At 40.6% G+C, this 229525-nt stretch overlaps 13 protein-coding genes and 1 long non-coding RNA gene across 20 annotated transcripts; 6 read left to right on the top strand and 8 right to left on the bottom strand.

Annotated features, from left to right (window-relative positions):
• Nucleotides 1–21924: 21924 nt before the first annotated feature.
• LOC108072295 (keratin-associated protein 17-1) lies at nucleotides 21925–22395 on the top strand. The gene is made up of 2 exons (XM_017163361.3): nucleotides 21925–22085; nucleotides 22142–22395. Exons 1-2 carry the CDS (start codon nucleotides 21972–21974, stop codon nucleotides 22313–22315), a joined length of 288 nt encoding a protein of 95 aa, XP_017018850.2. The 5' UTR covers nucleotides 21925–21971; the 3' UTR covers nucleotides 22316–22395.
• A 9841-nt stretch (nucleotides 22396–32236) lies between these two features.
• On the bottom strand, nucleotides 32237–33168 carry LOC108072285 (zinc finger CCHC domain-containing protein 10). 2 transcript variants are annotated; one of them, XM_017163353.3, is made up of 3 exons: nucleotides 32993–33168; nucleotides 32625–32940; nucleotides 32237–32580 (listed from the first exon to the last, which is right to left on the bottom strand). In XM_017163353.3, the coding sequence occupies exons 1-3, from the start codon at nucleotides 33103–33105 to the stop codon at nucleotides 32299–32301; spliced, it is 711 nt and encodes a 236-aa protein (XP_017018842.1). In that variant the 5' UTR covers nucleotides 33106–33168; the 3' UTR covers nucleotides 32237–32298. The 2 variants fall into 2 exon arrangements, with proteins under 2 accessions (XP_017018842.1, XP_017018843.1); XM_017163354.3 differs by having other exon boundaries at nucleotides 32237–32568; nucleotides 32993–33161.
• Nucleotides 33169–45301: 12133 nt separating this feature from the next.
• LOC108072277 (uncharacterized) lies at nucleotides 45302–47931 on the top strand. The gene is made up of 4 exons (XM_017163343.3): nucleotides 45302–45905; nucleotides 47185–47376; nucleotides 47436–47706; nucleotides 47766–47931. The coding sequence occupies exons 1-4, from the start codon at nucleotides 45821–45823 to the stop codon at nucleotides 47929–47931; spliced, it is 714 nt and encodes a 237-aa protein (XP_017018832.1). The 5' UTR covers nucleotides 45302–45820.
• Nucleotides 47932–50750: 2819 nt separating this feature from the next.
• Sfp60F (Seminal fluid protein 60F) lies at nucleotides 50751–51200 on the bottom strand. Its single transcript, XM_070284199.1, has 2 exons — nucleotides 51136–51200; nucleotides 50751–51079 (listed from the first exon to the last, which is right to left on the bottom strand). The coding sequence occupies exons 1-2, from the start codon at nucleotides 51148–51150 to the stop codon at nucleotides 50906–50908; spliced, it is 189 nt and encodes a 62-aa protein (XP_070140300.1). The 5' UTR covers nucleotides 51151–51200; the 3' UTR covers nucleotides 50751–50905.
• Nucleotides 51201–52037: 837 nt separating this feature from the next.
• On the bottom strand, nucleotides 52038–52474 carry LOC138928049 (uncharacterized). Its single transcript, XR_011444534.1, has 2 exons — nucleotides 52372–52474; nucleotides 52038–52313 (listed from the first exon to the last, which is right to left on the bottom strand). It is a non-coding gene; the product is annotated as an uncharacterized lncRNA (long non-coding RNA).
• A 1077-nt stretch (nucleotides 52475–53551) lies between these two features.
• Nucleotides 53552–54764, bottom strand: Ebp (Ejaculatory bulb protein). The gene is made up of 2 exons (XM_017163306.2): nucleotides 54713–54764; nucleotides 53552–54652 (listed from the first exon to the last, which is right to left on the bottom strand). The coding sequence occupies exons 1-2, from the start codon at nucleotides 54725–54727 to the stop codon at nucleotides 53717–53719; spliced, it is 951 nt and encodes a 316-aa protein (XP_017018795.1). The 5' UTR covers nucleotides 54728–54764; the 3' UTR covers nucleotides 53552–53716.
• A 9681-nt stretch (nucleotides 54765–64445) lies between these two features.
• Nucleotides 64446–68473, bottom strand: LOC108072373 (uncharacterized). 2 transcript variants are annotated; one of them, XM_017163473.2, is made up of 6 exons: nucleotides 68394–68473; nucleotides 66131–67527; nucleotides 65795–65927; nucleotides 65599–65741; nucleotides 65201–65545; nucleotides 64446–65141 (listed from the first exon to the last, which is right to left on the bottom strand). In XM_017163473.2, exons 2-6 carry the CDS (start codon nucleotides 67497–67499, stop codon nucleotides 64606–64608), a joined length of 2526 nt encoding a protein of 841 aa, XP_017018962.1. In that variant the 5' UTR covers nucleotides 67500–67527; nucleotides 68394–68473; the 3' UTR covers nucleotides 64446–64605. The 2 variants fall into 2 exon arrangements, with proteins under 2 accessions (XP_017018962.1, XP_070140337.1); XM_070284236.1 differs by lacking the exon at nucleotides 68394–68473 and adding an exon at nucleotides 68207–68256.
• A 410-nt stretch (nucleotides 68474–68883) lies between these two features.
• Nucleotides 68884–70339, top strand: LOC108072243 (uncharacterized). 2 transcript variants are annotated; one of them, XM_017163305.3, is made up of 3 exons: nucleotides 68884–68997; nucleotides 69061–69494; nucleotides 69548–70339. In XM_017163305.3, coding segments are annotated over exons 1-3 (810 nt in total). In that variant the 5' UTR covers nucleotides 68884–68995; the 3' UTR covers nucleotides 69922–70339. The 2 variants fall into 2 exon arrangements, with proteins under 2 accessions (XP_017018794.1, XP_017018793.1); XM_017163304.3 differs by having other exon boundaries at nucleotides 69545–70339.
• A 1906-nt stretch (nucleotides 70340–72245) lies between these two features.
• On the top strand, nucleotides 72246–73567 carry Jhbp10 (Juvenile hormone binding protein 10). Its single transcript, XM_017163338.3, has 4 exons — nucleotides 72246–72569; nucleotides 72624–72861; nucleotides 72925–73058; nucleotides 73119–73567. Exons 1-4 carry the CDS (start codon nucleotides 72485–72487, stop codon nucleotides 73547–73549), a joined length of 888 nt encoding a protein of 295 aa, XP_017018827.1. The 5' UTR covers nucleotides 72246–72484; the 3' UTR covers nucleotides 73550–73567.
• Nucleotides 73568–74254: 687 nt separating this feature from the next.
• On the bottom strand, nucleotides 74255–75977 carry LOC108072254 (MORN repeat-containing protein 3). The gene is made up of 3 exons (XM_017163317.3): nucleotides 75409–75977; nucleotides 74844–75348; nucleotides 74255–74775 (listed from the first exon to the last, which is right to left on the bottom strand). The coding sequence occupies exons 1-2, from the start codon at nucleotides 75884–75886 to the stop codon at nucleotides 74909–74911; spliced, it is 918 nt and encodes a 305-aa protein (XP_017018806.1). The 5' UTR covers nucleotides 75887–75977; the 3' UTR covers nucleotides 74255–74775; nucleotides 74844–74908.
• A 17691-nt stretch (nucleotides 75978–93668) lies between these two features.
• On the top strand, nucleotides 93669–229226 carry mam (neurogenic protein mastermind). 4 transcript variants are annotated; one of them, XM_041777097.2, is made up of 7 exons: nucleotides 138843–139122; nucleotides 139567–139661; nucleotides 171973–173005; nucleotides 205045–207135; nucleotides 224945–225230; nucleotides 225290–226456; nucleotides 226521–229226. In XM_041777097.2, exons 3-7 carry the CDS (start codon nucleotides 172298–172300, stop codon nucleotides 227186–227188), a joined length of 4920 nt encoding a protein of 1639 aa, XP_041633031.1. In that variant the 5' UTR covers nucleotides 138843–139122; nucleotides 139567–139661; nucleotides 171973–172297; the 3' UTR covers nucleotides 227189–229226. The 4 variants fall into 4 exon arrangements, with proteins under 4 accessions (XP_070140647.1, XP_041633031.1, XP_070140648.1 ...); XM_070284546.1 differs by lacking the exons at nucleotides 138843–139122; nucleotides 139567–139661 and adding an exon at nucleotides 93669–93714; XM_070284547.1 differs by lacking the exons at nucleotides 138843–139122; nucleotides 139567–139661 and adding an exon at nucleotides 170741–170756.
• Kr (Kruppel) lies at nucleotides 93683–96350 on the bottom strand. Its single transcript, XM_017163499.2, has 2 exons — nucleotides 96034–96350; nucleotides 93683–95565 (listed from the first exon to the last, which is right to left on the bottom strand). The coding sequence occupies exons 1-2, from the start codon at nucleotides 96068–96070 to the stop codon at nucleotides 94091–94093; spliced, it is 1512 nt and encodes a 503-aa protein (XP_017018988.1). The 5' UTR covers nucleotides 96071–96350; the 3' UTR covers nucleotides 93683–94090.
• LOC108072265 (uncharacterized) lies at nucleotides 136789–137909 on the bottom strand. The gene is made up of 3 exons (XM_017163333.3): nucleotides 137644–137909; nucleotides 137288–137580; nucleotides 136789–137228 (listed from the first exon to the last, which is right to left on the bottom strand). The coding sequence occupies exons 1-2, from the start codon at nucleotides 137738–137740 to the stop codon at nucleotides 137321–137323; spliced, it is 357 nt and encodes a 118-aa protein (XP_017018822.1). The 5' UTR covers nucleotides 137741–137909; the 3' UTR covers nucleotides 136789–137228; nucleotides 137288–137320.
• On the top strand, nucleotides 193589–194330 carry LOC108072910 (acylphosphatase-2). Its single transcript, XM_017164236.3, has one exon. It carries the CDS (start codon nucleotides 193726–193728, stop codon nucleotides 194080–194082), a length of 357 nt encoding a protein of 118 aa, XP_017019725.1. The 5' UTR covers nucleotides 193589–193725; the 3' UTR covers nucleotides 194083–194330.
• Nucleotides 229227–229525: the final 299 nt, after the last annotated feature.

Below are 229525 nucleotides of genomic sequence, written 5' to 3'. Positions count from 1 at the left end.
CTTCCCCGTTGGCTCTTGAGCAATTAGTTTTCGTTCTAATTGGTCAGAAATATATTATGACCGACATTTGCTCAACAACTACAGCAAAAACAGCAAGGAGTCATCTGAACTGGTTTTTGCGGGCGCTGTCAATGCCCAGATTGGATCTTGGCCGAATTGGCCATGCTATTTGCCCGTTTTTTGTGCGACTTGTACGAGCATCATCTGATTCCAATTGGAGCCGAGCTGTATTCTATATAGAGGCTGAATGCTAATTGGGTTTCCATCTGGTTTTGGATGAGCAATGATGCGGAAAGGTTGTGGAATACTGATATTTTCATTAACAAGGCTGTAATTTAGTAGTTAAAATTGAGTTTTGCATAAAATTAAGGGCGCTGAGACTTAATCCATTGTTTTAATGTATTGTCATACGGTGTATTATACCCAGAACTAGAACAGAGATGTGATAAATATAATACTACGGGACACTACAACCTAATTAATAAGGTCGGAAATGACTCCTTCACAGGCTTGTAGACTTCTGACAGAAAATTTCGTTGTATATTGTATTTAAGATCTTTTTAAGTTGAACAAACAACGCTAGGGAGTCCATGATCATCCGCCCCACCAGACCAGTCAATTTAGCCAAGTCGGACTATCAGCAATTCTTAGCTAGCCTGAGTGATTTCTAAGGACACCGGGCTCAGTCTAAGCTGCATGTTTAAAATATAATTTTTTTTCCTCCAAGTAAATTATTGATTCCCCATGCTGCCAAGCTATAATAAAATTGCGATCAAGCTGCACAACGGGAAATGTTTCGGGATACAAAACTCATTGAATTGAAGCTGCTGCAGCAGCAACGGCAACGGCAACTGTTGCGGTGGCTGCTGCAACAGCAGCAGCAACACGCGGGGTATTTAGGCCCAAACAAACAGCAACGAAAACAGCAACAAGAACAACAACTAGAGCCGCAACAATGCAAGGCGAGCAAATAAATCGTGATCACGTGGTCAAGAGGGCCAGCCCCTGAGCGAGAGAGGTGTAGGTGGAGTTGGAAGTCCGCAAGGAACTGCACTGAACTCCACTCCTGCCCAACTCCGACTCCAACTCCTGCAGCAATAAACGTAGCGCTTGTCTCGACTGATAAAGCCACACAAAGAGCGAAGTGATCTACTAACAGAAACAGCCACCAGGAGAACAACAACAACAACTGCTGCAACAAGATCATGTTTGTCGTGTCATACGAAAAGGAAAATAGTACAATGAGAGAAGGGAGCCGTGCTGCAGGGAACTTTAGGAGCAGGAGCTCTGGGAGCGGAACTCGGAGCCAACCGATCGCATACACAACACGCTCCGACGCTCCTCCCGCAGCAGTGGCCCTAACTCCCCCGATCCACCCCTTCGGCGGGTGCGCCCAATCATCGTCATCATCTTCATCGTCGTGGTGGGGCATTCAAATTTGGCGCTTGAATTTGTTGCAAGTTCAGAGTTGAAGCTGCAGCTGCCGCACCAGGGAGTCGTCGCCAGCGAAGGAACAGCAACAGCACTAGCATCAGCACTAGCTCCGGCGACCAGACAAGAACCCACCAACAATGCATGTCGCTGAAATCGAAATCAAGATCAGAACATAGAAACTAGGAGATCCGAATCAGCAGCATCATCGGCCACGCCGACGTATCAAACCGTAGGGTAAAGGGAGTCGACGTCGCCTCCTCACGTATGGGAGGGCGAGTGTGAGTGAGTGAAGTCCCGAATACCGAGTCGAGTCGCGGCCAAGATCTCGATCGGGGGCCGCATCGTGACGCACAATGTGGTCATGGCCAGCCTTCCTAGTTAGATGAGATGCAGATGCATCCCCGGCTGGAGCGAGCACCCAGCACCAAATTTGATTCTAATTGTCGGGCGCTGGTCTCCCCCGAGGTTCGTCAGCTGGTGTGCCTTCATCATGCCACAACCGATTTGTGCTCCCACATCAGGTCGTGGTCTTTTGCCGACCATTTGGCGCTTTACTCGCCTATCGGACTCGCTTTATCGGCGCATCAACATTAAAATGCGTTTGAAGCGTGTTGCTTTTTGGGAGCAGCTCGCCCGGAAGAATCTAGCATAACCAATATAAATAGAGAAGGGACCGGATCGCAACAACTGAACCCATTTATCCCAGCCACTTTTGGCAACTCTCTGCGCTGTAGGAGGAAAGTAACTGACACACATTTCTCGCAATTTCAATCTCCAGCAAACAAAGGTCCAGAGCAGCGGACTTAACCATCGGTGAACCCTTTGTGGCTCTGCGGCATGTTGCACGCGTGATTAGCCGCTCAGGAGCACAACAACAGCAACGGTTACGAAGACAAAGAGCAGACGTCTCCCATCAGACATATGCGCTGATCAAAGCTCAGCAGAAACTAATCGAGCTTAACAGCGGATCAGAGGAGCTGGCAGAGCAAAGGCAAACAACCGCCGAAAACGAAAACGATCCGAACTGAACTCGAAGTGGTTTATTCGGACGCTTGGACCGCGAAGACAACAGCCGGCCTGCGGCTGACCAGGGCTCAGCATGTGAGCGCTTTCAAATTGTTTCGAAGTGTGAAGATCAATTTCATGGCACGTTACCGCGTACTGGTAGTGCGATGGATCTAGAGATGGAGCTGGAACTGAAACTGGAGCGGGAACAGGGTATGGCTTCTTATGATCTTCCCTGCCGCTGCTGCTGCGCCACCTCTGAGGGCGCTGCCCATTTGCATGAATTTGAATACAATTGACGAATCGTAGTTTGGGCATTTGTCTGTTTTGTCTGGTCTTATAATGTGTCTATTATATTTTCTCCCATTGTTGTTGCTGGGAAGGTGCTGGGGGAGGGGAGGGGAGGCAGTGTGAGAAATTTTCGAGAACTGTGTGTGAACGAAGCGTGGAAGTGAATCGCTTGGAGCGATGCTATCTACGTATCTGTGGCGTGTCTACTATTGATCCATCATCGGACCTGGCCTGAACTTTAGCCGGTAATTAGACAGACTCAAATGTCAACAGAAAGTTCAACGTACCGCGCACAGGAAAGGGATCTCATAATCGCCGACGATAATTTATTGTTACGCGAATAAGTTTCGACACTAAAAGCTGCTTGCTAGTTCCTCAAAACTAATCAGATTGACCCAGTAAACCAGTTGACCGACCGACCGGGCTGGCTGGCTGGGATTTCGGTTATTCGGTTATTGGGATCGGGTCCATGCAACCCGTCAACATTATTATTTGCCTTGTTAACTTGTCTGCACGAAATGACATTTTACAGCTAAATTTGCCGTCTGGACAAGATTTCCCAAGACAACGGCCCGCGAGTTGTTCGGCTAACGAACTTCCAGCGGAGCTGGAGCGTCGAAGATGTCCAACCGCTGCTCACTGGTGCCAGAATCGATTTTGCAAGCTGCGATCTCAGAGCATTCAGCTCCCAACCCCTATCCCTGTCCCTGTCCATGTGCAGCTCCATCTGCAGCTTCTGTCTTTGCTCATTTATTCGCTCTTCGATGGCCCTAACGAGGTCCCGCTTGCTGGTGCTCCAAAATAAATCATAGTCCACTGAAAGTGTTTCCCTCTCTTTGCTCAATCCTTACTCCCAGACAGGCAGATAGCCCAGACAGGCTGAGGGTCCATCGATGGCGCTCAGTTGTTAAGCCCTGAGTGGCGAGGCCCGATTTGTTAAGTTCAAATGGTAAACAAATCAGTGCATCATTAGCAAATGAGTTCACACAAAATAGTGGCCATTTTCCGTACCAACGCGAACAATCCGGCTGCGAACCAGCAAATTCTGAAAAGTCCAAGCGAAACAGCTCCTTCTGATCCATCTACCGGCCAGCATAATATCGCCAAAGTCATAAATTAAACAATTGACTTGAACGTACCACAGAAATAGAAATACTGGCGGACTTTCGATTTCGTAGCGACAAAGGGCATACCCTATCCTATGAAATGTGATCCTAAGGCCTATGGTCATTTCGAATGTCATTCCCTTGGCTATACAGCACAGAAATAGCTCAGGCTGTACCCTTTGGCAGGGTATAGAAAGGGTGAAGGCAACAAATTGCTGTTCGGCGCAAGAAAACACCTCGCCATGCCTCGAAGCCACAGAAAATGTGGAAAAATGCAGCACCGGCACCAAAGTAGGTGGTAACCCATGCTAAACGATCAATCGTCGCGATCAGAGGCACGTTTGGGGCTCTTATTGGTGTGGGCGGTAAATATTACTCACTGTTCGGTGATATGGATATGGATTATTACGTAAGTAGGACCATTAGCTGGGCTATTCGGAAAATACTTAGAGTTTACTGAGTATTTCGTAGAGTAGTTCACTCATTTATAAGGCCAAATAAAATGGCAAAGATTTAATTTAATCATTTAATTAATTTTACGAAACAGTGGCGACCTGTTGGGGGATCCAAACATTTTCACATTTAATTTCGAGAAAAGAAAAATGTCTGAAATTAATTTGGCCCAAATGCCAGGCTGATTGATTTGCATAGCACAGGACGAAGGGACGGGACGAGAGTCGTCCTCCGTGGCGAATGACGATAATGATGTTTTAAAGTAAAATTATCAATTAGGCTTTTACGACCTGGAGATGAAAGGCTTGGCGGTGGGTGGCTTAGGGGCGGGCACATTGATTTGTGTGAAAAATCACTGAAAATCATTCAAAGCCCGAAATAGGCAGCGAAGACAATCATCATTTAAAGGTTAAGCGTTAGCGAAACGGCAACCAGGGAGCGAGTCAGGTGTAATGACTACGAATTAATTCCCAGAATTAAGGGTTAATGCTGTTGTCAAATATTCGGGTAACTTTTGCTTTAAAGGTGGCATAAGAATGCTGTGTCTACCCAACATATCAGCTTAAATAACCAAGAAAATTAATCAATAATTCAGACAAGAAAAGTTCACCGCTTAACTATCTGCAAGTAAAAAAGGGGGAAAGTTAGTGGGGGGTGTCTGGAAAGAAAGATCACAGGTTTTTAACCCTTTCACTATATGGTAAGTCCTATGTCCTCCCGGCACATAAGGAATTGGCAGATAAATAAACGTGAAGACCGACTCAAATCGGGGTACTGATACTGCTGAGAGGCCGCTCAAAACCCACTCAAGTCCATGCCGCAGCTCCTCTCTCGCACGAGTGCGCGCTGTCTCTCTGAGCCAAACTCGAGTGCCTTTTCCCCACAGACAGAGCGTCGTCGTCGGTACTTCCACTGAGTTTTCAAACTGGAATCCGCTCCAAACAGAGTGCCTTTCCCGTGGCTCCTATTCCACAGAAGCTCTCCCGTTCTCCGTTGGCATATTTTGTTTTGTGGATATTTTGTTTCCTCTTACAAATGCACAGATTTTCGCCATTCTTTTTGTTGCGCATTAAGTCAGATTTTTAATTTATTTTCTCTCTGCCTCCGCCTGTCGTCCTCGCGTCCTGTGGCCTGTGTCCTGGCTCTGCGAAAAGGGCTCGCTTCGCCTAGCTTTTTCCCCGTCTCGTTTGGCTGATGGAAACATTTCCGTTTTGTATTTGCACAATTTGCTTTCAGCCGGGTTTTGTCGCCAAAAAAATCAGCATAAAAGGAACCCGGAATGGCGGCTTATCGGCATGAACGTTTCGTATGCATATTTTGTAAAAATATAATTTATTTATGTACTTAATTTTATATGAAAGAAAAATTCTATCAAGGGTAAACCCATTTTTTTCTTTTCTATATTTATAAACCCTTTTTTCGTTAAATATTTGTAAAATCGTATAGGTTTTATTTGAAACAGCTTAAAAACACCTGATTGCAAACCTTTCTTTAAAAAATTCCTTTTAATTCAATAACATACTCAATATATTTTTCAAAAAAATAACCCACTCTTTTCCAAGTTTTTCAGAATCTCAAATTGAATTTAATTACTGCTTCCCTCAGCTTTTCCTTAGAGAAAAAAACGCGAAAATTTAACTTACATTTTAAGACTTAAAAACTGTCTCTTTATTTCTGTAATTTGTTTTTTAAAGCTTAAATTTGAAACCCCTTTTTATAGTTCGAAATGGGATGGGGTCTCTTTTTTGCGCTTCTTCTTCCATCATTCATTAGGGTTCCCACCTGCCCCTCTGTACGAGTCCTCTCCTTTGGCAGCAATAAATTGAAAAACACATGCACCTCCCCATGATACATCTATGTATGTAGGGATGTACATACATTTGTATGGCGCATAGAGGTACATTCGTATGTAAGCATATTTACCCATGTACGAATCAGGCATCGTCATCACTCCGCTTCGTTCTCCGCTTTCATTGCTCCCCTTCCGGTGGCTCCCTCTCTGGGATCCGAAGTTTGAGCTCCAGCCACGTATGAGTGTGTATGAGAGTGTGCAATGCGAGTTGTATTCGTCATACACGCTGCGTCCACGGCGAAGTCAACCGAGGCTGAGGCGCCAGCAGCGCTGCCGGCTGCGCAGCTCGGCTTTGGCTCGGTATTCGCTTCATTTTTTTGCTCCCCACTTTTTTCGTTCCAGAGAGAAAGAGAAAGAGAGCGAGCCCCAACGACAGAGAGAGAGAGAGAGAAAACGGCTCACATATAGATACACACATACATGCGCGTGTTGTTGTTGTTGTTATTTAGCTGCACACGAGTTGGCGCTTTAATACATATAGAGGTATATATGTATGTATGTGTGGGCGGGTGTGTGTGTGTGTGTCTGAGTCTTACATGTTTTTTATTTCCTTTTTCAGTTGACGCAGTGGCAGTTGCTGTTGTTGCTGTTGCTGTACTTGTTTTGCTCCCCAGTTTTTAGACTCCGCCTTTTTTGTCGTCTGCATGTCTCTGGTTGTGTGTCTTCTCCCCTCTGCCATTCCCCCCGCCTTTCTTCTTTCTCAGCGGAATTCCATTCCCCCTTTCTGCTTTCCACTGTTGTGGGATTTTTAAGCGACGTCGTCGTCGCTGCTTGTATTAGAGAGGGAAAAGGGGAGCGGTGGGAGGCGAGTGGCGGGTGGGCGGTGGGCAGAAGCTGCCTGGTGAAAGAGTGAATGTGTGTGTGTGTACGTGTGTATGTAAGCAACTGTTTGGTACTGTGCTTCGGTTTCGTTTCGTTCCATTCGCATTTCGTGTGATTTATTCTCTGTACTCGTTGCGTACTTATGCTCACTTGCCCTGTGTGTGTATGTGTATGTGTGTGGCTCATTTTAACTCTCATCCATTCGCTTTGAACTTAATGTGTTGCGGGGTCTCCCAACGAAGCGACGAATGGGAAACGAATGAGTTCTCTGCCAGCATGTTTAGGTTTATTTAGCACACAAAATCATACATACGACTGCATCCTTATGTACTCTCTCGTACCTTTGCCCTCCCACATTGCTTATGTAAAGGCGTATGTATGTAGGTATGTATGTACATTCTAGAACATTGCATGTGTACGAAGATTCCCCGGCTCGTGTTGGATTGGGACGGCTTGGCCGTGTGAGCAGGATGCCTACACTACGTATGAGTTATGTATGTGCTGTACAAATTGCGCATACGACACGTGGGCTCCGGATGCAATGCTGCAACGCAAATGACAATTGGAGTCTAAGCCTTTAATTGACGTTACAGCTGTTAAACATTCGACTTTGTCATGCAACTCAAAGGACTCTTTGGGAGCTAAGAGATCCTTCTCATTTATGTAACAAAGCTTTCAAATTATTCAAAAGTACTTTGGAGTGGGGGCCCGCTTTACTCACGGAAATATGACAGTCAAAGGCAAAGGCAAAGGGTTCGACGACAAAGGCAATGCAGTTGGCAAATCAAATAATGGAAAGAAAAAATGTTAGAAACGGACCGAAGGAAAGTTTAACTTAATTCAAGTCAAGGCCAAGTCCTGGACCTGGCAACAAGGAAGTTAAAGCGCGGGAGAAACCAACTTGGCCACAATGCGGGGCTGGAAGCGGGTCACTTTAAGGTCATTCACACTTTTGACCAGGTCCGGCACTGACCTCGCGATGGCGGCTACTTTATTACTTTAAGATTTCGCCTTGACTTTGAACAGCAGTTCGCCTGGATGGCTTTTTCTTCGTCTCCTCTGCGCTGCCTCTGCGCCTCGTCGTCTTGCCCCGGCACAATGGTCTCCCGGAAAAAAGAAAAGCGCAAGTTTTCCCAAGGTTTTTTATATTTTCATTTTCGTTCTTTACTCTGTGCTCTCGGCCATAATGACCAAAAGCCACGTGAAGTTTGGCCGAGACGCTGCACATAATGACCAATTTCCGGGCAAATGTTGACAACTTGGCGAAAGCTTAAAGCCAAAATCAATTGACTGCTATTTAGACAGCATCTTTTATTTTAATTTATAGAATATTTAAAATTGTTGCACTTTTCTTGTTGCCCTAAGATTCTTTATTTTAATTTCTTAATAATTTCTTTTTTATTTAATTTTATTTATTTAAATTTTACAATTTCCAGAAGTCAAGTGCCAGAGATGAGACACGTGTGTGGTATTTTCTATGAAGAGTTCATCACTTCAATTCAAAGGTCTAAAACCAAGGTGCCATGCGGCTCTCGCGGCTTTCCCTTGTGTGTTATCGGGAGCCGCCAGCAAGTCGTCCAAAACGATCGGCGCTGGCGGTGGTTTATCTGTGGAACATTACAGAAACAATGCCACTGAAAGGCCACTTAAATGTGGTAAAAATGTTTAATTTTGAAAATCATACAAGTTGCGACGCACATGCAAGTCGTTGTGTGTGGTCAAAGTGCAATTGTGAAGTGAAATGATCATAGTAAAATTATGTTTTAAATTTTTTTTGTTTTTTTTTTTGTGTGAGTGTCGAAAATAACAACCAAAGAAGCAAATTTAATGAAGAGACTTGATAAAACAAAAAAGAAAATCAGATTCGGTGAGTAATTTTCTTTGTTATTTATATCAATATATTTGTGTACTTATGTATATTAATTCTGCCCCGAAGTCTGATCATAAAAACGAACCTATCCGATTAGTCCCTTAACCATCAAACAAAATGCAAAGCTCCCAATCCCATCCCAATCCCAGTCAACTGAGCAGCAGTTGGCTGCCATTAAATATTCAATTGAAATTCTCTTCGTTCTTCCTTCATCCAAACCGACCCGATCCGCCCATTCACCACCGCTTTCCGCCTTCCGGTTTCGATTTGTATCCAAATGTCATTTTTTATTTGGCATCTTTTGCATTTTATTTGCTACACTTGCAAGCAGCAGCCGCCAGCCTCCACTACAATATACATATAACGACCGGGATAGACAGCGATATATATATATGTACATATATACACGATTATATGTGGGTGAGGCTGTAGCTGGGAGCTGCCCATTTGGATACGCAACTCCATTGACAATCCGGGTTCCATGTGTTGCCCAACGGCCAATGAGAATCCGCCGAGCTGTCGAAGGACTCGCCGCACCGCCGGATTTAGTTCTCAATTTTTCCCATTTCTTTGTCACTCATGCGACGCACGAGTATGAAAACGTTGGTGCTCCGAGTGCTGGGACTACTTGGAGCTTGGAGGCTTAGAGGCATAGGGGATGGACTGAGAATGGGAAGGGGGAGGGGAATGGGATTGGAATTGCGGATGGGACTGGGATTGGGATGGATGGTGGGTCGTGGGCGTGAGACTTTTACTCGCCGCCATCGGAAAATAAAAAAGTTTTTTCAATTGATTTTTTTTTGCTATTTCTCTTCTTTTTTTTATATCCGCCTGGCACGTATTCCTTTTTGTTCTCCATTTCTCTTTCTCCTTTGGCAGAGGAGTTTGAGAAATTGGTTGAAATCAATTGGATTTGGTGGCAGAAACTTTTTGAGCGACAGCAGGCCGAAGCTGGTCGCTAGGTGCCACTGCTATTAGCATTTTCAATCGCCTCAGCAGCGGTGTTGGGGTGGACTCCAGGCTGCACATGGGCCTATGAGTTCTCGTATTCTGTTATCCCCGTCCATTGGAAGAATGGAGATTAGCATAATACTGAGTGAATGAAAGTAACTACCGAGTTACGAAAGATGAGGCGATGAAAACTTATCCTCGGGAAATCGATTTACTCTCGGACTGAAGAAATTGGATTCGTTTAATGTTCGCTGGTAAATTAATCTGCAACTTTCTTGCACTACCGAAAAACTATTTAGTAAATAGCACGTCATTAAGTCGGAAAGGTATTGGCTGAATTAACTGCAATTACGATTACCTTTCCCTTAGGCCAGTCCGCTGCCACAGCAGATAGTTGAGAGAGCCTGCAGGCCTCTAATTTGATCGAAATTCGCACAAAATGAACATCCCTTTCACAACCCCCTTCTCTTCCTTGCCCTCCTCCATTCGCTGCCGATAGAAATAGACTTTTTCCTTGCTCTAATTCTAATGCAAATGCGATTGAACCGTTTATCAAATATTTCCTGGTTACCTTGAGCACCAAGAACGACGACGACGACGACAATAATAACACAAGGCCCGAGCACAACAATGGCAGAGCCACGAAATCACAACACCACTAAATCAACAACCACAACAAGCCACCCTCTCCCGCTCAAAACGCACACGGAAGGAGATAGGAAAATTGGCAAACTCGGAAAATGCGCCACGCAGAAGGAAAAATTTGCAAGCCGAAAATCAGATTGTGTAAAGTCGAGTTAAGTATCCTTTATGGGGTTCGTTGAGCAGGGCGCGGGATTAGGATATGGGTAACATGTTTGCCTAATACTTGTTTGGGTCACACCCCTCGGTCTCGGTCTCGGTCTAGGCCTCGCCTCCCCTGCATCCCCTGTCTCCACCCCCGCCATTGTTGCCGCTGATTACGTAATGGCTTGGCACTTGATGATTGTTCTGCGGCGGCATGAAATTGATGTTTTTGCCAATTTTGCAATTGAATTGCAATCAAAGCGATGACGTGAAATAGAAAACCCTCTGAGTCGCAGGGGTAGCTGCTCACTTGGTTGGGCCAAGGGGAAGAGATGCTAGAGAAAGTCCCCTTGTCGTCTGCCGCTTGCCAAAAAACCCAGAATATGAAAGTGAAAGCCAAACTAAATTAGGGTAAGCCCGATTCTTTTCTTTTCCCAGTTTTATTTTTTGCAAACATTGAAAGGCCAAGAGGGGGATGGCTCGTCGTTTAGTTTATTGGCTGCCTGCTCCTGGGGACGAGGCGAGGGTGTATGTTTGTTTACGTGCAGCGGGTGTGCGAAGTTGCGTGTCATAAATTCCTGTTCCCAGAATAAATTTGCACGCCGGCAAAGCAGAGAGCTCTCTTCCTATGCCCCGCCTCCTTGGGGGGCAGCATGCGGCGCCTGTCAGCAGCTCAGGGTTATAAAGGGAATTGCCCGTGTATCTCGGAGGTATTATTATCAGATTGTCATACAATCCGGCTCTTTGAAGGGACCGAGACCGGGTCGGGTTCGTCTTTGACTTCATCTTGTGCAAAATAGCACGACACGATGGGCTCAAGGATCGGAATCCATTACGCCTATTAAACATTTTGTCAACGGAAGCCTGATTATTTTATAGCTCACATATTAAATCATTGTCTTTTAGTCAAATCAAATTATCCGGACAGGGGCTCTCTGGCTCGGGGCCAACGAAAGTGCCAGAGGTTCGTGTTCACACCGCTTCCCACACCAATGGAGACGCGAGACGCGATCAAACCCTGCAGACAGACACACAGTCAGACACAGTCTGTGAACCTGGCCAAGTGGCGCTACACCGACATTGCCAAAATGCTCCACTCGAGGCCTCCGCTCCCACTGCAAAGCCCAAACGATTATCATCCATTATGAGTGGTTTCCATGGCGAACAAAGCTTACGTATTGCATTCTTATAAAATGTTTGTTTTACTACGTGACCGATAATTCCATACCTCGGCTGCTGCCGCTGCTGATCCTCCAGCTGCGATACACACGCGAGCTAAAGAGTGTAAGGGCCGGCTTTTATTCTCGTTTCCCTGTCCAGATGATCTACATGAAGGCTGAGGCTGAGGCTGAGGCTCAGGCTCCGACCAAGTCACCTCCGCAATCCTCGGCCGCAGAAGCAATACGTTGGACTGCAAAGTTCAATTAAGTTGACTTCTTCGCCCCTTCTCCATCGGCTCATATGCATTTGCATTGGTCACGTTCTGGAGCGTGTAATATTTTAACCTTTATTTCGCCAGCACTTATCTTTCTTATTTTACAAATAAGTACAAATACGAAGAGGGGTGGGATTCCACACGATTGGGAGTGGAGTTGCTCGAATTTTGAAGTACGAAAATCAAGAGGAGGCCAATATAATTTTTTATTTACTTGAAAATTATTATCAATTTGATTTTTGCCAAAGGTATGGCCACTTTTTATTGTTGGCCAACCCCAGGCGGGGGGCTCTAGGATTCTGAAAGCAAGCATTTCCGCTTATTTCCGGATGCTTAATTTAATGGCTGTGCTGATTTCGCAGACTTCCCCCCGGCTGGTCTGGAATGCGACCTAGGTCAACCTGCTAAAAAGCCAACGAACTGAACTGCTGCCAGAAACCGGTATGAGGCTTTTCGTTATGATTGCCGCCTTAATTGATTTGCGACCGCTGCCAGGAGCAGAGGAAACCCAACAACAGCCAGAGCCACAATAGCTCTGAGTGGCCAGTCATCCCTCCGCTGGCAGCGGCACTCACCCCTACGTACAATCGACACCCCTTTACGAATGCTTTTCTTTTTTATTATGATTGCCCACCTTTTGTTGCTACTGCTACTGAAAACGAAACGAAAACGACACCGAAACTGACCTTTACCGCCGACCCGTGTCCATTTATTTGTTCGTGCGGTCAGTCTGTTGCCGCTCGTCGGCTGCCCGAAATCCGTCGTCGTCATGGACATTGGGTGACCTTAGCCTGTCACCGAGTTCTCCCCCCTGCTACAGTTGCCCTCTGCTCGTTTTTGAATCGCACTCGTGTTGTGGGTCAATTTCTGATTAAGTCGTAATTTGTAGAGGAAATAAAAGTGTTAAAGAAGGGTCCGAAACGGGTTCTCGGATGTGCGCGCTAAATGGTGTTAAATAGCGGCTCATGGAATAGTTAAGTGCGAGGATGAATAGTCCGAAGTGGATTTATAAGCTCTCATAAACTTAGGACTCTATTCTTAAAGCTTACAAGGCGCAAATACCCCGATTCGAAACGACAAATGCTGGGCATGCGAGAACTTCAGCGAAATGCCTAATTTGATAGCGGCGATGAGGCTGATGTGACTGCCAAGGGTCGTACCCATCAACAGCATGGCTCCGTTCCAAATTGCACGAAACGTGCAGCGTAGCAGCGATTACACCGTATAATACGGCCTGATCTAAATATGCATCGTAAATTGTGCGGCTCCAAAGGCAACCGAACCGACCACAACTGGATAGTCAAAGTGAATTACTTTACCTCTGCGCTGGCCTGGCTGACCGTGGATATGTGTGGCATATGTCGGTAATTGTGTGTTGCTGAATCTGGGTCCGAATCTTATGACTGTGGCACTCGCCACGTCCTCGTCGGCAATTGCATCTGGGTACGCAGCGAATTTCCTTAAATCTTTAATAGCTCGTGAAGACGAAGAGTACGTGAAGAAGCTAAAATATTTGAGTCGGGAGAGTCAAAGCGCCAGACGATACAGTATTTGCATGCAGTAGAGATCTATTGGAGCACCCCTCCTTCCCTCCTCCCAATCTTCTCCATCTCCTTCTCCTTCTGGGTTGACAAAACCCACCAAGTGTCATGTTGACATTTGACAGTTTAGCAGAGTCGCATGGCAGAAACCGCTAACAAGGGTGAAGGCAAACACCAGCACAGCGCCAGCATCAGCACAAAGAAAACAGTTTTTCCAGTGGTTTTTCCACGACATTGCGAAAATTTGCAAAATCGCAGGCACACGTCAACGGAGCGGGGGAGGCTGGCGATGGTTGGGTGCTATGGTATTGGGTGGTGGCTTGTATATGATCAGATTTTGGTTGGCTGCACACACTTTCTTCCCTTCCACGGGGATGTCAAGCGGGATGGAACCCATGGCCAGCAGCCAGCAGTCAGGGCCAAGGGCTCAGGGATCTCCCCCTTGTTGCCCTTTTGCCAAAATGTTTTTATTGGAATTTTATTTTATTTCATTGGATTTTGATGGTTTCATTGTCTGTTCCCGGGGTACGCCGTAATGGAGTCACTGCGGCCAGTTTATTCCGACTGCCTTCACGATGCAGGCGAAATGCGTATGCAAATTTCGCTCTGACTTTTCCGAGGGTTTTGGCAAATGCCTCAGGACATGGGGGTGGTGTGTGTGTGTGTGTGCTTCAGTTCTGAGGGGATGGATCTGGCCGGGTGGGAGGAAACCTCTGGCGTTTTGTTTGTTGTTATAAAAATTACACACGCACTCTCCATGCGGTGCATTGCTTGACGTTTACTGCTAATGAAGTCAATTGCTGTCATTTATCTTCGTTCTGGGGCCAAGGAGTCGGAGAAGCTCCGTGTAGATGGTTGTGCTCTAGCATGCACTGCACGATTTTGATGAGACTAGGATGTGGAGGAACATGGCCTGAATTAGCTGAGATTTGCAAACGCAGAAACTGGAAGTTAATATTTGGAAAAAAAGGGGCTCCAAAAACATAAGTACCTTGCATCTGTAAATCTTGGAAAATATGTGTCTATTTTCTATTATATTTCCTTAATGCATATTCTACACCAAATAGAACTATTTTTTTATTTGTTTCGCAATAAGGGACAACCTAAACCAAGCTAGAAAAAGCTCGCCCCAACTTTCTGAGCTATTTCCCCATTGCCCGTAGACCCCAGCATTTCCCCACAAGTTGGAATTTCCTCTATATATTTCAACAGACCCAATGCTCTACGTGGGCGTAAAATTACCAATCACTCGGATTAATTGCCCACTGATAGCCGAGGCTTGCAAACTACCAATAGGCTCCAGGGGCTCACTTTGTGGGTTCAAGTGCGCGTGCTCAAATAAATCATTTCCATGACTCGAGTGTCTGATCCATTGGCGATCTCATTTCAAGTGCAAAGTGCCGCGAACTAGGAACTGGACTGGGTTGCCCAATTGTGGGTGTTGCAGTCAGCCAGTTGAGTGCCAATAGCGGCAGAGCTCGTGGTCTTTGCGGAATCCAGAGGAATCCCTGTACCTGGCTATGAATCGTATGTGGCTGGGGGAGCTGGTCAAAGTGAAAGCCAAAGTCCAGGTTCCGATACAAACGGGCTATGGCCGTTTGTGGCAGACAGAGGTGCGCAAAGGATAACAATTCAGACACCGGAAAACAATGAAATTGACTGGGTTAGGCTTTGGGGCATCATCTGCCCAGTCATTTGGTAGAAAATTTTTGTAGATGTTCTTTTTCTGGCGCTGTCCAGTTATCAATGAATAACGTATAAATAATATTAGCAGTGATATGCTTCAGACAGCGGTTGCCAGAGTAACTGAATAAAGAAATTAAAATATCGATCAAGATTTGTGATATTTATTTTCCGTTTTAAATGAAATACACCTAGTCTCTGTCTCCATAAATATATAAATCTAAAATTCATAGACTTCAACCATATAAAATTCTAATCATCTTGGCAACCCTGTCAGCAAATGCTTTCAAAAACCTAATGCTAGCCACCTTTCTTAGAGCGCAAGAATCACTTGCAAAGTGTTGCCGAAAAATACCGCACGAACACGTCGAATTACATTTAAGAAGCTAAATGACCCCAGGGCTCCCCAGCCAAAGTCTCAACCAGCGCAGGATGGACCTGGACCTGGACCCAGAGTGTTTCATAGCGTTCACAACTCAATGCCTGCTTAGGCCATGATGATGATAATGACGATGGTGGCCACAGAATAGGCCCCAGCCAGGGCAGCTCCGGCCTAACAAGCCTTTCTGCAACTGCTTCCTACGACTCGCCTTCCAGCTCTTCCTGCTCCACGGACCGCATGTGCCCATAACGCATACAAATATTATATTTGAGGCTGGCGAGTTCATGTTTCGTGCCAAGCAGGCATCGATGCCTCCACGGCGATATCATCGCCATCGGAGAACGCCAACTGAGCATGCGCAACTTCCACTTGAAGCCCTCGTAGAGTTGCGAGGAGATGTTGGAAGGCGGGCGGGCTTAGGATATAGCTGCGTAGCTCTGGCCAGGTTCGTCTATCGCCTAATACTTGGGCTGTGAACCAAGTGTTTTGGCAAATTCGTTAAATTGCACGTGAGATTCGTCGATAAAATGTGGTTTAATGTCGAATTTTCGCTCTAATGTCTGACGACCAGTAAATGCGATATAATTTTGTTTACTGTTTTGAACCAAGTTTAAATTGGTCTCTGAATTATAATCACATTCTGGTCGATACCGAATTCCTTCTACGAGGAAAGTACAAAAAATCTACCCCAGGGTCCTGACTGCCCTCCCAGACAACAGCTTTGTTTACATGCAATAAAATTTTAGGTAAATGAAGAAGGATCGAAGTGCGTAGATGAAAATAAATTGCCATTTGGAACAGTGGGGCACACAGCATTGCAATATCCTAGACGGCATTGCCGTTGTATCCGAGCAATTCATTCCACCGTGGCCCAATTGAAAACAAAGGGACCGAACGCGCGTTTAGTGGGGGGGCAGCAGAATTGAAAAATCCTTCACCTTCGCTTTATACAAATGACGCCCCGAGAGACCAGGGAGAAAGCCGTGGTCCTGAACACGCTCCCAACAGGAGCACCGGGATAAGTTTTAAAAAGTGTATATACTTCCAGAGTGTGTTTGCACAGAACGTGGAGGCCGAGAAAGAAATCATTTACATGTGGCTGCGACATTACAGAAACTCGGAGGGATGATTATTAAATGGGTGGCATGTTTAACTATAAAACGCACGCGACGAGGATGAGGCCAAGGGTGGGTTGTGGGCTGTGGGCCGTGGACTGAGGACTGGGTGCGAATGAAGGACAGCCGAGGTTTTGCATCGGGCACCCGGCAAGATGCTGTCGAGGAATGGGTACAGACAGAGGGCTTGTTCGAATGGATGGACTTGGACACAAACAAGGACTCCGGGGGAAGTGCGTGAGGGTGGCATGGCCGGAGACGTTGGTGTGACAGGCGGCTGCCGGGATAGAGGATATAAGAAGAAGGAGGAGGAGGAAGTGGCCCCTCAAGTGGGTCTGGAGAGGCACAAGAAAAAGCAGGCACTGAATTATGCAAAAGATTTACGCGCTGCCTTCCGACGGCTCAAAAACTTTTGGGGCGTTGGCAGGCTTCTTCCCAATGCTGGCTGACACTGTATACAATTTTTGTACCCGGACACCGCAGTGAAAATAGCGTATGACAGTTGTACACTCGCCGAAGAAGGAAGACCATTCGCCTATGCGATGCCAGATGGCTGGAGTTCCAGCATGATGAGGTGCAGTCTCTCAGAACGAACAAGCCGCAAATTTGTAGGCTACAAAGCCTTGGGATTACCTCGAAAAGTGCTCAGCAGGCCTCTGGCCAAGTGACAGAACAGGCCGCTCTGTGGACGACATTGGGTCTGAGCTTATGAGGCAGTTAATCATTTCAAGGGGACCACGATCCATCCACTTTAGGAAACAGTAAACTAAATAAATTATTACTACAATTTGTAATAACCCTACGATCCTCAGGCTTATATTCTGCCATTAGATGGCCATCCACCAAGGAGGCTCACTTTTCATCTAAGCTAATCAGGCGCTGTTCACGATCCTTCCTCCGAGATCCAATGGGTTCGCCTGCTGCTAATATTTGCCTCTACAATTTTCTCATATCAATACCGGCTGGGTTCTCCAAGTCCAATAATCACTCAATTTAAAAGCAATATGGCGCCTAGCGGTCAAATGGCAATAAAAATCAATATTGAACTCAGCGCACACAACCGGCGGCTGGGGCTGGGGCTGGGACTGGGACTCGTGAACCGAAATTCGTAGGAAATAAATCGCATGCGATAGAAATGAGCGTTGGATTCTATTAAAAGGAGGCAGTCAGCGAGAAGTAATCCGAGAGGAATATGCAAAAGGCTCTTTGATCGCAGCCGCATGCAGAGAGGCATCCCCTTTGATCCCGAAGACGGACACACGACGGCAGGTAGAAGAAACCACAGGGCGAAAATCGTTGAAATATTTCAATTAACTTAAAGTGCGCCGCCGCTGCTTGCGAAGCAGAGAGAGAGAGTCCGGTGAAAAGGGGGTAACCGGCGATGTGGAGTCGGTCTTGGGCCATCGGGACCATCGGACCATCGGAGGATCGGGACTTGGCGTCGACAATAAACAATGTTTTGACAAATCGCTGAAAATTGAGTGCGCAAAATTATTATTTTCAATTTAAAAATCAAAAGCGAGCGGGAGGTGTGCGCGGCCAACATCCCCGGAGCACTCTGGATCCGCGAACCGTGTGTGTGTGCAACGATATATGGGTATTAAATTTTGCCGCCTTGACTTTGCTTGTGGCGAGGCGCAGGCAGTGGAGAGTGCCTCGGCCTTAGTCGAATGTAATGGAGACCCCATAAAGTAGTAGTAGGAGCACTGGATTGCGATTTCTGGTTGCTTCTCACCTAGCTTCCTCGTTCACTGGGCACGGCCTGCTCCTGCTAATGATTCCAAATTAAGAATTTAATATCGCCAGATCGCGTTGCTGCCATGTGAGTGTGTGGGTTGATCACGTGGTTATAAATTTGCAGGAAAACTGCATGATCAACCTGGATGGGCTGGTCTGGGCTGGGCTCGCGGTGTGGGCCATTACAGTAAATCAGCGAAAACAATTCCCAAAGCTGGTTAGCCATTAGCAAGTGTAAGGAACTCTTTTAACTGGCTGACCTTTGGAATAGTTTCACGCCTGGCAGGCAGCAGAAGTTACTTTGGCAGTTTTGCTCCAGCTACGCCTACTTCAATCAAATTTTTTGATTGGATTGTTTCGGAAGCAAGTCGTCATTAAATCAAATATCATAATTATATAAACAGCTAACGTGCGGGAGAAAGGTCTTTCGGCTGCTGCAACGAACCCAGCAGCAGCGGCTACGATCCCTAGCTCTGGCCAGAAAGACCTCGCCGTTTTGATTAAAATCGAGTATCTGAAATCTTCTGTATTACTATCTGCGGGGCATTCGGCAACTGAAAAGCGCTCTGCGGAAACTGGGCTCCGAATGTTCACACATTCACTGAGCAGGGAACCGTGGCTGAAACCGAGACGGCGATAGGAGTGACTGCCAAGTGGCAGCAAATCAGTAGGTAAACTGAACGTTAACGTTAACCTGATTACGGTTATTAGAGCCTATAAGAAAGATGGCATAGAAGCCATAGTTGTTGGCCAGGCCAGAGCTGCTGCGTCTTTCCATTCTCACTACGCATCGGGGCCGCAGGGCAGGTAGGGTGGGTCCACTCCGGTACGGTCCGGTCAGGACCAAGCTCCACTGATCCGTGGCGTGAACTATTGAAGTGTAAGAGAGTACACATTATGCTGATTATAATCAGCGATGCCAGCAAAGTTGAATGATTACGTCCGAGCGAACCGGAGCACAAGTGCAGCTCATTAGCTTGTAACGGTAAAGAGCAGTGCTATCCATCCAGGAAAATCGATAAAATTAAAGGAAGAAAGCAGACAAGAAACAACTGCCTCCTCCTCAGCGCTTTTCCGTTCTCCATTTTCCTTCTTCCTTACGCCGCATGCCACATGCTAATGAGTGGAATGAACTCAAAATCCGGATTGTCCCGAGTCCGACGACTCCATCTTCAAATTGAGAGAAAATACAGCCAAAAAGAGAGGAGAGCGCTTCTTAAAATTAGTTTAAAAATCTGTATATGTACGCTGAAAAAAGGAAAAATTACTTTTGAGGGTTGGCACACACACACAAAAGTTTGGGAGTGGGGAAAACTTTTCTCGCCGAAACGAAAAGTTAATGAGATTCTTATGGGGGCTGCAGTATTAACACAAGCTATCACAATTAATACTTGATTATATGACCAAAGGATACTGAATTTCTAACTTGAATTCACTTTAGAATGAATATTTATTAGGCACTCTGCCTGTCTGTCTCTCTTTTGCTTTTGTATGGACGATTGTACATTGTTCGTTAGAAATCAAAAATTGTACACTCCAATGTGTGTGTGTGAGTGCGTGTGTACGGTTGCGTAATAAACAAATATCGAGTAAAAAGTGCCATGCACAAAAAAGGAAACTGCGTCCCTTTGGCAAAGGGCGCACACACAAGCAAATTCGTGTGTATACTTTTGTCTGCGTAGAAAAGAGGAAAAAAATTACGGGCTGTAATTATGCAAATTAGTCCTGAGTCCTGTGTCCCGAGTTCTGTGTCCTCCGTCCCATTGTGGGGCGAATGCGCGATAGCTGAGAGCGAGCTAGGTCCCGGGGCAGGAAACCAACTACAGAATCTCCGAAAATATTCCTTTGAATATTTACGGAGCACAACACGCACACTCATTAATTTTCATCAATGAGCAGGCGAACCTAAGCCGCAGCTTAGAGCGGCGAATGTGAATTTTGTTTCTATTTTTTTTGTTCCTCTTTCTTTTTTGCATACTTACATATATCCTGAATATCTAGCCCAGCCAATGACAGCAGGGACTCTCGAATGTGCCGCGCATCATTAATTTTTAGAGCTTAGCCAGATGACAAGCCCGAACAACAAACACAACCAGAGCAACCGCCCGAAAGAAGTAACGAATCGATCCAGAGATGATGCTCAAAGCCACAATATCCATATAGACATGGCTGGAGCTTCAACGCTCCACTGCCATTTGTGATAAAAAAAATATATATTTAAAAAAAGAGCCCGAGTTGACAACGAGAACGAGAACTATGAAACGAAAAATCGTTAAAAATGAACGAGGAAATCCAGTGGGCAGGACAGGCAACCTAAGCCGATCCACAGAGAACTCAACCATCAAGACGCGGATTCCGAAAACGGGACACAAAGCAAAAAGTTTGGAATATTTATGAATTTCAAGGATTTCTATTTGACGTTTGGGAAACGTTGAGTAAAATCAGAATTTAAATGAAGCAAACATACAAGAGCAGCGGGGGAAGTGATTCCGACAGGCCAAAGGATTTGAAGAGATTTTTGTGAATGTTTCAGAATCATTAATATTCATTTTGTTTGATGTTACGAAATGTAAATAAAAAAGAATAGCTGAAATACGAATGTCTTTTCTAGTTTCTGGTGAAGCAAAGTTCCCTAAATACAATACATTAATTTAATTGCTCATAATTTCTGAACTAGTGAAAGTTTTCTAGGCTTTCACATATCGACCTGAAAAGTAATCCGATTCTACATCAAAAATCACGCATTTCCGGCACGTATGGCACTTCCGGTCAAGCTCATGTCGAACAGCATGTGCTTCCGTCTCCTTTAGCCTTTTGCCTTTTTGCTCCTACGCGCAACTAAAGAAAAAATGTTAACTCATTTGCTGGGAAAATGACTTTTTAATATGCGACACACTTTACCGACTGTATTTGAATAATTATTAAAGTCCAGACTCGTAGAAATACGCATGAGAGTCCTTGAGCTTTGGCGGAAGTGCGTAGTGGTCATTAGGCTGGGCATTATATCGCCGCAGCCCCTGGACGCGTGCCGAGTACGGAGTCCGCTAAATGGTCAAGTGGTGGTCATTCACGTTTACCACATGAGTTCAGGGTAATACACGACACGAATCCAGGACTGGGACTTGTTTGGCGTTGTTAATTATCCAAGAATATGCCTTATATTAGTAGAGCCTCTAATTTGCATAAGTGTAACTGTGTGGTGGCTGGGTGATTAGGAGTCCAAGAATATTAATGAAGAATAACGCTTTTTTGGTCACATAACTGGTTTACTTTCACTTGTTTTCATAGTTACAGCATAAATGAGTTTCTGATGGCAAACGGAAACTGGCTTACAAATGGTCAAGCCATAAGAAAAGTTGGTTCAGTAATATGGCTTTCTATCTTTTAAATAACGACTATTGCCTGGCTTTTTTACGTAATTAGAAAACGAGAACAACTCTTTGAATTTAGAAAATGCTTTAAACTTTGGCATCAAGTTTGCCATGATCTGTTTTCTGACACCTTTCAAATGTGTGTACGACTTGTCCTGCCTTTTAAATATCAGTCTTACGCCGGCATCAAACCCCATAACATCAAATATATCTTGTTAAGTGTTCAAGTGTTTTGGATTTTCGTTGGTCCAGTAAGTAACTAACTAAGAAATTACCTTTCTTTATGGCTTTAAAATTGAATCCTTAGATCTTTCAAGGCTTAGTCATGTGTTGTGGACCTTGCTGTGACACCTGCTACTACCCCTGCTGCAGTCCTTGCTTCAGTGGTAGACGCTTTGGACCGCGATGCGGCTTCTATAGTGGACCATGTGGACCTTGCTGTGGCGGCGGCTGCTGCAGTAGTTGCGGTCCCTCCTGCTAAGATGAGCAAGATGCTTGAATACTTAAACTTAAAACTTAAAAACAAGATAAGGTTGTAATAAAGGTGTAAGACTTACATAACTTCAAATCTTTGCCTTTCTCCCTTCGTATATCAAGATGTTTCGTGCCTCCGAAATGTTACGCCCTAAGCCCATCAATTACAATGCTAATTGCCCAATGACCGCTATAAAATCCCCCTATGTGGTGCTCCGCTTGTATAATTTTTAATGCTAATTTATGCACTGCCCAAAGCAAAAGTCAAACAATCACTATTCGCCAGGATAAACACTTCAGGAGTCAGCGGGTCAGCTAGAAACCAGTTGACCCGACTGACCGGCCTGGTCACTTCCTGTTTTATACACCCTCCTGCTCTCGCCCAATCGCCAGTGGTCAGTGTGAACACAAATTAACGAGCGTGTTATTAGGGGGTTGGGTGACAAGGCAAACATGACATGAATCGCATTATCAATTCAAGTGGCAGTAATTAGCTTTGAATTGGTGGTAGGGTCCGAGGGTCTTGTGAGCCCTTTCAGCTTGACCGTTGTTTGGTTTACTTTCAAAGATCGGTCTCGGTATTCGCTATTAATAGATATATCCCAGAATATGCGTTGTCCCATAAGGGAAGATTATCGCCTTGCTGCAGCGAGTAATAAAACCAGCTGGTCCAGCGCCTCCCCCGTCCTTGGTATCCTCAACATCCACATCACATTCAAGTCCGCGAGTCGCGTCTGGCGGCGACAGGGGACACATTATTTTAATTTTCCACCGAAATTTCTTTGCTTTTACGCAGAAAAATACCCCAAACTAAATGTACCCGAAGAGAACAAAAAGGCATTCGAAGGGTGGCAAGGAAAAGCCAAAATAAAAATTGAAAATCGTAAAAAAGCGATGCTTTCTCAGCATCACATTAAATGAGTCTAAATAATTTACGTCGAATCCAGAGTGTGTGTGTGTGTGGGGGGGGGGGGGGGGGTACAGGTTGCCTTGCGGAGGGATTGATGGCCTTGGGGTAGTAAGCAATGGGAGGCAACACCCAAAGCGACATGTGCGGCAGCAAGACAGTACCAATGCTAATTTTTTAACGTTTGTCCAGTACTTTTTTTTGGGAGAAAAAGTGGCTTAGTGAAACGAATCATTGAATATCTTCTTAACAAGAAGTAACCTCAGTAAAAATAATTATAGAATTATTTTCTTTATTTAGTCCTTATTTTATATAAATTGCAAACTTTTGGAAAAACTTTTGCTTCCTTTATCATCATCTTAAGATGTGTTTGATCGACTCGAGCCTATCTCCCATGTACAGGGTATCACAAGAATCAACCCCTGCAAACTCCCCAAAAACCCGAAACATTTTTAAATATCCTAGGCGTTTTTTTTAAGGACATGTGTCTGTGAATTTTGTGCGTGTGTCTGTGGGCCGCTTATGCCAAGAATTAATATTTGTTCTCTGGGCCCTTGGCAACGCGCCCTTAACGCATTTTTTAATGCCATCTTTGGCATAGCGTGTGTGTATGTATGTATGTGTATTTGCTCATTAAGCAAAAACAAAGTTGGGGAAAAGTTTTTACCATCTTCAGACATTTTTTTTTGTTTTCCGTTTTGCTTACATTTTTCTTTTGCTTTTTGCCTTTTGTATCTCGGGGTTTCTCTATGCGTGCGGGTGTTTCTTTTAGAAACACAGGGTGCCTCTTTCCTTTGGAACCGGATATTTCAGTCTTTGATTACTTCAAACCAGCAAGAGGCTTTTAGGTAGTTGGTAACTTGTTAATTGTTTCCTAAATTCAAATGGGTAAGCCTTAAGCAAGCCATTTTTAGAGACATCCTGTATTTTATATACTGTCCAGCTTCCCTCATTAATTTTTCCTTATCTTGACGTAAAAGGTTTCTTATTTATTTACGTGCTTACTTGCAGGTATTGTCTTGAACCTTCAATATTGTATTTTGAAAGTTATTATTAATAAGTTATTATTAATAACTATTCAAGTGGGCCTAAGAATATATTATATTTCGAATTCGTTTCACATTAAGCAGGTTTTTATCCTTTGGCTAGGGTTAGCCGCACATCCCTGATCCCCCCTTCCACCACGGCTTATAATGAGCAACTTAGCTGACCACATCATAAGTCAGACCCTTCCCAGCGCCTTTTAATAATCTTAATAACAGTTATGCCTCTATCGTCCGCCATTATGGAAATCAAAGCCAACGGATACAGTGCCGCGGCAGCAGCATCGCTCACCGCACCACAGCTGCTGCGGCATCACCAGCGGCGATGGTGACCAACAAAAGTCAGCAGCAGAAAACTCGTCGAAAATTCACAGCATTTCATTCGAAAGCCGAGTAATTACGCATTCAAGTAGAAAAAGTTTATCTCTTGTCGAAAAATTGAAAAATTTTCATTTCATAAAATGAGATTAAAACGCGAATTCCCCCTGGTTGCCGTTGATGGGCGAAGCTGTGGCCGTGTGGAGGCTGGGGAGGCGGAGGCTGTGGAAGAGTTCACTGAGAGCCGCCGTAAAGCCGTGCAAACCGCAAAACCTCGGGAATGGCTTGAAAGGATGGCGGGGGCTGGGACGAAGAGGAAAGCTCGCCGGGAAGGGCTTAAATCTAGAAAGTTTACTGCCAAAATATTTTTAAGAAAATTACAATAACGTCGAAGAAAGCGGCGTGGAGCACAGGACCCCGGGGGGTAGGAGCGGCTACGAGGTGATGGTGGGCGGTGGGGGGTCCAAGGCAAGTGAAAGAGCTGGGAAACGAAAATAATAATGGCCGCCGACGCAGGACAGCGCGTCTGTCAAGGAAAGGGTTTTCAGAATGAGACGACGACGATGATGCTTGGAGCGATGAGGGCGAGATGCCTGCGATGACAATCTGGCAACGCCGCGGAGTGTGTGCGTGTGTTTGTGCGTTTGCCGGGGTGTTTGTCCTGTCCATGTCCATACGCACTTTCAACCCTTTTTCGCGCTGGCGGGGAAAAATTGCGTAAAGTGCGAAATTCAGTGCTACGTGCTCTGGTGTGTGTCGTTTCTGTATACGGGTACTTCCACACACACACACACACAGCCCTTTACATTATGTACTTCGAGAATGTTTCAGTTTACGATATATACTCGAACCCCGCTTCCTTCGCAGAAGTAGATAGCAACTAAAAGGGTTGGCTAGAAAATGTATCCTTTTGGCAGTTATTGGATTTCAAAATGAAATCCATTTGATGGCAAACGAAGCTTTGATATGTGGGGTAAACGCGGCCTTAGAAGCTCGGTAGTTAAATAAATTAACAGCCAGCGGGCAGGAGTTGGCCGAGGGATGAGTAATATAGCTGTCACAAGGGGTTTCTCTTAGCATTGACTGATGTAAATTAAAAATTAAATTTAAGAGCGCTAGAAAACGCGTGAGGCTAGAGGTATTTGCTTAAAATATGAGGACTGGGTAGGACTCTTTAGATGAAAATTTGTGAGAATAGGAATCTAGTGTACTGACTCCCTAAATTGTAGTTAGGTAACAATTTTCTCAAGGACTTTAATCCTTTTTGGTTATATCAACTTCTTTTCTTCTAAGCCTGAGTGACGCCCCGGGTCAGTTTTCATTCAAAAGTTATTGCCTTATCCTAGAAACCAATAACTCAGTCGAATGCCGACGGCGAAATGAATAGCTCAAATACCAAACAAAACAGAAAACATCTCAGAAAGAGGCAGCTGCATCCCGAAAAAAAGAAGAAAATCAAACGGGGTACATAGAAACGAGGATACAGGAGAGTTTGGAAAATTTGCATATATGAAACCAATTGATAAAGCGGGAAAATCGGGAAGCTGATGCAGGATGCTGTGGCGGAACGATGGCAGGGGAAGCGCGCTTCACATGACAGACAATTCAGAAAGCGAACATTGGATTGAATCATTTAGCGAACAAAGGCAGAAAGGTGCCAAATATTAGGCAGGACGACAAAGAAGAAAAAAATGAATCGCTTTCATATGCAAATTCAAGTGCAATTCGAGCGAGTTGAGTGAAACCCATAATGGGAATCTGATTTTGATTTGGCACGTAGCCTACAGCCAGATAGAGACGGCGGTGCCCGGGTCCGTCCTTTAGTGAAAGTGGCGCTCTTAAGGGCCTCCCCTGCTCCGAAGCTGCTGAGACTTTCTTCCCTCTTGGACCCCCCGAGGCCCTTGCTAATCCCTTCCAAATGAAAAGCAGCGTGCGGCCTGCAAAGTGTGTAGTTAAGTTCGCTTTTCCCCGCTTTATATGTTGTGTGCTTATAAATTTCAGCGTGGAAGACAAAATGGCGTCGCTTCTCGAACTAATCCAATTTATTACAGCTCCATAACTTTTTCCCATTTGCCTTTTCCTCGACTGCTTGCCCTCCGTTCCACACTCGAGACTGACAGACGCTAAATGCGTCTTATTAGATGAGCTGTGTGTGTGTGCCCGGGTGTGGGTGTGTGTGCCATGTTTACCCTCGCCCTTTCAGCTCTACTATATTCCTATTCCCAGCGAACTTTTGACTCTTACTCCACCCCCCCACCCTTGAAGGGGTCGTCTGCTTCAATTTCAAGCTTCTATCTTTATTTTTTTTTCTCCTTTTTATGATAAATTGCATTTAGCAACCACCGACGCCCAAGACACCGCGATGGTGGTGCCACCACCACCAACCAACCCACACTGCCACCCTCTCCTAGACAAATGCAATGGGGGATGGGAGTGGGGTTGAGAGCATGCGTTTCCATTGTTGTTGTTAGGATATGGACACACTCGTGTAAAGGATTTAACTTACGATTAAATCTAAGGCGGTTCACCCCCGTATTGATTCTTGGAAAATGGCTGATGGCGTTAGTCTGTTTAGCTATTAGTACGATGTACTAGTTTAGGCTGATTACTCAGGACTTATATATCATTTATAGGGTTAGAAACGTCTCCTTCAACTGACCGCTTTGCAAACTTCTGGCTTGAATTATATTATAAAATATAATCGGTACAAAATAAATTGTTAGATTATATCCCACCTTAGTTGTAAATGTTATTAACTCTTCAATCATATTAGAACATTTGGCTTTTATTTATTGCTTTAGCCTTGTTAATATAAGCTCCATCTTGACTGTGTAACCAAGCTGTAACCTCTCTCTTTAGACAACAAATTGCGTGAAAATCTGTTTGTATTTCTTTCGCGGGTCTGAAAAAATGATTATAGATTTTGCTGCATTAAAATGAAAAATATTTACTTGCGCTGCTAGAAAGTTTATCAAGAGGATAAATGTCTATATGCTAGACTGTGTCTACCGAGAACTCAACTTCACTTGGCTCGATTTTCAAGCTGATTTCCCACTGACAAATATCGCGTGTTTGTCCTTGATCCCATGGAGCGTTAAGTGCATCCTAGCGGCAGCTCCTTTCGTGTCTGGGAAAACAATGAAAAATTCATGCAAATGAAAAATAAATGCACACAAGCCAAAAAGGATAATGCAGCAAGGAGCTGCTCCACGGTGCGGCGGGTAAAATAGAAACACATTTCGGACTCGGACTCGGGTGCTCCGCTTCGACTCCTTTGTCTGTGCCACGAAATTTCAATAAATTATGCAAAAATTTTCGTGGTTTTCGCGCTTTACTCTTGGTCGTTTCTCCTCCCTTTTATGCAACATTTTTACTTGCTGTTTTATTCAAATTTGTGTGCATTTTTTATTTTCGGGGAAAACAACATTTCGCGGAGTGAGAAAAAAGTGGCAGGAGGAGTATCATCAACCCTTTTCGGTGCCGCATCCGACGCAGCATCCAGCTGTTTGAATAAATCCCTTTTTCAGGGAGATCCTCAGCGATCTTTGTCTGGCGATATTGTGTGCTCAGGTAAGCGATACACACATATGCAAATAAGTTTGATTAAAAATTTAAATGAGGTCCCTGCCAGGGGACACCTTTTTTTGTGAAAGGGAAAAGAAAACATTGACAGCTGCGTTTTAAGTTCTCAAATTTGTGGATCGTAATTTAATTCACCTTTTGAACTCCACATTGAATATCATAGACAGATTGATATAAGTTGAGAGCACATTTATGTTGAGCCTTCATTCTGCATTGCGCCTTCGAGGGAATAGGTCTATATCTCACCTGCCATCAAATATGATGGTCTATGTAGTTGTAGGATGCAGCCAAGGCCCATTCTTCGCACATATACAATTTTCAATTTTTCACTGTTACCCAGATAACTGTGATTCGACCGATCACAGCTTGGTAACTAGAATGAAATTACTACTAGAACCGAGGCACGAGCGAGCGTCCATGGTCTGCACCTGAATGCGCCATGTACTTGCTCGCCGTGCCGAGCAGCAGCCGCAATACAAATGATTATGTTTATACTATTAAAGTAATTTACTAAAAAATGACGCCCTGCCAAAACAAGATAATCCGATGTAAGCAGAGTCGCCGTCGCCGTCGCCTCTTCCTCTCCTACTCCCTAACCAGAGCCAGAGAGCTGATCGTCAAAGTCAACCGCTTTAGCTGGGGGTTAAGTAGCTGGCTGTCTACTTAAGCATAATCGAAACACGGCAGGGGGAATCGGTTCGGCGATCAAACGGCCATTTCGCTGGAGGATCGCTGGCTTTATCACAACATTTTGCCAAGAAGATGGATAAGTGTGGTCAAGTGCGAGCTGCTGATGGGGGCATCGTGGCAGGCGGGTTGCTGCCCGATCGCATCTCGATCGTTCTCCGTTTGCTGGCCGCTCTGGTAGCCGAGGTGCGAGATCTGCAAATAATGTGGCCAACTCTGTCGGAGCAACATCAGCGCTTGATCTCTGGGGGCCATGTGTGCTGTTGCCTCGCTGGCCTTCAGCCTTCAGCTAGCGATCGTTAGCTTTAGTTGCCTCCTCCGCGACCGGTTGGATACAGCTCTATTAACCCCTGCCGCTGATTTGGTGATAACGATCGTAATCGTAGCGGTACTCTAGGTGCAACACATGTTGCACTTTCCACGACTCCCAACCACCTGGCTGTGTGCTGTATTATTTTCCTTAATTTAGAAAATGGTTTCCCTCGCTGAAATTAGTATGATTCCATAGTCTTGTTAAAAATGCTGCAGTACCCTGAGGGGAAACATGTGTTTTGGCTCCTATATGGCTTTGATCTGTCGATCAGTCTTTCTTCCAAGTGAGATGTGGGGAATTCAAGCAGACTTTCGCATAGCACAACATACAAGTTGCATAGGAAATCTATGTAACAATGAGGTGGTTGCCGCTTGGCTATTGGTTGGGCTTAATTGTTTTGCAGTGTAGCAACAAAACAAAACCATCAAATGGAAGAAAGAGTTTTATTTCACGTAGCTAGGCCTGCCTGCCAGTGACTATAATCAGGCAAATAAATACAAATGTTTATTAAATCCATACTCATAAATATGCATGGGTCACAAGGGTATGCCTACAGTCTAGAATCCAAGAGGCATGGGGTCCTCTAATTAAGCCCAAAAAAAAGGGGTTTGACGCTATGCATACACAGTCGATGAAATAAATACTCTTCGATTCGATTCCATTCATTCGCGTAACGAAAAAATTAAGTGGCATAAATATGCATGAGGGGGTATATATACTTGTAAAAAGAAATGTTATCCTTGGCAGCATTTAACCCCCTGGAGAAAGTTGCAGCTGAAAGCTGTTTGCATAGTTGCCGTGTCCAAACAAATACGAAAGCTATTTAATGAGTGAGCGCAGTATAAACGGAAAAAAGGTTTACAATTAAGCGCCTTCATTGGATGGAATTTTCATGTATCTGACTTTGCGGTTCATTGATTAAAATCAAACTGTTTTTTAGGGGTAGAAAACCTCCCTCGCCTAAGGACATGCAAAATACACACGTACAGGTCTTCCTTCCTCTGTTTGTTTAATTATTTTTTGTCGTGCTCTGATGGTTTGTCATTCTCATTAGAGAAGTAATACGAGTGGATACTCCTGCTAACCTTAAATGTTGTGGCTGTATGTTTCGTTTATCAATCGCCATGTATCATTTATTCGTTCTTTTATCGTTCTGCCACAGTTGCGGCGAATGATTTTAATTTTAGATTAGTCAAATGAAAAAGAATAACAATAAAGTCCTTGCCTTTTTACCCATCACAACACACATCGTCGCATCGACAGGCATGTTGTCAATATGGCTTAATATTTGGCTTGCATGGCTCTGGTTACTTAATTTAAAAGACACCCAACGATTATTGGTTTGAAATTGCTTAGAACACGCGAATACATTTTAGCAGTTTTTTTCTGCTTCTGCGAATATTCTGGGTATTTGCACGGTTGAGTAAATAGGTAGGCGTTGATCCAGAAAATTCGCTATTTTTATCGTTTATTGCCGCCAGGGGGGTTAGCGATGGGTTGTTGTGAGACTTACATACATATTAGTCATTCACAAAGTCAACCCAGAGAACCACTTAGCAGCACCCGGGTGTCATATGTCGTCTCCAAAACAAGGCCTCAGCTAAATCTAAATGTAGCCCCAAATATAAAACCATTAATCTCTTGCCCGCCAGCATCTCGCCTGCACACTCTCATTGTCCGGTCACATGCAATGTGGTTGCTACTTGTTGCTGAAGCTGCTGCTGCTTCTGATGATGAGAATAGCCACGGCCAGGGTGTTGCAGTATCAGCCTCAACCTCACCTTTCACGATGCGATTTGCATAGCGTTTAGACTGCCACGTCGGCATCGCGTATTAATATATTTAAGTCATAAACGCGCGCTTTCCTTTCAAGCCATGTTCGGTTTCACATCTCTTATCCGAGCCATTTGTGCCGCAGTAGTCCTCGGTAGCTCTGTAGGCCGGTGGAACGGTGAAGAAGTGGCAGCATGCGCAGCGATGCTCACGTGTACACGAAAATCTTTTTTGTGCGCAACAAGTTCTTGAACAAAGTTCTCAGCTGATAAATGATATTGCAAACCGTTCCTGACTCGATATGCATAGAGTTGCGGCTGCTGGCCATTAATAATTTCGGTGGAACGGCAGCTAAGCTACGCTGTTGACCTGCAGAGCAGCTTGTATTGTTATATTCCCCTTTGTTTGGCGGTCCCAAGACAAGAAGTTAAGAATCTTGGCCTGAAATGGCCAGCTCATGAGCCTGCCATTTATGACACACAAGTTTTTGCCTGCTATCAATACCCATACATATATGATAGCCAGGACCTTTGCACACATCCCAAACATCCCGATCCCGATAAGCGATCTGTGGAGCAGCCCAAAAGCTTCCACAAGTTGCCACTTGGGGGAGGACCGATGATGGATTATTGGTACGTGTTGCAAGGCGGGTGTCGAGGATGTAGAATAGGACAGCCAGCAGCAGCACGAGAACACGAGACTCATTAATCCTGGTGGCAAACGGGCGGCCGGGAGTGGGAGCGGGACCTTTGGCTGCCTTGGCACGACTCATTTGTGCTAAAAACTTTCCGGCTTGATAAATTGCCCGACACCCAAACGGCACACAAGCGAGCAGCACACATTCCGCTCATCTTACCACTTGGCCCCGGGGCAGAGGTCCCAAACCATGCAGAGCTCAGCCAGAAGCTGCGGCTTCTACTTACTGTTTTTGCCTTCCAACTTTTTCGATAGATAAACACTTAACACGTTTTTGCGAGTGATTTAAATACTTGCCCCCACCCTCCGGTCGGTCCTATATTTACCAGCCATTCAATCACTTTTGGAGAGCCCTTCTGCAAGGGGTTCCGCCACATCCACATCCCGTTAGCGTTTTGATATGCAAATACTTTGCACAGGTTTTCACCATTTTTCTCATTTAAGGCGTTTATTCCTTGTATTCCCTGTCTGTTTGACAGTCTGCTACCGTCACGTTATGTCAAATTTATTGTTTGGTTTGTTTTGTGCGATTGTCACGTTTTTGTTTTGATTACTTAATGCCTTAAATGTGAGTCCATAGATTCCCCAGGGCGGCGAATGTACATAAACTTAAAGGAGCACACTTTTACATTTTATTTAAGAAAATATAAACTTTAATTATAAGGAGTGTTCTAGTCTGTTTCGCTATTACTATCGGAGCTTTTATCCCCAGACAGATCATTGTCCACATCCGTATCCTCCGATTCCGAACACGTTGGGCTGGGTGAGCTGTATTCTGAGCTTGGCGCTGAACTCTCGCCGGAACGATCCTCGTTCTCCTCTTCGCTATTCGACTCCTGCTCGTCGTTGCTCTCGTTGCCGTATTGACACTGATCCTCCTTGTCAGAATTGGCCACGAACAGCGAGTCCGAGTTAATAGGCGGTTCTATTGATCGACTTTCCTGTGTGAGGGACTTTTACAACATTTACTATGCCCTGATGGCGTTGCCAAACTTACCAAGATCATATCTCGGTTCTGGGCATCGTTCAACTGCTTCAGCAAGGCATTCCTCTCCATCGAGTGATACTCACGCTGGAGATGACATTCCGACTGTAGTTCGTGGTTTTCCGTGCGCAGGTTAAACATATCGCTCAAGATCTGGTGCTGCTTCTCAACTAAGGTGGACACCAGCTGTTCCAAGTTCTCAATTGTGACCTCGTATTCGCGCAGCTTCTTCTTCAGGAGCCAGTTTTCCGCACGGCAGTCGGCTAGGTCAGAGGCCGACACTGCAGAATCTGTGACACTCGGCTCTGCAGGTTCTTCTTCCCCAGCACTGGAGAGAGATTGGATGGTAGCTTCGCAATTGGACTCGATAGTAAACTCACTCTTTTGGGGTGACCTCTGTTGAAGACCCGTCGTCGTTGGCTGGCAATGGAAGCTGCGTAAGGCTCTTGGGGCTGTCCACAACTGGCGAATGGAATTCGCAAATACAGGACATTTTTGATTAGTTCTGGAATCATTGACAGCTTTGATTGATATCACATTCAGAGGTGACTAGTTTATAGGAATACCGAAATTCCTACTAAACTTCACTTGCTTTTCGCCCGATAACCAGCTTGACTCCTTCCAGTCGATGCGATGATATTCCTGCCAGTCCCAAAGTCGACTATTAAATTAAAACTGCCTTTGCAGATAAGGGAGTTGAGACGACCCGCGTCCACGCAAGTACTCCACTTTACAGACTGTGCACCCCGTGCCGAACTCCCTCCGAGCTCCTGGACAGTGCACACTTTACGACTTGACATTTTCACACTTTGTTGGCAACGTTTTGGATGCTTCCTACACACTCCATCCTGCAGGCAGGGCCACTGACTTTCGGCTCGTCCTTGGTGCTGCGTCAAAGTCGACGTCAATGCAGGCAAGGATCCGGGATGTGCAAATGTGTGGCTTCTGCCGGGAGAGCAAGCGAGGGAAGCGGAGTGGGACTGAGTACACTTTTTGTGTGCGTCGGTGGATTGAAGTGCAAAATTGGTTTAAGTGTTTGCTAAATTGGCAGCAAAATGGCTTTTTCAATTTATACTCAACGTTTATGTGCGGATCCGCAGATGGTGGTGGAGTTGCCCAAAAAGTTGCACCACAAAAACTAAACACTTCTTCCACATTTTTCCCTTTCTCCTTTTTTTTTGGCAAGGATTGCTGCCTTGCTCAGGGTAATTGATATTTGGGAACTTTGTCCCGTTTGTTGACTTTGGCATTGGGCGGTGACCTAGAGGGTCCACCTAACTGCTCGCAATTATAGTGCCTAACTATAAATAAATGCGATTCCAGGCCGGAGCACACACACCACTCCCACCGGTTAATTCACACGCTCGCTATCGACTCTTAATGGCCTCCTCCGGAACTCAATTTCCTTGCACATATCATTTATACCTGAGATAATCATGGCTTACACCCAGGCTAGACACACATATACGAGGGCTCGTATTTTACGGCCTATTTGCGCCGACCCAAACAGCGAGCCCAGTTGAAGTGGAATCGTAATCGTGATACCTAAACAACGCCAAATTACATACCAGAGGGCGCTACGCAGACCATGTTAACATAAATTTCTTGCGCCTCCTCAGTTTGTAGGAAAGCCACCACCACCTCTAAACCACCTCTAAGCCCAACTTGAAGCCAGACAACACATGCAAGCGCACATTTAAAAAGGCATAAGTCATACGTGGCTAATAAATTGATTTGCTAAAGTGGATTAGAGTTCGTTGCTATGACATATACAGGATGCTCCAAGCCCAGTGCTGAAAGGTATCCTGAGTCGGTTTAGAAGGAGCATACTAGACGCTGTGGAGGCCCCCTGTACGCTCGGCTCAAAGCCAACTATTTTTAACTCTAACTATGTGAGCATTTGGGAGAAAAGTCTTCTGCCCACCGAGAGAGGAAGGAAATTATCGAATCCCCAAAACGCCGGCTACACTCCTTGTAGGCTCACTCGTACTCTGCTCTCCACGAAAAAAAAAGGAAAACGCTTAAAATGCCAGTTTGAAGTCTATTATTTGCTGGACACGAGCATATATTGATTGCATCGCAGTCGTCTTGGTCAGCCCCAAGATTCAGGAAAGCAAATTGCTTCAGCAAATACTCGTACTCGTACTCGTACTCGTACTCCTGGACTCCTCCGCGCGGGCAAGGGGCCTGGAGATGGAGATGTGGCTATTGATGTCGGTGGAGTGGCAGGGGGCGGTGGAAATCACATGGTAATCGGTGCTCTCTGCGAAACAGAAACCAGAAATATAAAAAGCAATCGGAGTCGAGTTTTGGCAAGAGGTGTTCCACCACCACACCACACAACAAACCCGTTTGCAGGCGCAAAGTGCAGATCCGTTCGGAGAGTTTGCCAGAGTCTGCTGCCTCGGCGGCTTCGTGTAGTGCAGCATTTAGCGTCTTGATCGGTTTATCACCGATTAATTAGAGTTTGATAAATACGCGCACGCCGTGAGTATATAAATCATAGCAGCCAAAGCCGAGACAGTGCTGCAGAGTAACTGAAGCACCGCGATATGATGGGGAATAGGTCCCGAAATATTCGTAACGGCGGAAAAAGGAAATTTGCATATCCACCCGCCCCCGTATGGTTAAAAGTAGCAGTCAAATTGTAGAGGTAAACATGTTTTATTTTTTACATTTTTTGATTTTTTACCGCATTTAGCATTTCGCTTTGTTTTGGGCTGTCGCTGCTTCTGCGTCTGACGTGGCCACACACAAGCCCAGTGTACTTTGAAAGGCTTCGAGCTGCGGCCGGTGGCAGCAGGCAGCAGGTGGCAGTAGGGTGGTTGTGCAAAAGTGCAAAAATATCTTTGAACATTTTTCTGTGTGAGAATTAATTATGAAAGAACGTCCTTTGAGATGCGCTTGACGGCCACGATGAGATGACGACAGGCGGCTCTGATGAACAGGAGTTTTATGAATGCTAATTTGAGGTTATTTTTTGGGCTTGAATTTTTGAATTTTAGGGTGGCTTAGGCAGGCAAGACAGTCACACAAACCGATGTATCAAGTCCTTTAAGGGGGGGGTAAGGTATTTAATTTTTTTTTTCGTAAATTTTTTTTTATTTTTTATTTTAAAAGTTCAATATCTTAAGAATATTGTGTCCAAGTTTTACATCAATCATAGTAAAATTGACGAAGTTATGCGGAGCTGAACGAAGGTCGGTTGGTGTTCAATGCATGAGAATCACAAAGTTTAAAGCGCTCTCCTGAAAAATGCCATTTTGAAAATCGGTGTACACGATAACTAAAAATATACTGAACCAATCGGTTTGAAATTTGGAACATAACTTCTTTAGATAATTCTATAGGTATTCTCGTCGAGCTTTTTTTAATTTTTAATTTTCTTATATTTTTTATTTAACAAATTAACTTAATTTTTTAGTCAAAAATCGGGGTTTTGACTTCAAATTTTGATTAAAAATAGGAAAAAAATTTTAAAAATAAAAACGCTTCGAGAATACCTCGGGACACTTATCCTTTAACGAATGGGGTATAATTTTTGTAGATCGGATGATTCTGTGGACAGTTAGGATGTACACCGCAAACCAACTTTTTTTGGAGGCGACTCGGGAGATTCCCTATAACTCCTCTACCTCTAAATATTTTTCAATACAAAATTTATCACAAACTGTTCAAATGTTGTGTTATTATATGGTATTTAATTCGTTAAGCTAGCTTTAGCCGTTTCGCCACAACATTTTTTTGAAAAGTGGGCATTTTTGCACCGAATTAACCTTACCCCCCCCTTAAAGAACTCACTGAAAAATGTAGAAAAATTGCTAGAAGTTTTTTTAAGTACAAATAAAAATTATTGGAAAATTCATAAAGCGTTTAATGTGCTTTTAATGCTCAAAATTTCCAAAGCCCAAATATCCCCCTGGCCGGGGGATGCGATATAGCTGAGTTTAACTGGACATACTTCTGTGCTGACTGCTCATTTTAATTTGGCCTTTCACTGCCACATTTACGAGAATAGTATACCACGGGGAATGTCTTATGGTTTATTACCAAGAGCGCTCCCCCCTACCACTGTTAAGCAGCATACAACAGAAACTAGGATGGATGTTATTATTATTCGACGACTACTCGGCACCATGATTGCTACCTTTTTGCTGCACTCGGATTGCATTTGTTGGGCGACGTCTTTTATTCTTGCCCATGGCAGTGGCAGGAAAATGTTGACCACTTTCTGCATGGTAGAGTTTTCACTCCACTTCAGCCTCCCGCCGTCCGCTTTCCTCGCCCAGTTTTCAGTTTTTGTCGCACTGAAATTGCTCTCGAGATATCTTCGTTACGGAATGAATGACTACTTGGGGCCTGGGTGCTTGGCTCTTGCGAACGGACCCAAAGTATTTGCGGTTTTTTCTTCACATCCTTTTGCACAATTATCCTGATTTCAATATTACTGCGTCATAAACAAAAGCGTAGTCTGACCCCCGACAAGTTGTGCGGAAAGGGGTGACCAGGAGGGTGACCGAGTCCAAGGATTGTATACAAAATTATTATTATTTGCTTGCTCAGGAATTTTTAGTTGTTCTTGAAGTTTCTTATCCCGAACCACTGGACACTGGCCCTGTCCAGTGTGCGTTTCATGTGACCTGACCGCCCAAGTTTGTCGTTTCCATTTTAGTTCGTTATAGGAGGTCTGCTTGAAAAGGATTAAAAAGAAATAACAGGAAATTATGTCGAGAATTTATTTGTAAAGTATAGAATAGTTTTGTGCTTTCTATTTATTTATCCATGCATCTGTATTGATAAACGTATTCTCATGGTTATTTTTCCTCCTTGCACATTTTAAATGCTTCGAAATAAGCTGCTGCCCATGCCCCACCATAGTCGTAAAATTGGCTTAATTTGTTGAAAGTGGCGCCCTTAAGTCACGGAAAATAGCCCAGGGCAATGACGGGCCAACTTTTCTGCAGAGCCATAAAATCCTGTACTCCACTGCCAAAGAAATCCCCCTCAAAATGCCCTTCTTCTCGAGCTGTCTTTCTCACAAAGCACACGCGCTGACATTTATCAAAAAATTCAACTGTCATTTATTGCGTTCGCGGTGCGTATTTAAATGCCTTTGGTTTTTTGCACAAAGCAATTGAACATTCATAAGCCCAGATCTCCATTACCTCAGCAACCCGCAAAAGTACAAAACCCAATAACCCAATATTTGGGAAATTGGCTGTCGGAAAGCAGCAGGGGAAGGATGTAAGCGCTCCCACCCACCACTCGTTTGCGAATTTTCCGACTGGCGAATTTTTCCAGAACAAAGCACTCAACGGGACACGTGACAGTTGTTCTTGTGTGTTCCCGCCTGCAAAATAAGGTTTCGCTTTTCATTTTCCACCTCCCACCACCCAGTTTCCCGATTTTTGCGATGTGCCGAACGTGTGTAGCTGTCGCAGTCAAGTGTGTAATTTGCGGTAGCTTTTTAAGAGGGTTTGAATAGATTACTTCATTTAGATTGAAGCCAGCAGGTGTGGGAATGAAGGATGGGGCGTTTAATCGGATGTAAACTTCCTGCATAAGTGTTTATTTATTAGGGAAATTAATATTTAAATTATGACTGCAGTTTGAATTTAATTTTTTATTTACGATTGATTTTTTATACCGAAAAAGTACAAGTTCTTCATTTCGATTTATTTTGCAATTAAAAAACGAATTTCTCGCATCCTGTGTACATTTTTCTTTAGCGTCTGCAAGAGTCAAGAGGAAATTGCACAGGGCCTACCGAAAGTCAATGGGGAAACCCTTCCGTAAGAATAAAAAGTACAAGTTTATAATAAAAGTAAAAGACAGCCTGGAGACTGGAGCAAAGGCGGATACTGGATTCTGGATTCTGGCTTCTGGATTTCATAGTATCCCAGGCTCGTCCTGTGGACTCAGCCGTAATGCATTTGCACGGCACAGTTGGCATCAAATTATGAAATAAGAGCACTCCATGCATTAAAAACCTTTTAATTTGCTAAATCGCCTTGCCAGACATCGTCGCTGGAGCTCAGGTCGGCTGGATTCCGTCCTGGATAAGCGGGCGGAAACGGATAAAGCGGAGTCTGTGCACATTTTTGGGATTCGTAGACGCCTGCCTAGGAGGGGGCAGCAAGCCCAGCCTACGTCTCACATAGACACTTGTTTCAGCGATTCTTTTCGTTCCATTTTGCACTGGGCAAAGTTGAATAAGCCATGCAAACACTAGAGGCAGCGAGACTGCTTGAGTGTACTTTCATCTGGCATCGCCTCCTCCGTCTGGCGATAATTTTCACTTTTGTGTTCGGAGCTAACTTCGAATTCCAGCGTGCATGAGGCTCCTTCTGGCCCACAGAAGTTCCATTTGTTGTTGTTGGGGCTCCTGACTTCATTTTTTATTGTGCCAAAGTTATGAGTCATGAAAAGCCAAGCTGCAGGGGATTTCAACTGGCTTTAAAAATAAGATTTGGGAGTTGCTTTTCTATCAATTAGTTTTGAACTTTAAAGGCCGCCTAAAAGCAGCCAACACTCCACACATGAAACTGCGCACAGATGCTCGCTGCATGTAAATAAGTAATTAAACTTGGTCCGAACCACCAACTTAATACCAAGCCAGTCGAGCGATCGAGTGCGTGTCACTGGTAATCAAGTAATGTCATGGCATGACTCTTCCAAATCCGGGAATGCGTAATCGAAATTAAGCAGAGTCTCGGAACTCGAACGAAACGCAGTGTTTAATTTAATTGACAGCTCGCGGACAGTGCTTTTGTCTACGCCCCAAGGACCTTCTCGCCCAGTACCCAAGTCGAATCCCTGTATTTCTCATTAAAAGAGTATTATATTTGTATGTAGGTGTGTAGCTGGGTAAATGTCTGCCGTGTTTCCCAGTAGATTTTTGTCAATTCATTACAAATTATTTGCAATGCTAGAAAAAAAAAGCACAGACACGAAAATAAATTGCAGACTCATTCGTATAAATCCAAACTTTTTCGGGGGCACCAAGGGAACTTTATTTAAATTCGATACAAAATGCAAAATTACCAAATCAGTCAGGCAAAAGCATTGAGAGCCTTCTCCAAATGCCACAAAGTTACATTTAATGATTTTCGTAGACGATTTCCGCATGCGTTTCCCCTTCTTGCGAACCTAGACAGGCTCCTGACAGGATTCAGTGGTTAAGTCCTGGAACTGTTGTCGCCGCTACTTTTTCTTGGATGTTGTAAAAGCGACTACACTCAATATCAATGTGTCCATGGAGATCTGCCCACAAATTTGGATGGATCTATTAGTCTGTCTGTTTTAAAATATAAATCAATATTGAGCAGAATTCATGTGAATTAATACTTTTAAACACTACTTAAGTATATCTCCTGTCCTCTCAGTCTTCTGTAAATAATGGCATACATTTTTCCCATTATTTTATTACATCCATTAAAGTTTACTCCCATTTTGAGGTTAATGCTTGGTGGTTTAAAACAAAAATTCAAGTCCGACATGTGCATTAAATGTTTAACATGATTTTTCACTCATTAAAATTGAAGCGGCGTGAAAAACCGCGAAACGCACGGCAGCCGGGTTGGTTTGTGTTTTTGGCATAATTTATGCGCATTTATGATTTCGGGAAAGTGTGAGTGCAACCTAGAGTGTGGCGAAGTGTTAATTTTGAGAAATGTGCAAAAAAAAAACGAAGTGGAAAACAACAAAAAAATGGGAGTAGAGGCAACGGAGCGTGCGGTTCGTCGACTGCACTGAAGCTGATGAGATTCGCACGCGTTTAACGCGTCGCAATAACACAGGCACTGCGCTGAGGATACTAGTATTTCCCATGGTCCACTAACCGACAATGGGAACGACGTCAAAATCAGCACAGAACCCAGTAGAGTCAGAAAGCCAAAGAGCAGACCAATGGAATGTGACTTGACTACCGATTTTAAAGCCGAACTGAACCCATAATTCATATGCGCCACTAAGTCTGCAGCAATCAAGTAGAGAATGAGTAGACAGCAAGATGAAACATTGAATACCCTAACAGGCCATAAAATGGAACTAGCTGGGCTTTTTCTTACTACTTGGCGTAGCAACAGCAAAACAGTGTTGAAGCCATCTGTAAGGGTATAGCTTCTGAATGTTTTCAGTCCAGGGAGGAGAAGGGTTTTGGGAGGATTGATTTCTCCTCCGAAATACAAAATCCGAATCAACCGACGCTGGGCTCCTCTCACAACTACTACAAGCCAAAGAGACCCAAGTCACAGTCTCGGTTGCCATCAAACCCAAACGACATAATTGCAGCCTGTCTGCGGTGGCTAATGCAAACAAACATGGGATTATGAGACCGAGCGCAGTCTGGTCGAAATTGATGATGAGGCTCGCTCCGCGCCTGACCCGTAACAAGTAGCTGGCGAAATGCTAAAAAATTGGGTCTCTACGTGTTGCCACAGCAACGCACCGATCGATCGATCGATTGGCCAGATCGTGCAGATAGCATTTTATTTGCTCCGCCGCAAATTGTGCTGAACTTAGGGCTGAACTCGCCGGGCCTAATGCATTCGGATATAGACACAAATGCATTAAAACTGGTGCACTCCCGGTCATGTGCATTGCGTTTCGCGAATCGATTGGCCACGCTCCAAAGCCAAGCATGTTGCTTTCCAGTTGCTCTCGAAGTTATTATTCCACCTTCAACAATTCGGCTCCCGTTTTTTGGTACTGCTGTTCCTTCATCATCATCATCAGTGCAAATTTTTCATGGGAATTACATACGTGATAGATTGTTTTATTCTGAACTGAAGCCATCTAAGAAGCCCCCACCAGCAGTGGATCTGTGTTGATTGGTTTTCCTGCATAGCCTGTGATTGCCATCATGTGGGACGTGACTGCGTTGAGATTGACGTGAACACCCGAACGTGAATGCATCGGAGAAGAGCACATGGAAATGAGTTGGTCCCAGTTTTCTAAGGATAAGGATAATCGACTTATTGGCTCTCATACTTAGTATGGGTAGCCCTCAAAGCAAGTCAAATGTCCAGTCTCTCTTTTTATTCACATTCAAGTGAGATATGACTTTGGAAAATGAATGTGCTCCCATTAAATAGTCGATGGCCATCAAGTTAACAAGCTGCAGGAAGAGCTTCATCTGGCGCCCCCAGTGTGGACATGACCCCGACTAGAGGCTCAACAGGTGGTATCGGAGCACGTTGTCCGCGCTCCTACTCAGCCGGGTAACACAAGCCATTTCTTCAGCCCACATGTTAGCACATTCGGCAAATTGTGGAACATGCAAACTGAAAATACTGAAATAATTCTCTCCGAGACACCGAAGCTCCTATTGGAATCGTTTTTGATACAAGGACCAAGGGAAAGAAAACTGATTTTCTCTGGTAATAGAGTCGTGATCAATGGCCACGAAGCTCCCACAGCACATGAGCTATAGCCGGTGAAGCCCATCTCGCGGTTCTGGGCAGGAGACTGACCACCTAGAAATGTTGGTTTTCGGGGCCCCCTCCGCCGGCTTGTTGTTGTTCAATTAAAGTTTACGCCAATAAATTGTATGCAGTAAGTCGTTTAATCTAAATTAAGCGCCAGTTTCTGTTCTGTTCTTCAGAGGATTGTCGATAGCCGCTAGAGCGGCAATCTCCATCAGCTGCATCATGTGTCATAAGCAAGTTGTAAGGCGCCGACAAGAGTTCAGGTTCATTCAGGGATGAGAGCGTGACACAGCGTTCGAGTACGAAGCGCCCCCCGAAGTCTATAAAGTCGTGTTCTTCCCGGAAGATTTGCATTTTCAGTTGGGTCACGCGCCCACCGATAGCAGATGAAGTCTCAGTTGCTGGTCTCCGATTTCCTTGAAGAACACCACTGAGACGAAGGCATCGACTGGCGCCCGCCTCCTAGTGGCAAAGATTTTGTCTACAAAGCGTAAGCAATTTTTATGCTCATGTTGCTCGTAATCACCGCGAGCCGCAGGTGGTAAAAGGCGTCGCGGATAACCTCAACCCGTCCATGTCTGTGGCAGGGCCGGGAGCAGACACCCGAGCGCATCCCCCCAGAGCGGCGCTGCGCTGATTGAATTGCACTAATTGCGAATTAAAGCTCAGCCAGCAGTTTGAAGGGAGCAAATTGCATGGGCCTCAAAATTGAATTGTGGAATCTATGCAATCCTTGCACCAGCTCCCAGTGCCACCCTCGGCAGCTACTAATGAACACTCACTGCCCACCTCCCGTGGCAGCTTGTTTGGCTTTTATTTCGCTTAATTAATTGGCACCGCCAAATGTCTAGAGTTCACAGAAAAAAAGCGTCCACGACAAGGGAGCTGTCAACAGGCAATGTGGCGCTCCCTCGTTTTTGGCTGCAGCTCCAAAAGGCAACAAGAAGCCGAAAGTCAAGTGTCCTCAGAGAATATATGTGGCTGCATATTGCAATTCTTTCATTTTTCGGCAGTTTCAGCCAAAAAAAGGAAAAAACTAATTTTTGTTCTTCCGGCTTGTTGTTTTCATATTTTTATTTTTAGATATTCACCATGAAGTGGTTGGCTTGAAGAACGGTGTGAGAGAAAAGGGCCTTTTACATGTTGCTCATGCAAAAGGGTTAATTATAACCCCCAAATGATTGCAAACGAAGGATGCTTCATGAGAAGTTCAAGGGGGGATATGTATAACAACCAAAAAAAAAAAGAAAGACGAACAGCAGGCAGCTTAAAATCTTGCTTAACCACAAGACATGTTTCGTTTTCCATTAAAGCCTTAAAGTCTTAATTATATTAAAAATATATACTTTTAACAATTGTTCTGTGGTCAGACCTAACAGAATTAAAGAAATCCATAAAATTTCATGTTAATTTTTTAAATTCACGAGTATATTTTCAGTTTTTCAGTTGAATATGATTTACCCAAAGCGTATGCACAGAAAAAAGGGTTGCTTTGGAGTTTAAGAAAAAATAAAAAATAAAAATATATTATGTTTCCTTTTACTGCTGTGCTTACGGGCAGGTAAAAAATCACAAGTATAAAAGGTACCATGAACAGAATAGACGTTTCCCTAATTGGCCGTTCCAAGCTCACTAGTGGTTCTGGTCCATAATTAACGCAACAAAGCAATGCCAAAAATATAAAAAGGTAAAACATTACAAAAACATACTTCCTAGGAGAATTTGCAAATGAGTAAAATAAAATTAAAAGAAGGTTTTGTATAGCATCAGGGCTTTAACGAAGGTTAAGGTATGGTATACAGCTTAATACAGATATCTACCTCTCGAAAAATGGCTTGCTTCTTTATAAAAAGCTTCGAATAAACATTTCCCTGCACATGGGTTTTGCAGTTTTCCATGAAATTCGCATAACCCATAATTTTTCATTGGATTTTTCGGTCAGTCTGGCGCCATGTACAGGCTCCACAAATCATATTGGCTTGCTTTCATTTTGATGATCATGCATGAATCGCTTATTTCGGAGCAGCAACGATTTTCCAATTTTCACATGCGAATTATCTGGTTGACTCCCCTCTGCGTCTACGCGAACCTCTAGCCAAAAAATTATCCGCGGCCAGTGAGCAGATACGAAATTTGAGTGATTGATAGCATGTTATGAGTTAACATGCTATTATTAGGCCACAAGATGCTACCAAACAATAGCAACACAGCGGATGAAAAGGAGCTCCAGCTCCAACCAAATGTTTGCTCACGACTTTTAGAGGGAGGCTCTCAGGGCATTTTTTTGACATATTTGCCAAAAGTGGAAAATTGAGCTAGAGAAATTGACTTCACATGATTTACGTGCCAAGCAATGTCGATTGTCCTGCTTCCAGCTGCTGTTCGGGGTGGCCGTCTTGAGATTCACAAATCAATTTTCGATTGTACCTCAAAAGATAATCACATGGTAGTAGCTTGTGCTTTTCAGTCAAAGAGTTTCAAGAAAAAACTATAGTCTCAACAACTTGTTGACATAGAAAAGGTTATAGAAATGTATGACAAAAATCTGCATAGTCATTTGGTTAACCAGTTTTGCAGGCAAATAAAATCTATTGGGTGTGTTAGACACTTGTCAATTGCTTTGAAAATATCTTTGGGCAATGAAAGTGTGCCATTTCGTTTGATCCATTTCAGATTATTTCGGCTTGAAGAGCCTCTTCTTGACAATGACTCAACAATTAAGTCGTTAGAGATCTTCGGGGGCACTCAAAGAGATTTCGAAAAGTGCAATAGCCCCAGCAGACACGTATTGGATCAAAACACCATTTAAGGCGACAACTCAATTAAAAGTTTATAAATTTTCAGGCCGAGCGCCGCACAGTAAAAAGTGAGAGTCTACCTCGAAGCAAAAGGTAAAGATGATCTGAGAGAAATTATAACAGAGTTCCCACAAATCGGCGAAGCTGTTGAGATAACTATGCATAAAATACTGGTTTTTTGCCTCGCCTGAAGTTGTAATTGGATACTAAGGCACTTGACACACCGAAGCTCTTATGCCCTGCCAAAAAAATATGAATATGTAAGCTTTGATTGTAGTCTCAAAAGCGGGTGTTCTTAGAATACTATCAAACCTAAAATATATTTAGTATATAGATAAAAATAGCAAGCGATCAGCCAGGCAATGGCCCCTTTCACAGAGTATACAAAAATGTCTCTTTAAAGAGACGCTAAGGCAGCCGACATTGACGCAGTCGTACTTGTCATCGTTGTCTGGGGCTTGTTGGCGCGGTTGGAGCTGCTGAAGCAGCGGAGCGGTAGAGCTGTCGATGGCCAATACTCGATCGCTCGCTGTCTGCTGGCCCGCTCGCTTAGCATGCGCATGCGCTACCGTTTTCTTGGCCAGTTGTATTTTGGCCATTAGCACGTACGGAGCTGCGCCCGCGCCTTGAGTCCCCGCGCCAAGTGTGAAAAACATATAAATGCGTCGAGTAAACGCAACTAAACTTTATAGAAACTAAAAGTTTAAATTGAAGTTGGTTTTTAACACACTTTCGTCGCTTTTTGCATGCGAAAGCGAAAGTTGCGTGTCCGAGTGGAGTTTATTGCTTGGTGTTTACAAACCCCCAAAAATCCGTAACCAAAATAAAGAAGCAAAAGCAGAGGAAGTCTGGGAAGATCCCAAACAACGAAATACCTTAATAATTTAAAGATAATCCAGCGACAAAAAGCGTGCAAAGTCACCAACGACCACAGAGCAACCTTCATTTCAATTACGTTTCCTGAACCGATCTTCGTGCCAAGATGCCAGCAGCCAGCTCACATCCACGTCTCTTCTTCTATCTTCTCTGTGCTGCCTCTCTCTTGGCCGTCTCAAAGTCGGACACCGGTAGTACAAAGAACTCTTATTTTATGTCTTACTTCTACTACTTGGTTATTAACTTTATTAATCCGTTTGCCATGCCGATATTTTATCGCTTTGTAAAGGTTTGCCTAACGTAAAAACAAATGTACAGAGTGTAAGATAGTCGTTCCTTGAAGTCGAATTTTCAAAAGTGACTCTCTAAGATATAAGCTTGTAAATATGTATATATGTTAGCCTAAGATAATGGATTGTGGAAGAGAAATATATTCCAAGAATACAGATCAAAATCTTGTTCTGAAGCGAATTTGTGATACTCGATATGAGGCACTGTTGTGTTAAGCTGTACAATAAAAGCAATTACTTTTGTATTTTAATGCGTGATGGTGTTTTATTTATATTCTTTGTATATATGTATTTTGTAAAAAGTATTATTATGGTTCGGGAAATTTAACTAAACTAATGTTGGCAGTGTTGAAAACTGTTCTAAGCCTCTTTTAAGTATTTAAAGTTAGTTAACCTTGTAAGAAATCTGATAATTCAATATCAAATTGTACCGGTAAGCCCGTACAATTAAATATTGTAAAATTGTCACAGTTAAAGGCAGAGACGTGCCCGCCAATTCAATGCCGTCCTGCAATAAAAACCAATAGACCCAATAGCACGACCTCTGAAACCAAAGCTTTGGCTTTCAGAGCCTTTCCATAGCATTTTATGCGATAATTACCCATGTATTTTATGCCCCGGACTTCTAACCCCATAGTAATATGTATGGATTTCAACTGAAGAGAGACTTCCAAGTCGTTTTCTCTCTGCTCTCCACGTCCGCTGTCCATGATCTTGACCACCTAGCCAGCTCTTAATATGTCCAACTCGTTTGGGCCGCTCCGTTGGTTTCATTGACATCAAAATTTGCCCGCATCTTCGACTCGGACAACTTGTTTGTTCACCCAAGGTTAATAGTTGAAACTGTTAGACGCTCGCTGGGACTTGGCTCGCCGGCTACGTCAGTTGGCTTGATGCGGAACTGATTAACATAATACGCGGAAGTTCGGCGTGAATGATTTGGCAAGTTTGTTTGTTTATATTTTTGTTACTTTTCGTTCGCTTTTTTTTTTTTAAATGCATCAAAAGACTTGAGCTACTAATCTCGATTTGAAAAGGAAGCAAAAGTTTTTGGTGAAATAATTGTGTATATATTTAGTTTTATGCAGAAAGATTTTGGTGAAAGAGTGTAAATATATTTGTTATTATGTTGGGAAGAGAGTATTCCCCTCCTCAGCTTATTCTTGCGATTCTCACATAGTGCCATTGCAACCGCCAAGCGAGGACTTGGCTTATGATGCTGCCCTGCAGCTTGGACTACTTAATCACCGGCTTAATCTACTTGCACATGAGGAGGAGTCTAGGCAACTCAGTTTGCCCAACATAACGCTGAGCAATCTGGTAAATCGCATTCCCTGTACTTGTGACACTGGACTGTGCAAGTGCTGTGCTGGTGAGTCCGCAAAACATTGCTATATAGCTTTGTGATCACAACAATGTCTGCTTCTCTAGGCTTCCTTTCGGTAATTGGAATGAACAGCTGCACAGAGGTTGCCTATCGTCCTGACGAGTTCTCCTTCGAGTTGCGCATGCGCGTCAATAACAATATTTGGTTCCGCCGCAAGGTGTCTGGCCAAAATCCACCTCCCTTCTGCTTTAGGCCGCCACGCTTTAACTTTGCCAGGGCCTGCATACAGTTCCATGACATTTGGTTTGTGGGTCGCAACATGCATGTCTGCATGTTCATGTCGGGGGAGTTTCAGGGATTCGAGTTATTCGAGAGGCAAGTACTAAGAAAATGGAAGAATAACGCGTATAATTATCAGTTTTTCCCGCTTGCAGAAACTTTGATTGCCTGTTGTTCGGTGATCACGGCGTCAAGATCGTTCCCCCAGAGCAAGGATATCCCACCAGGCCGAATGAAGTGGACATTGACGATGGGGACGATGAAATTGAAGACTACGATGAGAATGTAGTGCGCAGCTTAGCGGAAAAGATGATGGGTTAACGCCTTGAGGACCTAAGATTAATTAAGATTCACTTATTTATTTTCCCCCTCTCTAAAAATATATAAAAGGCAACTTAAGCAAGTACAAGTCTAACTTAGAATGAGGAGGAGGTAAAAGTCCCACCTGTAACGTTTCCTTGTTCCAAAGTTCAAGTGCGAAAACTGCAAAAATGACGTGTTCTGCATCCCTCTCCTGTCCTGCGCCTTGCCCGTCCTTGGCACTTGCAGCCAGCCCATTGAAATGCGAAATAAAAGGGGAGAATCAAAACAACCGACGATTTGTAAAGGATAATGCAACCTGATGCTGCGCCTGCACCGCATGTGCAACACCTCGAGGAGCGAGGCTGATGCTGTGAGGAGACGAGGACAGGGCGGGCCTTTATTCTGCATTGAAATGCATATGCACAAGCACGTTGACTGTTGCACTTCGTTTGACTCGCAGTTGACTGTAATAAAGGACTTTTAGGCTGCAAGGATGCAGTCCGCACAGGCAGCAGCTGCAGCAACAGGACAGACCCAGCGGAGGGCGGCAGGAGTGGAGTATGGAGTATAATTTCGCACTTGACTGCTCTGAATGCGAGTCGAGCTGCAGTCAGCAGCAGTCAAGTGGTGTGCAATAAAAGCGTGTGTTCTCTCACGGCTTTTAAAAACTTATGGGCTGCTGCATTCAGGTGCTGTTAAATACAAACAAAAAGGTTTCGAGGAGGATGGGGAGATAATGTACTTGTGGCACAATATTGGGCCTTTTTATTATAAGCTTAACACTAATTAGCTGCATAATAATTAGCTGCGTCATAATTAGCTTCAACAAGTCACTTTCTCGGCATGTCTTCAAATAACCAGTCTATTCAGCAATTTAAAACCCATTTAAATAACAAAAAAAAAACATAAAGAGGTGTGAACCGTAAGCTGACCATAAAGCCCTTCCAGGGGAATAGGCCTCATTTAAAATTCAAATGTGAGTGGAGGGCTCATAAAATGCATTTAGCGTCGGTAATTGATTTGTTTACACAGCACACACGCGACAGTCAGTCGCACATGAAAGCTGACCATCCCACTGACCAGAGCCGGGCAACCAGTCCACACCACAAGCTGATACTGACCCACAGGGGGAAGTTGACCAGAGGGCCAGGACGACCCTCTTTGTTTGCCGTTGATTGTCCGTTGCCCGGCGCAACAGATAGAGAGACTCAAATCACTTAGGGCACTGGTCAGTTGATGCGATTTTCCATGATACCGCCCTTTCCCTGGTGTTTGTTGTCCATTCCCTGAGGTCAATTATGTTATTTCCGGTTTCATGTGGTCAACGGACAAGAAAAAAATATTTATATCACGGTCAAGTGGTTAGATCCGTGGCAAAATGCACCCTTAGGCAGTAAACCGGATTGAATGTTGCCTCTTCGGTTGCTCTTCAATCAGATTAAGCAATAAAAATAGACACAGTGTGGTAATTGAATAGGACATAGGCCATGGCTGTGGACTCATATGCAAGAGACTTACCAGTATTTCCCAATTGAATTTCTTTAAGTAAAACTCCAGACTTTGTCGGAAAAAAGAAAGAAAATGGAAAGCAGAATTTAAAAACTACCCCCAAAAGTAATTAAAACACTGTCCTTTGGCTCCAGACGAAGACGGTGGCTGCCTCCAACCTAGCAACGAATGTTAATCAAAACGGAATATAGAAAAATACAAGAAGACAGTAAGGACAGAGACGCTGTCCTTGGGGCTTAATTTCTTTTACATTTTTACATTTAGCTTAGAGCAAATATGGCTAGGAAATAAAATGCTTTAGACTGCAGAAGGACGAAGTTCTCCATCATCCGAGATTCGCTCACCAAAACTTGAAATATTACCATTTTAATTTGCAATATATGAGAGTATATAGACAATAGTCCAAAACTAAGACGTAGAAACTATACTTCTGGAACAGTATTCAACCTTTTGACATCATTTAAATGATTTAATTTAAATATTTAGAAGTAAATATTAAGAGTTTTCACCTAAAACCGGTAAAACTACCCATGAACTCACTAATAAAAATAATTAGAAATTAATTTATACTAACCAAAGCCACAGCAGGCTCTCCAAGGCAGCATTATTTTATGTTTAAACTTATTTATTTATAAAATTTCGCTCAAATTAATTTGTTAATGATAAATTTAAATAATTTTTCATGAAATATCAGCGTTGAATCTGGTCACGCAAAGCATAAGATATACTCACAGGACCACCAAAGCCAATACAACGACAAAACACGGATACATACATACATAACCGACTATATAAACGCGATTTTCATGCGTGATGAGCGGGAAATTTCCCCTCTTCGGCTTGTACATAAGCAACTACATAAGTAAACACGAAAAGACTTCCAATTTTTGGGGTGGTAATGCTTCCAAAGGGTTAAAATCTGAGCCTACTCGAGAAGCGATACATGCGTGAGCTGTCTGTGTGTGTGTGTGTGTGTCCTGGCGTTGCCAGCCTGTCGGCGGAATTACTTAGGAAGCCAAAGGACGAGGGCAACACAATGCGAAGACTAAACAAAGTCATTTACATAACTAACGAAGTGGGTGAACAAAGCGCCAAGAAGAGGCTGGGGGTGAAAAGCCGACGTCTTGTGGATGGAGGAAGCTTGTCGCTATAAGAAAAATAAAGGATGTGGACGTGGACGTGGACGTGGTGGCGCGTGTTGGCGGTTTGCGTGGCCAAAAATTAAAATGGCCACCAAGGCGCATCTCAAAAATTCAATGTATCAAATTTTACTCTAAGCTAATTTAAGCCACTACAAAGGGTTTTCAAAATACATACTAACTAGTAGGTTTTTTTATGCACAAAGGATACATTTATTGATTTTTGACTGCGACCGCTGACTGTGGACTGATGCCACCCAATTTGAAAACCAATCCGCAATTCTCCTATATAGGAAACCGGTCTGATCACAGTCTAAAACATAGTGACTCGAAAGTCCCAGATTTTAGCGTCCATATCCAATATAACCTTCACCAATAGGTGAGTTCCAGCTAACTCCAGTCCCTGGTAAACGTATGCCTAAGCCAGGTCGAGGTCCTCCCAAGCCAATTACTTGCAGTAGGTTCTCAATATCGCCGAGAGCCATGTCAGCCAGCAAAGCCAATGCAAAAAACAGGACCTATGGGATAAACTTTGATATTATTGTACTCAGCATTGTTGAAAGGCTACACTTACCAAAGCGCGAATCATTGTGCAATTTTAAGTCAACTGCCTTTTGTGAAAGCTTGTTCTTAAATAATGAAACACATGGATTTGTTCGTGCTTATATAGAGCGAATGCATATTATAAATATGATAATTAGGTAAAGCATTACAGATTCGGTCTTACACAGGGTTAATTTGATAATTTCACAGTCGGAATAAATTTCCATAATTGTGATCTTTACTATATATATTTTCATAGGGAAAACTTTAAAAATATATCTTTAACACCGCAAAAAACCAATCAAATTTGTAATATTCAAAAAACCGAAACAGTTAAATAAATATTTAGATCCCTTGACTCCCGAATCAAGAATATATTCACGTGCTTATGACGTTTTCTAGATCTTAAATGGTTACCTCATATAGTTGTATCTAAAGATCTATCTTTTTCTTGTACTCTCTTCTTTGGTTTGCCAGAAGAAATCCAAGAACCTATAAACCATCAATCAAGCTTGAACATTAAGGATTAAAACAGTAAATTAATATTAGTATTTATTTTTCAAAGCTTAACATCGATCATACAAAAATTTTCGAAGTTATGGAGGTCGTTTGGTGTTTTAAATCTCTTCTCTGATAACTCAAAATCTAAAAATTCAATATTATGGCAGTAAATGCTTTTTTAATTTTTTCGTTTATTCGATTTCTTATTGTTTATCCTTTTACGAATCCATTATATATTTTGATATTGGATGATTCTGTGAACAGTTAGAACGCACAGTCAGAGATTCCCTTTAACTTATTTACCTCTTAATATTTATCAATATAAAATTAAGACGCAATATTTTTGTTGAAAAGTAACTTGTTTTGCACCGATTTAACCCTAACTCAGTCCACTTTCCTCGCTTTTATGTAAAAGTCTTCAGACAGTAAATATACAATTCTTTTTTCTTTTTATTTCCTTGGGGAGAGTGTATTTAAATATTCACACATAAATCCATTATTTATGAATAGCCCAAGTGCAAGTCGTCGAAATCAGCGACCAAAGCCAAATCCATACGAAAATCCTGGTGCGGCAACCACAAGCCTATTGTGTCCAGGACCAGGGACATTTAGCCCAAAACCGGGGCCACGTACACCGAATAGATTCATCAGCTGATTGATATCGCCAAGGACACTACCAGTCAACAGCATCAACGAGATCACTAGCATCTATAAAGTAAAATTTTAATTTTCAATGTGGGACTCTAATAACATATTACATTCTTACCAATAAGCGAATCATCCTCTAGATTTTTGAATTGTGTCGCGTCTCCGTTAAAGGTTATTCCACAGATGACGGCAAACAAAATCTAGGAGAAGCTATATAGAAATCTGTTGAACATTTAAATGCAAATTGAAAATATGTTAATACAAATTATAAAACATTTTAAGAGTTCTTTCCTGGAACCTGACACAAGGTTAATTTGCTTTTTTGATGTAAAAACAAGAAAGAAAGCTAACTTTGGCCAGCCAAAGTTTGTATGCCCTTTCAGGTAACAATTAAAATATATCATAACTAAGCCAAAAATGCATTAATTTCGATTCGGAAAGCAGTTTTGTGTTAGTTTTTATTAATTAAAAAAAACTGCATACCAAATTTAAAATTTTAAGAAATTAAAATTTTTGGCCATTTTTGCTAATTTTAATGATGTAACCCCTTATAAAATTTTGCAAAAATGGCCAAAAAACCGATTTCTTCCGAACATGTCTAGAAAGATTCCCCTGTTGATGCTGATTAAGAATATATATGGTTTATGGGGTCGGAAATGATTCCTTCACTTAGAAAAATATTATTTTGTATTATAAAAATGGATTTTTTATATTAAAAAACTTCTTGATTTTTTCTAAAATTAAAAATATCATAACTCGGCCAAAAGAGCATTAATTTTAAATCGGAAAACTGTTCTGTGCAAGATTTTCTACAGTTAATAAATCTGCTAAATTCATTTAAAATTTTTGAAAATTCAATTTTTTATCAAAATCAAAATTTTTAATGATGTAACCCCTTATAAAATTTTGCAAAAATGACCAAAAAATCGATTTCTTCCTGACCTATCTAGAAAGATTCCCCTGTTGATGCTGATCAAGAATATATATGGTTTATGGGGTCGGAAACGTCTCCTTCAGTGCGTTGCAAACTTCTGACTGAAATTATAATACCCTGCAAGGGTATAATAATAGAAACCATGTCTAATTTTCCAAATTGTTTAGTAAACCATTCAGACATTTTCCTCTTGAAATAGGTCAAATAACTATACCTTAAAATTTCAATTAGATCGTCAGATTGAACAGAACATAAGAAGCAAAGAAGCATTTTACAACAAAAAGTACATATATTCTTTGGCCCGAAACCTCGCAGGAAGACACTAAGTTGCACCAAGTGGTTAACCATTTAAAAACTCATACAATTGGAATGCTGCTTAATTTTATTAATGGGTATTATAGCTACAAAGCTTGGCCAAGACAAATGTTACTTTTACCCAGACAATTATCATTTCTTAGCGCTAAAATGATTAAACCTAATCGTTAAGCCATCGGGTCCAGTTTTCCTTTGCATAATCGTTTTCGGTCTGTTAACCCAACAAGTTTATAACAGGTGATAGAAAATGTCTTAAAACTGTTTTTGGCGTTGGTATAGATCCGTCCAGATTCATAGTAATGCTTCCTTGAACGTTACGACCAAAAGGACCAGTGGGTTGTACCCCCACGTTTGATTGCAATCCAAACAAGCCTCCTAGGCCTCCAAACAGGTTTCCGAGGGGAGTGAAGATACCTAGGGGGTCGAGAAGCCATCCGGGAAGGAAGCCAGTGCCGAAGAGGCCTCTTGTACCAAAGAGCCCGGTACCGAATAATCCGCCGTGACCGAAGAGTCCTCCGCCTGGAGCACCTGGGCTTTGGCCTTGACCTGCACCTATTGAAGATCCAGTGCCAATTGATATATGTGGTAAGGGAATTCTAAGTCCTGGTAAACCGGGTAAACGTAAACCGCCGAGGATGCCTAGACCTAGACCAGGACCTCCAGGACCTCCAGGACCACCAGGACCGCCGGGACCACCCGGACGACCGGGACCACCGGGACCACTGGGACCGCCAGGTCCACCTGGCAATCGTGGGTAATAGGGATGCCCTAAATGAGGCCTAGGCCCATAAGGGTACCATGGATTAGGGCTTCCAGGAATTCCTAGTGGATTGAATGGCCCTTGGTTTTTTACAATGGTTAATATGTCATCTCCTTGACCGACAGTAGTGATTGAAGGTCCAAGTCCAAGTCTACCACCAATTCCCAGTTGGTTGGCCGCCTGCAAAGCTGCAGCCGCTGATACGGCTCCGCCAGCTCCACCGTAAAAGCCTAAACCACCGGGATTAGTTCCAACGATCGCATCCAAATACCTTAGTGGGGCCATTTTGATGTCTGCCAAGCCCTGGATGGCCGATTCGCCCTGGCGGGCCAACTCACTAATGACGGCATGTGAGCTGCCGACGAAAAGAATCAGCGAAAGGACGAGAATCTGTAAGGGTGGCACATTAGTGGTTGTCCTACTCGGTTAGAAAATATTGAAGCTACCCACCAATTGTCGCACCATGGCAAAAGCTCTTTACAACTGATGGATTTGCTTTCGCAAAATTTAGTTTTATACTCAAGGCACATGTTGATTATAATATAAATGAGATACATTCGCACGCTTAGACTTTAAAGTTCAGAAAGCGGGTCAGGTGGAGATTTACATGAGCGTAGGGAATCGCTGAACTAAGTCTGAACTGCACAAAGATTAAAATAAAGAGATTCACAGTTGAGATTGAGATAGATTGGAAAATGTTTGGGCAACATAAATTGTAGCTTTAAGATACTTTTCCCACGTCAATAACCCAACGCCGGTCTTCCAAAATGTCAAGTTTGTCCAAAGAAAATATTTACAAGCACCTTGGCACTTTAAAGGATGCTTCACAGCATTGAACGAAAAGAAAAACCAGAAAACCAGATCGAAGTGAACGAAAGTAAATAAAACGTTTCGTATCTGACTGGGTGGTGAGTTTTTTTTTTGGTTTGCTTTCCTAAGGATTTCCATGCTCAAAACGAATAGCAGGGTGGATAGACCTTTAAGATGCAAAATATAATTTCAAAGAAGTGACACACAAAGTTTAGAGTTGAAGTACTTTACCAAGAATTTTTCAAGGTACTACCCCTCTTTTGATAAGCGCGAACACCTTTCAATAAGACGACGCCAGCTCAGAACCCCGAAATGCATCATTCAAATGTGTTTTTATTGACGCGCCCTCGAGGGTGTCCGGATGTGTTGTCCTTTGGGTTTTTCATTCTAATATCCGCCGGTGATAAGTTGAATTATTGACAAGAGTCTGTGGCTCTGCCTTGGTCGTTGTCCAGCCCTCGGTTTCGGCGGTGTCCTTCTCTGTTGTGTCGGAACTGTGCCCCATCCCATCCCTCTGTCCCAGTCCTGGCCGTTGATTCGATTTTGGTCTTTGGGGTTGCCATGGCGCCCGCATCAAAGGAAGCCTTGATATCATTTATCTGATAATATTTTTTCAAACTCGCTGCTGATTTTTATTGGCTTTAATTTATGCTGATTGACACAGAAATGTGTGTGTTGCTTTCAAGAAGTCGGTTTCCACTTTTCAAATGTTATGAGTCCTTGAAGGTTGTATCCTTTAACTAGCGACAATTCCATTTATGGCGGTCAGACATCCTTTCTGCATGGAGAGTATCCCAACTAATTGAAAACGACCCAACATTGGCCACACGCATATATATCATAAATGTCAACCCATTAGGCCTTCTTCTGGCAGGATGATGGCCAAAGTGCGAGAATGCGTGTCGTATGTAAATTAATACAAATAGAGAAATGGGATAATTTTGGCAAGAGGGGGGGGGGGCCAACATGCAAAGGACATCAAAAGGGCACACGCAATAGTTTGAGCTCGAGTCCTCCTCAAGTGCTAATAAACTACACTGCACATTCCGAATGCGCGCGTTCATAATTTATGTGGGCTAATAGACGACTGGATAAACATCATATGCAGGGAATCCATATCCTGCCTGTCTACCTATCCGTATATTTATCTATCGTAGCTTCTGCAAGGGCCTAGGGCTGCAAGGGTGTCACTACCCGCTGGGGCTGTGTCAACGTCAACCCTTTTTTCTTCGGTTTCAGCCGAAAATTTATGGGACATATTTTATTGTCCCTTCGACCACTGAGTAGCCAGACCAGACCGGGAGTAGCAGCCTGACACTATCGCCTCTTGTAAATTTATATCGCCAACCTTGCTTATCAGGGACTGGCGATACCATTCATATTCTCATGGTAAACATCTCACTCCTGCTCCAAACCAATTTGTTTGCTTGTTTGCATATCATCATGGCACACACACGAAATGTCCTTCCATTGTCTTTGAAATTTAATTAACAAAAGGGTCAATTGTCGCGTGTGGGCGTCTTTCCTTTACCTTCCCTTGTGAGCAAACAATATTTTTTGATTAATTTATGCATTTTCGTGTGAAATTCTTTGTTTTCTTTATTTATTTATGCCCGTATGGATCAACATTGCGTGTCGCACATAAAAAGTTCAAGTTTAGTGAGGGGACTTTTTGGTAATTACTTTCATTATTGTTAAGCGTTTGTAATTGTGCTATAAAGTACTTATATTAGCCTTTATATAGTGCATATATTTGTGGCAACGAAGTCGTGCTAACGTTTTCTTAACTATAGAAAATTCAGCTTCGAAATTGAATTCCCTAAAGAGCGTCTGATTTTCACAAGATGTCCAAACTATTTTTGAAATCAAATTAAAACGAAGGGCTACCCCCTCAGACAGCAAACTTATTTACTATTTTGTGTCACAGAGCCCCTTTCGAGATGACAAAAGTTTTATTGTCCCGTAATAAAATCAATAAATGACTTGTGACTTTTCTGGCCTTTTGTTTTGCAGTAGATAGGCTTTAAGTTTCAGGTTTGATTTGAAACCCATGTGTTAGGTTTTTGCCGTTAAATTTTTAAAACTCCCAGTTGAATTTAAGTCACAGCTCTGCTTTTGAAACAGTTTCTCTCCTTGCACATTGCAATGTGCAGCGTCCAGCCATGAATTTTTTATGACACTTTTTAAGCAAAACACTTTTTGGCCAAGGCGGTGCTGCTCAGAGATAACTGGTAACTGTTATTGCATGGGAAACCCCGTCAGCAAACACTGCAGTCGGGCTGTGGAAAGATAGACCCTGGATTCGAGGACACTGTTTACCCAGTCGCTTTAAGAGCCGGTGTGGCGGAGTCGAAAGGACATGAATAATAAATGCCCAAGCCAAGTGTCGAGTTGGAATATGTGCTAAACTGTCAGTAATTGGAGACAAGCAGAGCACTTAGACACACACACACACGTCTGCTCCCCTGCTTCCCGATATGGGGAGCTTTCGCCACGGTAATTAACTTTACAAATCGCATGCGAGTCTGTGATTAATTATTCCAAAACCGGACACTCAAACTCGCCAGCCGGACAGTTAACCCATTTCGGCCTCGATAAGGGTTGCACTCTAACAGCTGCGGCGGGGGTGTGCGCCACAGTTTTTGACATTTAAAATTTCGAAAGCACATTTGATGAATGTTTGCTCATAAGGCGTAAATTGAAACTATTCTTGACCATGGACCCAAAAACTTGTGGCCCCTTTTGACCACATGCCACTTAGCACATGGTTTCCCAAGCAAACCCTACCCCTCACACCCAGGCCCTCCTTGGAAGGCACATGTGCTTCCCAAAAAAGGGTTTTCTGGTCGGTCAGTCTCCTTATCAGAGCCAAAGTTTTGCATTAATTTTGACTCGGTCAACACTTCATTAATCACGCCCGGCCGGGCCCCACGTATTCAAATGTCTTGTGGTCAAGGACATGTGCGTATGTTGTGCAAGATGCTTATCGCAATATTGAAAATTTGCCACACGATGATGCCCTTTCTGTTTTTGAGGCACGCACACAGCATCCTGTTGTCAGGATTTCTAACCCTCATAATCGAGCATGGGATCGCTTCGGTATGCCTTATTTCATATTCAAATTCAACATCTCCACTGATCCTTGTATACCCAGTACAAACCAGACCCGTAACAGCTGTTTATTCCAGTTACACACACACTTTCTAAGGTGGGTGAGAGATTGCAGAGCATAAAGGGTTAGCATGGGGTTGTTGACCGTGACAGCATTGCCTATTTACACATCAATTCAAGGTGAGCTGCCGCCACAGATGAGGCAGGGTAAGGAAATTCTAATTCGGGTTAATCGGAAATAGTCAGTTAGTTGTTGAAAATATGTCATGCCTACATATACCTATATTTCTTTAAGGGTCCATTCTGGTTAGTTGGGCCAAAAAATAGGCCATTTTCAGAAATTTGTTGTGGACAAACGAAAAGACATAGAAAGTTCAAACTTGTCACATATATTTATCATAGTTTAAAGATTATTTAGCAAAATTTTCAAAAATTTTTAGAGCATGTCCTGAAGCAGGACACAGGGCGACGTAAGCCCATGCCCAAAAAAGGCACCCCTCTGGCGACCATCCTGCAGGACGTAAAAATCGACTGAAACAAAAAATTCAAATATGTTCTTGTTTTGTATGAATGTGGTTATGGAATAGGCTACTTTTTTTAAAATTGAATAAAAAATAAGAAAATGGCGGCGCCTCAAAAATTTTTTTTCGTTTTTTTGAAAAATTTCCTTACTTTTTTGTTGAGTAAAAATCCAATGTTTAAGCTATCAATATAATTGTAGCCTATTCCATGGACACGTTAATTACGCGTATTTAAAAAAAAAAATCATTAAGATTCGTTAAAAATTGACTGAGATATTATGGTCGCCAGCCCGAAAAATGTAGTTTTCCAGAAAACGCGTTTAAAGTTTTATGTTTGCTCTGTAGCTGCTTTGAGTCGGCCGGTTCGGAGGCTCATAGCTTTTAAACTATTACGTATTTCGATTTGATCTTTTAGTATGATATTCTACACACTTAAAGCTATCGAAAAATGCAAAAAAAAAAAATTCTATTTTTTTTTTTCAACTAACCAGAATGGACCCTTAATTTTAAAGGTCTTGTATCTTTTTCCCAAAATAAATAAAAATAGAAAACTTTGAAAAACTCAAACAGAGAAAAAAACTTGCTTTGCCTTGAGTGGAAAAGCGAGCAAAAACTTATTATAAGCACATCATAATATACGCGTATGTCTGCCTGCCTGCAGCCGCGCAGAGTCCTTTATCCTTCATAATTTGCAGGTCTGTTTGTTGCTGCTGCTGCTGATGATGAAGAGCCCTTTACAGCTGCAATGTGAACCCAGAGAGAGAGGAAAAAAAAGTATGAAAAGTTATATTTCCCTTCTGTATGCAAAGCCAAAGTCAGTGCCGTGGGTGCCCATTTCCTTTAGTTTCTCCCAGTTGAGTGGCAAAAAGTTAATGGATTGTTAGCTTGCGGTTTCCTTGGTATCTGCAATTAAAACGCGAGGATATGGAGCCAGCCTTGCTGAAGGATTCTTACGTCCTCTCGTGCTTCGTTTACAGTTAATGAAATTGTTCCGAGTGTTTGTTTCTCAGTATCCACTAAATACCCAGGAAATAAAGTAGAACACTAATTATGCTCGTTGTGTAAAAAGTTTTTTTCGGCCGAACTTTTAGCCATATGAGGCTTTCCGGGAAATTTAAAGAAAATATTTTTTCTGCTGAAATAAGTATGCAACAAAACACCAGGACTCTTCACTGAAGACTTTCCTCAATTCTAATAGCAAGAAAATTTTTTGTAATAAGCCAGCCGTCCAGTTTTTTACGTAAAAACATGTAAGAAGCAAAAAATCGATAGCCTACATCTGAAGCATCTAAAAAACACACGAGGCAGCACAATACACGAAGAACAAAGCAGAAACAACAATAATTAAAGACCCAAAAATGAATAACAACCCCCAAAATTCAAGAGTACAATTTTTAAGCGCTTCATGTATGTTTAAGAACCTCGTCCAGGCTATTTTCAGCTCCAAGCAGGAGATGTAACAAAAAGCCAGCTTTTTACCTATTCTTTAAACAATTTTTATATAATTTTATAAGGATGTTAATATGCCAAAGAACCTGGCACGTGTCTTGGAAGGCAAACATATGAGCATGGACTTACCTCAGTTAAACACAAATTTCTTCGGGCGAGTTTTCTGTTCAAACTGTCACCGTTCGTCCTTTCTGACACCCCCAACCAAGCCCCCAAAAAAGGGATTTTGGGTTTCTCTCTGGTCACGCCAGACGCATATGCTAATTAAGCAATTAATATTTGTGGGCGAGACAACTTAATTTATTTACAAAGAAACCATATTTCTCCTATGAAATGTGATATTGGTGCTGGGTCCTTTTTTCGTTTCACTTTTCGATTTGGAAGTGTGAGCCTCGGCGCCATGCGGCAAGACAATAAACTTATCACATGTTACCCATTTGCCTTGGGCCAAAACTTTGAGCAGCCAGTTTGATTTGCGGTCGCCCTGGTTTTGTCCCTTGCGTGTCCTGAGCTGGCCTGTCAGGACACTGATATGCGCCTCAGACTCCGTGAAGTATTTCATCAACTTTCGATGCAAAGTCAGCAATAATATTTTCTTAGACACATTTCTGAACTGCAAATACTACGCCAGGCCAGGCCCTGTTTTGCGGTCACAGCCGTTGGCTTTGTTGAGCATGTGCGGATCCTTAAAGACGTTAGCCAAGTGCATATAGAAACTTGAGCTTTTGTGTCTTGGGACAGCATTTGTCAGACGCCAAGAAGAAATGAGTTGAGTTGGGCTGCTGCGGTTCTCTGACAGATTTGATTAAGTTTGTTGGCCTGAATTGTTATCCCTTTTAGCTTACTATCTTTCAGTTGCATTATAAAGTCCCAAAAAACTTTACCGGCTCTTAATAAAATGTATTAAATATACAAAACAAAAGGGAAATGGGAACGCTACAATACTCTTATTCCAATAAATAAGAAATTATCTCGATCTGTCCCTCCGTAAGTGTTGGCAATTAGCACTCATGTTTTACCCCCTTAAAATTTTACGCAAGATTTAAACTGACCTTAGGTCATTTGGGAACAACCGAAGTCGAAGCGTGCTACGGCTGCAAACCAGTTCTGTATGTTTCCACCCCAGCCCATTGGCCACTTACAGTGCAACCACCGCCGCAAGAATTGCTCCTGGACGGAAGGGGTCCGTCCGAATGACACCAATTGGTCGCATGACATTTTTTATTTGCAGCTCGTGTTCATGCGGTATACATATATTTTAGGAAGGGGCAAATGCAACGCTTGACATCTTGGTGAACCCCCCCAGGGGCAATACGAAATTGCATACAGCACATATGCAACTCACAATGCATGGCCAATGGGTTTTTTGTTTTGTAATTAAGTGTCGCATTAAATGTAGAAAATTTAGGAAAATTGTAAATCAGGAGTTTTGATTTCGATTTCCCCTACAGCATCGCTCCTCCCCCTTCCTGTCTGTGCATCCTTTCGCTTGATTAAACGCCTCCAAGCCCTCGTCGACTTGAACAAAGGAAGAGCCTTTGTACCCCGAACTTTGGGATTGCTGGAAAGCATCCATAGGGAAACCCTACGCCTACTTGGTTTGGGTGCTTCCCAGCAATCATGCTGAACAAAAAAAACGTATTAAATCAGAAGGTCCAAAATAAAATTGATGCTTTTCTTGTTTTGCAATAAGTGCTGTTTTGGGAATTAGAACGCTCGAAGGTAGTGTGGAGCTCCAACGATTTTTAGATTATTAAAATGTAACAATGGCATGGCAAGTCCGATGTCTGCAGGATGCTGGAATATTTTGACATTTCCCAAATTAAAGCGACTTGTCTCTCCATCTCCATCCATCCGCAGAGCTGCTGCTCCTTTTTATCCCTGGCACCTTTTTCATTACATATTAATTCATGCACGAATTCGAAAAGGGCGCGAAGTAAAATTACTTCAAGCGGCAGATTTTATATTTAGTTCAACGGTCTGCATTGTGATTTGTTGTCTGTTTTAAGTGATTTAAGTCGCAGTAGAATTAAAAGTCCTAAAGTTGTCTTTCAGTAAGGAAACTTATTTTAAATGGAATATAACGTAAACCTTTTTTAAAACATTTTTTAAACATTTTAAATTATATTATATTTAATATAATAAAAAGAGCTGATTTTGCTTTTGTCCGCTTGAAAGGAAATCTTGTATATTGTGAAAAATTTACATTTTTAAAAGATTTAAAAGGTTTTTAAAATCTAAGTTAATTCTCTCAGTGTAAGTAAGCAGTTCGCAAGCAGTTAGTTTGTGGAGGCGCCACAGTGGAGTTCATATTGAACTGCTTGAAACGTCGGTAACTCGGACCGAAAAGTCTGGCAACACTATTTTTAGTGCAGTTCAATGTTGGAGGCGCCACTGTGGAGTTCATATTGAACTGCTTGAAGTATGGTAACGCTGGTAGCTCGTGCAGCAGCGTTGCCAGAGTGTTCGGGCCGAACTGCTTACTTTACACTGAGAGAATAAAACGTAGATTTTAAAAACCAAAAATTAAAAATTTTTTCTCCACAACAAACCAGATTTCCTCAGCACCTCCTTTGGCCGGCGATCTTATTGATCGATAGACCCTCATCAAATTGGTTTCCACAGAATTTAGATTTAGAAATTAGATTTCTATTTATTGTCTGTATCCTTTCTGGGCTCCTATATATTCTTCCCAGACAGCCAGTTCCGCAAGGAAGTCCACCGAATTTGTGTGAAATGTCCCCAGAGCGACGACCCGGGGGCAGGAATTTTACATCTTTTTGTGAAATATTTTTCAATGACAGTAATCAATGCAAGTAATGCAGATGAAAAATACTTGAATTTGATGTAGCTAATTTATTATTTCGAACATGAATTGTCACTTAAGCTAAAGACAGCATAAAAATAGCGTAAACAGCTGTAGCAGCAGTCAGTTTTATGGCAGTTGCACTGTTACAGCCGAGATTATTTAAACTAACCAGATACTGCGTTTCATCTGGTGTTTGACAAGCGTCCAGGGTACACGAAATCTCGCCAAAACTTTGAGCCTGAACGGAGAAAAATAATGGAGGGCATGGCTCAAAATCGTAGCCAACACAAGCATCAGTAAGATCATAGCTATATGATCCCAGAGCTGTGGACTCGCAGGTCTCCTCCGCCCTCAGCGGTGCACTCTGGTTTCTAAAAGGCAGCTCAATACTTCGAGATGTGCAAACCGTGAATGTGATTTTACTGATGGGCGAGATTTTAAGGTACCGCATGCTCTGTCTGCCCGGCAAATATAAAGAGTCTAGTCGGTAGAAATTTATAGTTCCCAAGCGCGCAAATTGTTCCAGAGAGTTTGTCCCGAACTCAGTTATAGCTCCGTTTGAGTAACAACGCGGATTGGACAGACGACGGGGAACTGCAAGAGTAAGAGTACGTCAATAGATATCCTCTTAAAGAGGCCAAACCCACCTTGATGAATTCGGGTAATTACGGGATCTCCACAACTTTCCGGTGGCTTTTCTGTGTTTAAAAGAAACAAATCCTTGCTCGGGTTCCGAACAAAATCATGGAACCTTACCAGGGCTCCACCGCCGTAGTAAATAAAGTGCAAGTTGGGCAGGCGCCAGCGGAGTCTCTCCAGATATCGCTGGCAATAGTCATAGTCCTGCTCATCAACATAGGATAGGGGACTTGGTACTAGAAGGGCGACTAATGATCGCCCACCAAGATTGTCGGAGTCCCGCTCTTTATCGAGCAAATCCTCCACCCTGCCGGTTACCGTATTCAAAATAAGCGGCAGATTGAAGCCAGTAGGATCTGAAAAGGCAATTTTAATTATGACCAAGTCTGCTTTTAATGGGTATTCGACTTTCTCACGCCAAGAGTGTGATGTGGAGTTCCATTCCTCGTAGACGTTTGTAATGTACTCGGTGGTATTTACCATGACTGAAGCATCGGAAGCTGCGAAAATGGTTACATTACTGGCGTATGGGTGAATGTTGAGCCCCTGAAGAACAAAGCTAAAAGAAATTGGAATGGTGAATTTCTAATTCATTTCTCTTGATAAAACCTACTTACGCAATGTAATCAACAACCCAACTGTAAGGCCAATAGGTGTCCACAAACACATATATATTCGCTATAACGGTGGTCAAGTTTGAAACGTCGGACCACTGTTGAGTCGGAAAATAGTCCATTATGGCTAAAATGTAATAAAAATGCCAGCGTTAGTTAGTGTCAGTGTCTGCCTCTTACAGGTTACAGTCTATAGGGAACCACCCCTCAAACAAAAATAAAGGTTAAAATGCTGTTCTAGTGGGGATATTTATTCGCTACGTTTCACTGGAACATACAACTTAAGTAAGAAAAATATAAGATTAATGTAGGTAGGGTAGGGGACGGGGAAGATATGCTTTGAACTCTGCCGTATCTGTATCACTTAGACTATGATACACTAGTCACCGATTACTGCAACAACCGCTGCACCATCAGGGCAAATAGAACTGTTAGCAAGCTGGCTGCCAGGCCGGAGACACCGCTGTAGCAACCCATATTGACCATGGACATGATGTAGCGCCATTGATCCGGTGTCTGGCAAGCATCATCATTGCAGGACGTTGTGTTGGAGGTGGCCTGAACCGAGAAGAACAGGTCCGGGCACTGGGTGATAGTGTAGTAACCCGTGCAGGCGCTTGAAAGGTCGTAGCTGAAACTGCTTCCGCTTATTTGTGAGCAAGTCTGCTCTATTGAGCTTGTTGTGGAGCTAGTCGTTGAGTTCTGCTGGGGCCACGAATAGCTTCGCGAGGTACAAATGTTATAGGTTCCTCCATTCTGGGCTTGAATGGTCAGATACCGGTTCGATCCAGTTCCAAAGAAATAGTTGGCGGAAATTCGGTAAAAGTTCACCTTTCCTGGGCCCACGTACTGGGCCGTCTGATCTGTACCCCAGCTATTGGTGTACCAGTTCGATCCACAACGAGGGTTGATGACGCGCCGAGGAACTGAAAGCACAAAACCCATATTAGTCAATTATTTCTGGAAAACATTGCCTTGATTTTACTTTGAATGATGCGCTTTGCGACGGGTCCCGCTGATGTAGCCACCGTACTGCCATAGGTTAGAGTGAAAAGATCTTGCGAGGGATCCCGAACGAAGCTGGAGAACCGCTGAATGCTGCCGCCGCCATAGTAAATGAAGCGAAGGTCCGGAATCTGTTCTTGGATATACTGGATTTCCGTGGTTGCGTAGCTTGAGTCGCCATCATTTATGGTTGCCTGGTTGGGAACCATTAGGGCCACTAGGGAACGGCCACTCAAACTAGAATTGGTCCTCTCCTCATTCATCAAGTTCTGCGTGAGGTTTTGAATTGTACGCAGCACAGTTGGTAAGTTGAAACCCTGAGTATCTGTTGGATATAGAAATATTAGATTCATTCGATATCTCGTGAGCATGACTTACATTGCGCCTGAGTAGTGACATTCCATTGCTGATAGACATCGGTGATATAGTTTGTGGTGTTCACGATAACCGAGCCATCCTGGGCCGCAAGGATGGTGACTGTGCTGGCACAGGGGTGAATGTTCAACTGCTGGAGAACATACCTGTAATGTGATTTAGATTATTTAAGTTTTGCAATACCTTTGCAAGTACTTACACTACATAGTCAACAATGTTGCTGTATTGCCAAGAAGTGTCCAAGAAAACGTACAAGTTGGTCATTGGGGTAATGACATCCGTAAGGTCCTGGTTGGTAGTTGCCGTACAAGACACATCATTGAGGGATTGTGCTGATAGAGGGGAAAACGTAAGAACAAAGAAATCGTAATGCACTCTAACACCAATATTGGTATTTCAGGGGACTTCCGGTAAAAGCTCAAGTTCCTTTACATTTGGGTTATTGTTTTAAAATTGTTCAAAGTATCTAAACAAGCTAGACTAAATGCAGGGTGGTTCCGCGATAATACAAATGCTAGTGATAGTGATTACTTACGCACATACGTCACCAGCGAGAGGCTGGCGTTGCCGGCAAACTCGGGAATTCGGGTCGGGTCGATGGTGACCCGCAGTTGCATCTCTCGCTCCAACACCTGAGCAAAGGCGGCCGTCTGGGCCTCCATTTCCTGTGATGGCGCCACGGTTGGGAATAGACTCTGCCGGCTGCAGGCATTGATTCCGGAGCTCAGCACCCCATTCGTGGAGTAATACATGCGAAGCAACTGAGAAAGTTTCAGACTAGATGCCTGAGTTCTCCAGGTGGCGACGTTCTTGGCCAGAATCAGGCCATCAAGACCACCACGGATCTCGGCATCGGTCGCCTCAAGGTTGGTGCGTTGCGACAGGAAGTACCAATGCGGAAGAACTGTATCGTTCCAGCCACCAGTAGCTCCAACTGAAGCTGCATAGCCATTGGACACGGGCACCTGGACCAATGCCACCTCCGCCAAGTCCCCGGCTAAGGTAGCTGCCCAGCGATTGTCAATGCTGTTGGTTGTCTGGGACTGACTGCGTCCCCGGCCACGACGCTGCGACAGGGCCAGCAAGGTATTTGTCTGAATGGTCTGCTGCTGGACGCCGGCTGCAATGCCGGCAATCACCGTTCCCGCTGACACCGTTCCCCAGCGCGTACGAACTAGACCATCCTCGACGGGACATTGGCTGGTGCCTTCCGCGCCGGCATAGGCCCAGTCTGTTTCGTAGTCCAATTCTGACAGCTGTCCATATTTTGAGTTGGAGCCCGAAGACCCTCCTCGCTTCGGCCGGGTGTCAAGCCACTCCACATCGCCAATAAAGTTGTTGCTGTCGTCCTTCTTTAAGGCTCGTGGAAGTCGCTGGGCTCGGTACTGGGAGAGCTGATTGCAGACTGTGTTCTCATCACCCCGCACTCGCGTATCAAATGTGCTCGAGAGCATAAAGTGAAGGGAGCATCGCTCCACACTGGTCAACGAGCTGTTGGGAAAGCTATTGGCATTTCCCGGGATCAGGCGTGACAACAAAATCCGAAACTTTGGAAACTGAAAGCCTGTGGGACTGTATGGTAAGATGCCGTTGGCGGCAGTGATGCCGGCAGCCTTTTTGATACCATCTTGACGGAAACGATGCAGCAAGGATACGGCAACTGTTCGGATGTCTGCCTGCACACCGGTCGTCGCATAGTTGTTCTCCACCTTCTCGATAAGCGAAATGAGCGTGTCCATGTTGGCAGGCAACCGGTTGTCCCGGTTCATGAAGAAGGATGTGTTGTAACACTCGACCAAGGATGGTGGTATCTGTAGCATAGCATTCTCCTGCGCCTGTACGGCCCCCAGGAGGAGGACCACACCCAGGCAGACGGCTGCTGCCTTAAACAGCATTGGTAACATGGTTTGGTTTTTCGTTTTCGTTGTGAAGCTAAAAGAAAATGGTTGAGTCAATAAATAGCTATGCCACATTTTTTCAAATCCTAAATTGACCCTGACACGAATAGTTTCTGGACAATAGTTACCAGCTATCTCGTATATAAATAAGTCTACTATATAATAAAACTCCCTATCGTTGGGGCCTTATCAAAAAACAAGGGCCTAAGCTCTACGATGTGTCAATGTTTACACAGTGTAAATGGCGAGTATTGATCTTGCTTCTTAGTCACTTTGAAATATTGCTTTAATCACTGTTCCAATTTCCAATCAAGGAAGAAATATCTCACAATTATGAAATTAAATGGTCATTTAAAATATTCACTTCCGGCCTGGCTTCCATCTTCAACACAAGGTGACGTCATTGGCAAATATTCAGTTATCAGGCCGAAAATAAAGCACTGTTAACGCTCCATGAGTCAAGTCCACTTTTATATGCCCATGTACATAGATATCGTTTATCAGTTTTTATATGAACCCCGCAGAATACCGTTGTAGCCCCTGTCCCATATAGATTGGTATTACCCTCCACCTGATAATAACAATTCTCAGCGATACATTGGAAAATGAGTCAGGTGTAAAATACACAAAAGAACATTGTCGGCCCGCGCCCTAATTTATAAACTCGGAAAAGCTAACACATTAATTTAAGGCACTGTGATTAGATAACACACTTGGCACAAATCGAAATGTGAGTAGCCAAAGGCATTCTTGAGATTTTTAAACTTTTCTGTTTTTTATGTCTATTTTGGCTTTCCATTGGAGAGTTTTTAGCGAGTAAACTTTGTGGAATTTATTATTTTACGATTCACTGATAAAATAATGTTGCCGCTGGGCATTCAAACACTTTTTCAGCACTACCTTGTTTCACCTGCTAGCCTTTTCGTACTGAATGGTTACTTTTCTGCCCAGTTAGTGCCCGGGCCTCGCCCATGTGCCACTGAGGCCAGTGTTGTAATCTCTTTGAGACAATGCTTATCTCTATGGAGTGATAAGATATGGGCCATTGGGACTAGGCAAACAGTTTTCAACTTTTTGTGCAAAATGTACATTACTTTTATTTATATATTTTTTTCGCTTTTCATTAAAATGTTGTTTTTAGCTATTAAAAAATGTAGATTTAAATATTTAATTGTTATCAAACAATTGGCGTATTTAAAAAATGCGCCTTTGTTTCCAGTGTGACCAAAATGCCAGAAATTTAGCCGAGTTTGAAACCGGATTGAGGGTTAAAACTTGGCTTGAAACTGTTCTAAAGTTTTGTTCTAAAAAATCGATATGGTTCAAAACCGCGGTAAATCTCAATCGATTATCTGAACTATCGATATCGATATAGTAATATCAAAGTTCTCGCAGTTTTCCCATCTCTATAAGCAAAATATGTCTTAATTTCTTGACGAATTGTGGAAAATTGCAAAAACTACCCTACACTACAGAATCCATCAGCCATCGCAGGGCGGAACATGTAAGCATACTGTGAAAGCATCCTAAAAGTATAAAGCTGACTCTCGTTTTGTTCCGGCAAAAGGGGCAAGCACAGAACCGCCCAGCAAGATGCCATATTTGTGGCCTTTATGGAACGGCATCCAATCATTGCCAAAAACTACCTCAAGGGAGACAAGCAGGCGGCCGAGGCAGCCTGGAAGCGATTGGCGAAAGAGCTAAATAGCGTGGGTCCGCCGGTCAAAGAGGCCTGCGAGTGGAAACGGGTGTGGAAGGATTGGAAGAGCTGCATCAAAAAGAAGATTACCAATAACCGTCTGGAGGACTCCAATGCCAGCGGCAAGGGTTCGCTGTACCAGGACACTCTCACCCCCCTGGAGGATGCGGTGGCCGTGATCGGCGACTTGTATGACATGGCGGATACCATTGTCGAGGCCCGTCCAAAAGCACGATCATCAGATCATCTTTCTCTGCGCAACATAAAAACTGACCACGACGATGCCCCGCCAACGGACAATGGTAAGAGCACAGAATCTACAGAAGCACCCACTATATATAATCGTTTCCAGAAGACTTTGAGGAGGAGGAGGAGGACGACGAAGAGGAGTGCGGCAACCCAATCAATATTAGGAGCGTCAAGTTAGAGCAGAGCCTTAACTCCACCACTCCGCGAACGAGTCCCAAGAAGCGAAAGCTGGACGACGAAGATTCCCTGCAAATTGAGCACGAGAGCTCCTCCGTTCCGGTGCTAATGGACATTGCAAAGGAGCTGCGCGAATTGAACAGACAAACCCGCTTGAACGCTCAGCGAGCTGAAGCAAATACGGAGGCAATTTTAGCTTTGGGTACGCAGATCTCAGACATAATGCAACAGCAGCTAAAGGAACGAAAGCGCCTCAATGTCATCATGGAGAAATTTGTACTGAAAATGGAATCAACAGAATAGAGATGCACTAAATCTAGTTTTAAAGCTTCCCTGGAGCTATCTGTATCTTTAAATATATATCTAAGTCTGAGAATCTATTGGATCTATTTGGTCTTTATAGTGTACTAGCTGTCAGAGGAACGATAATATCGTTTTGATTGTAGAGTAACTGTTAGGAAGCCTGCGCCAAATGAATTAGTTTTTAAATTAAGAGCCTACTACTTTAATTACCAAAAGCTTTTGTTAGATTTTATTGGTTTGGCCTGCCCCATTTCAGCTGATATAGTATGCTATTTACTCCATTTGCTTTAAATATATCTATAGTCTCCCATATCGTCTACAAATATGTGACTAGTTCTACAATTATAAGTGTAAACTTGCTGCGCTAGGATAATATAATAAATAAATTAAATTAAATAAATTTCATACAAAATTCCAATGACATTCTGATACGTTTTGGTTATTATACCCTTGCAGGGTATTATAATTTCAGTCAGAAGTTTGCAACGCAGTGAAGGAGACGTTTCCGACCCCATAAACCATATATATTCTTGATCAGCATCAACAGGGGAATCTTTCTAGACATGTCCGGAAGAAATCGATTTTTTGGCCATTTTTGCGAAATTTGATAAGGGGTTACATCATTAAAATTAGCAAAAATGGCCAAAAATTTTGATTTCTTAAAATTTTAAATTTGGTATGCAGTTTTTTTAAATTAATAAAAACTAACACAAAACTGCTTTCCGAATCGAAATTAATGCATTTTTGACTTAGTTATGATATATTTTAATTGTTACCTGCAAGGGTATAGCTTTCTTTCTTGTTATATTTATATTTTCACAAAAATAATACAAGTCTATACTATAGAGTCTAGGCAGAACACAACATATTTCAAGTTCCACTTTGGGCTCGACTTAGGATCATAGTAGATTTTGCCATTGCAGTTTATGTTTAATACATTTCCATCAAGTCCAGTAAAGGCTGCGGTCCGGCGGTCTTTCGGGACCAACACATAAATCAGGACTTTTAACTAATCCAGAAATGAGATGAAATTTACCAACGCGTGTATGCGTTCGTGTTCGTGTACGTTGCCCATCATCGTCTCCATCATCGCTTTTAGTCATATTGTGGTAAATCCATTTAAGTTTTTAACTTGTGTTTTATGTACTTGTGCGCAAATTTGATGCCCGCACGCAATTGGGCATTTGCTCTCCCCCTTGGCCTCCCTTTCGCCCAACTTGTAGTAGCTCCTGATTCCCAGCGACCAGCCATCATTTTATTGCACTTGAAAACTTAATTAGGCCAAAATGCGGTGTGAACGCCTATTGGATGTGGGGAGAAATTTTCGCTTGGCCAGCTGTGCGGGATTTTTATTACATGCATCAAATGTAATTTGTTACAAATTTGATGTGTTTCTATCTTCTTGAAAACAGCATAAATAAAAAAGTTGCTGCGGCTGGGGGGTTGCTGGCGCTCGAATTGATGCTGCTTGTGCTGATGATGGTCTGCCAACTGTAAAGGACCCCATCATTTAAATGCGTTGCAGGTTTTATGTTTGGGCAACTTTTGATTCTGAGAGGTTGTGTGTATAACTATAAAATCTTTGGTTCTATTAAAAACATGAAGAAACTTGAGATGTATAAAGGCATTTCCTGTTCACAGCATTAAAGGTACATATGTACATATATAGGTAGTTGCTGCCTCCTGATGTGCACTGGGTGTCAGGGGTCAGTGCGCCTGATTGAAGCCTAGAAAATAACGAGGGGTGATGAATATTGCTTAGAGGCAATTACCTTTTTTTTAACTTGAACAATTCTTTTGTTTTATTACCCATTAAAATGGATTTGAAACTATCTCGAAGGCCTTTAATAACAATAAATGAGGGATGTTTAAATGCTTAATTTTCAATTGTGTCTAGTTAAAATTACATTTCATACAAGTTGGCAGTTTAAAATGTGGTTTTTCATTCAATGAAACTTCGCTGCATTCATTCGTTAGGGATTTCATTTTCTGATTTCGCTCAAGGCGGTGGTGTAAACACCATAGTAGGGAGTTTGCTTCGTTAGCAAATTGAGAATTTGCATCAAAAAATATAAACATTTTGTGTTGTTTTGTGATTGGTGTTGATGTTATCTCCCCAATCTAGTCCTGCCGCATTTTTAACAAGTTAAGAGCCAAGTATTTTGGCCCCTTGAGGTTGGATAGTCAAATTTATTATTCAAATTTCCGCAGCTGATTTGGCGCTTGCCTTTGTTATTATTCAGAATTACAGCAGCATATTCAGCTTTGTTTTAATTCACTTAAAACTACATAAATTTAACTTTACATGCAAGGCGACACCTCACGTGCCCCTGAGTGGGGTCGGTGGCGAGTACGTTTCGTTTCCAATAGATACAACTGGGTCTTCGCTTGTGGACGCCGCCAGTGCTCATTAAAAGCGACAAAAATGTCGCGAGAGAGAGACTTAAGCTTTGCTTAATTCAATCAAAAGCACTAACCGAGACTGGACGAATCGTTAGTCGATTGCTCGAGCGGAACAACTACGGTTCGCACCAGTCCCCCAGAGATTCCGTAGCTACGCAAGATGATCTCTGATTGGTGTGGAAATCGATTTGGCTTGCTGCTGGTTTTATTAGTGGCCCTGTGCCAATTAGCTGGTGCCAAACTGCGTAAGTGAAGTCCATAGGCTTTATAAAGATGATTTTAATATAATATTTGTTTAGCATCTACTATAAAGCCATGTGCTCGGGATGATCCTCAATTGGAGCGCTGCATCATCAATGCTGTCTACAATTTAAGGCCTCTACTAGTTCATGGTAATCTAGGAGATGGCTATACAACGCCACCCCTAGAGCCCTTGGCCCTGGATAATATCGAACTAGGAAGAAGCAGCCAGTTTCAAGCTTTGTTTACGGATCTCGAGGCCACTGGAGGGAGTAACTTTATCATAGATCGCCTCATGTAACTATACAAACATTTTGAAACGCTTGCTGTTATTTATGTTAACTATTACTTTTTACAAAGAGCAAAACCATGGGATATATCATATGATCTTTGGATTACACTTCCACGCATCGACTTTAGGGGACGTTATTCAATGCACCTCAACTTGCTTCTACTCGATATCAAGGGCAGGGGAAACATGCAGGGATATTGCGGTATGTCTAAGCCTTAGATGAACCACCTTCCCAGACTAAACTTGGATTTCCCCAAATTAGAGAATGCCAAGGCATCCGTTAAAATGCGTGGCACTCGCTATCTGCGAAATGGACAGGACTATGTAAAGTTCACCAAGATGACCATGCGGATCGAGTTCAAGGACTTTAAATTGAATCTGGAGAACTTGTTCAATGGCGACCGGATTTTGGGAGATGTTGGCAATGCCCTTATCAACAATAATCAGGACTTGTATCTGAATGAAATAGTGCCTGGCCTGGAGCATGGTCTTTCCAAGAAGTTTTTAGATGTGGCCAATGAAATCCTAGCCACGGCTACCTTTGATGAAATGTTTCCACCAAGTAGGACCGTTATCAATCCCATTACGTTCCCTTCGCGAATACCAGCGGCGACGGGTCTGGGTCCAGACATTTTTGAAACGCCTTTTGCCTCCAAAAATCCAGAAGGTGGAATTTTTGGGCATAAGATATGAGTAGAAACTTTAAAATATTAAAATATATCACGATGGAAAGAGGTTTGAAAGATAGATATATTCTTTATCATATTTAACGAGATCAAAACGGGGGAAAAAAATCATTCAGTTTTGGGTACATTTTTCTTACCACACTCTAATTTTCCTTAGAGCGCTTAATGCCTTACTCCATTTTCCTGTCGGGCTGGGAAAACTTTTTAATCCGCCACCAAGCCTGGGCCTGTTTTTGCATATTAAGCCTAAACTTTTTAAAATGTGTAGTCACCGCCTAACGGCACCGGGGGGACAGTTTAAAGGGCGCACACACACATACACTGTTTTCCCAGCATTACACCTGTTCAATGGGTCAGGGCCCGCAGTGCTCTTTCTGCTCTGGCCTCTCCTCTTGGCTTGTGATTAATCACCGGCAGCGACAAAGATGAATTTACAGAGATTTTTTTCCTTAAAAGTTTTTACTTTCGCTGCTGCACGGGGGAGGAGTGTGGGCAGTTAATTGCGTTGGATGGACTTGGACTTGGGCAGCCAAAAAAAAAAGTGTTGTTGCCTCCCTGGTGAAATTCAGCCTGGCCTCTAATTAAATTCATGCGACGCAGCTGTCACTGGCAAAGGAAAAAAGCATTATCGACTTTTAGGCGCTTAATATTTCAAATGAAAATGTTTTTGATGTAAACAGAGGGAAGTCAAAGGAAAAACCTTGGCAACATCTTCAACTTCCGTACTGGCCAATGCCTTGCAAAGTGTCGCCGGCATTAATTTCATTTATTAATTTTTAACTACGCCCGCGCACCGAAATAAAAGGAACTTGATAAATGGAGGAGAGCTAGCAGGAGGAGGTGGTGGGTGCACTGGGAGGTGGTCCTGAAATCTTTTTCTTTTCTTTCATTGTGCGCGTCCCCATTTTTTGTTGCTTCCTTTTTCTACCATCGCTTTTCTTTTCCGACCTTTTTTTTTGTTAATTTTTTTTAATTCTTTGCTTTTCACTTGAAAGACGCTCGAAACGTGGAGATGCGCCGAGGCCCGCTAATGTCCTTTCTTTTATCATTAAGTAGAAAACGTGGGTGTCCGTTTTTGGGGTTGGTGGGTGGGTGGGTGGATGGTTCGTCTTGGGCGTGGCAAGTCCGTCTTGTTGAGGGGTTGGGGATACGCAGGTATTTTAGCGGCCATTAGAGAAAAACCTCATTCTGTCGGCTTAAAGTTCCAAAGTAGCCACTTTTTCAACAGTGAAGCTAATGTATATGACAAGTAAATAGAATGTTAATAATTAATAAACAATTTATATTGAGCGCATACTTACCAAAAATGCCCAAAAACTGACAAAGGGACATGAAATTAAACCCACTTTTGATACTATAGACTTTACTATATCTGACTAACAGTGGTCTCTGCCCTGGCAATCTGCTCGCAGTCACAGGTGCAGGCCAACTTGCCGTTGGGATAGAGATCCACTATTGTCGGCGAGGCGAAACGCTCTTCGAATGAGGCATATTGTCGGTAATGATGTACAAAGTCCAGGCTAACTTGGTCATTGAATCGGCGATGAGGCTTCTCGCCAGCCACTTTGTACTTTTGAAACAACTCCCGCATTATTTCGTTTGGATACTTGAGATAGTTCCTTGGAATCGGATATGGAGTCACTCCGGTATTGCATCGCATTTTGGGCTCATCCTGCATCACTGACACCTTAACATTATCGTTCTCCCACATCCCTTTCTGAATTTGACCGGTGTGCATATGATAGAAGACACCCTCACCGTTTTTATAACCCCGTGCAAAGTGTCCTTCATAGCGGTTGCCATTAGCTAGTATTTCCATTATTTTCCAGAGAGAAGTATCGATTAAATTAATTGTCTACTACGAACCATAGAACATGACCCCCAGGCCGTGTCGGTAATCAGTCTCCCACTCGCCCGCATAGATTCCACCATCCGAGTACCACTGAATGCCCAGACCATGTCGTCGGTTTCTTAACCACTGGCCAAAGTAGACGCACCCATCGGCATAGAACTGCTTGCCCTCGCCGCACTTCATGTCGTCGTACCATCTACCCGAGTAAATCAGCTGCACATCCGTGCCACGCTTACGTAACATTGATCCGACTCCCTGCCGCTTGTTCATCACCCAGTGACCCTCGTAGATGAGCTGCCCCTCGGGCGTCTTTTTCCCCGAAAAGTCCAGGAAAGTTCGCTTCGCAGTCTTCTTCACGCCCCAGCCATGGTGTTTGTTGCAAGACCAATAGCCGGAATAGGTTCCACCGCCAGGATAGCAGAAAGTGGCTCTTCTACCTGTGCTGCAGACAGGCTTGTTGGGGCAAAAATAACGTTCCAAACACGTACCCATGCTCTCGGTTTAAATTTAACCAAAAAGTTGTTAGAAATACTAATGTGTAGATGACGATTTTCTTGACAATTCAAAATTGATTACTACTCATATTGACATATTTTCAGTAAGCATGTTTCCGCCAGACCCTTTTTGAAGGACGTAAGGGTGGGGAGCAACATAAAATTGTTGAAAAATATATAACCCCACAATATAAATATAAATCACTAGCTAAACCTAAACACCTCCAGATAGAGGAGGAATTGTAATTTAGAGCAGAACCCTGGGCAAAACATGTCAACGTCATAGCCGAAAAGTTTTTGGGTTACTTATTGTGTGTGTGAATCAAGCATAAATACAAATCAACATACAACAGAAGAAGGTTCGAATCTGGATTGAGTCACCTTTTATCACCTGTGTTTGTGTCATTCAAATTTTAGAGAAGACCGCCGAGGGTCAGAAAATCGATTGCATTGAGATACATAAGTGTTTGTGGGGGCTTTTCAGTGAGAATTTGGTTAGACTTTACCCAGCAGACAAAAACGTTGGTTTATGGTATTGAAAACGATAGTTTTGCGGGTTTCAAGTGGATAAAACGTGCGATTCAGGCTCATAAACAATAATAAAGTTAATCAACTGTCATGGGTTTTGTGGCAGAAAATGCTATAATTTTTCGGAAGCCGAATAAGATCTCGATTGCGGACCTTTTACGACATCATTATCGGGTATAATCCTGAGAATTCGCAATACTCGTTCGCTATTCGTCCGTTTGCGCGTCCGTTTTTGAGCATTTAGCTAAACTAATGCGAAAAGTCCGTTCCTTTTTTTGTATTTAATATTTTTAGCGAACATCCCCACTTAGTCCGCTTTTTGTCTGCTGGGTTAGTTCCTAAATCAGGAAAGAGATTTCACACCAAAATTTTGTTATTCACATATTGAGGCCTTTGGTACTCTCAACTTCTCACTTCTCGATTGAAATCGAATTAGAATCGGCTCTAAATTCAACCCCTACCAAAAAAAATTGCCAGCCCTTTTCTACCCACCGATTTGCATAAGCTGCAGCTGCCAAAAAGGAAGGATACGTTTGTTACAGGGTATATAAATGACTATTTCAATTTCCCTTTATTATTGTAATCGATTATTATAAAATCTGCTCCATTAATTAGCCGCTGACTATTAATAATCAATGAAACAGTTTGCCAAGGCAACGGCTAATCAGTTTGGTTAATTTTTCTACTTGAGGCTGCAACTGAAGCGGATATTACTTGCCTGTGGGCAAAATAATTGCAAGTGACAGGCGCTTTAATTTTTCTTCCTTTTCGACTGGGACTGGGTTGCCATGTTTATGATAAACTTAATTCAGTGTAAATGAACGGCCGCCTTATTGGTTAGGAGTGCTTGTGGGTAAAATAACATTTAGGGAAATTTTTTCTGCTTCTGCCCCATCCATCCTCTTGATAAAGTTCAAAAAAACAAGTCAAAGAAGGAAAAGAAAAATATATACAACTCAAAAAGGTGAAACTTTTTGCGTTTTCGGTTGAATGAAATGGAAAATTTTAATTGCTACGCGTGATGCGGTCCTTTATTTTTATTTTATGTTGCTTTTATAAAAGTGAATGTTTATTTGGAGCTCTTAAATCATAGTATAGGCTGAAAGAAGCACTATGGTGATTGAAAACCCAAATTTATAAAATATAAAATACGCCAAAAGACCCAAATCTTTTACATAATAAGTAGCAACCCCAACTCTTACAAAGTTGAAATTATTGTAAAGCTCACACAAGCGAAAATGAGGACAGAGAGAATGCGACACGCACACGAAAGACGCAAATTGCAGATTTTTCTCATTAAGCTCATGTCAGATTAGCCGGGGACAGGAAGGCAGGGGGGTGGTACAGCAAAGGGGAAACTCTTGGAGCTTGGTTAGAGCCAGGAGGAGGAGGAGGCAGTACACACGGGTGCCATAAATTATTTGCCCCCGAGGCAACCCTTGGAAAACAGCGCGAACTTTTCTTTTACAAAGCGAGACGAGGCAAGGATGGCGCACAACAACAACAGCATTTGTTAAAAATTAAGTGATGGGGGTGCTCTATACACGGCAAAGATGTGAAATGAGGGGGGGTTCTTATTGCAACCTCAAGCTGGCAACCCTGTGTCGTTGAGGGGGTTGGGAGGAGAAAGCAACACAGCAATGTTATCGAACTGAAAAAGACAGATTTCTGTTAGTCGAAGCCTTAATACTCTTCTTACTTTCCCCGAATACCCCCCAATGATCTGCCAAGGGTATTGTTTTTCGCGTGTGTCGACAATTCGGTCATACCCTATGTAAGTGGCACACGTTTTGTAATGAAAAAAATTTGCATATTTTACCGTGGCGCGACGTCTGCTCTTCCGATGGGGTTGTTTCTGTCCCAAACACCATTTAAGGCATAAGCGAAGCTCATATATATATAGCCAGCCGTAAGAGTAAGGCGGGGAGGCTAAAAAATAATCAACATTAATGCAGAGGGGTGCTTTCTCAGCTCTTTCCAATGGCCGGTCGTAGCGGAAAACCGTTTGTTTTAACCCATTTTAACCCTTTTTGGTTGCACAACCCTTGCCCAGTGGCCAGTGGCCAGGCAACCAATGAGGTTGTTGCTACTTTTAACCCTTTTTCCTTTAAACAAGGGTGAATGCGGGTAGTGCCACTCCCCCACCCACCACAAGTGAGGAGGCCAATACCAGAATTTGAAAAAAAAAAGTTTCGCTTTTCCCCCGCTTATTTATTTATTTTTTTTTTTATTCCAAAACTTTGATTTCTTTTGATTTGCATGCGCCAAAGTTTCTTCAACTGGAAAGAAAAACAGAAAACGAGAGCCAACCGAAATTTTTGTGCTCGAAACAAATTAACAGTCCAGTGATTATTGTCAAAAGCAAAAGACGAGGAAGCCAAAACAAGTGCCTATCGTGAGCTCCTCGTGCTCCTCATACCCCAATTCAAAATTAGAAAAGGGCATAATTTTAATGAACTTTCTTGTGGAGTCCTCCTGGCCACCACCCATATAACATAAATACTCCCTGGTAGCCAAAGCAGCTGTCGAAAAAGGACTTACAAGTTTGCATTCTGCTTTGCCCACTTGTCTCGGCTTTTGAGTTGTTTCCTGAGCCTCTTTGATGGGAGTTTGTTTTTCAAAAGCGAAGAATTTTTTCCTGAAACGTGAAATTAAAAAGTTGTTATATGTTGATCTCGGGCAGTACGACGTCTTCTCTGGCATTAATCACTTCCACTCAATCGATGTCGTATCGTAATTGCATCTCTGTTAGCTGCACGTTCCGTCCCTTCTGTGTGTGCAACTGTAAACTGAAATGGGTCTCAAATAGCGGCGGCTGCAAGCCAAGAAATAGGGTACACCACCTGCTTTCCTAATCTGTAGAATAATTGCTGGCCCGAGTGTCGATGCTGATCCTTCAACACACGCTTGGCTGCAGGCACAACAATATCAAGATGGTTATGCAAAATTAGATAAAGGATCTGTAAAGATAAGCTTCTGGTTTCTTCGAACTCGGCAATGGCTGCTTAAAAAGCTCTAAGATATAAATATCTTCTTCAAAATGAGAAGAGGCGCTCTGCCTTCTGATGGCCGATTGGCAAATCCTTTTAAGAATTCATTAGATCTGCCTTTTTTGCAGAAGGACATGCCCATAGAAATCAAATAATGAATAGATTTCCATTGTCTGAATGGAAACAAACCCAAAATGATTGATTAGAGGCTAGGTTGTCCAGTCAGGTACCCCCCATTAAAGGCCTCATCCAATAGGCTCCTAAACCCAATCTTGCCTAATATTTTACGCTCATTTAGGGTATTACAGGAACAGAGCTAGCGGATTGTCTCCGAACGCACCCTCTGGCCTAACAATGGCCTTAACTCTTGAGCGGGCCCGAAAGGAATTGCAACTGTGGATCAAAGGATCACAATGGAGCGGATGGGAAAACTAAAACCAACGCCCGCTTGACATTTGGCTGCTAAACAAACAAATACTGCAAAAAACGGAGACAGAAGGAAGGGAAGGGAAGGGACTACCGATCCTGTGCGGGGGTGAGGTGCAGGTCAATCTATATACCTTGACAAGCAGTTGCACTTTGGTGTTGCCTTTCCGTAACGAAAAGGAATATGATGCTCCTTCTTTGGGTAAAAAAAATTGAAACTGAAATTGAAATTGTGTCATTTCATGCCAAGAGGGGAAGGGGGCCACCATATACACCTGGCCTTCAAGCAGTTTTATGTCCTTTGTGTAGCCTGCTTCCTCCTGTCATTTTTAATTGTTTGCGTTTAACGGTTATCAGGCAGGCACCAACGAATTCAAAGAGAGAGAGAGTCCAAATTTATCGGAATTTTGTTGTTTTTCCTTTGGGCTTTTTATGGCCCAAACTCTTGACGTGGCCAGTTGCCCATTAAGCTTACTTTTAAGTGCCATTCAGACCCGTTCTTCCTCGTTTTTCCTCTTTCTCTATCACAGCGCCTTTGCACTTGAAAAATTTGCGCATGCACAGCAATTTCTTGTCTCGCCTTTCACTTTGTTTCTCATTTTCATTTCGCCTCGCCTTCCCCCGGTATTCCAATCTTAATTTTTTGTTGATGCTTCTTTTGGGGTTGAAAATAATTCATTTATGCAAATGAGGGGGTGTTTAAAATTAAGCAAAGAGCACGTAGGCCAAAAGTAGCGGTACCAACAACAACAACAGCAGCAGCAGCAGCAGCCTGAGACGGGCAAGGGAGCTGTAATGAAGGAGGTGACTGGATGAGTGGAAGGCAGAAAGGAAAAGAGCTCGAGCTTCTTTGCAAGGGCAGCCAGGGCATTGGAAAATGATAAAAACAAAAGGTTTTCTTTCGCCCGCCCCCAGGACCACTCATCACAGACCCTCCTCTGCCCCCGCACAGCTTCTCATATTTTTGTTCATGGATATAAGTTACAATTTGTAAGCTTTTAATGGCGGCTTTGGACAAGAAAGAAGGGGAATCCCTGGCGTACTGTTTAAAAATATGAAAATTATTTTCGGCAGGCCTTCAAAATTGGGAATATTTATACCATTTTATACAGTAAAGTAAAGGATTCAATTCCGAAATTAATACTTTTTTGATTAGTTGCGTAAAATTCTATCCCCTGATTTAATAGCTTCCTCTTTAGTTTCACTTAGTTTTCAATTATCGTATTCTTACTACCTTTATTGTGAAGTGAATTTACCATTTATAAAGCCATAATGCCAGGGTTAACTTCACTTATCTACCATCCATCTCAAGTCATTACAAAAAGTGCCTCGAATATCATCAAATAAACAGCTCATTTCTCGGAGCAAATTGTTAAGGACCAAGGGGTTCCGCTTTCCCCATACGAGTATATGACCCTTTTCAGCAGGCAGCAGCAGCAGCAACAACAATGGCAATTGAAAGCGGTGAAAGGAGTAGCTGGCTCGGCCTGATCCTGGAAAACATGACATTTATTACGCTCTATTAGCGATGAGAGGCGATTCAGAGAGAAAGGAAATCGAGGGGGGGACTGCTGCGAATCTCGTATGTGCGCTGGTGTGAGGTCATGCGAATCCTTTCACCGTTTTCGAGGGTGAAGCGTATGTGAAGGGTAACGATTTGTAATGCTTTTTGGTGCGAGATTCCTTATGCAAATATGGCACACATGTGGATGTGTGGCCACAGGAGCTGGGCGGATCAACCAGCACTAAATGTTGACGCGTGCTGCTACCGCATATGTGAGGTGGAGTTCCTGCCACAGTCGTCGGGGTCTAAAGGTAAAGCTGGGGGGGAGCGCTGCTTTCGTTACTGCCTAGAGCAGTTGTTTGTGTTTTCTTGCTTTCCTTTCCACCAGGCTCTCTGAAAGGTTAAATGTTGCCACTGGGCACATAATTTTGTCAAGTGCTGTCAGTAGGTCTCACACTCTCCGCCCCTTCCTGCTCGCTCTGCCACACACATGTTTGCGTTGTATCTGCTCCTTACGTGCACAGCCTATAGTGCTTAATGGGAAATTAACAACTTAATTAATTCCAATGCCATTTATCTTCAGAGTCTGCAAAGAGGAACCTCAACGGCAGAAAAATCAACAAATTTCCATTGGTCAAACTTTAGCGCATCCCCCCGCAGCAGCTCCTGTCTGGGCAAATGAGATTTATTTATGCTCGTGTTGCTGCAAAGACAAATAAGAAGGCGATGAGTTGGGTTCTTCAAGTACAAAAGTATTTCTCAAAAAGCAATAGTTTAGTGTTTTTAACAACTAAAGATATATATTTAAGAGATCTTTGCCAAAAGCCTATATAAATTACACATAATGTAATCTTATTGTGTATGCCAAATTGAAATATAATTTGTTAATACATCTTGCTTGCTGTTGATACAGGAAATCTCCCTCATATCACAGGTTCCATGTCTCCATATTATGAACTATAAAATATTCATATGCGTTTTCCTGTACCAGGGAAACACATTAACAAAATTTGACTGCTTTGGACTGAAATGTCGTCGAAGTTGAAGTCCTCACTGACTTCCCTGGCACTCATCTAATTGCATTAGAAGAAACGACACAGTCTGGAGAGAACACCCCAAGGCGGGAAAATTGCAATTCCTTGCTAGGCATATGTTGGCTCATCGTCCTTCTGTCACCGTCTCACCCCTGCTGAGCTTGTCTGTCGGCTGCTTTTCAAATTTTATGACATTTTTATTCGCTATGGTTCCAGGAGCCCCACGAAAGATGTCAACATACATACCTATGCTTTCTCGTGGATTTTCTGGCAAAACAAAAACATTTTTGTTTTATTTCCCTAATTTGAGGTGCTTGTGCTTTTATCCAACCACCTTTTAAGTTTTTATATACGCAATAATTGGCGTAATTGTTTTGGTAGTTTCTTTGAAAGCTAAATCTAAAAGCTTTTCAGTGTCCATGGATTATTTATACGCTCGTAATATTTGAAATTGTGTTAATATTATATTAGACTAGACTACTAGCTGTAATTATCTGCCAAGTGTCTTATACTTAGACGTATGTATGTACATCAAAAGAGTTGCCAAGAGTGGTCTCTGGGTGTATACAGGAAGCGCTGAAATGCAAACTTAATAACAACGCTCCACAAAGAAAATGCCATGGGGAAACGTGTGCACAGACAGACAGACACAGACTCAAAGGGGGAGATATAGGAGAAAATCCAAGGGCTCTCGTAATGAAAACGAGTCGAATGCAAATGAACAAAAGGCAACCCACATACATTTGCAGCATACACACAGCTCAACACTTGCAAATCGAGCTTCATCATCAACATCCTTGGCAGGAAAATCAAAGCAGCAAATGAGATAAAAAGAAAAAAAACCAAGCCAAAAGCCAAAGCTAAGGAAACGCAATGAGTAGAAAAGAACAAGAAATGGAAAATTGCGAAAAAATAAAATTAAAATATCGATCAACATCGGTGGTAACGAACTCCAACCCCTTTTGCTGGGAGCACAAGATTGCCAAATGAGACAGCAGCAGGCGAAAGGGATTCGTTGGGGAGCATTGCTGGCAGAGCCTGGAAGGGGTCTTGGATATGTCATCGACGTGCGCTCTTAAAATTAAAAGCATATGAGAGCGTCTTGGTGTATTTGTTTAGAAATAAGTTATTGAATGGACTCTCTCCTCAACTCGAATATTGTTAAACAAAAACTTGATGATACCCTGTAATCAGATACACTTTTTAGGGGAAATGCTGACTGGTGATATCAGGATATCCCTAGCGATTTATTTGCTAGAACCTGGTCATCCTTCGCTTTTCCTGCTTCTCATTTCTCCTCAGTTTATTCACCCTTTGCAAATGAGCTAGGGGGAGTTGCGCCCACAAGGAGAAAAACACAATTTTCCACATTATCCCCCGACGCTGGCTGCGCAGTTAACGCCGGCGTCGGCGGCGTGGGCGCTATTCAAATTCTCTACTCTTGCTTTACACGCGCGATTTTCGTTGTTTTCGCTTTTACATTTTTTAATAGCTATAGAATTTTTTTTGTGCGCCTGCCTCGGCCGAGGGGTGGCACATTTTTTTTTTCAACTCCCTCACTACAGCAGTGACAACCCTGCCAGCCACTTTCGTCTGTTGTGTGTGGGCTTGGCACTTAAAAACGGCTGCCAGAAACTTGCTGACGCCGTGGTACCCCACCCAAGTCCTTACTCCAACTCATCCGCACTTGCGGGTATTAAACTTAATGTTGATAGTGTAATTTTATATTTAAAAGAAGCGGCCTAAAAAAAAGTTAAGGGTTGTATTTGAATTACCAAAAAAAAGGGTCGTTTTTTTAGGGCTTTCCAGCTGCCTAGAGTTTTTTTTTGTTCTAGCTTAATGAAAGTCAAATGCAAGTGACTGCTTCGAGGCTCCTCAATGGGGTATCCTGTGGATAGTATATATCAGAATACATAGATGTATTTTAACAATTCAAGTATCTATAAATGAAGCTGACTATGTGACAATTAGCCAAGGCATCCTTGAAGGCTAAGGTATCCTCCTTATCCCTTTCTACCACTGGCTTAATCAGAAATTACTCCATCGATTTTTTTTTATTTCGCTTTTCCCCCCGCTTGTTTTGAAGAGGCCTCTGGCAACAAGCGTAGCGGAATGAAAAAAAATGCGTCTGACGCTAACTTCCGACGAAGCCAACGGCAGCTAACGAATTTCTTTGGAACCCCCCCAGAACTTAGATAAAAAACCTTTGACACAGTCAGCTTTTTAAGCCGTTTTTTTAAGGGTAGCTCTCCACATTTTTTTTCCTTAGCCAAAGCACATCCTTTCAAAACCTAATGAAACGCCGCCGTCAATTACACAAATGCCACGCGTCTGTAAAAAATAAAATTACAGGAAAAAACTGGAAACTTGCAGAAAAAATTTAAAAAAGCTGCGACCAAAAGTCAGCAAACACGGAGGACTCTTGATTGAAATCCTATGTAAGCAATTTTGTGAGGCAAATGAGAGAAAGAAAAAAAAAAAGAAAAAGAAAACAATTAAAAGGTAGATACTTTAAGGGGTATTCAAAGTCGTGTCTGCGAATAAAAGTTCACGTTTGGATATTCGGTGACACGATCATCAACTATGAATGAAAACCCAACAGTTCAGTAGGCCTTAAGTGTAAGATAGGTAAGTCTAGCCAGAGATAACTCCTTTGCTGACGAGATTTTCGGGCATTTTCAATGATAAAGCACGTTGGCGATGACAGGATACCTGGAATAACTTCATCATCATAAGGCAGTGGTTAAATGAGTATCTGTACTCCCAACTCAGGCACTGCTTAGCCTAGACTAGCCACTATTCCTTGGGCCCTGGCCAAGACCTTTTGTCTTCCTGCTGTGCACGTGTGTTTGCCAGTTTTCAATATTTACCTCGTATGATGTCACGGAAGCAAGCTGATTTCTAATACCAACTATTGGGGCAAATGATTTGGGGGGTGCAGTGGGGGTTGTGTGAGTACAATGTGTGCGGCTTGTTGTTTGAACATGTGTCCCTTTTCTCTTCTCATATTTGACCGTTCTATTTGAAAAAGGTATTTGGATCTCGTCGGGATATGCTTTGAAAGTGGCAAGGGTCAGCGGACGAATCAGCACCGCAGGACATGGAATGGGCAGCTGTCAGTGGCAGGACTTAAGCCCGCAAGCCTTTGAGTTTTTTTTTTGCTCACCTTCAAGAAACAGCTGTCTAAATTGCTAATAGGCGTAAATGAGACGCCCATTGAGAGCAAAGAAAATCTATAAGGAAAAACTAATTTCCGCTTTGAAGCACGGCAAAGGGCCAGAGACGTGTGCCAGGCGCATTCTTTGCGCAAAATCCATGATGATCTTCATCTGCGTGTGCGGCCCCTAAATAGGGATTATCGGCGTATGCAAAACGAAAGAGGAGGAGGGCCAGGAAAACTACAAACTGTAGGTAGGTTACATACCGAAACCGAAAACCCTTTTCAAATTTCAACAACAATCTGTATCCTGTATAACGCACAGATCTCTGAGCTGTGGGGTATATTTTTTTTTAGCAGCCGGCATTTGCATACCCGAAAAAGAAAAATTAAATATTCAAAAAAATGAGACTGTGCCTGGGCAGGACACACGACAAACGCACCCCTCATAGTGATTTTTTCTGTTCGTGTTTCCCAGACAACATTGAAAGTCCTGCGGCTGGGATAGCGACAACCCTTTTTTGCACTTTTTTAAAAGGGGTTTCCACAACTTTTAATTTGCATTTTGTTGCTTTGTGTTGCTGTTGGGATTTGAAAATCAAGTTCTTAACTTACCCCTGGAAGTTGTCGGCATCAGGATCTCTATCCATAAAACACAAATGCCAGTTTTTTTGGTACAGTTTTTTTTGTATTCTGAATTTGACAAGTGAATATTCAAGTAAGCTGCTGAGCAAGGGTTAAAAAACGTGGAGAGTTTGGGTATAGGTAAAAAAACGTGGGTACTCTAGCATGTGCTCGGGCAGAATAATTTGGGTTGCTGTGGTGAGGGTAACGAAAAAAAATAAATATCAGGCATATGAAAGGGTGATTCCTAAAAGCAAAAAATATAACCGGTTTCTTTAATATATTCACTTATCTTAGTTTTTATTTCAAAACTTCAATATCTTCTCTAATAGGCTTCAGATAGTAGAGGCAAAGAAATTAAAGTTAATTAGGAATATTGCAAATGTAGGATCCCACAAATGAGCTTTTTTTTAATATACTTTAAAATTTGAGATTTCGAACCGCAAAATATGTTGAAAACTTTGAAACTTCTAAAACTGCTATGCTGAAAGCGAATTAATTTAAAAGGATCAAAGGGGTAAAATGAGCCTGAGCCCGCTGCGTTGCATGCAAAGCGAAAGTTAATCACAAAATACATTACGGGGGGATATAAAAAATAGATGAACAAAAAAAAATGAGGCAGACGCGACGCTCGTTTTTTTCTACCGAGAGGGGTTAACTTAATTTATGCGCATCGCTGGGCTGGAAGCGTGGCAGAGACGTCGATTGCGGCAGTAGATGCCATGCCGAAGCTGATTATGCAGTGCGCCGCCAGCCAGCATCACGAAATGTTTTCCTTCTTTGCTCGATTTTTTTAATTTGGAAAATATGCCTCGGTCTATGGAACGCACGAAGAACGGTTACCACGTTAATGGGGAATGGGTGTACTTCAGCTTTATTGGAAATTATTGATTTATGATTTTGTACATAGGATGCTGTATTTGGTATACTTCAATTACCCTTTTTTCGAAAAACATAAGCTTACTTATAAACAGCTCTCAAATCTCTCTTTTCCAAAGCTCCAGGAATTCCTAAACTAATAAAAAATATGCCTGCATTTGTATTTAAGCCCGTTCTTATTTCTCTTTCCCATTAGGCGCACTTCAAACTCCAATTAAAAATTATAAGCAGGGGTCCTTAAGTCAAAGGCTCTCTGCCTGAAAGTACACGCCGTACACATAATACCACCTTGATAAAAAATTTTACATTAAGAAAAACTGCGTGGCCACCTGCGCAACTCGACGCCAAATGATGCCGTTAAGATGCTTATAGCAAACGAAGGGCGGCAAGTAGGGAAGCAAATACTTCAAAAGGCATTTGAAACAAAAAAAAAGCTAAAGAAAAAACCAACACAAAATGAAAGCCAAGTTTCCCCACTGCCGCAAAAGGGGGGTGGTGGTTAAAAAGGGGTGGCAAACGAAATTAAATTTTGTACTTCGCATAAACTTAATTACTCGCCTTGGTCGGCTGGATGAGACGGTTGCAGAGGGGGATGTCCAGGACGACGGACTAAGGAGAGCTGCTCGTCCATCTCCTTGAGAAGAGAGCCTGCGCAGTCGCGAGATTCGCCCTTGCTCCGCGTTCATTAATGGTCGCGCTTAATGGGAAATATTAAATTATGCCCGCGCTGTGCAGTGTGCTGCTGTTGTTGTTGGCTTCATTTTGGGATCCTTTGCTAATTTAACCCTCCAGACGCCAGGACTGAGAAGCCTTTTGTCTTTCCACTGGGTTGGTTGCTATCATTCGAGTGTCAAACAAAGTCATTTCCATGTTAATTGCGCGCCATTTTGTGTGCCTTTGGTCCTTGGCCCGGTTGATAGGCTGATTATCCTTTCATTTATGCAAAGTCCTAGCTGTTGTTAATTCGCTTATTTCGTTGCCGTCATCCTGGTCCTGGTCCTGGTTTTGTCTGAATCTTAATTAATGTTTTCCTTGTTGTTATGCAAAGGAGTCGCCTTATTAAAAGGATATACCGTCAAGTCCTGCTTCATGCCCGGCCACTTTGCCGGATAAAAAGGTAATTAACATTTTTTCATTGGCCTGTTTAATTGCGTTTTGCATATTTTGCGGTGAAAAGCTTTTGGTGGAAATATTGTGGTTGCCTTTTGATACTCAAGGATACTGAAATGTATTCTGCTGCTGATTGTAGTTATTCACATGTCGTCGGGCTCTTATGTTGACCCAAAGACTGATTTTGGCCTCAGCCGTAAATAAGTTAAAAGGCTATGGTTGGGCCTTTATTTTGTAAGCGAATTACAAATCCATTAGGACACACCAAAGGCCGTATAACTAAATGTTGGGTACACTCGAAGCCAAGGTTAATGCAGCAGCATTATTTAATAATAAGTGGTTGTCTGAAAATCCTTTTTGGGCCCATATATGGGTTATAATTAAATTTGGGCACTAAGAGAAACTACCACATGCCATGATGGCACACAGCTGAAAGCTGAAAGTGACCTCTTTCGATTGCCCTCATCCCTCAGCTGAAATGTATGCTACAGTTTTTATGCCAAGGAAAACCCACAACAAATCGCTTAAATCGTATCAACAGTTTGCCAACACGCCCCTCGCCCACACACATGCATAAGCAGATACCAGTACGAGTGTGTGTAGTGAATGATAGCTTGTTGATAGCTCACTTTCCTTGGGACACACAGAATGTCAACAAGCAACACTCCTCCTCCCCCACTGCGCGGCACCAACCAACCACACACCATGCATATAATTTTCAAACGTTTTTCACTTGATTTTCTCTAAACAAATTTTGCAAAAAAAAAAGTAAAAGGGGAAGAAAGGGTCTTCGAACTCCCCAAGGGAGTAGCAAAATCCTCGATGAAACTCATGGAAATCGCGTGTGTAGTGGCTTTTTGCCTTTATTGTTGGTTGTTGTTGGGAAAATTGCCGTTTCCGTCGTCAAACCCGTCGCGGTTTATGCATGTAAATTTGTCCAAAATTGTTGAAATTTGTGGGAAATAAAAAAACATATGGGGGTGTGAGGGTGGGTGGGAAGTTATCGCACTGTCTAATGTTTATGTAATCATCAGTGCTTTTATCATAGAATTTGGCATTATGGTGATGCATACAAAGGATATGCGAGGGTGAAAAATATATGTTTACTTATGAAGACCATATGTATGTAATGGAATGTAAGGTGTCATGGGAATTCTTTGATTTTAGAAAGTAAATATATTGCTTTATTAATTTTTAATTAAATGAATAATTACATATTAAACCTTAAACTTCTCTTACCAGAATCGTTTTAGTTTATAAAGAAGTTTCCCAAAAATATCACAAAAAGAATTGCAGATTCGCTTCTTTTTTCTATACATTTCAGTTGGAAGACACGCATTCTCCCCCTTCATTGCTTCCCTTCCTCCTTGAAGTTCTTACGACATTAATACCATGAATAATATACGCTCATTTCTTTAGATTTTACGCTGGCGTTTTTTTTTCGTATCCATTTCCACGACTCCTTACATTTTTGTCCTTGCTCAGCTTCTAATTCCAAAGGGGTTGTTTGTAATTTTCTTTAAACAAAAATGTCTTTTCTGCTTTACTTTGCTTCGTTTTCGTGAACTTTAGAGAGACCGAAATGAAAAATACAAAAGTAAAATGAGTCTGAGAAACCGCCGAGAGCTGCTGCTTGGAAAAGCTTCTACCCGAGTGGGAGGCTGAAGGAGCTGAGATGCAAAACGTCTCAATGAGTTTAACGCTCGCTGCTTGATAATGAGCAGCCAAGGAAGCGAGTCAGCCGAAGACGAAAGAGCTTTGCCTCCCCCATCTCACCAGCATCCTGGTGGCTGTGACTGCGTTGTTCCAGCATTAAACTCTTTGATGGAGAAGGCAAAGGTGTAACAGAGACGCAAGCGTAGGCCACCCCTCTCTCTTTCGCACACAGACGCAGGTGGCCTATTGCCGCCGCCATGCTTCAAAACAACACGAGGGTGGCACGCGGGGGGTTGGTAGAGAGAAAGCGAAAGCACTTCGTATGCAAATGAGTTTTCCGTTATCGTTGCTGCGGACTCCGCTGCCACCGTCGCAGTCGCAGTCGCAGTCCCTGCCGTTCGAGAGGGTTGTTTTTCATTTTTTTTTTCTTACCGTAATTCCTTTCCTTTTTTGCCCCTTCTGCGCTCTTCTGCTTACAGCGTACAGCTCGATAAGAGAAAGAGCAAAGCTCGTAATTTCCAAGCTAAAATGAGTAGAACTCTGAATGTGAAATTATAATGAGCGCAGTGTTTCTCTCTTCTTAGTTTTCTCTAAAGGCACTTGGAATTTTCCGGCAATCTTTTTCACTTTCTCCAAGGCTGCATGCTGTGTGAATTTTGAGTTGAGGATTGCAGCAGCAGAGTCCTGATCTTGATCCCGATCCTCCTGGCTAATTGTGTTTGCCAAAATTTGCATGCCTTTTTTTTGCATATCCCGCAAGGCTCTGCCGGGGGTAGAAGCAAAACGTTTGACCCTTAGAGTGTGCATGTATTCCGAGGACCTTTCAGATCTTTTGTTCCATCTACTATTATATCTACAACTATTGTTTGCATATGTTTACTAGTTCGTAACTATTACTGCCTATTTTACCTTTGAATGCTGAAATCCTAGTAAAAGATAGAAAAGCAAACAGGGAAAGGAAATAAATGCAGTCTATTCTTATTTATTACACTAATAAATCTCCAAATTGCAATTAGTTTAGGATAGAAACTGGAAAATCACTCAAGGATATGTTTAAGACTGAGTTGTCGCCTCCAACACCCTTTCCATAGTCCAATTCCACTGACCATCCCCCCTTCAGGGAGCTTATTATAATGCCTTGCTTGGCTGGGCGCCGATTTCGGACTGGTCGTCGAGTCTCTGAGAGTCCACGTTCTCTTTCTCCGCGAGTCGCGCGGGTGAAAATCATAATTTTTCAATTTGAATAATGAACGGCAGTTGGGCTACGTCGGTGGTTCGTTGCCAGCGAAGCCTTTAAATTTATTTTGAATGCCTTTTATTTTCTTAGGGTTTTCCTTCGTTTGCCCCACCAAAAAAGAAAAAAATCCCAACAGCCAAACACTCGTAAACTCATTTGAGAAAAAATTTTTCTGCCTCCAAATCCAAATCATTTACTCGAAAGCTAAAAAAGAAGATGAAGTGGTGTGGGGGAGAGCCTACACCTGAAACAATTTTGTAAATATTAAAGTTTTAATTTTTATTTAAAATTCATTTTTATAAAAATATATTAAGTAAAATATATCCTTGATCCGAAAAAAACCCAATATAAAAAGAATGTTATATGCTATGAACCTGTACGAATTTTTAACAGTGCCTGCTGTCAGCGTTCTTGGGGCTCCAAAACGAAGAAAGGCTAAAATGCTAATAAGCAGCGCAGTACGCGAGCATTGGTCCTCCGTCGTCTCACTCTTCTAGACCCTCTCTATGTAAGCACATAAGACGCCCTTTATGTAATGCTCCTCGTACATGCTGCCATTTTTATATACAGCAAGCTGCCAGGATGAAGCCTTTTTTGGCTGTTGAAAGGGGCACAAAGAAGTGGAGGCGTCAGTTTTGCTGGAAGGTTGAATGAGGAGCAGCCGGGTGGGTGGTGCCGCCTTCCTCCCGTGGCATTGTAGTTGTTTGCTCTCTCTCACTGTGGAGATTAAATGGGGAAAAACACTGTGACATTTTCTGGCTGCGCGGCGCGGCGCGTTTTTTATATTCTTTTCTTTCTCATCGGCTGCTGCTGCCTCCAGACGCGAATTCAAATTCCGGAAAGGGGATGACTGGGATGGGGATGGGGGATGGAGCGTTGTGGCGACAGCATTAGTGGGGCGTCTTGTGGCAAATGTAAAATAATGCGAAAGGGCTTCGTTTGCATAAATTAAAAATTTATATAATGCTGTCCGTTGTCGCCTTTGAGCGAGAAACGAGAGAAATAGCGCTGGCTAATTTTCCTGCCTCGGTTTTCGATTGTAAGAAAGAAAGAGTCCTAGACATTTTTTTTTAACACAATATTGTAATATATATATTCTTTTCGCAGACATACAATTCGTTTATTAACATAATATATTTTAGCTTTAAAGTAATAAATAATTTTACAGTATGTATACATATTTTTGTATTGGCATTTAAAGCCTAAAAATTACAACAATAAACTAGAAATGATTATGGATTATAAACTATATGCTTACAGAAATATTTAATGCAATCATTTATTTATTATAATTTGTCTAGTTGATATTTCCTAATGCATTGCACAAGGAGGTATGTTATATCTTTAACTCTGGCTACTATGAAAACTGGAGAATGACTCTTGGATTACTGCTGCTTAGTAGCTTCGAGTAAGTTGAGCTGTAGTTAGTAGAATACTTGTATTTACATAAAATTGACTTGATTTATGCTAGTTACAACTAGGGATTTAAACATACTAAAGATTAGCGTCGAGTATTTAATGTACACAATTAATATGAAACTTGTGTAAGAGGTCTTTCGTGTAATGCGACTCGAAATGCGCTCGCTATCTGATTTTATTTTTTTGTTGTAATCATTTAATCTTGAGGAACTTGTATACCATACACTTGAATGAACAAAGAAAATTACACAATATTTTGTTGCATTTTTTATGACTTTAGAACATACAAACTAAGGGTGCATCGACAAGTCGATGAATTCGAACCAAAGATTGCACTAAAATTATTATGTAGTGTTAGTTTTATATTGTTATTTACAACCTAAATTAAAGTTTATATCCATAGATATTATTTACACTTAGTCATAATTTGTCTAATTTGCAAAAATCCTATTCCTAATTTGAAATATTCATCAAAATTACAATACATATAACTTTGCTGTTTTTCATTTTTGGTTTTCTTTCAATTTTGTATATAAATTCAGTTGAATTGTACGATTGCCAAATTGTTGTATGTATATATACTGTTCAGCTCACAACAATTTCGATACAAAGAGGTATTGGAGGTATTTGGTTATAGCATTTTCTTCCTGTTTACTTGGTTCAAGTCTTACAATTAGAATTATTATTTACGAATATAAAGATAAGTATGATTAATATACAGGTTTTTTTGGTTAATGCATTGAGCTATACGTTATGCTTTGGGAATATTTTTTAAAAAGTTCCTAATAGTTTTACAACAATAAACAAAATGGAAGAAGAATGAGGTTTAACAGCGCCGACTTTTCAACGTAAAAACCAAATAAATAAAAATAAATCGTTTTACTTTTGAATTCATTTATTTTTTATATTGCCTGCAGCAACATTTCAACTAAATATATAAATTTAAATATAAATATAAAAGTAAAATTTGATGATTCTGCTCAATAAAAACGAGATTAATATGGTAATTAGTTGCTAGATGATTAAATAATAGTATTAAATATTAATGGCAAACAAAACAAATAGCGTAGAAAAAACTTCTGTTTATTATTTTAACTTAAAGTTAATTTTGATTCATGATTATTGGCATTGCTTTCTTTTAGAATTCCTTTAAATTAAATTAAAAATAATCTAAATTACTAAATAAGAGTTTTTAATTGATTTTCGATTTTTTTAGATTTTGGAGCGCCGTTTAATTTACAATTAGCAGCTGCATATGCTGGGTATGTATATATACAATTTTTTAGTGACTTGAAAACCTAAAGATATATAACTTAAATTAGGATAAAGAATGGCACGACATTTTCGGTTCGATTTGGTGGGGTTTTGGCGGCGATAAGCTTATGGCATGTTTAGCTACTTTTGTACAATTTTTGTGTGTGTTTTTTTGATTTATGTGCTATTATTTCTCTAATTTTTTATATATAGTATATGGTTGATCTTTGTTACTTGTACTTAGCATTAAATTCCTGTTGCAAATGTGTGTTTGCTCTCCACTTTGAAATGGCAAAATTTTCAATTTTGTGTGGATCATTTCCAGACGCTTTCATCTAATGAAAACTGTTCATGGCTATGTACAATTGCGAGCCCAACTGATCTCTAATGGTGCTGCTGTTGCCGCATATAGAGGGCTGCAGCATCATCCAGGTCGTCCAAGTCAATATCCTCGTTCTGTTCGTGGGACTCGGCGGAGCGGGGAGAGTGCATGCTCAGATCCTCAGGTTCGGTTTGTTCGGGCATATCACTGGCTACGTGAAGGATCTGGGGGGGAGGCAGGCGGAAAACTCGACGAATATCCTGGGCCTTGCGCCGTGCAATGCTGCTGCTGCAATGTCCATCAACGGAGCTGGCTCCATCCTCGGACAAATCCAATGGGGCATCGTCCTCCATAGGACCTTTTTCCAAGTCGACCGACTCTTCAGAGCCTCCATAGCTGGCGCACATTGCCGCGAATTTGGTGGTGGAGGACTCAAGAGCCATTGCGGTGACTGCCATGGGAAAGTCACCACTCATGGCTGGCGACAGAGCCGGAGTGGGCGGCGACTGGATGCCACACTTGTGGTTCATCAGATGGTGGCGCCGCCGGAACTTCATGTGGCAACGTTCGCACTCAAAAGGCTTCTCTCCGTTGTGCACCAGCATATGGGACTTGAGTTGATTGGAGTCGCTGAATTTACCGTCGCAGATCTCGCATGTGTACGGACGCTCTCCAGTGTGGACCCGCAAGTGACGCCTGAGGTTGGCCACCTGAACGAATTGACGATCGCAGTGCGAGCAATGATATGGCTTCTCTCCAGTATGAAGGCGCATATGGGTCTTCAGGTGGTGATCCCGCGTGAAGCGTTTGTGGCACTCCGGGCATTCGAAGGGCTTCTCGCCAGTGTGGGTGCGCTCGTGGTTTTGCAAAACGTGCTTATAGCCAAAGCTGCGGGAACAGATTTTGCAGGTGAAGCTCTTGTCGCGAGATGGGTCCTTGGACCCAGCGCCTCCGGCATTGCCGCCCGCGCCCTCGTGTGTGGAGTTGGGAGAACTGCCGCTGGAAGGCGGTGAAATGGGACCACCGGGTGTGTGATAAAGATCATTCACACTCATGCTGATCTCCGTCTGAAACTCCTTCTTTACCGATAATTTGCGAGCCTTCTTCGCTGGCTCATGGTGCTGCGGGGTGCTGTTGGGCGAACTCAGCGGATGTTTGCCACTGCCCAGAGGTGTGGATACCGGCGAGTGTGGGCTAGCTGGCGGCGAATGCATGTGTGTGCCCTGAGGTGGCAGTGACTGCTGGGCGGCCCAGGCTCCAAACAAGGCCGCAGGATTGTGCGGGAACAGTGTGTTGGCCAATGTGCTCATGGGCAGTTGCGCCATGAAGGCAGCAGCCTGCCGGTTGGCAGCCAGGAGCTGGGTGGGGGAGAGCATTCCAAAGGCAGAGGCAGCGGCTGCCTGTTGAAGGCCCATAGCCGGATACATGGCTGCGGCGCTGGTGGCTGATGTGTTGGCCGACATTGGTGGCGATAGCGACATGGAGCGGTCAACAGAAACCTCCTCCCTCTTGATTCCTGCCAATGCAGCAGCCAAGCCTAAAACAAAAAAAATAAAATAAAAGTTAGTGGGCTGTTCAAGTGTTCAAGAAGGAGCGAAGCGGTTCTGAAGGATTCGCTGGGCAATGTGTAGCGAGAGACTAGAAGAAGCTCATAAGAGTAAACTTTCACATGTGTGGGGTACATATGTGAGAGAAGCTCTGTGCTCTTGGTTCTCTTCTGGGTTGCTGCTCTCTGTGTTGTTTTCCCTAGCTTTTGTTTTGGTGAGTAACGAGTTAAGTGCCGGTTTCTGGCCAAACTTGTAAACAAAGCCTAATTGATCCAAATGTGTAAAAGCGAGCTTGGACGAATGTGTGTCTGTGTTCGTAAACATGGCGTCTCGGCCATTAGCCTTAAGACGTTTAGACCCCATTTTCAGACAGTGAAATAGTTGAAGAACGAATATTTAAGAATCGCCGCAGGGTTTAAAACAAAATAAAATTGCACACATCTTTGAACAATACTTACTTCGTGTCTGTGCGTCTTGCAGCATTGATATGGCCATCGAAACGTTCTTGTTTCTGTGTTTAATTCCTTCGTGTTGCAAATGCAATGTTGAGATTCGCTGATATATTCTTGGGTTTTCAATTAGTTGACCAATTTTTTCGCACTTTCTTGTAAGGATATGAATTTATTTCGTTCACGCACTTTTGTACTTTGAGGTAGAGTGTTTCACTGATGTTTTCCTTTATATAAAAAAGTTCACCGATTTTGCAAAATGAGGTAGTTGTAATTTGATTAGGTTTGTGTGTTATTCGCGTTTGTGGTGTGTGCGGCACAACAAATTGTTGTTCCTCTCACTGACAGAGCCAAATCACGACTGATACAAATTCGCTGCGTGAGCTAACTATAAGTACGCTTTGCCGCGGCGAAACAATCCCACTCACCCTCTCACGCACTCACACTGCCACACGGCCACACGCACTCAATTCGCTCTCCCGCTCACTCGCACGCAGAGCACGCATGCCGGAGAGCAGGAGAAAGCATCAGGGCGACGGCGAAAAACGATCCCCAGACCCGAAGCAGGTAAACTGGACCTGGGCACTCCGTTGAGTTGTGAGCTGAGCTGAGTTACTTTCATCGGTTCGTTTTTTTTTTTTGTTTTTTTTTGTTTTTTGCTACCTAAAAGTGCTGATTTTTTCATATGCAAATTGGAGAGACAGGGACAGCCTCTGGTACAATGGTTCAATGTCGAAGCCGTAGTTGACTTTAGTTCCACAATCAGTGCCGTTTTTATTTTTACCAAAAAATATGAGAAATATCTTAAGTTTGGGCGCAGCACTACTTGGTTTTTTATGGCCCAGCGTTTTTTGGTAGTCATAAAACATAAAAAATGGAAAACTATGTGTTGCCCATGAAGAGGCCTTTAAAAACTTATGGTTACTTCCGCTGCTCCTGTGTTTTTAGAGCCTTCATAAAAAGTGCACTAGAAGGATGTCTAAAGTGGAGCAAGGATCGGATGTGAGCTCCTTCGCATTCTTACTCTCAAAAAAAAACTCACTCGAACATTTCCCCTTTCTGCGTATGAGTCTTCTTTTTTTTTTAAAACAACTCAACTGGCGAAGGGGATGAACGCCAAAGGAGAGCTGGCGGCTTGGCGAAAGGGAAAGAGCGAGAGCGAAAGAGCCAAAAGTCAAGAAAAGAGATGCCTTTGACGGGGTGGAAATTCAAGCGTGCGCCGTAAGAGTGAACAGGAAGTAAACAAAACGTCGGCTTGACGAGGAGACCCCAAAAACAGGAAAAACGGCCCGAGTCTAAAAAAAGTTATATGAGTGAGTTTTTTCTCTCTTCCCTTCAGCCTGTTGAGCAAAGTCACAAAAAAGAAAAGTGGAAGTTCGGTTTAATGGGTAACTAATTATTGCCACACGCCTAAAAAACGAATCATCAATGCGGAACTAGTAAAAAACAGTTTCCAGGTAGTTGCCAAACTCAAGAATCATAAAAAACAGTCGGTAGAGTTGAAACATCGAAATCTCTCAGCTTGCTGCTTCGGCGTTTTCTGTGACTTTTGCGGATTGACTTTTAAATGGTTTTATGTAGATTTTTATGGCAAGGACACGCTGTGCCGCTAAACTTATGTTGAAAATGGGTCTAGAGCGGTTTCTGCTGGTTTCTGTAGGTAGGCCAAGGACGGGCAGGAGACTCGCCGGGCGGTTAATGCGAACTACCGTAGATTTTTCGAAAGTGAAACCGAGAACAATAGCCGAAAGGGACACGCATATCCTTGCTCTGCATAATGTTACGTAAAATTCGAATAGTTTTCTGTCATCGAGAAATGGGCATGGTTGACTTCAGCGAAAGATTTTTGCAAAAATTCAAATTCGCAGAAGGCATTAAACAATATTTGAGAACCCAAAGACTGACCCTATTGATAAGGATTTCTGGTCTTTCGGGCTGAACTGACCGGTTCGAGCACATTTTCGCTAATTCCCAGGTTTCGGATTAGTCAGAAAAAATTTCGGCTTGTTTGCTTGATAAGGAGAGAGTATGTACGACTTGAGAGATTGAAAAAAAAGCAACTTAAGCTCAACTGATTTTATTCAGATCCGGGCATTATCTCCCGTCCCGTGGTTATGTCCACAATCAGCAAACGAGACTCGAGACTGTATTATCACAACGAGTGAAAGCAAAATAGTTGAGATTTGGAATCGCAAAATGAACCAAAATCGTTTAGAGAACGCCTTTCCACACGTGCTAAACAGTGTGTGTGTGTCTAAGTAGGGCAGCAGTGCGTAGAAAAGTGCGTATAGAGGCGTTGATAAGGTTCAATCTAAGAAAACTAACCTGGGTTAACATAATACAGACCATATATTTATTAATTTTATAGTATAGTTCAGAAGTTCCTCGTCAGCTGCCAAGATTTTATTACTAGACTTTGCTTTTAGTACATTCTCTAAGCACAAATTGCAACCCTCGGCTTTTTGTAATAGCAAACAAAAGCTGAATTCACTCTTTTTCGGGCAAAAAACAGACAAATTTTGAGCAAATATATCGGATGAACACGAGGGCTGTCAACAAAAGAGACAATTGTTTTATCAAAAAAAGGGGGAAAAGCGGAAATAAAATCGAAAGTGAAGGCTTAAAACATTGAAGCACCCCTACGGTTACATCATAGGGGTTTTTTTTGATTGTTTGGCAACCCATGAGTGTGCCCACAATTTTTAAGTAATTTGTAACACTCGATCGATTTTTTGCTAGTTGTTTTTTAAGAGTCCAATTTCTTGATTTATAGTCATCAATCGTTGTGGTTGACAGTGGTTGAAACATGCTCAAAATGTGAAATTATTTATGAATTTTAATTCTAAACCACACTAATCCTTGTCCCCTAAAGTATGGACCGGGATTTAAACTGTTCCCGTACTTATCATTAACCATACGTTAATCGTATGTCCTAATCCGCGGATAGAAACTGCGCAATGGCAAATCCACTTTTTAATTCGATGGGAAACCCTTTTCAAGCGAACGAGTAAGACGGCAGAGCCAAGGATCCTCTCAAGGCTGGGATTAGCAACTAGCAAACATGTAAAATTTCCTAATATTTTCAATAACACATTTATTATAAAGACCATTTTATGTTGTATCATCAAATTTCGCCTTTCAACGCACCCTGATCCTTAAGCATCCCTCCCAGCAGCATCCCTATCTCGTTTTTTACTGACACGGCATGCATGTGGCACGCTTATCGAAAAGGGATGGAATTTTTATATCAAATTAATAAGGAGGAACCCAAGGGTCTTCATTTGGTGGTACCTTCATCGCATGCCAAAAGTACGCCATTCCCAAAGCAGAGCTGAGAAGATTTTAAGAGCAAGGGTTAAGAAAGAGTGGAAGAGAAAAACTATTTTCAATGAACGTATTCGTAATCCTGGTGATATAATCAGGAAGCCTTGGATCATAGGATTACCTAAGCTGGTCGCGGAAGAGTTCCTACAGGGATTAAGATTAGACTGCCGCCGCAGGAGAAGGCCGGATTAGAATCATTTGTAATCATGCATTTTGGTGATACTCGTATTTCAAGTCGGGCTGTGTGAGTTTGGTTACATTTGAGTTTGGTTCTAAATGATCAAACTCCTTTCCTGGTATATTTCCTGCGTTCTTCACTAGGCGACAGTTGATAAACAATTTTCGCTAATTGTTAGCGAAAATAAAGGAAAGGTACAAGAGCACAGCACTGCATGTAAATAACACCCACGCACAGGGGATTAAGGGGCTAATCCGCCTGGTCCAAATGACCAGGAAAATATGCTTTTCCCAGACCCCGAACAATGAGTGAGTGTTAGTTGTGTTTCTGCAACATATTTTCCATTTTTGGTGGGCAGTTCCTCAGCTAATTAAATTTGTAATCAGGAAAATTAGAGTAAGGTAGAGGGGTAAGAAGAGTAAGGCACATAGTTTGGACCTTGATCTCCTTGATTTATAAAGTTTTGCTTCATTCAGAAATGCTGAGTGAGCCAGTTAAAAAACTCTAAACACTCATAAAATAGCAGGTAACAGGACTCGTAATAAAAAAAACATTAAAAAACGGAAGTGCCAGTAAAAAAAAGTCAACCACTTGCATTCGTAAAAAAGTCAAGAATAGCATAAAAGGTGCGGGAAAGAGTGAGGTAGCTGGTATCGACACCCGGGAATGCGGCGAATTCATTTACGACTCCTTGGTGACTTGCAAATGATCAAGAACGACGCCTGACGGCATGGCATGGCCTTGTTTATGACGCAAGGATCTCCTGCGACCTAGGACATTCTTAAGCCGGATTTAGTTCAGTTTTGCATATTTTTTGCATTGTTTTTTCTTTTTAAGCGAAATTTGACTTCTTAATTGCCGCCTCAGCTCTCAAGGCTGGTTGGTATTCTTTTTCTACCTGTGACGACTCGCCCAGCCAGAGTCTCTGGGTCAAAGGAACCCACGCTTACAGGTAGATTTGCTTCCTTGCTCTGGCCGTCTGCCCTTAGTATATTTTGGAATTCCATAATTATGATCCTCATTGGGCCCAGAGAGGCCTGCCTTCTTGCGAATTGAAGAAAACGTAAGACAAAAAAAACAAAGCAGGCCGAGAGTCGCGAAAAAAATCGCGACGCGCTCTAAGCCGGAGATTAGCAGAGGGATTTAGAGGAAAATCCGTCAATATTACGCCCCTTTGCAGGGGATCAAGCTTAATCGCCATGCTTAAGACTGGCTTATTTGTTTGAAAAAAATTTAATCCGTTTCTGAAGGTAGGCACAACATGTTTTTTCTATCCCACTCCCAGATCCCAGCTGCCAGAAAGAGGTAAACATTGAAATTGAAGCAAATTTTTTTTTATTAGCATGCGTGTAGAAAAAGTTAAATCCCTGGATTAAGCTGAACCAGTTGGTGATGTGTTCACATGGCCTGGCCTGCGCAGGTAAACACACTTTCGATCCCGGAAAATGTTGCTTAGCCACTGATCCAGTGATCAGGCTGGGATTATAGTTAACTTAAGGAGCCCGATTAGACTTAATCTACGATGCGCGCCAGGAAATTGTAGGATTGTGGCGCAATAAGTAAGCCGCAGTTCCGCCACATCACTATTAATCTGAGGATTAAAACTGCGCCACGTGGAAGGACTTGAATGAACGTAAAAGAATTAGATTATAGTTACTCCTGGATTTGCTTTCGATATAGGAATTTGTGTAAAATATATATAGGTAATAATAACCAAAGTAGGGTAGAATAGAAGCTAAGGTACGACCGCTTAAAATGTTAAATAATTGAAAAACCAATTGATCTTTATTTTATTTTGTTTCAATTTTAAAATGATCCTGTGAAAAACAACAAACCACCATCGTAACCTAACAAAATGTATTTGTAAAAATTCGGAAAACCAGTTTATAGTGAACTAAATTCCTGTATCTATATTGATTTGTGAGTGGCAAGGTCCTTACCCATTAAAAAAAAATTCTATCCGCTTCCTAAAAATATTTTGGTCTTTATTTTCCAAAACAAAGGATTTTGAAGCCAGGATGCGTGCCCTTACTCGTCTACTGTTATTGTCCAAAATGTTAACTTCCTGTGAGATTGCCCAACGAGTCGAAGGGTGTGGCAATTATTTAACACATTGAGATTGAAGTATTTCTATGAATGTGTTTTGATTCATCGTCCTGACAGTTATTTCCGTGAGTTTCTACTTGGATTTCTAAAGGATTTTCTTACTTATATTTTGATTTATAAACATTCCTACTTTCTGAGGCATCTTTAACATTTAACAGCTGATGCAAATCACTCCCAGATGTATAATTGGGTAATGATTTTCGTGGCTTTTGCGTCCCAGGCGTGGCTTTTTCTTATCGTCTCAATAGCGTTGCCCGCTGGGCCTGCTGTCACGCAACTTTTTGCTTATGAGCACTTGGTTTTCTTATCAAGGCGCTGGTCCCGCGTTTATTCCTGCACTACGATGCTAAATTATATTAGACAAAAACACCTATAGAAAGATTTAAGCATAAATTTGCGAGTTGAAACGCAGCGTCAAGATCAAGGATTTTGCTATGCTTATCAGTGGGTCGTACAATGCACCCGGAGCGCATTTTAGTCAACCAGTTTGTTATCAGCATCAAAGCAATTTATTTTATTTTCAAAGAACTCGTCTTCCTTTTGGGTTTAAAGAGTGGGGGAATTGTTAAAAAACAAATATACTTATACGCTTGGCAACAGAGTGTGCCAGGCATTGTCACGTAGGCAGTGAGGTGATCAATTAGCCCAAGACTAGACTTCATTAGCTTTCATTTTTGAGGAGCATTAATTTATTTGAAAGGCTATTAGCGTTAAGCTTGATATTGGGAAAAAACTGAGCTTAATTTTTATTGATATATGTTTATATATTTATATTTATATTTCCATATTCAACCATTAACAATTGTTTATTATGACCAACAGAAGAGATTAACTCATTGTTTTTAAATGTCAATGCAGAATACCATTAGAATATGGTGATTTCATTTGAAGAACACAACTTTTTAGCAATAAATTCTAGCAAGATAAGGTCCAGGTTTCAGTCATGGCCGTTCATGCACTCATAAAAATATTTTTCTTTAATTAAAAAAATACCCCAAAATAGGCATTTTTCTAAAACTAAGAAAATTCTTCAACAATTAAGAGAAAATCAATACAAAACAAACATAAATATTATTTTGTATTATTTTATTTTTAAGAGAAATTTTTGAAAATTCCCAAATCTAGTTCCCCAATCCTTTGGCTCCTGTTTTAAGTGCCAAAAGTAGATTTTTAAAGCGATTTTAGGTACAATTTTTTACGAGTGTGGCAAAGCAGAAACAGCAAAGCAGCGCCAAAAAATGGAAAGGTGCAATAAAGATGTTGAAATGATGTCACTCACATGTCCGCAAGTCAATCCAATTAAACAAAACCACGCAGTGGAAACCGCAAAAAGTTGAGGCGTGACAGGATAATCAGGCGGCGATTGTTTGGCAATTAGACGACTGGAAGCGAAGTCGTAGAAAAGTCAGCTAACACAAAAAAAAAGAGAACTCAAGACAGGCATTAAAACTACAAAAAGTATACAAGTATCGCATTTCACACGGTTGAGCAGCTTTTTAAGTCGAAACTTGAGGGGTGGCTGGGCCAGGTCCTTTGTTTATTAGTGGTTGCCTGTCAGCAGTCGTGTTCCTACTCTTGTCACTTTTTTTTCGTGCAAATTTGCAAAAATGAAGCTGTAAATTGCATTGATTTTCCGTTGACAGCTGGACGACAATTGATATGACGAGGGGCTCGAATTAGGGCCACACGCATGTAGCCCAACTGCATGGAGGAGAGACAGTATTTGTAAGCGTTGTAGGTTGTCAACAAGCGCGCCAAATGGCAATTTTTAACGGCCAATCCTTTTTAGGCTCGAGTGGGGAAACAATTAATCAACTGTAAATGCCACCTACAACAAATGAAGGTAGTCCCTGAGTGTCATTAAATCAAACTGCATGATTTATGGACAGCTCCTTTTCCTTTGCTGCTCCTGAAGAATTATTTGTGTGTGTGTGTGTCGCTCTTTTTCTTGTCAGTGGCATTTTAGCTTTGTTTAGATCCGGAATCGGGCTCTACACCATTAAAAAATTTAACAACGACACTCAGCCAGTTGGCTAACTTCCATTTCAGGCAGATTCATTAATCATAATTCAGGCATATAGCCCACTTCAATAGACTTTTTACTTCAGATTATTTGACGTTATTCAACAAAAGACCAAATTCAAGACTACAGTTGAAGAATTTTCAATGCCCGGTAAAGTTTTTCCTTACTCTCTTTTAAAAATTCTCGTCATGCGGTATCGTTTTAGTTAGTCAACTTTACTGAAGAAAGGAGAAGTGCATAGGTATTTGTTCCTTTAGTGTCTTGCCACAATTGATTGAAGGAAGCAGATGTTTTAATTCATTAAAAAAATAGAATATAAATAATAACAATATATTTTTCCCAAAAACCAAAGTTACAGTACAAACTACCCTAATATATATTCTTGTATGTAGAGCTTAAGAAAATGCCTGCAGAGTTGACCGAAAAACCTGTCAAATCGGCGCCTAGGCAACTGATGTGTGGAAATCAACTATTAAGCACATATCCGACCGCGAGCAAGGATTTTTGGGACTCATCCTTGCTTCTCCGTGCGGCGTTGTTAAGCATTTTACCATAGAGAGTGGACACGTTCTTTTCCATTGTCCAGACAACCGATTGAGATGTCACCTTGCAGCATTAACATAAATTATCGATTCGTTGCGTGATATTCTTACGTGATATATCAGCAAATTAACAGACATTCAACCCAATAAGATTATCCTTTCTTTCAGTTTCTTTGATCAACCGCCCTATGGCTATTGTAAAAGTATTGAAAAACTTGTACCTCCTGAGTGACAAGCTGCTGGAATTAGGCATCAAACTCGTATGCCGCCGCCTTGGATGTGTCCGCAATCCTTTGGGCTATGAAATGTGCACGTACTCTTTTCAGTTTGAAATTATGCAAAAGAGAATTTTTAAAATTTTATTTTGATGAAAGAAACACCCTTTACAGGTCATTTTAAACGTAAAAACAACTTGCAAGTCAAAGATAACCAGCCGAGTATTTTTTTCAAAAGTAATTGAGGGAAAATGACTGAATTCCGATGCGACTGGAGGGGACACAATACGAATAAGATAACCCAAAGTCAGGCTGGTCAGAGTGATTGTCGGTGAAAGCAAATGCATTTCCGGCTATGTTTACTCAATTGCAATTTCAATCGACTGTCACCCCGACTAAGGGGACTGATAAGAGTGAGAAATTTCCACGACTGGAGCCGCCCCATGTATTTTTAAAATATTGTTATTGAATAGGCAAATTAAAATGTTGCTGAACTTGGCCTCTTTGTGTTCTGCCTCTCTTATCTATTTTAGAAGCACTCCAAAAGTGAGTGGACATTTGGTTAGGTTAAATGTTTATTTACGTTGTGGCGCCAGTGAAAAAGGGGACTAATGAACTTGACCCAAGAAGGTAATGGAACTTTCAGTTCAGGCTTTAAAGTAAGGGTAATTCGGTAACCTCTGATCCCCGGTAGCAGTTTATTTTTTACCCTCTTGGCTCATTAGTTCGTGACCAAGGCAAATCCTTTGCAATTTTGCCACTAGAAAATTCCAGTGGCCTAGAAAGAAATGAAAATAAAATACAATACTGACCCTAATCAGAGATGCCCAGAGAAACCCACGCAAAATATGTGCAATCTTGCGCAAAAGGATAACGAATTTTAAGCACATGGGAAGGCAGGATATCGTTGGCTGGCCTTCTGACCAGGGTGCCGTTGCCGTTGATGAGAAACGCAGACGAAGAATGTGCGCATTGAGGCGAGCATGCAAAATGTAAGGCTAAGGCTGGCGAGAGAGTCCTCTTCAGCTAGGAAAACAAGTTCATGCGGTACAAAACACATATGCCTCGTTGAATTTCATTTTTCCACTTCTTGTTTGTTAAGTGAAGGTCCTCGTCCACATCCACGTCGTCGTCCTCGTCCTTATCCCTCGAAGGGAAACCCGACACTTGGGTAACTAGGACATAAAAAACAAATAAATCAGAGAGGCGCTCGATAAAAGTAAAAACCATTTCCGGTATCAGCGTGTAGTCCAGGCAACTTTCGATTTCGATTGTACTATATCGGAGGCAGGGAGATTTTCTATAATTTCCACGTCAAATCGAGAACAATACCAGCGAAAGCCACACCCCTAGGACATTCAAATTTCATTTCCGCGTAGGCAGGTCTTTGGGTAACGATTAAACGATCGAATTTTGTGGATTGAAAGTAAAATCGGAATTTCCGGCCAGGTATTGTGCGGTCTTGTAATGATCGCTTATCATGTTGCAAAAAAAGGTGAAAGTAGAAAGTAGAAAGTAGGTTTCTAGGAGGGTGTAGTTTGCGGTTTGATGCCTTGCCACTCCAATTTTTGTGGTAAGAAAGCCCGCATAGTTTCTAGTTTTGTTTAAATTAAAGTAGCATATCCGTTGTGACAATTTCTATGGTTCAAACCACCCTTAATGACTGGACTATTCAATGGAATCTAACTAAATATTTCCGCTCATGGTTAATCAATTTTTTTGTATACAAATTGCCCTTTGCAATATTCGATAATACCCAATTTTATAAAGCCTTAGATCGATTTAAATATAACCAAGAGATGCAGGCGTAGCAATTCATTAAAAAAATGTTCTTTATTGAGAAATTCCAGAGCAACAATTCCAAAATTTATTAGGAAATAGGTTGTAAATTTTGTTTAGTTACGTGGGAGGTATCCCGAAACATTCTATTTTGATCAAATTGAGAGTTTAAACCACATTATAAAGTGTAACACAAGAAGCAAAACCTTTTTTTCCAATTCCTGGAAAAGATCTAATCTCAATGGACTGTGTATCCCAGGCCTATAGTATCATTTAATCATGATAAAAGTAATTCGATCAATACAAAAATCATTCCGCATTCAAGCAGCCCTTTTAGAATCAAGATTTGCGCTGATTGTATACCTGTCCCTGTATCAGGTGACCCTTGCTCTGTTCCCATAAAAATCAAAGAACCTGCCACCACCGATGCTATCTAATGGTTTTTAGTCATTCGATTCTGCCAAGGTTAATTGTAAAACCTTAATTGATATCACCGATTCGCATACTTTTATTAACTTTTTAACCGAGATTCTATATATATAGGATATGCATTTCTATATAGCCACTAACTCAGCTGTAAGTCCGTCGAACTGTCCATAAAGCAGCACATAAGTAATACCAAGTGGTTTTATTCCGAGCTCTAGACATTCCCCTACCCTAAATTGTAATCCTTTGTTCGGACTTCGGCTCGCCTTCTGGTCCGTCTCGTCATTTTCTATTGCTTTTGTCTGCTGGCCACATTGTCCAGTAAAAAAGGTTTGAGTGTGCCAGTCGAAATTTCGCAACATGTTTCACATTATTGATGATGAGCCGCCTCGGTAAGAGATCCTTTTATTTTCGGCTGCATTGCAGCATTGGGATCATAATGAGCATCTCATAAGGGATTTGGGAACCATGTCTGAATACTCCGCCACAGGATATCGCTTAGCTCCCACATGGCTTGACCAACGGAGATTCTCTCAAATTAGTTCACTTGGTCAAGCGTGAAGCGATGATTAATTAACGTGCGCAATTCGATCGTATCTGTGAATAACCTTCACTACTCCTCTATTTAATATGCAGCGTAATGCAGAGGAAATCTAGGAGAGTGCGTCAAAGGGTCCTTTCAGCAATGTGTTAATATCACTTTCCCATGACATGCATCCTTGCATCATGGCATTCTTTTTACATGTGTGGGAAACACTTTCCTTTCTGCTGCTCGTCTCGCATTACACATTGTACATCCTGTGGCAACCTGCAAAGGATTGCCATACAGCTGACAAGTGTCATTGTAGTAAATACTGTATTTGTCGTCTTGTGGCCGTGGAAGGAATAGGATGGTAACACAATATTATGCACCAACTAGAAATAGTAGCGGAAATAAAATCCCAGAAATAAAACCTAGTTGAGTGCTAAAAAGGATATTAGGGCCTAAGTGTCCTCGAATCGTAAAATTGCCGCTTTAGCGAAAAAAGAAAAGGCAATCCTGTAATACCAGCCATGTTTCTATGTCGGAATTTGTGTACTCTTCCAGGGTAATTTCATTTTCTTATATGGGACTTGCTTAATTGAGCTGAATCTGTGCTGAATACGTCTCCAGATGAAGCCAATTTGTTTCATCTCAAAACTTTCAAATCGGAAACTTATTCCTAGAATACATATGCCCCAATATAGAGCACTCAAACGCGAATGCAATCATTTGCAGACATCACTGAGCAATGTCCCTCAAATTTTTTCGCTTACACGGGCAATAAGTTGCTTTCGTTCTCCCCGCCTCCCAGGCCTCTCTGCTCCTGGTGCTTTTATGGCGACGCATTGACACATCGGTGTGTTTTGGTGCAAATTAGCTGCCACCACCCCCCTGCGCTGCTGTAAGTGGCGGTCAAGTCCAGTTTCAGCTTCCTGGGATATTTTTTTGCGCCGCTGAATGTTTTACGCATCTTGGCCGACATTAAACGCACCATTATGTGGGCATATAGGATTTCTTTGAAATGGCTGTTTTGTTTTTCCTTTATGGATTAGATGTGTAAGTCAGGGCACTTTTTGTAAGGCGACCTCGGGCTTTGGAAAGGGATAATATAATTTAAGTGAGTTTGCTTGTGACCAAAGTTTATTGCCTCTCCAATGTCAATTTCTTTATGGTTTTAAGTTGGACAATGTGTGTTGTTCCCCTTGGTGATTAGAAATAATTCGTGTGCCTTTATTTCACCGGAGGAGCTCTATTTTTGTCGCCAGTTCATTTTTTTCATCTGGTCTCCCCCTCTGTTAAATCAAATTCGTATCCGACAAGCGTGCTCAGCGCCTGCTGCATTTCAAATGTTAAAAAGTTCAAATATTTCCCGAAGAAACCCCCAAGCAAATGTCTCATTTCCTGCAACAATTGTCTCCATGTGCTCACCACTTGGAGAAACGAATAATATTTTTTTCTCGGTTGAGCATAGGGGAGGAGCCATCTAAAGAGACGTAAAGAACTCTTCTTGCATGAGGCAAGGCATATGCATATGCTCAGCTCTGCACATGGTCACCTTTGCATGACCTTCAGTGCGTGCCCAAAATGAGGGGCTGGCTGGAAAAAATAAATATAAGGGGGACATTAGGAATTTTTAGAAAACATGTATATATTATATTTTCAGCTAGTTAGTTTATGAATCAAGGGCATCTTTCATTATTTTTATCCCCCGGTATTTGTAAAAGAGGCGAAATCCGGTTTGCAGACCACAAACGGCCCTTGGCATTATGAAAGATAATCTTTTTGAGACCGACCGGACAACAAACAAAAACCCAAACACCTGAACCTGAGGAACACCTGTGAGAATGTTCAACAAAGCGCAAAGGATGCGCAAAAATTGCATGAATCCAGAGAAACACCTAAAGCAAATACCAAGATGAAGAATTTGAGACCACTTAAGGTCAAACAAAAACCACAAGGATGCTGCCGAATTAATGAAACTGAGCTGAACAACTCTATGAAGTGCATCCGTTTTCACTTTCACAATGAAAACCAAAACCACAGCGAAAAAATAAACATACATACGTGTGTATGTATGCACAGGATATGCTATTATTATGTCCTTGCCCTAGTGTCCTAGATTGGAATGGAAAACAATGAACCGGACACTGCGATCGTATTGCCAAACCAGATAGCTCAGAGATAATTTAAATCGAAAACTGAACATACTAGAGACCATTTAATCATAGTAGTAATTTCTTATGAAGGTAAAGAAAAGGTTATAACAAAATTGTACATTTTTGTAAGGCCGTCGTAGCAGGACGTGATAGTTTCCAAATCTTTTAGTTCTTTGTTAGGATTCTAGTGTGCAACCTTGGGAATTTTTTTTACCCTTTCTTGTTGCGGCAAGTGTCTGGAATCTTTTATTCTTTTTCTTTTCAAAACCTCATTGTGTCAGGCTGACACCTTGTCCCCAAAGATAAAGGACAATTTTTGTATTGTTTTCTTTTAACCTTTTACTTCCTTCGAATGGTGTTGTGTATTCATGTGTGTAGGGGTACAAGCCGCAAAGTCGAGGGACTGTGTTCCAAGGGATTCTGACTTTAATCCTTGCGCAAGTTTCTATAATATTGAAAAGCAAGGTGGGAAACTAAGGTGATTTGTTGCCTCTGTAAGAACTGGTTGCTTGAGCCATTGAATCTGGTTTATAGGTGTATATTTATGTATTGCTGAATTTAAGCCAGAATATCATACAAAAGCACTGGTTAGGTCTGTGCGTCCTACGTCTTTTTATGTTTTCCCATTGAATAACGTGACCCCGTGCGAAAATCATTATCCACCGCCATCGGGGGAATGCAGAGGAAGACCTACACGTGCTCCATTGCTGGGCGCCCACCCATAACAAACAAAAATGGCCGCCAAAACAGAGACGGAAAACAGCACGCATGTGCTCCAATTTAACACTTTCGCTCTCTTTCGCCCGCACGTGTCGCCCAATTTAACCCTTTTAATGCCGTCTCCGTCTGCTCACCGTCTGTCGGCCATTGACTTGCGCTCTCTTTCGTATGTGGGAGCTCCCTCTAGCTCTTTTCACCTCGCCCCCAATCGTTTCTCTCTTTACTCGTCACCATCGCAGTGGCGCGCTCTTCGCCGCAACCTTTTCGCTCAGTGAAAAGGGGAAGCAACAATTTGTGAACGCTTTTTTCTACCCCTTCACTCATGTGATTGAGTGAGTTTTTTTTTTTAAGCGGCTTCTACTTCTCTCTTTCTCCGTCCTATATGTATATATACGCATGTGTGTTTGTATATTCACTTTAGTGAAAGCGAAAGGATTTTGTACATTAAAAGGGTGAATGAGAACATTTGGGGTAGTTGCTTATTTTTATCGATTTCTGAGTTCTCCCGTCAGTATATTAGTGAGGCGAATACACACATACACACACTCCTGCACGGCTCTTTCATTGCCATTCGCTGTTTCCCCCCCTTAACTCTTTATTTAGCGTTCGTGCATTATTTTTATTTTGACAGCGTCTCTCACCGATTTGTATGTATGGGTTTGTATCTGTGTGTAAAGCGATATTTTGTCGGATGAGTCAGCCAAGTAGGCGGAGTTTGATCGATAATATTTCAGAAATGGCGTCAACTCTTTGAGTTTCGAAATATCTGATTTATTACAAGTCAAAAATATATTAATATTAAATTGAACAAAAGAACAAAATGGAAATGTTTTTAAAATATTTTTAAATTCTTATTGTACTGTTAAAACTAACGTTTAAAAATAGCATTTAATTGTAAAAAGTCGGAATATCGATAGATAAATAAAGGAATATTAAGGTTCAAGCTAAAAGCATCTTCTTCTTTCATAAAATTCTGTAGTTTTGGGATAACAGTTTGATGAATTGGCTTCCATTTATGTCTAGAAACAAATGTTTATGCCAATATATAAAGGTCCATCTTTCGTTGTAGGTGAACAAAATTAGAATGATATCAACCCACAACTAGAACAACCCTTAATATAATGATTTCCGAAATTTGTACATACATAATCTATATAAGGAAACTTAAAAAAGTATACAAGCGATCTAGCCGTTGTTGGTTCATCCACCTTAAGCATCCTCATCCTTGGTCTATACATAATGTGTTCATTAATAACTAATATCCTGAAGCCACAAATAACATTAGCTCTGTGAAGAGACGACCCATTGTTGTTTTGCTTTTGGTTTTCAATTACATAAGGGACAGAAGGAGGCTGTAGCTTAAATGACATGTGTGTGTGTGTGTGTGTGTGTGTGTACATCCATCGATGAAAGTTTGAAATTAACACCAAAAACCGGTCAGCCAGGACTGCGTAATTAATGAGTACCAAATACCCCCGAGAAAAATAAGAAACTTTGTCAAGACATACACTAAACCAAAATGGGGATATATATATTTTGAAAGCACAAATCGGCCAAATGTATATTGTTTTGGTTATTTTCCTCTGTGTAGTGAAGTTTTTGTTTGCCCAATCGGTCAAACTGCTCGAACTTGGCTTGTGGCAGCCTACAAGCAAATGATTTTAGCCTATGTCCGTCCCCCTTGCCTCTCATATTTCCCACCCCCACCTATATTCAGTACAAGTTTCCCAGAGTTAACTTCATTTTTAGCTTATTCCCACGCAGGTTTTCAATTTATTTAAATTTAAGTTTGAAAATAAGAGCAATAAATTAAATAATTAGAATTGGGTTGTCTTGCAACCCTCTCCAATCGAGGCTTCCAATTGAAAGTGATGTGCTGATGACTACATTTGCGTGCTAAGCCAGCGGCTATTCTTTAAAATGAGCCTTGCATGATGTGATTAATGGCAACACACAATTCCCACTGCCATCCAATCCAATCCAATTCGACTACAGGAAGCGACAACGAATCATCCAAAATAAACAATCCGTTGCGATCCGCAGCTCTTCTTTAATCGGGGCCTCATTCATACTACGTTTATCGTGGTATATTCAAAGCAAATCTTGTTTGATTCGTATACAAAAGACTCATTTATAAAAAAGAATGTATATATTTTTGGCATCCATCCATACAACGGATTGAGATGGTCAAACTTTTGTACTAAGTTTAAGTGGATAGCTCATAATGTCGATGTGGGTGTCGTTTTGTAGGTGGGATCCGTTTCAAAACTGTGCCGGAAAGCATTCTTTTGAATTGCCAGACTGGTGTAATGACTTGAACTGCCTGTTGTCGTATTTTCTCTGAGTACTTAACAAACATAGTTTCCACTTATAAGCTCTTTATAAAAGGTTAGGCGTTCTGTTCCCATGATCGGGGGTGGACAGCACACCACACTCCGCCACGATATGGTCCATTGAAACTAACGATCGACACATGCAACTAGTTAGCATTGGGACTGCGGGAAAATATATTGATATTAATGTGCGATCAAACATAGCTCGATCCCTAGTTGATTGGTTCGTTCTCCAAGAAACAGGAAGTCCGATCAATGTCTTAATTTATGCTAAGAGGTAGCCCCAAGGGTCACCAATTAGTTTTAGTTTTTCGATTGAAATGCTTGCCCATTTAGTGTGGAGAACGCCTACAAGAAAACCAGACGGAGCCAATTAATAGAGTCGCAAAACAAATTAACCCCAAAAATCAACACGAAAGTTCTCGCCGCGAGACTGACACACGTCAGAGAGCCTCAAGACGATAAACGCCATATGGCACACAGTTCTAGCCCCGACGTCTCCTCAAATGTATAAAAGTATATCAAGCAAAAAAAAAAAAAAAGTCGGATCCGATACAGCGCACATGCCGAGATTTCTTGTTGAGAAACGCGTGCGCCAGTGACCCTTTTATATATGGCAAAGATGCATGGGTAGCATAGGCAAACTATATTGAAGTGGGGCGATGATGATCACTAAATTAGGGGTTAAACGAAGACGAAGAAAAAAAAAACACACCGATGAACAAAAAACGGAAGGCGAGAGAGTCAAGAAAAAGAAAAGGGGTGCCATGGGATAGGGAACAAAGCCAAGGGACGCGATCTCTAAATACTTGATAATGAGCTCACATTTTCTTTCCCCCTTCGTTATCCCGAAACAATCTTGTGAGTGTCTCCCTCGGAGTTCCGAAATTGAATTATCTTTCGAGGGTGCCCTGTGGCATTTTAATGTGCCTAATATGTCACCCTTTCCTTGCTGTCGAAAGAGTTCACATGGGGACCGCCCAATTGTTAGTTTGTGAGGTGATCCTCGAGTGACTTCCTCGTTTATTCAAGTCGCTCAAATGTCAAATTAATCATTTAGCGTCGGTTTTTGGTGTTTGGTGCTGGGAAGTCGAATGTGACAGGTAGTTGATTTAGCGTTTTAGATTTCAATCTCTAAAGTCTTTCACGTTACTTGAGATCAAGATATAGATTATGAAAAGACACTCGATTGAGTTGGTTTATCAATTTTCTTTTAGTTATCAAAGTCTTTTCTATATAGCGGAAAATAATAGTTTTGAAATGCTTGAAACCGCCAGTATTGATGTTCAGTGAGGCTTTATTTTCTCATAAAGATTGCTTTGTAGTTTCCCAGAAACAATAGCAAGCAAACATTAACTTAACGCCGCTTCCCGGAAAACGCCTAAAACTCAATTTACGTAAGCCCCCCACCTGATGGCTTATCAAATGGCTTCACCTGTATAAGGCACACACTAGCATCCTGTAATGGCAAGCCAGGAACTTATCTTTAATTGAACCACACAGCTCTTATCGAAAATTACACAACATACATACATGCGTTTAGGCAAATACGAAACGAGCGAAGATCGTCCTAAACAAATCGCACTTGGGTTTCAATTTTTATCAACCGCAGTATTGCGTTTTGCTGCAATTAGGACAAACATCCTTTTTTTTTTTTTTTTGGTGAGCGGCGCGCGACGGACGTTATCCTTCTGTCAATATTGACGTCTACGCGTGCCCCGAGTGCTCATTGGGAATCCTTTCGCTGTGAAGTATTCCTCCTTTGTAGGTTTGCCGACTGTCGCGTTACTTTCATCTGGTTTCTGGGTTGCGATTTGTGTTTGTTAACCAATACCACCAAATTCTCGCGATACCCGACAAATATTGACCAACTCTAATTATTCTTTGTTCTTAACGATCATCTGACCGCATTCCTCATTGGTACAAGTTGCATCGTCCTGTCAGGTCACAGGATGTGTTTATAGATTCCTTACTTTTTATACAAAATATGTGAACTTGTGAAAGTATTTCAGAATCTATTTTAAATAAGGCTCGGTTCTATGATGTCAATATTATAAAATTCAATGTTTCTTTTTATGAAAAAAGACCTATGGACTGCCTTTAATAAAGGTATAACCAATGTCTAAAATTCCAGGGAAGTACAATAGCTATAATTGAACATGGTTGCTCAGACATCTGTTGTTTATTTTTTGAAAAAGAAAGTTACTCCTCGATAGAAGGGAAGAATAGACAGTTAGCAAGTGTTGCGATCATAGATTGTGAGGCGGGTCGAATTCTAACTGGTGGCACACGGTGCCTGAGGAAACCACAAGGAAGGGTCAAATTAGAGGGAACATATGCTTGAGTGCCCAGCCTGCGTCGAAAGTGAAGGTGACTAGTGTGATGTTGAAATTGAAGCATTGAAGTAAAGGGTCTTGGCAAAGGATGAAAAGACCTCTGCTGTCGCTCACTTTCATTTTCCGTCTGGCAAACCACTTTCCTTTAATGATTAGTATGGCGCAACTAATTGATGGCATGTGGACTCCTAGGTCTGCTGTAAGGGGTAGTTTCCTTAAATGCATCATTTATAGAAAAAAAAAAATGCTGAAATAGTCAGTTGGTTTCGTTGGATAACAAAAATCATCAACACCGCTTAGGCAACTGCAACAATCAAGATGCGAAATGTAGGGTGAAAAGGATTTGCTTCCTGGCTCAAGAAGTGTGTGGCTACGGGCCACACATCATCAACAGCGCTTCCCAAGGCAAACCTCAATCTCAATTCCAATCGCCGCGTCATCAAATCAGGCACCAAAGGCTCTCACGCAGCAAGTAAAAGTAGTAAAAAGTTGTAGGATAGAAAGGAAATTGGTGTGCTGGCAAATTGAGATGGCATTATTTTGGTATACCATGTTCCATCCCGTAATCATTGCTGGCTGGCATTCCATTGTCCCAACCCTTAAATCACAGTGTACGCAATTTTCTTAATAATCCTCAAGACAATATCGAAGGGCCATAACAATATCCTTTTCATGATTATCGGTTTTCTTGTTTGACAGTAAGTTTCTCGGGCCTTTAGACATTTCACGCAAAGCTTCCAATCACAAAGGACCTACCGACCGGCTTGTCGCTTGTATGTCTATTTTATTTTGAGGCAACAGTAACATTGATGTTTATTGGTTGGGTTGAGGCGAAAGGATATAATGGGTGGACACCGTGTGCCCCCCACTTAAGGTTATCCAGAAAAGGTTATTTTATTTCTAGTGCGGAAATTTATGTAATATATTATGTCTTGATGCTGAAAATAAAATAAACCAAGAAGTTCCCTAATATTTCTTTTCGTTTTTCCACAATTTTCATCCTTTTTTTCCTCCTATTTAACATTCTTTTCATGTTTAAATGTGCCAAAGTAACCAGCAGTAAAGAAGACGAAAAAATATGTAAAAACTCAAAGGAAATATTATAGGTATTAAAATTTTAATGCAAATTGTTATTTTATGCAAGAATTTGCGCTCAAATGGCCCTTGTCCTTGTCCAAATCTCCCTTTGGAAAAGGACTGACTGCCTAAAGGATTTCCATGGTCAAACATAAGTCGAAGAAAAATGTTTTTGTGTGCTGCTGCTGCTTTTTGCTTTTACTTGTGATATTATGCAGAGCAGCCGACCTTTGGCTTAGTAAAGACCTAGATGTGCATGTGTGTGGCGTGGGTTTACTGACCAGGCGGCTGCCCAGGCACATCACATTGCTGCGACCCAGTCCTTTTTTCAATAACATAGTTTGCAGTAAGGAAAGACTTCAACTTTGGCTCACCCTTGGCCAAAAAGGATAATTGAATTGGTTCCATTCGTTCGTTATTCAAATGGTTTGCAGCTGTCCGTTGGTATTTGAATATTGTGTACCATTACTTAAAAGAGAAGTTAAATTAGACAATAAACATTTACGTATTTTTTCTGTTATTTTAAGTTTATATTTTATACATTCTTTATTAATGTTGTTTAATCATTTAGACTAAGTTTATCAAGTCAAAGGTATTTGTTTTGGCTACTCAAAGTTTCAAGTTCACTGCCTTTTAAGGGTTAGTGCTTACACTAAGGCCAGGCAGGTCAGTACAGTTTAATTAAAGGTCAAAGTTTTGACAACAAATAGGTTAAACGAAGGGTTCAGGCTATCTCTATGGTAATATATACTCTCATGGTTTCGGTTTCAACGATGGAGGAATTTGTTTTTCATTTTGTTTTGAAGGTGGCCGAACAACCCCAATATATTAAAGGGTTGTATGGATTGGTGGTCATATAAAAAATGACTGCAAAGGGTTGGCATATAAAAGGGTGGAGTTGGTATATATATATATATAGTAGATATTCAAATGACCAATGAGAATCAGCCTAAAATTTTGTATCTAAAAAGAACTGTTAATGTATTTAATTCTTTAAAAATGCATGTACATATTTTGATAAGCTTTTTTTCCTTGTTTTTATCAAGAAACCAACAGAATGCTATTCACTGTATACATTAAAATTTCTTCTATTGGTGCCTGCAGTAAACTAAACTATACGATGTCGAAATAAAATGACCATTAAGTTAATTAATGTGCAATTACGGCCAGTAAAAATATTATGAACGCAGAACTCGGTAGTTTTTAATCAAGAAATGATGTGATAATATAAGCACAGCATGTTTTCCTGCCACGTTAACGTTCCAAGAAATCTTACATCATAAAAAATTGCTGCCTGCTGTTCACACAACCAATAAAAAAATCACACATCCATGTATATAAAGATGCAAAAACTAATTGGTAATTGTAATTACGCCAACTGTTTGTGGGTAGCCTTTTATAATTATTTTCCTTTCACATTAATAGAAGAGTCCTTCAACAATCGATCTTTAGAGTCTTTGGAGTCATAATCTTATAGTAAATATTATTAGTTTACTCTTTAAATCAATCATTATTTTCTTAATTTCATTTTAAATACTTAATTTTAAAGTTAGTTAGGGGAAAGGCACCACTCTCCACTCTTCATTTCCACTTTCCTGCTTATGTAATCTCGTTTTCAGCTCCATTTTCTGTGTCCTCATCCACAGAACGCAATTAATTAAAATTTCTTCTTTTATAAGTACTCTGAGGCAAACATCCTTTACAAATAAACATACCGCGGTGGGGCAGAGAAGAAGAAAGGTCGTTAACGGAATGAAACGTTAGGCGGCCGAGCCAAGCCTAAGGCGTGGGTAGTTAAAAGCGTTATCAATTCCACGACGTTCTACGCCGCGCGGCTGTGTTTTGTCTTTAATTGCAAATTACATTTTGAAAAATTATGCTTCAAAGGCCGTCAAAGATTAGCCCTGGACTAGCTTAGGAGCAGCATTTCTCCCTGCTTGTCCTTAAAAAGGCAAGCGCGACCTTCGCGTTAGTAGAAAACAATTAGTATGCTTTTGATCCTTTGTTTACCCCAACAACAGCCCAAACAGCGACAAGGACAATACGCCCAGGCATCGTTAGCACCCAGCAGACCACGTCCAGCTTTTTTTCTTCCTTTTTGAAGAATTTTTTAATTTTCAAAAGCAAATTCTGAGTCATGAACACCACCCTAATGCCTCCCTTTTAGCCTGGTCATGATGTTTCATGCGATTTGTTGTTTCTCATATCCGTTTCGTAAAATGCCCCTAAGACGTTTCGCGTCGTATCCACCTTCTTCTGCTCGCGCGTTAATATATATTGCGGGTGTTGAATTCAAATTGCGGAATTGGGGTTGGGTTTGGAGGCATAGGAAAGCATAGGAATGGCCCCGTTTCTTTTTTTTTTCCAAGAAAAACATACCAAAGTCCATCTTTTAAATAAAATTTCAATTAATTTTCTGTTCTTATTCTTGGTTTAACATTTTTTCGGCCATGGTTTTTCTCCAGAAATTATTGACTAACTTTGAGAGTTAGATTTTAGTTATTTCCTGCTTTTAAAATCACCAAAAAACCAGGTTTAAGTACATACCATATCTCTCCCAATAGTTAAAGATGGTTGTATATATTGTTGTTATTCAAGGGAAATCAATACTCTGTTTCATTTTTAGCAAGTCTGTATACGTCGCATTACCCTCTTCTCACCCACAAGTAACCCTTGTGATGATGGTGCCAACACCACCAACCCTACGCTGTCAACCCATTTGCTTTTTCGTTGCTTTTTCCCTTATTTTTGAAAGCAAAAGCAGCAGTAACCGAAGACGACATGTGGCCAAGAGCCCAGAACTGGCATTGGGACCTGGCCAGACCGGTTAGTCTCGTCGAAGTTCAAGCAAATACTCAAAGAGCGCTCTAAACGTTCCTGGGGTGGGTTTTGCACCAAGCAAAACATAAAAATAAAAAGTTTTTATACGTCTTGTGAGGGTAAAGCGGCCGCAGCCAGCCTATATACACTTGAAGGGTACGGTTGTGGGACTTTTGTCACATGTGTCTCTCAATGTGCGTTGCCTTTCATGACCCTAACTGGCGTTTTTATGTATATAAAACGTTGAAGCTCACGCTGAACATACGAAAGGCTCTGGGATTGCCTTTCACCCTTTTTATTGCGTCTTGAAGTTATTTTATCTACCCTATGTATTGGTGATTTGTCTTGTGTGTACCATCTATATATACGGGAACATCTATACATACATACATATAGAGCTGTGTATCCCGAGCGTGTGTTGAATAACCGGAAATATGAGACATCAAGGCTTTTATAAATGGCCGCCGTATATGCCTCTCTTGCCTGATGTGTGATGGCAGCTTCTAGTCGATGGGGGAGTTTGGACTTTGGAAGTTCGACTGTGCCGAAAGTCCTTGACGTATGCGTTTGACAGGCCCACATAAGGGGTAAATTGGGGTTTTACAAGGGTCCGGGTTTGGGTTCGGGTTCGGGTTTGGGTAAGAGGTATGTATAAGCAACTAAAACTTTTCGAATTGTTTGCGTTGACCAGCTTTAGGTCCTACACATTGCCAACGGGTGGTCGCAAAACAAATTTAATAAATGACTTTATAGTTATTTTTCTGTTTCTGCGCCCAAAATAAGGAGCATAGCCAACCCCTTGGACACTTTATGCGTGTGCGATTTGAGTGTGTGGTTGTTGTTGTTGAAGTCGTTGGCCAACGGCTGGCAGGACTATCAAAAATTAATACTTTTGTCTGCCTTCCCATACCTACCCCCTTGCGGCAATTTTCACGTAATACTTTGCGACCCCCCCCCACAAATAACAAAAGCTGTAAACATTTTAATTTTCCTTCAATATTTTCGGCATTCTATGAGTTCAGTGCGTCATGTGTGTGGAAAATAAAAGTGACACACATATACAGCTGGTACATACATGGCCTCAAATTCACGTGTCTTCTTGAGGCTGTTTGAATTTGAATGCTATATAAAAATACACTTGTTCTCTAAGCCAAAAATGCCTAAAGACTTGGCTCTTTTCGGTTAATAAATAAAAATATATTTAAAAGGCTTGTACAACCCCCTTTAACCAAGCTTCGATCAACAACCTTATTTAAAGTTTCACCTGCTGCCGGTTTGTCCTATTCTAAAATAGGACAAAGGACAACAAGGTATGTTAACCATTTACCTAACCTGTAAATTTCTTTTAATAACATGTTCCAAACGAGTTCGGCTTTCTCCTTTAATCACATTTAAAAATGACATGCGAGGCACGACCACACAAAGTCCATAAAAAAAAAACGAAGAAGAAAAAGACCGAACCTCGAAATAATTGGAACAATTTCCTATCAAATTTATGTGCCATAATCGGTAGCAGCAGGTTCAAAGATAAAAATCGAACGCATTCCGCACACACACATGCCTTTGTGGTTGTGTGGACAGGTGAAAGTGGTCGCGACCATAGTACAAAGGATGTGGAATACCTTGGGGTCATCATAGCCGTTTTTATTACTATCAAATCGCTTTCTTAACAATGATTTTGTGCCACTATTTTGTGGTTGTCTCAACTCCTTAGGCTCTTACGAGCTCCTCGTTATATCCTTCCCTTGAATTCCTTCTTTCTCAACTTATCGCAGACATGCCATCTCGACGTAAAGGATACGAAAGCGGGCAAAGTAACCAATAACCGAGCGTCTCGTTCGTTATTCTGTCAGAAATGTCTCAATCGAGGCTTCTGTAAATTGGCTCTGGTCCATAATCGAAATTTCACTGGAACGTAAAATTGTCAAGGCCAGGAAGTCATCAGAAAAAAAAAGGAAAAAGATTACCAATCCCTTTTTTTGCCGTCGTCGTATGTCGTAGGCGCCATTGTTACCCTTTTTTTGTTAATCTTGTTTATTGATGGGCCGATATGGTTTTTTATTTTTTTCAAGGAACCTTTTTAAGTGGTTTTATATACTATATATACTATATATTTGATTCCTTAAATTGCAAATTAAACACACATTTTCCGTCTTGTATACCTCTTTCTAAATCGAAATGTTATATGCCCTTTAGTAAATTTTGAAATGGCGCCTTACTACCTGTCATTGCCAACTGCAGATGGGACCGAATCTAATCTTATCATAATAGTAATGCTCCTCAGGGCGCAGTCCATTACTTCTGTGAAATATATATCAGCAGGTGTAACTACTCCATTTGTTATAATTACACAAAACATTTATGCGGCTTACAAGCAAAAGAGAGGCAAAGGAATTCGTTTCTTGAGGTACCTTGAGTTTGACTTTTGCCAAGTTGCTGATAAGATAAATGGCAGAATTGCTGCACATGCCAAGCCCCCGATACCGATCTCGAGACCCTAACAAATTTCGCCTGCTGTGAGATGTCCAGTTCGGAGACGAAAGGCTAGTGAGGTCGATGAACAACAGGAACATTTGTGTGCTGCAACTGACCGTTTGACTTCATAATGATTGATTTTTTGTAAAAGAGTTTTCCTGAAATGCCAGAGGGTAACACCCCCCATTGTGCTGGCCTTAATTTGTACATGAAAGAGGTATTCTTTTTGTTTGAAATCGGTTAAATGAAAGCACAGTTTGACATGATGTTTATAGCAAAATCGATATGGTAACGTTACACAAAGTACACCCAGCTATAACCCCCAGGGCAGTTACAATATTTAATCCCTAATTCCTTTGCACACGTACCATTCCCCAATTTTAGACTCCTCTCTACTCTACTTTAAAGATCCTTAAATTTCCATGTATTCTCTAATTACTGTCTTCCGGCTTAGAAATAGGCGAGGGCGGACGCCTTGAACAGTTTTCGCTTTCCTTTCGTCATTCAGCGGTACAATTAGTGCCTTTGTCATGCCCCCACTTGGGTTCTTGTGCCTTTTTCAAAAAGGGAAAGCGGCCAAATTTCGATTTCGATTCAAAAACCGAAGAAACCCATAATAGAGTTTCGATTTTATTGATACGAAAATTGGTTTGCGCCAAAGGAAATCGGCTTGGCAGCTGTCTTGCAGGGCAACACCTACAGGACGCACGTGTTTCTAGGAGTTTGCGCTTAGAGCCTGGACACGCGTTCACATATCGCCATCCTAGTGTTTCGGGTTTTTCTTGGGTCGTTTCTTTGCTGCATTTGAATTTTCCCCCAGCATCCTAACACAGCAAAATATTTCAATTTTCTAGGCCAGTGGGCAGCAGCAAGCATTCAAGAAGGAACTAAGATCCGTTTTGGGCGCCGTTGTCCTGGCGAGCGTAACCACGCACAACGATAGCTTCCTACGCCTAAGGATTTGTTTGTCAAAAACAGATAACAAAAACAGCAGCATCGAAGGGAATTTAGCTTGGACTGTCTGTCAACTTTTAACTTGGTTTATTTATTCTTCATTTTGAACGGTTCTAGCCCTCTCTCACCCCATATAAACATTTTTCTTGTTATGTATTGATGAACCTACTACTCTTGCAAGGACCTCAAAATATACTGTACCCTTGAATTGTTAACTATACTCTATTCCTTTTCTATATCTAATAATTTTGTCAGACGTTTGCAATGACAGCATTTTAGGAGAGATATCCCCTTACTACCCTCAGTCACTCCACTGGTTCTTAAGCAACATTTAATGGGTTATTAAATGTCACCCTTTAATAGAATCACAAAGGGGTAAAGGGTTGATTTATTTGATTGTTTGTGTTTGTCACTGATGACACCACTAATTGCTGGCTAATTTGGGAAAAGTGGTCTGTGAAGGGGTTGTCGCAAAAGGTTATTGTTTATGCAGGGTGGTTGTCTTATGTGTTTAAAGAGGCGTCAACTGGCATTCCATATTTCCTTTAAACTAAAGTCATTTAGCAAGCGTCTTCTTTGAAAACGGGACTCATTCGCGTGAACTCATGTGAAAATTTCATTTCTATTGTCTTGCCATATAATTAAAAAACGAAAGATACGCGATAATGGCATAGCAAGTCAAAGTTTGCTATGCAAATGACAGGACAATGAACACTTTGCTGCCCATCTTGGTCCTTTTATAACACATAATGGTCAGCAGCTAATTAAAAACATAGCCAAGCGAATGTCGTAGAATAAACAAGAAATGGAAGGCGATAATGCAAACAGAAATTAAAAGGAAAAATAGAAAAATATAGAGGCGAGCTGAGAATTTCAGACACCCAAAATAATGTTTTTAAACTTAATATTTCAAAAATAAAGCACAACTCAAGTGAAGATTCTATGGCAGGTATAGTTGTTAGCCTTTAAAGTCTGGGTTTACCTCTGCTGTGCCTGTGCTTTGTCATTATTTATCTGCTCTTGGTCTAATAAAAAAAAAAAACTTATTCTGTCGACTAAGGCTAGAAAAAAGGAGCCCGCCCCCTCCATCCTTCATTTAATGTAATTCTTCTACTATATCACCTTTTTTTTTTGCTTTTCTGATGGTCATTTCCTTTTTACTTTACCCCAACAGCACATTAACCCACCGAAAATGGCCATAAGAACCGCGGGCAAGGGAACAAAAAATTCAAATTGGCCACGATTTTTTTACGTGTCTTGGTCCTAGGTCCTATGTCCATTGTTTCATTTCACTTTTTGCTCATTTTTCACTTAAAATGAGCCGCCAGGCATTCAGAGCATGTAGCAGGAGACTAGCAAGGAGTAGAGAAAAACGGTGTCGGTTTAACGTTGGCGGCGCCCAGTTTTCAATTTACGCAACTGCGCATCCAGCACATCCTTTTCGCGTGTCCTTCGAGTTGAAAGCAGCTTAGACAACCTCTAAGTTTGAAATCTTTGTTTGCTTAACCATTTTTTCGACGATAGCAGCATTTTCCATTAAAATTCCGTCACTTTTTTTGTAGCGGGGACAAGGAGCAGCAGCAGGACGAAAATTTAGAAAAATAACGTCGGAATTTAAATAATAAAGCAAACGCGCACAAATGAATCTAATTTTTTACGAATGGCGGCCAAGATGAGGAAAGAGGAACGCAAGGGTCTCTAGTATCCCAGCGTCCGAGTAAAGTGCCTTCCACTGGTGGAGTGGTGGAGTATGGTTAGCTGTGGGCCAGTGGGCTCTGCAGGACTTCTCAGCGGGTTGGGGTAAATGAAAAAGTGTTTTGCTTTCTGCTTCTTATTTTTTGTTAATTTTTTTCTACACTTGTGAATTAATTTTCAGTCGTAGAAATGACCAGACTCTTGACATTTTTGAATGAAATTGTGTGTACACAGGCCTCTAAAGTTCGAGGCGTGTATTTCTTAGGTGTTTAGTTTATAAAAATCAAGGCAAGCAGCTAATTATTACAAAAACTGAAACTCTACTGCTCTAAAATGCAATTTTCACTTACATCCCTTTAAAGCACCTTTCACAAATTCCATAATCAAGTGTGACACATTAAGGACACGTTCGCCCCTCGCTCCCACATCTGTTTCCCTTTTCCCTTTTAGACAGTTACTCCTGTTACCCCGTTCTAACAGAAAAATTTAAAAAAAATCCAAAAAAAAGTACGTTTTTTATGTCACGCTTGGTAAAGTGGTGCAAAATCACAAACTGTGCAGCACACTCGTGCCCTTTCATTAAATTTTCGGACTTAATCAATGGTTTGCACAACCACCAAAACGACGACGAGTTGGTGCAAAATCAACTTGAAAATGGGTGAAAAAAATTGAAAATTGATACAAAAAAATTTGCAATGACAGAAATACAATGGAATCAGGGATTTTTTTTTCGTTTTTTGTTGACGAGGGGGAGATTGCCTATAGGCTGATTATAGGGTTGCAACGATTTTTTAGCACGTGCCTAACGAAAGGATTTAAAAGGGATATGGACTAGAATTGGCAGGCATTTTTCCGTTAATTTCCTATACTGAAAATAGCCAGAGGATATAGAGGGTGGACGCACTTACGCACCTCCAGATTAGAACAACCCTTACCCAAATATATATTATAGATGCTAGAAAAGTAGTAAAAATTCCAACAAATATCATCCTTATTTGATGAATTCTCACAATTTTCTAACCCCCGAAATGCCGTTGTGACGCAAGGCCTCTTGGCGGTTCCGTTGGTCAGTCTACTCTGCCTTTTCGCATGACCAGCATAACTACGATCAACCCCTAAAATGGCAACATGGAAGGGGGGAAACAGCTGGTCAAGCCTAGGTCATCGGTTGGTTCGGAATTGCCGCCAAAAAAAAAAATGAACAGTTCTAGAAGAACGCATCCCAAATGCTTATCAATTATTTGAAATTATTTTCAAGGACTGATTGACGTTCATGCAACACCGAGGGAGCAACTCGTTTATAAGCAGTTTTAGTCTAGTTTTAACCATGTTTTTTGCAGCTAAAAATGAATGTTTACCAAGTAATCCTACCCAGTGCTTTAAACCCCTTAAACTAAAATTTAGAAACGACAGCTGAGCCGTTATATGTCGCTGAGATGACCTCTGGCCTTGGGTGTACGCACACACACACACACACACATACAGCGTAGCAAATATTCAAAGCCATAGAGAGAGTAACATTTTGGGTGACTGTCGTTATATTCAGGACAAAGGATAATACACAAAGGACCAAGCTGACGCAACAATAGGTACAATTTTTAAAAATGATTTTATACTGTACATCGTCGAACGTTCGTCTACATTTTGTGTGAAAAACTATAGAAAACCAGGGAACGGGTCACATAGGGACCAGCAACCCCATACTAAATACCAAACAAACCTATAACTATAACGTATAATAGTTAACATTTCTCTTTCCTAGAGAATTTTGATTATTTTTACTTAAAAAATTAATAATTTTTTGGTTTAATATCTTCACCAGGCTTCTGTCTATTCTCATAAATGAATTCTAATACCTTTTCCAAGGGGACATCTTTATTTTTTAATCGTACCAACTGTGCCTGCGATCAAATGACAAATCAAACAAAAAATTGACAGGAAAAAAACGGAGAAAACGGAAGATAAACAGTCAGGGGGGAGTTGAAACTAGAAGTTGGTTGGGGCATGGGGGAACCGCGCTTCCAAGACAAAACCACTCGGCTGTCAAACGAAGTGTGCAGCACATTAATCCCCAATGGCAGAAGTAAAATCCCAACTCTCGCCTCCGCCTCCGCCTCCCTCAAGCCGGAGCAATTAAAAGCCACAAGGCACGCGTTCCCCTTCGGTTTTTCTTCTTCCGTCTCCTTGGCATGTTGACAATTTGGATATGTAAACGTGCGACTAATGAACACTTTAAAAATGTCGCCGCCCCAAAGATTGGAATGCGCCAGTCGCATGGCAGCTGTTTCTAAAAAAACCAAAAGAAAGGAAAACAGAATACCAAATCGGGAAAGACAAAGTGCAGTAGCCGTTGAGGAGAGAGCGTTTCCAGGTATGTTAGGGAAAAAAAGCAAGATCAGGATCAAGATCGTCGTCGCGTGCCACCCTCGAATGATGCTGCTGCTGTGAGCACACTTTTTACGATCCTAAAAAGTTGCAGCTTCCTTATGCCCATGCTCCTTGATCTCGTGCCTGGCGTACGGTTCTCCTCTCGTCAGGAGTTGTTCTTGTTCCCCTATCATTTTGAATTTTTTGTGTCTCATTTCATCCGCAGTTGCCTACCTATTTTTTGTATTTTTATAGGTAAATCTCTTTTAATACGCTTGTGCCGGGGTCCCTCGATCCGAGATGCTTGTTTGTTGCTCCTTTGTTGTAGTAGACCTTGTGAGCGTTTTTTAATAGGATTTTTAATATGCCTCAACCTCGGAAACAGAATCTTTATATCCCCCCCGGCACTTACTTTAGTCGCGTGCTTTTCTTCCTTGTGTTTTAAACATTCTATTTGATATTTATACCCTTGCAGGGTATTATAATTTCAGTCAGAAGTTTGCAACGCAGTGAAGGAGACGTTTCCGACCCTATAAAGTATATATATTCTTGATCAGCATCAACAGGGGAATCTTTCTAGATATGTCAGGAAGAAATCGATTTTTTTTGCCATTTTTTCAAAATTTCATAAGGGGTTACATCATTAAAATGTTTGATTTTGATAAAAAATTGAATTTTCAAAATTTTTAAATGAAGTATGCAGATTTATTAACTATAGAAAATCTTGCACAGAACAGTTTTCCGATTTAAAATTAATGCTCTTTTGGCCGAGTTATGATATTTTTAATTTTAAAAAATTACGAAGTTTTTTAATATAAAAAATCCGATTTTATAATACAAAATAATATTTTTCTAAGTCAAGGAATCATTTCCGACCCCATAAACCATATATATTCTTGATCAGCATTAACATGCGAATCTTTCTAGATATGTCAGGAAGAAATCGATTTTTTGGCCATTTTTGCGAAATTTGATAAGGGGTTACATCATTAAAATTAGCAAAAATGGCAAAAAATTTTGATTTCCTAAAATTTTAAATTTGGTATGCAGTTTTTTTAAATTAATAAAAACTAACACAAAACTGCTTTCCGAATCGAAATTAATGCATTTTTGGCTTTGTTATTCATTTTCAACATATTTTCATCTGAGCTTTTGTTATTATTTCAGAATTTTTGTATAAATTTTATGAAAATCGGACAAATATATCATAAAGCTGTCATAGAATCGATCAATAGATGTAAAAAAATGTAAAGCTGGGGATATAAAACTGTAACTGCCAAACTGTAAACCTAATAAGTATAGGTGAAATGTAATGAAACTCTGTTTTGTGAGTGTTTTCAGCATTATAATCTATAATATAAACATCAAAACCAATCTACAAACTTCGGGGTGTCAAAGATAGCTTACTTTCTCGTTTAGTTTCCTCTTTAAGCGGATTCTACGTTTTTAACAGTCAAAACAGCTTCCAAGTTTTTAAAAGAAAAACATTAAACTACTCTTTATTTTTAAATACCATTGAGTTATTAAAAAAACCGATAGTTCAAAGTTTTAGTTTTATTAAAATAGGTAAATTCTCAAATAAATAATAAAATCTAACTGTACTAATTTCGTGAATCTGAAATTCATGAACACGATTTGCGCTAGTAACAAAAGTACAAAAATTTGGCAACGGTTACATAGGCATTAGTGAATATATAAGCAGTAGTCGAAATATCAACCCTCACAAAGAGCGTTATGCATAATGGCCCACCCTTTTAGAGAGTAAGCACCCACCATATATGCATAATGTCCACCCCTTTTGGACAATGAACAGCCACCCCGTTAAAGTTACAGCCCTCGCTCAATGGGGTTAAAATAAAAATGGCGAATGTTCCTCCATCTAGGAAATATATTCGAGTCGGTCACGCACAAGGATCTGCGTTGCAGCATATCAACTTACGCAACATATGCAGATGCGATTAGAGGTCGCCGAAAGCAAGAAAAAAAATAGAGGGGCGAATTTTACACAAAAAACATTCTAGTGGAGAGGCTGAAGGCACGCTTAATTTTCTTGGCACACTCCAAAAGCGGTCCTCACTCACTCAACACGTCGCGTGTCAGTAGCATCCTCCTCGAGAATCTTCTTTAGCATGGTCCCAGATAAAAAATAGTTTTAAAAAGCATGGCATAATTTTTCAGCATCCCAAAAAAAACAAAAAAAAACGTGAAAACTGCCCGAAAAGCAGGCAAATTGTGTATATATGTGAGTGAGTTGCATCCCTTGTCAACAATGGCATGAAAATCCCGTTGCTGACCTTACGATGACCCCAAGCGGAGGTCTATGGTCCTCTTTCCGTCCTTGATGATGATTTTGTGTTCCCTTTGGCTTCTCATTCAGGCTGCAAACAAAAGGCCGGCATTTCTGTGACTGATTACGTGCTACGGCAGCATATCCCTGCATGAATTTTTGTTGTGTTTGTGTGAACCGAATACGGCGGCGCTTCGACCAAACAATGATTTCGCAGACCAACGTTTTCTGCTCGCGCCATTTGCATGTTTCCTATAACATTTTTTCCCTTTTTCCCTATTTTAATGCCAAATGTATACAAAATTAGAAAAGAAAAGGGTCCCCTCCTGATGGAAAGGCCTATGGCGTTATGCAAAAAGGGGACAGCATACCAGGATACTGCAATTGAAAAGTGCGCTTCTTGAAAAACAAAAAGGAAAATGCATTATTTTCATCTTTCTGGTACATGTTTATTTAAAAATATTTCAAACTATTGAAAGATTTCAACATTTTTTAAAGGTTTTAAAAAGAATTTAAAAAGGAGTAATGCCTCGAGCATTTTCAAAGTGAAACAGTCGCATGACACAGCGCATTTCACGCCCTCATTTAATTAGGACACAAACGAAACGAAAGACCTTTTTACAATATTTATTTTATTTTATTTTTGCAAGTAACGACGTCTCGTAGTCTTTGAACTGTTTGCTTAATTTAGGAATAGGATAAGCCCTTTGGGTGGGTGGCTTAAAAAGAAAACAAGTGCAACGAAATGAACAGTCAGGCATAAAAATAAGAAATATTCCTTTTCTCGGTACAGAACACACATTTTTAGGTAGTTTGTTTCATTTTGGAAGGGTATATATAAAAAAAATAACTCAATTCCATTAACACTGTTAAAAAATAAAGACAAAAACCCAACGAAATCGAAGGTAATTCCACAACATGCTAATGCTTTGGGGGCCCAAATGGCGCACAAGGAAAACCAAATGTATAAAAGTCTCTATCAGGCTTCTCCGGGGGGGTTAGTTGACATGTGTGTGGGAGTTTCTTGTTAATATTTTTATTTGCACCCTCATCCTGGGATAGCACACACTCAATTTTTGTGTTTAGCTCCCCTTGCAATCAACTTCTTACAGCCACAATCGAAATTTGCCTACAAAAAAAAGGACACTCCTTATGGTTTTTTATACACTTACTTAGGGTGTTCAAGTTTGGCAAGAATTCTGTATTTTCCTAAAAGAAATGATGTATCTTTTGTCAAGTATACAAAGTACCAAGTACTTTTGTAAGGTATACAAAGTACGGCTTGCTAGTTGTTACAAAGGCTCCTGTTTTTTATGCTAGACGTATGGGGTAGATGATTTTGGGTCACTTTCAGATAAACGCATTAAGGCCAAACTTTTGTTAGTAGTATTTGGCATATAAGTCAATTACATAGATCATTTATTACATGTCTTAAGAGACCTTCGTATCTGTCTTTGGCTGTTGACAACGGCGTGTGTTTCTAATGTGATTTTTTATTGGGCAGAGGCCCACGAGCTCTGGGCAAATCCCATCTTTTGATAGTCTCTCCTACTACTAAGCTATACAAATATTTGTATCGATAGAAAGTGGAGAAATTATAATTGTCTTATAATTGAATAATGTTCCAATATATTAAAAACTCTTAATGAAATCCCATGACATGGTTCTGATAGATATTATTAATATGCATAAGCACCTTATTTTGGTATACTTTAGCAAATACTATATCCAAATGCATTGGCACATTATAACACATCAATTTAACATAGCACTCATTTTCTTTCCCCTAGTAAAACTGTAATCAAAAAAGCTCGTGATAAAAAGGAAAAACTGTTCTCTGGCATTGCTTTTTTGTGGTTTTCTCTCGTTACTCAAACATGTGTCTGGCGAAATTTCTCAATTTTCTCCGTTTACTATTGGGACCATACACAGGATATGCTAAAAAAACCGAATGTCCGTTTTTTTTTTGTTTCCAGGAAAATATCTGTCACTGAAAGATACAGATACCCCAGTTTCCCCAGCTTAATAACAGGCTTTCATTGAGTGTGTGTGATGCTCCCGTGAGATAGTTTGATTAATGGCCTAGGATATGTACATGTTTTGGTTTTGCCGTGTTGTTTTTGTAGTTTCAAGAGAAGAGGAGGAGAAAACTGCTAACGCACATGTGGGCTGGACACTATTAACTTTCGACGCTACATAAACAAAGGCGAACTTTTTACCTAAAACAAAAAAGTTCCACTGTTTATAACGCGAAATCATCAAGCTAACATTTACGTTTGATTTATGGCACACGTTCATACGATTTTGGGGGCTTCCGAAATGTATTGGTTCCGTTCAAATTTTCAGCACGAGACGGGGGGGGGTGGGGGAAACCCATCAAAACTTACCTGGTGCTGACAGTTTGCGTTTGTCACGCGAAGGCATTTAACCGCTATTGTGTAGGGCGTTTTATTAATATAAATTTCTCAATCGCCTGGAGACCGTGACCATTATGGTCGGACGTTTAAACTGTCCTTACATTTTAATACACACGCTTAAGACATATGCTTATTAAGTAAGATTTCAATTTTTGCACAAGTTTCAATCAAAAAAGTAACCTTTTGCTATAAAAATTGTAGTTCCTGGTGAATTATACCTTTATTTAACCCTTTCTACACACGTCAACACCCTTTCGTTTTTCAATATAGTATATCATTTTCTGAAAGATAATGATCGCATGTTTTCAAGCAATACGGAAACAAACGATATTAGCCCCAGTTACATTGCCTTGCCTTTTTTTCGTTATTTACCCTTTGTAACCCCTAACAAAAAAGACTCAAATAGGCCAACAAACAAATAGTAGTGGCTATTCCGATTAAATTCGAATTATAGGCACGAACAGTTGGTGCCTTTTTCCTCGGTAAAGGGATATCCTTGAAATGACCACTTGAACTAGAACCCCTTTAAAAGGGTTTGGGAACCCACATATGACGCGTTTACTCTTTGTTGTGATGTTGTTTATGGCAAGATGTACTAATGATTTTTACCTTAAAATAATATACCTTTATATTGTTAAAATTTGGACTTCAGAACTTATATCGGATTTAACGAATAGAAATAAAAATCAAGAAAGAAAGCTAACTTTGGCCAGCCAAAGTTTGTATGCCCTTGCAGGTAACAATTAAAATATATCATAACTAAGCCAAAAATGCATTAATTTCGATTCGGAAAGCAAACTGCATACCAAATTTAAAATTTTAAGAAATCAAAATTTTTGGCCATTTTTGCTAATTTTAATGATGTAACCCCTTATCAAATTTCGCAAAAATGGCCCAAAAATCGATTTCTTCCGGACATGTCTAGAAAGATTCGCATGTTAATGCTGATCAAGAATATATATGGTTTATGGGGTCGGAAATGATTCCTTGACTTAGAAAAATATTATTTTGTATTATAAAATCGGATTTTTTATATTAAAAAACTTATTGATTTTTTCTAAAATTAAAAATATCATAACTCGGCCAAAAGAGCATTAATTTTAAATCGGAAAACTGTTTTGTGCAAGATTTTCTACAGTTAATAAATCTGCATACTTCATTTAAAAATTTTGAAAATTCAATTTTTTATCAAAATCAAAAATTTTAATGATGTAACCCCTTATAAAATTTTGCAAAAATGGCCAAAAAATCGATTTCTTCCTGACATACCTAGAAAGATTCCCCTGTTGATGCTGATCAAGAATATATATACTTTATAGGGTCGGAAACGTCTCCTTCACTGCGTTGCAAACTTCTGACTGAAATTATAATACCCCGCAATGGTATAAAAACGCTTAAAAATCATAAATATGCTATACCTGAAAGGACAAAACATATTGGATTACAAAAAGAATTTGATTATATTTTGTAATGTTTTTATTTTTACACATTTTTCTACTGCCTCTGCTTAACAAACTCGACTTAGCATATGGTCTTCTAACAGATCAGTCTTACTATTAATCTAGCGACCGATTTGTCTACATTTCGTTTGCGTTTAATCGCATCCTTAAATCTAGTCAAATGTCACCACAAAATGTGTGCTGGACACTTGACAACAGAAACCTCTCCTCTTCTGTATTCAAAAACGAAGCATTCTTTCTTGAATTGGTATTACAGAGCTCTTTCTGAACAGATGTACAGTAGCCGAGGAAGGAAAAGTACACCATTATGCATAATCCCTTGCCTACACACCTTGAACGCAAGACAATGCTAAATCTTTGATTAGGAATACGGGGTCTGCAAAGGTATTCAAGGATTGATTGCACCAAAATTGCAAAGGAATTGAAGGACAGCTGTGCCTGGGTGGCATATGCAGAATAGAGTGGAGAAATATACATATAAGAAGGTGTCTGGGTTTTTGGGATTATGGTTAAACCTCAAAATCTTGAATAAAACGATGTTTTTAATTAGGAAAATGTATTCTGCATATAATTTTATATACATAAATGCATTCAATTTATGTATGACACTTGGTTAGACCTTCAACTTTATAAGAAAAATAATTTAAAAAATGTAAAAAACATTATAGGGCAAAAAGTCCCACACGTTCCCCTTTTCCTATCTATTATTTCGTTCTGCCTTTTGTTTTCCTCCCATGTTCGAAATCCTTTTCCTTAGATTTTATTGGGTCTGTGATCCTGAAGTGCGTTTCTTGTAGGATTGTTTTAAAAAGATTTATAGTTTCTTGATTTTGAATGCTTCGACTCATTTCTTTGGAATGTTGTTGCTCTTTATTCTTTGATCTGGTTATCCTTTTCATGTATGTACTTTGATTTATTGGCATTTTCACGCTTGTTGTTGGCAATTTGATCAGCTGGCTTACACAAAGGAAAGGATATTTTACCATTGTTTTCCCTACTTGGTTAAGCAGGTTAGAAACCCATAGTCAAGTTATTAAAATAACTTTCACTAAGTTTATTTTTTTAAATATTTAGACTTTTCCCTTAAAAGTGCTAACTACTCTTTTTTTTCATGATTTGTATTCTATTTTCAAACAAACATTTTAAAACGCCTTTTGATTTGCCAGGTAAACTTGTAGATTGTAGATTAGCCTAGAAATAGCACACGCCTCGTGCCGATCAGGTCCTTGTAAGGTAACCAAGATAATCCTTTTGGATCATCTTACATCGAGACATTGTAAAGTTTGTCAATAGCTTACCTAATGTATACCCACCCTAGGTACCACTTTAACCTTAAACAAAAGAAATGCAAATGTTGCCGCATCTTTGTCTTTGAAATTGGAACCTGGTAAACTGGACTATTTCTCTTCCAAGAACGATATCGACGTATGGGTTAAGAGGATTGTCTAAATCTGGACAACCAAATGAAATTTGTACGGATCTTACCACAAGAAATTTATATACCAGCCAAGGTTTATACCTCAGTAAGCCAACGTTGCCATTTCCTTAGCATAAAAGTAAATCCGGTAAATTGACAATTATACGACAATGTTCTAAAGCTTACCCATTCAATTTGTATATAAAAAGCACCTAAGACGTGTTAAATCCCAACCAAAAACAAAAATCTTGCCAATAATTTTGAATGTTCTTAGTCTCTACGGAGGGGGAAGTGCGACGCGGCGTGGGCTCATGAAAATTTGTTAGGCAACTTAAGCTAGGCATAAAATGCAGATACTTTTTATCCTCCAACTATATGTATGTATGGTATGTATGCTACTGTCAGTTGTTATAAAGGACACATGTCTATGTCCTGTCTCCTGTCACCCAACCGGGCTAAGGCATAAATTTTTTATTCAAACCCACACACACACACAAAGCAGAGTCTACTAGTTATTGTTTTTTATGAGCTGCGACAAAGGCACGCCTTCAAGAGTGTGACAAAGTCGTCGTACTCACATCTAGTCCTGGGCATTGTAGTTACAATGGAGAATTTAATACACATTTTTTTGTTGAATAATTTCAAGTTCTGATGGCAATTAAAACTTCCTTACTTCCTTTCAAGCTTGTGGTTAAAATATAATACCCTGCTGGGGTTTAAAAGTTTATTTATATAGTTTGGGTAATACAAAAACGCTTGATGTTTACCAATAAGAATAAGGGAAAATAAATACCAAATAATAAAAAAAATAGTTTTGTGCACAGCGGGAACTCTTTTACACAATTTAGGAGCTTTTGTAATAAAGCATAGTCCTTAAAAACAGCTGGTGCTTGCTCAACAATTTCAAAGTGCATCTTATGAATAAACAAACAATAAACCAGACTTTACTTTTCGATATTTATAAATATTTATAATAAATTTTAAATATTTAAATATAACCTCCTTTTCAAAACAATTTGATTTACTCTTAATAGAATATAAAAATTAAAAAGTTCCTATTATTAAAGTTTATAAACAATAAGTTTTGTGTCAATAAACCAACAATTCTGCGTTCCAATGAAAACTTAAACCAAAAACGTTGCATTCCAACAAAAACTAGTATTCAAAAGCAACCCCTCTCCAAAAGTTATTATATCTTAAATGAAATTTTGCACAGTTTCTATTACTTACGCATATATTTTTCTTCAAACGCAATGCCCCTTCGATAATTGTTTTATTGTCAAAAGGTATTGGCTACCCAGGTAACCCAAAGCCCTAAAAAGAATACCCAGGAACACATCATCCCAATGCCCCCCCAACCCACCTTTTCAAAGCTAATAAACTCCATGTTACATGAAAGCAAATACCACGCACTGGTCTTATCGCCATCCAAGGAATAACCAACGAAAAAATAGTACCAAAAAAGCCTACAAAAAAACTTAAATGAAGAAGAAAAATTGTAAAACGAAGGCGTACTTCACATTTCATTAAAAGAAAGAAAAAACGAGCAGTGCCAACGGCCGCCTTGTTATAGCAGGAAAGGCCATTCTCTGAAAAAAAAACAAGCTAAAACAAGTGAAATTCTTGCCCCCCAATCTCACTACTACCGCAGATGAAAGTTAACAAGGCATCAAATAACAGGAGGACGTCTCCAAAGAAGCATAAAGGGTATCCTAGCGACGATCCTGCTGGAGGATAAAATGAAGGCTGTCAATGGCAAAGAATGTCCAGCAAAAAACTCGAATACGAAGCTTAAAAATGGTAACGGAAAAAGGACCTAGTCCTCAAATTCGGTTATAGTAAATAAGCACACACACGCACACACACACACAGAACATGTGTGTCCTATATGCCCCAGGCCTAAGCGAAAACATATTCTTAAAAAAGGACATTTCACACGCACTTGAAAATGCCCAAATAGAAAGTTTTTTTCTCACATCTGCTCCCAACTCGACGTTAACGCTCCCCTTTCAACATTTTTTGTTGCGTCTCCTCTAAAAATGCATTAAGAAGTGTTCAACAACTATAAAAATAAAACTCTAAAGTGTGAGCAATGCCCCACCTCGCTGCTAGAACTCAACCTCGAGTTAATTTGTCATTATACTTCCTGTCAGCTGGCAGAGCACATACGTAGGTGTACACATTAACGAACCAAAACCTTAGGGGAAAACATAAGAGAATATATTTAAACAAACTATTTTCTATTAGATTTGATAAATATTAAGAACAATTATTAAATTTTAAAAACTAAAGTTGTTTTTACAAAATCATTACAAGTAGAGATACCCAGTTTCTGTGCAGACAAAGTCATGCGGGGCTCATCCTTACTGGGAGGTCAAATGCAGCTGTTTAGTAATGGTCAGCCCAAAAATCCTGAGAGCCCGTAAATTACACAACAGACATCAGGATACCCAATCCTTTGGCCAGCACTTTTGAACCCTTCTCGGCATTTTTGCGCATTTTCCAAGTAACATAACATTTTTCCTCACAATCTATAATTGTTTCCATTGTCCTGCCTGTGCAGCTCTTTGTGACCACACACACATAATTTATTAGTTTTCTACTCTTGGCAAACCAGTTTGCCCTTCCCACGCACCGAACGCTGCAGGAATTGCGTTTAGCTAAAAGAAGTCTAGTACTGTGTCCTGTTTCTATATCGATCGTGCATTGTCATGGCTTCTAGGAACTCCAGACTACAATCTACAAATCTTTTTTTTTATTTTTTTGTATATCTTGTTTACAATTTAAAGTTTTTATTTTGACATTAGTTTTATAGGAATAGCACTGATTTGGAGGCAAGGGAATCATTTAAAGGTTTTTCTTTGACTAAATTTGCATGCTTTTGGATAGGTGTGCTCAAATAGCTTGCCTTCTTGTTTGTCAAAGTTTCATATTTCATTAAAAATAAATTTTTAAATACATTTTGAACCTTTCAACCGGTTTGCAATTGAATAATTAGGAATCCATATTTTTGGTCAAATAAATGGAATGGAAGACATAATTATAAATATTTTATAATTAATTGTTCTTGATAAATTTTCCAAAACATTATTTATAAATTGAATAAAAAAAAGCTATATTTTGGGTTTGAAATATCTTATATAATTTAAATTATAAATAAAAATGATGAAAATTAAAATGGCTAGAATAAAGAGAAAGGGTTGTTGGGCTTGAGCTCGTCCGTTGCCCAGAAAAAAAGAACGGTTCCAAAGTTCGAACTTGGGCAATTGACCGAGCCCATATAGGGAGGTGCAAGGAATATAAACACTTGATGCAAACAGAATATAAAAGAAAAAGAAGAGCCGTACTAGTATTATAACCACTGGCCACGACTTGGTTTTACTGGTGGTGGTAGTGATGGTGCCTGAAAAGCACCTACGAAGCCTCCAGCTGGGTGTTGTCCAACATCAGTGCAGGCGTCAGCCAACATCAGCGCAGCTTTCAGTTACCAGGAAGCTCGTTTGTCAGCCCCTAGCAGCTAGCAGTCCAGCCAATTGGTGGGAATGGAATCCAGCGAGTCCTTCCCAAGACGAGGCTGCAATAAAAGATCGAAATGGAAGGAGCAGGACGGTGTACATTTTCCAGTTCACACACCCTTCTATATCTCTTGGAGCTCCATCGCGGATATTAGGTAGAAAAGGCGTTTTCAAGCGCGCCAGATTGTTTCCTTGCGGAGCGCTGCTTCTCCTTTATGGCATCATTGGCTCGAGCGCATCCCGTATCCCAGTGGGGTCTCCAGACCGCCTGGAATAGACTCTGGTCCGCCGGAGATGGGTGATGTCCCATTATGACTGTCGGACCGACCAGACACAAAACCGGGAAACAGGTCTCCTTGTGATCTGCGTCACAAATCAAGGAAACGGACTTTGTAAGAACAAGTTTACCACCTGCAACAAAAAAAAAAGTTCTCCATCAACATCTCGGTTTCGTTGCTGAATACCTCTACTCACCATAGGGCAGGGAGGGCACCTTGTTGCCCACTTCCTGGGTGATGGCGGTCATGCCGGTACCCGGCGGATTAACCAGCAACAGGGCTATACCGGTCATTTTCTTTATCTTGATTCCAAGATGCCGTCTGCCTCGCGGATCCCTTTCTGGGCAGCTCCGGCCTCCAGTCCAAGCCCTTTCACATGGCTGTGGGCGGCAATAAGCTGGGTGCGCACGGTGCTCCTAACTTTCTCGATTTTCATCTGGCCCTTTGTATCAGAGTAGCTGTTTTCTGATGGGTAACAAACTTATTGCCAGAAAACAAAATTTGTTTTAACGGCATGGAAAACTAGGAATGGTAATATCAATCTGGTATATTTTTAACGATCTATCGATTCTTTTTACAGCGATAGTCTGTGTGTATCGATATACTCTCCCCCTAAAAAATCCACACCTGATACTCGAACCACATCGGATGCTACAACCTCTGTCGATATGTGTTATATCTGTTATACACTTTCGTTCACGGGAAGTCTGGCAACGCTGGCCCCAGCTCCCAGTGCTGCCAGACTTTTCGGTCCCAGCGACCAGATCTATCGTTGATGGATTTTTTAGGGGAAAACTGCATCTTTTGGTATTTTTTCGGGAAAGTTATCTGGCAGCACTTTTCATCTCTTCTCTCTGTTTCTCTCTTCGTCTCTTTTCTGCCTTTGTTTGTGTTTGTTCTAGAGCTGGCAAAAAATCGATGCTTTCTACTAGCGATTTTTTGATGTTATTACGGACGAAACATCGATAGTATCGGTTATATATCTATATATATATACATGGTAAATTATTTTAATAGTTTAATTCATTATTTTCTGCGACCAATCGTCTAACATATTTAATTATTTTAATGTTAAAAAGCTCGAGTTTGTTTAAATATTTCCAATATTTTGGAAAAACATACATTCACAAAAGTAAATTTACTGGTTCTAGACAAAAGTAGTACAAAATGATTACCCTTTGCCCAATCACCAAATGAGAATTTCGCTAATTTATAAAAAAAATCATTCCATTTTTCGGTTTAATTTAAACACTTTTACTTATTTTAAGCCGGCCAAAAAACATCGATAGTATCGATAGTGCAATCGATGTTTTTACATCCCTATTTCTCTCTGTTTCTCTCTTTCGTCTCTTTTCTGCCTTTGTTTGTGTTTTTGTGTTTGTTCGTAAAAAAAACTCGACGCGCTCGGTTGCGGAGCGGATTGTGTGTTGTTTTTAGCCGCCAACCGCTCGGAAAATTCGAAAACTCTCGTAAAAACTTGGTAACTAAAGTGCGACCAACCAGAAATGCATTAGTTTGTGCATAAAAGTGACAAATAACGACAAATAGCAACTAATAGCGACAAGTTGTGACAAAGAAAGCCGAGTTCGGGGCGGCGTTTTCTTTAATTCTGTGTTTCGGTGTTTTACTCCCAAGCCTATAACTAAACGTAAACAGTGTTTAATAATTGTCCAAAGTATGTCTTATTTATTGTTATTTTAAGCATGAAAATGCCACCCTCAACCGCGTCCCTTGCAACGGTGTGCGTGTAACGTGCGCCCTCGCGCCTGTGTGTGTGTGTGAAACAAAATTGCCGCCAGCCAAAGAAATTGTTTATATTGTATTTGCAACGAATAAATTGCTGCGCTAGCTCGTTTACCGTTAGAGCAAGAGCCAGAGAGAGTAAACACATTCAACATGTTGCAGTCACTAAAACTAAAACAAAAGCAAAGCAGCAACAACAACAACAACAAGAACACAGTGGATCAGCTCTGCCGCTCTCTCGAGTGTTTTTGCCGTTTGTTTTGATTTTCACACACACACTAGCGTAGCCGAAAGAGAGCAGCAGAGAGAGCACTGATTTGTTTGTTGTATTTGCAATCTAATAAAATTCTGCCGTTTCTTTTTGTTGTTGTTGCAGTTGTTCGGATTAAAAGTCAAGCAATTATCAGTGCTAAATAAAAATAAACAAAAATCGGAATCAAATTGGATTATCGCGGAGCAGAGAAGAAATAAGTAAGTCATTTTTACAAACTTATCGCCTAATTATGTGGTTTTATTATATTAATATGCTCGGCGTGGGTGGCTATTTGCATTTTGAAACCAGTTTTTGTGGTTTTCTTTCAAAAAATGTACATTTCTGTTTTGTTTGATAAGACCTTGAGGCGCGCTGCGTGTAGAACTTCGTTTGATTGATGTTTTATGCTTCGGGCCCCGTTGTTCTTGTTGTTGTTGTTGTTTCATCTCGTTTAAGCTCGAGTCAAAGCTCGGCTTTAAAAATAGATCAAGACCAGTTTTTGCGCGGCGCTTTGGAGTTGCCAAATAATTTCCTAAGCCGCTGCAGTTTCAGTATTTTGGTTTTTTTCTTTGTTTTTGCTTGCATTGCCTAGAAAATGATGGATGTACATTGTACAATGCTGCGATCTCTATGCTCTCTCTGTCTCTCCCTCTCGCACTCATTCTTGGAGTGCCTGCCGCTGTCTCGCTTCCTCGCCGAAGTTGTCGGTTGAGTTTTTACGGCCGTGTCTCTCGTTTTGTGTTTTCATTTATTTGCCTTTGTCTTTGGTCTGTTGACTTTGTTTTGGGATTCTCGCTGCTCTCCTGCTGCCTCTTCTTCCACCTTCGATCCTTTGCCTTTGATTTTGATCCTTGTAGGTAGCGAGGGAGAGGGAAAGGACACGAGAGAGAAATCGCGTAGGAGCGACTGAGAGTTACCGTTGATTCATTCACTTCCACACGAATCTCAAAGATACTGGAATCTTCTGCCTCTTCAAAACCAATTCAATAAGTATTTCGGGCTGGGACTTTTCAAGGTAGTTAAAGTAATAAAAGTGGTTACCTTTCTAAGCAAACAATTGTGTTTTTGATTAATTTTTCTTAAGCAATAAATTCTTGCTAATATGCCAGCTATTATTACATAAGATTTAATAATTTAATTTAATAATTACAAAATAAATAATTAATTATAGAAACTAGAGCTTTAGAATTTTATTTAACAAAATAACAGTTTATAGAAAAGCAAATCTATCTTTGTATCTTTCTAACGCTGTAATTCCCAACGAGTTCTGAAAAGGATATTTTAAGGGTTCATTTTAATATGAAAACAATTGGAAAATAAATACAGCTTTATTTTTTAAAGAACTATCGTATTTCTCCTATATTATTCATTAACAAATTAAGCTCAAAATGTCATTCTTTCTACTATACTTGCCCCCACCTTTCTCGACATTTAACAAATGCATTTCCAAAAATGCATTCCAATGGAATTCCAATGGAAAAAGTCTGGACTTAAATACATGGTATACCCAAGACATTTTAAATACTTTTTTCTTCACTTGATAAACAGTTTTATTTGTCCGGCTCGTCAAATGTCTTTTTTTTTTATTTATTTTTTTTATTTTTAATGTTTTTTCCTCGCCCTTCGTTCTCTGGGCGTTTGTTTTGCCTACTATTTCGTCTCTGTCTCCGCTTTTCGCCTCGTTCTTCGAGTGGTCTAACATGTAATGTATGCTTTGGTCTTTAGTTTCTTTAGTTCGTCTTCAAGACACCGGAAGTTGTTGCTAGGCTGAAAAAAGTTGTGTTTTTTTCTCTGTATTATGTGTGTTTTTTGTCAGCGTTCGCAGTCGCCGTCGCCATCGCCATCTCTCTTGGCAGCGCTGTATCGCCATCTCTATCGGCCGGCAAGTGGCGCGTGTGAATGACCCAATTAAGCTGGAGATAACCCGGCCTAAGCTTCGGCTTCGTAGGTGGCTTTACTCGGATGGATGGATGGGATGGGATGTGGCCAAGGAGAAGAAGGCACCAGAAGCCCCAGAACCCGCCAGACGAACACGACAAACACAAAAAAAAAAAAAAAAGAGTTCACATCGAATATCGAATGTGAAGTTTGAACTGTAAACAGGTTTACTTGGGCTCACCTCGCTCCGTCTGCTGCAGTTGTACGGTACAGGTGTACTTGACTAATGCGAATTGAGTGGAGACAGAGAGCAATGACTACTATATATATAAACCTGCAGGATTTGTCGCTGCAACAACAAGTATAAATTCTGTATTTACAGTAGCCGTATCTTTGAGATACTTTTAGGAATTTTCCACAAAACTTTAAGAGGACAAATAATGTCCTTACTCTGATATTATTAAGTATCCTGTAGCTCAGCAAAAATCCTTAAATTGGCATTTGATAAGAATTAACACTCGAAATCTCACTATTTACCCCTTATAACTAGCATTATTGACTTCTTATTTCTTAGGGAATGCTATTCAGAAATTCCTTGTAAGGTACTAAACATTAATAAATATTTATCTCCTCTCCAAGTCAAAGGTGAAACTATTTTAAAGCCACAAATAAATGTGGGAACCTGTTTAAATTTCCTATTATTACTCAATTACAGCTTAAATACCGAAAATGTTTATTTATACCCTAAGAAAGTCATTAGATAACGTCTATTATACGCTCTGTAAAATATTTGTAACATTCAATATCCCTATTATTGTGCTTAACGAAGCCTCACTGTCTGTCTCTTGTCTGGTGTGTGTTGCTTTATTTTGTCAGGCCAAACTCCTTTTCAGCATTTTTGTATTAAATATTTCGCACCATGTTCTGCATTTATTCGGATACGAGAGATCTCCCGAGGCTTCAGCTCCATATCCAGCTCCAGCTCCACCTCCAGCTCCACTCTCTGCCTCCGTCTCCAACCGCTGGCATATTTTGTCGTTGAGTCAGTTGGGGTCAATGCTGCTGCTGCTGCTGCTGCGGCTGTGGCTGCCGCTGCTCAAGTTAACTCTTTGCTCACTCACTCAACTCACTTTGCTTTGTGGCCAAAAAACAGGTTTCCGCTTTGGCTGAGCTTTTGTTGGTGGCTTTTTCGGGTTCGAGTTTGAGCCTCACCCACAGTTGTATATTGTTTTTTTTATTTCGATTTTTTTTGGTTGAAATCCAGATCCCAACCCTCGAGAGAAACATCCCTTCCGCCATGAACCGCCCTCGAAGCAGGCAATCGCAACCTGAGACACTGGGAATGCTGCGAGTGCAGATGGAACTGGGAATCCTCTCCGACTGCTAATGGGGACTGGGGATCTGGGAATGGGATGAAGCTCTGGAGCTGGAGCTGAAGCCGGTGCTATCCCGAAGGTGGATGCCCCATTCCAGGTGTTTGGCCGCTGCATTGTAGCAGGCGCTCAGCTAGTGTAGCCGCGTGACTGCATTTATGGCCATGTTGCAAGTTGCTGCTGCACCGCGCAAGCCAGCAACATTCGCGAAAGGTGGAGACGTAGCCATTTCTGCACCGGTTTTCCAGCCATTTTCCCTCCGCACCGCCAACACCTCCCCTCCCTGATTTTCTCCTCGACATTTCGCATTGTGTTTATTCGCCTGCGCTTTCTTCCTTATCGCCTGTTTCGCTGCTGCCACAACTTGCTGCTGTTGCCTCTGTAGATGTTGCTGCTGCTGCTGCTGTTGTGGATGTTGCTGCGGATGTTGCCACTGCTGATGCATGCACCTTTGCGGTGGCAACAGCAGCTGCACATGTTGACTGCCCCCAAAAGAAACGGATATCGAATTAAGTTAAACATTTCTGGCTCCTGGTAATGCAGGTTTTTATTGGAAAGTGATGGCTTTGTTTATTAAAAGCTTTATTAAACAATTTAGAAAACTGTAAACACTATATACGTAGTATTTATTAATACTTTGTTGCTTACCTGGGGTAATAATATCAAAGTTAAAGTGATTTCCTTTTACTGACTTAGTAGTTTGTTTATTAAATAGTTTATTTAGCTGTCGTTAAACGACCTCAAACAATTTATATAAATTCTGGGAATAGTTTTAAAATAAGCACTGATAAGGTATACATTTCTTAATAGTAAATTTATAGGTACTTCAAAGCTAGATTTCACTTAAAAAAAAATATTTCCAAGACTTATATTAATCTGTATATACTTTCAAATATATAGTAGCATAATCTGGCAAGCATAAAATAATTTTAAAACCTTATTTACTTTTAAAAACCCAATCGCAAACCAGCGCAATCTAGCGAGAGTGAGTTTGCTTTTCGCCTTAATCAGCAGAAAATCATATGCGAAATATACGAAACGGAACGGATCGGATCGGCACAGATGTGCCCAAGTATATATAGAGCACTTTATATGCCATGAAGCTATATAGGGCTACATAGAGCTCCATCTAGAGGCAGTTCGATGGCGACGAAATGTGTGGTGTACATCGCCCAGTGTGTACAGTTTTTGGGAGAGCGAGGCGATACAAAATATAAACAAATAATTAACTGACATATCCGTATGCTTATCGCGCAGCAAACCGCAGCAGCAGCTACGACGGCAGACGCACAGAAACACAGATACGGATACGGATACAGAGACAGATACATGCACACGTTCGGGGCGACTGAGAGCGACTCTGAACTGAAATTTGTATCTGACAAAATGCCATAATGAACGTGCTGAGTGGCGTTGCCGTAGCCTCTGCCTCTGCTTCTGCTTCTGCTGTCGCGCGGAACCAGATACTCAGATACGAAATCCAAAAAAAAAAAAAAGAAGCAAGGCGAGATACTCTCGTACTTGCTGGCCGTTTCTGCGGTACTCGAATGTGCTGCGAGTGTATCTACAACATCAAACGTGTGCGTTTGCCAGCAGCGAGCGAGTGAGCTACAATTTTTGTTTGAGATTCTTCTTGCTTGCCTTTATTTTCGGGTTAATATAAATCAGTTTTTTTTTTTCGGTTGTCTGCGATCCCAGAGGTTTCCATTGCTGCTATTGCTGCCGGCACGCGCACGCATCTGCCAGATACTTGCGCTCCGCACCACATGAGATACACTTTCTGGCCCGTTGGTTAGGCAATCGTCCGCATCTGGGAAAACAGCAAAGGGGTGGCAGCAGTTTGCCTTTGCCGCCTTGCCTGCCCCCCTCCTCCGCACCCATTAATTCTAATGTTAATTTGCTAAAACTGCTGTTCGTCGCCTTAGTTTGTCCAAGTTGAATGCATTTTTAATTAGAGCCCCAATACACCAGGTTGAAGCCGAAATCGAACGAAAGCAGGCAGCAAGCAGTTGGGCTGTTGCCTTAACCTGTTAACCTGGCTTGTTGCTGTTTCTATTCCCGCTGCTGCTGGTTGAGACTAGTGAGACGCGTGGGAATTTTTTTTAGTACATATCTTTTGTATACACTGCAACTAAAAGAGGGTTTTGTGGTTTTGGAATAGAGAATGATGGGGAAAAAATATAAAATAAATAAAAGAGAAATAACTAGCTTATTAAACTGCACAAATTATAAAAGTTATTCTCAATTCACAGATTTTCTCTCCTTTAGTTGTTTCCTGTTAATACTATTCATTATTCATTTCATTTAGCAACATTTTTAATTGTTTATTTAAATAGTTACTAAGCTCCCTTTTAACATCAATTCAACCTAGTCTTTTGTTACTTAATTCCCCTTGAAAACCCTCACCATAAAGAGCACTCATTAGTCGCTAATCCATTGCCTGACCGCTTTTTGTTTTATATAAAATCAGAGACCTGCGATTATCGGATTCAGATTTCTATATAAAATTTATTTAAATTTTTATATTCTCTTTTTGCCTCGACAACGAATTTCCTGCACATACAAAAAGTATGAAGCGTTTAAATTTATAGATAACACTATGTGCGTACAATATGTCTACATAGTGTATATGTATAAATAAACATTTTTATAGATTTCGAATTGGCTTTTGGCAAATAAACTGGTTTAAAACATCTGGCAACAATTGTAGATCCATAAAATGCCGAGATACTTTCGATTGTGACGGTGGTAAAGGTGAGAGAGTGAGAGAGAGACTTGGAGATTCCTTATATTCATTCATTAACTTTTAACTCGAAGCACATGCATAATTATTATCTCTGGTCTCGTTTTATAGGTCTTAGTTAGGTCTCCCTGTCGCTGAATTAGACTTTCACTTTTTCTTTTTGTTTTCGTGCTTTTGTTTCAAAAGTAACAATTTGTGTGTGCTTGCTGTGTGTTTTTGTTGTTGTTGTAGTTGTCGCCTTCTTATTGTGTGTTGTTTTTGGCCCAATGCCGCCACCGTTGCCGTTGCTTCTCTGATATCGAAATTACGTAAAGATGAATGGCCGCCCATTGTCTGGCCCACGTTGGAATTTTTGGAGCGCGGGTGGTGGGAGAGGTCGTTGATCGGGCAGATATATAAGGGTATAATAAGGGGGGGGAATATATAGAGGGAATCTGTCGCAATATCTCGCTGAACTGGTAGCCATCTGCAAGACGAGGTTTTACAGTCATGCAAAGAGATGAGTCTTTGAGCGATCAGTAACTATAATATATACTATGTACATCTATAATTTAAGAAAATGTATAAGCCAACCAGTAATATATTATACTATCTGATTGTCTTATAAGTATAAACTTTGTGGGTATATGAAACTTACTTCTGTGTGCGATTCTGTGATAAATGTCAACTACTTTTTTGGCTGGTACCATAAAAGAATATAGTTAAAACGATGTTTATGTAGAAGATATTAATTCTTGGATGTTTGTTTTATGGTTTACGAATTAAAGTCGAACTTTGGAAATATTCAAACCTGTTTAATTATTTATTTTCTCTTGCTAAGACAGACTTCAATAATAAAACAATCTTTGTAGTTTTAGTAACTATTCCCAACTGAGGTTGTATCAGTGGTACCACTTAATCACCACATACTAACCAGAAGTGATAATATTTAGTACCAAAATCAATTCATCATTTGGCAATCAAATAACTAATATTTATCACCCTTTCTCCCACGACTTTTGATTATTTCCCTTTGTCATGCAAAGTATTACACATAAATATCAGCATATGGAAAGTAAATCAAACAAGAACTAGAATCTTGAAGACACAGACACACTAGGAAAGAAAAAGCACAGTTCCAGAATTGCCTGCCGAATGTCACATTCGATTAATGTTTGATGATTGCCTTCCGATAGCGTTTCAATTGATGTCAGTTGTCAACATAATTAATTGCGTGTACACCTCTGCAAACACACGAGCGAACTCACGCATCTAGGGGGCAACAGGGAGAGAAAGAGACACGACTGACAGTGGCAAGCTGCAAAGGAAATATATACACAGAGAGAAAAATACATGAACTTATAATATAATGAATATTGTAAATATGTATTAAGATATAATTCATTTTGAATGAAAAAATTAACAAATGAAAGAGACAAGAGGTTTTTACATTTAAATAAATTAAAAGTTTTCAGATTTTAATATATGTGAAATCAGGTTTACCTTGCCAAAGCTACAAAACTTTAACAATTGATTAAGAAAACCTTTAAATAAATTATTTTATTAATGACTAACCAATTCCAATTCATAATTCCCACTATTTTTCGCTCTGTGCATCTGCACACACTTTACCCCCTTAACTTCTCTCGGGCTAACTAAACTCGGTTTCGAATCAATCAAGGCTAAAACCTGGCCACACACACGCACACATCAACATACACACATCCATCGTTTCAGATTTCATAGGAAAATGTTTTTGGGTGGGAAAAGCAGCAACAACAACAGCAACTACATCATGAAGATGGAAGAAGGGGATAAGAAAAGACCGTAACGAAAATGGAAGTCAATTTATTAACTAAAAAAAAAAAACACAAAATAATGAAAAACTGGCCAACAAAAAGAGCCGCTTATGTGTGACTGTGTGTGTTTATGGTAGGGGTGTATGCGTGTGTCGGCAGTTTTTTTTTTTTTTTGTGTTGCTGGTTGTCAACGTTAATTAATCAATCATTGTACAAAATCTTGACTTGGGCATTAATCATTTAAAATCAAAAAGTTTTTTATACTTTAAACTGGAAAGGATAATGGAAATTCGGAAGGTTTGAGACGATACACTCAGCTTTTTGCAAAAACAAATTGCCTGGAAAAGGGGCAAGAAAAAGGGGAAGGAAGAAGAAAAGGCCCAGCAAAAGAATATGAAATTGCTAGACAGAGATGGCCTTATCTCTGTTCGACTTGTGTTTGTTTGGTATTCTTTACTTGTATTATTTTAGGAGGTACAACTTGGGGTATATTGTATTTAGAAATTCTAAATTCAAGTCAAAATTATAGTAAGATTAAGTAGGTATAAAGCTATCGATATATCGGAAACTACAAGATTTCAGCATACAATATAAAATATAGATTCTTGATTCTAGATTCTTTAATTGATTAAATCTTTTGATCCAAAAAAAAGAATCCTTTTGTAGGTAAGACCCCCTTTGGTATGCAATAAAATTTTCTAAATGGAATACCGGGGTATCTCACAGTCGTGGCTCATCACCTCGTGCTCTTTTTACTTGTTTTTTTATTAAGCTTTTTTTACGCTTTTGCCACTCAACACGTTTTCTGGTTCTTTCGGTGTGTTAGTGTGTGTGCTTGAGCATGCGGCCGCACTTGTGCCACGTACAACAAATACAACAAGAAGAGCTACAAAGAACAGCGACAACAAACAGCCACACCGGCGAGGAAAGTTCATTTGAATGCTTTTCTTTTATGCTTTTCCAGAGACACACAAAATAATCATACAAAAAATGATGTTTTTTAACTCGGAAAACAAAAAAAAAATTTACGAATTAATCTGGAATATAACTCCTTGATCTGCCACCGAGATTTCCACTTGGTTTTAATTGGGCCTGTGCTTTTTTTATGGCCTGCTTGTGGGTGTGGGAGTGCAGCCAGCCAGCCACTTGACTCATTACATATTTATGGCCAGATTCCCTTTAGCCTTTCGAATTTACATTTTTCAAATGAATTCAGCTAAAAGATTGGCTAAGGAAATTTCCATTTGCAAGATTGTCATTTCTTGTATTTATTTAACAGGTTGGCTGATAAGTCCCCGGTCTGACACATAGATGACGTCGCTAGTATTGAATGCATATTATTTTTATATAGTACTAACCTTTAAATGATTCGTCTCAAAATTTGACGTCTGTCAGTCAATTAGTTTGTGAGATAGAGCGTCTTTTGTGAAGCAACTTTTGTTATTGTGAAAAAATTTGAAAAAAAGGAATTTCGTGTTTTGATAAAATACTGTTTTCTGAAGGGAAAAAATACAGTGGAAGCGAAAACTTGGCTTGATAATAAGTTTCCGGAGTCTGCCGTAGGGAAATCAACAATAATTGATTGGTATGCAAAATTCAATCGTGGTGAAATGAGCACGGAGGACGGTGAACGCAGTGGACGCCCGAAAGAGGTGGTTACCGTCGAAAACATCAAAAAAATCCACAAAATGATTTTGAATGACCGTAAAATAAAGTTGATCGAGATAGCATAGGCCTTAAAGTATCAAAGGAACGTGTTGGTCATATCATTCATCAACATTTGGATATGCGGAAGCTCTGTGCAAAATGGGTGCCGCGCGAGCTCACATTTGACCAAAAACAACCGTGCCACAAGTCATTGAGAACGATGGCAAAAATTCATGAATTGGGCTTCGAATTGCTTCCACACCCACCGTATTCTCCAGATCTGGCCCCCAGCGACTTTTTCTTTTTCTCAGACCTCAAAAGGATGCCCGCAGGGAAAAAATTTGGCTGCAATGAAGAGGTGATCGCCGAAACTGAGGCCTATTTTGAGGCAAAACCGAAGGAGTACTACCAAAATGGTATCAAAAAATTGGAAGGTCTTTATAATCGTTGTATCGCTCTTGAAGGGAACTATGTTAAATAATAATAACGAATTTTGACAAAAAAATGTGTTTTTCTTTGTTAGACCGGGGACTTATCAGCCAACCTGTTATGTATTTACTTTTTTGGTGAGAGGTTACAGCACCAGCACCTCTTGGCCCGAAAGGGTTTCATGCTTTAATGATCCAAATGTCAATATGCTTTACTTGTTTATTTTTTTAATGGAAAGTTTTACTTATCTTCCTGGGTCATAAAAGATTATAAAGAAACGTGTGAAAATTTGGGAATTTTTATATTAATATCGCTGAATTATTTTTTAATTGGTTTTATTTTGCAATATTTTTTTTTGTCTTTATTTAAAAAATGTATTTTGTTTAAACTTCAAAATTGTAAGGGATATATAACACGTCGACTACAATTTGTATGTACAATATTTCCTTAAAAATGTATGTTAATTACATATATAAATATAAATTTAGTAATTATTCAAATTTAATTAATTAATAATATTGAAAAGATAAAGAGCAGCTGGAACCAGAAAGAGAACATTTCCTTTTTTGTAGCATGCAAATAACTGCATAGATCCGCACGCTCTCTCTCTCTTTGCATCCTCATCACATGGATGTGCTTGGCTGGTCAGGGGCTGAAGGGCTGTTCGATAAGTTGGGTGAAGGTGGGGGGTTTGCCTGATGCTGTTGTTATTGCTATTGTTGTTCCTATTATTGCTCTTGTTGTTGTTGCTGTTGTCCGATATGCCTGCATGTGTCACACACTGTACATCGTACATCGTACATCGCTCTCTTCGTCGTGTCTGCATTTGTATGTACATATGAGTGTATGTGTGTGTAGTGCAACGACCTGTGACAAAAAGCCAGGCAACAACAACATGGCAGAGGCAGCAGCACAGGAACAACAAAAACAAGACGAGAACACAAAACGTGTGACGCAGGGATGTTGTTACGTGAGAGAACTGTGAGTGAAAGAGAGTGTTTTGCCAGAGCCTGAGTGAGTGAGAGAGCGCGTATTTTGGGGTACAGCTGTTAACGAAACTCCCACGCCGCTTCCTCTGCTGCAGCGCTGCAACTGAGCTGTTGGCGTCGCTGCTAAGTTGGAAATTTTTATGCGGCTTCTTCTCAATTTCTTGTTGTTTTTGTATGTGATTGTTGTTGTTGTTTGAAATACAGTGGAACTTCGATGACTTAAAAAGTTATATAATAAAAAAATTAAATCAAAATGTAATGAAACCGTAATTTTTAAACCTTTACTTTGTTTACACCCTTTTATCACCATTTTACTCCATAATTCCCAATATGTTTTAGCGCTTGGTAGGTGTTTTTCAAAAACCTTACCTATAAATTCGCAAGGACAATGAAAGCTTACTGTTACTTACAAGTCAACATTTTTTAAATAAATTAATTAGGCTTTTTTAGTCAAAAAAGTTTGTATTTCAGACGCTTGACTGTGATGCTTAATCTTCTAGCGTTTGTTGCATTTAATTCTTTTATTCTTATTTTTGCTGCTCACAAGCCTAAAGCGTTTTTGGTTGCATCTACTACTAAATAACACAGAAAAAAACTACACAAAAATGAAAGAAAATGAGAGAAAAATGTTTTCCCTGAAATTGCCTTTGTTGTGTGCACACAAAACCAAAGGGAAAACAGGTTGCTGGGAGGGGGAAAAAACAAGGGACGGAGGATGCAACTAGAAGGAGATAGGGTTATATAGTGCTGCATGATGGACTCAACTTCATTAATTAGCCTCATGAAATGCGCCTGCTAAACACGCCTTAATTAGTGGGTCAAACATTGTATCTGTGGGATGTATGTATCTGTATCTCTGAGTGTGTGTGCATATTGTATCTCAGAGTGAGATACACATGTGTGTTTGTGCATTTCCGGGCAGTCGAACATCGTTTAGTTCCAATTTGTTAAAATATAAACGCCACTCACAGCATGAATTAATTAACGTTAATCAACTTTCGCGCCCATAAAAACAATCTAAATAGAGAACTAGAATTGTGAATTGTGTGAATGTGTTCTGAGGGCACGAGTCTATTGATGGTATTTGGCACTTGCTAAACTATAGTTGGAAGAAGTTACGGAATGACCTGCTGCTGTAAAGATCACCTATCAGGAAATCTGTTACAAAGCTAATATTTACAATTTTTTAAATAAAATGTATTAAAACGATTTTGCTGAGGAAAGAGAATTAAAGCTCCATTTATTAACGATAGCTTAAATTATGACATCTTTGTGTATTTTATGTATCTTTGATGTACTGTTTCTTTGGTTTCTCAAAAGTGAGAATTGATGCTAAAGCCTCGAATGGTGGTTTACTGTTTGGTAGCGACAAAAGAGCGGGCTCCAATGTATTAGGGTGATAAATTAACACCGTGTTTTCGTTTCCTGCAGCAAAATCTGATCAAATGGGAATTAGTGTTTGGTTGTTTCTGAAAGAGTGGATAAGAAAGTATTGAGTGGGTTTTTCATTCCTAATTGTTTTTTTTTGCGTATGCTTTGTATGTGTTCTTTTTTTTATTTATATGTTCATCTCTACTTACTGTTCAAAAAATCCCCAACGTCAATATCTAATTCACGTGCGAATATTATTATTTCCTCATAATCATCCCTTTTTACCCTGAATCCAAAGGAGAAATTCAGGAAGATCGTTAGCATTAGGAGCAATAAAAATATAAAATTCCAACACAACATTGTGATTATTTTGGTGATTTGTCGAAGACTGATCAAAAACAAAGCTAGCCGAGGCAATTTATACTGAAATCTAGAATGAAACCTATGCTATGGCAGCAGTCAACTTTATATATGTCAAGTTTATATATGTATTATGATTAGGATTATATATAATGTAATTTGTCGAAATAAAGTGTTTAGAGGAATGATTATGAAAGACCTAATCTAAATTGAAACCAAAAGCTGTGACAAAGCTTTAAACGAAAATTGTATATAGACATGAGAATAATAAACAAATTAATATATAAGCCTTTCAAAAACGAAGTTCATACAAAGACAATTTTAAAAATATTTTATTGAGAATATGGAGGAATTTATGTGGTTACAATGTGTTGATAGTCTTTCTCTAATAAAAATTCAGGAAATAATCATATAATTAAGGATGTATTTAAGCAACTATATTTAGTTTTTTTTCTTATTTATTATGTTGTTGTTCTTAGAGATATTTTTCTAGCTTTTGAGCGACACAATTTCATGGTTTTCAGCGCTAGTCACGTGTAGCTCATAAATATTTAAGCATTATATGAGGGGATATGTACAAATGTATATACATATATATATATAGGGTGTGGTGGAGGGGTTTTCTGTTAAAGCCTGTTTTACTTTTTTATAGTTTTCTGCGCGCTGTTTGTTAATTAAGCAAAAAGCATTGCGAAATGGAAGACAATTTAAGACTTCATTAGCGGAGGGGTCAATGATGGCGACCAGAACTGGTAACCGGAAGTAGAGCTTCTTTTTGCTTTTGAAGGATACGTAAAGAAGGCTCAAGCTCCTCTCTCTCTCTCTCTCTCTCTCTCTCTCTCTCTAGCTTTCTTGGCGTTCTTGAGGATTACCAGCACCTGCCCCAGGTACATTTACATTTAAGTACATACAGATAAACGTGTGTGTCCTTGCTGCAAAAAAAAAACCGGAATCCCCACCAAAACAGTGGACATTGACTAACAATGCCACAAATTTAAATATATAAAATCTATAAATACCTCCTCGTTACCACTTCCAAAAACACTTAATTTCAAACTATAAACTCGCACTTACACTCGCTAACCCCTAAAAACGATTTGAATAATTTTGAATGACTCGGAAAAAAAAGGAAGAAAGAAGAAGTGATACCACCGCCCTGGTCCTCGTCAATTGGCAATCGGCAGGCATGAAAACAGAAATAGAAAATTAATTAAAGTTGGCAGGCAGTCGACCATTTATTCATTGTCCTATCCCTTTTATGGGTTTTCCTTCCTTTTCGCCCATGAAAAGTCACCCCTGCGAGCGAGAGCTGAAGAGTGGAAAGCAGAAGACTCTTGCCGGAGTGGTTGGCCCGTTAAAATGTTGTACAACATGGGTTAAATATGGGCGCAGCTGTGCGAACACGGGCGAACAGTGAGGCCTCGATAAGTGACTTTAGAAATTAGAGCAGTCAAATTTAACATTGATAAACTTTGTTGGGTAAGTTTAAAGATAGTGAGAGATATAAATAAATAAATGTAAAAAAGTTCTACAGTTACAACAAAAAGGTTTAAGTAAACTTTTACATAAATCCATTCATATTCCCCATCAAAAATATATAATGTAATTTGCCCTTGTTTTGAATACATTTTGAAATCAAATAGTATATAGTCTTATATATTGATAACCTTCTTATTCGCAAAAGGTTAAGAGATACTTTGTTATTGATAACATTCTGAAGTCTATAATGTATACAGTTTTCGTTAGAATCTTTGTCACAGCTTTTGGTTTCAATTTAGATTCTACTAAACACTTTATTTCGACAATAACCATAATCCTAATCTTTATACATATAAGTTAACAACACAAAGGTTAACGGCGAAAAAAGCACAGCAGCGGCGACGGCACACGAAGGCTTACGGTAGAAGCTGGTGGACGGCGGTGATCTGTGCGAGCTAGGGTCATGATTAAGCTTTCTCTGTAAATTTAGTTCTGAACTGGCAGCCGAACAATAAAGGCATATTTCACTAATCAAGCATCATTTAATACAGCCGATGCTAAGACCCTGCTATCGGCCATATCTTGATTAAACAAAGGAAGCCAATTGGGATACGTCACAAGTCGTGGCCACCACCCGGTCTCGATCCGCACTCGGCACTACTCAACGGCAACCGAGGCGAGCACCAAGTGACTGGTCGTTGTGGGCAGCAACTAGCCGCAACACCTATCCCGGAACCAACAACTACGTGAGCACCACGTGCCACGGTGACAACCCCCTGCAGGAAGCGTGCAGGCGGTGGACATTGCGGGCAACTACCTTGCCGCATTATCTCAACAGTGACGTAATCACTGATCGTGGCCACCACCCGGTCCCGATCTGCATTCGGCATCACTCTACGGATTCCGAGGCGAGAGAATATCGCGGGCAACTACCTTGCCGCGGTATATTAAAAACCTTATCTGGCGCCCAACCAAGTCGACGACCCCGACAAGGAAACCGAATCTGGAAGGCTCGAGTTAAAATAATATAAATCAAAAATTAGAATCCTAGAACGGACTGTTCGGGATAGCAGAGAAGACCACAAAACTGAATTCCGGCGGATCATAGCTTCATGTAAGTGGAATTTTTTTTATGAATCGCCAAAAGAAAATATAAATCAAAATCTGCAATACACAGAATATATTGCATTAAGCATTTATTTTGGGAAATCGTGTTGGCATTAACTTAAAGTAATTCAAGTTCAAGTAATTTTTTTACTGTGCATAAAAAGCAGTACAGTCGCCGCATCGCATGTTTATTTTTCAGCCCCGATTTGTTCATATAATTAGTAAAATCTGAAAGAATACGGTAAATAGATAAACGCTCGGCGCCAAGCTTGGCGACGATCCAATATTTTGTGACTTATTTATTCGGCGCTTGCTTGCACTCGGGCTTCGTTATCAGTGCGGGACTGCCCAATACCTTGAAAGTGGTTGTATGAGCGAGTCAGGGTCTGAAGACTTAGTTAATCAACTGAGTAAGCTCGTTTTAACGGACGACGAACTTGAAAGACAGGAAAAATACAGTATGGATCCGGAACAACTACAGTCAATCATAAACGCAGTTGTAGTGGCCGCACTAAAGGTGCAGAGAGAAGACTTTGAGGCAAAGTTAAAGGAAGTCACTGACAAGCTTACCGCTACAACAGAATCTGCTCCTGAGATTACAATATACTTGCCCGTTGCTGTAACCGGCAAGGTGACGTGTGATGAAAGTCTTGATGCGGTAAAATCATTGCCAGAGTTTGATGGGTCACAAGGAAAATATGTCTCTTGGCGGCAGGCAGCGGTAGCTGCATATCAATTGTTCAGAAACTATGACGGTAGCTCTAGACATTATCAGGCAGTTCTCATAATCCGGAACAAAGTAAGGGGTTCCGCTGATTCTATTCTTGCGTCATTTAATACAGTCCTTAATTTTGACGCTATTATTAGCCGCCTTGATTTCACGTATTCCGACAAGCGCCCATTACACTTGCTCGAGCAAGAGCTCACAACACTCAGGCAGGGACAGATGTCTATTACACAGTTTTATGAGGAGGTTGAAAAGAAGCTTACACTCCTTACGAATAAGACAACTATGACATATGAGGCCGACCATGCCCGGTATATGAATGATAAGCATAGGGCTGATGCCCTGCGTGTGTTTATTTCTGGACTGAAAAGAAACTTAACTGATGTGCTCTTTGCTGCTCAGCCTAGAGACTTGCCTACGGCCCTAGCAATGGCTCAGGAAATAGAGGCAAATCACGAGAGGCATGCCTTTGCGTCACAGTATGCCAAGTCCATAGAAGAGAAATACCTCAGGCAGGGTCAGAGTCGTCATTTACAAAAAACATTCGAATCCAACCATGAGCAGACATTTAGAAAGGGGTGGAAAAATCCGTATTTTACCAGGGATCAAGGGCAACGACCCGTTGTCGACAGCAGAGTGTTCGAAAATATGGACGTAGATCCAACATCGTCAAAGTTCCGCCAGGCGACAAACTTTCAGCGCCCTCAGGGTTCTTCCACGCAACAGCCACTTGATGCACAGCAACAGAGTACTCAATATAGACCGACTAACTCTCAAAAAATGTCAGACTTTAGGCGTCAAAGAGTTAACCACCTATTTGAAGAAGATCAGGATGGTCAAATTGAGGAGCGTTATAATCAGATTGCTACTGATGCGGTAGTTGATATAGACGGTGAAGAAGAAACGGACTATGAAACCGATGCCGTGCATTTTTTAGGGGTTCATCCCTGCTTCCGTTCGTTCAACGAACAGTAGCAGGGGAGCTACGAAAGTTTTTAGTAGATACGGGGGCCTCTAAAAGCTACATCAAGAAAGAGATAGGATTGCCGACTTCAGTTCCCGTCAACTCACCTTTTATTGTCAAGTCGCTTCATGGGTTTGAAACAATAGAACGAAAATGTTTGGTTGATCTTTTTGGTGTAGAAAGCCTTTTTTTTATTCTTCCTGGTCTCAAAACGTTTGACGGCATAATCGGCCTTGACTTGTTGGTGCAAGTAGGCGCGACAATTGATCTTAAGGGCCATTCTATTAGGTTTAGTGGTGGACAGGAGGATCTACACTTTGAAAAATGCGCTCAAGTTAACTTCACAAAAATTGAGGATATTGTCGTTCCCCCAACTGTGAAAGAAGGTTTCCAGCAGATGATGAATAAAAACTCGGCAGCATTTGCTGACCCCAATGAGAAGTTACCATTCAACACAAATGTTGTTGCGACTATTCGGACAGAGGATAATGAGCCAGTTTATTCAAAGCTTTACCCATTTCCTATGGGCGCTTCTGATTTCGTCAATCGGGAGATCGAAGACTTACTCAAAAATGGAATTATTCGGCCATCTAGGTCTCCCTACAACAACCCTATATGGGTTGTAGGTAAAAAAGGCATCGACGATTCGGGATCGCCCAATAAACGCTTGGTAGTCGATTTTAGAAAATTAAATTTGAAGACTGTTGCAGATAGATACCCAATGCCAAGTATAAGTATGATACTGGCCAATCTCGGGAGGGCCAAATTTTTCAGTACCCTCGATCTCAAGTCTGGCTATCATCAGATTGAGCTTGCAGAAGTGGACCGAGAGAAAACTTCTTTTTCGGTCAACGGAGGCAAATATGAGTTCTGCCGCCTACCATTCGGCTTGAAGAATGCCTCAAGTATCTTCCAGAGGGCAATAGATGACGTTCTGCGGGATCAGATAGGAAGGATCTGTTACGTCTATGTGGATGACGTAATTGTTTTCTCAGAGACTGAAGAATCTCATATTGTTCATATTGGGCAGGTTTTAAAAAGTCTTCATGATGCCAACATGCGTGTGTCTAGGCAAAAGTCGCAATTTTTTAAGGAAAGTGTCAACTTCCTTGGTTTTGTTGTTGCAAGGGACGGTATTAGGACAAGCCAGGACAAGGTTAAAGCCATCAAGGAATTTAAACAGCCAAGCAATTTGTTCGAGCTGAGATCGTTCTTGGGTTTAGCGAGTTACTATAGATGTTTCGTAAAAGATTTCGCATCTATAGCGAGACCTTTGACGAATATTCTAAAGGGTGAAGGCGGCAGGGTCAGCAAACACCGTTCAAAAGGCATTTCGGTAAGCTTTGATGAGCCTCAGTTAAGCGCATTTGAGAAGCTTAGAAATATTCTTGCATCAGAGGACGTTATCCTTCATTACCCGGATTTTACGCGGCCATTTGATCTGACAACCGATGCATCATCCTCAGGCATAGGTGCAGTTTTATCTCAGGGAAACAGACCAATAACCATGATATCCAGAACACTGAAAGATATGGAATTAAATTATGCCACGAATGAAAGGGAGTTACTAGCAATCGTATGGGCCTTGGATAGTCTCCGTCACTACCTCTATGGCAAAAGTGACATAAATATATTTACGGACCATCAGCCACTTATTTTTGCTGTTTCTGACAAAAACCCGAATTCAAAACTTAAGCGTTGGAAAGCTCGCATTGAAGAGAGCGGTGCCAAAGTTATGTACAAGCCAGGGAAAGAAAACTGTGTGGCGGATGCTTTGTCGCGCCAAAGTATTAACGCCTTGCAGAGCTCAGCAGCGTCAGATCAAGCCACTATTCATAGTGAAGAATCGTCAACACTTGTCATTGAGGCCACGGAAAAGCCACTTAACTGTTTCCAGAATCAAATTGTATTGGAAGAGGCGTCTACGCCGAGTAAAAGGCTATTTATAGTTTTTGGTACAAAGACTCGCCATCAAATTGATTTCACTGATTGGGAGTCATTACTGGAGTTAGTAAAAGACGTGGTTACTCCCAACGTAGTGAATGCCATACACTGTAAGCTTCCAGTCTTGGCCCGGATTCAGGATAGCCTGGTTCGACTTTTCCCTTCTACGAAATTCTGGCATTGCAAGTCTTGGGTGGCGGACGTTATAAAACCGGACGAACAGAAAGAAATTCTAGTTGTAGAGCATAACAGGGCTCATAGAGCTGCTCAGGAGAACATTAAACAAGTGCTACTAGACTATTATTTCCCAAAAATGGCTAAAATCGCAGCCGAAGTCGTTCTAAATTGCAGGATTTGCCAAAAGGCGAAATATAATAGGCATCCATTAAAGCAGGAATTAGGAAGTACCCCAATACCAACGCGAGTAGGAGAGATGATACATATGGACATCTTTTCAACTGGGGGAAAGCACTTCCTTACGGCTGTTGATAAATTTAGCAAGTTTGCAGTGATTCAGCCAGTAGCATCGCGTGCTATATTAGATGTAAAGGTCCCGATTCTTCAGCTGGTGAACCTCTTCCCTAATGTAAAATCAATATATTGCGATAACGAGCCATCGTTTAATTCCGAAACGATACGATCTATGCTAAATAATCAGTATGATATTGATGTAGCAAATGCCCCACCTTTACACAGCTCGTCGAATGGTCAGGTGGAAAGGTTCCACAGTACTCTTATCGAGATTGCCAGGTGTCTTAAATTGGAGAGGAAAATTGACGATATTAATGAATTATTCCTTCAGGCAACCATAGAGTATAATAGGTCATTTCACTCTGTCACAAATAGGAAGCCTGCTGAGATTCTCCATGCTAACGTTGAGTTTGGCTCAGATATAATTATGAACCTTAAGAAGGCACAGCAGGATCAGTTAGACCGAAATAATCCGGCTCGGCAGAATAGGGTATTTGAGGTTGGTGAGAAAGTGTTAGTAAAAACCAATAGGAGATTGGGGGATAAACTCACGCCTCTGTATATTGAGAATAGGGTCGATGCTGACTTGGGGACAACGGTCCTAATTAAGGGGAGGGTGGTCCACAAAGACAATATTCGATAAGGGCCACCTACAAAACTGTTTCCTAAGCTTACTGTATTTAGGCGTTGGTTGGTTCTTCGTACATTGACAACTTGAAAAGGGAGCGTCTTTCCGTCAGTTCCGAGATGCAGGCTCATTTGACTGCTCACACAACCATGATCAGTAGAAGATTAAAACTCGCTAACATTTAAATTGACAATAAGTTGATGCCATCACTCTTGCCAGAATAAACTATTTGCATTCATTAAAGCTTACACCAATAACCCAAAGGCGATTCTGAAAAAGGTTTCACGAGGGTTTACTTAGCTAGTAAGAAATCACTAAATTTTGTTTACTAAATCTTTAGTTTATATGATAGATAGACAAATTTGCACACACCGGCCTGATACCACGCTTTGATGAGGACACATTACCTGCAGACTATAGGTCGGCTCAGCCAAGCGACCTAGCACCAACTACTTAGTGCCAATTTCAACGATCCCCCAGGCATGATGACCACCGCAACGAAACGCATCCAGATACCACCCGCTTCCAGGCCTGCCCTTTCTTCACCATTTAAATAAAGAAAGCCTGCAGCATATAACGGAGTTGCAAATGCTGGCAATCAGAGGCCATCTGCACCAGCGTCAATCTGCTTTACGTCCTGCGAAATAATAAAGATGTAAAAGCAGAGCTTCGATTGCGGTAACACAAGTCCTTGCTAACATTGACATGGCCGAGGACGCCCATTTTTGAAAAGAAGGGGAGTAGTTAACAACACAAAGGTTAACGGCGAAAAAAGCACAGCAGCGGCGACGGCACACGAAGGCTTACGGTAGAAGCTGGTGGACGGCGGTGATCTGTGCGAGCTAGGGTCATGATTAAGCTTTCTCTGTAAATTTAGTTCTGAACTGGCAGCCGAACAATAAAGGCATATTTCACTAATCAAGCATCATTTAATACAGCCGATGCTAAGACCCTGCTATCGGCCATATCTTGATTAAACAAAGGAAGCCAATTGGGATACGTCACAAGTCGTGGCCACCACCCGGTCTCGATCCGCACTCGGCACTACTCAACGGCAACCGAGGCGAGCACCAAGTGACTGGTCGTTGTGGGCAGCAACTAGCCGCAACACCTATCCCGGAACCAACAACTACGTGAGCACCACGTGCCACGGTGACAACCCCCTGCAGGAAGCGTGCAGGCGGTGGACATTGCGGGCAACTACCTTGCCGCATTATCTCAACAGTGACGTAATCACTGATCGTGGCCACCACCCGGTCCCGATCTGCATTCGGCATCACTCTACGGATTCCGAGGCGAGAGAATATCGCGGGCAACTACCTTGCCGCGGTATATTAAAAACCTTATCTTATATAAGCTTGATTTATTTAAACTTGATTTATATAAACTTGATTTTTATAAACTTGACTGCAGTAGCTGCCATAGCTTCCGTCTTGGATTTTTGTATAAATTGCCTCGGCTAGCTTTGTTTTTTATCAGTCTTCGACAAATCACCAAAATAATCACAATGTTGTGTTGGCGCAATTTTGCATTTTTATTGCTGCTATGGCTAACTATCTTTACAAAATTTTCGATTGGAGAATCGCCGTTTGAATCATACCAAGAGCCGGAAACAATACCGATTGAAGAGTACGATGACAAGGGCATGGTAAGTCACACTTACACAACAAAATATAATAATATGGAGTAAACAATATAAAAATCTATATCTTTTTTGTTCACTCTTTCATGTACAACCAATTAGGATCAGGATAATGAACAATTTGTTGGACAACTACCTAATGCAGAACAATAAATTGTTCCTGGTTCTTTATCCTTGGGAACAGGATACCTAAGATACATAAAATTCACAAAAATGTCTTAAGCTATCTTTAATAAATGGTGTTTTGTTTCCCTTTTCTCTGCAAAATGGTTTAAATTTATAAAGCTTTAAGCACAGGAATCGTAAAAAATTTCATTTAAATTGCTTTTTTAATCACAAGGTTAAAAGATCGTACATTGTTGATAACATACTAATGTCTACATATATACAATGTGCGTTTGAATCTTTGCGACAGCTTGAATTTATATTAGCTCTGGCACAATCAAAACACTTTATGTCGACAAATACCAAAAATATATATAATCTCGGTAACAACCAGAGCCTAGGTTCCATTCTAGATTTCAGTATAAATTGCCTCGGCTAGCTTTGTTTTTGATCAGTCTTCGACAAATCACCAAAATAATCACAATGTTGTGTTACAATTTCGCATTTTTATTGCTGCTGTGGCTAACGATCCTCCTGAATTTAGCAATTGTAAACAGTACAGAAATGGAGGGAGGTACAGAGGAATATGAATATGACGTAGGTTCATGGCGAAATCCACTGCGGAAAATTACGCGTATTTCTCATTTGTTCACTGCTTACAAATATACCTCTCGAGTCCTATATTTTAACGAGTGAAATATAAATATTTTGAGATATATACCCATGTTTCCACTGGGTGTTCCAAAGTTTTTATGGTAATCAGTAGTACAGCAGTACTGAGGAAAATTAAGCAACTGAACAAAAGAGAATAATTACTCGCTCAGTATAATGATCTATATATTTTTGTCCACTCTTTCATGTACAACCGTTTAGTATGTGACGCACAACTATAACGAACCATGGTAAAAGTGGTGAGGCAGCCCTGGCCGCCTCCAAGTAGAGCTGAGCTCCGTTTTGTTCATGACGAACAATAAAATGTGTCTTTATTAAACCGTGAACCAAAACGCTGATGCTTTATCCTGGGAAAGAACATAAAACCAAAGGAACACGACACTAAGATACATAGAATATACAAATATGTCATAATTTAAGCTACTGTAAATAAATGGAGCTTTATTTCCCTTTCCTCGGCAAAATCGTTTTAATTAATTTTATTTGAAAAATTTCCAATATTAGTTTTTTTTAGAGATTTCGATTAAATATTATCTTTACAGCAAAAGGTCATTGTGATTAGCTAGCAGATAACCTTCTGTAAATAATATTTTAAAATATTTTACTGGCTTTGCTTAGCCGCTTTAGAATCATTCATCTGAATCGTACTTTTTACGGAAAACCCAGCGATGCTTCTCCTGCGGATCTTGGGATTTATTCTCCTTTTGAAACTGGCAGTCTGCAGTTCAGAAGGCAAACAGTTTGCATTGGGAAACAATAACTATCATGGCATTATTTATCAAGGAAAATTCCAGAAAAACCCACGCGGTCACTACTAACTCATATGTAATGTGAAAAATAAATATAATATATAGTTCCTGCAGCCCATTAATACAAAGTATTTATATATTTATAACCTATGTATTTATTCGCAAGGTTAAAAGTTCGTTATTGATCGTTCCTAGAAACCATTTATTTCGACAAATAAAAACAAATATGAATCTTGACTACAGTCTCTCTCAGAGCTTTGTTCGGTCGTAGATTTTTGTATAAATTGCCTTGGTTAGCTTTGCTTTCGATCAGTTCTTGACAAATCACCAAAATAATAACCATGTTCCGCGGGCTAAATTACGCATCTTTATATTGCTGCTATGGATGACGATTTTCCTGAGTATATCGATTGGATACAGTGAAGAAAGGAAGATAGAGTGGAATATATATGAATCTGTCGAAGACTATGACACGGAAAATGCGCCGAAATTTGAAGGTACTCATAATGCTCACTTGATCACTATCTATAAACTAACCTCTGACTACTACATTTCATCGAGTAAAATAATATCCTAAGATATTTTCTTCATATTTCTGCTTTACATGCTGAGCAGAAATGTCTTAATGAACGAAAATTTTCAATAATATCAGCTGTGAAAAAGTCGATAAGTGAACAAATATTTTAATATTATAAATACATTTCTTGACCACTTCTTTTCATGTGCAACCAAGATCCAAACGGTATGTCATCCCATTTAATTTCCGCTCTAGGAAATAAAGCCACGGACTTTATTTATCAGAACGGTAAACTTGTGCGTGTTCCTTTGCCAGTTGAAGGAGGAAAGGATAAATTAGCATCAATCCAAAACTTTCCGATAATAAATTTACAGAAAAAGGACACCAAAGATACACAGAATACACAAAAGATGTAATAATTCATCGTTAATAAATGGATCTTAATTTCCTTTCCTTGGCCAAATTGTTTCAATTAATTTTATTTGAAAAATGTTAAATATTGGTTTTGTAAGAGATTTCGATTAAATATTATCTTTACAGCAGCAGGTCATTGTGATTAGCTTGCAGATAACCTTTTGTAAATAATATTTTTCAATATTCTACTACCTTTGCTTAGTCGCTTTAGAATCATTCATCTGAATCGTACTTTTTACGGAAAACCCAGCAATGCTTCTCCTGTGGATTTAGGGATTTATTCTCCTTTTGAAACTGGAAGTCTGCAGTTATGGAGTCTTTTGTGCTATAAAAATGTATATAATATTCTAATTCGCCTTGTTGTTTTCTTATGCTTAATACAATAATTTCTTTATTAAATCCCAAACATTTTACAAACTAAACTGAAAGCCTACAAAGTTAGTGCCTTGGACGATGGGAGCTCAGGAGGAGGAGCCCCTCAAACCATCAATCCAACCATCCATTTAACCATTTATCCAGTTGGCCATCCCGTGGGTCTCCTCTTTTTCCTCGCCTACTTTCTGTGCTAGTTTTCGATGTTGGTCGGCGAACAACCGGTTCCGTTGCCTTGTGTCTTGCTTGTGTTTAGTGTTGAGTTGTGGTTGTTGTTGCCTTATTGCGAATTTTCCTTGTTCACCAAGAGATGTGTAAGTGTGTGTGTGTGCTTATCCCGCTGGCGTGGCACTTGCCACCTTAGCATTTTACCACTGTACCGGCGAGCTGGAGTTTGCTGAGCGCCGCATCGCTGGTGGCATGGAACAACAACAGTGGCGCCCTCTGCAACTCGCCAATGTTGCAGCAGCATCGTTGTCGCCAATGTTGCATGTTGCAGCTGTTGCAAGATCCAAGTTGCAAGGCCCCCGACCCCTCTGCATTCCCTCTTTTAAAAGCAACTAAAACAAAACAAAAAAAAAAATCGCTCAACATCTGTTGGCAGACCTGTTGTTGCTGCTGCTGCTACTTGATGTTGCTCGTTGCAGAGTTGCTGCTGTTGCTGGTGCTGCAGCTGGCCAACAATTTGCATCTACTTGTGGGCTTTCCTTGGATTTTTATTTATATCTCATTTGAGTTGCGGTTTTTAGCATTGTGTGGGAACCAAAAATCAGGCAAAAAAATGGGAAATAGTCCTGGGAATATATATCCTAAACAGTAATAATTCTTTGTTAAGTTTATATAATTTAATTTAAAATTAAATTCCATTTTATTTAGGACATTTTTGGGCTTTACATATATCTTGTTATGTCTTGAAAAAGAAGCATAAGTGCTGAGGGTTTTAATTATAGTTCTCAACTAAGGAAATATTAGTATTAAATGATAAATAAATAAGAAAAGAATATATATATAACATATTTCTTAATTTTTAAGTTGAAATACTTCAATACTTTAACCTCAACTATCTTAAAATCTGAACCAAAAATATTTAAAAAGCCATAAATCACTCCCTAGCTTAAGGCCAGTTATTTTTCTTTAAGCATTATCTTCCATTTGTTATTCAGATATTTACGTTTTAAAATATATTCCACTTCTTGTAATTAAATGCAATCGAATATTTTAATGAAAGTTCTCAATTTTCCAAAGAGAAAACATCAAGAACACTGAAACGATTCCAATTCACTTGGAGTTTTCCCCAAGGGCGCATGTGCAGGGACAATCAAGCTAATTGCCAGGAGATGTCGGTGGCCACCCACCACCACCAGGGCTTTTTCTGCCACCCCTACTCCTCTATCTCCTCGTCCTTCTCAACTTTCTGACCATCGTCTCCTTTTGTATCTCCAGCATATTCTGTGTGGTTCCTGCCTCGAATTTTCCCTGCTTTCCTCGGCTTTTCTTCGGCTCTCTCTCTCTCTCCTCTTTCAGTCTGCCGCTCGCCTTTGGCCCGGCCGGTTGGCCTGGCCTTTTGGCCGCGGACTCCACCAAAAAGGGAGGCGTCCAGCCGAAAATAGAGGCGTGGCACCAAGGCAAACAACAAGGCGATTTTGTGCGAGCTGCTTGGCTTTTCGTTTCGATGGTTTTTGGCTCGAAAAGCGGATCTTTCTCGCAATTTGGATTAGGCGCCCAGCTGGGGCAAGCCATGGAAATGCGAGCTTTTCCAGGCAGGAAAAGCAGTGGAACGTTAGCTTTTTGTTGGCTTTATTTGCTTTCTTGCTGCCTGTTAGTTTCCGATAAAATTGACTTTTTGTCGCCTCGTCGTCATCGTCGTCGTTGTTTGTTGTTTGTCGTCCGTCGTCGTTGGTTAGTTAGTTAGTTAGTTTGTCGCCTTCGTCACTAGACGGCGGCACCATTTTGTTTGGCGTCGTCTTCTCATGGGCCAACAGACGTTTCAGCCAGCCGATTTTTTCCGGCCTTCATCACGCTTTTCCTCTTGCCACAAACGTAGAGAAAGAAAAGAGAGTACGAATATCTCGTTTTTAAAGTGCGCGAAAATTAATTCAAATTCCTTTTGCTGGGGCTAGCTCATTTTATGGTCAATTTATATTGGATTAAACGTAGATATAGTACTGACTTTTGGCTTTAAAATTATATAAGCTGCTTTGAGGTGCACTAAAGCCAATTTAATAATAAGATGCAAATGCCATAAAACCCAAAGGCGATTTCGGCTTTTGTAGCTACACAGAGAATTTTATTATTATTATTATTCTCTTATTATTATTTTTATTATTATTCTTTTCATATTAATTTATTTTTAAATGATGTACAAAAAACTTGCAATTTTTAATGCAATGTTTTTCTTTTGTCTGTTTAAAAAGTTCATTTTGTTATGTTTAATTTAAGAATGAATAAATAATAAATTTTATTATAATTTATTTTGTTCCTTCTCTATAATTTATAATTTTCCATAAAAAAAAAAAATCAATTTTAATTTATTTAAAACATTTCCAATTCAAAATATCAATATTTCATTTTCTGCAGTGCATTCTCTCACCATAAATACACACAGATACTCACATGCACCAACACTCTGAATACAACACAATTGTTCGCTCTCTTTGCTCTATCCGTATCTTTTACTCTCTCAGTTACAAACACTCGCTTGCTCCCTCGCTCTCGCTGTCACTTAATATGCGGCAGTACCGTTTTCCGCTTTAACAGCAACCTCAGAAAACGCTCGTGTATCTTGTAGCTACTTTTGCTGGGCGCCTGTTCGTTTTTGCGATAGACGCGCGACGTAAGTCGCCGCCGTTTCGTTTCGTTCGCTTCTAATTGGATGCGATTCCCCAATTGGAGCGCCGCCGTGCGCTGTTTTTTGGGGGCTGCGCTTGCCAGAAACGCCGCAATCCACAATCGCCGGAATCGCTCCGACGCGTTGGACGCGGTATGGCGCGTTTCTGTCGTCGCCGGCGATTTTTCAATTCCCGCCGATTTTGCAATGTTTTCGTGACGCCGCCGCCGGCAGTTCTTCGGCTGCTGTTAAGCGCTCAAAAGGGGGGCCGAACAGTGGGGCTCTGTTAACTGCTCTCTCTGGCTGGCTCTCTGTGCGAGTGCGTGGATGAGTGTTGTGGTTGTGTTGCGCTCTCTGCCTTGCTTAGGGCGAAAATTGAGATCGTTGGGGGAACAAAATCCTGAAAGATACATTTTAAAATCCGGGAATACCCTTTCAAAAATATTTCATATTTAGGAAAATAATTAAGATTGTTTTCTGTTACAAAAGGTTTTTTTTTTTTTAGAAGTTTTAATAGATTTGAAAATTTAACCTACTGTACCTTTTATCTTAACAAAAAGGTTCCACTGTACCTTGAGCAGCACATAAACACTCATTTGATTTTCTTTTCTATTCCTTTGACTCCAGTGAGTGAGTGAAAAAGCACAATGAAGATGCAAAGGAGACAGTTTGCTAATCATGAGGTTTCTTCACAGTTGTTGCAAATTCTGTCTCTGCCACTGCCTCTGCCGCATTTGACGTCGGCAGCGCTGCTGTCATGAAGTAACTTCTTATGCTCGTTTTTACAGTTACTGTTAAAGTAAAATCTTTTTTTAATTTATTTTCTTTTTTTCCGCCGTCGCTGAAGGATTTATATTGCCAGAACTTTTATGGCTCTTATCGATTTGCTCCGAATGAAAAACCGTCCCTTCGAGCTATGGCCCAAAATTAATGATGCCCCCTGAGTGAGCAATTTAATTAAAAATGCTAAGTCCCTCGAAATGATGTGGTGATGTTTAGACAAAGTTGTGCTCTTTCGCCAGCGAAACCTTTCTTATCGATGGTTTCCCCTTAGTTATGCCTGCACTTGACGTCACGATTGCGGCGGTTTTATTAATAAATCATTATTATCTATGTGCTTAATTATTACGAAGTTACGCAGTTCAATGGACTTTGTATTATAGGGATATATGGATTTGGGATTATATATTATAGGATATATTTCTGGAGATTAATACTTCTTTAGTTTTCAATCAAACAAAATATATAAAATAATGAAAATTTAAATTAAATTAAATTAAAAACAAGAAAGGAAACAAACTTCGGGAAGCCGAAATTTGTATACCCTTGTAGTTTGCCATAGGATCTGTCATCCAATGAAAAATCTATCATAACTAAGCCAAAAAAGCATCGAATTCAATTCGGAAAGCTTTTCTGTGATAGTTTTTCCCAGATAAACAAATCTGCTTACTAAATTTCACATTTTAAGATATTAAAATTTTTGCTAATTTTTTCTGTGACAATGAACCATTTTAAGACCCCAAAAATACAAAAAAAAAAATTAGGAAAATGTTTTTCTTCTAAACATGGCTAGATTGACTCCGCTTTTTGAGCTGATCAAGAATATATATGATTTATAGGGTCGGAAACGACTCCTACACTGACTACAATCATAAAACCCCTCAAGAAGATCTTAAATATTCACTGTCTTTAAATGAATATTTTTATATATTTTAAATGGTAATTTTTTTTATAAAAAATAATCATAACTAAGCCAAAAAAGCATCAAATTCAATTCGGAAAGTTTTTCTGTGCTAGTTTTTTCCAGATAAACCAATCTGCTTACTTAATTTCACATTTTAAGACCTCAAAAATACAAAAAGAAATTATGAAAAATGTTTTTCTTCTAAACATGGCTAGATCGAATCCTCTTTTTGTGCCGATCAAGAATATATACGATTTATAGGGTCGGAAACGACTCCTACACTGACTAAAATCATATAAACCCTTCAAGAAGATCTGAAATATTCACTTTCTCTAAATGAATATTTTTATATATTTTAAATGGTAATTTTTTTATTAAAAATAATCATAACTAAGCCAAAAAAGCATCAAATTCAATTCGGAAAGTTTTTCTGTGCTAGTTTTTTCCACATAAACCAATCTGCTTACTTAATTTCACATTTTAAGATATTAAAATTTTTGCTAATATTTTCTGTGACAATTAACCCATTTTAAGACCTCAAAAATACAAAAAGAAATTATGAAAAATGTTTTTCTTCTAAACATGGCTAGATCGAATCCTCTTTTTGTGCTGATCAAGAATATATATGATTTATAGGGTCGGAAACGATTCCTACACTGACTAAAATCATAAAACCCCTCAAGAAGATCTTAAATATTCACTGTCTTTAAATGAATATTTTTATATATTTTAAATGGTAATTTTTGTATTAAAAATAATCATACCTAAGCCAAAAAAGCATCAAATTCAATTCGGAAAGTTTTTCTGTGCTAGTTTTTTCCAGATAAACAAATCTGCTTACTAAATTTCAAACTTTAAGATATTACAATTTTTGCTAATTTTTTCTGTGACAATTGAACCTATTTAAGACCTCAAAAATAAAAAAAAAATTAGGAAAAATGTTTTTCTTCCAAACATGGCTAGATCGACTCCGCTTTTTGTGCTGATCAAGAATATATATGATTTATAGGGTCGGAAATGACTCCTTCACACACTTTTGACTTAAATTATAATACCCTGCAAGGGTATAAATATATATGTTTTTAAAATCTCTAAAAAATAGAGTGTCACATTATTATTTGTTATCCAAGTTCCCGTGAAAAATCATTCATTTTCCGTTTCCGCAAACATCTCAGTTCGTGATTACGTGGGTTTTCAGCGTTTGAAGAGCTGTATTTCCGTGCCATTTGACACCGCCTACCTCAATGGGTTAACTAAGTTCTGTTTTCTAATTAAATGCGGCGATAACAATAACAATATTAGCGAAGAACAGCAAACAAATCGCTCGCCTCTAATTTGACCTTTTTTTGGTTGCTCTCTCCGTCTCGGTCTCTGTCACTCAGTCAGTTCAGTTACTAATCACTCAGAGTGCTTAACAGAAGGAACTTACTCTCTCTCTCAGCACACTCACACTTTCTCATCACTTCCCTCCCACCTGTGGTGGTGGTGGTGGTGCGCCCGCCGCTGTCTCGCTCATTCGCACTCGCCGCTCACTCACTCGCTCGCCCAGCGCTCCCACCCACTGTCGCTCCCGCTCGCACCTGCTTCTATTGCTGGGCGCCTGTTACTTGGTTCGGCCAAACCGCCGTTCGTTTGTATGCGAGCTATGCTTCCTTTTCACTCGAACGACGCGAGTAAAGTCGCGCTGGCGTTTCGTTTCCGAATTGCTCGATTTTCGACTTTGGCCAGCAAGGAAATGACAGCGCAAACCTGTTTTCAGTTTCCACTGCAGCCGAGGAGGAGTTTGAGTTCGAGTCTGAGTCTCAGTCTGAGTTCGAGTTTGTGTTTAGGGTCTTGGCTTAGCCATCTCATCTCGCCCGTTGTTTACAGCTTAATTTGCCTGCAACTGCCCGGTGCGTTCCGCCTTCCCCGAGTGCCCACGTGCCATGTACAGTGGAGCATCCCAAGGGGAAATCATAAAAACATTACTTTGAATAAATTAATGATTAAATTTTAGATATAGAATTTTTTATTGATTATTAATTTTAGATAGAGACAGTCTCTACTGTCGAATAATATATTTAGTACGTAATTAAATTCCACAAGAAAAAATGTGTGAAAATAATGAGAAATTTAAGGAATTAATTAATTTATGGTCATGCAATTTCGATCTAGACAAGATAACCTATGCAGTCGTCGTCGCTTTGTTCGTCGGTTGTCGTCATTCGTTATTCGGATTTTCGCTCGACCCAACGACCGTTGACTCTTTTTTCGAGCACTGAACACTGAACAGTGAGTACAGAGCACTGGAAATGCTCGGCACTCAGCTCGGGCAGCAGATTGCTCCAGCACCTCCGTACTCAAACTCAAATCCCCCCAAAGCGAAACTCAAACTCCGGTGCGAACGGCTCCGTCCATCCATCAGTCATTCATTCAACAGACGCGGCGCAGGCCAGTTGAGTTTGTCAGTCTCTCTCTCCACTATTCATACTCCCCCTTTTTTGCCGCCTGCTTCGTTTCTCCACTGTCTTTGTTTTGTTCTCCGTTCGTCCGTTGCTCCGTTTCGCCGTTTCTCGCCTTTCAAAGGCACGCGAATGCGAATATGTGTATAAGAAAACGCGCAACGGCCGCTCGCGTTTTGCCAGCGATTAATGGTTTTAATCAGCTTCGCTTGACACACTGAGCGAAAAATAGGCTCAAAAGATACATTTCTTAAATTTTAAAATGATCATTTTAGTATTTTACTAATTGATGAACTAAACTAGAGATCAATGAAGTAAAGGCAATCGGTGAATATTCACAAATATAAAATATCCACGTTGAAAATATCTTTATTGAATTGATTTGATTTTATTGTGCTGTATTTTTTCAAGTGTTTCTTAAATTTTGTAATGTAAAGAATTTTTTATGATTTTTAAACGTAATCATCTATTTAATATAGTTCATTTTGTTCAAGTGTACGTGCTTATTTCTCTTATCACTGAGATATTTTCTCTGTAAATTGCAACATTCGATTATTATTTATACAGAAGTATGAATATAATGAGTGCTGATTTTGCAAATTTGATCTGCATTTTATATCAAGCAGAAGATCAAGTTTTTCAGTGTTTGTTTATTATCTGTCAAGACAAGGTTGAACATCATAATCAATATATTCATTTTCGGTTTCCCTAAAGTCTTTTTCAATTGTTTTATCTACATTAAAATAATCTTTTTATTTTTCTCAGTGTTTATACAGTCTAAAAAGTCTTTCTAGGGGGATTTTTTTTTTTGTTGTCGTATACCGTCCGGTTGCATTGTTTTTATCAGTTCTTCGAAGCATTATTCGTCGACATTATTTTGTTTATAATTTGTTGTGGTTTCTTTTACACTCAAAACGTAGTTAAATCTGTTTGTATTTGTATTGACATTACTCATACGCTCTCTTTTTCAGTGTGTTCTTATCAGTTGTTTCGTATTTAGTTTTGCTTCCAGAACCGAATCCATAAATCGCCGAATTTCTAATAAGAATTAAAGCGTAGAAATTGAACTCATAATATGACCTTGAAACAGATAGGGAAATGAAAATCTTTAGAAAGTTCTAGGGATTTTTGAAAAATTATATATAAATGTAATATTAAAAAAATATTTTGTTTCCTTAGAATATAACTAATACATTTCCTAATTCTCTTGATTTCCAGGACTTGCCACAAGATGTTGACTCGGCCTTTTTGTGGCTACTTCCACCTGCCTGAGTAGCTTCGATATTCCTCTACGTAGACGCAGGCACTTCCGGATACTACCAAATAGCTATCAACAGAAGCAGCACTGCCAGTTGTGGAAGCCAGATATTAGACGGTTATATCAGATATAGACAAGAGATCAATATATATATAAATATATATATTCGCCGCCGACGTCGACGCCTTGTTCTTCGCGATTTCGTCGCCGTCAGCGTTCGCCGCCGACTGAGACGAAAGCTGCGAAGCAACGAGCGCCAGCGAAAGCCTCACCACGGACGCATTTATGGATGCGGGCGGCCTGCCAGTCTTCCAGAGCGCCAGCCAAGCAGCCGTCGCCCAGCAGCAGCAACAGCAGCAGCAGCAACAGCAACAACACCTGAATCTCCAGTTGCACCAGCAGCACCTGGGCCTTCACCTGCAGCAGCAACAGCAGCTGCAACTGCAACAACAACAGCAGCAACAGCACAATGTCCAGGCGCAGCAACAGCAGCAGATCCAAGTGCAGCAGCAACAACAACAGCAGCAGCAGCAACAGCAACAACACTCGCCCTACAATGCCAATCTGGGAGGAGGAGGCGGCATTGCTGGAATCCCTGGCGGCAACGGAGCTGGCGGCCCTGCAAATCCTGGAGCGTTACCCTCGGCACCCGGCGAGTCCGGAATGCCAGCCAAGAGGCAACCCATCGTTGACAGGCTGCGACGCCGCATGGAAAACTACCGGCGGCGTCAGACGGACTGTGTGCCGCGTTATGAGCAGGCATTTAGCACCGTTTGCGAGCAGCAGAATCAGGAGACCACCGCCCTACAGAAGCGCTTCCTTGAGAGCAAAAACAAGCGGGCGGCCAAGAAGACAGACAAAAAGCTGCCGGATCCCTCACAGCAGCAGCAGCAGCAGCAACAACACCAGCAGCATCAGCAGCAGCAACACCAGCAGCATCTTCAGCAGCACCAGACCATGTTAGCCGGACAGCTGCAGAGCAGTGTTCATGTGGTGAGTCTTTTTATTATTTTTTAAGTGAAATTTAGAGAATTTATTAAGAAGTTGAACCTGAAGAGGCAGCAATCCCCAAAGACAAGGATCTATTTATAAATTCAAGTCTAAAAACCCATATTCTTGCATTGACATTTCTTGTGTCACCCTTTAAGATATAGATTCTCCCGCATTTGGTCTTGTGAAATCGTCTCAGAAATTCAGAAAGACTTGGGAATTATCTTGTCGAATGCAAATCGCATCCAGCAGATACGCGACTTTTGCGACGGTGGGTATATCTCATCAATGCGCGGCAGTTGCCTCACATTAGAGCTGGTGCAGCTTTTTGTGGGCCTCAAAAGAGCAGAGAAATAAATACGAAGCCAACAATCCAAGCGGAGAATGCACGTACATACAGACATATGTACAAACTATACAAATATATATACACAAAATAATAATGAGGTCAGCGATTTTTTTTCCGTGTGTATACGCGAGTGCGCTGTGCTGTATTTTATATTTTTTTCTGTTTTTTTTTTGTGTTGTATTTGTACTCTTTCGGTTTTCAGTTCAGTTTCACGAACTGCGCCGCCGACTTGTAGCTACAAGATACAAGATACATTTTGCTGTAGCTACAAGCAATTGCTGTTGCTTGTGTGTAGGTACTACTTAGCTGACTTTTTGACGTTCCTTTGGCTGCATTTGAAAATACCTAAATACCCACCTTGAACAAAAGGCAACCGCAAAAAAAAAAATAAATATATAAAGCTGTGTTTTTTCTTTTTGCGCAAATCAAAAGATTTTTTTCTGAGTGATGCAAGCCGCGCGAATCTCGACAACGGCCTCCGTTCTCTCTAGCTTATATAATTGTTGGCTCCGTCAACTTGTAATTACCAGACGCAGCTCGAACTCGAAACTTGGATTCTGAAGCTGCAGCTGAATCTGAATCAAGCTCTCGGACTTGGAGTTTTCTATTTCTTTTATCTGAGCGACATATATATGTACATACACAGAGCACTTAGAACGTGAGTTATTCCGAGATCGGTTTTGAGTGGAAAAGTTTTTCCGCATCCGCCTGGCAAAGCCATTTGTCGCCCCTCCTTTACCCATCAGCACGTAATTATTCATTGCTGCCGATGATTTGTCCCCTTCATTTGAATTCTTTTTGTATGCAAAAAGTTGTTTCAATTCGGCCTGCAGCTAAGGATGAGGTTGTAGTCGTCATAGCTTAGGTAAAAATAACTTTTTAAGGAAGTAGTTATTCAGAAGGGTAGCTGCTTTGAGTTCTAGGGTTAGCAAATGGGTGTTTTTTATGCGAAACTTAATTAAAATATGAAATTATAAACTTTATCAAAAGGTTTTGAAATGGAATGTTCCTCTGGGTTATTTATCATTTGTTTTTTAATATTTAAAGAGGGGTTCTAAAGAATAATCAATGATAACAGAGCTTTAAACAATGATTATTTACCAATCTTAAGCTCATTGGATTCAAGAATTACATATCATAGCTCTAGAATTTTAAAGAAATCTTATTTGAAAACCCCCAAAAACAATGCCTAAAAGTATGCAAAGAAAGGCTTAAAAGTACAAATCAACCTTTTATTATTCTTCCACCATAAGCTAGAGTTTACTTTTATTTAACTGTATAATGTATAAACATAAACAGTATAAATAAATAGCCAAATCAATTCCAGTTTTAACTGCTTTGTAAATCTCCGGAATAATTAATGTCGAAACTCTTGAAATTACTTTCCATTCGACGGGTGGCATCTCTCGAACGTATTTAATAATCAATGCATTGCAATGTGGAGAGGGAGCGGTTAATCTAAGTTCGCTTTTCACTTTTCATTTCTTTTATTTTGCTGCTTTTACTGTTTTGGAAAACTTTTACTGATTGTTGTGTGTGGTGCAGCGGCGGCGGCGGCGGTTGCCGGTGAAAATCGCTGGAAATTGCGGCCAGCAGCAGCAGCAACAATTGCCATCCTCGTAGCCGGTGCAACATGCAAAACAAGAAAGCAACATCGCCGGCAACAAACATATTGTTTATAATGCGTTGTAGTGTTTTTGTTTTTAGTTTATTTGGGAAAGTCGCGTGTTGCAATTTCTTCTTCTGACTGCACTTTTTCCTCAGTTTTATTGGCTTCGTCTCTTGGTCTTTTTTGTTGTATTTCATTCATTGTTGCCAATTTTCACTTCACTTTGGGTCGTGTGGCATTTTCTGACAGCCGTCAGTCAGTCAGTCAAAGTCTCGAAGCGCAGTCAACAAAACAAAAAAGTTGCATGAGCGATCTGCTCAGCCCCTCCCTCTCTCTTAGGACCCCCCGCCTGTCCACTGATTTTCCTCGCTTTTCCAACCCCCCCCCAAACCTCTCCAAGTAGATTGTTGTTTGTTTCAAGTGCTTCTGTTGTTATACCCTGACAAAGGGGTATTATAAGTTTTGAAAAAGAAAATTTAGTAGGGCGTCTTTGATATAAATAAAATTAATATTAGAAAAATTAACAGTAAATGTAATGAACGTTCCTGATGTGCACCTTAAATTTCTGTTATTGACACTGGTCTGGCAATAAGTGCCGTGTTATCGTAAAATTAAATGATTATAGAAGCATCTTAAGCTGTTTTGGCACTAGAAAATATGTAATTTCTTATTCACTGGACTCTTATACGTTCGGAAAGTGCTGTTAAGCACCTTAATAATGCTGTTATGTATATTAATAATGCTGTTATGCACACTTAGTTCATCTTGAAATTAAAAAAAATTCTAAAAGAAACACTAAATGCATGTTAAAGATATAAGTGAAAGTGCTTTTATGCCCCCAATTGATTTATAAAAACATATATAAAATATATAAACCTTGTAAATAACTGGCAAGAGTATACAGTTAAAGGCTTGTCGGTGCCACCTTATTTTCTCCCTGTTGATGTTTTCGTTGCTGTTGCATCTTGATTGACAAGTGACAACATATTATTGGCGTATCGTTGCAAGGCTTAGGAGATTGGTTGTTGTTTTCGTTGTTGTTCGGTTGTTGTGGTTGCATTGCCATTGTTTATTGTTTATTACTCCTGCAAAAGTCTCCTACCGTTGGGCGTGTTCCGAAAATTTGACTAAATTAAACATGAGTTGGGGGTAATTTATATATATTTTGGTAGTTAAGGTGATATATCTTCAAGATACATTTTATGATCTTGGCTTAATACTTTTTATATATTTTTCACCTTATTTATTTATTAAATAATTTATACAAAATACCTTTAATACTACGACTTTATTCAGTAATTGAAGATTTAAAATTTTTAAAATAATATCCCTCCATAAAATCCCATCTTAAAAATATATTTATTGCCTTGGCTTGGCTCAATGTTTAATTTACCGCGCATTATTTTCCAAGACCTCCTGCTTCTTTCCTCTTTCTCTGGTTCGAACTTGTCGACAATTTATGTATTTTAAACATTTTACACATTTTTGTTAAATGCATCATTTATCTTCCAAGTTTGCCAGAGCGAGAAGCTACGGCAAAGACTGAAAATTGTAACCTCCCCTGGAAAAAAGGGGGATTCACCTTAACGGCGCCTGCCGCTGCACCCCTTGCGTGCTCTGTCTTTTGGCCTAACGAAGGATGGCGGCCAGGGGTTTGAGTGGGCCTGCAAAAAAAGCAAAAAAGGGGGGAACCAGAGGCGTAGAAGGGAGGACGCCACCGTCGTTGGCTTCAACAAAATCGATTCCATTTCGACAAATGGGAGAGAAGAAGGCAACAAAAAAACAGCCGAAAAAAGCAAAGAAAGCGAACTGCAGACGGGGAAGAACTGAATGAACGGCCTGCACTTGACTACAGATGAGCGGGAAGATATGTACTATATATCAGTGCATTGATATATGCAGTAAATATATATATACATATATAGAGACTGATGTGCTGCGGGGTATATAGCGGATGGAATAAATTATTGCTCCGGATTTCTTCAATAATATTGTGGCAAACGAATTACATTGCCATGCATTCTCTTAAATTATTATTTTATTTTTTTTACATTAAGTATAGTTTTGAGAGAAGAAAGAAGGAATTTACAAAGGAAATTTCTTGAATTATTGAGAAAATTCATTAAGAATTTTTTTATAATAATTCGTATTTCAATAACTTAAAAAAAAAAAAACAAACTAAAAAACCCTAAATTAATTGCACTTTTAACAATTGTTAAATATTTTTCTTACATCATTAGTATGTTCATCCTACTCCTTGTTCCACTGTATCTTCTGCACAGTGGGCCGCTTTCAATGTTCGTCACGCATTGCTCATTTTGGGGGTAAATTAAAGAGTTGAGTGGGATACTTGTTCCCATGCTACCCACACTCTTTTACACTTCAAAGGCTTCTTTTTTGTGCGTGATATCCTTGTGCCTTGCACAGCCCGTTGGAGGTAAGACGCAAAAGGTACTGCTGGTACCTGACAAAATAAAGCGGGTAAAAAGCAAGCACACACACAGACACACACACATACACCCGCACACTCCCGGACAGAGTTTTGCATCTTTTATTTATTATGTTTGGCAAATTTCATTGCATATTAAAAATGCAATTTTCCAGAAGAAGAAGAGAGCTTTGGCATCGCCTTCCTGCCATCCGGCCATTTATCCTTTTGCCATCCTGTCCAAAGCTCCTTTCACCGCAAGCTTTAAGTTTTTAGGTTCTCCGGCTGGCTTTTGTCAATTGTCTTAAACATTTTAATTGCTTTACGTTTGTCGTTTGTTGTCAGGGCAAAAAATAATAAACAAGAGAAAGGCGTAACACACACAAAATCCTTTCCTGGCAAGTATGAGGTTCCGTGCTGTTGTTTGTGTGTCCTGTTTGTGTGTGTGGGTGCGGTTTGTCGAGTGGCTGGCAGCCGTAGATTTTAACCCTTAAATAATAATCGTTTGGTAATCGCATTCCTTTTTTTTTGTTTTCTTTTATTTAGGGGATTTTCATGCATTTTATTTAGCAAAGGAGAAGTGGCATTTTTTAAGCCATCACCACATCAGCACACATCCTGAGTGAGGCGCAGGACCTCCCTTTGCTGTTGCTCTTTCGCTTTGCCCTTTAAAATCGATAAACTCATTTTGAAGTTGTGCAAACACAGATACACATGCTTCCTTTGGGCCACTACACTCAGCTTACTTTGCTTACTTTTATTTTCTATGCGCCTACTAAACGCCCCCCGAGTGTTTCGTTTTGAAGTCTTAAGGATGCCTAGAACTGTAAGGTTCTTAGCGGATAAATGTGGCTTGAAGTGTGGGTGGTTTTAACTAATTAAATTTATGGGAAAAGATTTAAAGTGAAAGGAAATACTTTGTATCCAAAGCAGAAGCACTGAAAAGTATGCAATGATTTTTTGTATATTTAAGGAAGACTAGAAACCTAATAAAATATGGAAAAGTATGCTGCAAAAATGTACTCCATATCTTTGTCACCTAAATGAATTCATAGCATATATCTCCACCCTTTTAACAACTAAACTGAAATCCAAAATCTGCAATCTTGCTTCACATTTTCCAATTAACATTTGCAATCATAAATATTTGTAAATCTCTCAAAACCTTCAAGTCCTTGCCATAAATCCTGAGTGATTCTAGCTAATTAATTTGATTAAGCAAGAATTGCTGGGCTAAGGAGAGAGATGCATGGTTTTTGGCCAGCATTTATGAAATCTGCACAACTCGAACTATTTTCACTTAACTACCACTCTGGCTCGTGTTGATGGGAATAGTTAACCCTTGAATGACGCCAGCCAGGCGCCATTCGGGGCTTCCTTTATATGCACTCCTCTCTGCCTGGTATCCACATCGACATCCACTTCGTCCTCATCCTCGTCGTCGTCCGTCCACATCCCAAAGGATGTCGAGGTCCCCGGGCATGCATTCAATTTGTGTGTCGATTACATGAAATGAGCTCTTGGCTGGCCGCTTGGCCGGGAAAAGGAAAAAGCTGATGAAGAGCGGGTTTTATATGCAAAATTAAACCAAACACGGCTCGTGTGTCAAAGGCAAATATGCCATTGATTTGGCCGGGAACAAAAAAAAAAAAAGGAGTCAAGGGAATGAAACTAGAGATAGTTAATGAGTCTTTTTGGGGAACAATATTACTTGTTTTGCTCCAGAAATCATTAGGGTTTTAAAAACATTTAAAAAATTTCTAAAAGTATGCAATGATATTTATATGGAATCGCTTTTAGTGTAAATTTGTTATTTTTAATGATGTAAAAGGACATATCTCGAATTTTACACAGATTTGTTTAGCACCCCTATATCATTTTAAAATCCCACCCTAATTTCACCCTAATTGATTGATTATTTTCTGTAGATGGTTTTCCATTAAACCATCATAAATGATAAATGGAATAAAACCGCCTTGCTATTGATACTTATAGATATACTCTTGATATAGATATGCCCTCGGTAGTATTTATCCCTCCCCCGAAAATCCCTAACATTTATCGCCTTCAATCTTATCGCCCTAATAAAGTCCTGTTCAACCCCAGAAATCTGTATATTACTCTGGGTCCTGATTTTTCTTTGCTTTTTTCATCACTGAATTGCAAACTTTCATCATGTTCATCCCTTTGGAAGAACAACCAACCCCCGCCACCCTGCTGGCTGGCTGGCTGACTGACTGACTGACTCTCCATACAGTCCTGCCCCATAACCATAACGATTATGTCCGTGCAACATGTGACATCAACAACATCATAAACGAAGCGGCGGCCTTCGTCCGTCTTTCCTTTTGAGTTCGAGCCAAAGGCAGTTTGAGCTCGGAATACTCATTGCAATCTTTCCGTTTTCCCACCTGCAGTTTTTCCCCCCGCTAATTTGCATACGAAAGAAGTGCGGGGGTAGAGCAATGGGTTTTCTCCAATGCTCTAATGAGCTTTTCACTGAAAACTCCATTCTTCTGTTTGGCCCACGCGGCGTATACTTAATGATGATGATGATGTGTGTGTGTGTGTGTGGGGACAAATGCCTCTCGAAGTGATTAGCGCTTTCGGAATCCTGGAACAATGGAATCCTTGACCAATGCCAACAGGGTAGAGAGAGTATGATGGGATTTACGAAGGATTCCATAGCGGTTTGGGGCGGCACTTTGCCGGGATTTGTAGAGCGTGGAGAGAGAGAGAGAGAGAGAGAGAGAGGAGAAAAAAAAACATTTTCATTACTTTACTGGAGCGGAAATGGCAAATTAACTGCACAAATACACTGGCGGACACACTGACGGTGTGTTTGTATGCTCATTTATTCATTACATTGCATGCATGCCTCGTATTCCACCCAAACCACCCCCTTCGACCTTCCAGCCAACCCCCTTCCCCCCCGCTTTCATCTATTTGGGGACCAACTCATTGACTTAAAATGCTTAAAGTTGATTTTGGCCCAGGGACAAGGAAAAAGGGTTAGAACAGTGATGAGCATAAGTATTTATATAGTTTAGATAAGGTTTTAAGAATTATTTATTTTAAAATTTAATAGATTTTTCTGTTATTATATACAAAAATGGTTAAATTTCGGAATATAATTTTACTTTTTTACTTTAAGTAGTTCCTTTTTAAGTGTAAAAACTTAAATCCACCTGATTCAAAACAAACAAAACTTAATCTCTCACATTCGAAACAAAGAAGGGGAAAAGTCGTTAGTTAATGTCTCAGAAAATAAGCTTTATTATTTTCAAAGGTCGCACATCTCCGGATAAATTATAGCTTTCAACATAAACGGAATAATGCATTTAATATTCCCCTGCTGCCGTCAGAGACAAAAACTTATCGCTCTCGTTGCGTCATTGAGGCTGCCTTTGTTTGCATTGTCGACGACGACGGGTACGGTGTGTTTTTTTATTTTTTTAAATGTTAAATATAAACGGACAATTTCTGTGAGTTTTTCAACTGAAGGCTTGAAGGCTGTAGGCGATTCGCGAAATGGCGAAAAGGAGACAACGGTTGCGGCGGCGTCATCAATGTCAGTGGTGATGACGAAATGTTTGCAAATAAACAAAACCTCGCCTTCTCCAACAAATAGAAATGTTAAATGAATCGTGGATGTGAGACAATGAGTCCATCCGACATGTGCAAAAAAACCGTTTACGTCTGAGTGGGTTTTTTTTCGTCATGTTTTTTTCGTATTTTTTATACCCTTTCAAGAGGGTTTTATAGTTTTTATATTACAAGCCAGTTAAGACTTCTTCTTGAAAATGTTATATAGGTGTAATATTATTAATTATTTAATTATAAATAGTCAAGGGTGGTAACAAAAATTCCAAAGTAATTTGAAAACATTAAAAAATGTGCCAAAAAGTATGCAATAAAATGCTGTTTGGTCTAAAATTCATGGCGACATAGAAAGAAATATTGCGGTAATTTTTAATATTTTTCCTAATTAAAGTGATTTAAAAAAGCTTAAATGGATAAGCTTCCAAAATTGAATATTATAATCCAAAAAATATTTTAAAAATGTTTTTTAAGAAAGGGTATACAAGCTTCGATAAGTTTATTTTCTTGAATTGTTTTTATTATATTTTCTGTACTTACTGAAGCATATATGTAGTTCCATACACTGCACTATGGTCCAGAATCCGTTTTTTTTGGCATAAAGTCGAAAAATGGAGCTACAGGGTTTAAACTTCGCAGATTTTATTGTTGTGGCATTAACAACTTGTGTACAAAAAATTGGGCCATTACGACCACGCCCACTCTTGCCGCCCCTGCAAACTGTTTGATATTTAATTTTTAATTTTTATATATATACATAATTACCATTTATTATATACATAATTAACGCATATATAATGAAAAAGTTGTTAAAAAAAAAGAGAGATATTTTTCCGAATTTATAATTAGAATTATTGGAAGAAATTAACCGTTCAAGAACGTAGTTACATTTGGGAAGATATTTTTGAATATCACTATAAAAATTACTGCATTTTTAATCTATTTCCTTTATTTTCTTGGATTTCACAGTGTCTTCATTAATTTTGGTGCATAGTCACTTCGATACAGATTGAATTTTTCGATTGTTGCTGCTCCATAATTTAAAAAGTTCGCTGTGACCAAACTATGTATATTACCAAAATATTAGAAAAGGGGGACGAACGGGGATGAGTTTTTTGTTTGTGGTTAAAGACAACATCCAGGAGTACAATCTGGACCAATTAGTTGCTGTCAGCATGGAGCAGCTTATTAGTTATACTCCACGAAACATGGAGAACGCATGATAGTTTTCTAAAAACATACACATAAATTTGACATTACACAACACTAAATACGTAGAACTACACAAAAAATTACAATATAGATTAAATAGTGCATACTTTGAAGATTATTTTCCATATTTTAGTTGATTTTTTTGAACCAAAATAACAAGTCTGACACAACATAAAGTAACTAAATTTTTTGGCGCGAATTTCTATTCGGAAATGAGCTGATCGCAATCGCATTTTTAAAAGCTCTCAATAGGCTTTGGTGGCGCATTTAAAGCTTTTAGTTAACATTTTTATAACGTATGATGAGTTTACTTTAAGATTAAAAAAAGAAAACAACGATATATTAACATAAAAAAATCGACTTTATGCCAAAAAAAACGGATTCTGGACCATAGTGCACTGCGAAAAGTGATGCCGCCGCCGTCGTTGTCGCTGCCGGAAGTTCAAAAGGTGACAATGAGACAAGAGGAAGACGATATTGCCCAACATGTGGGTGCCCAGGGGATGGAATGGGTGGGGGTGGCCAAAGGGGTTACCCAAGTGGGTGCAAAACGGGAAAGAACTGGACAATTGGCGGCAGAATTCACTTGAAGCAATTAAATTTATGAGATTGTTGATTTTGTGCTTTTGCAAACTCTGTTCTCTGTTGTCGGTGCCGATGAAAGCCAACCGATGAATGGACGGACGAGCAAACTCAGCTGAGACAAAAAGGCAAAGGGTTAAGCGCGCCCTTCCTGTTGTTTCAGTTTATTTCACTTTATTCAATTTGTTTTTCGCTTTTCCGACCAACGGAAAATATATATATAAGCACGCCCAGATATACGAGTGGCTATAAAATATCTTTGGTTCACATTTAAATCCGTAATTTCAATTCAACTTGTCGTGTTTACACACACAATGCATAATTTATAGAAATTTGTCTGCAAAGCGCAGCGGCAACGTCGACGTTGACTGCTGCGCCAGCTGCGACAGCGGCAGAAGCAAAAGCAGAGCCAGCCAACGAAAGAGAGATGGCCATGCGAAAGGAAAAGAGATGGAGAAAGAGGAGGGCTCATGTAACCTGAAGTCGAGGAACGCTCGGTGTGAGCACAGTGAGCTGTTTAAGTTTACAGAAAAAGGAAATTAAAAAAATATATATTTTAAAATTTTTTTCAAAGATAATATATATATTTAATATATTTTCTTTAAATTAAAATCTTTAAAATATTTGTATACCATTTTTTTTTTTTAATATTTTTCAATCAATTTTTTTTTTTTATTCATTATTTAAAACAATTAATTTTTTAAGTTACTAAACTTTTATCCCTCACTCTCTGTCCATGGCACATAGTCTCTTTCAGTCAGTCAGCAGCAATCAGCCCTCTCTCCCGCTCCTGCTCCTGTTCGTGCCTTTCTTCACACCCCCTTTAGCTCCACCATTCTCAAGTGTCGCATATGGCAGGCAACGTGTGCCGCCGCTCTTTCTCTCACTCTCTTTGCTCCTCTTCACCGCCGGATCCTTCCCTTTCCTCCTCATTCGCTGCTCCTGTTGTTGTTGTTGGTTTTGGTTTTGAAGCTCCTGTAATGGGGCGCCTCTGCGGTCCAAGAGAGGTAGTTGGTTCAGGCAGGGCAGAAGGGAGGTTAGGGCCCCCCTTATCACGGTGTGCGAGTGCCTATACATGCTGTGTGTGTGTGTGTGTGTGTGTGTGTGGTGTGCATGCGTGTGTGTGCCAGTGTGTTTGTGTTAAACTCAACGAAGCTTAAAAGCTTTGTTTGCACCATGAACGACTTCAATATTTGTTGTCTGTATTCTCCACTTGATTTCCCAGCCGATGGTATGTAAACCAGAAAACACTGGCTTTTCTTATTAGCCAATTGTTTATGCATAGATTTTAAGGGGAGTGCTTAATTTTTAATAAACGAATTGTTTGGATTTTATGCAGGGAAAGTCCCTATTTAGGAGATTTTTCTTATCACATTTTGAAAGTTATTCATACTATTTATTTTTTGTAATCTGAGAGATAGTGCCATTTACTCATACCATTTCCTTTTCACCTGATTATAAATATTTGATAAAAGAAATCTGTAAGATTTAAACTTAGTCTTAGTCATTGCTTAAAAAAATCTAAAAATATATAAAGAACTTTAAAATGTTAGGTTGTCAACGAATTAATTTTTAAGTCCAATAAACTTGATAATGGAAATCTCCAAATTATCCATTCTTTCTAAATTAAATTTTAAATAAGCCTCTTTAAAAATTAAAATGCAAAAATACACTTTTCTCATTAAACTAGAAGAATTTTGAATGGATTTTATTTATGCATTTTGTGAATGCAGACCAAGGAGGCCTCCATTTGGGTCCCCTATCAATGCTAGTGGTTTGTTCCTGGGGTGTCCCAAGCCCTCCCCCTCTTGACTTTCCCCCCTAGGCAAACTGTGCCATTCTATTGAGTGGCGCACCGGCCCCCCTTTTCACGCACCCCGCCGCCTCCCTGCCGCTTGGCCGAGAAGTGCAAGGAAAGCGAAAACGAGCGAAAATGTGGGGTGAATAAAAAGAGAGGAGAAAAAAAAAAAAAAAAAAAAGATTGTTGAGGCAGCCACATAATCCACTTTTGCCCCCCTATACCCTGTACCTCTCCCCCGGGAAGCCCCGACCATGGAGTGTGCCTTTTGTTGCTGCGGAGAAATATAAAAAATAATTGGAAGTCGCTTGCAACGATGTTGTCGCTCTCGTCAGCCTCGCCGTTGACGTTTTGCTTGTTAGCTGCACTGTACTCTCTCCCTGTCTCTCTCCTGCCAGGCCCCCCCCCCACACATTTTCCATTTCCCTATGCCCCCCATGCTTTCCTGCGGTTTCACTCTTCATTTTCTTTCTCGTTTTTCCCACTGCAGTAGCCTTTGATTTGACTTTTGTTTGCTGGTGATTAGGAGCCCAAGAAGTGGAAGCTGCTGCCTGGATTTGTTTAAACAATTCGGGAATGGTTCATTGGGAGTTAGATTGTAGGTCTAAAAGTTTAAGGGGAAAAGTGGATCAAGTTAAAGGATATTGAATATTTAAGGATTAGAAAATGGGTATTTAGATACATTTTATGGCACTTATTAACGGGTTTACTAACTAAGAAAAAACTTAAACTCAATCTTAAATCAACAAAAATTACGAAAATTATTAATAAGACCTGGAAAACAGAGGCCATTTGCATCTTCCCCTAATTTGGCTTATGGGTATTCCCGGAGGGAATCTCTAAAATCCTTTGACACTTTCACTTGACCCCCAACAAACCCCTTTTGTGTCCTGTCATCATCAGCAACTTTTCTGGATGTCCTGCTAAATTAATAATTTTGATTGAGCGCCCCTTTGGATCTTGACTTTTCGCACTCTTCAACCCCCAACCACCTCTAATCGTTGTGTTATCCGCCGTGTTTTATCAACACTTTTGCATCATCTTGGGCCCATCGTTGTCGTCGTCGTCGTCATCATCATAATCATAACTATTATTATTAACGGCAGAGAAACGAGCCTATTTAGCGTCAACAAGCACAAAATCGTCTGCTACCCCTAGGTTTTGCTATACACACACCCCATTCCCTACCCTATCTATCCTATGTATATATTTCCCCCACCCCAAACCCCTAGAGAAACCCTCCCCCAAGGGTTTTGGCATCTGAAGAAAGAAAAAAAACAGGCAAATTTCCCACAAAACTTTAGCAGGCGATAAAAATTTGTCTACATTAGCTGAGAGAAAGAGGCGAAATAGGGCCCCGGCGCACGTTGCACAGTTTTGTGGCATATGCCGCACGATTATACACGGTGAGAAAATTTGGTTTACAAATTAATTAAATGCTATAATTGAAATTGTTGGTTAGAACAAAGAAATTATTATTTAGTAGTCAAATATCTTTAAATATATAATATAATTTTAATAATATTTATTTCCTGCCTCAATTTCTTTTAATTTAAATTTTTCCCAAGTGCACCCCTACTTATTAAAACCTCCCCTTCCCCTTTCTTCATCGAGAACTATCGTTTATCTGAAGTTTTGGTATGTTTTTGGTAACAATCTTAACGTTATTCGTTGGTATTTGGCATTCGAGGCAAATCCTCTTTGGCCACCTTTTGGCTGCGTGTGTGGGTGCCATTTACAAGGGGACAACCGTTGGTCTGCTGTCATCCCCCCTAACCCCCTACCCGTTCGGTGGCACCCCTCTTAAAACCAGGGAACCCCTTTGGAAACCCTTGGAACTCCCCTCCCTAGAACACTGTGCCATTTGTGGCCTGGCTTTAAGTTTCTGGCTTAAGTGCGCATGTCCTGGTCAGAGGAGATTGCTGTCTGCCCGCTGCTTTCCTTGCTCAATTATTGACGAAATATTTTTGAAATTTCCTCGGATTCCCTCGGATTCTGTTAATTGCCCTCGCAAAAACCCCTGCCACTCACTGACTTTACTGATCGAATTAACTGATTTTGCAGCTGCTTTTGTTTTTTCCCGCAAGTGCGTTGACATAAACAAACAAAAGTTCACACACACACACACACACACTGTGGAAGCAGAAAGTAAATAAATACGAGAGTTGTGAGGGAAAATTGCATTGCATTTCGTTAAATGGCGCAATTGAATATCAACGCGTCCAAGAGCAGCAACTAGTAGTAGAGTTCTCCGACTAGCAAATCCCACTTGACGACAGCGGTGGCGGGCAGCTAAGACAATCGCAGAAGGCGTGACACCAGCCGAACGGCAAACCCTTCTCCCCATACACCCCTATATATATATGTGGAATAGGGGCCTCCTCCGTCCGAATCATCCCCTGAGCTCTCTGCCTGGGCCTGTGCTTTCATTGCATCAAAACAAAATTCAATTAAGTTGATTGCAAATCGTTGCCGTCAAAATGAAGGCGAAATGCGAAACAAAAGGAAATGAAATCGGGGCAAAAGTTGCATGGATGAAATAGGCGTTTCAAGACGGAATTGCAAATCAAAAAAATTAGTTTTTTCAAGCAAGAAAAAAAAGAAGCTGATATTTTTTATGCAATTAAAAAAATCTAAATTGCTTTGAGACTTAATAAGTTTAAGTACAATATTTAGATCATTAAGTATAAATTTTATATTTATTATAGTATTACTATAAAAAATTATAGATTAAAATGTAGATAAAAGAAATTCTTTTTTTTTTTTTAATTTTTGTATAGGTATTGTTATCACAAAACAGTTATTAAACGATATTGCGTATACGCAATATTTTTTTCTTTTGTGTACATTTAATGTAATATTTTCAATGGTAAAAAGTTTTATCACCTCGTATCCTGATATTTTTTCGATTTATATTTTTTATATTCTTATATTTATATATTTTATTTAATTTATATTTTCCCTCTTTTTACAACATTACGTATACGCAATATCATCTCATACATTTTTTTAAACAAGCTTAAAGATTTGTCAGCGAGATCCTACATTTTATGCCAATCAATTGCAAAATATATCAATTGTATATATTTAAATCACCCATGGTTTTCATGCTTTTTATAACCTAGTTGTTTTTATTTACCCATTTGTCCATCCAATTTTATTAACAGTTTTGCACTGTTAATTAAAGCTTTCATTTCACTCGCTCGCACCCCTATTTTACTCGTTAACCCTTGCTGCTGCTGTTGTTTTTTTGTATTATAGTTTGCCTGTGGCCTGTTCGTGTCATCTATTGGCCAACTGCTCTGGGCCAAGAGAGAGGCTAATTGGTATTGTCAGCACACTGCCAGTGTCATTTAGCCAATATAATATTTCCACCCAAAGTTGCATGCTCGAAAAAAATATGTCAAACTTTATAATTTATATTTAACGCAGAAAAAATGGTGCGTGTATCCTTGTCTCTCTGTTCTGTTATTTTTTGTTGTCCTTGTCAATGATTTATTTAACTATAGTAGGTGCACTTACGGGTGTAAAATATATATTAATTAATTTACAAAACATATGCGAGGCTTTCAGTGCTTGACAGCAAAGAGCAATTTTCTGTGTCGGTACCACACTGCGTATGCGTAATTATTTTAATTCGCTCGATATACTCCAAACTTCAATAGTTTTTTTTAACAAAGATTATCAAGAAATCTTAAAGCTTTTATTGACTACAACTTCAGATGGTTTTATAGACAAATGTTTTAAAATCTAATTGTTTAAAACGCCTGTTTTTGTGCCCACAAATTGGACAAACTTTCGGGTAATTGTACTTCTCTAATTGCTTTATTACACAGCTTTAATTGCTCGTTCTAAAAACGCTCGCTGTTAATTTACAGCTGTTATTTAACAGCCCTTGCTGGCGGGGGTGGGAAAGGGGGGCAGTCACTTAGTCAGGGCGATTGCTTGACTTGCTTTTGTTTTTGTGATGTTTCCTTTGTTTTGTTTTGATTCGGTCCGTCAGCCCAGCGTCTGTGTGTTTGCCTATGTTTTCTTTTCGCTCTCTTTCTCTATCTCCATTCCCGTTTGGTTGCCTCCTCCTCCTCCTGCTGCTTAGTTTCTCCTCTCAGTTCCCGAAACATGGAGAAAAGACCCTTTGTAAATTTTAATGGCAAATCTGCTGCCATTTGCGGCACATTTCGCGTACAATTTTCATTTTTGTTATGCCCACATATTTATTTTCATGGCTTGCCCTAGGTGGTTGGGCGGTGCTGTGCGAGGGGTGGCGCGGTGACGGGCATAGGCCTGTACACGCTTTTCTTGGACACTGAGAGAAATATCATATGTAATCTTAGCATTTATTAAATGGTGACAGAAAAACCTCTCAAAAGTAGGCAATACTTTTTGCAAACTAATAAGGTATATTTAAAGTTTTTGTTTTTTAATTTCCAACTAGGGTCTCAACTTTTTACAGTGTTTACAACATTGCTAAAGGGGCGCACTTTACATTTGTTTTGTTTATTTTGGCGTGAGCGTTGCCAGCGTGAGAGAGAGAACATTGGAAGACATGGCCATCGCGCGGCACGAGAGTGAGAGCGAGTGCTGCTATGTCTGCTTACGGAGACTAGTGTGAGTGGGGAGCCCGAACCCCATTTTGGAGCCGGCAAGAGAAGGAGAGAGAGAGTGATGTGAGAGAATGTCGATGGCTCGACTCTCTGCATATTGTTGCTGCTTTTGCCGCCGCCGCTGTTGCTGTTGCTATTGCTGTTGTTGGCATGCCATTTCCCGTTATCAGTGGCAGACTTTCTGCCAACCTGCTGTCGCACGCTGTCGACGTCGACGTCGCTGTCTCTGCCGCCGCTCAACGGTGACGCCACGAAAGCCTAAAGCACAGTGGATGTGAGGGGTAGATTTTGGTATAAGATTTGATTATAATTTTTAATATATTTTAAGTTCTATTTATAGTTGTTTAACTAAGCTAAACTTTTAGAATTCCCTATAATTTGTTGTTTATTATGAATTTTAAAAATGGTTTTTGTCGGCCCCACTGTGCCTCTAAACTCTGTCCCTCATTTTGGATTTCTGTGCGCACGCCATGCCAGCTAATTTTGGATTTTCTAAGCGAGCGGAGTGAAATATTTTTAGCTTTTCGATTGAGACTGCGACGCTAGCTGCTAAGCTGACTGTTATGCCGACAGCGACGCGACGGAGCTAGCCACATGCAGATTTTTGCAATTGTTTGCCTTATTTGGCCGCTGACGTGATTTTGTTGTTGTTTGTTGCTGTTGTCGCTGTATTTTTAGCCAGTTGATTTATCATTCTCAATGCGTTTACGCTGCATTTGTGGCTAATCAGTATTATATCTCTCTCTCTTTTTCTCTCTTTGCAGGTGAGTGTCGTCCCAGTATTTTCTTCCTTTTGCGAAAATATGCACACAAAAAGTGCAGATAAAACCGTAAGTTAAGCTAAGCTAAGGTTAATTTAAGCACCCAGGGAATATCTGAACAATTATGGAATGTTTGCTGTGTGCAACATCAACGTTGAGTTATTTCTGATAAGAGAAACGAATGCCGATGCTGAAGTCAAGATCACGGGTTACGTATACGCAGCGTAGGACAAGCTTCGCTCAGAGCGTCGTTTTGTGAGTGTAAATGTGTGTATAACAGTTGATAATATATTTTATTTTTATTTTACCTATGATCCAATATTTTTCCCAGTGCCTAGATTTATAATAATTGTGTCATTTGGCGTAAACAACAAATCAATGTGTGTGGTGGTGATGGCGTGTGGCTAAAGAAGATATTTAAAGTGAACATCCATTTTCCATTCCATTTTTCTCCCCTTTGAAAACTCTATAAAATTTCCCCACTTCTCTGGCCTCTCTCATTATTCCCTTCCATTTTGCCATGCAACTGTGGTTCGGTATTTTTCTCAGCTTTTCCAACGCTTTTCCGACGCGCCGCGTCGCCTGGCTTTGAAGTGTTTACATTTTGCGTTTGAATTATCGCTGCTTTATATGCTTCGCTTTGATTTTCTATTCACTTGTTGTTATTATTGCTCCTCGGCCAGCGTCTGCTTTACTTATTTTAAGCTAATTTTAGTATTTAGCTTTCGTTTGCATTTCAATTCAATTTGGAAAATGAAGGAAAATGCTGCGGGAAAATGCTGTCTTGCTGGACTGTACTTTTTATTTTTAATTTCCAATTCGATTTAATTGTTGTTCTTTTTCTGTTTCTCCTCCCTCTGTTGTTATTTTTGTTTCGCTTTCTGATTTGATTTGTGTATTTGGCTTGGCGCCGTCAGGCCTGTAAAAAAAAGATTGTTTTCAGAGATATAATTTTCGAGAAGCATGGAAATTATAATGGCAACATGAGCGGGGAATTTGGGAAAATCTAAATAAGAGTATCAATATGGGCATGTCTTTTTGATATAATTTTTAAGGCTTTTCAGAAATCTACCTATAAATTTTTATATTTTTTAAAATGTAGTTTTTTTTTAACGCTTAACTTCTGATTGAGGATTTTGATTTATCAGGATTCCCCGTTTTTCTCTGTTGTCAGAAAGATCCTCTCTTTTACTCTATCTTTTTCTTCGAATGTCTCTCCTTCTCCCTCAGTTCACGCAGTTTGCCTTCAGAGAAGCCGAGTTTTGTTTACTTGTGTTACCTTATTGTTGTTGTTATTTTAGCTGTCGCAATTGAAGCGCAGTTTCAGCTGTACAATATACAGTTGCGGTAAAAATTATAAATAAATTAAACAAAAAATGTTAAGGTATTTTTTAAATATTAATATTTAATTAGTTTAATTAATTCAAATAACAATATTCTGATTATTCAAAATATATTTAAAAAATAAATAAATTTACTAAGAACTATCGCAAAAAATTTAAATATTAACATCATAAGAAATATATGGCCTTCAAGATCCTAAAATCTTCATCTGCATTTATCTTGGGGAACTATTATTGTGTCCGCAACTGCAGCTGTACTCGTACTCCTACCCATATTCCTATATCTATACCTGTACCCATAGCTATATAGCCACAATACTGAGTTATGCGAAATCCCTTGAAGCGTTTCAACGTATTACTTTTTGTTGTTATTGTTGTTTTGCTGCGCTTCGGTTTGTTTGATTTGGCTTGCTCACCTTCGGCTCAACAGCCAGCCAGCCAGCGAGCCAGCAACAACAATATCGAATTCACTGAGAGACGTCGACTGAGACGCCGACTGAGGCAGCGACAGAGGCTGGGGACTCAAACTGAAACTCAAAACGAATCCGAATCCGAATCCGAGGCTCGTGCTGTTTCATTTGAATGAGCACACGACGGAGTTTGAGGCACTTTGAAGACACAGTGAAGCCTTTTCAACAATTTCCTACAGCTTAAGGAGTGTTTCCTCATTTTTTTCCCAAACAAACCTGTTTACTATTGTTATATTTGGCTTTTGTTGGTGTATTGGTGAAATAACGAAGCATGCAGTACTTTCTAGGGATAAGTTAAAGCTTCTTATAGCTTTTCTATAACTTTAAGAGTTATTCCTAATTTGTTAACTATTATATTATTTTGATTCTATTGGTGTATTGGATTTGTTGAAATGGGTGTATTGGTGAAGTATACGCTGGTATTCTCTAAGTTATTTTGAAATAAGTTAAAGAGTTTTTCCTCATTTTTAGTACGAAAATGTGTTTATTATTGTTATTTTTGAAATGTTGAAATTGGTGTATTGGTAAAACCTAACCAACGAAACCTATTAAATTTGCATAATCTTAGCTATAGCCCAGGGAAGCATAAAAGAAACCCTTTTCTTAGCTTGCAGAGCTACTGCAACTTACTTAATTTTGTTTTTCGTCACAGTTACAAAGATATTACTGTGGCTTTGCTGGCAAATTAGAAACCTTTGGTTCCAGTTTGTGAAAACTTGAAAATTCGTTAAACAAAATTGGCAGCTTTAGGGCCATTTCCACATCTTTCTGTTCGCTTAAAATGTAGCTAGTACCATGGGTATTTCGCAAAAGAAGTTACATTTTTAGTTTTGACCAATGTAATGCTAGGATTAGGCCTTATATTTACTTTTCAAATAATTCGATATGGATTGTTTTAAATGTCCTTAAAGACTGAATACTTAACTATCTAAAAAACGTTGTATAATATTCTTCATACTTTGGAAAATGAGTTGCACATTTTGTTGATATTTCCCTCATCTTGTAAGGTGCCGTGGGGCGTATACTTGTTACCTGTTCAGTCATTTATCACTGGCTTCTTAAGCAAATACATACCATTCCTCGCTGAAATCTCTCTCCCTATATACCCTCTTATATATCCCATAAATATCGTATTAAATATTTGCCATAGAATCGCCAACGATGTTGGTGTTTCGCGTTTGCATTAACGCCAAATGTTGTCTGTTTATCTCCGCTAGTTATTGTTCGCTGCCCATAGGTGGTGCGTTGGTGGTGTTGTGTGCTGCGACGGCTGCTTACGAGGGATGGAGGAAGAGGATGAGGAGGAGAACAGTGATGAAGGGGGCGGGTTTTTGCGCCTCTGTTTGGTGGTTGCAAACTTTTGTGGCATTGCCAGTTGATTGGATTGCCATGAGATGAACTTGTGTGCGAGTGCGGCAAGTGATTTATGAGTCCCCCGTGCTGATATGGGATATGTGATATGCGATAGATATACAATAGATACAATGTCATTAGCGTCCTTCTCGATACAACAATGCTCGTTGCGAAGATGAAAATGCATTTTTTTTGTTTCTCCTTTTTTTCTTTCTCAATTTTAATTCAATCATGATTAAAAAGTAGCTAGAAATGTATGAGTATCTTATTTCAAGGAAATTGCTTCTTACGCAATCGATAGGCAATAAATTAAAGGGGGAAATGGTATTTTATTTAAGAATAACATGTGTTTTCTTTTTCAATTACAAACCGAATTTCGAGCATATGGATTTTATATATTTTTCTTAAATAGATTCTTTAATGAATCTTTAAGAAGTTCATTTACTTCCTTTTACTGTTTGTACTTAAAAAGTAGACCTTGACTGTCTTGCCACAAAAAGAGAAATATCCATAAAACCATTTGACAAACTTTAACCAAAATTGACAAAATTTATACAAGTATATCTTCCCCTTTCGATCCACACTCAAAAACTCACAGCTCAAAGAGAAACTGAATGAATACACGGACTCAAAATATGATGATGCAGTCGGTGGACCCGATTTTCTTTTGCGGATTCGAGATCTTTGGGCGAGTGCAGGGCGTGAAGTTGCGAAAACAGACCCAGGACTTGGCCACGCTCAGCCAGGTGCGGGGTTGGGTGATGAACACCGACGAGGGCACGGTCAAGGGGGAGCTGGAGGGCCCACTGTCCAAGGTCAACGAGCTCAAGTTCTGGCTACTCAACTTTGGCAGTCCCGGGTCCGTTATCGAGCGGGCCAAGTTCACGCCCACCAGGGAGATCAACTCCCACACCTTTAGGCGCTTCTCCATACGTTATCGCCCAACTCCTGCCAACAAGAACGTGGATTAGCAGAATTCCTTAAGATCCATCGGGAAGAGGAATCTCTGTGTGTGTGTGTTTTGTCCAGTACCAAAATTCTAACTGTGTTTTGTTCTAACAACCGTCGCTTCACGGAACGTTCATTTACAAAAGCCTACAAAGTGAAAAAACAGGCTGGCAGCCACTAATTAAGCTTCGCAAAGAAATACTCAGTGCAATTACATGGCACATATGTGTGTAAATACACTGAAAATAAAAGAAAGCTAGCCTGAAAAATATTTATGAATCTTATTATTACATTTTGTTGTTTTGTTTTGCAATCTTAACTTTGAAAGGGAATATATACTAGATTTAAAAAAATTTAAATTTCACTTATCAGCTTTTAGTAATAAAATTTTTGATAAATTGCTTAATTAAGCTGGATCAGCATTCATTTGAAATCTAAAAAAAGCTTTGGTTTCCATAGAAAAATATATAAAATTCATGAAAAAAAGATATCATTTAAAATTTTTTGAAAATAATGAATTTAGTGCTAAAATCAATTTCAAATTCTTGGAAAAAAATTTAGTTAACTATATTGTTTTATATTTTACTTACGTTTCTAAAAAAGAAAGCTTATTTAGGCTTAAATACATAGCCTTATATATAGATAAAAGTATATACTTTATGGTATATAATGTATTATATGCTAAAGATGTCTCAGTTAGACAAACACCTGCAGTCCCAGCTCTGGCTCTCTGTCTCTAGCTTTGACTTTGGCTTTAGCTGTAGCTCCTATAGCTTCAGTTTCACAGTTTCAGCCTCGTCTTGGCCACATTTCCAGTTGAGCGACGCCCCAAACTGGCAATGAGTTTTTACGAGCCAACAGCCGGCAGCCGTGAGGGAAGGCAACAGACTATACGGAATATAGTCTATATGTATATCTATATAATGTATATATAGAAAAATGTAGCCTGATCAGAGCTGAGATTTAATCATTTTTCAAGATTTTTAAAACAAGTTCTTAAATTTTCCATTTCTCGTAATACTCTCTTATTTAATTCTTCGATTATTTAATGAAATTTTGCAATAATTTTCTGACCAAAATCGAGGTTTTAACATGATTTCCTTATCAATTTTTTTTTTAATTGTCCAAGAGTATCGCAACTTCGGACGATTTGGTGGCATTGCTGTTGTTGCTGCTCCCAAATGCCCTCCATGGGTCGCTGACTACAGTGACGCCTCTGCTTCTGCTACCTCTGCCGCCGTTGGCTGCTCAGTCAGTGTCGAAGCACTGCGCATAATCACAACAAAATCAAACAAATGAACGGCACTGACACAGCAGCAATTAGAGATGCTTTAGTAAATATTTTTTAGCCAGAGATTTATGCTATTCAATTTTGTTTATATATTTAATTATTTTAAAATGCATATTTTTCTGCTTAATGTTTATTCTAAAAAGTCAATACTAAATTAGGCAAAACTTTAAAAACTAAGAAAATTTTGTAGTTAATTTTGTTCCTTCCAAATTTTAAAATATCTTTATCTTAGATATTTTTAGCTACGCTTTTTGAGCCTGCACTGCCATTAGCAGCAACAGCAACATGAGCAACAGTGGCAGCAGCAGCAACATGACCGCAGCAACAGCTTCGCAGCAGCAGAAACACGCGCTGCTGCGAGTGTGCGTGAGTTGTTGTGTGCTTGCTGCTGGCTGTGTGAGGTTGTGTTGGCAACTTCGTTGCGTGTGTAACAGGCGCCCAGATTTCGGCGAGAGAGAGTGCCGAGAACAGTTCTCGCTGTGTGCCCGTAGCGGAGTGGAGTGGAGGCGGGAGTGTGGTGTGTGTGTTCCCATTTGTGTTGATGTTGCTGTTGTTGTGGTTGCGGAATTTTTATAGGTTAAGCTGTCAGGGGAAGGAGCCGGGGGTGGTGGTCGCATCAAGGGGGAGGCTGTGTGGATGTGGCCAGCAAAGAGGGTTGTTTGCCTGCCTGCTGGTGTGGCCTTAACTAGTTTCAGCCGGCCGGTGTCGTTGCCTTGTAACATAACAGCGAGCGAAAAAGCGCTGCAAAAAAAAAAAGAAAGAAAGAAATAACCAGCGAGATAAAGAGAGTGAGCGCGGTTCTCACTCAAACCTTTTTGAGTGACTCCTGGGATCCCCGTTTGAGCGAAAATTCCTTAGCCTCCTCGGTTTCCGGTTGTCACTTCCTTATTTAGTTGTTTCATGTTATTTGCTGTTTTCGGGGGTAGCTTTGCCCCAAGTGTCCTTGTAGGCTCAACCCAATTTAACAGCCATCAAATTCTGCTCGCAACGAATTCAATTTCCCTGAAAGCTTACGGAGAAACTTCAATGGCCTGTTGACGATCATTAGCCGGATTATTATTAGTCTATTAGTGGTAATAAAATTTATGGCACAAATATACAAATTGAGGGAAAACTTTGCTGACGCCGCCGAAAAATGGAAATTGAAAACGAGGGGGGCTGGTGGTGGGGCAAGACAGGTTGTCGCGGCATACATAAATGCAAACACTTTGTGCAAATATTTGTGTCATTAAACAAATGACAAACGAATTGGTTTCAGCACGAAAGAGCGAGAGAGTGAGAGACTGACATGCAACATGCTTAACAGCGAGCAGCAGCAGGCTTATCAACATTGCTGCTAGGGCCCTGTTAAGAGCACCCCCGCATTAACATGTACTCGCTCTATGCTCCCCACCCCTCCTTCCCCCCCAAGATACACTCACTCGCCGCCCAGCGCAGCAGCAGCAGCAGCAGCGCTGCAACAATGCAAAACGCAAACTTTCTCGCTGCCGGCGTCGCCGCTGACGCCGCTCGTCGGTCGAAGTCGGCTCGTTTGGTTTCGCTGACAGCGGCTCGTGCCAGTACTCAACCGACTGCCAAACGGCGCACGACCAAAACAGCAGCAGCAGCAGAAGCAGCAGCTAAAGCAGCAACACCACTAGCAGCAGCCACACACTAGCAACAGCAGCAGTAATTGCCGCACGGCAGCAGCAAGCTAAAGAAAAGCTGTGCGTTGGTTTTTTTGTGTTTTTTAATTTTCGTTTCGTATGCGGTTCGGCGATAAAAAACACAACAGCAACATCAAAACAATGGCAGCAGCAACAAAAACGAACAACAGCAGCAGCAGCATCAACATTAAGTGACATTAGCAACCCAGTCATAAACAAAAATAATATTTTAAAAGGCCCTTAAACTTAATTAAGAAATAAAAAACGAGTAAAGTGCTAAGAAATATATTACAAAATAGGAAAATAAATATAAAGAAAAATTTAAGAGTGAAAAGTAAAGAGAAAAACAAATACAAATTACAGAAAAAGGGAAACCTTCAAAGTTATCAGTGATTACAGATCGTTACAACATTTCTATGAATATTTAATCATTGATCGTGATAATAAATAAAAACTAAATAAAAAAAATGTAATAACAAAATATATGAGACTCTTATCAATGCAATTCTTATTCTTAAAAATGAATAATTAAGTTAAATAAAAACCCACAAGCCGTGCTGAATTTTTAAGCAACTTCTTTTTGCTTTTTCCTGTGACTTTTTTTCAAGAATTTTGTCTGAGAAATTTCCCATCTTTTTTTTATACTGTGCCTTCGAGCACATCTTTATTTTCCTTTTTTTTGCTTATTTATTTGACATTTTATTCGGTGAGAAATTATGCATGGCAAATGCAGATTTATTAGGTGCGGCGCAGACTTTTGGTAAGATTCACGACGTAAAATGGCCAAAAATTAAAAATCATAAATCAAAAGTGCTAAATAAAATCAGCAAGGAAAAAATATAGTGTCTATGTCTGTGTGTGTGTGTCTGTTTTTCCCACTCTTTCGCTCAATTGAAACCATTAATTACATTGCAGTAATTTTCCTCTGCCAAATTTTTGTTTTTCATAAATTTGTGCAGCATAAATTATGATTTTAATGATTTTCTTCTAAGCTAAAATATCAAAGTGAACATTTATTTTGTTGGCCAAATCCAAAGTGATTTTCTGTTTGATTTCTCCTCGTGCCTGTGTGTGTTACGCATTTTGCTTAGACAAGTGGCCAAGAAGTGAGCTGGCCAAAGGGGGCGGCAAGGAGGAGCCATTGGTCGTTTGTTATGCCCTCACCGAAAAGTGGGGCATGCTCACAGTGCCATGAAGTAGAACGCGTTTGGAACTGTGCATCTGTGCACTTACATATTCATATTCAACACTCATATCCATATCCATGGCAGTGGCTATATAGCTATATAGCCGCAGCGCCACATCCACTTCCACAGCACAGATGTGCATATTGCCGCAATGGCGAAACAATTGGGCCGATTAACGGCTTTGAATTATGCTAATTTTTTTTGGGGTAATCAGAGTTGGATAGATGCATTTGGATAATTAGTTTGTTTGCCCCGATTTGGAGTATTATTTTGTGCATTTTATAATGGCAGAGTATAGATGTTAAGCCACATTAAAGAAGTTTAAAATTAATTAAAATTAATAATAAGGATAATAATATTATTTATCATTAAAGATTTTGGGGGTCTCAAAATAGGCATTTGTTTGATAGATTTTAATCGATAAGATACGATATTGTGAAAAGAAATCTTCAGTCAATGAAAACAAAGCTAAATTGGTCTTTGGATTAAATATTGAAAGTTTTCAAACCTTTCGTATATACATAATCGATAATAATAGCTTATTTCTAGAGCTAATAAAATCGATATTAATCAATTAATTAATCGATTACCATCTCTAGAAATTGTTTTTGGGCTTTGTAAAGTCTTGAATTTGATTTTCTATTATCAGAACATTTAAACTGTTCTTAAAGATGACCATTTGTACTTAATGATCTTTACATTTTGAATAATCGATAAAAGTCGAGGTCGATAGTTCAGTATTTCGATAAACTAAAGCATTTCAATTACAAAGAAATTTTTTAAAAGATTTTTCTGTTAATGGTATTACACTTTAATCTTTTCCTTAAACCCATTTAACCTCCCACCCCAGAGTTTACCATAGTTTTCCACCTTCTTCAAGCATTTTCTTCAGTCTTTTGCATTTTCTCCTATATAATTAAATAGTGAGAGACAACAGCAACTTGGAATCTTGGAATTCTCAGGCAAAAACAACACCACTCTGGCACAGGCAATGGGCAATAGTGTGTAATAGCAACAATTGCCTGCGAGCGAGCAACAAGCCAAACTGAAAACCAAACCGAGAAATCTGGCTTAGCAGTTTGGCGTTGCGGAAATTGATGCTGCTGCTTCTGCCTCTGCTGGCGTCGCGGCCGCTGCCTCAGTTGGCGTCGCTGCCAGTGGGACTACATTAATCTTACTTTTATTGCTTTTCCTCTGCTGTGTTACTGTTGTTTAATTAATTTTTGGCAAACATAATTTCCCATTGGGCTTTGTGCTGCGCTCGCCAACTCAGTTAAATGAGTTGAATAATGATTTATAATTCACTTCATATTTTTACGCGATTTTTTCGCACTGGCTGCCTGGGTGCCGCCACCCACTTTTTAATAATGTGCAAAAAATTAATAGTATGGAAAATGTAATGCGAGTAAGCGAGTGGCAGGAGGGGGGAGTGAGCGAGTGTGGCGCTAAACAAGGCCAAAAACATTACGCATACGCCATGTGTCGTCGACGGAGGAGGCGAAAAATATGGGGTAAGGAATGGTTAAAATAGCCAGGAATTAATTGGTGGCACAGCGGAGGTAAATGAGGGGGGTGAAGGGGAACTAACCCACTGACACTTGAGCGGACGTTTTAAGTTACACTTTTAATTAATTGTTGTGCATAAATGATGGGACACTGGCAGAGGAAGAGAGAAAACGAGCTAGAAAATCGTGCAAAGAAAAAGTAGGGAGTTTCAAGATGAAAATTAAATTAATTAATTAGAAGTAGCCAGATTTTTTTTTTTTTTTGTTGAGAGAGTCTATAAGCCACCATTTCATACCCTATAATCTTGTTGATTGCTCCTCTCTTACGCACTGGCCTTGTTTCGCATCCCATTTTCATGGAAAGCCTTGGCGTCGGCAACTCCTCCTCCTCCATCATCATCTTCTTTCTGTTCTCCTGTCTCTCAGCACCTCTATATAGTTTATATAGTAGCAACTGGCCAAGCAAACCAACTAATCAAACAAAACACGAACGCCAAACGAAGGCTTTCCACGAAACATTTGATGTGTTTTTCTGTGTTGTTGTTGGGGACGAGACGATTTCCGTTTTGGGTCGAGCTGCTATATAGCTATATTGCTGATTTTTTTTTTGTTTCTACGCTTTTTTTTTTTTCCTGGTGCTGAGTGGCCGAGAGTGTCGGTTTGGATTCGCCGCTAATTCGCATTAATCATACGACGCGTTGGACGCTTGCTGCTTGCTGCTCTCTTTTGTTTATGCATTGGAATCATGAAAACGGAATGAAATGAAATTCATGCAAAACACCAGAGCCAGCGAACAGCGAACGTCGCCAACGTGAAAAGAAACATTTTCCACATTTTTATTTTTACACGCAGAAAATATTTACTAGCAAAAGTGGAGAGCGAGGGAGATACACGACGACGACTACGACGTCTTCTTACTCACGCTTTTGTTGCTTGTTTTTAATGTGTCAAGGTTCGCGGCATAATTTCAGTTGCTTTATTTCATTTGCTGGCAAAGCAAACAGAAAATATATCAAAGACACGGATGGGAGAGTCTGAGAGGGGATTGGCGAAGATAGAGAAAACGAGTCATAAGCTGTGAAAATGTTTGACTTTCTTTTTTGAATCAACAAAACGCCTATATAGAACATCAAAATGTTGTCAAAGAAACGATAAAAGCTTGGGAAGAATGGTCATTATTATTAAAAGAGGCAATCCATCGATTTGAAATCATTTGAAAATGTGTCCAAAAGTATGCTATAAAATATTTTAAGCTTAAATTCAGTTTAAACCAAATTGTGTAGCCTACTTATTAGTAGCATTTCAATTGTTTTCAGTTCTTTAAACTATTCCAAATTATTATTTTAACATATTTCTGTAAAAAATATATTATTTTCTTTTAGAAGGCAATCTCTAAACTTCAACTTTGATTTCCTATACTTTTTTTCCCACTGTTCGACCAGTACTTTATCTTGGCAACCTTCGATTTCGACCATACCCCCTCAGACATCAGACACTTTAGCCCCTACCTCCCCCCTCAACAAAGTTATTAAGCCCCAGTGCCAGGACATCAGGACGTAAAAGCAAAGAAGATGGAGGCCAAGGCGAAGGCAAAGGCGAAGATGAGAATGTTGGCGAAGGCGAAGACGCATCGATAAATGTAAATGCAGTAAATGTGGGAAAATGGCGGGGATTTAGGGGGTGAAAAGACGGGTAAAAAAGGGGTTGTGGAGGAGACAGGGCCAAAGGGTACCGGGACTATGGTATAGTTATAGTTATAGGTGAGGGTGGCGGCAAAATACGTAGAGGGCAAAACATTTTTATTACCGCAGTGGAGTCGTAAAAAACTAAATTACTTTTAAGTTTGTAAATTGTGCGAGCTTTACGTCTCGCTCTACCTCTCTCTGTCTATCTCTCTCTCTTTGGCAGGGGTTACATGTTTGGCCTTCTCTTTCCATCGCTTCAGCGCTTCTGGTCAACGCAAGTTTGCATTCTTTGTGTCACGTTTCCATCGAAAGATAGGAAAAACACAGATACAGCTACAGCTACAGCTACAGATACAGGCAGCGAAAGAGACAGTAGATGCAGATACGCGGGGGGCAAGCGAAAGAGACGGCATGATCGATGGTGTGGTAGCGCAACGCAGCACAGAGGAAGAAAAACAAATTTATGAAACGTCATTTATTCATAATGAGCCAGGGAAAAGTGGGAAAAGTGTTGGCGCGTGTATCGAAATGAACCGAGAAATATACAGTGCAAAGAGTAACAGAGAGAGGGAAAGAGACGGAACTGAGGGACAGAAAGAGACGGCATTGCATTTCGAGTGTTGTAAAGTGCCATAAACTTATTAGGCGAATATTAGGTGTGCATGTGTGTGAGTGTTTTCACGAATGTGAATGCGTAACGAGTACTTGGTATTCACTTTGTTATTCATAATTTTTTTTCGGGTATACTTTCCTGGCTATTCGTAATTGTTTAACCCTCTATTGAGTGGGTATCGATGACCCCCAAGCGAGTGTTCACAGAAGAGGATAATCCTCTGGGAATGTTTTGGCTAAGCTGTTTAGAGGGTTTGCACTTGGATTTTAATGGTCTAATATTTATTTAGAACTATATTTGGTATGAAATTTGATACCTCGTAACCCTTGAGGGCACATACAAGATTTTTATATTAAAAGGTTGAACATTTAGGCTAACTTTATGGTAGTTTTTTAATAGGATAATTAAAACAAGGACTGTTTAAAATGTTTGAATATTCATTTGTATTGTTTCTCCATCGAAAATTAGGTATTTCAGAAGTCCATACCCTTTTGTTTTTGTATCTTTTCCAACAAAGCTACCTGCAAATGTGTTAAAATTGTGGTAAATATTTTTGCTACCCAGAAAAGCGTCACTTTGCGGTTGTTCCAAAGCATTTCGCAACATTATTTTGCACACTTGCAACCGCATGGAGTCCTCTGCTTTGGCTTTTGCAAAGTGAAGTTTTATATATTCACACAGAGATACTCGTACTCGCACTCGCAGCTCACTCACAGATTCAGATACACATTCGCACACCTCGCGACCCCACTCACATGTCATTGTGTTGTGTTGGTGGCTGCGCCTATTCGCGGCTATTTTGTATACATTTTGCATTAATTAAAAACAAAATAAACAGCTAAAGTCGCGCGCGCGCTTCGCCTGCTGCACGGGGGCAAGAAAATAAAAAGAAAAATGGGTAAAAAAACAAACTAAAAAGCAAACACATTCTGATTTAAATGTGATTGTTTTTCTTTTTTGCTTTTTCAGTTCGCCTTCGTCTTCTTTTTTTGCTTTTCTCTCCCACTTTTGCTATTCACTTTACAAGCGTGAAGTCAGGGGGAATGTTTTTCAAGTGGAGTTTTTACGACACCTAAAACGAGTTGAAATCTAGTAATTAGTCTTTAACCCTAGACGGTCATGCTTATTTTTCCTACGTTAAGGTTATGCTTCGTCGAATCGACGACGCCAATTTTAAAATAAGTATAAATGATAAAAAACAAACAAATATTGTAACAAAAATTTGTACAGCGTTTAATTCATCATTTTAACTGTTCAAAATTAGAAATAATAATTCATTCTCATATTAAGAATATACTTAAAAACTGAAAATAAAAAACAGCCTTTTTTTCATTTTTCGATCTTTTGTGATTTTGCGTCGTCGAATCGACGAAGCATGACCGTCTAGGGTTAATGGTGGAAAGATATTGTGGTAGAGGGAAAATTATTCAGAAAATGCTATGAAAATATTAAGAAATATCAAGGGATACTAAGGAATACAAATAATTACCAAAGATTACCTAGAGATACCAAAGAACACCAAGAAATATGGATACCAACGAATACTATAGGATACTAAAAGATACCAACGGATACCTGGATAATATGTCATAAACTAATATGATTTTTATAATAGATAAAGATTTCTTAAAATTTCTAAAAAATTCCGAAAAAAATTACCATAAAAACTTTAATAGAATATACCATATATTGGGTAATATAAATTACAAAGAAAGTTTGAAAAACTGGTTAAAATCTATTTTATCAGAAGTTAAAAAATATATTATCTTCAAGATTAAACCCTTATCTTTTCAAAACTTTTCTTGTTTCTTCTCAACTTACACCTCGAGTGCATATACCCTTCCCTAAGCCAAAACTAATGGGTATCGCTAGCGCTGAAGTAAAGCAGAACAGTAACAAAAACAAAAACAAAAGGCAGCCCCGACGCCAACATAACACACACTGCCTCAGAATCGCTCACACAGATACTCGCGCTGGTGTTCTGGTTCTCTTTTCCCAGTCGCAGTCGCAGTCGACGTCGCTGCCACTGATTAGAAGTGTCTTTTGCCTTTTATGTTATTGTTTCTGCTTCTTGCTACCTCTCTGTTGTATTTTTTCTGATTTTTTTTCCTGTTACGTTTAGTAATATATATATTTTTTCGAGATTTTTGCTGCCTTTGTGTGCACTTGCCATTTTTCATGAAATTTTCGCTAAGGCTTTTCAATAATTTTTTGCACGTCTTGCAAAGAGTGAATTTCTTTCGATTACTCTTGCCAAGTCAGCGATATGCCATTGTTGTTGTTGTTGCTGCTATTGCCATTGTTTTGTTGTCGAGTGTTAATCGAATCGTGCGACTCTTCCATATACACATTATATTGTGTACATGTACATCTATAATTTATGTGTAATTTCGTCCGAGCAGCTGAACAAATCAAATTACAATCAAAAAAAGAACAAAGAGATCCGCGAAGAACTGTGAAGAAAATCAAAAAGGAAAAGAAAAACTAAAAAAAAAAAATAAAACAAATCCAAAACAATAACCAAATGCGCCCGCGAAGCAAACGCAACAAAATGCAAAACTGTCGACGCTGCTCAACATTGTCGACATCGCCTACCAACACTGGACGGAAAAGCTCTCCCTATCGATTTGCAGCAGCCTAAAGTCTCCCCACAAATCTCCGAATCTCGCGCCTCTCGAAATCTATAACGATATCGAGCTTCAGCTATATAAACTCTGCGTGTTTGTGTCTATATATCAAAGTGTTTTCCCAAATCTCGTCTCCTTGACTCTTAATGTCTTCTGAACAACTCAAGTAACTCCAAAACTTAACTTTGCCTAAGCCAGTAAAAGTCATAAAATAATTATCTATGAATATTTGGGTAAGATAATTTTTTAGCCTGAGATCTATATTAAATTACTTATACCAATAACACCTTATTAAATATATAGTTTATGAACATATGCCTCTTATAAAATTTAATTTTTAATCTCATTACATATTTACTTCAAAAAAAAAAAAAATATTTCATAAAATTTACTAAATATTTTCCCCTTTTCCCTCCTTTACTCCTTTTTAGCAACAAAAATTCCTGAAACGACCTGCGGAGGATGTTGACAATGGCGCTGACAACTTTGAGCCGCCGCACAAATTGCCCAATAACAACAACAACAATAGCAGCAATAGCAACCAAAATAACAACAACGGCAATCCGAATGCCAACAACAACAACAATGGTAATGGCAACAACAATACCGGCGGCAACAACAACACGAACAATGCGAATAGCAACAACAACAATAATGGCAATGGCAATGGCAATACTAACAGCAACAACAACAACGGCTCGGAAAATCTAACCAAATTCTCAGTGGAAATTGTACAGCAACTGGAGTTCACCACATCAGCGGCGAATTCACAGCCGCAGCAGATCAGCACGAATGTCACAGTGAAGGCGCTGACCAACACTTCGGTGAAGAGCGAACCAGGAGTTGGTGGAGGAGGCGGTGGTGGTGGCAACAACGGAGGAGGAGGCGGTACGAACAATAACGGTGGGGGTGGTGGCAACGGCAACAACGGAGGCGGCGGAGGAGGCGGTGATCATCACCAACAGCAGCAGCAGCAGCAAGGCGGCGGACTGGGAGGCCTCGGCAATAATGGAAGGGGCGGAGGACCCGGTGGCATGGCCACGGGTCCCGGCGTTGGTGTTGGCAACCTTGGAGTCGGCGGTAACCTAGGCAACCTGGGTCTGCCACCCAATATGATGTCTGCCCAACAAAAGTCCGCCCTCGGCAATCTGGCCAATTTGGTGGAGTGCAAACGAGAGCCGGATCATGATTTTCCCGATCTTGGTTCCCTGGACAAGGATGGCGGCGGTGGGCAGTTCCCCGGCTTCCCCGATCTCCTCGGCGACGATAATTCGGAGAACAACGACACCTTCAAGGATCTCATCAATAACCTGCAGGACTTTAATCCCAGTTTCCTCGACGGCTTCGATGAGAAGCCGCTGCTGGACATCAAGACCGAGGATGGCATCAAGGTGGAGCCGCCAAATGCCCAGGATCTGATCAATAGCCTGAACGTAAAGTCGGAGGGTGGATTGGGTCATGGCTTTGGCGGCTTTGGCCTCAATCTTGGCGATAATACAGGTATGAAGATGCGTGGCGGCGGCAATCAGGGTGGAGGAGGAGGCTTTCCCAATGGCCCCAACAATGGCGGCGGAGGAGGAGGCAATGTGGCTTCCAATGTGGCTCCCAACTCTGCCGGCAACTCTGGTAATCTCATGTCCGAGCATCCGCTGGCCGCTCAGACACTCAAGCAAATGGCCGAGCAGCATCAGCACAAGAATGCCATGGGCGGAATGGGTGGTTTTCCGCGTCCACCTCATGGCATGAATCCCCAGCAGCAGCAGCAACAGCAGCAGCAGGCTCAGCAACAGGCGCAACAGCAGCAGCATGGCCAGATGATGGGACAAGGTCAGCCGGGTCGTTACAATGACTATGGCGGCGGCTTTCCCAATGACTTTGGTCTAGGTCCCAACAACCCCCAGCAGCAGCAGCAGCAACAACAACAGCCGCAGCAGCAACATTTGCCGCCTCAGTTCCACCAGAAGGGTCCTGGTCCCGGAGCTGGAATGAATGTGCAGCAGAGCTTCCTGGACATCAAGCAGGAGCTGTTTTATTCCTCTCAAAACGACTTCGATCTCAAGCGTCTGCAGCAGCAGCAGGCCATGCAGCAGCAGCAGCAACAGCAGCAACATCACCAGCAGCAGCCCAAAATGGGAGGTGTGCCCCAGTTCAACAAGCAGCAGCAGCAACAGCAACAGGTGCCGCAGCAGCAGCAATTGCAACAGCAGTACTCGCCCTTCAGCAACCAGAATGCCAATGCGGCGGCCAACTTCCTTCGCGGCCCCAATGGCAATCAGCAGCCAGGCAACCTGCCGCAGCAGCAGCAACCTGGCGGCGGCCCACAGCAACAGCAGCAGCAGCAACAACAGCAGCAGCAGCGCAATGGCAATGGGCAGCAAAACAATCCAAACAACGGCCCTGGCGGCAATGCCGGCAACACGCCGCAGCAGCAACAGCAGCAGGCAACCACCACCACGCTGCAGATGAAGCAAACGCAGCAGCTGCACATAAGCCAGCAGGGAGGAGGAGCCCATGGCATTCAGGTGAGTTTCAGAATGAAAATATATATGATTTTTAGAGAGAAAAACCTTTTTAAGAAATGAGAAATCCGAGGGAAAGCTTGGTAGATTTCTATATCCTTTTAATGAGAAATAATTCTGTAAAAAGTCTAGGAAAAGTCTAATATCCTTTTACTAAGAAATATATCTATAAGAAGAGAGGAAGTCTTGGATTATATACCCTTTTTTGTAGTAGAGAGAAAGTCCAAGAAGAGTCCGATAGAATTTTAAATATCCTTTTCAAATAAATAATACTGTAAGAAGAGAGAAAGCCTAGGGAAATTCTGATAAAACTCTTAGTTATGTACTATATATAATACTTTATCACAATCTTTAAAAGTTTAATATATCATGAAAACTATAGTCTTATAGAGATATATCCTAAATCGAAGCTGGAGGTTTTATTCCCGTCTCTCTAAGTTTATCACCTCCTTTTCTCTTCACATAAACAATAAAGTTTATCACAAAACCTTAATTAAATATCCCCTTGCTGATTTGCACATATAAGAAATACTCCATTGATAAACCCAATCAAGGATATATAAAACCCTTTTTCCGAAAAGGAAACCAATAAAGCAGGCAAGTGTGACTGTTGCCTAGGATGAAGCTTATCCAATAACATAACGCTACTTAATGCCATTGACACGTATGTAAATTTCCATGCATATTTAAGTTATCAGCGTAACGAAGTCAACAGCTTTTCATGAAAATCCCGACAGAGAGCAACGGCAAAGGAAAAAGCTCCTAGGGGGTGGCTTTTCCACACAGACACACAGAAATTGAGTGGAACTCAGTTTTTCACTCATTTGAATGCTTGTTTTTCTTTTATTTATCTTTTTTTTTTTTTTTGGTAGGAAAAGATCATAAATCATGTTGGGCAAACAAGCCCGCTTTTCCCGCTCTCTCTTTGTCTTGGGGAGTTTTTCGCGCTCACTCTCTTAGTTTGCTCGCTCTCTCTCTGTCGCTTTTAACCCTCCATTTTCCATTTCCCACTCGCTGGCCGAGTTTATCTCTGTCCATTAATTTTACCACACATCTGTTCATAAAATTGCTCGGCGACCTGGCGCTCGGCTTCAGTGAAGCCTCGGCAGCCAGCGAGGTTCCTACGCTTCTCGTCACTGTCCTTCGGCTTTCCGCTTTTCACCCACTCATCCCTTTCCCCCCTTGAATTTTCCCCGAGTTCCATGTGCGCCATTTTCATTACGTGAGCGACAACTGAACAGCATGAAAAGCGGGGCCAAAGACGCGACGACCAGCAAAAAGAAGATTGAACATGAATTGCTATTGCTGTATTTTCTAACCATTTTTTTGTGTTCCCACAAATGTTCCTCTTTAAGGACGTTTTTTTTTAGACATTTAGCAAAGAAAAAACCTTAACTTAAAGAAGGATGGTTTGCAGACAAGAAAAAATAAGAAAAAAGTCAGAAGCCATAAAAGATTATTCTGGACAAGAGTCGTTTTAAAATAGCAGAAGGACGAAAAACAAAAAACAGGAACTGGCAAATAAAATTCATGAAGATTGAGTGGCTTTTTATGAGACAGCTGACAATGAATATAAATAAGAATGTTTTTTACTTAAATAAAATAACATTTAATATTATTTTTGGATATTTAAAGATAGATTTTATGAACAAGAAACGTTTTCTTATAAAAAACTATTGTTTAATTTAAAAACCAGGGTAATTTATTCCTTTAAAGCTTTGTCATAGGGTTATTTTCTATAATTTATTTGGATATATATTAATTTCCCTTACCAAAACCCTTTCCTAACCCCTTCTATTACCAAAACAGCATATTTGCTTCCTCCCTTTGAGCCTTATTTATTGTGCATTCTCTTTTTTTTTGGCAGCCAACCCCCAAGTGCATGGCCCCATGAACATTTCACTGGCTTCTTCGTAATCACTCATTCATATAGTAAATGCATTCATCACTTCATTGCTCCCAAAACCCTTTTTTTTTTGCACCCCCCTGTCTCCTGGCCTTTTTAGAGGCGGTTTTTCCAGGAAAAAAATGCAAGCGAATCGCTCACTCTCTCTCACACAAAAGCAATATTCCCTGGCCACATGCATCCACATCCACAGCCATCCATCCAAAACATATATCCCTCCCCAGTCCTCTGGGCTATACCAAAATGCACTAAACCTAACCCATATTCATTATCCGCTCCAAATTGTTTTCCTGTTATTTCGAAGCAACAACATCAAGGGGAGCAGCAACAACAGCATTTCATTTACAAAATGAAAGTGCAAAACTTTTTAAGTTAAGTTTCATGTCGCTGAGTAGTTTTCATCAGAGAACAGCCAAAAAAGCATAAAAGAGATGGAGAGAGAGAAATGGGAGAAGCTCCGGTACTGAGTGGGGAATAGAGAGATAGAAAGAGCGAGTAGACTTTGGGTTTTTGGGCCTGGTCCGAAAAAAGGGACACGGCAATGGCATTTTGTCCGCTTTTAGCCAGTTACACAGGAGGAAAATATGATGAATTTTGGGGGAGAATAAACCTATATTTATTCGGCAAGACATAGCCACTAAAATATCATCGATTAAACTTTATTTTCTTCTGCTATCAACTCAAACCATTTGGGAATTATAAAGCGAAACTGGCTGTTGCCTATCCATCTTTATAATTAAATGACAAAATTATCTATGTGTTTCAATATACAGCCACTTTTATTATGATCTGTAACCCATCCCATCGCTTAAATATTTTTTTCTTGTTTGATCAACTAAAACTGTTTGGGAATTTCAAGGCAATTTAACAATTTCTCTAGGTGTCCTGGTTCTGGGCGCATTCAGCTCAAGTTTTGCCATGAATTTTGTTCATGCATTAACCCTCGACTGCCTGAGACCTTTCCCCCATTCAAGCCGGGGAACCCATTTCCCCTGTAACCCCCCTACCCCACCACCACTGTGCATAGGAAAATAGTTGAAGCAAGCGAGAAAGGAGAAAAGCTAGGAAAAGCGAGCAAGGAGGGAAAACAGTTTGGAGGAGGCGAAACTTGTTGACGATTGAGATTGAAATTTTTCGGGGTTTATTATAATTTTTTATTCCTGCTGCCCACTAGCCACTCAAGCTAGCTTTCCGTCCCACCCCCCCTGAGGGCCTTGGCGTCTAGTTTTCCCGCCGCTCCCCTTTTTGGCAGGTTTTCCTCAACGGAAATGTGGATGCTGCTGGTGGCTGCCATAATCAAAGGCTCGTGGCTTGTCCTGCCAGCGAATCCTTTCGGCTCGCTTATCGGGCCAAGACACAACACGTATACACACTTAAGTCTAACGATATATTTGCATAGGACTCATTAAAAATGCCCCCTTCGGGCCGAGGAGGGTTGCAAAAAGCCAAAACAGCATCGGATTCAACGACTTTTTCCCCGGCTCAATAATATATTTGTAGGGGAGGGAGCTACGGGGGAAAAGTGTGTGTGTGTGTGGAAGCCCCTTAAGTGCAAGAAATAAGCGGGCAAAGTGTAAAATGTACAATAAATATGACAAAGAACGGTTGGACGAAGCTAGAAAGAAAGCGACCCAGCGACGAGTGGTGGAATATGCACAATAAATTAAGCGGCGAGCAAAGAAAGTGAAAATAATAATGTAGAGCTGAAGTGTATAAATGTAAAGGAGCGAATGAAATTAAAGAAATATAACTAATGAGGTTTTCTTTGTACTCAAAGAAAATACTTGGAAATTAACAGGAACAGAAATTCAGGGAAATTTATAGAAAATAACATAAAGGAACTTGGCAAGAAAATTAATTTAGGGAAATTAACAGAATTAATTCTATGAAATTAAATAGTTGGGGAATAAATGGAAATTTAAACGAATTTTCTTAAAAAAAATGATTGGAGAAATTGCAATATGAGAAAACTTGGAAATTTCTTAAACAGAGTTGTCAATGCCAAGAAACTGGTCTTAAATCTAAACTACTCTCATCAGCATTTCAAAGTTGAGATACTTTTGAAGTTTATCCTTAAGACTCTAATGAAAGCTACGTGTTTGTCAAAAAAACCTCACCACTTTCTCAAAGAAAACAAAGTGTCTACCATACAAATGAATGACTTTCATCATCAGATGCTTTTAGAAAATAATAAAACATAAACGAACTTATAACCAAAGCAACGGCTCAAAGTTCAATGAATTCCAATTCCACAAAATGCTAACCATTTTGCATGTCCTGTTTCTGCATTAACTCGTTAAAATGCCAGCAACCGCGGGGCCACATTGTGTAGTTCTAGCAACCAGCTAAATTTGTATAAAATACAATAAAAAAAAGGGGAGCAGGCAGGAGGAGGCCTTGCCGTCATCAAAATGCCGGGGCGCGCACAACACAGTATGCAGCGGAAATGTGCAAAACGTGAAAATGTGCGGAAATTATACTCGTTCGCTCGCTAGTCCAGTCTTTCTCGCAGAAAGAGAGCGAGATACAGAGACAGCGAGTGAGTAAGGAGAGCGAGAGACAGAGACAGCGAGTGAGTAAGTAGGGCGAGAGGCAGAGGGTCATATCAGATTTTATGACTTGGCCCGGGCGACTTAATGAAGTAACCGAGGGCAAAGCCCAGCCACATGCGACCCAGGCAGGAACTTCCAGGAACCAAAAACAAAGCTCTCTCCCTATCTCAGTCTCAACCCGGAACTGAACCCTCTTTGATTTTACCCCGAAAGAAAAAAAACTCCAAAGTCATTTTGTATCAAAAAACAATAAATAATTTATAACCCCGCGGCAAAAGGAACTGACTGAATGAGTCGAGGAGATCTAGACAGCATCCAAAGTACATATAATGAAATGACAAAAGGCAACGGCGCAGGCGTCAAGGCTATAAAAGTAAATCCTCGGAAAATTCTGTGGGTTTTCCAGGACTGTGTTGGGATATTTGTGGTATATTCTTTAAGGGAAATATAGTTATAAAGGGAATTTATTTAATTCTAAACACAAGGTATAAAAATTTGTTGAATATGCATTATACAAATTGAAAGAAATTTTTTACGTAATTTTATTGCATACTTTTAGACATATTTTAAAGGGTTTTAAGAACCCAAGTAACTTCTTTTTACATTACACCTGTCACCGATTTCAATACAGGTTTTATGTCAGCACTTTTTCTTTAATATAAATAACTCCCCTCATAACTCGACTTCCCTTGGATTATACATATATACAAATACATATATAACCCAGGAGTTATGAGGCAGATTCTACATCTGTATAACAGGATTAACCCCTATAAATTCAACTCCCCCGCTCTTGAAAAAGAGACAAGACTCTAAGTGGGGGCAACAAACCTATTTATGAGTGAAGAAACTTTTCCAAAAAAAAAAGGCAAAAAGAGCAACAAAGAAAGCTGGGAAATTGTTGTTTTGCCGGCTCTTTCATAATTTAACGAATTTTCCGCCTGTTTGTTTTTGTTGTTGTTGCTTTTGAGGAGCATCCCAGTTACTAGTGATTTCAGTTTTGTTTTTATGTAGGTTTTTCTTTTTGTACCTCGGCCCATTGCGTAACGCATTTGATGCTCTCAAAGGTCACATTATTTACCTTTTATATTCCCATTCGTGTCAGTTTCAAGGGGGATTTTTCCAGCAAAAGTCCTGCGAGAAGGAGCCATGAAGATGTTGCTCTCTTTCTCTGTGAGGGAAGTTTGGTAATATTTTCATTTTGTTATCCTTTGCGTTTCAATCAATTTTCAGGTGTCGACGGCGGCTGCTAAAGTTGATGAACTTTGACGCCTGTTTAGGGTTTAAGTGTTCTTTCTAGAGTTTTTGGAAAATGTGTGAAAATGAGGGAGTTTCCCAAAATTCCGCCTGCTTTTCAATTATAGTTCTCAGTGCGACTTTGAGGGATTATCTGGTGGAGCTTATGGCAGCAATATCAATCAGTTTATTCACACATCCAGCAGCATTTAGCTGGGCTTTGGCTTATTTTCTATGATGATTTTTTTTTTGTGGGTCTTGGGGGGCGGGAAAACCTCGGCACCCCCTCGACAAGTGCTGATTGCTACCTTTCCCTATGCTTGGCATTTCCCTGCGGCGTTTTCCCTGAAGCTTTTCCCTTGGCATAAAATTTAATATTTGCGCGTGTTCTTAAACCCTCGGAGTCCTTCTTGCCTTGCTATCTTATAGATATATATAAATATATATGGATATATGTATGTATATATGTGATGCTGTCGTGATTATTATGCCATGTAATCCGCTTCATACAACACCGAGACGAGTGAAAGACTTGGCAGCCAGGAATGCGTAAGCAAGTGGCAAGTGCTTTTAATACTTTCACCTCCTTGGGGGCAACACAGAGGTAATATGTATGTATAAATATTTCAGTTTTTAATCTATTTTAATGGAAATTATTATTCGCGAAGAGCAGAAAGTTCTAACAGCTACTGGTTTTGCATTTTATTTGCTATAATTTGCTTGTCGCCACTTGCTATTCAGCTTCTCTACCTCCTTTAACTTTTCCAAGTCCCCTTCAAAGTTTAATTTTTCTAATCTCAAGAAACAAATCCTGCTTGGCGAACCCTGGAAAGTATGCTATGCTATGCTATGCTATGTTTTTCCAGGCGCTGTGTGTGTGTGTGTGTGTATGTGTGCGTTAAGCAAACAGCTCACGTCGCATATTTATAGGCTGCCAGGGCATAAAAAGCGTTACCAACTGAAGCCAAGGCTTGCCAAAAAGATTTACAAAATGTTTTTCGCTTATATATATATATTTTGTTGTATTTTTTCCAGTTTTATTTGGATTGGCTTTGGTAAAAAACTTTGGTTTTAGGTATCAGGCTAGTCCAAAGTTCGTTTGTTATCAGCAAATGCAGTCCTTCTCTCTGTATTCAAATTAGTTTTTGGCCAAGGCAAAGCGAGACACACACACAGGGTTGACATTCATATCAAAAACAAAGTATTTGCACAATTTGTTTAAATTTCACAGACACAAACACACACACACACACTCAGAGATGTAAAATAAGGCAAAATGTAAAAACCAACGAGGAGAAAACGAGCCAAAAGCCGAGGCCAAAACGAGTACTGGTCAAGTGTAAATTGTAGCTAGGATAGGGTATAAAGGGATAAGGAAAGGGGTTAAGGGTTAAGGGGGGTACCTGGACCTGCCCCAGCATTTGAAATTCCATTAAATTTTGTTGCTCTGGTCACACGCAAAATAATTTTCAGTGACATTTGCCAGTCGAGGAGGTTGGCTTTCCTCTCTTCCCAAAACTCATTTCATTAACTGCCCAAACAGAACGCACAATCTGTTGCCACTACACATGCACACACACATTGAAACATAAATATATATATATATATATATAAACCAAAAGGACATATATATTCCCGGTCATAAATATGTCTGCCCTGGTAACAACACCTTGGGCATACTCACATCCTCAACTCACCCCCATTTCTCCTGCCATCGAAAAACACCCATTGCAGAAACGTTTTGCCCGGCCACTTTATCAAATTAATTACTTTGCCAACAACCGGGATGAAGGACTCGTTGTAAGGTTTGGGGGGGAGATGATGATGCAGTGGGTGGGCCTGGCCCGGGGTCAACGCCGGGGCTGTGCCTGTGCTTTGCCGAAGAGGTCAAGTGGTCAGAAATGTTGTGTTTCTGTTGTTGTTCACTTACATTTGCCACACTTTTACGATTGCGAAAAAAATATATCAGCAAAAGGGGTGATGAAAATAATCAAATGAAATTATGGAATTGGGGAAATCATAAATCAGAGAAAACAATATGTTTTTACTTATGTTAATGCACTTTAAATTAGCTTCAAAGGTACTTAAAATTATGTTAAATTGTAAAGAAAAAATTCAGAGTTAAAATTTAATACTTTTCTCAAAAGTCTCTACGTGATTTCGGCTTAAATGTGCTCTATAGTTTCATAAAAGATCTACTTGCAATGTAATGATTATCATTATATCTTCAGATACCGTCTTGTTACTGATATCAACCCCTGCAATGCCACAAACACCTGTCTTTGACAAGATCTCATCCACTTTTAGAAAAACCTACCTCCAATTGACGTCAATTAAAAAGTCATCTCCCGACTTCTATTCCCATAAAACAATCCTTACCACTTTCTTCTTCATTTTTCCACAAAAATGCAACCTCCAAGATACTTTTATTCCTTAAATAGAAAAACCCCCCCCTGCTGACGTCACTTTGAAAACATTTTAAATATAGACCGCAGTGAAAAAGTTGTCTGTTGGTGGAAAATCAATATAATGTAGACGCGAATAACACAGGCAACCAGTGTCACGCTAAATAATAAAGTAATTTTAGTTTTGTTTGGGTTCTCATTCCCTGTTTTATGGAAATTTATACACCAAGGAGTCCTTGTGTTATTAGTTTCTAGATATTTTTGCGCACAAAAGAACCCTTTGAAGAGTTGAAGACTTGGGCCCACGTGGCGTATGTGTGATTTCATATTGTCTAAACTCCGGCATTCATTTGATCTCTCAGGTACAGGTTTCAGTGGGCGTTGTGGTGGGCGTGGCTGCGGTGCGTGTCTAATGCTCGTCACTTGAAAACTCGCCGAGGCAAAGTAATTGAAAATGTAAATGGTTGAGGTTAGTGGCAGAGTGGCAAAGAGAGTGGAAAGTAGTAGGGAGATGATGAGAGGATGTGGAAATTGTGTGTAGGGAAAATGCCAGGGGGAAAAAAACGAAATAAAGTAGAGTTTTTGGCAATGCGTAGACTCAGCTTTAAAAAGCCCTTTTAAAATTTAAAGCTTTTATAATTCATAAATAATATTAATTATCAATTAACATAAATAATCAGCAAAGAAAACTTCCTTTTTGATACCTTTTTCCAACTTATGTTTGTTTGTGAAAAATCAATGCCCAATAAACGCATTGAATTAAGCTGAAAATGCGTACCAAATTTCCCATGCAGGTGATCCTAATGTTGGGGTGGGGAGGGGTGGTAAGTGGTAGGAAAATCGTTCGGAAAATGGCCAGAAACTAGAGGAGGGGCATGCAATGCCTGGATAATTTTGCCAAATTTGCAGCTTTGCTTTTTTGTTTGTTGTTTGCATTTTGTGTGTGTGTGTTGTGTCGTCCTCTATTTGCCAAAGTGTGTATAGCTGAGTGTTGTGTATCTGTATCTGCGTGTCTGTGTGTATCTGTGTTGTGTCTAGGTGTGTGTGTGTGTGTAAATAAAATTAACGAATGTTGAACTTTCTGCTGACAAAGTTCCGGTACATGCATACGCAAATATGTTGCAGAAAATTTTTACCAAAGAGCAATTGATTCTCGATTTATCGAAATCAAGAGGAAATCCGGTAAATGTATTCTTATTTTAGGTAAAATTGTTGATTTAAAGGTTTACCTATTTGGGGGATTTAAAAGGAGATTGAGAATTTGTGGGATTTTAGTTAAATATATAAATAAAAGAAATATAAAGCCTATAAATTTGTTGTTTTTGCTAAGAAAAATATGTTTTAGCCTCATTTTTTACCCTTTCTTGGGGGTTTTATTTCTAATATAAATATTAATATTTTATTAAATATTTTTTTTATGCTTTTATAATTTTTATCAATTTATAAGGTCTTAAGTTAGCAAGAGAACCGTTTCCAAAAAAACATATCTTCAACTTAATTCAATTAAATTCTTTAAATAAACTAATTTGATCTGTATCTGTAATTGTATCTTTTTCAATATCCGCATTTGTATCTTTTAATCTTTTTCTGTAAATATTAACAGTATCTTCTTGAGAATCTTTCATGTTTTGAAAACAATTCTCCACTCTTCCGTGTTTTTGATACCTTTTCATTTCAATTTTTGTTGTAAAACCTTGTCACGTTCTGCCTTTTTTTTTGTTGCTGGCTGAGTCAGAAAATTGCGCACGCTTGTTTCTTCAGCAAATTGTAACTCATAGATGCATTCGTCCAAAAAGAGCGACAAAAAAGAGAGAAGAGAATTGTAGAATCGCAAAATCGCAGCGGCCAGAATTCTTCTCAATGCTATTTTCATGTTGATCGTGCGCCGTGCCATTGGCTTTGTTCAGCTTGCAGCTGCTTTTATCTATCAGATGCCAGCCCGGTGAGTCATCGGCAGAAATCTGCTTGATTTTCCGGCTCGTTCTCAGCGTGTCTCTCCCTTATCGTTGAGATAAGCAAGAAATTACAAAAGTCATAAGAACTGTGATCTCATCGGAGATCTTTCTGCAGCTCGTTAATGCTCGTTAAAGCAGGAATCGATCATGTGATTATGATTGGGGGATTAGCTCGATCGATCGTGTAATAATGATCTCCCCCATTAACTGGCACATTATCCAGACCAATTACGGGGAGAAATCAAATATTGGCCGAGGGGGCACGCAAAATATTTACACTAATTAGCCCAGACGACGGGCTGCAGTTTCTCCTCGGTTCAGTACACTCGACTACAAAGCGATTTGAAATATTCCCATTAAAGTGGAATTATAAATGCAATTGCAAATTAAATTTAATTTAAAAATCCATCAAGGCAATGTTGAGCGACTTTTGATTTGCCTTTTTGCTTTTTAAATTGATGGAAAGTAAAAAAAGAAACTGCAGCAAAACATAAATCTGGGTAATGAAATCATTGCCAGATTAGGTTCTCTATATATCAATGTGTCTCTGTTGATATTTGAGGGAGATTTTTTAATGGTTTTGGCAGAGGTTGGGTAAATAAATTAATTAACTTTTATTTTATTCATGTTTTGTAGGGGAATTTATGTTTTTGATAAGCTAGGCTGACAAGTTATAATACAGTTTTTAGTATGGTTTGGCTTCCAGAATGCCTATAAATTATTAGTACAGAATTAAAAAAATTTATAAATTTTTTCTATAATCATTAATGAGTTTTTATACATTTTAATGTATTAATTTTATTATAAAATTAAACTGATTTAATAATACCAGTATTAATCAGGTTAAAAATATATTTTTATAACATTTTCCATACATTTTTGGGTAAATTAAGAGTTTGTAGATACTCACTTGATAGTTTAATTCCTTTAAAAATCTTATTTCATTATCCCCTCAAAATTCCCTGCAAAGTTCTTTGAACTTTTATCCCAAAAATTCCATTAACCCTTTGGTAAATTGTATTAAACTCAGACAGAGAGTAGGCTTTCGTTGGAAAAACCCTGAGCTGAGCAGCTGTAAGACCCCCTTTTCTCGACCACGTGAAACTTTTTGACAGACGATCCATTAAAATGTTTTCATAAATTGTCCACAGGTGTGCCTGAACGTTGCATGCGCCACCCCCACCTCTCTCTTTATATATATTATATAAACATATATACAGACCAATACACTCCCCTACACTCCTCCCTATATGTAGAAGGAAACCCCTTTGAAATGAAGCCAACAAATCGAACCAAAGGCATATCCATCGCCAAAGCCAAAGCGAAAGCCCAATAATTTAAGCGAGCCCCACGGCTCCGATTTACCCCCGGATTTTCCAACCCTCCCGTGACCCACATGACATATGCATATAGTGCAGTTCATTTCGGGCACCGCCATCACACGCCACCACCACGCCCCTTGCCACCCACCAAAAACTACTCCCATTTATATGCATTTGCGGAGGCCTCATGGCCATTTATGCCAAAATTTAATTTATAATTATTGCAAGTTTAATTTATGATCATTGACATGCTGCAGCAGCCGAAATACGCGCATACACAACACAGCATCCCTTTATACACTGAAATTTTAGGGGAAAAAGGGAAGAGCCGAAATATTTGTTAGGAGATTTAGTTTAAACAAAAATATTAAGGAATGAGTTTAAAGAATTAGTTATACAAATTGATAAGGAATCAAATTTTTAATACAAAAATTTATAGAATACCAAAAAATGATTGAAATTGTTCAAAAACTATATACAAATTTACTATAAATGGAATTTCCCGTATATTTATTTATTTCAACTTAATTCTGAGCCAGAAACAAATCGATTTTATTATTTAAACATTTAAGATTAATTTCAAAGCATTAATTAACTCTTAAAAACCCCTTAGAATATCCCAAATATATCTGAAAAATCAGCTAAGCTAGGCAACTCTACTATAAACCTGGGAAAAATGGGCAGCGGGTGGCGGCTTTTGTATCTATTCCTCGTGTGGCCCCTCTCCTCTCATCCGATTGTTGGGCCATTGTGTGCAAACTGCAACTGTTTCAAAAGTTTCCCGCTGCCTGTCTTCTCCCCCGGGAAAATCCAGAGACTCGTCCTTTGGGTGGCAGTCGGAAAATGGAGGAAAATGGTCGAAAATGGGCTGGTGGGTGGGGAAAAGGGGGAGGTGTAACTCACCGCTTGCCGCGCTGAAAGTTGGCTGATATGTTGGCATCAACAATGATGATGATGACGGGAATGTGGATGTGAATGTTGATGGAGGGGAAGGATATGTGTGGATGCGAGCTGGACCCATTGTTTCCGGGAGGAACCAGCAGGGCTTGTGTGTGTGTATGAGGGTGAAAGTTATACTATAACCCAGCCCAGGAGATTTGCAGAACGTTAAGGATATGGCCTGCATCTCGGTATGCCAAGTGTTTGTGTATGTGCTGCAGCGCACAGGTATTTGCCACCGAAAGTGAGCATAATTACGGCTAATTGAACGGCAAAAGGTCAATTCTGTTTGCCTCATTTGGCTAAGGCAGGCTTTTTGGGGGGATTAAACTGATCAATAGAAAGGAAATGCCAAAGAAGAAAGTGTTTTGGAAGACTAAAGGGGGGAGTTTTATGAGGTTTAAAAGAGTTATTAAACGTTAACTAATGATTTTAGGTTAGGAATTTAATTCCTCTATGTTTTTTAAGCAAAAATATCTTCTAGTTTATAATTAATAAGAACTTTTACCCTTGATTTTTAGTTCCTAATTCAATATCTTTATTATTTTAAGGCTGAAATATCTTCTACTTTATAACAAACTTATGATTAGCTTTAATCCATTTCAAGTAAGTTCCATTTAAATTGCATTTTCTCTACTCTAAAATCATATTATGTCTGGGATCTCTGTGTTTTGCTGCTTGTCGCCGGCAATTAAAAATCAAATTCGCTTTTCCAAATGAGATTTCTCTGCCCTGCTTTACCAACTCCCCCCTCTGCCTGTCGTTGTCATAATTTCGTTAAATAACGCAAAGCGGACACCTCATTGGATTGGATTGGATGTTATAGAGGATAGGAGATAGGGGATAGGGGATATAGAATAGAAGATAGAAGCGACCCAGACCGGGAAAGAGGAGTTTTCCGCAGAGCAAATTGGGAAATGTGGCAGCAGCTAGTTTATGTCACACAAATATCCAATGACAGACACCCAGCGGGTGGAATTCCCTTGGCTTCATTTTTGGATTTTTTGGCTTCGCTGCCAAAATATACGAAAAAAACAGAACAGAAAACTGAAAATATGGTAAAAGAAAAGCAAAAAGAAGAAAAAGCTAAACTAAAGCGCAGACTAAATCATGTTGGGGCGGTTGTAAGTGGGCGTTTGGGGTGGGCGTGGCCTCTTTGCTAATTTCATTGACTCTTCAGTTACTTTTTTTATATATTTTTTTTTGGTTGCCTGCCAAAATGCACTAAGTGGGTGGCTTTTATGGGCTTTATGAGTTACTTTTTGGCCCAATGCAGTTGATTTTTAAATGCAGTAACTTGGTGGGGAATTTTAGAAGATTTTTTCTCACTGAAATATTTAAGAAATTATGAAATAAATTAAGCAAAAAGGTACAGAAAATTTTATAATTTAGAAAAGCCATTCAAATCATTGAATAACCTACTTCTAAAACATTTTAATTGTTGTATAATAAACCTATTTGATATGTATATCTCCACAGAGAGATTGTTTTACCTTGAGACCACTTTAATTATAGTTTTGCTTAGTAAATTGCATACCTCTCAGTGTTGGCTGATTCTACTTACAATAATAATTAATCAGAAAAACCTTTTGTTGAGATTTTTCGCACCTGTCTGCTTTTTGGTGGGTGTTGTGGGTGGTGCTGGTGTGGGTTTGCCTTTGGTCTGGCAAGTTTTTCAATTACCTTAAGTGCAGTGCCAGCAGCAAAGATGGGGCAACAAGTTTGTCAGGGGTTTTGTGGGTACAGTTGTGCCTGGTCAGCCCAAGTTGAAGATGAAGACACTGCCTGCTAACCAGGATATGTGAGGATACAAAAAAACACAGAAAGGGGGACCGCAGTTCCTTTGGAGTTTTATGTTCTTCGTTTTGTATCTTTGTTTTTGTCTTTTTGTTTTTCTTTTTATTTTCACTCCAACTCCAGCACACACACACGCACACACACACTAGCTGGGATATAGTCACATATATCATTGTCAAGTCTATATGCAAGGCATCCCACCATACACCCACCCCCTATCCTGGCCGGAATATCATTCCCTTGACAGCGCGTGGGGCGTGCGGCAATCTTTTTGGCTTGTCAAATGCGCATTTCCTGCTTAGAAGAGTCCTGGCCGTCGAGGAAGCCGATGCCGATGCCGAATGCAGTGGGAAAAAATTCGAAATCAATTTTATTTAAATTCTATTTAAATTTCCTACGATTTTTACTTAAAATTCAAAGAATTTTCTAACTAAAGATTTCAGAAATTTCTTTAAAAAAGTTCTGTTTTTAAGTTATAAAATCCTATTTCAACTGGTTTTTGTAGATTTTTCTATTATAAAATTGTTTCTTAACTAAGTACCCCTTATTTTCTCCCAGTGCCCAGTATGTATCTGCTCTCGTTGCGTGTGTGAGTGTATCTGTATCTGTGTTTGTCTCCAGCGCAATCAATATGGCGGCGCTGGGGTAATAGCTGCAGGATTTACGCGCTCGTGCGGCGTCTCCACAAGCTCCCTTCCGTTGCCCCTCCTCCTAGCAATCCTGGCCAGGGCAGGCCTCCGCCACCCACTTACATGACCGCCAAGCCGTCGTCAGCTACGTCCTCGTCCGCGTCCTCGTCAGTTACCTTTAAACTTTTTTTTTTATTGATATTTTATGTATTAGTGGGTGTGCGTGGGTTTAGTCTTTTCTCTTTTCTGTTTTTTTATGAAAGCTGCTGTAATGATTTGTTTTATGAACTTGTTCCTGGCTTCGAAATGCCGCAGCCAATCGATGTTTAACCAAAGCCCATCGACTTCATTTTGGCCAAGGAATTTTATGGGTGGCCAGAAGAGGGGGGAAAATGGGAAGGAGAAAGCCAAAAGGCTAAGGTCTCAAAGAGATGCCAAGGCTTATAAAACCAACAAGTTATTTAGCTGGGCACAAAATAAATAAGTCAAGAATGTAAGCCAACTCCTCTTTAGCTGCAAGTTTATAGAACTTTGTAAAGGGAAAATTACATTAAATTAAATTATATAGTATTAAGAACCTTAAATTAAATTATTTTTTCTTTAAAAACCCTTTAAACTCAAGACTTTTATTTCCCAAATAAACCCTCTTTCTCAGCTTTATGTAAGCACACATATCATTCCCCAAAAACCATATACCATTTTCCTCTGTTCCTTTTTTTCCACAACTCACCTTTGGATCCAGCGAGGCAGGCTCATGATTTATGGCCAACAGTCGTCGAACGAAACGGGAGATGAGAGAGAGAGGGGTATGGAGGCAGGTGTTATTTAGTGGGTGGTGTGTCGGGAGGCTTACTTCGCCCCAATGCCAAAGCCAAGGCACTAAACTTCAATTAGCCCCGGCGAGAGTCCATGACTTTTAATCAGCGTACTTTACGCCACACACTCTCTCGCTCACACGCGACCGAGAAAGCTCGCTGCGAAATGAAAATGGGAATGAAAATGCGTGGTGCTGCAGAAAACACACAATAAATTAAACCAACAAGCAATTACAGAAACAGCAACAACCACGAGCAGCAGGAGTAGCCGTAGCAATCAAACAAAGGAGGTAATGAGTATGGGTTAGGGCTTTGAAAGTACCCTGTATATATGGGAAATACATCTTTAGTCACTTAAAACCTTTAAAAAGCTTAAAAAGACTTGATAAATTACATTAAAATTATTAATTTTAGTTTTTCTATAAAATGAGAATCTGCATAGAAAGCTAAGGCAACCGCAAAGTCTTGCTTAGTTGCTAATTCTGCTTGCTCCTTGCTGCCTTGTTTGTTTGGTGCTTCTACTGTTGCTCCTGCTCCTTTTCCTGCTCCTGCTCCTATTGCTACTCCCACTCCCGTCTATGGTCACACATGACATGGCGACAGACTGCAAAATCCCCACCAGAAAACCCCACTCCCCAAAACGCAGGTTAAAGGAAAATCAGCGTGGCATTTCCCACCACGCACAGTGGTGCCAAAACCCCAAGAAAATAACCATCAAAAGCCAAGCTAGTAACTACAAACTCAGTTCGAAACCAGGGTGCTCAGTGTTGCGTCCAGTGCCAAGATTTATTTGCTGGCCGTCGGAAGTCGAGTGTGAGTTCCAAACTGCGAGTTGCGAGTGGTTCCGAGGGCCATATTGGGTGGGTTTTCTGGCTGAAGGATGCAAAGTAACCAGGGTCGATCGGTGTCCTCCGCTCATTTTGCATGTTGCTAGCGGCGCTCTTTTCGGAAGGGGTCGCCGGCCCATTACAATAACAAATGAATGGCAAATTTGGCTGCTGAGTGCGGTGGGAGGGGAAACCCCTCAACCCGAACCCAAGGCAAAGGCAGCAGACAGACGCAGCAAAGTAGACTATGAAAAAGTGCCGAAAGATTTATGCCTGCCTGTGTCTCTTCCTCCTGGTATGGTGTCTCCTGTGTGTGTGCGTTTGGCAGTCAATGCGGATTTGAAAGCCATCCTTGGCGATAATAAGCTTGAAAGCCCACCCAAAAGTCATCCGCCTCAAAAACCACCCACTCTCGGGCGGCAGTCCAGGGTGTGAGTGTGTGACAACACACACATCGAGCTGACAGCAAATGAGACAGCTGCAAATGGAGAAGGTGTTGGTTGTGCTTCCCCCCTGCTCACTCTGTTCCCCCTGCCAAGCAATGTGTCGGGTATTAGCCTCAAAAATCCTTCGCAAGCCAAATTACCAGAGAGAGAGAGAGAGAGCGAGTGTGTGTGCCAGGAGACAGGAGCAAGTTCTGACAACCATTCGAGTGGCCTGTCGAATGCGTGTACAGTGTACACACACAGACCAGAAATAGATCAAAGATCCATAAGGTGTCTCTGCTGGGAGTTTATTTGATTGGGGTTCCCCTGAAGGAGGCTTTAGGGATTATGAAAATTGGGAGTGGGTTTAAATTTACAAATATGTATCCTTTATTTTAGAGCTTAAATTGGGGACGAAGGAGCTACTTATAGATTTTAAAAATTGGTTAATAGATCAAGTGTGTCTTTTTTGGGTTTATATAAATATTATTCATCCTAGAGATATAAATATTATTTTTATTGAAGAATCAATGGATATTCAATAGAAGTAAAATGGATCAAACTTGGCCAAAAATGCTCTAATTTCCATTCGGAAAACGGATCTGTGCTAGTTTTTTGTAAGTTAACAAATCTGCATACTTAATATTAAATTTTAGAAAATTCAATTTTTTGTGAATTTTTGAGAATTTTAATGATGTAACCCCTTATCTTTTTTTGAAAAAATGGCTCCAAAATAATTTTCCCCCGGAGACGGCTAGATCGACTGGGCTTTTAATGCTGATCAAGAATATATATAGTTTATAGGGTCGGAAATGACTCCTTCATAGTGTTAGTAGCTTTTGACTGAAATTAGAATACCCTGCAAAGGGTATAAAAATAAAAGGAGTTTTTAATTTTAAGGCTATTATAAATATATATATTATACCTCAAATCTCCCCTAACTTATATATATTTTAAATCAAATCTAAACTAATATATTAACCCTACTTTAAACTCTATTCCAGGTGTCCGCTGGTCAACATCTCCACCTGAGTGGCGACATGAAGAGCAATGTTTCTGTGGCTGCCCAGCAAGGTGTCTTCTTCAGCCAGCAGCAGGCGCAGCAGCAGCAGCAGCCCGGCGGCAACAATGGACCCAATCCCCAGCAGCAACCGCATGGCGGTAATGCAGCTGGAGGCGTGAATGTGGGTGTAGGCGGCGTGGGCGTGGGCGTAGGAGTGGGCAATGGCGGCCCCAATCCCGGACAGCAGCAACAGCAGCAACCAAATCAAAACATGAGCAATGCAAATGGTGAGCAAAAAGAATCTTTATTTGTAAATATATATTTAATCTTTAATCTTCTCCTCCAGTTCCCTCCGATGGCTTCTCGCTCTCCCAAAGCCAAAGCATGAACTTCAACCAGCAGCAACAGGCAGCGGCAGCAGCAGCAGCAGCTGCGGCGGCGCAACAGCAACAGGCAGCCGCCCAGCAGCAGCAGCAGCAGGTGCCGCCCAATATGCGCCAGCGTCAGACGCAGGCCCAGGCAGCGGCTGCAGCAGCGGCGGCAGCAGCAGCGCAGGCGCAGGCGGCGGCCAATGCCAGCGGTCCCAATGTCCCGCTCAGCATGCAGCAGCCGCAGGTCGGAGTGGGAGTGGGAGCAGGGCTTGGTCCTGGCCTGGGAGTCAATGTGGGCAATGGCGGCGTGGTGGGCGGACCTGGAGGACCCGGTGGCCCCAACAATGGTGCAATGAATCAGATGGGCGGACCCATGGGCGGCATGCCGGGCATGCAGATGGGTGGACCCATGAACCCGATGCAAATGAATCCGAATGCCGGAGGACCCAATGCCCAGCAGATGATGATGGGCGGCGGCAATGGTGTGGGTGGACCTGGACCTGGTCCCGGTGGTCCTGGTGGACCCAATCCCAACCAGGCCAAGTTCCTGCAGCAGCAGCAAATGATGCGGGCCCAGGCCATGCAGCAGCAGCAGCAGCACATGTCCGGCGCCCGACCACCGCCGCCCGAGTACAATGCCACCAAGGCGCAGCTGATGCAGGCCCAGATGATGCAGCAGACGGTGGGCGGTGGCGGCGTAGGTGTTGGTGTAGGCGTGGGCGTTGGAGGCGTCGGAGGAGTGGGCGTGGGTGGAGCCAATGGCGGACGCTTTCCCAACAGCGCTGCCCAGGCGGCGGCCATGCGGCGCATGACCCAGCAACCCATACCTCCCTCCGGACCCATGATGCGGCCCCAGCATGCGATGTACATGCAGCAGCAGCAGCAGCAACACGGTGGAGCAGGCGGCGGTCCTCGAGGCGGTGGCATGGGTGGACCCTATGGCGGCGGAGCGGGACCCATGGGCGGTGGTCCGCAGCAGCAACAGCAGCGTCCTCCTAATGTCCAGGTAACGCCCGATGGCATGCCCATGGGCTCGCAGCAGGAGTGGCGGCACATGATGATGTCGCAGCAGCAGCAGAACCAAATGGGCTTCGGCGGACCCGGCGGACCCATGCGGCAGGGTCCCGGTGGCTTCAATGGAGGTGAGTTTGCATTTGGAATACATTCTTGTTACTTTTACTAATCCTTGTAATCGTTTCTCTCCAGGCAACTTCATGCCCAATGGGGCTCCCAATGCGGCTGGCAACGGACCCAATGCCGGCGGCATGATGTCCGGCCCGCAAGTGCCCCAAATGCAGATGACCCCAGCCCAGATGCAGCAGCAATTGATGCGCCAGCAACAGCAGCAGCAGCAGCACATGGGCGGACCTGGTGGCGGCAACAACCAAATGCAGATGCAGCAGCTCATCCAGCAGCAGCAACAGGCGGGAGGCAACAGCATGATGGCCAGCCAAATGCAAATGTCCAGCATGCACATGACTCAGACGCAGCAGCAGCAGCAGATCACCATGCAGCAGCAGCAGCAGTTTGTGCAGAGCACCACCACCACGACGCACCAGCAGCAAATGCAGATGCAAATGGGTCCCGGTGGCGGAGGAGGAGCAGGCAATGGCGGTGTGCCGGCCAGTAACAATAATGGTGGCGGAGGAGGTGGCTCGGCGGTTGGTGGGAATGGAGGTGGTGGCAACTCCACCACGACCATTGCCAGCGCCAGTTCCATAAGCCAAACGATCAACTCGGTGGTGGCCAACTCGAATGATTTGTGTCTCGAATTCCTGGACAACCTGCCGGTGGATAGTAATTTCTCCACGCAGGATCTGATCAATTCCCTCGACAATGACAACTTCAATCTGCAGGATTTCAATATGCCGTAGATGCAGCCACTGGCCACCACCTTCAACCTCCAACCACCATAACCATAACCACCACGATGTTGCCTCAGTTTTGTTTAGGTTTTATTTTGTATTTTTTTTGTTGCCACACTGTTGTTGTTACTGCCCCCCCGCCCCGTTCCGCCACCCACCCGCGTTCCTGCCAACGAAAGTTATTTTGTTTGTTATATATTTGTGTGTGTGAGAGAGAGTGTGTGTGTGTGCGAGTGTGAATTTATTCCTAAGCCAAGTTCGTTCGTTCATCTCTAAATGTACTCCAACTTCCGCGGGCTCCACTGTATTGTATTTCGTAATTGTAATTGTAATTTTATGTATTATTAGCCAGAGATATAGAGAGAGAGAGAGCTGTTCCCAAGGTCCAAGGCAGGCGTTTGCGTGGAGCCTGTGGGCGTGGCACAAGCCACACATTCCATTTAATGAAAAAGTAAAACAAAGAAAAATTAGGGAAATTCGAAAAGTATTTGCAAGTACTTTAAAAATCCACAAGAAACCGATTTACACAGACAGAAAAAACTTAAGCACTTGTACTTAAAGCTAATTTTGAGTGCCACGCCCACAAGTAACGCTGTGCCCCGCCCCTTTTTCGTTTCGATTACTTAAGCAGCAGCAAAAAAGAGATAAGCAGAAACGCAAAAAGAACCAACAAAACAAAACGAAAAACAAAAATACGAGAAAAAACACAAAAATAGTAGTTGTACATTTTTTATATTGTATTTAATTTAAATTTTTTAATTTTTAAAAGAAACGAAAAAGAGCAAACAAAAAAATGGGAAAACTGTCGGAATAAAAAGCAAAAATATATTGGTGATATTTTTAAAATGCTTGAGAAAAAAAAAGAGAAATAAGCGAATCAAAAAAGAGGAAACAGAAAACAACAAAAAAGCAAAAGCCACAAAAAACGCAAACTTTTTAAGAAAACAACAAACATCAATTTGAAAGAGAGAATATGAGGAGAAACAGTTATTATTATTATTATTATTATTCTAATTATAATTATAACTATTATTGTACATTAATTTTTGTAGGACGACATTCATTTTTAAATGGAATTTTAAACGCGGAGCAAACAGTGCGAGAATTTGCGCAAACAAAAAACATATATTTAAAAAATATACACTATATATATACATATATATATATATATATTATGCGTAGTTTTTGGTAGTGAAAAAACGTAATTAGTAGTTTGTTAAATAAATTGATGATATACAACAACCACAACAACAAAATACATAATATTATACAGATATACAGATAACGAACGCAAGAGCAGCGCTAACAATTTACGAGTACATATATAGTAATTAGTCCTAAGTCGCCACAAATCGATGTTTGAGGGGATAAGCAGAGATCGAAATTTATATATTTACTACGACGAATGCGCCTGGCCGCATTACCAAGTGATGCCATGCCAAGCCAAGCCGCGCCCACGGGAGACGACGACGAACAATATTTTGAGCAGAAAAACAAGAAATCGCTAAGCAAGCAAATTATAAATTAATGAAAATCGAAAATCGAAGAACGCCAGAGATTCCAGCAATGAAATTATTGTACGACAACTAATTAGAGCAATTCCATAAGTCCGTAAGTTAGACGACAGACGAGGCCATAGAAATTTTTCGAATTGGGCTAAAACCGCCACTTCCACAATTATATAGTAAAACAGACAGCTCACAGCCATTTTTTGCAGAGTTTTTACACTACATACATTAATTAGGAGGATCGAGAGAGTACAGCAAAAGCAGCAGCAACAAAATCCATAGCACACACGCCTAGCAAAAAAAACTAAATTTATAATATTATAAATTTAATGCAAGTATTTAAGCCGCAGACAAACAAAAATCGATAAGAAATCTAACAGAAATTTACTATTACAATTATAAAAATAAAATACGCGAATTGTAGTTTGTAATTAATGCTAAAGATACGAAGTAAAAATTTGTTTATAACTATTATATGAAAACCGCAAATTATATATACACTATTATTAAATACAAATTATATATTATATATATACACACATGCATATTATTATTATTACTATATACAATATGGCATATATTATTATTACATATATATGTATACATATATATATATATATATATGTATTTCACCACGAATAAGGCAAACTAGCGAGCTAAATCGTAAGGTGTGTTCAGATGCCGCTGCCTCGCTAAGCAGTTCCATTGGCCAGGCCCACATCCTGGCTAGAAACAGGGGGAGAATAACTTGAAAACTTGATATATCAATTAACAAGAACGCAACCAGCTGCCAGCGGCAAACCAAAAAACAAGAAACAATTAAAATAAACATGAAATA

The sequence above is a fragment of the Drosophila kikkawai genome, chromosome 2R, assembly GCF_030179895.1.
Source record: "Drosophila kikkawai strain 14028-0561.14 chromosome 2R, DkikHiC1v2, whole genome shotgun sequence".
NCBI lineage: Eukaryota > Metazoa > Arthropoda > Insecta > Diptera > Drosophilidae > Drosophila > Drosophila kikkawai.
This window is presented reverse-complemented; position numbering and strand designations above follow the sequence as displayed.

Excerpts from the sequence above, each read along its gene's own strand:
- LOC108072295 (XM_017163361.3), top strand. The coding sequence starts at position 21,972 with ATGTGTGTACGACTTGTCCTGCCTTTTAAATATCAGTCTTACGCCGGC. Across the intron at positions 22,086-22,141 it reads TTTGGATTTTCGTTGGTCCA|ATCTTTCAAGGCTTAGTCAT; the intron begins GTAAGTAACTAA and ends TTGAATCCTTAG.
- LOC108072285 (XM_017163353.3), bottom strand. The coding sequence starts at position 33,105 with ATGTCCTGTATTTGCGAATTCCATTCGCCAGTTGTGGACAGCCCCAAG. Across the intron at positions 32,941-32,992 it reads ACAGAGGTCACCCCAAAAGA|TGCTGGGGAAGAAGAACCTG; the intron begins GTGAGTTTACTA and ends ATCTCTCTCCAG. Across the intron at positions 32,581-32,624 it reads AGAACCGAGATATGATCTTG|TCCCTCACACAGGAAAGTCG; the intron begins GTAAGTTTGGCA and ends ATGTTGTAAAAG.
- LOC108072277 (XM_017163343.3), top strand. The coding sequence starts at position 45,821 with ATGCCAGCAGCCAGCTCACATCCACGTCTCTTCTTCTATCTTCTCTGT. Across the intron at positions 45,906-47,184 it reads CGTCTCAAAGTCGGACACCG|TGCCATTGCAACCGCCAAGC; the intron begins GTAGTACAAAGA and ends ATTCTCACATAG. Across the intron at positions 47,377-47,435 it reads ACTGTGCAAGTGCTGTGCTG|GCTTCCTTTCGGTAATTGGA; the intron begins GTGAGTCCGCAA and ends CTGCTTCTCTAG.
- LOC108072373 (XM_070284236.1), bottom strand. The coding sequence starts at position 68,241 with ATGCCTTTGGCTACTCACATTTCGATTTGTGCCAA. Across the intron at positions 67,528-68,206 it reads CACATTTCGATTTGTGCCAA|CTTCACAACGAAAACGAAAA; the intron begins GTGTGTTATCTA and ends ATTTTCTTTTAG. Across the intron at positions 65,742-65,794 it reads AACATTGTTGACTATGTAGT|GTATGTTCTCCAGCAGTTGA; the intron begins GTAAGTACTTGC and ends ATCACATTACAG.
- LOC108072243 (XM_017163304.3), top strand. Across the intron at positions 69,495-69,544 it reads TGCCCCGCCAACGGACAATG|AAGACTTTGAGGAGGAGGAG; the intron begins GTAAGAGCACAG and ends AATCGTTTCCAG.
- Jhbp10 (XM_017163338.3), top strand. The coding sequence starts at position 72,485 with ATGATCTCTGATTGGTGTGGAAATCGATTTGGCTTGCTGCTGGTTTTA. Across the intron at positions 72,862-72,924 it reads TTTATCATAGATCGCCTCAT|AGCAAAACCATGGGATATAT; the intron begins GTAACTATACAA and ends CTTTTTACAAAG. Across the intron at positions 73,059-73,118 it reads AAACATGCAGGGATATTGCG|AGAATGCCAAGGCATCCGTT; the intron begins GTATGTCTAAGC and ends TCCCCAAATTAG.
- LOC108072254 (XM_017163317.3), bottom strand. The coding sequence starts at position 75,886 with ATGGGTACGTGTTTGGAACGTTATTTTTGCCCCAACAAGCCTGTCTGC. Across the intron at positions 75,349-75,408 it reads CCTGGGGGTCATGTTCTATG|CTAATGGCAACCGCTATGAA; the intron begins GTTCGTAGTAGA and ends TGGAAATACTAG.
- Kr (XM_017163499.2), bottom strand. The coding sequence starts at position 96,070 with ATGGCCATATCAATGCTGCAAGACGCACAGACACGAA. Across the intron at positions 95,566-96,033 it reads GCAAGACGCACAGACACGAA|GCTTGGCTGCTGCATTGGCA; the intron begins GTAAGTATTGTT and ends TTTTTGTTTTAG.
- LOC108072265 (XM_017163333.3), bottom strand. The coding sequence starts at position 137,740 with ATGACCGGTATAGCCCTGTTGCTGGTTAATCCGCCGGGTACCGGCATG. Across the intron at positions 137,581-137,643 it reads GGTGCCCTCCCTGCCCTATG|GTGGTAAACTTGTTCTTACA; the intron begins GTGAGTAGAGGT and ends TTTTTGTTGCAG.
- mam (XM_070284546.1), top strand. The coding sequence starts at position 172,298 with ATGGATGCGGGCGGCCTGCCAGTCTTCCAGAGCGCCAGCCAAGCAGCC. Across the intron at positions 207,136-224,944 it reads GAGGAGCCCATGGCATTCAG|GTGTCCGCTGGTCAACATCT; the intron begins GTGAGTTTCAGA and ends ACTCTATTCCAG. Across the intron at positions 225,231-225,289 it reads AAACATGAGCAATGCAAATG|TTCCCTCCGATGGCTTCTCG; the intron begins GTGAGCAAAAAG and ends CTTCTCCTCCAG.
- LOC108072910 (XM_017164236.3), top strand. The coding sequence starts at position 193,726 with ATGAATACACGGACTCAAAATATGATGATGCAGTCGGTGGACCCGATT.